We start from the raw sequence: 288,358 nt of genomic DNA, 5'->3' as shown, positions 1-288,358 counted from the left end.
GAGAAAAAGGATGCTAACATGCGAATTTGCGTGTTAGCACCCTGTTGCTGATAGGGAGATAATTTTATCCGCTTTCTTGGCTTTTAAAGCCAAAAAAGCAGAGATAAATCCCTTGATAATATGCCCCCTAGATCTTTGAGATCAAGGTTCAATATCGAAAATGTATGTGCAAGAAGGGTACAAGCCACGCCCCCTGGAGGGCAAAGTATCCAACTAAGTCCATCTTGACAAGAGAGTGAAGTTAATATGCAGAGTATCTTGGGGGGGGGGGGCAGAGCACCAAACACATCATGTATTAGGAAGGGGTGGGGTGCAAAACAGAGCACACCTGGAGTGCTGGGCACAAAAAGGGCATCTGTGGATGGCATGGCACTAAACACAGCATGTATTGAGAAAGGGTGGTACGGAACGCAGCATCAATAGGGCGCAGGGTACCACCAGGTGTGGGGGGGGGCACTATCTCTGTTCAACCTGCCTGCACACAGAGACAGTAGTCTGCTGGAACTCATAGGGGCATACCACTCACTCTGTACTAACTTCTCTCACCATCCACTCACCAGTCACTCTCATAGATCACCCTTCACTTTTGCCGCTCACCCTGCACCACACACTTGCACACCACTCACCCTGCATTTACACCGCTCACAACACCCTGCACTCCTCTCACTCTGCACGCACTCCTCTCACTTGACACTCACATTGGCCATTCTCTCACTTTGCAATCATGCAGCTCAACCAACACTCACATCTGGAAATTTTTCACCCTATACTTGCACCACTCATACACACTATTCACCATCAACCAGCACTTACATGAGCGCACACCTCTCTTACTCTGCACATATACAAATGTCACAACTCTCATCAATATACATATATTTCTTTAGGGTATGGTGATGGATTGAGGATCATGTGACACCTTTCGCCATTGCTGGCTTTCCATTCACTACAGTGCTTCATTCCGAGACATGTCGTTTTTTTTTAAATTGTAAGTTGGGTCTCAAAAAAGCAATTGGTACAGCATAAAATCCATGATTACCGAAAAGTCAAGCATTTTATAGGATCAGCTGGATGCTGTGATATTACATGTTAGAACATGGATTAGCTCATTCCAAATACTGTAATTGTTTGATCTGCGTGTGAAACCAAATATATGCTCTGTATAGCTGTTTTAAGGGAGTGCACTTTTCACTCACATCAAACTTGTAACTAACATTGAAAAGGCAGTATATTATTATTTTTTACTAGCGTGTAGAGAATATGTTTTTACTGAGCTTCACCAAAAGGCAAGGCGCAGGTATAGCAGAAGCTGTAGGGAAAGCTTTTCTAACACAATAAAAGCAGATTGACTAATGGAAGTGTGAATGGCAATGTATCTGTGTGTGAGTGTGACAGTACAAATGTATGAAAGAGAGCAAGAGATATAGTGAGAATGAGTGTGTGAATGTATGTGTGTTATGCGTGCACGTGTGCTGCTGGTCTCTCATACTGGAGGTTATTCTTGCCTTATGGATAAGGGCACTAATAGCATATGGATGGGCATTGTCACCTATGGAAACCTGCAGGCCCTGACTAGCTTCTATAGACACCATACCTGGCAGTGAAGACTCAAACTGTCATAGAAAGCTGCTAGCCCAGTCAAACACAGTGCAGGGACACAGAACATGCACCACCACACCTGGTCAAAGGCCCTTAGATGATGCACTTAAATCTTAGCATATGGTGTGGATCCATAGCAAAATGTTGGAACTGATATTTAAGGTAACTCTTGTCATAAGATTTGCTGTACTTATTTTATAAGGGGTGTCAATGGCAAAATGTTGACCCTTGCATGCTCGAGGGAATTTTTAGATGTACTATGAGTATGAAGTATCCATAGTAAATTTCTGGCACTGTCCTATTGAATGTACTCATTGGCACAGTTATGATCTTTGTATAGTGGAAGAAATTTCCGACTTACGACATTTGAAAAAATGAGATCTATTCCTAGGAAAGTCCAGGCTTCCCTGGTGCACCTTGAAAGTGCTGGAGTAGTTCATGAATGCCCTATAAGGGTATGCAGCGTTTTAGCAAATTTGATCCTTAATGTTCCAAACAATTCTCAGGGTAGAAATCTACTCTACCTTAAATCATCTACAAGAAATCTGTTAACTTGTTTTGCTGATGGAATTCGGGGAAATATCACACTCCACCACTTACATAGATATTCTTCCTCATATGATGGCTATGAGGTTGTCTGTGACCCATTTCTGGAAATGCTTGGCCTACCGCATTGCTGGGAGCAGGACTGGCTTTAAAGCATGCCACCAGTGCAGCTACACCTGGCCTTGACTTTGTTGGGGTGCGCGGTTTTAAAAAATAATTTTTGGTTTAAAAGTACATGTACTTCCTTGTGCACCAAGCAGTTTTCAGGTAACAATAAAACATGTCAATATAACTCTGGTGATAAATGTTTCTACTGATAAGAGTTCGAAATTTTGGTTAGTGGCAGTTTTGGTTCATTGTAAAGTAGCGCAGAGGGTTAATGTGCCTGCTGCACAGAACGTGTACCATGCAGATCACAGAACTGAATGTGAGTGAACTTAGTACTACAAACAAATGAAACGCAGAGAGAGGCTATGGAGAGAAGAGGTGTACTGTTTGTTGAGAGTGGTAGTGAGGGAATTCTATGTCAGGACCAGAGGCTCCGATTATGCTTTTCTGATTTCTTTACTAGGAAATGCTCAGCAGCCAATTAGAAAACAGTAAAGAAAAAGACTACTACAATACCCATGAACACTCTGGGTATCACCTGACAAACCATAGAGTAACCACTATATAATGTCCCATAGAGAATACCATATCCTCTTTCTTTGCTGCTCCGCAGCCAGTTAAGTGCTTTTGCCTCATTAATGCTTTATAATTGCTTTACTGTGTGCTATTGCAGTGTGTAGGTCGTGTGTGCCTTGTACTTACTTTGAGGTGTGCCTGTGATTGCGCTTTGCTCGTCGCATTGCCACTGTGCTGTTTCGGCCAGTCCGACTTTCAGATTTTGTGTCTTTGCGGTCCTCGCTTTATTTCCTCATGTTGTTGCTGTTTTTTTTGTCCACTTCGTTGCAGGAAGCGTGTGCTCACCTCCCCGGTTCAGGCGCTCTGCGCCCGCGCCTACTTTTAGTGGAGCGGGAGATTTGGGGGCTGAGAAGCTACGCACGCTGTGCTCGTAGTCCTCTCTTTCTTTTACTGCAGGCGGCCGTTACCGCACATGCGAGGCCGCCATTTTGTTTGTTTATCTCCGCTTTCACACGGAGGTTTAACGCCGGAGCACCGTTTTCCACAGCTCTTTGCCCCCAGCCTGCATTTTCTGTCCCTATTTACGCCCAATTTACAGATAGAATTCATTTGGGCTGTATAATTTGCATAGGCCTTGCCTAGCGTGGCCTGTTTTGAGCAAGCCCTCCCTCCACTCTTCATTTATTTATTTTTATGATTACTAACAGGTTACTGCCTGTTTATTACTGGCTTGCTTTAGGTTTTTTTTTGCCACTCCCTCCTTATATTTGCCTAAGGCACTTCACTATCATTCCTCTGGTGGGCATTATTTGTTACACTTGGTGTAATTATGGAGGAATATTATGAGGAAGATGATTATTATTATGACGATGGAGCCTCTGGTTCTATGGAGCAGGATTTAGTTGAGGCCCTGGACCAAGGTGTTCAACATTCCGTTAATAAGGCGATGGTTCGCGCTATTGGGCCCTTGAAACGCCATTTATCCAAATATGCCTTGCAGCAAGGCTGTGTCAGGTTTCTCGATGAGCGAAGGCAAGGCAAGCGGCAGGAAGACGACCGTATCGCACTACGGAACGGAAGGGAACTACAACTCCCACCGTCAAGCCGATTGGGACTACGAACCCCGTGAGCCAATGCGGAGCGCATGCGTGATCCGCAGAGGCGCATAAAACGATGGCGGCACGGAGGAATCGCGTCGGATATTTCGCTCCAAGCCGGAGACCAGGAAGAGGCCGACAGGTAAGGAACAGCGTTCCTTCTGCTTTTCTTGTTATAGCGCGGTGAGCGGGTTCGCAAGGGTTAGGAACTGCCGCTCCAATAGAAACTGCCTAGCGTGTTCGCTTACTGGGACCTTTGTTTACGACCACTCGCAGGGGTGTCAATTGCCTTCCTGGAAATCCCAATAGCCCAACGCGAGGTGAGCGATGCTCTTGCGTGTACAGCTACCACGCCACTCTGAGAAGTGGTCCAGCCTCATTTTTACAGTAAAGAGAAGGAAGTAAGAGTCCTGCTCGACGTGTGGGTGCTTACGAACGTCCCCTGACCCAAGCCTTGCATGGGACACAAACCTTCTTAGGAGCCACAGATACTACGGTCTTTGGTGCTTTCAACCAGGACATACTACACCCTCGTTGGCGAGTGTCGGGACCGGCATTCTTGCGGGGGACGGTCAGGACGGAGGAAAAACCGTTCTAAGGTTATCACGGCTCGAGTGGCATTGTCGGCCACTACTTAGCACAGTGCCCTCCGTTGGGGAGTGTCAGGACGACATTCATGCGGATGACGGTACGGAACGCAGATAGGGTGATCTTGAGTGGCGTTAACTCTTGGTGATTCTTGCTGGACGTTGCAGAGGAAACCCTACACTGTGTTTGATTGTTACATAAAACAGAACATACATACTTACGGTCTGTGGTAGTCTTATTTCGGTACTGTGGTTGTAAAGTCTTGGTGTTACGTTTATAACCCAATCCTGAGGCAGTTAGGGATTACAGGCTGGTTGCCTTCCTCTTCAGGGCGCTCTTCAAAATCTCCAAATAATCCACACAAGTCTGATTTTGTTAAGTTGGACAAAGTGCTTTCTTATGACCATGTTTCTGGTAAATCGTCCAAGGAGGCTCTGGCCTTTCACACTCCCCAGACGGACGATGGTGACACGTCTTCGTCCTCATCATCAGGTCAGGATGTTCCTCCTCCTTCTAAGAAAGCTCATAAGGAGCATTTTGTTGATGCACCGTCACATCCCCAACTTCTTACATTCGATCCTGCTGATATAGTGCATCCTAACTCCTCCTCTTGGCTTCCGTCCCCGGAGGTGGCGGAGTATGTCCAAACGCATATTCGCCAGCCCTTTGAGAAGGACGTGCAGACCCGTCTTCGGTCGGAATGTCCACGCCCTGATTTGGCAGACAAGTTGGCTGACACTCCGGAGGTGGATCTGACAATGGTGACATATCTTAAGAAATATGCCAATGATCCTAAAAAGGGTATTGACAGGGCATGGCGCTCGGGTCAAGATAAATTGTTGGATCTGCTGGGACCTCTCACCAAGATTTTGGACCTAGGCTTTCGGGCCAAAGAGTCTTCCTCTGTCGTTGATCCTGACAAATTGATTGGGTGATCCCAGAGGGCCATTTGTCAGTTAGGGAATGCCAATTGTGCGATGTCATGTGAGCGCCGTCGCTCTATTTTGTTGAAATTAGACCCCAAATTGGCTGAACTGTCAGCGTCTGAGTCTGGCCCTTTGGCTCAGGGCTTGTTATTTGGTCAGCCATTCCTTAAGGAGTTTACAAAATTTGTGGCCACCTTTAGTGGGCTCGATAAGGCTCAATCTTATCTTCGGGGGGCCTTTCGCCCGGTTTTTGGCAGGGCCGGAAGATACAGGGGACGATCTTTCGGTCTTGGGTCTAACCAAAATACCCAGCATGGATATCAGTCCCAGCGAGGAGGAGGTCAGGATTTCGGTTACAACAGTAATAAATCATCCTTCTACACCTCCCGCAAGGGGAGAGGTCAGTTCAAAAAAGGACGCTACAGTGGTAACCAAGGAGGACATCACGATTCCTCGACTTCAGGTGAGCTTGATCCCGGTCTCGGAAGTCGTGTTGGGGGGCAGGAATCAATATTTTCTTGCAAATTGGCGTCTGATCTCGAGCGATGCATGGGTATTAGAGACAATCCTAGGTTACAAGATAGAATTCTACAGTTGTCCTCATCAGCCCCATCCTCCTTCGCCCCTAGTTTTCTCCCTCCAAGATCAAGAGGTCATCTCCGCAGAAATCGAGTCTCTTCTGTCCAAAGGGGCCATAGTTCAGACTTCTCGTCATCCTCAGGGTTTCTCCAGCAACGTTTTTCTGGTCCAGAAAAAAGAGGGTGGGTCCAAGTTGGTTCTCAATCTCAAGGACTTCAACGAAGGGGTAGTTTACCGCCACTTCAAGATGGAGGGCATCCATCTTCTGAGAGATCTTCTAGAGGAAGGGGACTGGATGGTCCGTCTCGATCTAAAAGATGCATACTCGTCGATTCCCATTTACGGTCCTCATCGTCGATTCCTGCAGTTCCAGTGACAGGGGACTTGCTTTGAGTACAAAGTTCTCCCTTTCGGCCTCTCGTCAGCACCTTGGTGCTTCACAAAACTTCTGAGGCCTGTTGTAGAATCTCTGCGAGCCCAGGGTGTTCGTTTGATAGTTTATCTGGACGATATTCTCATTTTGGCACATTGCCCTCACCTGTTGAAAACTCATTTGGAATGGTCAATAGATCTTTTACAGTCACTTGGGTTTCTGGTGAACCCTCAAAATTCTGTTTTCAGTCCCTTACAGTCGATAGAATTCCTGGGTTTCCTCGTCAATTCCCTCTTGTACCAACTCTTCTTGTCCAATCAGAAGATTAGATCCATCAAGAGGGAGTTGAGGTTGGTTTTGTCCAAACAGAGTGTATCATTGAGGTCTGTAGCTCGGATTGTCGGTCTGTTGGCTTCTTCGATTCAGGCTATCTTCCCGGGACCTCTTCATTACCGGGCACTTCAGCGTCTCAAAATCTGCCATCTCCAGAAAGGCCTCCGCTATTCAGATCAGATTCCTCTTTCGGAGGACACGAGGAGGGAGATGTTATGGTGGTTGGAGCACATGGAGTCTTGGAATGGGCGAGCCCTGTTCGGAGCGTCCCCGGAAGTGGTGATAGAATCCGATGCCAGTCTGTTGGGATGGGGAGCCCGTTGCGGTCAAATGTCGACGGGAGGCCGGTGGTCTCAGGAAGAATTGTCACTCCACATAAATTGCCTGGAGCTTCTGGCAGGGTCTTTTGCGATTCGTTGTCTGTCTTCGCGCCGGATGAACTGTTGCATACTCCTCCGCATGGACAATGTGTCAGCGGTTCGGTATGTCAACAAATTAGGAGGGACGAAGTCCAAAACTTTGGCAGAAATCGACATGGATTTTTGTCACTTTTGCCTTCAGAGGAAGATCACAGTTATTGCAGAATATCTCCCGGGTGGCAACAATCTGATTGCGGACTGGAACTCTCGTCATCTCTCCGGGATTTCAGTGATTGGCGGCTTCATCCTCGAGTATTCCGGTCTCTTTCCCGGTTTTGGGGTCCATGTCAGATCGATCTGTTCACCTCTCGCCTCAACACTCAGCTTCCCCTGTTTTTCATTTGGCGCCCGGATCCGGAAGCCCTAGCCATGAATGCCTTTCTCCAGGTCTGGCCGTCTCTCCTGTGTTATGCCTTTCCCCAATTTGTGATGATTTCCAGGGTCTTGGCTCGCACAAAGCATTGTCAGTCGGAGCTGATTCTGATCACTCCTCTGTGGAGGGCTCAGGCTTGGTTCCCAGTTCTTCTGGAAATGAGTTGTGCGGTGCCGCTCCTTCTTCGTTGCTGGACCCTCCCAACAACCCACATCCCCTAATAGAGTCGGGTCAACTCCTCCTAGTGGCATGGCGGGTTTTGGGGATCGCTGGCAAATCCCAGGCCTTTCACGGGACACTACCAGATTTATCAGCAAGGCTTGGTCTCCCAACACACACAAACCTTATGCGGCAGCTTGGAAACGATGGTGTGATTGGTTACTCGACGGGAGATGGATCCCGCTTCGGCAGATGTCTCTTTGATTGTGAATTTTCTGGCATCTATCGCTTCGTCGGGTCTAGCTTAAAGGACAGTTAATAATTTTCGTTTTGCCATTTCTGCGGGACATATTACTTTTGATGGCAAACCTGCTGGTGAGCATCCCTTGATTTCTAAGTTACTCAAGGGTATACGGCTGGTAAAACCACCTTTCCCAAAATATGTTGGTTTATGGGATGTTTCCATTGTTTTGCGATTTTTGGAGGTTTGGCTGTCCAATTCTTCTTTATCACGCAAACAACTCTCAGCCAAACTGACTATGTTATTGTGTCTAGTTTCGTGCAAACGTGTTTCCGATGTTCGTGCTCTGGATCTTGCAGGTCGTAGTTTTTCACCTGAAGGTGTTACTTTTGGTATCTCCAGATGCACTAAGTGTAATACGTCTTTGGTTACGTATCCGTCTTTTCCTAATAATCCGAAGCTTTGTGTGGTTCAATGTATTAAGGATTATAAGGTGAGTACTGCTCCTTTTCGACAAGATCAGCATGGTCACTTGTTAATTGCTCTGCAGAAGCCTTTTCGTCCTGTGACCCCTGCTACGTTAGCGAGATGGATAAGATGGCTCATGCAGGAAGTGGGTATTGATGTTTCGAAATTTGGTGCAGACTCTGCATGGGGGGCTATGGCTTCCAAAGCTTTTTCTATGGGGGTGAGTTTAATTGACATTATGAAGGCCGCGGATTGGTCTTCTACTTCTATGTTTAAAACTTTCTATCATAAACCAATTATAGTGGCACAGCTTTAAACAAGCATAATCGGAGCTTCCGGTCCTGACATAGAATTCAAAATTTGCGAACATACGTGACAAGAATTTTCAATTCTATTAAGGACATGAAGGCGAGGATTATCCCACCCATGTTTCTGCATTTCAAATGTGTTGGTTTTGTTGCCATTTCTTGCAAATGCATATTGTGTATTGTTTATATCTATTCCTTGTCCCCCCACCTTTTTTTTACTGCATCTCCCTACAAGGGAGGAATGGTATATTACGGCTCTATGTCTCTGTCAGGTTCTGAGCCCAAATGAACTTTCCTGTCCGATGGCTATATACAGTTCCAGTGTTGTTCTTCAGATGCAAGCATTGCGTTTTCCATCCCTGTGGACTGCTGTTTGTCACAGTTTTTTCCTTTCTTCTACTCTCTTCTTGTTGGACTAAAGATTTCTTCAATTGAACTGTTTTAAGTTACCAAAGAAAGAGGATATGGTATTCTCTATGGGACATTATATAGTGGTTACTGTATGGTTTGTCAGGTGATGCCCAGAGTGTTCATGAATATTGTAGTAGTCTTTTTCTTTACTGATTTCTAATTGGCTGCTGAGCAGTTCCTAGCAAAGAAATGAGAAAAGCATAATCCTCGCCTCCGTGTCCTTAATAGAATTGAAAATTCTTGTCACGTATGTTCGCACATTTTGAACTCATGGTGGAGAAGGAGGTTATAGGGGAGCCAAAAAGGCTATTGTAACTGCCGCCAGCAGGGCTCGAGCCGGTGTTCTATCTAGCTGTGTACCCTATCTAGGTGTGTACCGCCTACGCTTTGCGCATGCGATGCGCCTGCGTGTTTCGGTGGATGTTGTGTGCGCAGGTGCATTATCTGCACCCCGTCTGGGTGTGTACCCCCAACGGTTCACACTCACTGTGCGCATGCGAGTTTTTTTAGAAAAGGCCGTCCATCATTCTGACATCCTGCATGACCAATCACAGCTCTGAAACCCTCTTATGTATTGGTTAACCAATGACTGTCATCCAAAGCTATAAGTAACCTCCCATCCTTTTACAACTAAAGCTATAAGTAACCTTGCATCCTTCTAGAACTTCTTCTATTCAGCAGTGACACTCCTGCAGATAGTGCTGATATTAAATTGTCGACTTCATCTAGCGCATACCTCATTTGTCAAGTTTATCGAGTGCATACCTCATTCGTCCAGTTCATCGTGTGCATACCTCATTCGTCGAGGTCATCAAGTGCATACCTCATCTTTTTCCTGTCCTTGCAAGGTGAGAAATTTGTATTGTTTTTGTAATTGACTATTTGTAACTATGAGTACTGTATCGCTTCCCATATTTAGTTGTGAATTTCTGTGTCGCATTTTTGTGCTGCGCCACGTCTGACGCTGAACTTAATGTAATGTGCTCCCTGTTAATCCTCCCGTGATTGTAATTGTTATTGCAGCTTCACTTGGCACTCCCAGGCCTCTATTCCTATAAATCGTGCATGCATGATTGTAATAGTTATTGCTGCGTCACGTGGTCCTCCCAGGCCTCTATTCTTTTAAATTGTGCATGCATGATTGTAATTGTTATTGCTGCGTCATGTGGTCCTCCCAGGCCTATATTCGTATAAGTCGTGCATGCATGCTTCTAATAGTTATTGCTGTGTCATGTGGCCCTCCCAGGCCTCTATTCTTATATGTCGTGCGTGCATGATTGTATTAGTTATTGCTGCGTCACTTGGCCCTCCCAGGCCTGTCTTCTTATAAATCGTGCGTGCCATACCCCGAACTTAATGTACATTTTCTCTCGCTCAAGAAATAGTTTCCTGTGGATTTCTGTGTTGCATTTTTGTGCTGCGCCACATGCCCTGTGCTTCCTCGCATGTAATGGTAGTGCAAGGTGTAATCCTAGTTCTGTGGTGGGCCAATCACTTAATTCTCCATCGACTTTCATATTTATTTCTGCGCCACATGGCCGTTCCTGGCATGTTTTTTCAAATATCATGCATGTGTTATGTTAACGTCCTCAGGATCGGTTTGTTGTTTAGTATGCCCACCTCTAGATCGAATCAACGCCTGGATAGCCGTAATGGGACAGAGCATTGAGAGGATCAAGCGAGGGGAAAAAGAAGAAACATATCAGGGAAGGAAAGGAAGGGAACAGCAGGGAGGGAGATCTGGAAGACATAAACAGAGCATATGTATCAATCAATCAATCAATCATGCCATTTGTATAGCGCACTACTCACCCGGGAGGGTGTCAAGGCGCTTGGGGGGAGGGGTATGCTACTGCTCGAACAGCCAGGTCTTGAGTTGTTTCCTGAAGGTGAGATGGTCCTGGGTCAGCCGAAGGTGGATGGGGAGGGAGTTCCAAGTCTTGGCAGCCAGGTAAGAGAAGGATCTTCCTCCAGCGGTGGCTCTTCGGATGCGTGGTACGGCTGCGAGGGCGAGGCTGGTGGACCGTAGCTGGCGGGTGGGCGTGTAAAAGGTCAGGCGGTCGTTGAGGTACTTGGGGCCCAGGTCGTGGAGAGACTTGTGTGCGTGGGTGAGGAGCCGGAACGTGATCCTCTTGTCGACGGGGAGCCAGTGCAGGTTCCTCAGGTGGCTGGAGATGTGGCTGCATCGGGGGACATCCAGGATGAGTCGGGCGAAGGCGTTCTGGATGCGCTGGAGTCTTTTCTGTAGCTTGGCTGTGGTTCCGGCGTAGAGGGCGTTTCCGTAGTCCAGTCGGCTGGTGACGAGTGCCTGGGTGACAGACAGACAGACAGACAGACAGACAGACATTGTTTGCACCGAAACTAAGAACACATTTACAACCACCATATAGGAGCTATACCTGTAAAGGAAATTAATACTCTTGAAGATGTGCAGAGGTATCTGGCAGCTTAGAATTGTTGTGGTGTAACTATAGCAAATACAAAAACATAGAATAGATATGAGACCAATGTACATTCCTTACTTGGCTTTCTATAGCAGGTTCCATAGAGATAAGAACCCACCTAAGTATCCCCTATGAAGTACCTCACAGGGATGGAGTGTAACCTTACACCTCCTGAACCCCTGTTAAAGAAAAGGGTACATACAAAAGTTAACACCAAAAACACAATGTATAAACATGCTGCCACCTCTACATGCAGTATAAAGTTCCAAGGAAACAACCGTTGGACTTCTCCTGGAACTCCTGATAACTCAGATAATGCTTCTTATCTGGTTTAAGTACCCAATCCAAAGTATATGCATCCAAAGGAAATCCCACAAGGTTAATGTACTCCAAGTACACTAGAACACTATAGCATATGAGCTGCTCCGTTGGCCAAAAACGCCAACCGAGCCAAATCCAAGGAAAACAAATATGAACCCAAAATTCACGGTAACAGCCATTACCGAGCAGCGCCACACAAGACAAGAATCTGGAAACTCAGCGATCCCGCTGAGAAGCGCTGTGGTGCCAGGCACCCTTACCCCACCAGACATAAACGAACTCTGAACCACCAAGGCCAAATTCTCTGGCAGGAATTCCCGACACCGACCTCCGCCGCCGGCTTCCTTTTACTGTCTTCTCGTGCAATCGCCAAGAACGCAAAGGATCACGGGAACGGTAGTTTCCGCCCAGGGCGTGCCGGGAAATGTAGTTCGTTCGGCTCGCGATCATGACAGTACATCCCCCCTTTCAACAGAGGAGGTCACGGACCAGGCTTGGATGGGCATCTCCTATGGAAGGCAGAGACCAAACCCGGGGCATGAATCCCCAGAGCTGGTTCCCATGAGTTGTCCTCGGGGCCCATACCCCTTCCATGACACCAGATACCACAATTTACTCCTCCGATACTTGGAGTCCAATATTCTTCTGACCTCATACTCCAGTTCTCCCTGTACCACCAGAGGAGGGGGACGATGCTTGCCCTTCGAGTGTGAAGGTTTCAACAATGAAACGTGAAACACCGGATGAATGCGTAAATGAGAAGGGAGTTTCAGCTTCACCGCCACCGGGTTCACGCGTTTCAACACAGTATAAGGCCCAATGTATCTAGGGTTGAAAACGCTGTGTCTCCTGAAGCCAGATTTCTCGTGGATAACCATACCTCATCACCCTTACAGTACAAAGGCCCTTGTCTCCGATGTTTATCAGCCGCAGCCTTGTATCTGAGTTTCACCGCTTGCAACTGTTCCTGTGCTTTGGACAATGTGTCTTTGATGTGTTCTACTCTTTGAGCCACCACAGGAAGTAGAGAATCAGCTCTCGGGTGTACAAAGGGAAGAAACCGGGGGTGTCTGCCATACACACAGTAAAAAGGTGTATTCTTGGTAGAACTGTGCATGGCGTTGTTGTAGGCCACTTCGGCTAACCATAAATAGTCCACCCAGTTCTCCTTACTGTTATCCACATAGCACCTCAAATACTGTTTGAGGGTCTGATTCAACCGCTCAGTTTGACCGTCTGTTTGCGGGTGAAAACTCGTGGAAAGGGCAGTGTCGATATGTAATGAGGAACACCATTTCTTCCAAAACTGGGCCGTAAACTGTGAGCCTCGGTCAGAGACTATAACACTCGGCAAGCCATGTAACCTCACCACGTTGCTCATGAGAATGATTGCCAATTGACCTGCCGAAGGCTCCTGCTTGCAGGCCACAAAATGCCCCATCTTCGTCAGGTAGTCAACCACCACCAATATTGCCGTACATCCCCGATCAGCAGGAAGACCCACAATGAAGTCCACTGAAATCCGATCCCAAGGAATCGAGGGAGTGGGGAGAGGCTGCAGCAAGCCCTGCGGCCGTGAGTGGTCAGATTTCATGCTTGCACATTGTACACAGGCGGACACCCATCGCTCAACATCAGGCCTCACAGAAGGCCACCAGAATTGCCGCAGTATACGTTCCAAAGTCTTGGCATACCCGAGGTGACCCGCACACGGCGACTCATGGCACCACACATAGACTTGTTTCCTCAAGACCAACGTAGGCACCAACAACCTGTTATGACACATCGGCATGCACCTTCCATTCCGGATGTCTACCAAGCCATGTCCTCCAGATGAAGGAGTTCACCCCCTTCTTGACATCTCTCAGGAATGTATCAGGCTGCAGAGCACATACCACTCTGTTCGGCTCCACAATACTAGCTTTTTCCTTCTCCCCCCACGTGGAGACCATCGACTGGCGAGTAAGAGCATCCGCCTTCCGATTGTCAGCCCCTGGGCGGAATGTGATGATTAAATTGAAGCCAGAGAAAAACATCATCCACCTGAGTTGTCTAGGCGTGAGATGACGTGCGGCAGCCATGAACTGCAAGTTCCTATGGTCAGAGTAGACAGTCACCACATGGCGGGCACCCATGAGGAAATGTCGCCATTCCTGAAATGAGTCCCGAATAGCCAACAGCTCTTTCTCGGCAATGTGATAATTCCTCTCGGCCGGATTCAGTTTACGCGACATATATGCCACAGGGTGTAGCTGACCCAAAACAGCATGGCGTTGAGACAGGATAGCCCCGATTGCCACATCCGAGGCATCCGCCTCCACCACGTAAGGCCTATCAGGATCCGGATGGGCCAACACCGGTGCCGACACAAAAGCGTCTTTGAGGGCAGTAAAAGCAGCGTGAGCGTCCTCAGACCACACAAAGGTACTCGCTTTTCTCAACAGCCGTGTGATAGGCGCCACCAACCGGGAAAACTGATTTATGAAACGCCTATAAAAATTGGCACATCCAAGGAAACATTGTACATCCCTGACAGTACATGGAACAGGCCAATCCCTCACTGCTGCCACCTTTCTTTCCGCCATCTCTTGGCCATCAGGACTCAGCATCACCCCCAAAAATTCAACAGTACGGACATGAAAGTCACATTTACTGAGTTTGCAGTAAAGATTATTGGCCTGCAAAATGGTAAGCACATCAGCCACATGCTGCTTGTGCATATCCTCCGAGTCCGAGTACACCAGGATATCGTCTATGTAGACGATCACATATCTATCTAAGATGTCACGAAAAACGTAATTGAGAAAGAATTGAAAGGCCGCTGGGGCGTTACAGAGTCCGAAGGGCATCACTCTGTACTCGAATAGCCTATATCGAGTTTTAAATGCGGTCTTCCATTCATCCCCGCTACGCATGCAGACCAAATGGTATGCCCCTTTCAGATCAAGTTTCGTGAATACAGTAGCTCTTTTCACCTGCTCCAACAAAACGCTGATCAAAGGTAGAGGATACCTGTTCTTAACAGTAATGGAATTCAGGGCCCTAAAGTCCACACATGCGCGAAGCTCGCCATTCGCCTTAGGAATAAAAAAAAAGTGGCGAGGCCGCCGGAGATTTGGATGGACGTGTAAAGCCCAGTCCCAACAGTTTGTCCAAGTACTCACGAAGATGTAAGTTCTCTGGCTCAGTGAGGGCGTAGATTCGCCCACAAGGAATCGTAGCTCCCCGGACCAGAGCGATCTGACAGTCATACTGCCTATGTGGAGGGAGCTCCTCCGCCTGTACCTCATTGAACACTTTGCAAAGGGCCTGATATACGGCAGGCAGTTGCACACTTTTTTCTGCGGCCGTGGCAACACATGACCCACCTGACATGGCTTGGGCAGGTTTCACAGCCCCCACATGACAATTACACATACAATAGTCAGAATCCATATGAACTGTACGGGTGTCCCAATCAATACTAGGGTTGTGTTTCTCCAACCAAGGTAAACCAAAAATTATACCATATTGCGGAGCCTGAATCACGCTAAATGTAAGAAACTCAGAGTGGGTGTCTCCTAGTAACACCTCCAATCTTTCCGTGTCGTAGCTTATAGGACCCATACTGAGCTTCCTCCCATCCACCGCATACACTTCTTCAGGCTTTTCCTTCTGTACTAAAGAGATTCCCAAGCGTTGTGCCTCCTGCATATCAATGAACATACCCGTTGCACCTGAGTCTACCATGCCGGACGTGACTACAGATTCCCCGGCCAGCAGTAACACAATGGAAACAAACAGATGATTGGTTGCTCTGATTTGAGCGCCACATAACGAAGGGACATATGCAGGACTCCAAGAAACCCCTTCCTGTTTCCCAGAGTCAATCAGTTTTCCGTTACCTTGTCCGCATTAGTGGAAGCCACTCGGTTACTTCGAAAACGATTGGTTTTGGGCTTCACCGGGCATTCTCTCACATAGTGCCCCTTTTTGCCACAATATAAACAAAGGCCTTGTTTGCGCCTTGATTCTCTCTCAGCAGGTGTCAAAGCTGTTCTTACCGCCCCTATCTCCATAGGCTCAGAAGTGGGGGCCGGACTGCCTTCCTTGGCTACATGTGTCTCAACTAAGGGTTTCCTACGGTTCTCTCCTTTCCTTTCACCCAGTCTATGATCTAACCGCAGGGCCAAATTAATCAAACCCTCACATGTAGCTGGTTGAGGATCGATTTGAGCTATGACATCCTTAAGGTCATCACTCAACCCTTGATGAAACAAAGAAGCTTGTTTATTCTCGGGCCAGATGGTTTCTGCCACTAAACGTCTGAAGGCGTTCAAATAAACAACCAAATCATTCTTACCCTGTCGTAAACTCAACAATTCCCTATCCGCTGTGTAGGAATCAGCCCTTCTATCAAACACTCGAAGAAATTCAGTTTGAAATGCTTCCCAATCGTGTAATAAAGGATTATTGCTACGTACCAACGGGACAGCCCATTGTGCAGCGTTGCCCACTAAATACGAGATCAAAAAGGCCACTTTTGCCTGGTTGGTAGGAAACGCTTTAGGTTTACAGGTGAAATGTAGAGCCACCTGAGTGAGGAACACCTGAACCTTGTCTGAATCCCCATGGAAACGTTCTGGAGATGCTAGTGGTATAGCCACAGGCATCTCTAATACCACCGGCTGCGGCGGAGGAGTAGTCCCTGCATCGAAAGGATTGCGCTGAATGCCATCCAAACGGGCCCTCAGGTCTGCAGTCTCCAGCCGAGACGCAGATACTTCCAACTGTAAGTTACCTAGAGCCTCTATCACATCTTCTAATGTGGCCATACTTGCACAACCCGACCGGGAGGACTAATATTTGTAGGTCGGGAATTCTGTTATGTTAACGTCCTCAGGATCGGTTTGTTGTTTAGTATGCCCACCTCTAGATCGAATCAACGCCTGGATAGCCGTAATGGCACAGAGCATTGAGAGGATCAAGCGAGGGGAAAAAGAAGAAACATATCAGGGAAGGAAAGGAAGGGAACAGCAGGGAGGGAGATCTGGAAGACATAAACAGAGCATATGTATCAGACACTGTTTGCACCGAAACTAAGAACACATTTACAACCACCATATAGGAGCTATACCTGTAAAGGAAATTAATACTCTTGAAGATGTGCAGAGGTATCTGGCAGCTTAGAATTGTTGTGGTGTAACTATAGCAAATACAAAAACATAGAATAGATATGAGACCAATGTACATTCCTTCCTTGGCTTTCTATAGCAGGTTCCATAGAGATAAGTACCCACCTAAGTATCCCCTATGAAGTACCTCACAGGGATGGAGTGTAACCTAACACCTCCTGAACCCCTGTTAAAGAAAAGGGTACATACAAAAGTTAACACCAAAAACACAATGTATAAACATGCTGCCACCTCTACACGCAGTATAAAGTTCAAAGGAAACAACCGTTGGAATTCTCCTGGAGCTCCTGATAACTCAGATAATGCTTCTTATCTGGTTTAAGTACCCAATCCAAAGTATATGCATCCAAAGGAAATCCCACAAGGTTAATGTACTCCAAGTACACTAGAACACTATAGCATATGAGCTGCTCCGTTGGCCGAAAACGCCAACCGAGCCAAATCCAAGGAAAACAAATATGAACCCAAAATTCACGGTAACAGCTGTTACCGAGCAGCGCCACACAAGACAAGAATCTGGAAACTCAGCGATCCCGCTGAGAAGCGCTGTGGTGCCAGGCACCCTTACCCCACCAGACATAAACGAACTCTGAACCACCAAGGCCAAATTCTCTGGCAGGAATTCCCGACACCGACCTCCGCCGCCGGCTTCCTTTTACTGTCTTCTCGTGCGATCGCCAAGAACGCAAAGGATCACGGGAACGGTAGTTTCCGCCCAGGGCGTGCCGGGAAATGTAGTTCGATCGGCTCGCGATCATGACAGCATGTCTGACGCTGGACTTAATGTAATGTGCTCCCTCTTAATCCTCCCGTGATTGTAACAGTTATTGCTGCGTCACATGGCCCTCCCAGGCCTCTATTCTTATAAATCGTGCGTGCATGATTGTAATAGTTATTGCAGCGTCGCGTGGCCCTCCCAGGCCTCTATTCTTATAAATCGTGCGTGCCATACCCTGAACTTAATGTAAGTTTTCTCTCGCTCAGGAAATCGATTCTTGTGAATTTCTGTGTTGCATTTTTGTGCTGCGCCATGTGCTCTGTGCTTCCTCGCATGTAATGGTAGTGTAAAGTGTAATCCTAGTTCTATGATGGGTCAATCACTTAATCCTCCCTTGACTTTCATATTTATTCCTGCGCCACGTGGCCGTTCCTGGCCTGATTTTTCAAATATCATACATGTCTGACGCTGGACTTAATGTAATGTGCTCTCTCTTAATCCTCCCGTGATTGTAGTAGCTATTGCTGCGTCACGTGGCCCTCCCAGGCCTCTATTCGTATAAATCGTGCGTGCATGATTTTAATAGTTATTGCTGCGTCACGTGGCCCTCCCAAGCCTCTATTCTTTTTAATCGTGCGTGTATGATTGTAATAGTTATTGCAGTGTCACTTGGCCCTCCCAGGCCTCTGTTCTTATAAATTGTGCGCGCATGATTGTAATTGTTATTGCTGTGTCACGTGCCCCTCCCAGGCCTCTATTCTTTTAAATCGTGCGTGCATGATTGTAATTGTTACTGCTGCGTCACATGGCCCTCCCAGGCCTCTATTCTTATAAGTCGTGCGTGCAATGATTGTATTAGTTATTGCTGTGTCACGTGGCCCTCCCAGGCCTCTATTCTAATAAATCGTGCGTGCCATACCCCAAACTTAATGTAACTTTTCTCTCGCTGAGGAAATCGATTCTTGTGCATTTCTGTGTCGCATTTTTATGCTGCACCACGTGCCATGTGCTTCCTCGCATGTAATGGTAGTGTAAGGTGTAAGCCTAGTTCTGTGGTGGGCCAATCACTTAATCCTCCCTTGACTTTCATATTTATTCCTGCGCCACGTGGCCATCCCTGGCCAGTTTTTTCAAATATCATGCATGTCTGACGCTGGACTTAATGTAATGTGCTCCCTCTTAATCCTCCTGTGATTGTAGTAGTTATTGCTGCGTCACATGGCTCTCCCAGGCCTTTATTCTTATAAATCGTTTGTGCATGATTGTAATAGTTATTAATGCGTCACGTGGTCTTCCCAGGCCTTTATTCCTTTAAGTCCTGCATGCATGATTGTAATTGTTATTGCTGCGTCACGTGGCCCTCCCAGGCGTCTATTCATATCAATCGTGCGTGCAGGATACTAATAGTAATTGCTGCGTCACGTGGCCCTCCCAGGCCTCTATTATTATACATAATGCGCGCATGATTGTAATAATTATCGCTGCGTCACGTGGCCCTCCCAGGCCTCTATTCTTATAAATCGTGCGTGCATGATTCTAATAGTTATTGCTGTGTCACGTGGCCCGCCCAGGTCTGTATTCTTCTAAATCGTGCGTGCATGATTCTAATAGTTATTGATGCGTCACGTGACCCTCCAAGACCAGTTTACTTTTAAATCGTGCGCGCATGATTGTAATAGTTATCGCTGCATCACGTGGCCCTCCCAGGCGTCTATTCTTATCAATCGTGCATGCATGATTCTAATAGTTATTGCTGCACATGTGGCCCTCCCAGGCCTCTAGTTTAATAAATCCTGCGTGCATGATTGTAATAGTTATTGCTGCGTCACGTGGCCCTCCCAGGCCTCTATTCTTATAAATCGTGCATGCATGATTCTAATAGTCATTGCTGCATCACGTGGCCCTCTCAGGTCTGTATTCTTATAAATTGTGTGTGCATGATTCTAATAGTTATTGCTGCGTCACGTGACCCTCCAAGACCTCTTTACTTTTAAATCGTGCGCGCATGATTGTAATAGTTATCGCTGCGTCACGTGGCCCTCCCAGGCGTCTATTCTTATCAATCGTACGTGCATGATTCTAATAGTTATTGCTGCGTCACGTGGCCCTCCCAGGCCTCTAGTCTTATAAATCGTGCGTGCATGATTGTAATAGTTATTGCTGCGTCATGTGGCCCTCCCAGGCCTCTATTCTTATAAATTCTGCGTGCATGATTCTAATAGTCATTGCTGCATTTGCTGCATCACGTGGCCCTCCCAGGTCTGTATTCTTCTAAATCGTGCGTGCATGATTCTAATAGTTATTGCTGCGTCACGGTACCCTCCAAGACCTCTTTACTTTTAAATCGTGCGCACATGATTGTAATAGTTATCGCTGCGTCACGTGGCCCTCCCAGGCGTCTATTCTTATCAATCGTGCGTGCATAATTCTAATAGTTATTGCTGCATCACGTGGCCCTCCCAGGCCTCTATTCTTATCAATCGTGCATGCATGATTGTAATAGTTATTGCTGCGTCACGTGGCCCTCCCTGTTGAAAGTGTAATGGTAATTGTTTGTCCATGATTGGTATGTTAGTCTTGCTAGTAAAGTGTACTATGTATACCATGGCTGCTTATGTAAATGGTACTAGTGGGCCTGCAGCAGTAATTGTGCCACCCACCCAAGTAACCCTAAAGAGAGAACTCAGGCCTGCCACTGCAGTGCCTGGGCGCCCTTTGTTAAATTACCATGTTTTCAAACTGCATCCATTTGGCAGGCCTTACCCGTCCCTTTATATGAACTTCGGACACCCCTATGGTAGTCCCAATGTACTCTCTGTCCCTCCCTTAAAGTTTGTGGGCTGATTGAGCTGTGAAGACGGGGTGACATTTGTTTTAGTAATTGTGTATTCACACACCTTTATAGTTATTTATGTCTTAGTAATTGAATGTGAGCATGTAAAATGTTGTTCTTTACATCTATCATTCTATTGTCTTCACTTTTTTCAAATGGATGCCACTAAGTACCAAGAGCTTCTGGATTATGTAAGCTGTAATGTGTATCCTGATGGTTTCAGTAAAGTCCAGAAGCATGGATTGCGTAGACTGTCTAAAAAATTCACCATTGACGGGAGTATAATTTTTTGAGTATTGATTTATCATTGCAATGTGTTAAGGTTGGTTGCGAAAAGGCATGTTCTCAGATCATGTAATCCTTTTTGACATGCATATTTTCCAAAACACCTTTGTTTTATATATATATATATATATTTTTTTTATAGATGGGTGTTTGTTCTACACTGGTAAAGATACAAACACTAAAGTTGTTATTGGTGCTAAATCTGCCCGAAAAATATTTTCAGAATTTCATTCGTCTCTTATTGGGGGTCATTCGAGGATCAACAAAACGAAGAAAAGCATTTCCTCCCGTTTTTATTGGACAAATATGTCAATTGAAATTGAACAATGGGTAAGTTGCAATTTTTCTTTATTCTACAAAGAATTATTTTATTAAAATATAAACCTCCATTGTGATATTGATGTAGGCAATTTTTTTAACCCATATATGTAATTTAATTTTCTCACTACATAAATGTCTTAATATTCTTTGGATCATGTGTCTGTTGTCCCACCATATGATCTTATTAATGTTGAATCATTCATACGTTTTGAAATTGTTTACATTTACAGTGATTCTTTAAAATAGAGTGTTTCTTTGAGGTAGCCATTGTGTGTCTAAACATACACTGTTTTCAAAGAGATGTTAGTTCTTATGGTATGCTTTTTACATGTACTCCGTCTGCAGTTGAGTTACAAAGTGAAAATGTTTTTTTGAATTTGTTTATTTGGAGACATGTCTTTAAATTGTTCTTGAGAGATCTTGATTTCTCTTTTTGTAGATCAAAGAGTGTGATGTTTGTCAAAAGGAACAACCAGCCCTCCACATTTGCCCAGAATTAAAACCAATTAAAGTATATTTTATATTTGTTATCTCTTGCTTTATTTACTTGCAGCTCATTAGGTACAATTGTAATACAATAATTAAACATGTGTGACACTTGTATTCAATGATCCATTCCTAATTGCAACATTACTTTTTAATTTTGTTTTTAACATCGTTGTTATGTATATTTACAGGTGGATGAAGTTTAGGAACTTGTAGGAGTGGATTTGATGGGACCTTTACCTACAACTCCTACAGGAAACAAATGTATTATGACTGCAACAGACTATTTTTCCAAATGGGTTGAGGCATTTCCTCTAAAATCAAAGACTGATGCCGAGGTTGCTTCAACGCTGTTGCAAATGTATCTATGCCATGGAAGTCCAAAAAGGGTTCTATCAGATCAGGGTCGGGAGTTTGTGAATGAAGTGAGTGACCAATCTCGTCCGAACATTTGAATAATGCAATGATATTTTCAATTTTGCTTATATATATATATATTTGTTTTTAACAGGTTAATTCAGAGTTATCTAAGCTTTTACAAATAGAACGTTCTGTAAGTGCAGCCTATCACCCACGGACAAATGGTTTAGATGAGCGTACTAATGCTAGCATAAAAAGGTAATCCTACTCTTTCTTATTTATAAGTTTGTAAGTACGCTGAGGGGTTGCTTTCGTGGCGTTATTATTTCATCTGACAGCTTGTTTGATGTGGTTTGACGCTCATCGGTTGCTGTTGTCCAATTGTAAGCGCAAAGAAACGTGATTAATTAAGTGCCATCAACAGTCATGTCATGCCATATGTTAATCTTTTGTAATTTTACAGCACTTTGTCTAAGTACATGAATGAGCATCAGAACAACTGGGATCTATATTTGGACCATGCATTGTTCGCTTTACGATCGAAGCCACATACCACAACAAAAGTTTCTCCCTTCCAACTTATGTACAGCCGAGAAGCAAGATTTCCTAGAGAGGTGGAGGATGATCTGGTATGCAATTTAGAGTACTCCAATGTGTATTTTAAACTGCAAATTTATGTTATGTATTTATACATACATTTGCTTTTCGATAACTATTTAACTTGTTAAAAACATTACATCTAGTTTTTTGCTGTGCTAATTTTCCTGTTTTTGTCATAGTTTTTTTTTATAGAAATGTTATTGTTTTTAATTTGAATAGAGTATATATTTTTAAATGGTAAATATCGGTGATTGAGTTTTATGTTTCCTTTATTAGCTTGAGTTTGTAATTCCAACAGAAAGCGAATATGCAGGCATTATTGCAGAAAAGAACATTAGGAAAGCGGAGTTGCAGAAGCAGACAAAGCAGAATATTGAGGTTGCCCAGGAAAAGCAGAAAGAAAAATATAAAAAGAGAGTTTCCAAGAAATATAAGCCGTGCACCTTCAGTGAAGGAGAGTTAGTGCTTCCAAAAAATTGCAGGCGAACAACGAGGAAAGGAGGGATTTTGGAGCACAACTTTACTGGACCCTAAGGTATTTCCGAAATACAAGGAAAGTGTGTAAAGTTAGTCAATGCTAGCAACATGCATTTACGTCGAACTTATAATCTCGACATGTTGAGGCCTTATAAATTGAGCATCAAAGGTAATCTTTTTAAGGGTACCTTTTTTAAAGTAATGGGACATAATATGGATGTGTGTTGTAATGATGTTCCATCGGCTGGTGTAAATGTCTCCCTAATCGGTGAGAAGTTAGTAGGTTGAGCAAGAGTACGTGATTTTGACTTTCTGCACATGATGTTTTGCAAAGTTCATTAATGTAAGAAAGGGATTTTTGATTAGCTATTTTTGTTTGAGTAAGGTTTGTGGTAGGTTGTTTGAGTACTTTGTTTTTGTTTAAGAAATGTTAAATTTTCTAAACTTTACAAACTTATTTTGCAGGGAGCATGACCAGTGATAATTCTCCAGCATTTGTTCCATTTCCAGCATTTGTTCCATCTCCAGCACCTGGTCCATCCTCGGTACCTCTTCCATCTCCAGCACCTCTTCCATCTTCGGTACCTCTTCCTTCTCCAGCATCTCTTCCATCTCCAGCACCTCTCCCATCTACAGCATCTCTTCTATCTAAATCCATGAAAAAAGTTTTGGATGTGTGCGAGAAACCAGTGAAAGAACGCTTGAAAGCAATAGTGTATAGCTTCAAACTATATGATACTTCTTTTTGTTCATTAAAAACGGACCAATAGACTGCTTTGACTGGCAGTCAGACATCCCTCTGCGGCATCATTCAATCAAATACCTTGGGATATGGATGACCCTGTTGCCGGAGCTTGAATGGGCACTGAACATCGCCCCCTTGGTTGCCCGAAGGAAGGCCGATCTTAAACGATGGCAGACACTCCCACTTAATCCCCTAGGGAGAAGTGCACTGTTTAAAATGATGGCCCTCCCGCACTTTCTTTATGTTCTACAGAACACTTCCATACCCATCCCCCACGCCTGGTTCCGTGAGCTTGATGGACACCTGACCCAATTTCTATGGGGCAATGGTCGCCCGCGCATGTCTTTGGCTTGCACCCGTATCCCCCCCTATGATGGGGGACTGGGGGTGACTCATCTCTTCCTCTACTACATTGTCTCTAAGCTCCTCGTTGTTCATGATTGGTACGCGGGCGGCTGGTCCGACCCAGCTTACCGGGTGGAGCTCGAGGAGATGGATTTTCCCCAAATCCAAGCCCTCTTGTATGGCAGCCCTGTTCCGCAATCTATGGCATCCATCACTAGAACGGTCTTCATGGCATGGAGGGCTGCTCTGCGCCACACAGGCTGGGACCGTAAGCTCACTAGACAAACACCACTGTGGCATGGCACCTGGCTTCGAGAAGTGGCGGCATTGGATGGCTTCTGCCGGTGGGATCTGGTGGGCGTGTCGGTCCTGGGGGACGTCTGGGTAGGTGACCACATCCGGGCCTTCGCGGACCTGCAGCGGAACCATGCCCTCTCCCACACCCAACACTTTAGGTACTTGCAACTACGCCACACGCTCCAGACCCACCTCCCACTCCCACTCCCCCTCCCAGAATGCAGTCCACTAGAGGCCCAGGTGATGATGGGGAATCTGGGGAGGGGAGGGATATCCCGCATCTACCGCTACTTAGTTAATAACAACCCCGCGTCCCTGGACATGATGCGCACTCGCTGGGAGGGATGGGTGGGGCCCCTGGAGGAGGCGGACTGGAGATATGCCCTTATGGCGCCTAGAACCCTGACCACCTCAGCCAAGCTCCGTCTGGTTCAGATTTATTACCTCCACGCGGCCTAACTCTCCCCCGACCGCATGTTTCGAGCCCGCCTGCGACCCACCCCGGAATGCGTAAGGTGCGGTTTCGCACCAGCGGATTTTTATCATGTGGTGTGGCTCTGTCCTAGGCTGGCACGGTTTTGGAGGGGAGTGGAACGGGAGCTCACGTGAGCCTTGGGGTGGGAGGTTCCTCACGAGCCACTACGGCTGCTCTTGGGGGTCTTTGATGGCCTGGATGGTTCCGGGGCAGATAAGCGCCTCCTTGGGACTGCGCTGGCAGTCGCCAAAAGAGACATAGCTAGCCATTGGTCGCGACCTGTGCCGCCTGCAGTGGGGAGATGGAGGAGGGGGGTTGACTGGTGCGGGACCCAGGAGGAGATCCTATTTGAGGCCAGGGGAGCAATGGACATGTTTCATAGGGTGTGGGGGAAATGGTTCAATCTGATGCCACCATGATCGAAGCTATAGCATATGACCTATGCCTCATTCTCTTTGCCCCTATGAACCCAGGTATGGACTGGCATTGGAAGACCCGACTTACACGATTTATCTGTAATAATTTGCTGTGTGATTCGACCGTGCTGCACCCAATGAACTCTATATGTTGTTCTAAATGCCAAATAAAAATTGATAATCAAAAAAAAAATGGACCAATGGATAGTTGATGAGGTTAGTTTCGACAACATCTAAATTGTGTTTAGTATGGCTAATGGCATAGGATGTACATGTTGGTTCCTCTGTTGAAGCTCATGTGTTTTCATATATATTTACAGGTAATCGATGCCTACCTATCCAAAATATGTATGTCAAGACCAAATGTACGTATATGTTCATCAATTACAGGGTTACCTAGCCATAAATAATAATTCTTCATCAATATGAGTACAGCAAACCTTTTATTTTAACCTTAGTGTTTAGCAATCTCAGCAACAGTGTCGTCCTGTATATTCCTGGACAAATATCTCTCTTCTGCTTTTCGGGTAAATATTCATATCTCTTATGTGACTTTTCAGTGGTAGAGGTGCAAAGGAATATTGAAATTTAGGGATTCTTTGAATTAATGTTTGAGAGTGGATTCGATTAACGTTTAGAAGAGTATGACAAATGTAAGATGTCTTTCAAGTGAAGTTTGTTTCTTTTGAATATATATTGCATTGACATTCACATTTTCAAATTTTTGTAAGTCTAATCGTATGTATTTGGGATGTAATGTAAAGTTATTCATGATTGCATTTATAACTCAACAGGTACCTTTTGACAAAATGGACACTGTTCTTTGCCCGACAAATACTGGCTGTCATTGGATACTTTTGGTACGTGGAAGTTTTTCAACATTTATCTATCCATTTTGAAAGTTATTGTTGGAAAATATGTCTGCTTGTAATAGTTGAAAGTGCCCCAAAAATTGTGTGCAAATAATTTAAATGCTATTTTTTTAAATGATTTTGTAATGTATCTACAGCAGACATCTGTACCATAAAATGTAAACTCTCCATACTATAAATCTTATTTGTATAATGTTTTTCCAGATTTTGAAACCTTTAACCAAGACAATAATCGTTCACGATTCACTGACTGGCAAAATTAGGACCTATCAAGGCTTTTTACTAAATTGTAGGTAACCTTTCCCTAAAAACTTTCTGTTATCTCTTTATTATTTCTTATATAGCATAAATATAAAATTGTCAACATGATTTCTCTTTATGAAATTAATGAAAGCGAAATATTTAACATAACCATTCGTCTGTTTCTAAAGGGTTCTCCTACAGCAATTGAAGCGTCCCGACTATGACCAATTGCAGTTAGTCGTAGAATGTAACCAAAAGCAACAGGACAGCTGCTATTGTGGTGTTTTTTGCATGCTGGTTATGATACTTCCATTATGGTTTTTTGAAACCTTAATTTGTTGAAGATACATTACATTATGTTAATAGCTTACTTCTTTAGAATGGTTGTAAATAGGAAATAGGGCTTTTAGGGATGACACTTGTGAATGCCTACCGAACGCGTCCATAATGCCCGTTGCAAGCATTGCTATTCGCATATGATTTTGTTTGACCACTAGTATGGTCCTATCGCAGTTGCTCAGAAACCTAGGATTGCTTTTCAACCCCAATCCTATTGGGAACAATTGTTTTTATGTACATTAAAATTCAGGTTGGACATTTGTAACACATATACATTTTTAACTCTGTTTTCAGTTTGCAGAATGTTACCTAGGTCAGCTGCCAGTTGCCCAGATTTTTATTAATGAAATATTTCTGGAGAATTATCGATTGAAAATTGCAATGGACCTAATGGAGTCATCAGGTTTGACTTTAACATTTCAATGATAAAAAAGGTGTCATTCTCTAGTGTTGTCATGAAGATTGGATTATTTGGTATTTTGTTTTGTCATACAATTTTTTTTTAAAAAAGGCATAACTTCAAAGATCAAAAAGTACTTTATTCGGTTAAAAAGCAGTAACCATAAAAGCAACAGAAAGTCACATTTCATTTACAATTCTGAATGGTACAGCAATCAAAAGGAAGATATAAGTATAATACATAGTATTTACACTGTTACAGTTCGTTTAAACAAATTGATTTCCTATATTTAAAAACCTGTTTAAAATACGCAGATAATGAGGCAACAGTAAAAACATTGTCAATTTTTTGTAATTCTAAAAACGCTGGGCGACATCTGTGCAAATTCATTTCCTTTAGGATAGGGACGATCAATTTTCTACGGGGCAATGTATAAAATTTACAGAAAAATAAAACATGAATGTTAGATTGTACGGATTTTTCATCGCAAGGGCATACAGGCAATTCCTTGGACCACGAGTTCATTTCAGGGAAGGTAAATAATCTAAAAACAATATTAGCTCTAAAACGTGTTAGAAAGAATCTGTCATAATTGGGCATATGTAAGCTTAGGTATGGCTGTAATTTGTCACTTATTAAAATTAGCTGATGAGAAGTGACAGAGTTTTTCTTAGTTTCCTCAAGCTGTCTTTTATCTCTAAGGCAGTCCATACAGAGTTGTTTCAGTACTTTTCTGGGGATGTGTACCATGGAAGACGGATCGTCATAGTATTGCGAACGGTCTATTTCCTTCAGGAATGTTTTAATATAGTTTAGCCATTCGACTCCGTTTACTCTCCCCAGTTTTAAGACATCCTGTAGTATGGCACGATTTAGAACGCATTCGTTCACAGTCCAGACTCTGTGCCATAGAAGAATGGGTTGTACTCTAATTGTGTCTGTGATATACGGCAACCCCAACTCTTCATGGCAAATAAAAGTCGCTGTATTTTCTGGTAATGATAAGATGTGCCTTATAAATTTATTTTCAACTGTTTGGATTGCCTTTGTGTTAGAATAGCCCCAGAGTCCAGCTCCATACAATGCCACAGATACACACGTTGCCACCCGCGTAGCTAGGGGGGGGCGAGGGGGGCGGTCCGCCCCAGGCGGCACAGTTTTGGGGGCGGCCATGGCCGCGCGACTCTGGTGGCCCTACTGTTACAGAAGACGGAGTCAGCACAAGTTGCAGAAAGGATTTTGCAAAGGTAGATTCTTTACAAAAGACCCAGACGGAGTACAATCGCCCCCCCCCCTAGCTACGCGACTGGATGGCGGCCGCGGGAGTAAATAGAAGTGTGTCCCGGCATTGCGCGCGTTAGAAATATGACTAAAGGGGAATAGTGTGAGGCGGCAGCCTATCACCCTTAGTCATACTTCTCGCGCGCGCAACGTCAGGACGCAGTGAGTGACGCAATTCCTTTTACCCCCGTCCCGCGGCCGCCATCCAATAGACTGGGTTTATTTGACTTGCCTTTCGAACGCAGTTGCAACCAGTTTTACTCTTTAAGCTTTCGCATCTGGCAGTGGCATTTAAATTTGACAAAGTCGGATGACTGCATTTTCACGCATATGCATGTTTCTGCTACTTTCAGAAGCCTTATTTTTTGTTACAAGAAGCTTCGCGTTTCATGTACGTCAGCAGTGTGTGTCAGGCTACCAGAACCAGAGTCTCATCATGCCCGGGCGGGGACAGCGCGCCGTCCGTGCATGTTTGCGGACGGAGTGTACTGAGACATTGAGGCCAGGAGTCTGAGGAGGCGGCGGTGCCCATAAACAGAATGGCTCGCCTTGCAACTGTAAGTGTCACATTTGAGACCGTGTCAGCCAAGTGTCAATCATCTGCAAATTTTCATTTTTAGCGCCAGCGTGTTTTCAGCTGGCCGTTACTTACTGCTAGCGTAATTCTGCTCTGGCTCGAGGCTGCAGCCTGTGGGCTGTGACTTTTAGAGTGTACCGCAGTCTGAGGCTGTCTTGCCCAAATTCTATGCCCTGAGGTTGCGTGCTAGTGGTTTGCCGTGGTGGCGACTAGTGAGAATGCTGGCTCAAAGGTATGTGAGTGCACATTTAGATACCCGTGCGTGTGTATTGTGGTACAGTTGATATCAGAATTTCAGGTGCACGTTCATAGATAATGAGTGGGTGCACTGTAGGTGTCATGGTATTCTCTCATGCGGCGATGCCAGGAACTCAGATGTGTAGAGGTCGATACACAGACTGTTGTCTGTGACTGTATATACATTGAAAAATGTAAATTCAGTGCGGTTCAAGTGAATGAATGCAGACCGTGAGCCTGTCACCACGAGCACTATGCACATAGTGTTAACTGGCAATTCACTCCTCCACGAGTACACATTAGTTTTCAGCATATACTACTTCACCCCCTCGGTTAGACAGCTGTGAAATGCCCCTCCTTGTGTTTAGCCAGTTTGAGGGCTGTTCTCATGGCGACCATTGGGAGAGCAGACAAGTTTTTATAGTCATCCCTGCTGATGCAAGATCTCAAAAGATCTGACTGCCTCCGGTGCTCTGTTGTAGTAAGAGGCCACATGTTGGCCGCTCAAGTCTGATAATTCATGACTACTGGCATAATGGTAATTTACAACATTAATAGTAACAAAGGGACGATACCACCTTTTGGTGAACAGCCTTAGTGATTAAGGGGGTATTTGAAATGCTAAACCCCTCATAACAGTTGCAGAAGAAATAAAAGCAAGCTTTAGAAACGGGAAGTATTTTTTAATCATTAACTTCAGCTCTGACAATATTAAAAAAAATGCTCGCAGCAGTGCAATTCAAATAGATTGCTCTGCCTGTATTAACCGTTGATAAGATTCCAAATTAAATGTGTAGTGACAGCAAACTTTTCAGTGTTTTAAAATAGTCCCTCATGAATTTAAAAGGAGGAGGGAGGGGTGGAATTTCTGCTAATTGTCTTTCCTCATCTTCATTGCTTGATTTTGCTTGCGAGAAAGTGTCACTCATAGTTTTTGAAAAATCACTCATAATTCCACTGAAATTATGAAAATGTCACACACAGCAATGTGAGACATTGGCAGCTATGGAAGCGCAGCCATGGTGTCACTTCCTGCTGGGCTAAGGCTGTAGAGATCTCGGCAAACGTAATAGGTACGGGGCAAGTTGGCCGATCGGATATATTTGGCACTGCGTGATTTGGGGTCAAGGGGGAGCAAGGAAGGATGTGTGGATTGGAACTGCAGGCATGAGAGTGAAGGGAAATGTAGGGGGGCATGTTGTGGCACTGCCGTACAGTAGGGTGAGGTGGACGCGCCAGGGAATGCGGCTTAGGGGGGACAAGGTTGATGTGTTCCGTACTGCTGCATGCCCTGGGTGTAGGGAGAGCAAGATGGATGTGTTCTGACACCCCCTAAAGGGAAGGACGGGGAGATGTATTCTCGTGCTGACACAGCAACGGCATGGATTGGTGTCAAGGGTGTTAAGGGAGATGTGCTCTGCCCGCATCGTGTCATGGGGGCGTGTTCTTATTTGGCATACACAACTATATTTCCCATTTCCGTGTTTGATTTCAGGTGCCTTTCCGCTACGGCTCTGCATCCTGATGGGTGCTGGTAAGGCAAGTTGGCGGGGCCTGGGATTCTCAAGGAATGAGAACACATCTGTTAAGAAGCCGGCACTGTTGACAGGCCTGGATTCTTTGGTGGATGGTGATGCTGTAACCCTGCAGGGTCGAACTTTGTTGTTGCTACAGTGGCTTCCTGCTGTGGTGGGCCACTAGTGCAACTCTCAATTAATGCAGGCTGATACTTGGTTGGTGACAAGATACTCAGAAATTAGAAATCTCCCTTGACTTGAATTGAACTTAGCTGTTGCACACACTCCAACTTAGATCGGCACCAAGCCGTAGGCACTAGGAGTTTGGCAGAAAGTCTCTGGCTGCAATGGCGTGGGTCTGACTGGTGTGAATCTGTTCTAAGGCCAGGCTATATGTGTACCACCCTGCCCCCACCTCCTCTCAGTAGTTCATGCTGTTCTGAGTTCGTCATTGCATTATTGTACCTCAAGTCAGGGCACATCACATTTGTTCATGTCCCCACTGCTTTAATGGGGGACCATGATGTTTGGTCATTTAATGTCAGCTGTAGATGATGGATCCCCGAACAGTGTCATGTATGTGTATGTTTGCATTGTGCTAAGGGGATTACCAGGTAATCGTTCATGCATCTCTCTGATGGATGTTACATGCGTTTTTTCTGAGTCCCCAGTCCGATTATGCAGTCTGTGTGTTCTCCTTTGTACTGCCGGTCACCAGTGTTTTCAACTGTGTAGCCTTGGACGGTGTCATGTATGTAACTTGCATGATCGATCGAGGTAACTATTAGCAGCAATACTACATGTCTCTCGGACCTCTTTCAAGTGCTCACCGTACTTATTCCCCAGCACCCCTTCCCCCAACCCCCATGGGCGGCAACCTGTGGGATAGCCCCGGGCGCCACAAGCTCTAGCTACGCCCCTGCACGTTGCATTATAAATAGTTAAAATTTCCCTGATTGGTTTCATTCCCAGTTTTCGTGTGAAACTCTTCAGTGCCATAATTGTCTTAGAAAACAGGAGCGTTCTTGCCTTCACCGCACTTGTCCAGGAACCAGTTTCGTGGAACAAGATTCCAAGGTAGGGGAAGGTAGATGTTCTTTCTAAAGGGGCGTTATTTATATACATCGATTTCATTTGTTTTTTAATGCGCGTGCCACAATTCATAGAAAAGGTCTTACTGCAATTTATTTTTAAATCAAGGTTGAGCATGAACCGATTAAAAGATGTTATCATTTTTTGTAGGGCCATGGGGGTACGAGCCATTAAGATGGCATCATCTGCATACAACAGTGCAGGGATGAATCTTTTTCCAATCTTAGGCATATCCCTACACTCTTGCAGCAGATGATTCTCCAGGCCATTTATGTAGATAAGAAATAAGAAGGGCGCCAGGACACACCCCTGGCGCACTCCGCGCCCTATTTCAAAAGACTTACTACATTCGCCCCCTTTGCCATAACGCACGACAGCAGTTGCTCCTGAGTATAACTCCCTTAAAAATTGAATTATCGGCTTTTCCACGCCCAGCCGTGACATCAAGTCCCATAATTTATAGTGAGACACGCAATCGAAAGCCGATGTAAGATCAACAAATATAAAATACAAACGCTCCCTTTTTATCATGGTATATTTCTGCTGGATCAGAAATAAGTTTAGACCCTGCATAACTTACATTTTTAACATAGTATAGTGTAGTAAGATATTTTATTTTTGTTTGATGAATTTTCAATTATGTTTGTTGTCTAGCCATTACAATTTCATTTGAACACTTGTGACTGTCTCATTTCCTGGATCGGAAAACACCTGGAAAACAATCCGATATATTGCAAATTAAGGGGCCTATTACGATTGCGGATTTCCCGCATCCACCGGGCCGGCGGTGGGATGCGGGAAATCCACCGCGGAGCCTTGAAAGACCCACCGCCATATTAGGATGGCTGGTGGGTCTTACTATCTGTCCTCCGCTTTTCCGCCGCGGGCGGAAAAGCATTAACATTTATTAGGATGTCTGCAGAAAGATGCCTTTACACGGCGGCATTTCCGCCGTGTAAAGGCATACGGATTTGTGTTTGGGGGCCCGTTGCGGGCCCCCAGGGGTGAAGAGGGGGTGGGGGGTGCACATGGGGGGTACCTATGGTACCCCCCTGCATTTGCCTGCACAAAGCGGCAGGCACCGCGAGGTGCAAATGCACAACTTACATTTTTGTCATTGCGGCGGGTGCTGCTTCAAGCAGCACCCGCCGCAATGATAAAAATACAGGATGTGACCGCCAGGGTGGCGGTCACATCCTAATTTGCACGGAGGGACCGCCGCTGCCCCAGCGGACGGTCCCTCCTACTCTATGGTGGCGGACGGACTCAGGTCCATCCGCCATCATAATCGGCCCCTTAGTTTTGAATTGTTAGCATTGCTGTTATGATGCGATAATGTACATCTTTTTTACATTTAGAGTCTGTTGAAAGGTATTGTGGTGTCTGCAACCAAAATGCTTTAGCAATTTATACAGAAAACGTAATGGTAAATACCCTCCCTGACTCTAGACGATGAAGATAAAAAGTAACTGATATAAGTACTTAGGGGGTTTTGGTGGCATTAAATCTCCAATTCTGACATGTGCGGATGGGTCTGATGCAGGGTAGATGTTAGTATAACTGAGATAACTGAGGGATTTCACAGGGTCTTTTCGGAGTTGCATCTGCCATGTTGGTTCGCTGGCTATGCACCCTTTCTAGAAATGGACTCAACACCAATTTGCCACTGACTGGGGGCAGTTCACAATCTGTACTGTGTAAATAAATGTAATTTAGCATAACAAAAAGCTATTGACCTTTATACAATGCAAATAGAATAACCAATTAGTTTTTACTTTCTCCCCAACAGGCACAATGTTTAGAATGCTGGCAATGGGTCCACCTTGAATGTATCGAAACAAATGCAACGTCCTGGTTACCTTTTTCAGGTTACAAATGTACAAAATGTATTTAAAAAGAAAGTTTCTTTACTTGGTAAAGATGTGTTCACATGCCAACTTTACATTCACATGCTCTGCATAGTCCTGCCATCTAGTGTTGTGTCCGGATTTTCATAAGAAGTATTTATTTGGAGAAGTTTTAAGTCGGGAGTAAGGTCACTCATACTTTTGTAATTAGTCTTCTTGGGCATCGACTCCATTGACAGATTCTATTCACACATTAGGTTGATAATGGATTAAGTAAGTGTATTATAGAGTTGTGAATGCGTATGTAACATAAATAATAACATTTAACAGCCACAGGTGTTTGTGGGGTAGGCAGGAGGGCACATGTGAATCAATAGCTTAACATTTCAAGAATAGATGCTGATACTGATAATGCCCCAGATATTTACCGTTTGCAGATTCTTACATAAGTCAACAGCCAGAGCCAGGCAATGTAAGAAGTAGTACATTTTGGTAGGATTTTACATTTAAAATTACATCCCTTTATTCACTCTGTTCTACAAACACTGCTAATGAAAGAATTTTTGGACACCCTTCCTTCAGCTGTCACGCCTTGCACGAGCCATTTAGAGGTTGGCCATACTTCCTTTAACCTTAATACTTAATCTGCTCTTTGAAATCCAGCAACTATTCGGCACCAATGACAACTTTTGTGTTGTTTTTTTACCATTGTAGAACAAGGTCCGATGTGTTGACAAAACAAAAATGAGAATGCAAAAGTTTTTCAGAATCCCTACTCTAAGGCTGTTCCGTGATACAGCCAGACCATAACTTTGGTTAATTGGAATTTTAGAATGACTACATGGGCATGTTTGTTGTCAAACAGTTTGGAATGCTAAACCCCCTCCCCCCCCCCAATCAGTGCTGGTGGAGGGGGTTGAATTCGACCCTTCTAAAGAAAGTATACTTGTACACACTGACCTAACCACAAGTAATCAGATGTACTGTATTGGAATACACTTAGAAACATGTTCCAAATTGCCCAAATTAAAGTTGATACTTTTTACAGTAGCAGTTAAGATGTGCTAATGTACATCTATTTTACATTTGGATTCTGTTGAAGAGTTCTGCAGTGTCTGAATCCAAAAGATTCAGACATCCACTATGAAATGGTGCATTTTGAGTGAACAAAAAGGAGAATCTTATCAATTTTATGCTGGACGCTATTGCTTCCAAGCGCCTTTTCACTGGTTTCTTCCATACATTCAAAACTTTTTTCATGGATTTAGATGCATAGTCTTTCAGGTCTGTAGAACCATAATGTAAAGAAAGCGTACTTTCACTGGTTTGATTTTATCGCTGTCATATATAAAGTCATGAGTCACTCCTATGGCCGGCCTTTACAATCCTGAAGGCTGAGTGCTGGGTTTCGTGTGACAGGGTGCCCATGTAATGACCATGCTAACTTTTCCTTGGCTGCATGGAAACATGTAGTCTATGCTGTCAAACACTTTGGAATGCTACCCTCCCACCAGTCCTAGTGGCGGATGTAGAATTCAACCCTTCCACAAAAAATAGAATTGGATGCCACTAAGTACCAAGTGCTTCTTGATTATGTAAGCCGTAATGTGTATCCTGTTTTTTCAATAAAGTCCAGAAGCGTGGATTAGTGTATGTTGTTCCTCTGCATACCCCACTTCAAACATGTTGCAGGTGCACTCTAATCAGCCCCAGCTCTTGCACAAAACTGTTTTCATATTGCAGATTGTTTCTTAAGTCCGCATACAGTTGCAGAGATTTTAATGAAACTTTTCCGACTCTACTCTGCAATTTTAACACACACACACCCACACACTTCTACATTTAAAAAGATCTAACTTTATTGAAAAAGGCAGCACAGTTATCGTGCGTTTTCTTGGTGATGGGCAAGGCATCCTCCATCCTTTTGAAACGAAGGAGGAGTCTTTATTTCTTGTTCCAAGTTGTCAACTTGCTCATATCGTCTTTCATATTTCCATTTTAAAACACACACACCTATATTTAAAAAGATGTAACTTTTTTTTAAAAAGCTGAATACTTTACTTCTTCCTTTTTACCTTATTTAGCATTCGTGTGGAATGAAAAGCTTTACAAAATGTTGTCTATTAAAAAAGAGCCAGTATAAAAAGCCACTTGAATTCTTCTTTCAAATTAAAGCGACATGAGCCCAGTGTTGATGTTTTTTGGTAACTACGTCCCCGACACGGCAGTGGGTAATTTGCGCGTCTGTTGCCTTCGTGGGATGTGGTTGCCAATTCTAATTCGAAGTCTAATTGCAGGCCCTCGTAAGAGTCCAGTGTTGTTGTTTTTTGGTAACTACGTCCCCGACATGGCAGTGGGTATTTGCGTGTCTGCTGCCTTTCGTGGGATGTGGTTGCCAATTCTAAGACTAATTCTAAATCTAATTACAAGCCCTCATAAGCGTCTAGTGTTGTTGTATTTTGGTAACTACGTCCTGACATGGCAGTGGGTAATTTGCGCGTCTGCTGCCTTTCGTGGGATGTGGTTGCCAATTCTAATTCTAAGTCTAATTGCAGGCCCTCGTAAGAGTCCTGTGTTGTTGTTTTTTGGTAACTACGTCCCCGACATGGCAGTGGGTAATTTGCGCTTCTGCTGCCTTCGTGGGATGTGGTTGCCAATTCTAATTCTAAGTCTAATTCCAATTACAGGGCCTCATAAGAGTCCAGTGTTGTTGTTTTTTGCTAACTACGTCCCCGACATGGCAGTGGGTAATTTGCCCTTCTGTTGCCTTTCGTGGGATGTGGTTGCCAATTCTAATTCTAAGTCTAATTGCAGGCCTTCGTAAGTGTCCAGTGTTGTTGTTTTGTAGTAACTACGACCCCGACACGGCAGTGTGCAATTTGCATTTCTGCTGCCTTTCATGGGATGTGGTTACCATTTCTCAGGCTCCCTTTCCAGAATGTTTGACAAATCTGTGTAATGGACTGGATACAGTATACAGATTTTATTTCTTGCTCCAAGTTATTCATCTTGCTAAAATCTTCTTATAATATTTCCATTTTCAAACGCCCACACACACCGACATTTAAAAAGATCGAACTTTATTTAAATAGGCAGCAAAGCCCTGTATTGGTATAAAAAGTAAGTATAAAAAGCAACTTCAATTCTTCTTCCAAAGTTGTTCAAGCGACAGGAATGTCAACTTGCTCATTCCAATTACAGGACCTGGAAAGAGCCCGGTATTCTTATTTTTCATCCCTACCACTCGGAGTCGGGAGTAGGTAATTTGCTGCCTGCCTTGAATGTGGTAGCAGTTTCTCAGGCTCCCACTCCGGACTCCGACTCCCACTCTGTGTAATGGGCTGGAAAACCAAACACCCTTCAGGAAACAGACTTTAGTTTTTGTTCCAAGTAGTCAACATGCTCAAATCTTCTTTCATATTTCACCATGGAAGGCACAGAAAGTAGGATCGAAAGTTGATAGTGGAGACATCTGAACGTAATCTAGACTACGTATTTTGTACGTATTTTGTATGTATTTTAATGAAAGTACGTCCCAGAGTCGGAAGTGGGTGATTCCAATCACAGGGCCTCGATAGAGCTCAGCATTGTTCTCTAAGTGCATCCTATCATCCACAGGCAAATGGTTTAGGTGAGCGTACTAAGGCTAGCATTGAAAGGTAATGCTAATTCTTCTTTTTTTAAAGTTTGTAAGTACTTGAGGACTTGCTCTCATGGCGGTCTTTTTGCATCTGACAGCTTGTATGTACTTTGTATCTACCCGTCAACGCCGATCGACAATACGTCCCATGTTGGACACATCTGTGTAATGGCCTGGAGATCCAAACACTCTACAGGAAACAGACTTTATTTCTTCTACCAAGTTGTCAACTTGCTCAAATCTTCTTTCATTTTTCCATTTTAACACACACACTCCAACACACCACAGATCTAACTTTATTATAAAAGGCAAGACAGTTATCGGGCATTTTCTCTGCCAAGGCGTTCTCCATCTTTTTCAAATGGTAGAGGATACTTTATTCCGTGTTCCAAGTTGTCAACTTGATTAAATCTTCTTTCATATTTACATTTAAAAAGACACATTTTCAAACACACATTTTAAAACACACACACCTACATTTAAAAAGTTCTAATTTTATTTAAAAAAGGCAGCCCAGTTATCGGGCGTTGTTTGGTGATGGCCAAGGTGTCTTCCATCTTTATCAAACGAAACAGGATACTTTATTTCTTGTTCTTGTTCCAAGTTGTCAACTTGCTCAAATCTATCTAGAGCAGACATCTGTACCATAAAATGTAAACTCTCCATACTAAAAATGGTATTTCTATAATGTTTTTGGCCTTCCTTGCATGTGGCTGACGTTTCTCAGGCTCCCTCTACGGACTCATTCTTTACAATTCCTTTTTACCTTATTTAGCATTCATGTAGAATGAAAAGCTTAACAAAGCCACTTTAATTCTTCTTCAATGTTGTTAAGCAACATGAAATGTCAACGTGCTCATTCTAATTACAGCGGTACAAAAGGGGGTGGTGATGGACGGAGCATCCGAACTAATCAAACACTCACACCCAGTCAAAAGATCTGGGTTGAATCCATCACCGTTCTTTAGCCCACTCTGCCACCCCAGTTCAGACATGGCTATATGCAAATCAGTCTGACCCTGTGCCTCATGGGAACAGTCCAGCCCGAACTGCCAAATTCCAATTACAGGGCCAAGGAGGAGCCCTGTGTTGTTAATTTTTGTAACTACTTCACCGAGTCGGGAGTGTGTAATTTACGCTTCTGCAGCCTTCCTTGCATGTGGCTGACGTTTCTCAGGCTCCCTCTACTGACTCATTCTTTACAATTCCTTTTTACCTTATTTAGCATTCGTGTAGAATGAAAAGCTTAACAAAGCCACCTTAATTCTTATTCAAAGTTGTTAAGCAACATGAAATGTCAACTTGCTTATTCCAATTACAGGGCCAAGGAAGAGCCCTGTGTTGTTATTTTTTGTAACTACGTCACCGAGTCGGGAGTGTGTAATTTGCGCTTCTGCAGCCTTCCTTGCTGGTGGCTGACGTTTCTCAGGCTCCCTCTACGGACTCATTCTTTACAATTCCTTTTTACCTTATTTAGCATTCGTGTATAATGAAAAGCTTAAAAAAGCCACTTTAATTCTTCTTCAAAGTTGTTAAGCAACATGAAATGTCAACTTGCTCATTCCAATTACAGGGCCAAGGAAGAGGCCTGTATTGTTATTTTTTGTAACTACGTCACCGAGTTGGGAGTGTGTATTTTCTGCTTCTGCAGCCTTCCTTGCATGTGGCTGGCGTTTCTCAGGCTCCCTCTACGGATTCATTCTTTACAATTCCTTTTTACCTTATTTAGCATTCGTGTATAATGAAAAGCTTAACAAAACCACTTTAATTCTTCTTCAAAGTTGTTAAGCAACATGAAATGTCAACTTGCTCATTCCAATTACAGGGCCTCGTCCCAACTATGACCAATGGCAGTTAGTTGTAGAATGTAACCAAAAGCAACAGGACAGCTACCATTGTGGTGTTTTTGCATGCTGGTAATGATACTTCCATTATGGTTTTTTTAAACCTTAATTTTTTGAAGAAATATTGAATTATAGTAATAGCTTACTTCTTTAGATTAGTTGTAAATAGGAAAGAGGGCTTTTAGGGATGACACTTGTGAACGCCCATCGAACGCGTCCATGATGCACATCGGAAGCATATTGCTATTTGCATTTAATTTTGTCTGACCACTAGTATGGTCCTAACGCGGTTGCTCTGAAACCTATGATTGAGGTTGGACATTTGTACCACATATACATTCCCCGTTGTCCCTGGACAGTGGAATCTGGATGCGAAGGTGTGGCATTTTTTGTTTTTGTCGTCTGTGAACAGGTCTATTGACGGACAACCCCACTGCTGGAAAATATCTGCCACCACCTCGTCGTGTAGCAGTGAAATGTCACATATGAGATATGATTATTTACCAGAAAAGCAGATAAACGATAATTACCCAGGAATATACAGGATACAGGATGACAGACAACTCGTAATCCTGTATACAGGATGACACTGCTGCAAGGTTAAAATAAAAGGGTTTCATTACACACATTGATAAAGAATTATTATTTATGGCTAGGTCTGTATGTGTTATTGATGAAAATCTATGTAGATTTGGTCTTGACATATTTTTGAAAGGTACACATCGGTTAGCTATAAAATATCAAAACACAGTATAGTATGTCTAATGGCGTAGGATGTACATGTTGGTTCATCTAGTAAAGCTCTTCAAATTCAAACACCCTACAGGAAACCAACTTTATTTCTTCTACCAAGTTGTCAACTTGCTCAAATCTTCCTTCATATTTCAACATGGTAGGCACAGAAAGTAGCATCGAAAGTTGATACTGGAGTCATCTGAACGTATCGTCGTCTTCGGGGGACGTGTGATCATCACGAGGTTATCTAGAGTACGTATTTTGTATGTATTTTAATGAAACTGTCCCTGAGTCGGAAGTAGGTGATTCCAATCACAGGACCTCGATAGAGCCCAGCATTGTTATTTTTGGTAACTACGTCTCAGAGTTGGCAGTGGGTAATTTGTGCGTCTGCTGCCTTCGTTGGATGTGGTAGACTGTATTACTTGTTGCAACTTGCTCAAATCTTCTTTCATATTTCGCCATGGTTGGCACAGAAAGTAGCATCTTCAGGGGGACGTGCGATTGTCCTGAGGTTATCTAGAGTATGTATTTTGTACGTATTTTGTATGTATTTTGTATGTATTTTGTTGGTTTTGGTCCACCTCATAAAGGCAATCTTAATGCTAGAGAGCATTTCGCCAACATGTCACTGCCCTCTTCATACTTTAAAATAGTTTGTAAAACCATCACCAGCTTTTTCTCTTGGGCTACTAACGAAATACCCATTTCTTGCTCTACTCTGCAACAGATTATTTTTCTACATGGGTTGAGGCATTTCCTCTGAAATCAAAAACTGCAGCTGATGTTGCTTCCAGACTGTTGCAAATGTACATACGCCATCCAAGTCCAAAAAGTGTTCTTTCATATCAAGGCCGGTAGTTTGTGAATGAAGTGAGTGACCAATGTCGGCCTAAGATTTTGTTAATGCAAGGATGATATTTTGTATTTTCCTTGCCAAATATATAGATATTAATGTTTTTAAAAAACCATAATGGAAGTATCATTACCAGCATGCAAAAAACACCACAATTGTAGCTGTCCTGTTGCTTTTGGTTAGATTCTACCACTAACTGCCATAGCTCATAGTCTGTACGCTTCAATTCCTGTAGGAAAGCCCTGCAGAGACATACGATACAGTGCAGGCCTTGTGCATGGGCGAGTTGGGACAAGCTACGGACAACAATATTGCGAGAGGCGCAGCGGGAAGCTGCATGACTTAATGTCATACAAACAGCATCTCACCCATCCCACTTGTTCTCAATGGAGTTCCCTTATAGACTTTGTAATCATCCCTTAATGTACCTCAGCCTAATTGTTACCACCCCATCAACTTCCTGCCCTCCTCCCATCTTCTGCTGTCAAACCATAATGACCCTCTTGCTCCCTCAAGAAACACCACATTTTCTTTCTGCCCAAGGTGCTGTTCCGGTCAATCTGATTTAGTGCAGGCCCTGAGCGTACACCTGTGAATCAATGTGTCTCAAACGTAGTCATTTATGCCGTACCTATATTTTATATCTAGAAAGCAAGTTGCCTAATTAGAAAAACGTGTAAAGTTAATCAATGCTAGCAACCTTCCTTCCTTCTAATCTCGACATGTTGAGGCCTTATAAGTCAACCGTGAAAGGTAATATATTCAAGGCTACCTATTTTTTAAGTAATGGGACATACTCATCCATGGAAGACCTGAAAGATTATGCATTGAATCCCATGAAAAAACGTATGGCTGTTTGGTAGAAACCAGTGAAAGGACGCCTTGAAGCAATAGTATCAAGCATAAAATTGTATGAATCCTAATTTTTGTTCACTCAAAACGCACCAATGGATAGTTGATGATGTTGGTTTCTATAACATGTAAACATGTACATCCAACTTCGATGTGTGCTAGTTCTACACTGGTAAAGAAATTGACTTCTACAAAGAAAAACTACTTGCAAACATCCCAACACAAGATGGCAGGACTATGGAAACCATGTCAATCTGCAGCACTAAATGCCAAGAAGAAATGCTTACTGTGTAAGTGACATTTCCCATCTGTAAGATGTAAGATCTGTCAGTAGTAAAGAAATATGTTTTCAGTGAAGTGAAATGAGTTATTCAGATACATCGAAACTATTTTCACAACTTGTTTACTGTTGTATCAGTGTTTGTGGTCCTCATGTTAAATATTTTGAGCTACACTGCAACTATTTTTACAACTTCTTTACTGTAATATCGACGTTTATGGTGCTCACATAAAATGTTTTTTGATACATTGAAACTATTTTAAGAACTTCTTTACTGTAATATCAGTGTTTGAGGTGCTCACATAAAATAATTTGTGATACATTGAAACTATTTTAAAAACTTCTTTACTGTAATATCAGTGTTTGAGGTGCTCACAGAAAATAATTGTGATACATTGAAATTATTTTTGCAACTTCTTTACTGTCATATTGGCATATGTGGTGCTTCCTATGAAATGTATGTAATATTTATTTTGGAAATGAAAGAACAAAGTGAACTTGAGTGTAAATTAGTTACATAAATACAATAAATAAATACAGTGTCACTATGCATTGTGTCAAGTGCTTTATTTAATATTTGCAGGAATGTGGTCACTTTCATTGTCATGACACACAAAGCCAGACAAGAATGAACAGTGCAACTTGAGAGCATTACAGAATGGTACAAAGCATGTACTTTGATGATTGGGTATTAGGATGGCATACAGAGCTCACATATAAAGTGATTTCCGAACCTTCTTACTTTTTCTCTTAAAGGGTTGGTACGGTCTTTCCAAGAGGATTTGAATATTTGAAAGGGAAAAGTAGGAGGTGAAGAACAGAGGTTGGAGGTTACATCTCAGGATGCAAGAATGGATGAAAAGGGTGGTCCAAGGTCTGCATGTACAATGGCCAGTGAAGGTGTTTTGAGGGTGGGTACACTCGAGGTGGTGTATAATGTGCAATATCTGGTGGCAGTACCACCACACACAGAGTGGGCAAGGGCAGATGAAATGATGGATTGTATGTGCTTGGACTATGAGGAGAATACACTGGAAGAGGACCAGGTCAAGTGCAGAGATTTAATAGATAAGGCATATTTATTATTTATTTATTTAGGTAATTTATATTGCGCGAATAAAACCCGAAGGTATCAAGGCGCCTACCAAAAACAGATAAAAAAAGGCAGAACACAACTACGGGTAAGCGCGCACAAAGAGACGGGTCTTCAAAGCGTTTCTAAATAGCTGCAGGGTGGGCAGGGACCTCAATTCCACAGGGAGAGCATTCCACCACTTAGGTGCCAGATTGGAGAAGGCCTTGCCACCCCATCTGGTTCTCCGGATACGAGGGACAGATAGAAGGAGTCTGTTAGAGGAACGTAAGTTCCTACAAGGGCTGTAGCGGGACAAAATGGATCCAATTCCGGTAGGGCTACTTTTTGCTAGGGCCTTATAGATCATGCACATGGTCTTAAAAAGAATGCGATCCTCTATAGGAAGTCAATGAAGCAGTTTTCTGGCGGAAGTAGCCGAAGTGCGCCGGGGTAGATCCAGAGCAAACCTAGCCGCTGCATTCTGGACTACCTGCAAGCGCTGCAGCAGACTTGTATTCAGTCCCGCATACAGCGCCTTGCAGTAGTCCAGTCGGGAACCAACAAGGGCGACAGCAAGTTGTTTCCTTGCCTGCTGTGAAAGATAATGCCTGATCTTCCTCAGTATGTGAATGATGCCCCAACAGGTAGAGATGGTCCTATTGACCTGTTGACACATACTGAGGGTAGGATCGATCACGACCCCAAGATTTTTGGCAGAAGAAGCAGGGACAGGACAAGCTCCCAGTGAATCTGGCCACCACTCGGCTGACCATACCTCCTCCTTTCCTCCAAACACCATCACCTCAGTCTTCTCCCCATTCAGTTTCAACGAGTTGTGAATCATCCATTGACCGACTGCTTCCATGCAAGATCTAAAATTGGAGGCAGTCGAAGTAACTGACTGGGAGAGAGAGACGAGGATCTGCGTGTCATCCGCATAGGAACCTACCTCCATCCCGAAAGATCTAATTAGTCTGGCAAGAGGAGTCACATAAATGTTAAAGAGGGTCGGACTTAACGCCGACCCCTGAGGGACCCCACATTGCACAGACAGGGATGGAGATAGAAATTTACCCAGCTTCACTCTTTGCTCTCGTTGATCGAGGAAAGAGGTAAGTAGTGCCAGTGCCGCCCCCTGATCCCCGATCTCCCTCAGGCGAGATGTTAGGACTGAGGGAGAAAGGGTGTCGAAGGAAGCAGTAAGATCTAAAAGGATCAGGAGGGAGGCCTGACCCCCATCCACTCGCGTGCGGATATTATCCAGCACTATGGTGAGGGCAGACTCGGTGCTATGTTCCCTCCTGAATCCATGCTGGGAGAGATCCAAACAGCCCGAGCTTTCCACGAAGGCAGCGAGATGTTTATTCAGATGTGTTTCTAACATCTTCGCAGGGGCTGGAAGCAGTGAGATGGGGCGGAAGTTCTTTAATACCCCAGGGTCAAGAGAAGGTTTCTTGAGTAAAGGTTTTACTACTGCATTTTTCCACTGCTGGGGAAAGATGCCATCCTTCATGACCTTGTTCATGGTATCAGCAAGGGGAGGCAGGAGGGATTCTCTACACTGCTTAAGGATCTTGAGCGGGCAAACATCTAGGGGGGAGCCGGATTTGGTTTTATTAAGGAGGATCTCTCCATCCTGTAGAGAGAGAGGAGGGAAGAAATCCAAACATCCCGACAGGGGTTTCTCCGAGAGAACAGGGTCTGAGTTAGCGGGAACAGAGGGCTCGGTAGTGAGGGGTCTCTGTAACTCCAAGGCGGTATAAATGTCCGAGATCTTAGTCTGGAAAAAGGAAGCTATATTATCACAGAGCTCCTGTGACGCAATGACCGGGTCCGGGATCTGAAGGGTGGTAAGAGAATCCACTATCCTAAAGAGCTCTTTGGGAGAGGAGAGTGAGGTGGTGAGGGCCGTAAAGTATTCTTGTTTTATCCTTATTACTTCCAGCTTATAATTCCTTGTCAGGATCTTATGGGCTTCCTTGTCCCTTATATCCCAGCTGGTGTGCCATAAACGCTCCTGTCTCCTAGCTTCCTGTCGAAGGAGTCTTAAATGATCCGAAAACCACGGGGCTGATGGTCTTTTCCTGGCTGAATAGCACAACCGTGTGGGAGTCAGTACTTCCAGAGCCTCTGTGACGGTCTTTTCATATTGTAGGACCCCTGACTGGACATTGTCCCCCTGGGAGGTAGACAGACTAGATATCCAAGGTGCGAAGGAACTTTCCGTGATGTTCTTAAAGTTCCTGCGTAGTTCCCTTTTACCCGTGGTATTACTGGTTCCATCCAAGGTCGGACAAGACACATTGAATGGTACGGCCAGGTGATCTGACCATGAGAGAAAGAAGGGATATTTTACCGTCAGCCTCCGATCATTAGAAAAGATCCCATCGAGCGTATGGCCTGCTCGATGGGTGGCCCCTTTCACCAGTTGAGTGAGTCCACAAGCTGACATAGCATCCAACAGGGAGAGAGTATCATTGGCCTCCAGCAACTCCAAATGAAAATTAAAATCTCCCAAAACCGTTAGATTTTCACGACCAAAATAAGGTTCTAGGACATGGAGCAACTGCTGTCCAAAGTCTGCTCTGGGGCCTGGTGGACGATAAACCAGAATTCCATTGAATACAAACTTATGGAGGCCTGTCAGAGAAAAATATAATACTTGAAAAATGTCCTTAGGGTCAGAGACAGGTGTAATATGGCAATGGAAGCTGTCCTTATAAAGAATCGCTAACCCACCTCCTACACGGCCCATTCTGTCCTGCCGAGCCAGGCAGTACCCTTCAGGGACAGCTTCAACAAAGTCAGGACCAGAGGAGTCCTTTGCCCATGTCTCCGTGACAAAGACCCATGAAGGTTTCCTGTCGAGTACAAGCTCCTTAAAAACAATGTTGTTCTTAATAAGCGAGCGCGCATTGATAAGAAAGCAATCTTCTTGCAATGCATTGGCTCCTAAAACAACCTGAGGTTCTAATAGATGAGTGGAAGGAGGTAGGCTAGAGCCTCCAGGGCCTGTCAGAAAGCAGCCGCAACGTGGAGATAATAGGAGATCATCCGGGGAACTTTTGTGAAAACACGAAAGTCCCAGAGGCTTAAGCCTCAACATCTCCTGTAACGAGTACCTAAAAAAGGGAGGATCAACCTCACCACAGCCAGACGTCCTGCCGTCCCGCCCGTCCTCAGCGCGGACGAGCGCAGACGGGCTGGACTCTGGCGTGACTCCGGCGTCACTACGGCGCACACGCTGCGCGCCATAGGGTCCAGTTAATATAGGGCTCTAGCGAGTCCACCTGACTGCTAGAGCGCGGAGTAATGCAGCGCTTCCCTAGCACCCACCCAAGATGGCGCCCACCAATTTCAAAGCGCGAGGGTCCGGGCCGCCTGAATAGCGGTGAGGTCACAAATTATAGTGCGGCAATGCGGGCGATGATTAAGAACAAGGGAAAACTGTGGCCTAAAATAACACCAAAATTAGAGGACAAAAACGGGTAAGTTAAAAGCGCTAAAAGCGTCTGAATACAAGCGCGATGCGAAGTTGTACACAGCCAGCAAGGTACGGTCCTACCTTGAGCCTTGTAATATAGAGAATGCCAGGAACTGCCTCTAGCCAGTCCACCTGACTGCTAGAGCGCGGAGTAATGCAGCGCTTCCCTAGCACCCACCCAAGATGGCGCCCACCAATTTCAAAGCGCGAGGGTCCGGGCCGCCTGAATAGCGGTGAGGTCACAAATTATAGTGCGGCAATTCGGGCGGTGATTAAGAACAAGGGAAAACTGTGGCCTAAAATAACACAAAAATTAGAGGACAAAAACGGGTACGTTAAAAGCGCTAAAAGCGTCTGAATACAAGCGCGATGCGAAGTTGTACACAGCCAGCAAGGTACGGTCCTACCTCGAGCCTTGTAATATAGAGAATGCCAGGAACTGCCTCTAGCCAGTCCACCTGACTGCTAGAGAGCGGAGTAATGCAGCGCTTCCCTAGCACCCACCCAAGATGGCGCCCACCAATTTCAAAGCGCGAGGGTCCGGGCTGCCTGAATAGCGGTGAGGTCACAAATTATAGTGCGGCAATGCGGGCGGTGATTAAGAACAAGGGAAAACTGTGGCCTAAAATAACACCAAAATTAGAGGACAAAAACTGGTAAGTTAATAGCGCTAAAAGCGTCTGAATACAAGCGCGATGCGAAGTTGTACACAGCCAGCAAGGTACGGTCCTACCTCGAGCCTTGTAATATAGAGAATGCCAGGAACTGCCTCTAGCCAGTCCACCTGACTGCTAGAGCGTGGAGTAATGCAGCGCTTCCCTAGCACCCACCCAAGATGGCGCCCACCAATTTCAAAGCGCGAGGGTCCGGGCTGCCTGAATAGCGGTGAGGTCACAAATTATAGTGCGGCAATGCGGGCGGTGATTAAGAACAAGGGAAAACTGTGGCCTAAAATAACACCAAAATTAGAGGACAAAAACGGGTAAGTTAAAAGCGCTAAAAGCGTCTGCATACAAGCGCGATGCGAAGTTGTACACAGCCAGCAAGGCATAGTAAAGGAGGTGGCAACAAGGGGCTGGAGGGTCCATGAGTGGTGGAGGATGGGTTTCTTAATCCGTGTCCTATCCACTGTGTTGCAAGCTTAAGACCCAGTGACGACCAGAGCCCCTTACTTTGTCTACCCCCATTACGTTATCAACTAGGGTGGAGGGAGGGAATGGAAAGGAATAAAATACATGACTACAGATGTACTGGTATGTTCAGGACACTGGATCAAGCACTGATGAACCAAGGTCCGATATAAAAGAAGATACACAAAAGAAGCCTGTACAAAAGAAGATACACAAAAGAAGGCTGCACAAAAAGGATTGCAGATCTTGTACACAAACTGGTAAGTCAGCAAAAGAACAACACGGCTAAGAACACAGGAACGAACGGACGCTAAGCTGTGGAACAGATTTTGATAAGAGGTAGAGAGATACTGTAAATAAAGCAGAGTTCAAATAAAGAAATCACTTCCTGACAAACCCTAGTCAACGCACACTGCCAACCTAGAATAGGCTCCCTTGTGACTTAGGGGGTACACAAAACTACGGGGAGCAGAAATACTATCTGCTCCTCATCACCGCAAGCCAAACCCAAGTCAACGCACACTACAAACCTAGAATAGGCCTGTATAAGCTCCCTTTTGACTTAGGGGGTACACAAAACCACAGGGAGCAGAAATACTATCTGCTCCCCATCACCGCCAGCCAAACCCTAGTCCACGCACACTGCCAACCTCGAGTAGGCCTGTCTTAGCTCCCTTTTGACATAGGGGGTACACAAAACCACAGGGAGCAGAAATACTATCTGCTCCCCATCGCCGCCAGCCAAACCCTAGTCAACGGACACAGCCACTCTAGAATAGACCTGTATAAGCTCCCTTCTGACTTAGGGGGTACACAATACTACGGGGAGCAGAAATACTATCTGCTCCCCATCACCGCCAGCCAAACCCTAGTCAACGCACACTACAAACCTAGAATAGGCCTGTATAAGGTCCCTTCTGACTTAAGGGAGACACAAAACTACGGGGAGCAGAAATACTATCTGCTCCCCATCACCGCCAGCCAAACCCTAGTCAACGCACAGTAGAAAGCTAGAATAGGCCTGTATAAGCTCCCTTTTGACTTAGGGGGTACACAAAACCACAGGGAGCAGAAATACTATCTGCTCCCCATCACCGCCAGCCAAACCCTAGTCAACGCACAGTACAAAGCTAGAATAGGCCTGTATAAGCTCCCTTTTGACTTAGGGGGTACACAAAACCACAGGGAGCAGAAATACTATCTGCTCCCCATCACCGCCAGCCAAACCCTAGTCCACGCACACTGCCAACCTCGAAAAGGCCTGTATAAGCTCCCTTCTGACTTAGGGGTACACAAAACTACGGGGAGCAGAAATACTATCTGCTCCCCATCACCGCCAGCCAAAACCTACTCAACGCACACTACAAACCTAGAATAGGCCTGTATGAGCTCCCTTTTGACTTAGGAGGTACACAAAACCACAGGGAGCAGAAATACTATCTGCTCCCCATCACCTCCAGCCAAACCATAGTCAACGCACACTGCCACCCTAGAATAGGCCTGCATAAGCTCCCTTCTGACTTAGGGGGTACACAAAACTACGGGGAGCAGAAATACTATCTGCTCCCCATCACCGCCAGCCAAACCCTAGTCAGCGCATAGTACAAACCTAGAATAGGCCTGTATAAGCTCCCTTTTGACTTAGGCGGTACACAAAACCACAGAGAGCAGAAATACTATCTGCTCCCCATCACCGCCAGCCAAACCCTAGTCCACGCACACTGCCAACCTCGATAGGCCTGTTTAAGCTCCCTTCTGACTTAGGGGGTACACAAAACTACTGTAGTGTAGTTCCTATATTCCCAATAGGCTCTGCGCATTGGAATAACATAAACGATAGTTTAGACGTAGGACTGAGGTCGACTAGGTCTCTACTGAATATGTTAGACTTAATTATGAATGCCAGCTAGCTCAGAGGTCACTAGAAACTTTCTCGAGTAAACAAGGAGGTGTTAACTTCCCTGAATATACAAGAAGGGATTAGCTTCTGACAACCGCATAAACATGACAACTTTGCTCCCTCCAGAATAAGGAGTATATCTCCAGAGTCGCGGAAACAATAGATAACAATTTCACTCAGTCAATCGTGCTTGCTTAGTTCCACCAGAAGTGCAGAGAAATAGAGAGACGGGCGTTTTCAATAAAAGTGGTTATTTATTGAACAGTCTTCTTTCTCATGCAAGAGAAGTGAGTTACCACAATTGCAATACTTGTTATAAAGTAAAGTGCGTACAGTAAAAGGAGTATTATAAAATAATACTGTAAAAGCATGGTACAGTTTCCAAGCCATACCATGTTTAAAATAGATAAAATATATACATACATAAAATCATTGACTAAACGTACTCAACTGGTGCTCCTTAGATACGCCTACCCCGGTGTACCTAACCTAAGCCTAGTACGTGGGAAGGAGTAAGTGAGCTGTAGTTTAAGTTAAGATAGTTTTTGCCAAGAATCTGAATCAAGAATTCTCTACGGATCTAATCAGCTCCGTACCTTGGTTATAGAATGAAGGAGGTCTTGTATCTCGTTCTCAGGACTCGATCTTCCAGTCACCCGCAAGGGTGACTGGAAACACTGGAGCTGGATTTCTCGGCAGGAGAAAAGACAGCGACTTTCTCAGTGCGTCAATGGGAGGGTCGGCTTCCTTCGGCTCTCATTACAGCGGGGCTTCGGGTAAGTAGATAGCCGATCTGCTCCAAACCACTGTGTGTTTGTTAGGGCAGCTGCTGGTATATTTATACCTGGAAGGTGCCGAGTTTGACGTAAGGTTGGACATAAGACGTCACTAAGAACTTACAGTTCTTTCAGGACTCCAGGAGTTCTTGGACAAATCAAAACAAAAGCAGGGGGAATTCCCAGGCTGCTGGAGGCTTGGTTTGTTTAAAGAACGTGTTGTACTTTCTAGGAGTCTATGGGAGTAGCCTTGCCGTATTTGGACTGCATTGGCTTATGACTAAATATGGATATTAATCCTATGCCTTTATAAGGATATGATTTGTTATAACCACATGAGGGCATTAATCGGGAATATTTAAATAGGGTCCTAGATACGTTCACAACACCCTCTCCACGTGTAATGTCCATCATTATTAAATACTAAGCAATATTAAACATATACCTATGCATGTGTTTTCCAGCCCACCCCAAAATACATAAAATGCATTTGAAATGTTATGTACACGAAAAATGAGTAATATACTGTACGCTTTTTGAGCAATGATATCATTCAGATTATGCATATATTTTACATAGGATGATGACTGAATGCATCACGAAAATTACATTTATGAAATGGCTCTTAATACAGAAGAGAAGGTCGAGACCATTTCATCACATATTTATACAATGCTGTACATGTGCTAGAGGCTAAGTCAAAATTTTGCCTCTAGAGATTTTAAAAATAGAAATTTCTGTTCTCTAAGAATAGTTCTACTTTAAGCAGAGTACCATGTGCCAAAAGAAGTAAATATTTTGGGAACGGGAAAAGTATTTCGCTTTCAGGGCAAAAAATAGTTCCAAAAGTTTTTTAAGAGTTCTGTTTATCAAAACTGAAGGCCGAATTCAGAGTTCAGGGAACGCTGTGTGCTCATGTTTTCAAAAGTTATTCAAAAGTTATTCTCGTTGCTAGGAGAGAACATTAACTCAGATAGGCTGGCAAAGAATTTGTCTACAACAGTAGGTGAAAGTTGGACCAAATCCGAAAAAGGAGAAATAGTGCATATGTGAGACTCATTGCCATCATCGATGTCAGGATCAACAATGCTCACTGAAGGTTGTACCTGTGTGCCGCTTTCATCTCGTACCTCACCGCCACCTAATCGTAATGGTGAGGTCTCAACGAATGCCGTCATCAGAATAGGTAGCCGCTGGGGACAACACGTTGCATGAGCCGTTACCGAACCAAGCAAAGTATCGATATCCATAGGTACTGCTGATGGTAGTGTAAGACAGACGTCCAACACGCATTCTTCTCCGCATAGCAGGCATTGTAGAACAGGTAAGATGCAATCTTGCCAGATTGGTCCGAATGAAAGAAACCAGGTAGTATTCAGATCTCTTAGCTTCGCCAAGCCAAGGACCTTAGAAATCCTTTCTCAGTATCTCATCGCTAGGATCGTTTCTTCCATTGTTGCCTGGGTTTTGTCTGTGACTTGACTTGCCATATCGGAGCAGAAGGAACAAAAATAAAATTCCTGCTACGAGTCCCAAAAGAAGAAGCAGGCCACCGAACACAGAGTGCACGAAATTCGGGAAGATGTTCAGGACTGCTTCAAAGGGTGCTAATAGTCCCGAAAAAATTGTCTTAAACACATGTGCGATGCCACTGGTATCAGACATGTTTAAGATTTGACCTAACATTTCTACGAAATGCACGGGGCAATTTGTCGATAATAGTGTATGTATCTCTGCCGCTGTCCTTGCAACTTGCAGATTATACGTCTCTTTGGATGAGGTTAAAGGCACAGTTGTATGTAAAAGAATAGACTTCATTCTGCTTATTAAAGTATCAATTCGAATAGAAGAGATATTCAGAGAAGGCCATATTGCTGCCTCCTTGTCTGGTTTGCTGTTTGGATACAATACTTGCATACAGCAAATGACCCTGGAAGTAACGCTCACGAGATAGGCTATTCCTGGCACCATGCCACAACAGCTGCGGTCACTTATTATAACGTAGCTGCCGTTGGAAAGCTGTCTGAAAAAAGGCTCTATCTGTGTTGCAGGAGTGCCGTGCAGATGACATGAAAGGTTATTTGATGAACCTTCGCAGGCTCCATCCAAGTTAATACCTTGACACAGAAGTGTACCGCTTAGTGAATTTTTACAGTTGTTACCACTAAGAAAAACCTCTTTTTTCCCTTCACTATAACATCTATGTGTATAAGGTAAATTCCAAGTCGACTTGATGTATCCTTTACCCAACCTTTCATACAGGCCTGCTGGTATATACTTTTGGCAATATTGAAACTGAAAAGTCGTTATCGGAATTGTGATTGTACCATGTATTATCCATTCAATGACAGGTCGTTCTGACATTGTCAATGGCAATTTTTCGAGTTTTTCAATGCTCAGTATCGTATAGTCTGCTCCTTTTGTGCCAAAGAGATTTGTTTATCTGTAAGGTTAAAGATAGAAATTAATGACGTTTTGTTGATTAGACGCCATGGCACGTAACCTGAACGCAGATTTTGCAAGTCCAGCCTAACTGTACAATAGAACGTAATTGGGACTGGCCATGTTGTAACATTAGCATATCCTGTTCTATTATATCAATAGCAGATGATACAATGCTGTCCAGTGAATATATTCTGGAGGACAGAGTCGTTAACCCATTGTCCACTACAGACAGTGATTTTTTCAAATGAATACGATCAATTTCTCGTATTTTTTCAGCAGTTTCAATTTGCATTACTTTCCCATATTTCGTTGTAAGCAGCGTATATACCGGCGTATATGAAACGTTTTTGACGCTGTTTGCGAGGTCCCAATATGAAATCTCGCAAGTCAGCACCTTCTTTAAGTAAAGTCAAGTGTTGCTTAATTTCAGGCAGTGTGGATTTCTGTAGCTATTCGAGGCATAGTTTCCCTACACTGTATGTTGTAACTATCCCTGGATGTTGTCTCTGGGAATATCTTGGGTCTGGCCTGGTCTGTTTGAACCCCTGTGTTTTATTCAGGAATCTATCTTGACAGTTATTAGTGTCTGTGGGCCAGATCAACCATTTTTTCCAATCAGGATTTGTTCTGTTTTGGTGTAAAATATGGGATACGTCTATCTCCACATCTGTAGTGCTATTACTATCAGGCATTGGTTTTGGAATAGACGGTATGTTTAAGTCTTTTATCTTGGCTAGGCCAAGACAGGTTGTTTGTTGAATGGTATCATTCAGGAGCATTATCTGTTCTGGGATCATGCAGGCTATAAATAATGATTCTAGACCTTGTACCTGCCAATCTTTTGTACCCCAAATGGTTTTTGTTTCAATGTTGTTTTTCCAAAATTCAAAACCTAATGTAGACATTTTTTCATAACATTTTTCAGAATAAATCAATTTAGTATTTGTCAACATGTTTTTTATTCCTATCTTATTTAACATTTTATTTATTTATTTTTTATTTAAAAAAAAATCTTTTTATTGAAAAATAAGAAACAAACAAGGCAATTAAACACGATACAGTAGGATATCTGTCCGAACGAGAAAGGAAAAGGTAATGCAGTAAGGTATACAAACAATATTAGGGGAGGGAAGCAGGGGAGAGACGAACTTCAAACAAGCTATGTATGATACAATACAAGGAATGGCAGGTCAGGGGGAAAGTGGAACTTCAGGAATATCCACAAGAGGAGGAGTGAAAATATCTCCACGGTAAATGTTCCAATGACCCCAGATCTTACCCCATTTCCTGGGTCGCCCCCGTGCCACATAGACCGTCTTCTCCCTAAACATGCACCAATCCATGTTTTCCATCCATGCCTCGACCGTGGGCGGCCTTTGGGAACCCCATAACTGCGCTATGTCTCTCTTAGCTACCATATTTCCCAGGGTCGCCCACTGCATCTGCGTTACATCATGGTCAGTTGGTTCCCAAACATTCAGGAGACAACGTCTGGCCTCGGGCTGCAGGGCAACACCGGTAGCTTCTTTCATCTTATTGTGTATCCCAGTCCAAAAAGCAGCTACTCCAGGACACTCCCAAATTATATGCAGAAACGTCCCAAGCAGCCCACAACCACGCTTGCACAGACCGTCCTCTGAATAACCCATTCTAACCAAACGGGGGCCAGTCACATAAATTCTGTGCAGGATTTTAAGTTGCACCAACCGAAGACGGGCTGAAATCGTGACGTCCTTAAGAGAAGAGACCGCTGACCGCCAGTCCTCATCATCCAATTCAAGGCCATCTCAGGTCCACACGTCCCGGAGCTGTATCAACAGATCAGTCCTATCGTTAATCAGTTTTTTGTAGATCAAAGAGATAGTACTATCTGGCAAATGACCAGCCAGTATTCTATCCTCAAGTGGAGAGGACTCCGGAATCTCCACACCCTCAGGAAAAACCGACTGCAGGGCATGGCGGACCTGAGCATACCGAAAATATTCCCTCTCACTCAGTTGGAACTCAGCCTTTAAATCCTCAAATGATTTAATCTTGCCTTTGACCCAAAGGTCACTCACCTTACTAATGCCAATCATATCCCGTTTCTCAAATCCTTTCGTTTTCCACAAGTTACCCAGCTTCTCGGAAGCAAAAAGCGGGGTCGCTCGGGTCAGTCGGTCCTTCCAACCCATCGCACTGTTTGCACAGTTCCACACCCGTACCGCAATCTTTGTAGGCCCAGAAAGCTTCCCTACCGCCAATCTCGAATAGAGCGCTCTATAGTAGTCGCCCCCCGGCAACAATCACCTGTCCATTGCAAACGCGGGGTTCAATTCGGGACCATACATGCCATGATTAATGGCCCCCAATTGAGACGCCCAATAATATCGTTTGATGTCAGGGAGAGCGATACCACCATCATACCATGGAAGCGTCAGCTTGGCGAGGGCGATACGTGATCGCCCATCCCAGACCAACTTCCTCTGGAGACCCTCCACCGCCCGAAAATAGCTCGCAGGAATCACATCAAAGGTGTTTTGAAGAGCATACAAAAAGCGTGGCAATGACATCATCTTGAAAAGCGCCGCACGGCCAAGCGGTAAAAGCGGCAGCTTGCACCAGCCCACCACGTCTAGTTTCAACCGGTTTAACGGTGGGAGCAAATTCCGTTCGTATCGGACAGCCGGGTTCAACGATACTTAAACCCCAAGATACTTAAAACCTGTCTGTGCAACCTGGATGGGACAACCGCGCGGCAAAAGGGGGACATCCCCCGAAAGAACGTATAAGTAAGATTTAGTCCAGTTGATAACTAGGCCAGAATTCCTACCAAAACAGGTGAGGACATCAAATAAAAAAATTAACGATTTCCGGGGCGACGTCAGGTACAACAGTATATCGTCTGCGTAGAGCGAAATACGATCTTCAAAGTCTGGGGCCCATTGAATACCCCTCATCGACGGTTCCCATCTAATCCAGGCAGCAAGGGGCTCAAGAACAAGGGTAAACAGGAGCGGCGACAGTGGACAACCTTGTTGCATACCTCTCCCGAGAACGAAAGGCCCAGAGACCCGACCGTTCACCACAATCTGCGCCAACGGGTCCTCATAGAGTAGTCTCACCCAGCCAATGAAGCCAGGACCGAAACCAAACTTGGCAAGTACGGCCAACAAATACGGCCCCTCCACAGTATCAAAAGCCATTGTGGCATCTAAGGAAGCCAAGATAGCCGGCTCACGCAATGACGCAGTCCTCGCAAGGACGCCATGCAAACGTCGCAGATTCAGGGCCGTATTCTGATGCGGGATGAAACCGGATTGATCCGGATGAACCAAGTCACTAATCACCTTTATTATACGATTGGCCAATAATTTAGCAAGAATCTTAGGTTCCGCGTTAAGGAGCGATATCGGCCTATAAGAGGCACAGCGGTCTCTTGGCTTCCCTTCCTTATGAATCACCACAATAGTCGCAAGACGCTAATCACGAGGAAGGGAGCCCCTATCTCGCGATTCTAGGAACATGTCACGAAGATACGGCGCCATTTTGTCAGGGAGCAATTTATAAAGTTCGATGGGGAGGCCATTAGGACCCATCGCCTTCCCCGAACGAATGGAACGGATAGCCAGAGCCACCTCATCAGCGGTTATTACTGCATCCATCAACTCTCTATCGGAATCAGACAAACTGGGCAATGCGATGTCGCGCAATAATAAATGTGAATCTTCCTCCAGCCTCTCAGATACGGGGGAGTATATCTCCTGTAAATGCTCCGCAAAACTCTGTACTATCTCCTCGGGTTCAGTCACACGCATACCATTCACTCTCTCAATCACAGGAACCACTCGACTCGCTCTCTCTTTCTTATCTAACCAAGCTATCAGTTTACCCGCTTTATCCCCGACATCATATAATCGGCCCTGCTGCTCTCTGCTCATGACTTTCGCAGCATCCGTCACCAAAGCCTTATATTCAAGTTGTTTAAGACGCAAAACATGCATCTTCTCACGGGTGACGCCCAGTTCCAGATTATGCTCAGTTCGGCAATCTCTGCCTCAAGGCTAACCACCTCCTCATTCTTACTCTTCTTAGCACCAGCAATCAAAGACTACGCCTGACCTCGGATGACCGTCTTAAAAGCTTCCCAAAGCGACACCGCCGAAGACACTGATCCCTCATTCTCAACAAAATATTGGTCAAGGGATTTGACCAACACAGCGCGGGTCTTGGGGTTACGGAGATACCATGGATTGATCGGGGCTACTCGTCCCTCTGCACCTACACGTGACTCCATCCGAAACCACAGCGGAGAGTGATCGGATATTCCCCGAGCCAGATGTCGAACCTCAGTAACGGAGGGGGCCTGTGCTGCTGGCATCAAAATGTAATCAATCCTGGAAAGACTACCGTGTGCACCCGAGTGGAAAGTGTATTGGTTCTGGGCAGGATGCAGCAATCTCCAACAGTCCACCAACCCCAGTGCATCTATAAAACCGCTAAGCCAATTCTGTGATCCTGTGAGGTCCCTGGGCGGGTATCGATCTTTCCTACCAGAGACAACCGAGTTAAAATCTCCGCCCATGATCAGAGTTCCCTCAGGAAGTCCCAATACTACTCGCCCCAAGTCTGCAAAAGTTGTTGACTGTAAACCCGGGGGAACGTAAACAGAGAGCAGGGATACAGTTCTACCCTCCCACCGTCCAGTGAGAGCTACGTAACGCCCCCTATCATCCAGGACTGTTGCATCTATTTCCAAGGGGAGAGAACTCCTAACTAGGATACCCACCCCTCTGGATCCAGAGGAGAACCCCGCATGGGCAACCAGACGATACCCTCTCCGGTTCATGGCATGACAGGTGTTACCGATCAAATGTGTTTCTTGCAATAAAACAACATCAGGGGAAAGTTGTTTCAATAGTTGTAGCACAACCCCACGTTTTATCCTGTCCCCCATCCCATTCACATTCCAACTCATTAGTTTCAGTCCCCTACCCCCATCCCGAAAGTGAAAGTAGATCCAACCCCCCTCGGAGTTCAGCATCCAAATCAAATGATAGAACAATACGTTGCCTTGTACGGAAACAAAACACACCCAAATGAACACCCCCAAACCAAAAACCCATTACAGACCCCCCACCCTGCACCCCTGCGTAAGACTAAGTAGCCACCCCAACTTGCAGTGTGCCTGTCGCCCTGACATCAACTAATCTACAAAAAGAACCCCGGAGGAGGAAAAGTCCCACCAATCGCCCTGCCACCCCGACACATCAAATCACACAATAAAAAGTCATCGAACCACAGTCAGGCTATCAGCAAAGTTCAGAGACCGGAAACTACGCTCCTATACCTGCTCCATCGGTCTGCCTTCCGGTCCTCCAGAATGTTCCTCCCGGCCACGTTGGTGAGGCAAAGTGTAGAGCCAGTCTCCGACCGCCTCTGGACGATCAAAGAAATGTGTCCGTTCCTCGAATTCAATGCGCAACTTGGCTGGAAAAAGCATTGCATATTTCAGTCCCATCTCCCTCAGTCTTCGCTTGACACCCAGAAATCCTAGTCTTTGCTTTTGAACTGTCTGTGTAAAGTCCGGGTAGAAACTTATAGTGGTGTTTTCGTATTGCATGGGTCCACCCAACCGCGAGGCCTGCAGGATACTCTGTGGGCGCGTTCAACTGCAAAGAACTTGCTCAGTCCTTTAGGTGCAAAGTGCTTAATTATAAGATCTTCAACAAAGAGATCAGCCACCGGATCCTCCGACTTCTCTGGGACCCCAATAATGCGTACATTGTTACGCCGGGCCCTACTTTCAAAATCCTCTAACCGGCGGGCGAAAAGATCATTGGAGGTTCGCAGGTTGCGGACCTCCGTCTGCAAGTCGGACACATCACCCGTCCGGCTGGAAGTCTTCAGATCTAAAGATTTGACCTTCTCATTAGTTCTCGATAAATCCGTGCGGATCAAATTGACATCGATTGAAACTGTGTCCAGCTTGTGGGCAAGAGTCTCAAATTGTTGGCCGATGGAGGCCTTCATCCCGGCCAGGGCGCCCATGACGTCTTGCAAAGTCAATTCCGCCGATGAGGCCGGGTCCTCCCCAGTACCTTCAAGTGATCTACTCGGTCCACTAGGGGATTCTTTAGATTGTGCATACCGATCCATGTTGTTTGCTTAGGTGTAGCCACCTCGCCGAGTGGTCTTGGACTTTTGCTTGTCTCCATCAAGTCTGGCCGCCATCGCGAATAAGGAGACCCCCAGAAGCAATGGGCAACAAGAGAAGATGGCCGCACCGGGAACCGCGGCGACCAAAGGGCACAGCCAGTCCAGGCCCAGTATACACACTCAGGACAGCACCTATGAACGCCTCATAGTCCAATAGCTTTCTGCTCGCATAGGCACGTTCTCAGACAGGATCAGACTGGAGCCTCAAAAGCGAAAGTGAAAGTCCAAATCAGTACGACAGTCCGTATCCCTTGAGGCCGCTGTTGTTCAACTTCTACCCGGGCGAGCTCAGAGCAACTCCGAGGGGCAGGCTGCAATATTCAAATCGTTGTTATTCCGGTCCAGGAGGTCCGATTCAAATTTGGACAATGGTTACCGCCTCAGCTGTGGCTCATCTTCAATAACCCGTCAACATAATCAGGATAGTTGTCAGGATAGATGCGGGAGGTTGCAAGGGTCTCGGGAGCCCTGTGCTCACGCGGCCATCTTGGTTGCGTGCGAAGCTCCTCCCCTTATTTAACATTTTAAAATAAAACGTTTCTTGATCTGTGTTGTTAAACCCTTAGAAGTAAGGGAATTTCTCATAAAATGTTTTCGAACTGCCTTTTGGCGGTGTTGGGCAATGTTCCCATTGATTATAAGTAAAAACATTTCTAGGATTAGCAGATTTATGCAAATAGTGATGACCATAATGATTATAGCAGTACATTTCTTCATAATTAGATGAGCCTTCTAAATAATCATGCTCTGTGAATTTTGCTGACATTTCTAAATCTGACATCATATTATTAATATTTTCAAAGTCCCAATCATCAGAGAAAGTACTAGGTGATACAAAGTCACTTAATGAAACCTTGAACTGATGTGGATATTTCAAGAGTTCAACCGGGCCATAGATTTCGTAATAAGTTGTGTCCCATGCTACACCACCAGGTATAGGGAAGGCTGTGATGTTCACTGATGATAGTTCTCTTTTTTCAATGTGAGAAGATCTGTGAGGCTTTAGGACCAAGTTGATGTTCTGACTTGCTGTGTCCATTGTACTATATTTTCCATCAATGAAGTTTCCCAAGCTTAAAACTAAAATGAGCCAGAGTAGGAGGAAAAGTACACCTAACACAATCCATAATTCAATCCATGGTTAAATCAGGTATGTTTCTTTGAGTTGAGGAAAGAGTTCAGTCATTTTTTCTTTGAAAGTTTTAGTTGCTGGCGTTTCTTCATGTTCACTTGGATCATCAGAAAAGTCATCGAAATTGATGAAGTAGCCAGATGCAGTTCTGTCAATTGTTGGAATTGCTTCCGGATTGTTATTAATCTTTGATTCTGTATGTTCAGAGGTTACATCATTGTAGATTGGTGTTTCTTGACGAACTGTTGCAATTTGGGTTTCAAGAGGCACAAGTTCCATGGCTTTGTTGCATAGTCCTTTTTTATTCACTGCAGGTTTATCAAATGTGATTAGTCTTTCAGTTTGAACCTCTTGGATTGTAGCAAGGTTTGGTCTTTTGCTACTTCTTGGGAGTCCACTGGGCCTACTACTTATTATTGGCCACATGATTGTGGTTTTACTAGGTCGATTGATACAACTCTGTTCTCCTTTTTACCAGCAAGGGGCGGTAGTACTACTGATCTTGTTCTGCTGACAGCTAAGACAGGTACTGCTTTTCTGTAAGAAGGCCCAAATTCCTTCTTCACCGCGATCTTTTCTCTGACCAGATCCCCAATCTTTGGTATCCAGACAGGTCTTGCTGGGACAGGTGGTTTTTCTTCAGTGGCCGTTGGCTTTAGCTTTATGTTACTTAGACTTCTTCTTGTTTCATTTAAGTGCTGTAAAACAGCCAAACGATCTTTGATATCAAAGGTTATTTGTTCCACCACTGAAGTGTGACAATCGAGATCATGAATGATCATTCTAGTACCAAACAAAAGTTCGTACGGAGTGATACCTCCTAGAGAATTTCTTGGCAGATTATTAAGACTACGTTGGACACTTATTAGATGTTTGACCCACCCGTCACCCGAACCTAATACCCTCGCTGTTATAGATTGCTTTATGTCACGTTTTTTTCTCTCCACTACTGCATTTCCCTCGGGATCGAATGGACTAGAGTACCGCAATGTAATGCCCATGCTGGTCATGGCCTCCTTGTAAGCTCAAGAGCTAAACGCAGGACCCTGGTCAGAATGTAGCATGCCAATTGCGTATGTGCCGATAAAGACTCGCAAATCTTTTATAACAGTTCTGGCGTCAGCCGAGCGCTGGGGCCTCATCTAATTGAATCTCGTCTTAATAATTATGGGATCGCATTTTTCCGTCTGGATGTTTGCCTATAGATAGCCTAATGCTTTCTAATAGAGGTGTCCGAGCTGGTGTCTGGTCCGGTTCACAACTGCGATCTCTGTTGCAGTCCTGACAATTCATTGCAAAGTTATAAACTTGCACGCTCATCCCCGGCCACCAGTATTCTGATTGTAATTCTATTAGAGATTTCAAGATCTCTTGGTGCCTCAGACCCATTCCCATGTGTGCTTCTTGAATCAAGTAAGCTCTCCGGTTCGTGTTTGGAATTACTCTATCCCCCACTCCAGGGATTTGAGCAAAAGGAACGGAGTTCGCATCAATTATGTATGTATTTCCGAGTGGATAATTTAGAGGTAACGCCGCATAGTTGCCTTCCATTGAGGCTTTTACTGCTAGTAGCGTTTCACCGTCTATCTATTTTTTTAATGCTTTTTTTGTGGCTACGGAAGCTGGTTTGACAGTTGCCACTGTGGCTCTGTCAGCCAATGAATTCCCTGCAACGTGAACGCCATCACGTTGATGACTCAGTGTATGGATCACATGAGTCTTTTGTAGTTCTTTCTGCAAAATAACTACTTGTTCCCAAAGTTTTTTATGCTTTATTGTGGCACCTGTCTCATCTTTGTAACCATTTTTGATCCAGGTCTGCATGTCATTATTGTAAGACTGGACGCAGTAATGCGAATCGCACACTATTAGTGTGGGGAATTCACGATCGGCATTTTCAAGCGCCATCTTTAAAGATCTTATTTCAGCTCGCTGAGCTGTACAGTTTCTGAGTGATTCAGTTTTGGTGACCATCGGTCTGATTTTACCTAAGCGCCAGCGACCTTTAACAATCGCGCATGCTGCATTGTAAACTTGTTTTTTAACAACGTAGTGTTGTGCAAATCTGTCCGTGTATATTACACATGTGTACTGTTCGAGAGGCAGAATTTCGATTGGCAGAGGGTATTCATGTTCGTATTCCAGATCTTCTAGTTTTTTAATTTTCGCATCAAATGCGTGTTTCACGTCTGTTGCAGCAAGAGAAAGTTCCCATTGTATCCATTTAGGATCTAAAGCTTTAGCATTCGGAATGCGTGGTCTTGTTACTGCCTCAAGGGCTGATACTGCTGTTAAAACAGATATGCTCTTCCCTTGGGCTCTTTCTTTTGCTACAGCAGTTTGAAACGAAGTCAGATTTTTTTCAGTAGAACTGAATTTCATTTCAGCTTGTGTGTACAAGTGTGATTTATAAGCTATTGGTACCGTTTCTCCCTCATTAGAGGTCAGGTACGTGAATCCGCATCTTCCTGGGATGACTCGGATTACAAGGTTGCGTTCGTTTGCGCGTGTTTGCAGTTTTGTTTTAGTTAACACATCTGTTTGTATTGATCTTAAAATTTTTGTGTGATTTTGTGTCCAATGAATTGGTTTGAAACCAAGTTTTATTAATTCATAGAGAGGTTTAACCCTCTCTGCATAATTTAGAATGTATGTTCTTCCGAAATTCAGGAAACCTAGAATTGATTGTAAGTTTTTCAGCGTTTTTGGAGCTTGGAGTACTGCACACTTCTCTAAGAAGTTGTCTGTTAGGCTTTTGCCTTCACTTGATAATTCATATCCCAAAAATAGGACAGTGAGGTGGGCAATTCGTTACTTTTTAAAGTTGAATTTGTACCCTTCAGCTGCGAACCCAAGTATAATGGTGTTCTCTCTTTTCAAGTGTGTCTCCAGGTCATCGTCTGTAAGATAGATGTCATCGACATAGGATAATGCCTCATCATCATACATTTGTAGTAATTCTGTTACCCTGGCTGAAAATAATCCTGGGCTGTTCTTGAATACCTGTGGGAGTCGACAAAATTGCTTTTGGGCCCCCATACAGGAGAAAGCGGTCAAATACCTGCTTTCTGGTGCTTTGTTTTGACAAAAGAAACCATTTGAGATATCTAATGTCATTTTATATTTTTTGCACACAATGTTATTCATTAGTGCTGTACTGTGTTAGTTTTGTACTGCAAAGGTTTTGCAACAAGAGTTTAAGTGTCTGTAGTCCAAAACTAGACGATATGAATCGTCTGGCTTGGAGACAGGAAACAAAGGATTGTTCATTTGTGAGGTGCATGTTTCAAATACCCCCTGATATTCAAGTTGATCTAAGATTTCCCTGACTTGTTTTTTAGCTTCTTGCTTAACAGGATACTGCCTCTATGCAGTAGGTTGATTTTTAACTGAATTTTATGGTGAGGAGAATCCTCATCCCATCCTACATGATTTTTATATAATGCAGGTGCTTGGGCCACTGCCCATTTTCTAGCAAATGTGTATTTTTTATGAATTGGAATGTGATTTGAGAAGGCAGGCATAATCATGTCTTCGCCATGTGGGCACTCCCTTACAAACTCTGGTGGCCAGTCTTTCTCTGCTATTAGGATATCATAGCCTTTCGATAGGTTCTCCCAAAAGAGACCTCTTATTTTCCTAGTTTTGTCCCCTTCTATACGTAATGTTATTTCGTATATTTTATGAGGCAAGCTAACTCTGGTGTCTGCAGTTTCCACTTGAATGTATTCATTCGTGTCCACTGTCTCCAGAAGGTTCATCAGGATCTTGCGAGCTATGGTCACTTCTGCTGCGCTGTCTAGCATTGTCTGGGCCCATTCTCCGTTTTTCAGTTGTGTCCTCAGATTCCTCGGCATGTTTTATTTTAATACTGGCTACCTTCTTTTTTGGAAATTGTAATTTTTTACTTTGATGAGCAGGTTCCTTGTCTTTGGACTTGACGTGCTCTTCTTTGTGTTCTGACCGTCCTCTTCTTTCCGATTTCTGTGAGGAAGTCTGAAAAGATCGAGAGGGACGTGTATCAATATCTTGATATCTGTCAGGTTTTCTTAATTTATCCCTATCTCTAAGGTTGTATCTTTTTTCAGAGGGCTCCCGTAGTGGAGACCTGCCTCCCCGTTCTGGAGATCTATTTCTACGATTGGGTGACTTTCCTCTGGACTGGAACTGTTTTTCTCTGCGAGTGGTTTGTTTGTTACCCTCCCACTTCTTTTTTGAAGTATTGAGATTATTCTTGATAAATGTTTTTTCAGGATTTTCAGTTAGTTGGGGTTTTAGTGGTTTCCCACCCAAATTATCTCTACCTAGTTCTTCATAGGATTTTTCAATTATCCTAGCAAGTTCAAAAGGTTGTTCTGCTATATCTGTTTCTTTCAATTTCTGGCAGATCGCTACAGATGCTGCTTCTCCTTTTATGTTGGCTAGTAATATAGCAGAGACTTGCTTAAAGTCTTTCAGTAATTTCATACCTAGAGTTAAAGCAGGTTCTGGACTGTATTCATTTTGAATCTGTCGTAATACGTCTGGTATAACCACCATAGACGGAACACCATGTGTTTTTGTGTATATAGAATTTATTTTTATTTATTTATTTATTTATTTATTTTAAGATTTGTAGAGCGCAACAAATACCACAAGTGGTGTCTCGGCGCTGAGTTAGCAGAGAAAAAGGCAGCACTCCCTGTAAATTATTGAGTAAATAGCCATGTCTTCAGTTTCTTTCTGAAAATCATCAAAGATGGGCTGCTTTTTATGTGGGTAGGCAAAGAGTTCCAGAGTTTAGATGCGGCCACAAGGAAGCGTCTGTCTCCCCATGTGACCGTTCTCACCCGTTGAATACATAGAGCCGCAGAAGAGGCTGATCTTAAGACTCTGTTAGGGACATATCTACACAGAGATTCCCTGAAAAAGTCAGGTCCCAAGCTGTTTAATGCTTTGTAGGTTATACATAAAGCTTTAAATTTAGTTATCTTTCTGACCGGGAGCCAATGAAGTTGGTGTATAATGGGGGAAATGGAAGCAAACCTTGGGGTTTTGGTCAGAATTCGTGCGGCTGCGTTCTGTACCATTTGTAGTTTGTTAAAAACCTGCTCCTGGGCATTCAACAGAAGCCCATTACAGTAGTCCACCTTGGACAACACCAAGGAGGACATGAGGGTTTTTCCAGCCAATAGAGGAAGGAATGGTAACAACTTTTTCACCTTACGAAGCGTAAAAAAGGATGAGGATACCACCGCGTTGGCGTGACTGGTAAAGTTTAACTTGTTATCAAACAACACTCCCAGATTTCTGACCTTCGGAACCGGGATAGGTGGATTACCCATCTCCGAAGGCCACCAAGTTGGAGACCAAGATGGCTGTAGATCTCCAAACACCATTACCTCAGTCTTATCAGTGTTTAGTTTTAAGCAGTTCCTATCCATCCATTGACTAATTGCTCTCATGCCTGACTGGAAGTTAGCTGCGACCTCACTCCCGTTTTTTCTCACTGCCAGCACCAGTTGAGTGTCGTCTGCATACGAAGTCACTCCTATCCCAAAGGTTTTGATGACCCTCGCCAAGTCCGACACATAGATGTTAAAGAGTGTCGGACTTAGCGAGGATCCCTGGGGGACTCCGCAGGGCAACATAAAGGTCGGCGAATAGAAACTTCCCATCTTTACCGAATGCTCCCTGTTCGACAGAAAATAAGCCAGGAGTTCGACAGCTTTGCCCTGTATGCCCATGGCGGTGACACGGTCGATCAGAGTGTTATGATCGACCGTGTCAAAGGCCGCTGAGAGATCCAGCAGAATCAGGACTGCCGTGCCACCCTGGTCCATGATCTGTCTGATCTCCTCAGAGGCCTTTATAAGCGCTGTCTCCGTGCCATGGCCTCCTCTGAACCCAAACTGGGTGTTGTCAAGCATGTTGTTCTGGTCAATGTAGCTCGCTAGCTGTTTATTTATTACCTTTTCAAGTATTTTGGCAGGGAAAGGCAACGCTGCTATCGGACGATAGCTTTTTAGTTCTGAGGTATCAAGAGTAGGTTTCTTCAAAAGTGGCTTTATTATAGCTGATTTCCAGCTTTGAGGGTAATTCCCTGATTTACAGGTAGTATTGAAAATATTTTCCAATATTGGGGCCACCACGTCGATGGATGATTTTATAATGGCCGGTGGACAGGGGTCCAGAGGAGAACCCGACATGGTGGCTTTAATGAGATCCTTTATTTCTAGCAGGGATGGAGAGTTAAATTCAACCAAAGAGGGAGTAGTGGGTGATATGTTGTTCAGTGATCTCGAGGGTTCCACTTCTGTAATGTTATTAAATTTGTCAAAGATTTCTGTGACCTTAGTCCTGAAAAAATCAGCCATTTTGTTACAGAATTCTTGATTCGTATCTGAGGTTGTGGGAGTTGGAGTGTTTGATAATATTGCCACTACCTCGTATAGTTGTTTGCTGGAGTTCTGGGCCAACTCTATTTGTTCGCAGAAGTATCTGCTTTTTTCCGTTCTTAATGTCTTTCGATAGCCTGACCATGCTTGTTTATATCTTTCTTTATCATTGTTGTCATAGCTGACTCGCCAGCGTCTTTCAAGATTGCGGCATTTCTGCCTCTCCAGTCTTAAAGATTCTGAGAACCAAGGGGCCGATGGTGTTACGCGATTCGGGCGCAATTTCTTTAAGGGCGCTACTTGGTTAATAGTGTCTGTGAGCCATTGATTGTAATTATTGACTGCTAGATGAGAATCTGACACTATAGGTGGTTTGTTGTTTTCAAGCTTCTCAGCTAAAGCTTTGGTATTTATGTTTATCCAGTCCCTGCATAGCCTATGATTACTTTTAGCCGTCTGTACATTTTTGTGTTGTTTAACGGGGATGTAGAAGACCACTACTGCATGGTCTGACCACACAACTGGGACAACCGTGGGGGGGGTGATAGCTGGATTGCTCGTAAATAGGCCATCAAGAATATGGCCTGCTATATGCGTGGCTGAGGTGACTAGCTGATTTAGCCCAGCTGCCTTAAAACCATCAATGAGATTTGATGTGTCTTTATCTGCTGTATTTTCCAAATGAAAATTAAAATCTCCGAGTACTGTAAAATCTGGGGCTACTAATGCCAGTTCCTGTAGCGTGCCTATCGATTGGAGAAAAGGCATTCTGGCTGCCGGGGGACGGTATAGGAGAATACCATTAAACGTTTGAATAGGGGATAGAATGATAGCAAAGCCTAATACTTCAGCAGAAATGTTGTCTGGTATTACTGTTTTCAATGCTAGCTCTAGCCGTAGGATTATAGCGAGGCCGCCCCCCTTTTTTCCCTGCGGTCTATCCTGTCTTACAATATAGTAGCCCTCTGGAATGGCTGCTGCCAGGTCTGGGCCCGATGCCAGATCGGCCCATGTCTCTGTAACGAAGAGGATGTCAAGTTTGTGAGCCGAAATGAATTCGGACACGTCCTCTCTGTGTTTGCACAATGATCTCGCATTCACGAGTGCACATTTGATAGTTTTTGCCTCTTTAGCAAGCCTTTCAGGGGCAAATGGGTTTTGTGTGTTTGTACGCATAAATTTATACTTGCAGCAGGGACAGATAGCATGGGATAAGTTGGAGTGTGCATCTAAACTAAGGTGTGGGCAATTTTTCAGTCCCAGTGTATTTTTTATATCTAACAGATCCGATTTGGTATATTTTAAAAACTTACTGGTTAAGAATGATGTCGGGCCAGTATTCAGGGCACTTGGCACGCCCTGGGCGCGGACTGGCGCAGACTGGCACCCCTTAGGCGCGGCTTCGGCGCGCTGAAGGCGCGCCCGCTGCGCTCGACCGCTGCGCTTGGTGAAGCGCATTATAATGATGGAGCGAAGCCCCGCCTCCAACTCGAACGCTAACTCCTTCGGTTGAAGCGGGAGCCTGCAAGCTGAGTATCCGCCCTTGCCCGCCACTCAAACGGCACACGCCGCGGTGGATCGGTGCAAGGTAACACAGAGAAAATTACACAGTGATAAAAACGATGCTTCGTGATTTTTTAAAATATTTCTAAAAAGATCTCTCTGTTAGGTACAATTCTCAGTAAAGTCAGGCAAATAGTATTTATATGCTGAATATCCAAGGCAGAGGAGGAGCCCCTCGCAATCTGCCGTTCACCAAGCGTTTACAATGGAGCTGCCACCACCCTGCTAACGCCCAGCGCTGGATTATGCGGCTGTTTAAATAATCCAGGCCCCTCCTCCAACTCGAACGCTAACTCGTTCGGTTGAAGCGGGAGCCTGCAAGCTGAGTATCCGCCCTTGCCCGCCACTCAAACGGCACACGCCGCGGTGGATCGGTGCAAAGTGGAGAAGTGTAGCTCACTGGTTAGAGGAGGCAGACCTGGAAGCAGAGGTCAGCCTGGGACCAGGGTTCAATTCCCGGCTCGGCGGGGTCTTGAGTCCTAAAATGTCCATGGACTCAACAATTCTCGCTCCGGTGCCTACTCGATTCACGGGTTCACACTCTGCGACTCTGGGCAATAGCTTGCTTAATCTCCACAACGGCCCCTCGCGGCGGGATGCCTGGCTTTCACCTTGCGGATACCCTGCCGGGGTTGTCTCACAGGGGAATACCAGGACGGGTTCCCTAAGCAAGCGCTTAGAAACCGCTTGGTGATTTGCGCTATATAAATTCCTGTACATTTACATTTACATTTACAAGGTAACACAGAGAAAATTACACAGTGATAAAAACGATGCTTCGTGATTTTTTAAAATATTTCTAAAAAGATCTCTCTGTTAGGTACAATTCTCAGTAAAGTCAGGCAAATAGTATTTATATGCTGAATATCCAAGGCAGAGGAGGAGCCCCTCGCAATCTGCCGTTCACCAAGCGTTTCCAATGGAGCTGCCACCACCCTGCTAAGAAGCAAAGACTGTTCCCCAAGTGTCACAGTCCTCCACATGTGGTGCGATCCCCATTGGAAGGCAGATAGTCAGAATTCTGTGTTTCTCATTAGCTGTAGTATCAGGAAATACTGCCTCTATATGAGTAATTTTTTGAGCTAACCAGAATGGAATTTGTTCCCGTTTTGCGGGTCATTTGCCAATGACTGATTGTATAGTATGTGGTGTAATTTTATTTGTGTTCCCCTGATGAGGGGTGTGCTGTCGACTTTTTAATGCTGGTTGGACTGTTAAAGTCCGCATGACATATTGGACCAATTGTCTATGTATTTTAATTAGTTGTTTTAGCTGAACTAAAAGTTCTCCGCTGGACATTTTATCAATGTCGGGATGTGGTGTATAGCTGGCTAGAACCGGCGATGTGGTGTCAGGTTTAGTCAGAAAGGTCGTAGCCCCGTATAGACACGCTCGCCACTAACCTTTGATTGTCTTGCCTGCAGGGACCACTGCTTGAAGAGAGACCTCCCAGTTCCCTTAAGCGCCAACTCCCCCAAAGTGATGTACACTACTAGGAAAGAACGCACTCCGGGGAAAAGGGAAGGGGATAAAATGATAGAAGTCTCGGTGGACTGGACACCCCTCTAGGTCTGGCCTCAGGTGAATGGCCTCCGTACCCAGAACAGCTATTGAAATAAAAAAAAGAAGAGTTGTTTACCACACACAGTACGTTTGCTTCTACCTCGAGATACAGGAATATTTCTAAGAGCACTTACTCGATGTTCAGCTTGTTGGGAACCTATATCCCTTCCTTTCATTCACAAACGACTGTGTCTCTAATATCCGATAACTGTTCTCAAACTGTTGCATTCACAGTTCTACCGCAGATATGGTACTGGGTAAAAGTCTCGAGTCAGTTTCAGCAATATTTGCGGGAGGGTCCAAGTAGTTAGCTTCACTACAGTTCCCTGGTGTGGAAGTACACTGAGGGTGCTACACACAGATAGTATAAAAAAGAATATACACAAGGTCTCGCTAGCACAGCTGCGCGATACCCCTACCTTATCCAGCGGGAAGGCAAGCGTCCGCGGCACTCCCACGGCGTCCTCAGAAGCGGGAAGGCAAGCGTCCGCGGCCCTCCAGCGGCGTCCTCAGAAGCGGGGAGGCAAGCGTCCGCAGCCCTCCAGCGGTGGTCTCGGTGCTCTAGCGTCGGTCTCGGCTCTCCAGCGTTGGTCTCCACGGCGGGACTCTCTCGGACATCCGGCTTTGTCAGGAAAAACAGGAAGGATTGACAAGCACCCTCCTCTTCCTGGGAGGTGCTTATGTATCCCAGCTGCCACCGATCTCCGGACCGCCTGAGCCCAGGGGGTTCTGGGAGATGAAGTGCGGCTGTGAACCTGACGCCTGATAGTACGGCTCGAAATCGCTATATGTGGCTCCTGGTCTACTTAGTGGACCGAGCCTGGTGAAGTGATTTTGATGTTTTAGGGCGCCATTAAACCAGAGCTGATGCTCTTGGGATGTTAGTGGAATTTTAACGTCCTCAAAAGGAGGGTATTCCGTTGGAGATTCCCCTACTTTGTAGTAGTGGAATTCGTGTGTTACAGCGTGTGCTGCTGGAAAATGTATCCAGGAATAGAATACCTCTGTCTGCCGATATTCATGGGCCTCTACCACAAATATGACTGTACCACCTCTTGATGATACTCCATTTTTTATAAGTTTGTAAGTTACACTCTTCCTTACATTGACTGGGATGAGTATAGCATCCGGGTCATCTTGCCGAAGACTTGTGTCTTCCGTTAAGAGTTGAGCTGCTAATTTAGCTCTCTCTCTTTCCTCTTCACTATCCGACATTTTTTCTGACAGAAAGTTTTTACAGAGCAAGTTTCAAGGAAACAAATATTAGTTGCACAATATTTTGGAACACTGTATCCTTCAACGTTGACTAAATCATAAACTAATACATAGGATTCTCATCCTACTAAGTTTCGGCGGATATTAGCCTTTCACCCACTCCAGACGTCTATTGGAGTATTTACAGGAAAAAGGGGTCTGTGTGAAAAGCACGACTGAGTTACTCTAGCATCTAGCGTTAAATGATCGCCTTACCAAACGTTGGGCGCCATGTAGTGTAGTTCCTATATTCCCAATAGGCTCTGCGCATTGGAATATCATAAACGATAGTTTAGACGTAGGACTGAGGTCGACTAGGTCTCTACTGAATATGTTAGACTTAATTATGAATGATTGCTAGCTCAGAGGTCACTAGAAACGTTCTCGAGTAAACAAGGAGGTGTTAACTTCCCTGCATATACAAGAAGGGATTAGCTTCTGACAACCGCATAAACATGACAACTTTGCTCCCTCCGGAATAAGGAGTATATCTCCAGAGTAGCGGAAACAATAGATAACTATTTCACTCAGTCAATTGTGCATGCTTAGTTCCACCAGAAGTGCAGAGCAATAGAGAGACGGGCGTTTTCAATAAAAGTGGTTATTTATTGAACAGTCTTCTTTCTCATGCAAGAGAAGTGAGTTACCACAATTGCAATACTTGTTATAAAGTAAAGTGCGTACAGTAAAAGGAGTATTATAAAATAATACTGTAAAAGCATGGTACAGTTTCTAAGCCATACCGTGTTTAAAATAGATAAAATATATACATACATAAAATCATTGACTAAACGTACTCAACTGGTGCTCCTAAGATACGCCTACCCCGGTGTACCTAACCTAAGCCTAGTACGTGGGAAGGAGTAAGTGAGCCGTAGTTTAAGTTAAGATAGTTTTTGCCAAGAATCTGAATCAAGAATTCTCTAAGGATCTAATCAGCTCCGTACCTTGGTTATAGAATGAAGGAGGTCTTGTATCTCGTTCTCAGGACTCGATCTCCCAGTGACCCGCAAGGGTGACTGGAAACACTGGAGCTGGATTTCTCGGCAGGAGAAAAGACAGCGTCTTTCTCAGTGCGCCAATGGGAGGGTCGCCTTCCTTCGGCTCTCGTTACAGCTGGGCTTCGGGTAAGTAGATAGCCGATCTGCTCCAGACCACCGTGTGTTTGTTAGGGCAGCTGCTGGTATATTTATACCTGGAAAGTGCCGAGTTTACGTAAGGTTGGACGTCACTAAGAACTTACAGTTCTTTCAGGACTCCAGGAGTTCTTGGACAAATCAAAACAAAGGCAGGGGGAATTCCCGGGCTGCTGGAGGCTTGGTTTGTTTAAAGAACGCGTTGTACTTTCTAGGAGTCTATGGGAGTAGCCTTGCCGTATTTGGACTGCAGTGGCTCATGACTAAATATGGATATGATTCCTATGCCTTTATAAGGATATGATTTGTTATAACCACATAAGGGCATAAATCGGGAATATTTAAATAGGGTCCTAGATACATTCACAACACTACGGGGTGCAGAAATACTATCTGCTATCCATCGCCGCCAGCCGAACCCTAGTCCACGCACACTACAAACCTAGAATAGGCCTGTATAAACTCCCTTTTGACTTAGGGGGTACACAAAACTACAGGGAGCAGAAATACTATCTGCTATCCATCGCCGCCAGCCGAACCCTACTCCACGCACACTGCCAACCTAGAATAGGCCTCTATAAGCTCCCTTCTGACTTAGGGGGTACACAAAACTACGGGGTGCAGAAATACTATCTGCTATCCATCGCCACCAGCCGAACCCTAGTCCACGCACACTACAAACCTAGAATAGGCCTGTATAAGCTCCATTTTGACTTGGGGGTACACAAAACCACAGGGAGCAGAAATACTATCTGCTCCCCATCACCGCCAGCCAAACCCTAGTCCATGCGCACTGCCAACCTCGAGTAGGCCTGTATAAGCTCCCTTCTGACTTATGGGGTACACAAAACTATGGGGAGCAGAAATACTATCTGCTATCCATCGCAGCCAGCCGAACCCTAGTCCACGCACACTGCCAACCTAGAATAGGCCTGTAGAAGCTCCCTTCTGACTTAGGGGGTACCCAAAACTACGGGGAGCAGAAATACTATCTGCTATCCATCGCCGCCAGTCAAACCCTAGTCAAAGCACACTGCCAACCTAGAATAGGCCTGTATAAGCTCCCTTTTATTTATTTTATATATTTTAAAGGTTTTATATAGCGCTGGCTGGACCCGGAGGTATCAGAGCGCTTTACATGAGCATCAGATCATAGTTACAGGTTACAGTGTTACAAAGGTTACACAGTTATTAGAGCATGGCAACATAGTTACTAGTAAGGTCAAGATAAACACTAGGCACAAATATGTAAGGGGAAAAGCAGGCAAGGGGAAAGATTCAGGGGAGGGGGGAAGGAGCTGGGGAAGTAGACAGGTAATGAAGGCGGAAAAAGGAGGGGAGGGTGAAGGACATCGCATGGAAAGAGATGGGGAAGGGCGACGGGGACACAAACCGGTAGACGAGTCAAAGCAACGTCCAAAGTCCAGTAAGCTCTGATCCCAGGGGAAGTGGTATCACTTTCCTATCTCTGCTGCGTGAGGCTCCCTTTACTCAGTGGACTCTCTCAGAGGGGTCTCTGAGACTCCAGAGTATAAATATTGGATCTTTCCCCAACAAGGGGAGAAGGAGTGCTTAGTCATAGGGCACAAAGGACAGGGGGCTAGGCAGACTAGCAGGCAAGGTGAGAGATTCAGGGGAGAGTGGCTAGGAGCTAGGGAGGTAGACAAAGGGAGAAAGAGTACTAAATGGGAACAAATTTAATTAATGAGTTATTATAAAGCGCTGGCTAGACCCGATGGAATCAGAGAGCTATACATGAAGGACAATAATATCACAAATTACGTCAGTTAAAAGTTACATACGTATCAAGGAAAGCATTTAAAGAACATAGGCGACAAGGTGAATGGAGCAGGAAGGGTAAGGGGATAGGATAAAGGGGTAGGAGGAAGACAGGACTTACAGACGAGGGGAAAATCTGCCCAAGGTCTAGCTGGGTAGGTAATGGCAGGGAGGGGGAGTCCACAACCCATCTCCTCTTTAGCTATATGGTAGCTCCACCGGGCATCAGCCAAATCGCTAGGTCTCCACAGTCTGGGGTAAGTTCCGCAGGTACCAAGTCCTGATTTGTAGGCAGGTTAGGGGATAGGTTCATGGTCTGGTCAATCTCTAATTGTTGTCCCAGGGAAGTAAAACAACGTGTAGGGGACCAATATGGAAGCCGTCTTGGGGTCAGGCAGGCGACTGTACTGTACACTGGTACACTGGTGGCACTCCTAAGGTTAGGTATCAGGCAGTTAAAGTCAATATCCAGGACAGCAGCCACCAGAAAATAACAAATCCAGCGTGCACACACCATCACACGCACAGACATGCACAAGCACACACCAATGTGAGCACACACTCTCATTTGCGCACTGGCGCACACAGACAAGCACATAGCCAGAAACATCCAAGAACACAAGCACACATAAAATCCCATGCTCTAATACAAAAACACCCAAATACATGTGTAGGGGAGTAGGGTCTGCTTCCTATGGTCACCCACACTTTTTTGCTTTTGCTTTACTGGTTTTCGACTTAGATGTGGCTGTGGGCCTGCTAATCAGACCCACAGCCCAGATGCACTCTCTCTAAATTCACACCATGTACTCTAGGTACATACACAATTGGGAATTGGTTCACCTTATCAACCCCTGTAGAAGTGTACCCTAGGTACTCAGGGCATAGGTGTAACCAAGGCCTACCAGGGGCTGCAGCATGTATTATGCCACCCCTGCTGGCCACTCAAACTGACACAACTGGATGATCACTCAGCTGGGGCAAGGTCGTGTAATCACCCCTTGCTTAGGTATAGTATTCCTATATCTACCCTTAAATATAGATACACAGTAACCTATAAGTCACTCCTATGGCAGGCCTTAACAATCTTGGACGCAGAGTGCTTGGTTATGTGTGAGATGGTGCTCTAGCATGAGCTGAGCCTGTCTGCAGCTTCGGAACCATGTCCTTATAGCTGTTCTATGATATCGCCATACCATATACTCTTAAGTGCATTATAATCCTCGTGGTTGTATGCTAACTTTGGTTTGGCTTTATCTAAACATATTGTGTAAGGTGTCATACGCTTTGGAATACTACCCCCTCACCAATTCTGGCGACGGGGTGTTAGAAATGGGATCCCTGGCTGGCCAGGGCTTGCGCCAAAGGAAGTCAGAGACCACCACTCCTAAGTCAGGGCAAGGGAGTTACACACCAAGATAACCCCTGCTCACCCTCTAGGTAACGTGGCACGAGCAGCAAGGCTAAACTTGGAGGCGATGTGAGTTAAGTATCTGCGTACGCACCCCAGCAACAACACCCAAGGCCCACCACAAAGGAAACTCCACACAAGGTTATATAAAAATAGCCTTTCAATTACACCAAAACACATTAGATAAACACACACTTTACACTGTGCCAACAGGCACGGGCAGAATTTACAGGGGATATGTACAAGACAGGGCCACCTGGACCGCTGTCAGGAATCAGCACTTTTAGAACTTAGAATGTAAAATCACTGTAGCACAAATTAGAACATAAAGCACACAACCAGTAACTACTGGTAACCAGGACCTCGCTAGCACCACCTGTACTAGCAAGAACAACCACCTAAGTATCACAATACAAGTAGGGGCATAAGCACATAACGCATAACATACATTCAGCGGTGCAAGGAAGGAAAACACATGATGCATCAACAATACATTCAGAGGTGTAAGAACAAGGCACATGATGCATCAACAACACATTCAGAGGTGCAAGGAAGGAAAACACATGATGCCTACAAACATTCAGAGGTGTATCAAAGAACTCAATTGCGCAAAAATCACATTAGTCACCACCTGTGACTGTCCCTAGGCCAACTGGCCTCGCAGGGGCTAGGACGCCCTGTGTCCCAAAGTCAGGGGCCTAAACATAGCAGTCGCCCACAAAGTGCTGGGCAACTGGTGCAAACAATGGGGTGGCCAACAGGGTGGAGCCTCGCAGGCTCTGGCCAAAGCTCTCGTGTCCCCAAGAGCCTCTCAGGGCTCGTTAAACAAATATAATGGCCCTCTAGAGCCTCTCTGGGGCTCTACATCAACTGTGGGCTGGGAGCCTCGCAGGCTCAGAACAAATATGCAAATGAGGGAGCCTCTCTGGCTCGAGAACGAAAGACGCTGGGGCCGAGCCTCGCAGGCTCGGAAGGACAATTGACAAAGGTGGAGCCTCTCGGGGCTCGAGAAACAACTGGGCCACGTTGGAGCCTTCTCGGGCTCATGAATAACGGGGGGTGGTGGAATCCCTCTGGGGGACTCTCGATTAAGAACTGCCCCCTGAGCCTCTCGGGCTCTGCTTCGCATAGGTGGAGCCCCTCTCGGGGGACTCAGCATCGGGGAAGGCCCCACGGGCCTCTGAACACCCGGGCGCTCGTGCTGGAGAAGAGGGGCGGGCACCGGCAATGTGCCCCGACGCCCCTCCTCTCCTTCCTGCAGCACTCACCGGGTTGTGGACGCACCGGTCTCTTCTCGCTCTCCGGGGCTCTCCCTCGCTCCTGGGGGCCCTGGGGGGGAGACGGCAGATTCTTGGGGGGGAAGCAGGGGCGCGGAGTAGGCTCCTGCCGCTCCCTGCCTCGTCGCGTTTCGGGACCGGACACACAAACTCCCCGGGCTGGCAGCCAATCACGGCGCGGCCCGGGGACACGTCATCAGGGAATCCCGGGCTGGCAGCCAATCACGGCGCGGCCCGGGACAGACATCACGAGGGGTCCGGGCCAGCGGCGGTGAACTCGGGGGGGGGGACGAAGACGAGGAGTAGGCCCCCTCGTAAATACGGGCAATACGAAAATAAGCAAGGTAGGCACTCGCTGGGGTCCAGGCGACCTTTGTAGGACGGGGCAAATGCCGTGTGGGCACCGGCTTGGAAAGCAAAGCGCTCTCAGCGCTGCAGCAACAATGAAGCGCACCCAAGCGCTAGAAGGCAGGATCCAGCGCTCCCAAGCGCTAGGTAGAAGAGAACAGCGCCATCAAGCGCTGGGGGGGCCAAAGGAAAGCGTTAGGCCCACAGAAAACAGCAAAGTCCTTCAGGGGTCCAGGACCTCAGTAGTCCAGGGGCTGGGCAGGGCCCAGGGAGGGCAAGCCTTCCCCTGGGCCCCAGCAGCAGCATGCCCCTGGCAGATTCAAGTGTCAGAACAAGAACATTTTCATGGGGTCACAGCCCCACTTTTATACACCTTTTCCCTTTGTCTTCAGGTGCAGGGTGGGGGGGGAGAACCAGTCGCAGCTGGTTTTGGAGCACTGTGTTTACCTCAGCCACCCTTTCCATTCACCAGGCAGGCTAGGGTCATCAGTCGCACCACAGGGGGCGGAGCCAGCATTGTGTGGGAAAAGCCCAGCCCCATTCAGGACACAGGTGCAGCCCCTCCCTCACATCAGCATGCTAATCTCTCCATTCACCCCCGGGCAGACCCACACAGACTCCTGGAGCCAGGCTCCCCAGCCAGCTTCAGCCAATCATGCGCCAGCATACTCACTGCACAGACAGGCACATGTCTAGAAGTGGCACTTCCATACTAGACATACACACGCAGCATACATCATTTTGCAGCATTCAATCACACGAGTCCGCACATACCAGACTTGAGCCTGTACACCCCACGCATCAGGAACTACCAGGTACACATACATTCCCCATGCATTCCTATGGGAGGGCAGGCCAATCTCACACACGCACTCAGGGAGCGCATGCACTTTACACTGCGCCACAGTGTCAAAGTGCGCAAGGACCAGAAATCACTATAATTCAAAAATAAAGTTCAGGGGTGAACCTGCTAGAAGGGCCAAGTCCAACACGGGGGTAGCATTCCACCCTTCTAGAGGGAGAAGACATGTTGTTGCTGACTATCCCGGTTAAAGTTAACCAGAGCCCCAGTGTCACAAAATGGACGCTGCTGCCACAGACACAAGTCTGACCTCCTGCTGCTGGGAGTCCTTCCAGTCACGGAGGTTTGGACAATAGGTTTCCTGCATAGAGAGGTGCGAGCACCACCCCAGACAGGACTTTGTGTATTGGGACAGGGAGGGCTGAATAGATTGAGACATTGCCTGGGGCACCTTAGGTGCTCCATGCATACCCCGGTTCAAACCGGTTGCTGGGGCACTCCAGCCCCAGCTCTGGCGCGAAACTGGACAAGGAAAGGGGGTGTAACCACCCCCCTTCCTGGTCCCACCCATAGGAGGGACCTAGACGGTAATCCAGCCCCTTTTAGTTGTATAAAGGTAGGAGCTGAATCCCAGGACTTTAGATTTGATCCTGAACTGAAACTTGAACGAAACTCTGGACCTTCGACATTCTGCTGAAGCTGAAGACTGAAGACTCTCCCTTGTGGCCAAGGAGTGACCACCCTGGGCAACCAGGCACCATCCAGCAAATCAACGGCTTGCTTTGTCGCCGCTTCCGCCGGGACCCGAGCACAGAGCCTGACAAGACCCATACTTCCAGACCTCTCTGACCCTCTCTTCACGTCTGCAGCATAGCTGAGATCCGTGGAGGCGATGAGACGCGTGGGACTGGCCATCTTGAAAAGTCCACGACTTGCTAACTGTGCAGCTCCTGAGGTATCCTCGAAGCTGTGCACTGGGGATTGAGAAGCCCCGAATCCGAGCTCCACCTGCATCGAAGATCAGCCCTCCACACTCCACGAGTTCTGCGTGGGGCCCTTCTGCTTGTGTTCTGCTCGACGCGTTGTCCGGTTGCTGGCCCGCTGGCTAGTAACCTCTGTGACGACAATCCTTTTGAACCAACTCGCTGGTTTGGTTGCTCCAGACTGGCCCTTGCCTCCCTGCAAAGGTGAGGCCCCTCAGACCTTGCTGATCTGCATCAGGAGCCTTCTTTGAATCCTGCGTGGGTTGCCTTTGCCAAGGCTTGTTGACTCCAATCCAGCAGTCGACCCCTCCATCTGCGAGAACCTTCGTGGGACAGCTCCTCTCCAGCATCTGGTCGTCCTCGACGCCTCCTGGTCCGCGTGGCTGGAGACAAGCTTCACAACAGCACCTGATTGCTCCTCGACGTCGTCTGGTTCCTTCCTGGTTCCACCCGGTCACTGGCTAGTGACCCAGACTCTGTCCCCTCTGCTTTCAGGTCTTCTTCATCCTCGATCCACCCTTGGACCCACCCGGACATCTTCCTCCTGGTCGCCTGCAGCATCTTTCTTCACAGGCTCCATAGACTTCAACGGCGAAACCCAACACATCTTCACACCTATGCACCCGCTTCCTGTGGGTGAGGTAACGCGAGTACTTCGGTGCTCCCAAGGGTATTGACTATCCATGTGTCTAGGTTTTTAGTTGTTCCCTTCTAGCTAGACCGGAAGTGTCCTAAATCCTTATTTTTCTAAACTCTAAGTTCCCATTGACTTAACATTGACTTTCACGTGTGTGTAAAGACACTGCACGCGCCGCCTGTGGGCCTCCTACTCCTAACCTAAGGGTCAGATAGTGTAGCCCCAGCGATTCTCTAGGCCCTAGGCCTTTCCTTTTCTACAGTCGTGGTTCTTATACCACTTACTTAGTATATGGTTTTACGCGCCCCTAGGGCCTAACTGTAAATTGTGCTATTTAAAGTATTTCTAAGAGCAACTTGTTATGTGCTTTTGCCTCTGACCTCATAAAGAGTTCAGAGGAGTGTGTTAGTAAATAAATACATATATATTTTATATATATATATCCTGTGTGGTGTCCTTTCATTTGGTATTCAAGGGGTTACATATGGTAAAACAGCTGGCTTTACACGCCCTCAAGAGTCTTTTAGCCTAAGACTGTTCTGTCCACGCTACCACTAGGATAGCTGGTCTATAAGGTTGACTTACAACCATCACCATAAGGGTTGTTTGGACTGGTGCAAGGTGTTCACTAGAATAGTGAACATCATATACCAGGTCAACTTCTCACAACATGCACACACAAACACCATCACATGCAGACATGCACAAGCACACACAAATGCGCTCACTCTCATATACACGCACAAACGCACATACAGAAATTATAAAAAAAAACACAAGCACACATACAATCACATGCTCCAGAACAAAAATACCCAAGGACGTACACACAAATACATGCACACACACACACACAAACATCATCACACGCACAGACATGCACAAGCACACAACAAATGTGCGCACACACTGTCATTTGCAAAGGGGGTAAACAAAACTACGGGGTGCAGAAATACTATCTGTTATCTATCGCCGCCAGCCGAATCCTAGTCCACGCACACTGCCAACCTAGAATAGGCCTGTATAAGCTCCCTTCTGACTTAGGGGGTACACAAAACTACAGGGTGCAGAAATACTATCTGCTATCCATCGCCACCAGCCGAACCCTAGTCCACGCACACTACAAACCTAGAATAGGCCTGTATAAGCTCCCTTTTGACTTAGGGCGTGGAAGAGGTGTGGCGCCGCGGCCAGGGCAACTGACGCTGGAATCTGGGGATCACGGTTCGATCCCCGGCTCCGGCGGCAGATTAGCCCAGCACCATGTGACTCTGGGCAATAGCTTGCTTAATCTTCCAGACGGCCCCCAGCGCCTAGAGACCCTAACGGGTGATTGTGCGCTTTACAAATGTGGATTATTATTATTATTATTATTAGGGGGTACACAAAACTATGGAGTGCAGAAATACTATCTGCTATCCATCGCCGCCAGCTGAACCTTAGTCCACACACACTGCCAACCTAGAATAGGCCTGTATAAGCTCCCTTCTGACTTAGGGGTTACAGGAAACTACGGGGAGCAGAAATACTATGTGCTCCCCATCACCGCCAGCCAAACCCTAGTCCACGCACACTGCCAACCTAGGATAGGCCTGTAGAAGTTCCCGTCTGACATAGCCTGTATTAACTCCTCTCTGACGAAATAGGTACACAGACCAACACGGGACAGGAAAAAGCTAGAACACCAGTATTTTAATATCATTTTATATCATATGATATATATATATATATATATATATTTATGTATTTGCATATAAATCTATTTATTAACACATATATGTGTGTATATTTACAAAAAAAATTATATATTACAAATTAAAAACAAAAAAAGTTTAGACAACATTTAAATACTTAAAACAAAAAGAGTTTAAATACAGCAAAATAGAGTTTAAATACAAAATTTAAATACTTAAAACAAAAAGAGTTTTGGTAAATATGTAAAAAAATAAATATAAATAATTTCCTTTCAAACCTGCATATACCATATTACCAAAATTAATTCAATGTACTGAAAATAATCAATTTGTATACATGTTGACCAATACACTATTGTCTCAAATTCTTTCACAACACTTCTGTATTCATTAGACCTTGCATTTCTTTATATAATTGCTGAATATACAATTTATAACTCTATCCGCATGCGACATCATTTCACTGTGAGGTGCAGGGAGACAGCGCTGACTCGTGTATGGGGAGCACAGCACAGACAGATATCCGCATGCGACATTATTTCACTTTGAGGTGCAGGGAGACAGACAGCGCTGCCGCGTGTATGGGGAGCACAGACAGATAGGGAGCAGCAGCAGACAGACACAACCTGTCTATATCAGCTCCCCCGTGACTTAGGGGGTACACAGATCGACGGGGGTCCACACATGGATAGAACATCGGCCCTGGCTGAGAGTCTTGAACTCGATCAACGCCACCTCGATCAACACCCCCCTCCCCACCTCGGGTCCAGCTGAGCTAGTCTTCATACCTTCAATGTTCACCTCTCATGCTGTGAAACTTCTGCCGTTTCACTGACCGACATAAACGTTATTAAAGATGCAAATATGACTATCGAGATAAAAAATAATGCTTGCAGCGTTTCTTTTTGTGGAGTGTAAGATTCGTTATACAGTACATCATAATACTGCAAATAAACGTGTAATTTTAGGGATGCAATCTCTTTAATGGGACTTTACGTGGTCAACGTGTACATAGTAGGGTCGAGGTCCACATTGTAAAATGTAAAACGAGATGCCAAATAAAAAGCCTCATCATTCTGACTCCTCGCCGCGTGCCCTTGGCAACAAGAAACCCACGCCACGCGCAGTCAGACAGTGGCGTGATGTTGTAAGCTCAGCGTCTGCGTAGAGATTGGTTGGGACTAACGGCAGTCTGGGATACGTAACCGAGGCAGCCATTACTACATTGTACTTTTTATACTGAAATCCGAAAGACGGTTGAAAAAAAGCATACTCTTCAAGAACTAAATTATACAACTTTATTTCTGCAAAGTTTAAAACATTTACTCTATTTAGTGGGTTTGAAAACGTATGCATCCATGTCCTTTGGAGCCCTTTTGTCCACGGGGCTCTTTGACACACACGAAATTAAACATTTCAATTTAGCAGATTGTACAAAAAAACTTAAACGAGTCCACAAGCACTGGTATTTCGTTAGGAGTGTTAATGTAACACTGAGGTAGCTACGCCATGTTAATACAGTGACACATTGAACAAGCAAATGGACCTTTCCCGTTCGTGCTCCCGTTGGCGGGCGCGCTGGACTGCCTACGCATGTTCCGAAAGGATTCTAGCTCTAATTTTTTTTTACGATGCTGGGAAGACTGTGGTTGGTTGGACAGGAGATTGACACTTCTATCGCCCAAAAGGAGCAACCCTAGCCATTCGTCTCTTGGACCCGCCTTGCTGCTCTTACTACCTACGTAGTGTGGAGTGAAAAGAACATTGAAGAGGTAAGCGGGCAGTAGAGAAGAGCATCAGTGGTGTGCCAGCATGACTTCTACCAACAACTACCAGTGGCTGGAAAACACCGACAAACCCAGCTCCCGGTGAGACCCAGGAGAATGACTCTCGTGGGAGGGAAAGCGCTAAAGGAAAGAGACTTGGACACTCTCTGCCAGGCGACCCCGCCCCATCTGTGTTTAGACTTTGTGGATGGGAGGTCCCTGGGGAGATGAGTTGGCTACTCTACTAAATTCCTAATGCGCCATGCTCGGAACCTTAAATGTCGCTTATACGCGCTCCGTGCATGTTTCCTTATGTGGACCCTACTACCACCTAATGTAGAATTATAACTGTCGATCTCCTGGGAAGCTTCCCACACATACAATTTCGGAGACAGTGCATTCTGTTTGTTCGGCCCTAAAGGAAGCTGCACCCCCTCCCCCGTTATATTTTTGTTCGGTCTGCCGTACCTGGGTGCTTCGTGTCTCGAGGTTCGCTGAAAAATACGCATTTAAATTGTCGGGCCAAATTGCCCCTTTGTGCCCCCCGACACATCCTGGTGGGGCTTTGTGTCAAGGCTCTCGCCTGACAGCGCTCCGCATGGGGGATCGCCAGTTTGCGCCTCCATCTTTTTCCGAGTGGGGTTGTGTTGTTGTAACCCTTTAAGTGTTGCGTGTTTGTTATTGAATGTCGCTGACGCATACTGCCTATGGAATCTCCAATCCCTGCCTTTGAAAAACTCCTTCCTTCAGTGGATCGTAAATTGACTCCCAGCAGATTCTTTTTTTGTGACATGTATAATTGCCCTATTTTAAGAGAAGTGCGAGCTGAGTAGCCTAGTAGGTTTCTTAGCAAACGGTACAGAACGTCTGATGTGTATTAACGGAGAGGGGTATACACCTCACAAAAGGGGTATATGTAATACTAATTTGCTATTTCTTTTTGTTTTGACTTGAATGTAGGTGCTAGCTAGGAGACAAAGGTCTGGTTAGATTGCCCAAAGTACAGTGTCGGAGCAGACCAATACACAACCCTCTCCCCTGCGCTTTCCCTTATGGGATTGGAAGTGTCCTACATTATCTGTTCAACATCTACACGTTTCTGCTGCCAGCTTCTGGCCTGTGTGTTTTGTTAGGGCCCCATGAGTGTGTGTGGCCACGCCTGGAACATTTGCAGATAGGTTGCTTGATGGGAGAGTGCTGGAAAAGGGGAGCGCGCAGTCATAGCAACGGGAAATGCTGCTCTTCCATCCTTTTGAGAGTGAAGCGCGAGTAACGCTGTTCCTGAAGGGGAACTGGAACTCGTACTCCTGGGGCTCCGACACAGTGTCAGTAACTTAAAGTAAAAGAAAAAAAAACGTACCACGTGATATTCAGCTCGGGCTGCAAAAATCTAACGTACTATTGAGAATATCTGCTGAGCTATGGACGCCCGTTGATTCATAAAGGTAAAACATAGTCTGGGTTATACAGCCCCCAAGTGCACGCTCTGCGATCTACCACACACCAGATACAAAATGCCAGCATCACAGGCTCAGGTGCACAATACAAGCAAGCTTCGCCGAGTTTATCGGGTATTGTGCGAACACTTTACATAAACCGAATATGTTTGTTCTTTTGTAACTTGAAATAATTTCCGCACGTACTGTTGAAATGTGAAAAACATATGCTTTTGCGAGGGCTTGTTATATAGCAAGCGCATTCCCAGTCTTACTGGCTTGTGTTTCTGGGAAGGTTTCATATATAATTCAGTAGGTTACTTTTACGTTTTCACAACTTGTATCTTCTTATAATGGTAAATTTCGATTTTTCGTGGATCTTAGCACATGCCATGTATCCATCTTATTAGTGACTTTTTTTTCATTCAATGAGCTTCTCCATTAGTGTGCTTCTGTAAATTGGGTGCGCTCCGACTATCCATCCTGAAATTTCCACCGTGCTTTGGAGATGCTGGGCCTTTTTGGTAGCTTCCAATATAGGTGTCAATTGTCAGCACACGAGAACAACTCTAAATCTGTAATTTATTTTTGTTTAAAAACAAAGGTTATTTCTGTACATTGCCATCAGGTTTGTGTGTGCATTTTCCCTCTTTAATATAACCTAAAATCTATTTACACGAAATTAGCAGTTTGCCTTATTAACTAGATTAAGGTATGGCTTTTAAATACATTGGCAGCGTTGTGGCTACGTTTATTTTTATATTTTAGTAGGTGAAAGTCTGCCACATTCCCCGCTGTCGTGCCATTGCTTTGTGAATAACATCATATTCTTGCTATCGGACACAGGGCTCGAGTCGGGGTACCACGCGGGTGGACGGCGTCCCCCCACTTATTTTACCGGGAGCTCGATAACTATAAACTGCAACTGAGTGCAAGCCACCTTTCGTGACGTCACTTCCTGTTGTGACGTCAGCGTCCCCCCACTTCTTTTTTTGGGACTTGTGCCCTGATCGGACATTTTATTCTTTGCATTGGTGCGCCCGTGCTTTTGAAATCACCTGCTGGTCTTGTATTTGTTTTATAGTTTTGGATGTCCAACTCGTTACTTGATTGAATCGTTTTAGGCCGAGCCTTGGCAGAGCATGCGCTGTCTCATGGATACATGCTGTATTCACTCTGTGAGGTACATGTAGAAGTGGTCGGAGTCTAATATTTTTGGAGTAACAAATACCTCAAAAAATCACAAATTTTTAGGGGGTAACTTTAGCTTATATCTAAACCATAAATGTCACTCAAAATAGAACAGGTTCGTACATTCGGTGCATATTTTTATTTTTGCACATCTTAATTATGAAATGATCAAATTCAAAACATTAGAGTAGAAAATATTGCAATTAATTCATTGGCAATATAAATCAACTTAAAGAAAGCACATTTGAATACAATAGATACATTCAAGTATGTCAACGCGCTCACGGTGCACAGAAAGGAGAGTATTTAGAAGGGATGGGTGTGTGGGGGTAGAAGTGGGGACCGGGTAAAGGTGGTGTGACTAGGTTATAATCACAGTGAAAATGAAGCCTTTACAGTCTATATACAGATCAATGGGTTCCAAGAAACTCTCAAGCATAGGTTCCGTAACCATCCATTATTTAGTCCTATGCTTGGAAAGGTAAAGAGTATAGGTTGTCGACGTTTCGACCCCTGAAGGTAAGGGTTGTTCAGAACCTCAGGCTGGGGTCTTCATCAGGACGTGTGGTAAAGCAGGAGCGCCTATAAGTAATGTGATAGTAATGAATGTATCTGTCACTACCATAAACCATTTGGTGCACTCGAACTAAAGAGGAAAATTACATACTTTGTGTGGGGCCCGGATTGGGCCTCGAACTTGGGACCTTCCAGGGTTCCTATGTAGTATATTAAGCCTGTGAATTGGGTAAAAGGATCATAATTACAATGGGCTGTCCAACATGTGGACAGTTCACCAGTGTAAAACACAAACAAATTAAAACCAAGGGAGCACTTACTGGGAACTTAGCAATGTCCGATTGAGTTTCGTGAAATTCTTTGGCCAGCTAGAACGGCCGGTCCGTGGAGAAATCCGTTAGTTTCTAAAAATGAAATGTTAAACACGGATCAGTCTGAGTAAAGGAAAAGTAATTAATTAACCGCCAGTGCCACACTGTGGTTGCTCGGCACATGCGCGGTAATATGCATGCATAAACTAAGGTAAGCCTCTAGAGCTGATGGTAAAGATCACAGCTGGTGCAGCTCGAGCTTAAAATAATATGCGGGCCATCATACTAGAAGGTCGTTAAGAGAAATGTCCAGGCATGCCCTGGATGCTGGGCATGAAAACGGCATGACAACGGCAGACGTCAAACATCTGAAGCAGTTAAACGTAGTCAGCCATTGTTTACAGCGGTATTAAGTTTCGCTCTGAAGGCATAAAGATAAATGCCGCGGGAAACGCTCAAAGTGTGCGTAGGAATCCCGACCATTAAAAGAGACAGATTCAGTCGTCGCTTTACAGAATATCTTATAGTCAAGAAGCAGTAAACCGGTAAACACCGCACAACCAGTGTTTCAGATAAATGCCAAATAAAATGTGCGTGGAGAGTAAGTCACTCGTAGTCTTATAAATCATCCACGATGTCAGAACGTAAAAGGACTAATAAGTAAATCTGTGCAGTCGCCTGAGAACGGAGAGATGCGGTGAAAGGCGTCAAGGTCTCACCTATTCAGTCGTAGGACATGCCTGTCTCAACCAACTCCTCCGGCTGTCAGCGGCAAGCTGAGCCGCCTCGAGGTGCCGGCGCTAAATGCTGTTCGGGGGCTCGCCAGGGCCCGGCCAATCACAATCGAGTGATCTCAGGGAGCGGGGAAAAATCGAAATCCTTGTATAACCTAAGTGTAAATGACAAAGGGAGTGAGAGTTGGTAGACACACGTTCGGTTGATAGATTGGGTTAGTGTGATCAAGCGATGTTCTGCTTAAAAATGTTCATGTACGGACAAGAATGGAACACGTTCACAAACATAGGGCGCTAAGTCAATTGAGGTGTGGGAGCTAATCACGATAAGCATTTCTAGGTGGACAGTCAAGTTGAAGTAAACTAAACCCAGACAACATTGTATTATTGACATAGCATTGCAAGTATACGCCCATGCGCATGGCCCAGTTAATACGTGACTTACACTCTACAAAGCTTAGATAGCATGTTGTTGAGCACTGACATCACAATTATGCAGTTATCATCCGAAAGGCCGCTATTACGCCTTAAAGAACACAAACATCAATCCATAATTTGTAAAGCAGTCTAAGAATATTTATACATCATACTTTCTGGATCTAGCCCAATGCTGTATTTCTTAGGGTTGAGTGGGGCTACAGTAGAATGAAGTTGTCAAATGGCTCATAGTCTAGCTGGATCAAAGGCGGGCTGGAATTGCCCCCAGTTCTGCGGAACCTGGGACAGGGTCTATTGGTATGCTTTAAAACGTGGGGAGGAGCCTCATGGATCAATCTGGATCTAGAAGTGCCATCTGAGAGAATGTTGTTTCCAGTTCGTTTAGGCCATGCTGGACGGAGTTGAAAGATTGCATCCATTTACACTCCCGCACATTCAGGATGGAATTGAGATTACCACCCCGTGGGCCCAGAGTAATTTTTTCAATGACCACCCACTTGAGGGATTCTGGTGTGTGTGTGTGTTCATGGAAATGTTCTACCAGGGGGGCTCCCGGTGTTTTACATCTTATCCTGCTGCAATGCTGTAGCACCCGGTTTTTGATTTTTTGTTTGGTTTGGCCTATGTAAATCATTCTGCAGGGGCAAAAAATTGCATAAATGACTCCATCGGTGTTGCAATTCGTGAAAGACTTCAAAGTTACAGTCAAATTGTTGTGTGTTATAGTTTTAGTCTCAAGGCATAGTGAGCAGGCTTTACAGTTGCCGCATTTATGGTTACCGAGGATAGCAGGTAAGTTCCACATTGATTGTATAGTGGGAGCTGCCGGGCTGTCCAACATAGAGCATACTACAAAGTCTCTAATGCTCTTTGCTTTTTTGAAAGCATGCATGGGTAGATGGTGCATTTCAAGAACCTCTGACACGATATTCCAGTGCTTGTTCACAATCCTGCGTATTGCATTGCTTTTGCTGCAATAAGTAGTCACGCAGATCATCCTGTCCTCCAACGGTTGACGCTCCTTGGGTAGAAGCAAGGAGTCTCTATTGCTGAACCATGCCCTCTTCCGTGCTCGTTTGACCAGTCTTTTCGGGTATCCTCTTTCTACGAGTCGGAGGATGAGTTCGTCTGATTCGCGAAAGTAATCATCCTTCATCGTGCAGTTCCTCCGAATCCTGAGGAACTGTCCGAATGGTAGATTATCACGTAAGGCCCGTGTGTGGTGGCTGGAATACTGCAGCAGCGTATTTCTTTCAGTCGGTTTTCTATAAAGAGTGGTATAGAGCAGCCCTTCCTTTTCTTTAATGGTGATATCCAAAAAGTCAATTGTTTCATTACTGCACGTGCTGGTAAACTGAATGTCACATGATTGAGTATTGAGCCAGTGCGTAAAAGCCTCCAATTCTTGCTTGTCTCCTGCCCATATGATCAGTATGTCGTCTATATAGCGACGATATTCCAAGATCTTGTCATGATATGGGTTAGTTGGACAGAGAATCCTATGTTGCTCATACTCATTCATATAGAGGATGGCCAGATCTGGGGCAAAGGCCGCCCCCATGGCTACTCCTTTCATCTGCATGAAGAAATTATCTTGAAATATGAAAAAGTTCTTTGTCATTGCAATCTCTAGCAGGTCAATGATAAATTCCGTGGGGACTTCTGCTGGTTGTGGTCTTGATTCCAAGGCTCTTCGTATGGTTGTCAGAGCAGGTTCTTGAGGGATGCTCGTGTATAAAGACACGATGTCCATAGTTACCAATAGTTGTTTATCTTTGTCGAATGGGCGTTGGTCTATCAGGTTGATCACCTGCATCGTGTCCCTCAAGTAGGTAGAGGTGGCTTCTGCCAATGGCTTCAGGAAGACATCAATGTATTTGCAGAGGGGCTCAAGAATGGACCCACAGCCCGATATAATTGGTCGTCCAGGAGGTTTGGTGGGGTTCTTGTGGACTTTAGGTAAGACATAGATCGTCGGGGTCCGTGGTTGGTCAACATTGAGATAAGAGTGTTCTTTATCAGAGAGGAATCCGGCTTCCTTTGCTTTGGCCGTGATATCTGGCGTCTGATCTCGTTGGTCGGGTTGGTTGTTAGTGGCCGATAGCTCACATTGTCCCTCAGTTGCGAGTATATCTCTTGTTTGTAGTCATCAGTCCCCATGATAACTATAGCTCCACCTTCGTCCGCCGGCTTGATGACCAGCGATTTATTGTTCTTGAGGCCATCGAGAGCTGCTCTTTCACTCTTTGAGATGTTGTGTCTTACATAAGGGCGTTTCTTCCACATCTTGAGTACATCATTCATTACGAGGCTTTCGTAGGTTAGAATTCGATGATTGATCATGGCAGTGTGGGGTGTGAAGGTGGAGGGTGGTCGTAGGCTGGTAAAAGATCTGGTCTGGGTAAACGGTTTGTGTAGGAAGAAGCTCCGCAGGCGAATCTTCCGGAAGAATCTCGCCAGTTCCGTTTTGATGTTAAATAAATTGCCCTGTGAGGTCGGGACGAAAGAAAGGCCCTTGCTCAGGACTCCAGTCTCTGCAGGGGATAGTGCCTGGTTAGACAAATTCATAATGGGGCTTACTCTGGTTACCAGCGGTAAGTCTTCTTCCGCGTGCTGATTTCCCCATGGTTGGCCTGCTGGAATCTCACCTGTTTGCTGTTGTAGCCTTGCTGTCTCGAGTCGTCCCAGTTCTGAGGGTCGTGGCCTCTGTTCGACCGTCTGTTCCATCCACCGCCTCTTCCCCGGGGGGGTCTCCATGTACTGTCCTCTAAAAAAGGTTGTTGTTGTCTGCTGGGAGGGTCCTGTGCTGGTTGGTACCATTGTTCTTGATTTTGATAGTTGCTTGGTCCAGCCGCTTCGTTATCACTTCCTCCACTGTACGAGGAGTCTGAAAAGTTGGTGTATCTTCTCCCACCTCGTTGACCACCCCTGTAGCCCCCTCTGCCTCTGTAGAAGAAGCGACCCTGATTGTCCTGCTTGAAATAGTCCTCAGCCAGGTACGGGTAGGTTTTTTTCTTATTATAATATTGGATGTCCTTTGCTAGTTTCTCCAGTTTTTTGTTTTGAGTTTCAACATCAAAGTCTTTCAATGTTTTGTTTAGACGGTCAAGGGTGTCTTTGGCACTTGCGAAAGCTGAGTGGCTGGCAATTTCTTCCTTCAGTTCTTCAATTTCTTTGCTTAGCTGTTCCACCTGGTCTCGTGCAGTCTCTACCCCAAGGACCATCCAATGACGTGAACAGTTATTTGCCACAAAACTGAAGCCCTCCTTGAATTTAGGATTGTCCACGAAGATTGCCGGCTCGTTGCGTACCTGTAGTCCCGTGGGTATGACGTTGGCCCTAAGGTAACCAGTAAGGAGATGGCCATGTAGTTTATTCACTCTGTGGGCTTACTGCCCACCCATTGCCTTTTTATTCGTTACATCGTTTTGTCCTTTAAAACACGTTTGCTACTGGTTAATCTTTGCTTTTTGTCCCTCCGTTTTTTAGGTCTCGCTAGACGAAAGCAAAAGCGAAGCTTTTGCTGTCTATGTGAGACAACTTATGTAATCACTTTTGGGGGAATGTGGACAGCAGACTGTCACGAGCTTCTCCTGCCGGAGATTGTACCTCGTGAGCGCGCACGTATTCCCATGCGCAAAGAAAGCCTCACTCACGCATGCGCACATACACACACGCACCCCCCCCTTAAACAGACACACGCGCACACAGACAGACGCATGCACAGACACACTCAAACAGACACACGCGCGTACACCCCACCCCCACTCACCCCTCCTCTCCCTCAACACACTCACCGGTTCTGGCGTTGCTCGGCGGCGGTTCTGCCTCTCGGGCGGCGGTAGCGCTTTGCGGGGCTCTCTCACCACATGAGCCCCGCCTTCCCCATGCGCCCGGCCGCTCTTCACCCGGTCCCCCATCTCGGGACCGGGACTGAATCCGGAGCCTTCGTGGCTCTCTCTCGCTCTCTCCGCGATGGGGCGGGACTTCCGGTTGGGGCCGCGATGGGATTGGCCGGCTGCCCAACCGCTTCCGGGTCGTCGCAGGCAGCGCGGCGGCCCGGCGGGGACTTTAACAAACTCCTGGGCTGCGGTGGTGAATTAAAGGCACACGAGGGGTGGGCTCCCTCCCTAATTTAAATATGCTGCGAGCGGGCGAAACCTAGAGTACGGAGAGTTTGTGTTTGGCGTTGGGTATGTGAGGAGCATTTTAGGGGAGGAGGGAGGTGGATGGTTAGTTGTTACAATGGTTAGATAGTTTGGATGGCTAGATGGCAGGGTTTTTATTACGTGATTTGCGCCCATCTCATGAGAGCAGCCTTTTCCACACACAGAGATAGCTCGTGTGTTTGCACAGGAGCAGTCTCGCCCGAGTGCATCTAGGTGGATACAAAAGACAGAGGAGGCGTTCAGCGGCAGCGCACAGCCCATGGCAGACATGTGTGAGGCCACCACTCTGCCTCTAGGTTTGGTTAAAAATGGCATTGATTTTTTGGTGATTATCAGACTGTGTGAGTTTACAGGGCTCCAGTAGGCAGTGATAATCCACTTGTATCTTACTGCGCATTCCTGTGAGCTGTCGCCACCGCCTCCCCAGCTGCCATTCCAACCCACCAACACCCCTTAAACATCATTCTTTCCTACTTCCTGACACGGGTTTCGACGCCTCAAGTGCGCACTCTCTTCCGGTCCACTTATCTTGCAGTACAGAAGAGGTTCATGGCACTTGTCACACGCCATGTCCAAACTGCACCCATCACAGCATGTTCTGATGCCCCCCCACCACCACCCCCTAGTTAAGTTTTGTATTATTTTATGAACTGCACTTGGAACTTACATTTACTTTTATCCCCGTGACAAAAAACTTTTATAACTTTTAAGTTCACCATGTCAAGCAGTAACGTTTCCATCACGAAGGACGTGTCTCAGGAACACCTTCTTATCACGTAGAGCATGTCTTGTTTGGTGATTGATGGCTGCCCCTCAGCTTGACATTGGCAGAAGGTTTTTTTCCCTCTACGAGTAGTATTGTATTTGTTTAAAATTTGCATGTGGGTGTGGATCAGGTGTGTTATTTTTATAATTAGTACCTTTAATGCACAACTTTGAGGTTAAAGTATTCAGTATAATATGGGTGATGGTGTACACATGCAGCTAAAGAAAACTACAGTGTACACACCTCAGCTGCTTACCTATGAATTACACAAGGACACCACAACGCAAGAACCATTCCTCAGCCGTATTTATGGAGGCACTATTTTCTCAAATTGGTTTGTCCTCCCAGGACAGACTCACTCCTCTTTTTCTTTTTTTTTTTTTTTTTAAAGCACACACTTGCAATTAAATAGGTCTCACATTTGCAAGAGTTTAAGTTATCAGCATTGTAAATGACATGGTCTTTTATATCTGTTTTAAAAACAACACATAAATAAAAGGCATTGTCATTTACAATGCCAATAGCTCAAACTCTAATAAATGCGAGACCTATTGCATTGAAAATGCTTGTTTCCATTTGTTTCCTCCCACGGAGCAGTGCCTAGCTACTGGTATCTTGCCACTTGAATGTTTGTGTTATTCCTGGAGTACAATTTTTGTATTTGTTTCCTGCTCATGGTACCCTAAAGGCATAGTGTTAATGTGAGCATAGAGGCCAAGCAACTTTGATTTTATTAGCATGACATTCGTGCTGCTTTTATTTTCAGCACGGCGCCGGCTTCATGGACAACACGTGTTATGTTTCTGCTCATTTTTTTGATCAATAAGGTGGCGTGTGTGTGTGTGTGTGTGTGTGTGTGTTTGTGTGTGTGAGATTTTGTCACACAGCTTTCATTTTATCAACACAGCACCTGTGCAGCTTTTATCAGCACAGCGCCTGCTGCACAACACCGCATGTTATGTTTCAGTTTAAAAAAAAATGTGATTTTGCAGCTGGATCAAATTACGCTGGGTCGCCATATAAGCAAAATACCCAGCCATCCATTTCCGATTTATATCCATAGCTTCTCATGGGTAGAGTCATTCTGCCATTGAGATTGCAGCCCCCACATGTTTGCAGAGGTGGCAGCTGCCTGTGGTATTCTTTAGCAAACTGGGTGCTGGCCAGCTAACCGTTTCTCGCCTGCATACAGCCCTCGGTGACTCCTATCAAGCTGTTACGAGACACTTGCCAGTCCGACTTCCCTTCACTAAACGAGAAGCTAATTTAATTTTCACTAATTCCTCAGTGTTTGCAATTAACTAACTCGTTAAAAATTCCCATGTAAAGTGTGTACAGGACATATACACCAACTTCTTGCTAACTGCATGGTTACTTAGAGTGATCCTACAACGTGATTTCTAATTGAATGTTAGTTGATGGTTAACCGAAAATAGCCCAACCGTATCTCTCCGAGGAAGGAGGGGCTGGGGCGCTGTTATGTAGGCACAAATGAGCACTGGTGGCTAGACTGGCATCAGAGGTGTGTGCAGAGTGCCTCCTTCTGCTGAATATTTTTTTTTTTTTTTTTGGTCCTGTGGTTAGACACTGGCAAAAGTGTGTGACAGCAGCTTTCGGTGAAGAAGAGGCACCCAACGCCTGCTAAAATAGCCCAAATGTACCCCAACTGTGCCGCTCCAAGGAAGGAGGTGCTGGGGTGCTGTGGTGTAGGCACGAGTGAGCTCTGGTGGTTAGTTGCTTTTCTTGTTTAGTGTTGTTGCTTTCTCCTTCCACCCATCACTTCTCCATGTTGCTGTCCCCTTCTCCACACCCCTCCGTTCTTGCTTGCCCATACACCCGCCCCAATCCTTGCTTGCCCGTCCCGCTCTTCCACCCGAAAATAAAAAGCGATATGATGTGGCGCCTGCGCTGGCTGCAGCACAGTGCTTTTGTTTGGCAAGGATGAATGCTAGGGCTTTTGTCGGAGTTGACACTCTGGCAGACTGCAAGCAGGGTAAGCTTTTTATTACTTACACCTTATTGTCGCTCCTTCATTTACCAGGGTGGAACTTCAGGCACAGTACAAAACCGGATTGGTTTACCTGGGCTGTGAGGGGTTTGGTGTAATTCATTTGCCAAAGCAGTCTTGTGTTTTTTTTTTTATTGATGACAATGTTATCACATTACAATCATTATTGCAAATCCTTATACAGAGCTATACATTTGAGTCCTTCTTTATCACATCTTATTCTAGTGTCTTTCCATATGGTGATCCTGTTCCTCTCTTGTGTTACTCATTCTTTGATGGAAGTGAGGTGATGCTTCGACTGTGGAGGCTCACAAATGTTTCCTATATACTCTTTTCACTTTCCCCATATTTGCTGCCACTTTTTGGGACAACCCTGTGATTCATATATTGTCCTTCCATTAAATGCGCCAATCCATATCTCTCTTCCATGCAGTAATTATTGGTGTTTTTTGTGCTCTCCACAACCAGGCTATGTTACGCACCTATCATTCCCAGCGTCACCCAGGTTTTCTCTTTACTATTTAGGTCTGTGGGTTGCCAGATTTTTAGAAGGCATCGTCTATCTTGGGTTCTATCTTCGTTCCCAGCACTCTTCTCTCCACCCCCCCCTATACATTGGATCACTGCTGTCCAATATCTTCTATTGTGAATATATTCCCAGATAGTATGGATGAATGTACTCGTACCCTCTTGGCTACACTGTTTCCCACACTCTGAGTCGTCTCTGTAACCCATTTTCACAAGAGATGGACCTAATAAGTGTATTCTATGTAGCACTTTGAGTTGTACCAGCCTTAGTTTCCAGGAGATTGCGATTTCTCTGGGGGATGCTAAGGCTTCATGAGTCGTCGTCCTCCTAGTCCACAATAGCTTTAGTCCTGTTGTTTTAAATAAAAAAGCAATTCTTTATCTCTGCTACCTTGCTTGTTTTCATTTTGTTTACCAGCACCCCTGAAAAACTGTAATTTCCACAATTTAAGCTCATCTAGCCCCTTTAATAGCTCCATATTCAGTTTCATTCTGACTCTACTAGCTATTCCAAATCTTCCTGGTGGTTCCCATTTTTTAACTTTTATTTTTTCCATTCTCTAGTTTTAAACTTATGCATTAATTTACGCCAGTCAAACACACCCATGGAATGTCCACTAGACTTGTTAGAAAACAAAGTGCCTTTTGAAAATAAAATAAAAAGTACAGTGCGTCCCAAACCCAAGGCAAACACAGTTGTGTGCAACAACATACAGATCGAGAAAGAGAACAAAGTACTGGCTTGTATATAAATAGGAGTAATCGGGAACAACCATACTAATTGTTGTTGTTGGTGTTATTTAATTGTTTTCCTATACAAACTAACCATAAATCAATGTGGCTTTGGGTCCCAGAATGATAGCTAGTGCAGCAAATAGTGTTCCTGTTAAAAACATACGTAACCTGGTGATGGTGTTTTCAAATCATGGAATGTTGCTTGTATAGTTTTGCAATGCAGTGGCAGCAAGCTATACTTACTTTGTGTGACTCAGTTTACTCAATGGCATCACGCAGGCGAGGATCCTACAATATTCTATGGTGCTGTGAGCATAGGTATTCAATACAACGTTCAGGTTTATTTGAAATGTTGTTCAGTTCATTCCGTAAACTTATTTTCTACTTTTCTTACCATATTTATTGGTCAGTACATGAGAAGTTGATTGGTCTTGATGACTTTATCGAGGCAACCCTCTTGGGAAATAAATATATTCAGCCCCGAACTTCACCTAGTAAACCAAGTGAAGAGACGGCACTCAATTGAAGGGTGGAGAACTCGTTTTTTAATTGACAGACAAACCAACAGGACGTGTTTTGGCTTGCACCTTTTTCTACTGTTTACTCAGATGGCTAATCCAACATATTTTGTAATCATTTATGCCAACACGTCATTTCCGATTCTGCGATACATGGAAATTAAAAACAGACTTTACTCAGTCGTTCGGCGCCATCTTAGAGTGGATATATGTCGCGTTGTAAGCAATTCATTATCGCAGGACAAATATTATCCTCCCTCATATAACACACTCATCAATGTACTACTAATTAGTTTATTCATTAATTAAGTTTTTAAACAATAAATACGTATTGATGCAAACATTGCAAAGCACAAATCGAGCTTATAACTTGACATCGTTTTCACAATTGAGCTCTATATGAGCATATCTTTCTGTACAATCCTACCACAGTATTCCAAAGATAGTCCGGAAAATGAAAAGGAAATGTTTTAACTTCGAGAATTTCAAATCTCATTCTGTGCAAAAAATTGCACATTTGATTTTATAACACAGTATTATTGTGCCCTGTATGGGCTAAGCAGAGTCGTAAAATCACTTGTTCCTTTTCAATGTTGTTATCTTAAATTCTCCCTCATTAATTGACAATTTGTACTTATTGTGGACAAAAACAAGTCGTAGAACAACACAAATACCATAACAATTTATGATCGAACACTGAGATAAACAGATACATGTAGTAATCTGGTATTACAATGACTCAGACTTGTACTAACTGGTACCATTACCTTATACATTTTATCCTAAGTGTATCTCGAACTCCTCTTCTGTATTTAGACCCAAAGGGGCCTTTGTTTGAAGATAAACAATAAATCGTGATTGAAGTCTGCGCAATTTCAACTCTCTGTTCCCTCCTCTTTCATGAGCCGGAACATGATCAAGACAAAAGATTCGAAGTAGATTCCCATTACTTTGATACTTGGTAAAATGCAGTGCTACAGGATAAGTAAGATTGTTTTTTTCAGTGGCTCTAGCATGTGATAATATCCTTCGCTTAGTGGTGTGAATAGTACTGCCTATATATTTTAAATTACACGGGCAGACTAGACAATCAATACAGAAAGGAGTAGTGCATGTTAGAAATTTAGTGATGGCTTTGGGTTGCTTGCATCCTGGAATGGCATAAGATAATGTTTTTGAACTGTTTGTGCATGCCTTACACTTGGTGCAAGGAAAGAATCCCGTAAGATATTCTGGGATTAAATGGGACTGAATCAAAGTGGCTTTGCACTAAGCTGTCTTTGAGAAAACAACACCGCCTATATGTTTTTTTTGGATGGTCTGGTAAATGTTTCCCAATCACTAAGTCTGTCTTTAGGATGTGCCAATTCCGATTGATGACATTCCTCAATGTCTGTGACTCATTAGAGCAAGTTCTGATAAATCTAAGTTAATTTTTCTCACCCTCACATTCTTATTCTTTTCACTCAAGACATTTTCCAGGAATCTTCTTCACTCGAGTGAGTTTTCTGGAGTAATGATGTGGAATATCCTCTTTTTTCAAACCTCAATCGCTTCATCCGCTGCCTGTGCTAAGTGATTATTTCTGTTACAATTCCCTTTTAGGCGTAATAACTCGCCATAAGGGATACTATTTTCTAAAGAATTGGGATGGCTACTTTGAGCTAAAATAGAGTTCTCTTCTGTTGGCTTTCTAAACAAGGAAGTGCAAATTTGTCCTTCCTTGATGAATATTTTAGATCCAAATATGCCACTTCAGTTGGACTAATATGTCCACTAAAATGTAAATTAACCAAATTCTTGTTCAGGACTTTAATATATTGTACTGCCTCTACTTGGGGACCTTTCCAAAGGATGTAAGTCGTCTATATACCTGTACCATCCAATAGTGGATGATACACATTTGTTGTTATCATCAGCCCAGGTCACCTGCTTCTCCCACCAGCCCACAAATACATTTGTGTAGCTAGGGGTGAAGCAGGTGCCCATGGCTGTCCCCTTTGTCTGTAGAGTTGCATCTGGAAAAAAAAGCAGTTACTGGTCAGGCAGAACAAGAGGAATTCAATCAACATTGTTGAAATATGCGGAGCATAATACAATCTTCTTTTCAGAAAATATTGAATAGTCTCGATACCTTGATCATGATCAATATAGGTATACAAGCTGGTTATATCCAGTACCACCATTAAAACCAAACCGAGTTCTCCAGCCTTCAATTGAGTGGGGTCTCTTCACTTGGTTTACTTGGTGAAGTTCGGAGCTGAATGTATGGTGTGGGACCACTGCCGCAAGTAAGACCGGAACCCGTTCCGGATTGCCCAGCTCGTCCTGCAGTGGATCTGTCTGTCTGTCTGTCAACACATCAAGTATCCTAGCAATTCATTTACTGTGTTTTAAATAGAATGCTATTTAAACACAATAAAATATGCTTAAAATAAGCACGCACTTATGATGTGTAACATCATTTACGTCTTATTGTATTTATCTTAAGATAATGTGCTGCATGGCTAAACACTTACAAGGTTCAAAAGGTGAGACCTATTGGCCATGTCTAAGCTTGTTCATACATTGCATGGCATCCTCATTATTGGCCAGTTGATAACCCATTTACTTTTCTTATATGCGTGAACAATGGCTGTCAAAGGGAATTCTTCCTACTTGAAAGAATGCACATTTCCACGCATACCCATACTAGTAATGTAACTCCCAAACAAACGCTGGGCTGTTCTTGTTGCTGATACCTAATCACATAGGCTCTGTTACTGTGGATGTGCTACTAATAATCCACCTACCACTGACCCCCCCACCTTTAATCTGGTGTAGGGTCAGTTACAGAATCATATGACCCCAGATCCTTATCAGAGTTTCTTTCTCCTGCATCAGAAATCTGCCCATACTAATGGCAGGTTATGCCGTACGTAGGTACCTAATAAAAATAGCAAGATGTTTGTCTAGTGATCTGATTGTATCAGCAGGTTTATTACAGTGGAAAAGGTATGTGCGTTGTAGCTGTGTATTTTTCAGCTTTGAAGGCACAAATCCATTCAAAATTGTTGTGATTGCATGATTCTCTGTTTACAATTTCAAGAAACTGAAGTTTTGTTTGTTCTGTTCACTTCGGCAAGGTTGAATCCAGACTAGATTACTTTATTCCAGCCACCAGACAAACACAGATATTCCTATTTCTCTGCTGACTCAGCTGCAGATGTCTCTATTGCATAGCTTTGGAATGGAGTTATTTCTGGAGTAAACCTCCTCCCATGTTGTCTTGAATTTGTAGGTCAAAGCCTTGCCTAGGAATTCTTGGGGCCATTCTGAAAGCTTCTTGTGGAATGCATTCCGCCCATTGCTTACCATTGGCTGTGTTTTGTAACTCTCAGTTGCTTTCTATTTGCTGGGTTTATTTGTTTCATTTAGACTGTCCACCTTGAGCTAGTTCCTTCCAGTGGAGCATAGCCTGCTCACTGCATTCTTCCACAAGAGCACGCTTTCTGCAAACAGGCCGATTTAATTTCGTTCTAGTCACATTTGCTGTGCATTCAAAGACAGAGATCAAATATTAGGCTCTTTCTTCCAGGGAGCTTTGTGTTTACTTTTCTTTCTCTGACTGGAAATTGAAAGGATTTATGTGACACCCTAGCTGGGTATAGGGATGTAAAAATGCTGTAGGAAGTTGTTTTCTAGTACACAAGAAAATTAAATGAACTGTACAAATATTTCAGAATAGAAAAGCACAAATGAAGTACATTTATTTGTAGTTCTGAAATGTGATGGAAACAAATAATTTAATAGGATGAGAACAATTCAATACACTAGGTGATGCCGGTTTCCACACATTATCATTTGTATGAAGCACAGTTTATCAATTAAACTGTGTGCAAATGAAATGGTAATTTCATCTGACCACTCCACAACACTGCTCCAATATGTCTGTGAATGCACAGCAAATGAGACAAGAAACAATCTAGAGGCCTGTTTATTTCTCACTCACTTCTGAACTCCAGCATGGTTTTTATGCGGGTGTTTCAGTTCACTGTCCCCCTACTCTAATACTTCTAATGTTTATGGAATGGGCAGCGAAGACATGGATTGAAGTCTGCTATCCCTCCCAGGACTTCATCTCTAGTTTTGTAGTCACTTACAAAGGGTTGCAAAAGGCATCCTCCTTCATTAATATTCATGAGGCTGGATATTTAAACACCCCTAAATATATCTCTCGTGCTCCCACTACTTAATACATAAGTTGCATCTCAAAATGAAGAGCATTTTTCAAACAAGTCTGTGTGCCGTTTGGCACACCCTGGTTTGTGAGCTGCCCATAGTACTTCAGACTCCTAAAGAGCAGAGTAGTGAGACTGGAGAGGATGGTGAGAAATCCGACTTTGGCTAACCCCCAAGAAGCACCCTACAACTTTAGGAGCTGCATAGACGCAGCATGGGTGATCACCTGCCCCCACGTGGGTACACCACTTCACTTTCAAGCACAATCGCCACACAACCTGTTTCATTCTGTAGCTGAAAGGCCCCCACATGACCTACTATATGGAGTTAACTGGGAGAGTCCGCCAGCCTTCCTACTGGGGATCTGGTAAAACTACTTTGGTCCCACTACTAGAACCAGCTGTCACGCACCATTCATAGTGACGTTGCATAGCCACAGGAACAAAAGTCACCAGTGTGGTAAAGCAGGATCTATTCTTTATCTTAAATAACAGAGCAGTCAGCCAGGGGGATATTTATATCATTGCAGCGAGTGTCCCTGCGTCGAGCGACCAGAGATTCTGCGTGACAGAAAAAGCAACGAGCATATATACCTTTCATGATTACATAGAATACCTAGAGCAATGACCTCAGCAGGAAAACATTAAAGCGTCAAGAGGGTCATGGAATTACACAGCTACAGGAAGGAGGCTCCCAGACAGGTTTTCTCGGTTGTGGTTGCCAATAACAAAATTACTACTGTTCTCTTGTTTCAAGACATACATCATACAATATCTTATCATAAACCTTGAGAAAGGACACGGAGAGATGGAACAGCAGCAGTAAATGTAGGTAAGGAACTGCACAACTTTAACCATCTCGGAAGGTATCCCTTTGTCCCTTGGTAATAGGGTACAGAAATATGTGACAAATAAGCACTTTCAATACTTGAAAGGTTGAACAATTATCCGGTCCAGCTGCAAGGCCGCTTCTTTTTCAGAAACTTAAAAAGCACTAGTTCCATAATTGTCAGAACATCCATCACTTACAGCTAATTTTCATTATTCATTCTATGGATCGGATAGTCTTCCCAGTGCCCACCTCCTTACTTTCTTCAGTCAAAGACCTGGTTCTTACCCTCGATTGAGCACAATTCGTGCTGTACATTTGGCCTACCTCATGTTACAAAGGTCAGGAGAAACTTTCCCGTCTCTGCTAACCAGCTTCCTTTTGAGCAAGCATATCACACAATATCATTTTTCAAAGGACAACGGATTAAAGGATGATTTAAAAAAATGGTTGAAACAAGGGTACACATTATTACGCCGTGGCAAGTGCTAAAAGAAACCTCACGAAGTTTGTCCCCAAAGCCCCAACATTTATTTTACTCTGTTGGTGAGCAGCATGCCATACTCCCTAACCAAGAGACTTGTGATATTTGTCTTTTGCATCAGAAATCATACCAAGTCTGCCAGGTTGCTAACTTAGAAGCAGGTTGCCATTTGCACACTGCCCCACTGGATTTTGAGTCTATAGGTTTACAACTCACTGAAACAATGCAAGATTTAAAAGCAAGCAAGAGCCCTAGCCACAATCCCAATGACCAAAACAACAAACATAAAGAGGGCTCATATAAAACATGTTGTTCTCCTAATAGAAAATGGCCAGAATGCAGTATCCACCTCCTTCTACTTCTATCTTTTGCGAACACATTCTTAGCATTTGTCTCCTGTCGTCATTTGATTTGTGGTAAATACTGGATGGAAGAGTCTGTTCCTAATATCCAGGAGTAGCAGGCAAGTCACAAGTAGACATTTACCCTTGTTTCACTGTGCCATGTTTATAACTATTTTACATTTTAGAAATGTCTTTCAATCATACAGACCCTCTAAAAGGTTGTCAGGGATGCTGGTGTAACAAGAGGGAGCAGTGAGGCTGCTATTCTCATTTCTTCTTCTAGTGTACATCCATAGTAATTTGAGAAACATTTTGTATTCTTGTGCACATTATGAGCCACAAGGGATTTGGTGTTCTGTTTTGTGTAGGTTATTAGCAGCTTCATTCTGCCTCTTTTGCCCTTGCTGTGTTCCATGCATGAATATCCACAGCAGTGAGATACAAAGGCGTTAGTGGAACATGGTGTGATCCAATTACAGACTGCACACCTTAAATTCCAAAGTGCTTAACATTCAATTGTTTACAGGATATGATACCATGAATCAGAACTACGGGCGAGGTATAGATACAAGAAATAGCTCACCATGGGAGGTGATGGGTTACGCAAGAAGCATGAGGTCATTCTGTCTGTGTGCTGTAGTTAGTGGTTGCTGAGCGCCCTTTGTGTGCTCGAGTTCTCTTTTTTTTTTTTTTTTAGATTGACTCTATTGTAGTCTTTTGCATTATGTACGCAAGTGTCTACTGTAAGCTGCACTTGGCAATTTTTTTTTTGGTGGGAGACTGTTAAATCATACTTCCTAGGACTCAATTGCAAGTTAAATGGTGTGTTGTTCCGCTGTGCCCAATCACGAATACCTTTGTTTTGGCACCCAGTTTTCCCGGGTGAGGGAAAACCGTCTGGTAAAGCAATGCTCTGACACTTGGGCTCATAACAGTTCCTTCAGAGCCTCAAGGAACACAGCAAAGAAACATGGCAATATCGAGTGGTATGGCAGGACCAACTGCCCACCTGTCTAATGTTGCTCTGACTTACTCCTACCCATGCCTCATATCGGCGATCTGCACCTTTGCATTGTTGCCACCCTTTCTTAGGCCATTATAACTGTTGTGGTGTTTTAGTTTTGTAGAATTTTAAATATTTTTACTATAACCACTCTTTTTCTTCTTTGGATGACTGACATGCATTGCATCGTGTGCGTTTATACATTTTACTAGGTTAATGAATTGCACCCATCAATTAAAGTGGTCTTTAATGGGTGCTGTACTGACGAAGCAACATTAACTAATCCTTTTTTTATGTTTTTTTTTTAATTAACTAAACAACATTTGACTTGACATGCCCCAAACTATGTGCCTCACTGTTTTGTTTGCATCAAGGAATATAGTTTGAAGTGGTCAGTGAGTTTTTAGGTAATCGGACTTACTTTTTGAGTACTGCTGCTTCTGGGAAAGCCAACTCCAATTATTTGGAAACCTGTTTGAAAGGACAGCCTCTTCTTATTTTATGACCCTCTATCACCATGAAGAACACAATCATACTATTAATATAAATCTATAACAACCCTCTCACCACGACATTAAATAACAGTGGGTTCAGATGTGGTTGACTGGTTGAATTGCTGGATATGTAAGATTTCCAAGTCAATCTTTAATCAATTTCCAGCCCTGGGCTTTCTTTTCACAACCTAATGCATGCATGGAGTTAGTCTTGGTTCGTTTTAAGAAAGCTCTTTTCATTAACAACTAAAAACAATGAATTCTAAAAGGAAAGCCATATGGACTTGTTACCTGGCTTTTAATTCTGGGTTTCAATTCTGGTTTTGACTACTGGACCATAATTGTATTTTATTTATTTTTATTTTTATTTGCATGTTTGTATGGCGCTGTGAATCGACTCCCGGAGGAGTATCTCCGCGCCTTTGGCAGCAACTAAAGAACAGCAACTCGTCATGATATAGTTCAAAGCCCTAAACAAACTAATAATTAAAAAGGAACGTTTTGAGTTTCTTCCTAAAAGGGAAATGTTCCCTGCATACTCTGATTTCCTTCGGGAGTTGGTTCCACAACTTAGGGCCAGCTACAGATAGAGCCCTACCCCCCTTTCTAGCCTTCATGGCCCTAGGAACACATAGCAATTCCTGATCTCCTGATCTCAGGGATCTGGATGGAACGTAGGGGATGAATTTTTCAGTGAGGTAGCCAGGACCCTTTCCAATAAGGCATTTATGGATGACACAGCAGATCTTAAACATCACCCTCTGCCTTACTGGGAGCCAGTGCAGTTTGGCCAACAATGGTTTAGAGGGAGTACGAGGCGGGACGTTTAAAACTAGTCGTGCAGCAGTGTTTTGCACAACCTGCAATCTAGCCAGGATACCCTCATTGGCAGCCAGCAACAAACCATTGCAGTAGTCCAGCCTACTTAACACTAGTGACTGGACCAACGTTCTCCTGGTGAAATCCGGTAGCAGAGGGAATACTCTCCTGAGAAGACCAATGACATGAAAACACGAACCCACCACTTGATTAGTTTGTTGTGTTAGGGTGAGCTCATGATCCAGTTTCACTCCCAGATCTTTTACCACCGTTTTGGGCTCAGGGACGGGGCCAAGATCTTGAGGCCACCAGTCCGGGGTATAATGGCAAGACATCTACATAACCGCTTCAAATTGTGTAAATGCATATGATGTAACCATAAAATAATTGTACCACCGTTGTCTTGGTATTGGTTCCCTCAAATCATTAAGATATTCTATTTCCTTACCTCCACATGTGTCACTCTGGGTTTGACGTCATCTTGCTTCATGTGAAAACGATACGACTTCTAGAACCACATCCCGAGCTGACTTTTTCCCCCATCGCCTCCACTTTCCTCCACAGTTTCCCAGCAAGCTTTATCCCAACAAGCCAGGCTTGGTTGCAGGAGTGGTGAATATTTAGTTTTTGTAATTGCATCTGTATAGTGCTTAAACCCCATTGTGAGATGCCAAAGCGCTGGATCAGAGAGGTAGCAGGCTACAACACAAGGAAGTGCTTGGGTCGATGGCTGTTGTACGTGCAGTGAACCTAGGTGGGAACAGATTTAGTGTTGTCTGGGTGACCTGAGTGGTATTTTATTTATTTTTTTTAATTCTTTTTATTAAGAAAAAGGTAACCACATACAAGGCAAAGAAACAGTGCGCATGGACATGTGTTCACAGAGGAGGACACTCAGTCAGAACAATATTACAGAGAGGTGGGGTCAGCGGGGAAACAAATCAGAGATAACAGAAAGCACGAAATACGTAGAATGTCGGATCAGGGGGAGAGGGGGACATCTGGGCTCCCAATGATTGGAGGCGTGCATATATTCCCTCTGTATGCGTTCCACTGACTCCAAATTGTATTCAATTTCTGAGGTCTGCCCCGCGCCACATACTGTCTTCTATGTAAATGTATTGCGACTTATATAGCGCACGTATCACCCGAAGGTATCAAGGCGCTTGCTTAGGGAACCCGTCCTGGTATTCCCCTGTGAGATACCCCGGCAGGGTATCCACAAGGGGAAAGCCAGGCATCCCGCCGCGAGGGGCCGTAGTGGAGATTAAGCAAGCTATTGCCCAGAGTCGCAGAGTGTGACCCCGTGAGTCGAGTAGGCACCGGAGCGAGAATTGTCGAGTCCGTGGAATTTTTGAGCCCGAGACCCGCCAAGGCGGGGAATCGAACCCTGGTCCACGGCCGATCTCAGCTTCCGGGTCTGCCGCCTCTAACCACTGAGCCACGCTTCTCCACTTCTCCACTTCTCTCTGAACATACACCAGTCCATGTTCTCTTTCCACACCGATACCGTGGGCGGCCGCTGGGAACCCCACAATTGCGCAATGTCTCTCTTAGCAATCATATTCCCAAGGGTCGCCCACTGTGTCTGCGCCACGTTATAATCATTCGGCTCCCACATATTCAACAGGCAGCGTCTGGCTTCGGGCAATAATACCACTCCAGTGACCCTCTCCATCAAAGCATGCACACGACTCCAGAACGTCACCACCTCGGGGCACTCTGAGTGGTATTCATATTGTGTTTTGGGTTGCGCGTGAAAGAGGACCGCCAAGTGAGCGATGGGACCCACAGTTTATACTTGACTGGCTGCGATAGATTACTCTGCATGTTCCAACTTGAGTTTTTGATTGTTATAAAATATCTTCTGTCCACATCCTGCCCTCTGCACATTAGGTAGACTATCGAAACTTTAAGTCTTGTGTAAGAAAGAAAGTGCAGAGCGAGAGATAAAAATGAGAGGATTAATGGGTCTACCCTTTAATATAAAAATCGGTGAAACACCCCCCTCCTCAAAACAAATGCTCCTATTTGCTATTGAACTTTAATTGAGAGGCCCAAAAAGCTCCTTATTTTGTTTGAAATATATGTTCATTGAACCGCTTAGTGCCAGATGTATTCGTGCCCTACTGCTCCGCTGGCTGTATTTACCCATAGTTGCTTCACCCAGTTGTAAGAACCATAAATCGTTAGGTCATGGAGGACCGCTTACGAGTGAAAAACTTCAAGGTCACCAGGTTTAAAGCAAGGCACCGTGTTATGACGTCCTGTAGTACAATTTTTAAAGAACGTTGCAATTTAATGAGCCATATGCTTCACGCAGGCGTGCGAGGGCTTCCCTGTCTGACAAAGAGGCTTGAAATGCAAGCATGCTGCTGCACTTGAAGACTAGTTTCCATATCTAAAATTGATTTTAGACACCACCCATTTAGAAGGGTACAGCGTAGAGTCTTTTGGATGTGTTTTTGGGAGCACTTATTAAATGATGTATTTTTCTGTTTTCGCTAAATAAAGTTTTTATTTTGCACTCCAACTATTTGACTGATTCACGTGAAATATATCCATCATGCTGCCAATATTTAAAAGAACTGTTTCCGTTAATGCGACACAGCGGCATATTTCCCGAGTAACACTCAGCACTGGCAAATATAATAGGTCTGCCATTGGTGCAAATAAATTAATTAATAACCCATTTGCTAATATAAAAAAAAAACTTGAACAAAGAGTCCACCACCTTTAGGACTGAAGTAGACTAACTTTTTAAGGAGGTGTGTATAAGTAAAATGTCATTACTCACAGCTGAGAGAGTCCACGATTTAGTTGGCCGATCCTGTAAAGAGCGGAGGAGGCAAAATAAGTTTAATTTAAAGTTTATTTACATTGTACAAAAGACCCACTGGTGCTCAAACCTATGCGTCCAGACAAGATCAGCTCCAACCGCTTCTCTGGTCTAGAACCTAGGTTCACCAACAACACAATCCACATTACATACCAAACATTCCACATTACACCTTAAAGTTCTATATGACATCAAAGGAACTATAATGAAAGAAGAAGAAAGACATTACATTACCACATGTACCTTTTCCACAATAAAATAAAACAAAAATAAAATAAAACCAAACAAAGAAATTATTCTAAGATATAGTCATCAAACTTCTTTGGCAACCTAACACATCTCTTAAGGGCATCATGTAAACCATGAACAGATGAATTAGTACCAACATCACAATCCGAAACAGAAGAATCCAAAACAGGATCAGTATCTGAAAGAACAGTACTGTCAAGGCCATCTTTAGAATGAGCAGGCCGCTCAGACCGTAATGGACCACAGGAGGAATCATCAAACCAAATATCTTCACCATCTTCCGTTTTACCCAAAAAATGTTTTTGACCAGGTTTGAGAACAACCACAGAACTCTTGCTCCACACCCCTTGCCTTTAAGCAGAACAGCAGATTCAGTGACAACTTCCACTTCAAAAGGTTTGGTGAATTTTGATATACCTTTAGGTGTGAAAGAAGGATTGATAACTCTCACCCAATCACCAACATTCAAATTTTTGCTCTTACAATGATGAGAATCGTCATGATAGAAGTTCCCAGACATGCGTGCAGAAGCCATGTTATCTCTGGCTTTACCAACAGAAGTTTCAAAACTTTCTGCAAAATTGTTATTATTCTTTAACAGAGGCATAAACAGAGATCTTGCCTGTCTACCTCTCATTAAAGTGTAAGGAGAAACCCCAGTACAGGAATTGGGAGTTAAGTGATCACTCCAAATCTTCTCTTTTAAAAATTCAAACACATCAATTTTACTCTCTAAAGCAGCTTGAATACCCTCTTTGAAAAATCTATTAGCTCTCTCAACTTCCTCATTAGAAGGAGGACAATACAGAGGAGCACGTTTAGCAGACACACCAAATGTATTCAAAAACATTTGCATCTTACTAGAAATAAACTGAACACCATTATCAGACATAATGGAGATAGGTGCCCCTTCAATCCTGAAAATATTATCCAGGAAACGTATGTCGTCCTCAGTACTGGGATGCTCAACAAAAGAGTAGTATAGCCACTTAGAGAAGTCATCAATAAGAACTATTAAAAATCTTTTCTCTCTGCCAAGCCACTCATAAGGACCTGAAAAGTCGATAGAAAGCTTTTCCCAGGGACCTATAGGACCTTCACCAATCGACAACGGTTCAGTAGACACCTTCCAGGGCTTGTCCGACTTAACACACACTGAACAATTATCAATAAACCTTTCAACAGAGGCATCCAAACCAGGCCACTAATAATGACACTTAATTAATTTCTTTGTTCCAGAAACACCAGGATGCCCAGAATGTGCTAAGCTGATGATCTTATCTCTAAGACTAGCTGGTGGAACAAATAAGTCTTGTTTTAGTAAAATTCCATTCTCAATAGATAGTTCCTCAGCAACTTGTACAAAACTTCTCAAAGGTAATTCTAAATTCTTTACTGAAGGCCATCCATTAATAACATTAAATTTAACCTTGGCCAACAAACTGTCTTTAACAACATGATCATTCCATTCCTTCTCATCAATACCAAAATTGCAAGACTCCGCAGCATCTAAAGAAGCCACCACACACACGTTGATCACAAATTTCGTCACAAAAATCATTAACTGGAGGTAATCTAGATAAGCAGTCTGCAGTAAAATTCTTTCCACCAGGAATGTGCTGAATCTCAAAATTGAACTTATGCAGCCTAGCTATTAACCTAACCAACCTAGATGAAGCCTTACCACTCCTGACACCATCCATCATGTAAACCAGAGGTTTATGGTCCGTCGCCAACACAAAAGGTCTTCCCCATAAAACATTTTAAACATTTTCCACAGCCCACACACAGGCCAGGGCCTATTTTTCAATTGTACTATAGTGAACTTCAGCCCCCCTAATACCTCTAGAAATGAAAGAAATTACCCTTTCTTTTCCATCAACAATTTGCGTGAAAACAGCACCCAATCCAATAATACTAGCATTGACAGTAACAAATGACTTCCCTTCAGGATCAAAAGTTTTAAGGCCAGGTGCTTTAGCAATAAGTTTGATTACATTTTGAAAAGCTAGATCATGAACATCCGTCCACACAAACCTTGAACCTTTCTTGAGTAGTTGTCTAAGTGGCTCAACAACAAAAGCATAGCCTTTTACAAACTTGTCATAATACTCACTTAAACCAAGAAATGAGCGTAATGAATCCTTATCTTCTGGCTTGCTAGCATTTACTAGATTGCTAATGATATCCTCTTAGGAAAAATGCCATCCGGAGTGATCTTATGACCTAAATAATTGATCTCATTAACCAAAAACTTACACTTTTCTTTACTAACAGTCATACCTTTGCTGTTTAATGTGTTCAAAACTCTTTCCAAAGTTAAATTATGCTCATCGATGGTTTTAGCAAATATTAAAATATCATCCTGAAAAGACTGAAAACCTTTCACACCATTGAATAAACTCTCAATTAACTTCTTGAATAAACTCTCAATTAACTTCTGAACAACGCTGGCAGCCGATGCCAGGCCAAAAGGCATCCTCAAAAATCTATACAACCCAAACGGTGTAATAAATGCTGTAAGATCTTTCGAATCTTCTTCTAGAGTCACCTGATGATAGGCTGCTTTTAAATCAATGATTGGAAAAAAAATTGCACCATTGACAGCCACCACAATTTCTTGGATCCTAGGCAAAGGATAAGTTTCTACTATGATGTTTTTGTTAAGAGATCGAAGATCTACGCACAACCTGATATCTTGATTTTTTTTTTTTTTTTTAAGAGCAATAACAATTGCCGAAACCCATTCAGAGCTGTCAGCTGGCTCTATGATACCCTGGGAACATAGATCATCCAAATGTAATTTAAGTTTGTTCCTCACCCCCAAAGGTACCATTTGAACTTTGTGCTGTACAGGTAAGGCTCCTTTTTTGAGTTTAATCCTATGTGGAAATCCCTTGACTTCCCCTACCTTATCCTCAAAAACTTTCTTATATTTTAGAAGAATGGAAGACAATGGATTCTCTAAAGAAACATTACTAACAGGCATATCTCTCTATTGAATTGGACGATCTGAACCAGCACACCGATTCACACCAAGCTTCCCTAAATCGTACCATCCAACAATATTTTTCCCATCTATCGCCACATAAATTTTGGTAAAAATCACACGAGTCTCAAACTTCAAAAAAATCCTCACAGAAACCTAACATTTTGATATCAAAATTACCAAAAGCTTAGGGATTAATATCCGTTTCGGACAATTGAAATAAGTAGGTAATTTTGAGGAAGGGCTGCCAGAATATATGGCACGGAGTCATCTGTCAGCCAAGTCTCTGTCAGGAAGAGAATATCTGGAGGTTCAGGGTTAAGCAAATGGAAAATCTCCAGTTTATCTTTACCAGAGAGCACGTGTTGAGAGTTGGTCATTATTCAATTTAAACAGTAGACTCTGAAGTGGATTTATTATCCCTGGTTTAACTGGTAATTGCCCTCTGATTCATCTGCTTAGCCATATAGATTCTGGTTAAGAATGGCTAGTTTGTTAAGTTTTAAAAGAATGGGTGGCTCCAGTTTGAGGCTTCCCGAAAAGAGGTTTTTGATGTCAGCGGAGGAATAGGTCAGCTCACAGGCAGAGTGAATGGCCCCTGTTTGTTTGTCCTCATACACCATTAAACAATTCCAGAGATATTCGATAAATATTCGATGACCACTTTGGCCCCCAAACTGGTTTGCACCACCGTAAACACTCTGGTTTAAATGGGAAGCACTTTACACAGAGCTACTCTGTTTCAATCTGTCCCACTCTACTAACTGGGTGACCATCGGGAATAACCCGAGTAGTAAAGTATTTCCATGTAGAGGCTTAATCATTGGACATGATTCTCTATTTGTTATAAATTATCCAGCCAGGTCTTACATGGTATCCAAAACTGCTTCTTTTTTCACTCTTATTTGTCATCCCAGCTGTGTCCAATTTAGCTACATATTTGATATAATTTACCCATCCTAAGAAGGTAGGGGGTACAGATTTGAGCCAACATTTACATATTTCTCTCCGAGCTAATATAATAAGGTAAAAATACAACTTTTATCCAATGCTCATATCTCATAGTTTGGAAGTAAACCCAAAAATATCAATAAGATGCTCACCTCTATTTCAAAACCAAATATTTCTGTCATACCTCTAGTAACTGAACTCCAGGAAAGATTTAACACTGGTCAACTTATAAAAATGTGCTCATCGTCTGCTTTATCCAGCTGGCACTTTGGACAGCAGGGAACGGTGCCCTTTGCAATCTTGGAGAGCTTGTAGGGTGACCAATATACTCTGTGGAGACAGAAAATATGGTTTCTTCTTAATTTGGCAGCATATACAGCAGAATATAGTAGGTCATAAGACACTTGCCATAACGTTTCTGTACTGGAACCCGGCAACCATTCTCCCCACAGTTGTGTTGGAATGATAAAATCTTCATCTGCCAATTCGATCAAAAACCAATCTAGATTTGACACTTCTTTCTTATTCCGTTGATTCTTTCTTAAAGTTGACTCCATCTCATTTGTGTTGCCGACTGCAATGCCGCTTGACTGAGACCAGCTTTTTAGGTTTCGGCTACCGTCGCACTGCGTAAGCAGTGGGCGGAGCCGAAATCTTTTGTCTGTAGTATGGGGGCTGAACACGCCCCTCTTCTCCATTGGCTGGCCTCGTAAATGCTGGCCAGCCATTGGAGGAGAGGAGCGTCACTGAGTTCAGGGCCCGCCTTGACGCGATTCGGGGGCGTTTCCGTGTCTTTTTTTAAGTCACGCCCTCTCCTCTTCCCATTGGCTGGAATTTTACCTTCCAGCCAATGGGAAGGGGAGAGCACGCCCCCGAATCCCTACACGCACTCCCATCCCACCCCCGTCCATTCATTCCCCTGTCCTCGCCCTCCCGTGCCTCCTCCCTCCCTTAATTTTGATGTCTTGAGGTGGTCTAATGCTAACAGTTGAAACTGACAGCTGATTTGTTATTAATGTGCGAGGAGCTGATGTTGGATACATGCAGAATAAAGGCACTCTGACAACCGTACGTTGTATTCTTATCGTCCTTTATATTACTTTAATTAACCACACAATACCTTGATCAGAGTTCGGACATGTGCTATAAGAACTGTATCTGCACATTACAGGATAGTAGGTTGACAGTAGTGCGCAAATACTAGGTGGATGCGCTCAGTCAGCGGTGCCGGCTCTGTTGCCATTGGACCACGTCTTCCGGTGCAGCAGAAAGGTCTTTTCCGGTGCTGCATGCAAGCGAGGTATGCTAGCGATGGTTGGGCCGTCTCTTTTGGGGCGGGCTCATTCGTGTACCCAATAGCAAGTATCACTGAGAAAGACAGCGGCTAAAATTCTTCTCAGACCGCCCCTTGCCCGTCAATCAGTTTTAAAGCCCGCTTTCTGAATTTACTCCCGGGGTCCTCAAATACATTGAATTCAGAAAAGGTCCTTGGTATAGTAGAGGCACTCGGATTTTCAGGATCTTCTGACGGAAGGTAAGACGTGAGTTCACGATCATTCCGGGCGCCGGTGGGTTGGCATATAGACCTGTTACGTTGGGAAAATTGGTCTAAATGCAGTTGTAATCTCCCGCGAAACAGGAAAGGGCGCGAAAAGGCTGGTTCGGCTGCAGTCTAATAGACGTATGTAGACAGCAGACCCTGCCTCTTCTCACGCCTGTCTCTTACAATATACACAACACACGTGATTGTTTACGTTCATTTAGGTTTTTCCATTTATTTTGTTATTCGAAATTTACATTGTTCATATTAAATACGCTCTTAGCTTTATGAAGTATAGTTCCGTACGCACACGTAGGTCTTTCAATTGATGTGGAGGCTGGAGAGGGTTGTTATGATGCACCATGGCAAAAACGTGTGGTTATAAACAGGATGTAGAAGTTCATTACCAGTGGAAATCCACTATATATTGGCGTTTCTAGGTCCGGAACGGACGTGCTTTTCCCACCGGTGGATGGATTTCGACCTTTGTTCTGCGCATTTGTCATTTTTCAATGTGTCATTATTTATCTTCTCTTTATTCATTACTATCGTTTCATGTACACATTTCACGATCACATCTATATCGTTGTGTACTCTTCTGTGTCCCACTGTATTGCATTCTATGATTTTTTTTTACTTGTGCCTCCCTAATGTAATTTAACACAAACTTCCTTATTTCCGTTCTTTAATTTTTTTAGTTCCTTTTTCTAGCACCCTTGTTGATGGCAAAATATATTGTTTGGTGAAGGCATTAGATGCTTGCCACCTGAAACTTGTGAGCACCTAAATTAAACAAACATTTACAATGCAACGGTTTTGCCTTTGGAAAAGTTTGAGCTATTGGCATTGTAAATGACAACATTTGTATTTATGTGTTGGTTTTGAAAACAGATAAATAAATGGCATTGTCATTTACATTGCCAATAGCTCTAACGTTTCCAAAGGCGAAACCGTTGCATTGTAAATGCTTGTTATTTGTATATATTTGAATTTAGAAAGTTGGTTATTCGTGATTTCCGTAAGAGCCGCCCATGGTAATACACTGCCTTCTGGAATGAGTTGGGTCCATGAATTGTGCCCCACTGCTTTAAGCGTTGCCACTAATAGGTCTTTAGTCCATTCAGGAGACCCTGGTGTGCCCCATATAGGAGCCATTGCACTGAAATAACTTATCTTTAAAGGTTTCCTGATTTTATACCAAGTGCTGGCCAAGTCTTTTAAAATCTTTAAACGGATTTTCTTAAAAAAAGTGGTTCTCCAAATTTATATAGAAAGGCTTGATCTCCACCTTTTACATCTTGCAACATTGCCTTTCCTCCATCTTAACTTTTTATACGAAATTCTAATTCCTTTGGAAGCCCAAATAAAAGAATTGATCTTTCCCTGAATTTTCTTCAATCCAGCTTCTTTAAATGCTAAAGGTATGTTTTGAAAAAGAAAAATAAGTTTTGGCGGGAGCATCATTTATTTTTTTTATTTTTTTAATGATTTTGGAAGCAGTTTATTTTTATAAGGATGTTAAATCATCAACAATACATTTCTATTGCTCAACCTACAATGAATGATGTTTCATTAAACGTTTTTACACTTCTTTACTAGTGGCCCATTTTTTTGCTGAGAACTATAAAGGACACTCGACAGTAAGTTGTATAATTTACTTCTAAACTGATGTATATTCTTAACCAATAATGGTAAAATATTTCTTTCCAACATGCAGTAAGCAACTTGACTGGTGGTGGGAGAGCCACACTTGGTAGGTCACACCAATCCATTTTACAATTCACATACATTCAATATTGTTGAAGTAATGCTTTTTTTTTAAAGTTTCAAAAACCTTTATTGCATATAAATGGATAACATACAATCTGAAATGCGGTAGTTTGTCCATCCAGTACTCACATACTTGCGCATCTCATCCCCTTACACCTCCCCTCCCCCTCCCTTACCCCTCCCTACCAAACTCAGACCCCCCCTCCCTACCAAACTCAGACCCCCCCCCCCCCCCTCCCAGCACACTTGGAGTAGCAAAGACTTTCCAATCAACTGTAATATGGAGTCATTATTCAGAAGTCCGCTCGCAAAGCGAGAACATTTCTCTGGTCCTCTTCCAATAGTCCATGATGATCCGCTCCCTCTTTCCCCGCGCCTCCTTCCGTTACCCTCCCACATTCATCCTCACATTTCACAATATTCCAGTCGCCCGATTCACTTCTTTCATTCCTCCAGCGTGCTTCCTTCAGGTCCCTCCTCACTGCTGCTCTGCCTCAGTAAGTAGGATATCAAGGGGCCCCATATGTCCCTAGGCTGCGACTTCAGCGGTAGTTGCTCTGCATACTCCTGCAGGTATTCCTGCCAAGTGGACATGTCGTGAAGCCAGTCCTTAAACTTAGGAGCTCTACCTCTACCCCACCTGCATGCTATGTCGTCGCGCTAGGAGGATACGGAGTGCCAGGAATTGTTTGTGCGGTGTTTTTATGTCAGTCAGCAATCCCAACAGGGCCCTGAGGGGGGTCTGAGTTAGCGATATGTCTATCATACTAGTTAACCCTGCGAATACTTCCTCCCAGAATGCGGCTACGCGAGGCCATTAAGGAGGACTCTGGCACATGGCTGAGTGTATAATAACTGAACCCAATTGACAAAAGAAAAGGGGATCCCCATATGAAGGTGTACCCCCATCAGGTAGTCACATTCTACAGAGCCAAACGCTTTGGTGGCTTCCAAAAAGACCACCACCACCACCGCCGCGCTCTTAGGGTCAATGTCCTGCAGGACAGCAAATAGTGTTCGTAAATTGTGAGCTGCCGCCCGGCGGGGCACAAAGCCCGCCTGGTCAGGTAAGACTAGTTTTTCTAAGAGTAAATTAAGCCGCGTCACCAGCACTGTGGCTAGGATTTTTGTATCACTGTTGAGGAGCGATAAAGGTCTATACAAATCACACAGTGTCGGCGTCTTGGCGGGCTTCAGTAATGACACTATCTGTGCCTCCCTCATAGTGGCCGGCAAGCAGCCCTCTTCCAAAGCCTCGTAAAACACGGCCTTGAGAATGGGTGCAAGGGTAGACACAAAGGTCTTGTGAAAGTCTATGGGAAGACCATCAGATCCCGGTGCCTTTCCAGATGACATGGTCATAATGGCCTCCATAATCTCATCTACCTCCAGGTCAAGCGATAAGAACTTGGCGCTGTGTGTCCCCAAGCCACGCCAATGCTATATCTCCCTGATAGTCTTTAAGGTCTAATGGGGCGCCCCTCTGCGATGTGTAAAGCTGTTAAAATGTCACCCTGATATCCATTTGGTCAGGGAGATCCCTCCGCACATTTCCCTTTTTGTTTTGCAGTTCCATTACATAGTTCTGAAACCTAGGGGCCCGTGCCGCACCAGCAAGTGCTCTACCCGGTCTATCTCCCTCACCATACACTCGAGCCGCATGATGCTTCCCTCGAAATTTACTCTCCCTTTCCGCTGCATCCTCATAAACAGATAGCTTCTCTCTTAATTTAGCATGCAGTTCCCCCGAATCCCCGCCTGCTCCAATTTCCCTTTCCAGATTTTTCAGTTCCATTTCCAATTTCTGTAGATCCCGTCTAAGGTCTCGAAGAATGCCCCCCCCCCCTTTAGCCATGCACCATCCCCGGACTGTCACCTTAAATGCCTCCCACACCGTCGTTAGGCTGTCCACCGAGTCCATGTTCCTATCAAAGCAGTCCTTAATGTCCTGTTCCAACTCCGCTTTGAACACTGCATCCTGCAAATGACGCGGATTCAATCGCCACCCCATAAAGGGGGACAGATCCACGGGAGGGTTCAGTGTCACAAGTACCGGGGAGTGGTCTGAGTGCGTTCGGGCCAAGTGTAACGCTTTACCTATCCAATGTGACATGGCCTTTGCTACCAGCACATAGGCTAATCTAGCATCTGTATTGTGTACAGCTGAGTGGTGTGTCCCTTCGCTTTTAGTAGGGTGGAGGTGCCGCGAAGTATCCAGGAAGTAATCAGACTCCAATATGTCCTGCAGCGTGCGTTGTGCGATAGTGTAATGTGCTGCTACAGCATGGGAACGGTCATGCCTCGGGTCTATAACAGTATTAAAGTCTCCTCCCCACAGCACATAAGCGATTCCTAGCGTGTTAAGCTTGCCTCTTAGTACAAGAAGGGAGTATACATCATCTATATTAGGGCCATAATAACTCGCTATCACTACATCCTGAGAGTTCAGCCTTCCCCCAAAGCAAGCAGTACCGACCCTCCGGATCAGCGTCCATTCCTCCCTGAACAAACCTCACCCCTTTCCTGACGAGTATGGCAACCCCTCTGGAGTAACTGGAGTAGGAAGCGAAGCATCTGTGAGAGGCCCAGCGTGTGGCAAACGGGGATGCCCCTCCATGGGGGAGGTGCGTCTCCTGCAACAAGGCAATGTGGACCTGCTGGCGCTCTATATAACTCAATACCTGCCTCCGCTTTCTAGTGTCATTGAGTCCCCTAACATTCCCTGTCATTACGTTCAGACCATTCTGAATACCTGTGCTATGGGCCATGTTTCATGCGCAAATCAAGCAGCCGCTTGCTATTATCGTACCCGCCCTGCTCAATCCCTCTGTGTGCTCGTGCCCTCCCTCCCCCCTCCTACCTCCACCCACACCGGCTCCCCCACCTTGCCAGGAATTTCCCTCCCTCTCCCTCCAGCCATACAACACTATAACATCCATACACACCCCCACAATACGAATGCAAACACTAAGTCAGGGGAATGCCCTCCAGAGGTCGCTAGGGGCTCCCGCACTTCACTCTTCCGTACTATTTCACCCATCCGGTCCCCCGAAACCTCGGAGTACACAATGACGGGACGACGGCGAGTGCCCAGGTGGTCCGGTTAGTTTCAACCTTTAAACAAACGGAGAATATGCATCACCATCTCGGAACAACAGCTAGGAGTCGCTACAGTTCAATATTACGATTGCCCACTGCTACAGGAGCACGTCGTCAGCCAGGGTCTGACAGGGGCGAGTGGGATCTGGATCGTCTTTGGGTGGCTTCTTCCCTTAGTTCAGCACTGCGGTCCCGCTTCAGATAGTCTGCAACTTGCTGGGGAGAGTTGAAGAGGCGCTGATTCCCCCGGTGGTTGATCTTCAGTCTCGCAGGGTAGAGCATGGCGTATGTGATCTTTGGCCTGCAATTGTTTCTTCACCGCCGCAAACTTTCGGCGGGCTTCCTGCACTGCCTGTGTGAAGTCCGGGTAGAACGACAGAACGGTGTTGTCATAGCGTTCTTCCCCTTTCTCTCGGGCCAGATGCAACACAGTGTCTCTGTCGCGATAATTTAAAATCGCATGATCACAGGCCGAGGTGGGGCCCCAGGTGGAGGTCGTGCCGCCAAGGATCTGTGCGCCCTCTCAATATACATGTGGGTGGAAAAAGAGTCTTTACCGAAAAGTTCCCCCAGTAGGCGTTCCATAAAGTCCTCCAACTTGCCAGTGTTTGTCGATTCGGCTAGGCCTAGTAGTCTCACGTTATTTCTCCGGGAGCGGGCTTCTAACTCCTTGTTTTTATCCGCTATGACTTTCAATAGCTTGTCCATCTGTAGCATATGTTGTTTTGTGGTGCCCGCTCCGTCTTCCAATGTCGACACTCTGTGTTCCGTGTCCTTCAGTCGTTCCTCATGCTGATCTAGTTTCTCCACCACTCTGTCCAACCGGATATTCATGGCATCCATTTTGGAGTCTACAGAGGTGAGGCTCTTTTGCATGCCCACCAGGAGCGCCTTCCAATCATCGTCACGTGCTTCAGGGGGATCGGGGTCAGTGCGATCTTTGGAGCTGGAGCCAACCGTCTTTCTGGCATCAAAAGATAACTTTGCCTGCTTGGGCTCCGTGCGCCTCATGATGTGCCGCTAGTGGGGCCACGCGGGAAGCTCGTGGAGGCCGCAGTAGGGGAACCCTTTCGCCCTTGTCACCTTCCTTCACTCCCCAATGCTGCTCCACAGGTTCAGGTTGCACTCTTCCCAGTCCAAGTCTTCGGGCGGCAGCAGTACAGCAAGTCCACAGTGCGGCCTCCCAATCACTCAAGACAGCCTCAGCCCCCACCGGACAATTAAGCGCTGTCCCAGCCTCACTTCGCCAATGGTTGGGTCATGGCAGTTCCCCCTCAAAATGGCTCTCCGCAGGCCGCCTGACAGCGCCAGTGTCCTCAGCGCCGCCTTTGCGATTAGTGTCCCCTGCAGGCTAGTGAGCTCAGCAGCGATTCCCCCCCCGGCAGGCCCTTCCGCCCAAACAATGGGTCTCCTCCGCCTCCGTCAATGTTGAAATGCCTCAGTGCTCCACTTCAGGAACTAGGCCGCAGGCCGTCCCCAGCGCTTCTCCCAGCGCTCAAATTCACATATTTGCCCCTCCAGTGGTCACACTCACAGCAGTGTGGTATCCGCCGAGGATTCGTCCTCCCTGGGCCTTTCCACCTCGCCTTCCCCAGCTTGCAGCAATCACAATCGCCACGCAATCAGGCCTGTGAATCCTCTGCCTCGCGTAGCTTGGAGCTGCCAGCCCGCACTCCACCACAGTAGCCCCTCCTTCTCGCTGCCAGCATCAGCATCGTCCCGCTTCGTCCCTGAGCGTCGGAAAGCCCACAAACTTGGTCTGCGGCAGCAGTAGACATTCCGCTGCTCCTCCGTGATGTTTGTGGCCAATTTGTCCTGCAAGGATGGGGGTTATGTGTAATATGCCGCCGGGTTCGGCGGGAGCCGGACTACAGCGCGGCCATTAAGGTCAAGCGCCACCTAGCGCCCCGGCGGGAGCATCATTTTGACCAGGTTAACCCTACCGATTAATGTCAAAGGTAAGTATGCCCAGTTTTTTAAGGATTCTGACCGTTCTTTATCAGCTCTGTATAGATTTGTATCAGTTAAATCATTAATATTTTGAGTGATCCTAATACCCAGATATCTTCTTTTTTTAAAGAATAATTAGTCGACCGCACATCAGCGTTCCATGCCATACATTCGGTTTTATATTGATTTATCTCGTTTCCCGAGAACTTTCCAAACTGCTCAGCTAAGTTATATATACAGGGGATGGACATTTCTAAATAGGATGAAAAAAATCAACATATCGTCTGCATATAGGTATACTTTTTTCCCCAATTTTTACATTTAAAAGGAAGTATGTGGTCATGCTTTCTAATCTTCTCGGCGAGCGGTTCAATATACAGATTAGCAAGCAAGGGTGAAAGAGGGCATCCCTGCCTAGTCCCCCTTTGAATTGGTATTGGAGAAGAGCGGTTGCTGTTTATTAATATTCTTGTTGTTGGAGTATGATAAATTGACGAGATTGCCCTGCAGAACTTTTTCCCCAAGTTATGTTTATTAAGATAAAATTTAAATAGGACCAGTTAACCCGGTCAAATGCTTTCTTAGCGTCGAGCATAATAATGGCCATCGGAGTTTTATATAAAGTTGCCATATCTATGGCCCCTATTAAATTATATGTTAAATCTTGAATGCATCAGCCTCTCACAAATCCCTTTTGACCTTTATGTATTAAGTCAGTTATGATACCGTTCATTCTCTCCGCTAAAATCTTGGTAAAAATGTTATAGTCCAGGTTCAACAGAGAGATCGGCCTATATGAATCACACTGTCGGGGCGACTTAGATGGTTTCAATATTAGTGCTACCAATGCCTCGTCCCAAGAAGGCGTCAATCTCCCCCTTTTTCGAAGCTATGGGAAAATAAACTAGCCTTTACCGGAATAAGAACCTCTCCTAAATTTCTGTACAATTCTACTGGAAGACCATCAGGTCCTGCCGCCTTCCCTTTTTTCCCTGAATCTATTGCCATTTTAATTTCAATTTGACTTATTGGTCTATTGAGATTGTCAGATTTGACATCAGTGATTATTTGAAAGGGAATATTTTCAAACCATGCTTCTATACTTTTGGCCTGTAATGTTAAATCCTCTCGATAAACTTTGTTAAAATGGCCTTAAAAAAACGTCTTCAATTTCTGGCGGGGTTTTACATAGTTTCTCAGTATTTTCACAGACTATTTCTTTTATGTTGGCTGTAACCCGATCATCTGTAGTCTTTCAAGCTAGAAGCCAGCCGCAGCCTTTTCCATATTCAAAATTGGCCAGCTTGCTTGCGTCCCACTCTTTTTTTTTTTTTTTTTAAGCCTAGCAGCTCAATCAGCTCTGATCTGAGTGTTTGTAGAGCATCTGCCTGAGGAGTGGATTCATTCTCTAATTTCTGAATTTTATGTTCAATATTTCCTATTTCTGCCTTATATTTCTTTTGTCTAGTGATTTGAATGGCAGTTATCCTACCTCTCAAGGAGACTTTATAAGCATCCTAAACTATTTCAATGGATGCAGTTTCCAAATTAGTCTGGAAGTAGCTTATTGTGTCAGTCGTTAAACTAGTGATTACATCCTAATCTAACAAAATCACACTATCTAATGCCATCTTTTGTTGATCGGGTTACTAGAGAGTAGTATAAGAGTAAATGTCTTATTTCTTTTACTCATTCTCTCAATTCTGTGCTAATTAAAAGAAATCCAGTCTAGATTTGATTATGCTTTTAATTATGAAAGGTATATCCCCTCCTAATACCCATCCTTGCCCTCCATATATCTATCCAGCCTTGGTGTTTCATCGCATTTTTTTAGCAACAATCTCATTCTACAATTCTGGGCTGATCTGCTATTTACAGACCTATCTAAAATGGGATCCAAAACTAAATTCAAATCGTCCGCCAGAATCAAAGGATCCTGAAAAGGTAATAATTCCGCTAATAATTCTTTTTGGGGGAATAAATCATCCAAATTAGGACCATAGTAACCCGCAATTGTGAATTTGTATGTGTGAAATTTTATTCTAGCTATAACCCATCTGCCCAATTTATCTGCCTTAAAATTTTCCACTGATAATGCAGAATTTTCAATGATTATAGCCACCGCCTTGGTTGTTGTGTTTTGTGAGGTACATATTACTTCATGAATCCACTTCCTATTTTTACATAAGTCCTTCTTTTCCAATTCAGTGAGATGAGTTTCTTGAAGGATAAAAATTTGCTCTGCTGCATCCTTAATATATTGAAATATTCTTTCCATTCTAGGTTTCACCCTGAGTCCATTTAAGTTCCAGGACATCATTCTTAAATATGTTACTGCATCAGTTATGACCATCATTGTTGTTCCTTATGTGACTATGTGATATCATAGGAATTGATATGGTGATTTGGCAAATTTTTTGATTCCCGCACCCCCCCCCTTACCCTTCCAAGTGCTCCCCTGGAGAACCCCCCCCCCCCCCCCCCCCTCCTTCTCTTATGGCCCTACTCTGGCCTATGAGAACTCCCTTTATGGTCGGGACAATGAAAAATTCAAATATATGCACTTCTCTGCTTCTACCTTATTAGTCATTTTTGATCATTATTCATTAATTATTCAATTTAGGGTCTGTGCGAGTTGCCGAGGCACAGATCCGCCTCCTTGATTAGAAATAGACTGTAGAAATGCCTCCGCTTCCTCAACTCTTCTGAAAACATTCATCTTGTAATTAAACCTCACTTTTAAAGTTGCCGGGTATTTTAACTGAGCTGTTGCACCTGATTGTTTGAAAAGGTCTATTAGTTTCCCCAGCTCCCACTGTTTTGATGCTGTAATAGAGGAGACGTCAGATCGAATTTGGAAAGAAAATCCTTCCGCACTCAGTGTGTTTACTTTTAATGCTTTATTCAAATTTTCGTCCTTTAACCCCTTGCATGCTGATGACGGCCCCCAGCCGTCATGCACTACGGTGCTCGTGTGCTGATGACGGCTGGGGGCCGTCATGACCGCACCCACGATCGGAATGTACCGCACAGGCGCAGAATCGTGGCAGCATGCAAGGGGTTAAATTAGGTCAGGAAATGATCAGGATTTTCCTGGGCCTAGTTTTATTTGGGTTAAGTTTAAACGGGTCTCTATGCACCCTCTGGATGTTCGCGACTAAAGCCTGTTCTGTGCTGTGACTTTTAATTGCTTCTTTAATCAATTTAACTATGAAGTCTTTTATGTCGCCTCCTTCTGCTCCCTCTGGAACTTTAAGTAATCTCAGATTATTCCTTCGCTGGGAGTTTTCAATTGATTCAAGCTTGTCCTCCATGCCTTTTTCTTGTTCTTTTAGCTTAGTAAGGTCTCTAGCATTCTCACTAACTTTAACGGTAAGCTCCTCCACCCTACTTTCCATTGCCGTAGTTCTCAATGTCCGAGAATCTAACTTATCCTCCATCTTCTCGCAAAATGCTTTAATTTCTGATTGATTTTTCTCTGACACCTTAAACCTACTACTCATTTTGTCTGTTAAAGATTGTAAGAGACCTAAAACTGAAGAACTTAATATACCTTCTGCATGATCTTTTTCTGCTTCCTTCTTGACATGCTGACTAACCTCTAATTGAGTGCCGTCCGCATTAGATTTTAGTCCATAGTCATTGTAGGAGAGTAGGGTCTGCTTCCTATGGTTAACCCCCACTTTTTGCAGTGATTCACTGTTTTTTTTTTACTTTAGTATGGCTGTGGTCCTGCTAATCAGGCCCACAGCCTAGCTGTACTCTCTCTAAATTGATACCATGTACTTTAGGTACATACCAGATTGGTTACTGGGTCACCCTTGTGAGCCCCTGTATATGGTACTCTAGGTACCCAGGGCATAGGTGCACCCTAGGCCTACCAGGGGCTGCAGCATGTATTGTGCCACCCCATGTTAGCTTTCCAAACTGACACCACAGGTCTGTTCTGACAGCCTGGGTAAGGTGGTGTAATCACCCCTTACTTAGATATAGTATACCTATATCTACCTGATATATAGTTTGCTTTTTCAGTAGTCTGCAAGAGTATGTTTTCCTGCTGTCCCCTTAAGTGATTATGCTGCTGTACATGTTCCTCCCGCTTGCTCGGAGCTTTTCTCACCCAGTTGCCAACTGTCCTTTCTATCAGCTTGCTGGTCTATGCCCCCTTACAAAAAAACCTTCATGAAACCATTTTCTAATAAAAAGATCACATGTAAGTGCGTACAGGTGTGGTATGCACACCTTAACAAAAACACTGCATCACAGTCTCTCCTAACGCACCATACGTTCACAAATGCTGTGCTGCATGGTTAATTTTTTGTTTTATATAGCGCAAATTGGACCCAAATGTATCCGAGCGCTTTACATGAGCAGCAGTTGCTTTACACAAGAACTCGTACATTTATTCATACAGTCCCAAAAAAGATCGCCAAGTACGAGTTTTCTTTTGAAGAAGGTCAAACTGATTCTTCCAGAAAGTGTCTTCAGAACTGCTGTTCATGTTCTACAATTGGATGGTGGAACTCCATTGTCTTTTCTTGCCAGCCTGCACCATCTTCAGACCCAGCTACATTATTTACAAGGCCACCATGACCGTCATCCCTACCAGACAAGCGCATCTCCTGTGGCTTTTGGCACTGGGACACCATCAAATTACAAACTAAGAAATAAAAAGAGGAAACCTAGCAGGCCTTTTCCATCTATGCATTCAGGCTTGGGAACAGCGCCCCCATAGCCATTGGTGTTCCAATTTACGAGAGTATCCAACTCCTCTTTTAAAAGAACACTACATCACAATGCATTCACCGTCCACAATCCATCTTCCTCTCTTATTACTCATGGACTTTTCTTGTCTGTGGCCATTTACAGTGCTTTGTTGCCTTTTGGTTTAGTACGTGATATTAAAATACCATATACATAAGGAGCTGGCTTTTAATTCTCTGGAAATAAAATATCAACTGGCTTCTTCCATTCTAAACTACGGGGGGAAATTAATTCTAGAGTCAGAAATTGGCTGTACAAGCCCTCATTCTGTCAAGCATGGATTATCGTAATAGTCTCTATCTTGGCATTTCAAATGCTGGGCTGTCCAAAATTCAGGTAGTACTTAATTCAGTCGTCCAGTTAATACTTGGTTTGAGGAGACCGGAGCACATGTCTGTTTTCACTCGTAGATTTCATTGGCTGCCTACTGAGAAGGATTTCATTTGGGTCTGCCATGTTTCTTATGCAATCCATGGAAGAGAGCCCCTTTCTCATCAAACTTTCATATGTAGCAACCCAATTGCCCACCCCGCTCATAATCTTGTGCTCCTCAAGGTTAAGAAATCCAAAATGGGAGGTCAAGCTGCCAGCTGTTTAACAGCTAGAAAGCTGAATGCTTTCATCCATAGCAAATAGGAGAAATCCTGCACCTTTTTCTTTTAGAGGTCCTGAAATCTTTTACAAATATGGTGAAGTTGAGTGCGTAATCTTGTTTTAGGCAGTACAGGGATGCTCTTTGTCAGCCTATCCTTTCTACTAACGCCACAGTGCGGGTTTGCTTCATGCCCCCTCTTCCTCCTTAGTCAGATTGCTCCTTATTTTTAAAACTTGTAACCTATGCCGACTCTCTCCCATAAACACCGTGGTCCTCTTTGTCTGCCCCCTTCTTTAATAAGCATGCAGTCCCTGTCTCCACACAGTGTCCTCATATTCAGCAAAAGTACTTGCGCCTCCCAAAGGCGAGACCTATTGGCTATGCCAATGCTGGTTTTTAAAAACTTTTTCCTTCTTATGAGGCACTATATTTGCAGATGTGAAAATAAACATGCCATTATGCATCATGTGTCGGGTACCCCACAAGTCTTACCTTTGACTTGTGAAGCAATCTCTAGAGACTACATGAGCCACCGCCACCGTGCCCACCTTACCCCAGCAGGACTTGTAAACTGGCTAGGATGGTGATGGGTATGGGGAAGGAAGCCAGGGAATATAGATGTGGTGTTCTTGAAGCCCGTTATGGAACCTCCCTTTGTCTGGGGAATATCCGTGAGCACCGATAACTAAGAAAGAGAAAGAGCAGACTCTATTAGTAAGGACACAAACACACCCCTTGCTCCTCCCTATTACACACATGCGGCATAGGCTTTACCTTGTCAGGAAGACACCACGCAGACACGTAATCCAATTGGTTAGTGTCACAGTGGATTAGCGCTCCAGCGCGGTGAGGAACATATCCGGCGCCTCAGCATGGACTAGTCTCATCAAAAATGCGCTCCTGCGCAGCCAGTACATACAAAAATAAGCGTTCCAGCGCAATAAATGCAACCGAAAAAATAAACGCTCCTGCGCGGTCCGACCCCCAAAGTAAATAGAGCTCCAGCGCGAAAGGCACACTAAAGCAGTAGACCCCCAAAGATGTTAGCGCTCCAGCGCGGCAGGCACAAAGAAACAAGAAAGTGCGGCAGAGCGGAAAGAAATCGCTCCAGCGCAGCAAGGAAAGTTAGGCAAAAACTGACGGCTTAGCGCTCCAGCACGGAAGGCATACAAAAAAACAAGAAAGCGCTCCAGCGCGGCAAGGAAAGTCTAGGCAACACGGAATACCTTGGTCCTGCAATACAGGCGTCGGTGAACATAGTATCCGAAGCGCCGATCTGGTGGGAAACCGCGGTTCAAATGCGGTTTCCCCCGGATGCGCTGGACGCCGCAGTGGTAGCTTCCGGTAGTGAAGCTAGACTGCCAACCTTGATGGGAACTGAAGTCGGGTGCTCTGGTTTCCGCATGTGGGGAGCCTGCACACCCACCGCAAACAACCAGGATGCGAGGAGCCTGCACACCCACCGCAAACAACCAGGATGCCCTGAAGCCTATCGGAACCATGACCCATGTAACTGGTTCCAAATCTATTGAAGCAATTTTGTTGGTATTGACCAAAACTAGACTACATGCATTCCAAAGCAAATACAAGACCCTTTCAGGCATAGAGTGACGCATAAATTATGAAAAAAGGAGAGACCTCTGGGTAGTTCTCAAGTTTAGAAGGAAAGCAGCTCCTGTAAGAGCTCTCTCAACACCAGCGACACTCTAGATCTGCTCACCTCAAATGTCTGTTTTTCTATCAACGTTTTTAAGCATAGGAATAGCACAGTGCTATCCACGCTGAGATAGAAACGGACAAAGTCTTTTGCCATTTATACAGCAAAGACTTTAAGCATGGGACTAGTATAGTGCTGTCCTTGCCGAGCTGTAAAATGACAAAAGCCATTTATCACTCCATGCACAATATTACAGCTTTGAATACATTCCAAAGCACTGAATTAAGTGAAGGCACATATGTTTAATCAAAAACATATATGTACCACGGCAGTCACATGTCGCTTGTGCTCTAGTCGTATCATCAACCCAAATTTTCCAGTAATTCACAATTATTTGACAACCCAATTTAGCTCCGCCACAGAAACACCACACCTATATACTGAACTGGGAAAGGGCTAGGCAGGCAAGGAGTGAAGGAAAACATGGCATGTTAGGAGGAAAGGGAAGGCTACAGGAAGGGTGTGAACAATGAGGATTATCTCCAGCGCAGTCAAAACATCAACATTTATTTATATTAATGATTTTTGTCGTGGAAACATATCTCGTGGTTGTCAGAGCACTCTTACATATAGACCATTTCTACAACCAGAATACCACGGACAGGTGTATCAAAATGTAACGTGAGGAAGGCAAAGAAGCGCGTGACAGAATTATTAGGGTGGATCTTACAGTTAGCTGTTTTTATAGTGATTTGGAGACCGGGTCATTAGGATGGAGCCTACAATTAGTGTATATTGTGTAAACTAACATTGTGCTAAAAATTTACAATCGGTACATCTGCCGGTATTGACTAAAAGTTCTGCAATAGACACAACCGTAGCAGATTATTTATCTTGGAACTTCCGTAGCTTGGATCTATGAGTCTGGATGGTTTCAGCTGCAGCCCAGCCACAAGAGATATCGGTCTGGTCCTTGAGAGAAGCCATGACCGCTTGCTTCTGCATGCGCCTGCCGTGCAACTAGTCTCCCTCCATGCCACACACTCACACTGGGAATTTAGTATGTACATTGCAGTGTGCATTTAAAAAGCTGCGTAATTGTATTAAAAAGATCTGATTTATATAGTTTTCGATTTAGAAAATGTGTTGCACTGTATACCCACTCCCATATCTCAAGGGGATAAAACAAGGAACACAGATTTTAGTCAGTTGATGAAGTAGTACTTAATTCATTAGTCTTATGGTGTCTCTGTGTGGTAAACAGGCATGCACTTCTACACTAAGTGCCTGACTGCATGTGAAATTCTTATCCTGACTTTGTTTGGTCGTAGCATCATGCTTCTCTAGAATATGTGGTAATGCAAGATCCAGAAACCTGTGGTCGGAAGGGGCGGGTGCATCAAGCGTGCCCTCACAGTGGGCATATAATTACAGTCCATGCCTGCTTTTGAGTCACATAATTTGGTGCGGTCAGTGTTCCCTGTTTTGTGACTCCTTATTGTGACCAGGCCTTTTTTCTGTCCGACATCGTACATACCATTGACCTTTCTTGTGTAAATTTCCTCTGTTATGTGAATGCCCAGAACCTTGCGCTGATATACTGTGTGTATATGAAGTGTATTTGTGTGCAGTGAATGTGTAGCACACGTATTGTAGTAGAACTGTGTGTGTTACATTTCTTGAGTACTGTGGATCCATTTTGGATGCCCCTTGTTTAGCACGGCACAAGATGGAGGATAGCTTCCTAAGAGAGTGGAAGTGTATTGCCTGCATTCATGCGGCTGGAAGGTGGAGACCCACACACTGAAGTGAATGAGTATGGAGATCTAGCTTCTCTTAGAAATCGATGAAGGCCTTGTTAGAAAAAAAATCCCTGTTAATTATTTCTTCTTCAGCACTGCCATTTGGTAGATGCCAGAGCTCAGGGATGGGGCTGCAGTTTCTGTTGAACAGGGGGGAGGCAGTTTCTAGGCAATGTCTGCCCTTGTGTCTGTCTCAGATAGCTGATTCAAGAAGGCTGATGACCGCTGTTGTTTTATCATTTTAGATTCTGTATGAATTACCTGATTCATGCCCTGATATAGGTACATTTCACATTGCCCTTATATAGGTATAGAAATCCAGTCCTTATTTAGGCATTGTCCATGCTAACCAAATACAGGCATGGCTACTTAATTACATCCGTTCATCTACGTCACAAAGAGTTCCTGGAAAACCAGACTCTTGAGACTTTAGGACTTCCCCTTGCTTGGATATTGATTTCTCCAAGAACTCATTTATTATGCATGAACATCTATTCCTTAGGGGGTCATTCATGATGTTCATATGCCCAATTTCTATGTCAATACTGGCATTCCTAAACACCTTCATGGTATAAATATACCCTCACTTGCTATGACAAGGCATGGTGCGGTTCGGCTACCTACTTGCACGACGCGGCTCGCCACAGCAAGTCTCGAAGGAAGTCCTCTCCCCAACGGACGCACTGAACAGACGCTGTCATCCTCCCTGCCGAGAATCCAGCTCCAGTGTTTCTGACTCCACTTGCCGGCTGTTAGAGAATCGAGTCCTGGGAAAGAGATACCAACCTCTCTCATTCTAAGGTATGGAGCTGATTAGAATCTAGAGAAACCTTTGGCAATCCTTGGCAAAACTAAACTAGACTATATTGAGGGATGCCCCCGGGGGTTTCAGTACGCACTATGTCCGACTCTAAGGAAAGGTCGCTGGGCAAGGCTAAAGCAAAGTTATTAAAACATTGAGAACCAGAACTCCGCAGTTCTTGAATGTTAATGGATGTTTGGCAGCCTTGTGCCAATAAGAGGTGCATTTTTTAGATTTGGGTTGTACTTCTTACAGGGGTAGTAGAGCATATAAGGTGGAAGTGGGCGCAATTCATTTTCTGAAAAAAAAATACATAAGCAGTCTCGTCTCTGCAGCCTATAGGTCAGACCACGGGCGAGCTCCGATTGCAGCACTGTGTGTTTCTGAGAACGTTTGCTGTGCAGCTGCATCAAACCATGCCACAATGAATGTGTTTGTAATGCAAAGCCCATGTATGATTGTGGCTTAAGAAATGTTGCTTATATTTGTGAGTGTAGCTGTCTGTAGTTCTCCATACGTGTGTTTAAAATAAATAAATAAATAAAAAAACACCAGAGTTTTGCTCAGAAGCATGCGGCTGATCGAAGGTCGGTGCAGAATACCAAGCCTTTTTTTTAACAATTTTTTTTTTTATAAACAAAATGATATCGGTAAGAGCCATGGCGGAGCAATAGCCGGGCCCCTAATACAGGACTCCATATTCATTACAGTAACATGACAATGATCACAGGTTCTGTCAATTTGCTGAATCAGAGTATTGTCCAACCACCCAGGCGACGAATCCTTAAGCAAGAGATTTATACACATCAATGAAATACAAGAGTAATGAGGTCACACGGATATAACAACCTTAGGGATGCAAAGGTGAGGGCTCATCATTGTCTGTTTGTCAGTTGGGCTCCCTCTACTCTTGAACACAGCCTTCTCCGCAATCCTTGCTCTATCCATGTCAAGTTTGGGACCGTATCCAACCCCCATTTTTGTGCGATATTTCGTTTCGCAATTGCTCAACCCATCGATGCCTGCTCTGCCTGGGAGAGGTCAGTAGACTCTCATATATTGAGGAGACAAAGCTAGGGAGATGGCTTTAGGGATTTGCTGCATGTCCTTTCCATTTGTTTCGTGACTTTATCCCAGTAATGCTCGATTTGTGGGCAGTCCCATAGTATGTGAAAGAAGGTGCCTGTCTGATTGCAATGTCGTAAACAAAGGGGGGGTCAGGAAGTCTACCAAGTCTGAAAAGGAGTTTAGCGTCAAAATAAACTTGGTGCAGGATTTTCAGCTGGATGAGACGTAGTCTCATGGGGATGGCCACTTTTTTGGGGGAGGTCAGCGCGTCGCGCCTGTCCTCATCGTCGATGCTTCCCAGGTCTGACTCCCAGCCCACACGTAGTCGCTGCATAGGGTTGGTCCTATTATTTACTAACTTTTTCACAATACCAACTCTTGATTCCACCTCGTTCCTCTTTAATCCAACACTTGACACTCCCTGCCTCTTTCAGTCACTCTTGAAGGTTCCTTTTCAACCCTGCTTTCCCCTTTTAATGCTGTTTTCTGTCTTTGTATGCACCTTCTTTTCCCCGCCCCTTCCTTTCCACAGTTTGTGGTTTTCTCTTACTTCCTTGGATCAAAGTTTACGGAGGAAAAATAAGTGCCAGTCCCCAAAAATCCTCACTTGCAACCACTGGCTCAAATCAAGCACTGTGTAGCAGCCTGATTTAAAATAAATGATGTCCTGGACAAATAAATATAGTCGTGCTTATTAAGTTTCAGTCCTAATTCTCCTTTGCAAAAGCAGATCTGCCTTTGCTGTCGTACATGTGGGTGGAAACATTGGGCAAGGTACCTAGGTCTCTCCTACACAGATTAGCTGTCTGGCAGCAGCTATTGTCATCACACAGCACACAACACAAACCATACATATTCAAACGTATACATATAGAAAGGAACTCTTGTACAGTCCCTTTCTGCCATTGGCTACTGTGCTTCAGCTGACTTTAGCCATTAGCTCACAGGGGCTGTTCATCAGCCGCATGATTTGTGGATGTGAGCATCTGAGCAGCTGAAAAGTAAAGACCTCTCTTCGTGCAAAATCCGGTTTCTCCACCTGCACTCAATCATACTGCTTGTCTGTTGCTCTTGGTAATATTGAAAAATACGATATTAATGTACCTCATGATGTGTGTGTATATTGACGAACTGTCATCACCATTGTTGAAATCACCCAATGTGACGTCCCCCTCAACCCAGAGTCAGAAGTACGTGGTCGGGCAGGCCCTGCGACCTAGTTCCGAAGCAACTTACTGACATATCACAGGTGGGGTGACACGTAACCCTTACACAAGCATGCGAACAGGAGCACCCAGTTCAATCCCTCAAATGGGCAGTAACACCACAATGGTTCAAGAGATTGGCCTCCGATGAAACACGTTGGGCTGGATGGGGCTTGTGTTCCCAAAACACCATAAACTCAGATGCCACAGTAAGTTGGGAACACTCAGCCAATCAGAAGACAGCACGCACACTACACGCAGTGATCACTAGCTCCCCATGTCTAGAATCTGGCACCTACCCACTAGCTCTAATATTGTTTCAACTCAGGGTTGCGACCCACCTGCGCCTCTTATCAAATGACCGAGATGAATGACTCCATGACTAGGCCCAGATTCCTGTTTTAAAAAGAATGCAGAAATCACTTTATTGCACCTTGTGAAATTTTATAAAATGACAGAGAAAAAACCCAATGTACTTTGAGTAAGTCTTCAGACCCCGACTCTGTTACCTGCTCTCCCGGCCACTGTGTTTAATTAAATCAACTTTTGTGTTTTGCCTAATGCCTTTTGTCGTCCATTTGTTCAGTATAAATTTGTATTTGAGCAATCGTCTTGCAGTCTGACTTAACATCTGGCCTGCTCGTCTGGTGTGCTACACTCTGTCCCCCTCTCCCTTTAGTACTTCCCTCATACCACTGTATGCGCTCCAGTGCGGGAGGGCCAATGTTTGATTTGTAAGTCACTGATATACTCAAGTGGTCTTTAATTTGGGATTTAGTGAAGTGTTGTATAGGGGAGATATTTCTTGATGTCGTCATGTGTCCTCTTTCTGCCCATGAGTGTGCTGAAGGGAGGGGGAGGGCTGTGAGCGATGTCATGTCAGTGCATGGATTTTTCCCTTTCTGCTTTTTCCCCTGCTGAATATTGCCTATACAGTTACCACGTGGAGCCATATGAAGCTGCACACAAGTTTATCCTGGAGCATGTACATGTAATTTTTTTTTAATGCTAAGTTAGTCAACCAACCAGATATCTTCATGTCTTTTCTGTTCCACTGGATGATTTGCATTAGGGATATGCTAACCTTCAATCATCTAATTGTGGAGTCTTGTACCCCGGCTGCTACATTTCTTCTTTCTATAGTCTGTGGCACTCACTCATCTGATGCATCAGTGCAGTGAAGCTTACATTACATATCGTAAAATGCAAAGAAAAAAATGATTGAACACCTGGGTGCTGTTTGTTGTTGTGTGCCTTAAGCAGCAAAGCCGGCTTCTAGGCTGTTAAAACTGGAGCTTGTATGTTAAACTTAGTCCGTGTATTCTAGAATGCATATCCTGGTCAACAATGCCAGACAAGCCTGTCAGAAGGATTGGGAGAGCTGGTTAGTTTCTTGGCGAAGTAATGGAGAACACTTTTCACATAGTAGAACCTCAAAGGAAAGCAGGACTTGTCTTTTAACAACATACACCGCCCATACTTGTTTCAGAGGGTAATAAAAGGTCGTTTTGCTTTTGCAAGAATAAATGTGATGGTACGTGTAGAGCACTCAACCGTTGAGCTGACAACTTTGGTTGCACAACATTCTGTTTGGTTATGAATGCTTTTGCTGTTCTGAAGCATCATTCTCCCTCACTTGTGGGCTACCTTTCAATGGTTGATGCCCATGAACTTTTATTGATGGGAAGCAACTCTGCCTGCACCGTAGTACATCCTTCTGTAAGGTGTTAGCACTGTAAGAGTCAAGTATTCAAAACAATGTTGTGAGCCCTCCTTTTCACACAAGAAAGAAGCTAACATTCATAGAAAGCAAAGACGGGTTCCCCAAATGTCTACAAAGATCTTGGAGCATTCTAGAGTTTCAGATATTGGATTTAAGTTAATCCAGCCCCCTCCTTCCTAAATGACCGTGGTTCCTGCAGCTGAGTGTCTTTAATTTAAGTGCAAAGCATATGTTTGCTTGCTGCCAGCTTCCCAGCTTTTCTAAGTTTAGAGCGAAGCGCTATTCTAGGGCTGCTAACGTGAGCACTGAACCCACCAAGACACACAAGTAAACATTAACCACATTTAAAAAATCTGACTTCATGGCGTTCAGGGGCAGAGTGGGATGCAACATTCTTAATCGTGGCCTTTTCATTTGAAATGCACTTTAAGAGAGATGGCTTACACTTGGGTTGAATGTTACCACGCCTGTTCTCGGTTGATAAGATATTTTTTCTCCACAGTGGCATGCAGTCTTGTGGAGGTGGGGCGAGTAACATCTTCGGCAGTCCTCAAGAGGTGCCGAGCTCCAACAGGAACCACAAGATGTCCTCGAGCATCTTTGCCTCACCAGAAGATCCTCAGAGTGTGCCCAAGAGATCAAATCCGCCAGGTACGAACCTCTTGCAGAATGTAGGTGATCTTTTGATTCCTGGTTCCCAGGAGCAGCATGTGCTGTATTTAAAGTTAATGTAAATAGCTGTACAGTATCTAAATAATTGCCTATGCAGTGATTTGGATTTCGTTCCTGCTTGTGCTTCTCCATATTTACTTGCTAGCCATGCTGTGCAAGGATGGCGAGCAGAACGCAATACGGTCTATTCAGTGCTATAATTGTGATGCACCAGGAATTATTTCCAAATGTGATGATGGCCTTAAAAAAAGCCATGAACATCGTTGTGGTTTTAAAGAACCACCATTGTGGTTTAAGGCCTCTTCCGACGGTAAAATGCCCATCTCATGCTTTTAGTCAATCAATGACATCAACAGTTAGTCAACTAACTTAAACTCTTAGAAAGACCCCATCTTGCACTACTATGCATGCACAGGCGGTCACAAGCGAGATCAACCCCAATCGTGGATCAACCCTCAAGTGCTCTAAATGCATTGTTCCTGGAGCAGATACATTATCTTTCTCCCAGCCCTCCAAACATGTCCCTGCCCGGTTCCCAGCTGCCAGTGTACCTACTGCAGTCCTCAAACGCCCTTATGGGCACTCTTGTTACACCTGTAGGTAAAGTAGACCTGCAGTGGGGCAAAGCTGCTTTGCTATTTGCTCCTAATGAAAAAAAAACAAGTACACCGGCATTTGTCCTCCCATACCATTTGTTTCTTAAACCCTATGTCAACGGTTCGATCTGAATTTGTGCTTATCGCTGTAGATGATGTGATTTTTCTCTTAATTTTAGGTGGAAAGGGGAGTGGGATATTTCATGAGCCAGTGTCTTCCCCTGCTCGCCAGCTTACTAACCCTCCTGGTGGAAGGAGCAGCAATATCTTTGGAGATGCCGTAAACAAGGCACCTGTTGTGCAGCATCCGAATAAACCTAAGGTACCCATCATGATCCACTCGAATAGTAATGTAAACAGTGGCTCAGCATGAGTGAACAGCAGGCAAGGGTGACTGAGGAATTTGTGGAGAATGAAGGGGCTCTATTGACTTGTCATCTTTAACGTATTTGCTGTGCCCTCTAACTTGTAAAAACTCTGACAATGATTTGAAGTTTTGCAGACCATTTACTCCGTCGCAAATGTGATCTATTACTTTGCCCGCTGAACCCTCAGTCCTCCTACCTCATTTAGTGATGGAGGAACAGAAGTATCACATTGATACAGCCTCCGTTGGCTCTGTCGACAGATCCCTTGTTGGCTCTGTCGACCGCTCCCCCGTTGGCTCTGTCGACCGCTCCACGGTTGGCTCTGTCGACAGCTCCCCCGTTGGCTCTGTCGACAGCTCCCCCGTTGGCTCTGTCGACAGCTCCCCCGTTGGCTCTGTCGACAGCTCCCCCGTTGGCTCTGTCGACAGCTCCCCCGTTGGCTCTGTCGACAGCTCCCCCGTTGGCTCTGTCAATTGAATGCTACTCCTGACAGTCCAATGGAGTAGGGCCACCAGACGAAGGACATGAATCCACCTGCTCTACATAGTGTGGATGGTGAAATGTCGCTTGTGTCTAAAAAGACCTATAAGCAGGCGTATTGCGCATGTTCCTTCACTCTGCTATGCTGAAAATGATGGCTACAGAAGCCAAAAGCCTTGGTTGTGTGGTTGCTGTTGTTGGGGTATGTGGGTCTGGGTTTCTTGTGTGTACATTAACTATAACTTTAACATTAACATTTAACATTAACTGAGACCTGGCTGGGAGATAATTCACTGCCAGATATCATAGCCGCCGTCACGACCGAATACGATATTCTATGGCATAATCGAGCAGATAATGCCAGAGGGGGGGGAGTGGCAATCGTGTTTAAAAAATCTATGACGGTAACAAAAATCTTGGCAGAAACGATAGACCTAGCTGATATGATAGCGGTAAGACTCACATTTGACAATTCATGTCTGGTAATTCTTACAGTCTATCGTCCACCCAACTCCACCCCAAACTTCAATGAACTGTATCTGTCCACTATATCGGACATTCGATCACGCTACAAAAATATCGTAGTAACGGGAGATTTTAACTTGCACTGGGACAGGTTAATAAAAGAACCTGCGGCATGTCATTTAGAGCAGACCATGTCATCCTTAGGTTTCAGACAGTTAGTTGATACACCTACACACATAAAAGGACATATCCTGGATCTCATTTGGACTCTTGATCCTAAGGTAGCTCCCCCGAGGGTTGTGCCTTGCATCTGGTCTGACCATCATTTACTTTACTGTGATAGTCCTATAAATGCTAGACCGTTGCAATTGCCTCCTAAAGTGAAGAAAGTCCGGCAATGGAAAAAAGTTGAACAATGCACTTTGAGAATGACTCTTTCAGAAATCATTCAACCGATAGTCCCCAATAGCAATGTAGACCAAGAATATAGGGATTTAATTCCAGCCTGACCAAAGCTTTTGATCGAATCATACCTGAAAAATCACAGAGAGTGAAGGGGGCGGGAAAGGGAGCACCATGGTTCACTCAAGCCCTAAGGGATCATAAGAAGAAGCTTCGCAACGCTGAAAGAAATTGGAGAAAGCAAAAAGATGAAATAGCGCGAGAACAATATAGAAATCTATTCCGTCTGTATAAAAAGCTTATCCTGGCAACTAAGGCTGCCTATTTTGAGAATCGGATTAGTCAAGCTGATAATGTCCAGAAGGAGACAATTAAAATCTTAACGGAACTAAGTAAAAGACCCCAAGAAACAGAAATAACAATCTCCTGTAATGCTTTTCAGGGTTACTTCTTGGAAAAAGTAGATACCATCCTACAGAACATCGGAAAGGATGCTGGGCCATGCCTTGCTGATCAATTGTCTGATCATCCTCTGAAGGATGTTGCCATCTCACATTTCCCCCAACTCGATCCTATGACCCTGGAGCAAATAATGACTAGAACTAAGTCTGGGTCCCCAGCCGATCCATGTCCCCCTTGTGTATTTCGTCTAGCATGTTCCATCCTAGAGGAGCATGTCCTCTCATTGCTAAACAAATCACTACTCACAGGGCAGTTACCTGATGGATTTAAAGAAGCTCGGGTAAAACCTTTAATAAAGAAACCAGGAGCGGATCCTAAGTCCCTGAAAAACTACAGACCGATCTCTCAGCTCCCGTTTCTGGCCAAAGTCCTGGAGCAACATGTGCTAAAGTCTCTGGCTATGTTTTTGGAATCACACCATCTTCTCCATGAGCTCCAGGCAGGTTTTCGAGCACACCACAGCACCGAATTGGTGATGCTTTCGGTGCTGGATGAGCTGAGAGAGATGGCTGACAGTAAGAAACCGAGCGCCCTTATACTTTTAGACCTGTCGGCGGCGTTCGATACTGTCAGCCATACATTGCTCCTGGACAGGTTGTCCAGTTTTGGGATTCAGGGGCCAGCATTCCGCTGGCTGAAATCTTTCTTGACTGGGAGAATACAGAGGATCCAGCTAGGGGAGGAGATTTCAGAGGTTGGAAATTTAACATGCGGGGTGCCCCAGGGCTCTGCCTTATCCGCTCTCCTATTTAATCTGTACCTTTAGCCATTAATCAGCTCCCTGGCAAAGATGGGCTGTCGCGTATTTAACTACGCCGACGACACCCAACTGTTGCTGAGTATAGATAATACAACACAAGCGCAAACTCAGGCACAGAATGTAGGGGGGGGCAGGGGGAATTCAGGGTCATAAAGCAGTAAAGCTTAAGACATCATTAGGAATGTCAGGTCATGTGGAAGGCGGAACATCCGCGAGGGAAGGCATACATATATCACCCCGGTAGGAGTTCCATTGGCCCCAGATTTTACCCCACTTTTTGGGCCTGCCGTGCGCCACATACACCGTCTTCTCTCTAAACATACACCAGTCCATATTCTCCTTCCATGCCAGAACCGTGGGCGGTCTTTGGGAGCCCCACAACTGCGCGATATCTCTCTTGGCAACCATATTCCCAAGGGTTCCCCACCAAGTCTGTGCCACATCATAATCAGTCGGCTCCCAAACATTCAGCAAACAGCGCCTAGCTTCAGGCAATAGCGCGATACCCGTGACCTCCTCCATCACGGCATGCACTTGATTCCAGAACAGCACCACCTCCGGACATTCCCAAATGATATGGAGGAAAGTACCAGTTAAACCGCATCCACGCTTACACAACCCATCCACAGAATATCCCATACGAATCAGGCGGGGGCCGGTCACATAAATCCGGTGCAGGATCTTAAGCTGTACGAGTCGGAGACGAGCCGGAATCGCGACCTCCTTCGGTGAGGATATCGCCGACTGCCAGTCCTAGTCATCCAACTCCAAACCGTCGCTAGTCCAGACCTCTCTAAGTTGGACCAACAAATCAACTCGATCATTAATCAATTTCTTGTATATCAAGGAAATAGTGCTGTCGGGAACGTATCCGTCAAGCACCCGATCTTCAAGTGGGGAGGCTTCCGGGATAACGATACCTGCGGGGAAAACCGAGCTCAACGCGTGGAGAATCTGCGCATATCGGAAGAACTCCTTATCACTCAGCTCATATTCCATTTTCAACTCCTCGAAGGTCTTAACCCTGTCTTTGGCCCAGATATCACTCACCCTGCAGATACCAATATTATCCCACTTCTCGAAACCTTTCGTCTTCCACAGGCTGCCCAATCTTTCAGATGCATAGAGCGGAGTCGCTCGAGTCAGTCGATCCCTCCATCCCATTGCCACGTTAGCACATTGCCACACTCGTACCGCTATTTTAGTGGGTCCCGAAAGTTTCTTCCCGGCAGATTTGGAGTAAAGCGCCCTGTTATAATCGCCACCCGGCAGCAGCCACTTATCCATTTCAAATGCAGGATTTGACGCAGGACCGTACATTCCATGATTAATCGCTCCCAGCTGGGAAGCCCAATAATATCGCCTTATATCCGGAAGTGCAACACCACCATCATACCAGGGAAGCGTCAGCTTGGTGAGGGCGATGCACGAACGCCCGCCCCATATCAATTGTCTCTGCAGACTCTCCACCTCCCAAAAATAGCCTGCCCGGAATGACATCAAGTGTGTTCTGCAGCGCGTATAAAAACCGCGGCAAAGGCATCATTTTGAAAAGAGCTGGACGTCCGAGGTGGGACAATGGCAGTTTGCGCCAGGCCACAACGTCGGATTTTAATCGTTGGAGCGGGGGAAGTAAATTACGATCATAACGGACCTCGGGGTCCAAAGCGATAAAGACCCCTAGATATTTAAATCCCGTCTGCACCACTTGTATGGGACAACCGCGTGGCAAAGAAGGAGTCACCCGAGAGGACATAGACACAGGACTTGGTCCAATTGATCACAAGGCCGGAGTTTCTCCCGAACGAGTTCAACACATCAAACAATACAATCAGCGACCTTCGAGGCGACGTAAGATACAACAAGATATCATCTGCGTGGAGTGACACCCGGTCCTCAAAATCCGGGGTCCACCGAATACCTCTCATCGATGGCTCCCACCGCAGCCAAGCAGCCAGGGGTTCCAAGGCAAGGGCAAAAAGGAGCGGGGACAGCGGACACCCTTGCCGCTTGCCTCTCCCAAGAATAAAAGACTTGGAAACCCGACCGTTCACCACAATCTGAGCCAATGGTTCCTCATACAAAAGTTTCACCCAGCCGATGAAACCAGGACCAAAGCCGAACTTTGCTAGAGCGGCCCAGAGATACGGCCATTCAAAAGTATCAAAGGCCATCGTAGCATCCAAGGAAGCCAAGATAGCCGGTTCACGCAGTGACGCTACTCTCGCAAGAATGCCATGCAAGCACCGCTAGTTCAATGCTGTGTTACGATGTGGAATGAAACCGGACTGATCCGGATGGATCAGGCCGCTGATCCCTTTTATCAAACGGTTCGCCAACAATATTGCGAGGATCTTGGGCTCCGCATTTAAAAGCGAAATAGGCCTATTAGATGCACAACGATCCCGCGGCTTACCCTCCTTATGAATCCCCACAATGGTAGCAAGTCGCTGATCACGAGGGAGGGAGCCGATGTCTCGCGACTCCAAGAACATAGAACGAAGATATGGCGCCATGTTGTCAGGACGCAGCTTGTAAAGCTCGATGGGGAGGCCATTAGGGCCCATGGCTTTTCCCGAGCGTACAGAACGAATAGCGGTTGCCACCTAGTCAACGGAAAGGGCTGCGTCCATCAGTTCCCTATCTGAATCCGACCGGCAAGGCAATGCAATGTCCCGTAACAGCAGATGTGAGTCTTCCTCAGGTCTCTCGGACACTGGGGAATACACTTTCTGGAAATATTCCGCAAAACACTCCACAATCTCGGCAGGATCAGTCACTCTCACTCCATCCACTCTCTCAACCACAGGGACCACACGACTCCCCCTCTCCTTTCTATCTAACCAAGCAATCAATTTCCCCGCCTTATCTCCTACATCATATAAACGTCCCTGCTGCTCTCTACTCATGATTTTGGCGGCATCCGTTACCAACGCCCTATAGTCAAGTTGTTTAAGAGTGAGGAGATGAATCTTATCGTGAGTGATACCCAATTCCAAATCCCCTTCCAACTCAGCTATTTCGGTCTCAAGGCGGACTACCGCCTCGTTTTTGCTTTTCTTGGAGCCTGCAATTAACGACAGCGCCTGGCCACGGATAACTGTCTTGAAAGCCTCCCACAGCGAAACAGAAGAGGACACAGACCCCTCATTCTCAGCAAAATAATGATCCAAAGACTTGATCAACTCCGCCCGGGTTTTAGGGTCACGAAGATACCAAGGATTGATCGGTGCCACTCGACCCTCAGCCCCTGTCTTCGTATCCATCATAAGCCACAGTGGGGAGTGATCTGAAATACCCCATATATGAACAACAACTAAGGAGTGACTAAGTGCAAGCGAATAAAGAATATTTAAACAAATTATTTTTAGTGTCTTTATCTTTATATATATCTCTCTCTCACTAACCCCCTCAAGAACAAAGAAACCCCTTAAAGAAAAATATTCCTTAGGGGAACCAATGTCCCTGTGTGATTTCCAGAAGGAAAGGAAATCTTATCTTTTTTGTAAAAGGACCCTCACTCACCACTAGTTGGTGACATGCTTAATCATTGGGTCCCCGCTGGGGTGGCCGAATGCCCCTCCCCCCCCAGCGTGCTACAACGCCTGATTTACAGCGGAGCGGGATGTGGTGAGTGCAACAGTGCCCAAATTAAGGTGTGAGTGTAACTGTGGGTGCAGAATTAAAAAATACAAGGTTGTTGCCTATACAAAAATCTTTAATACCGGCCAACCTGTATTAGGTTAAAAACAAAGTGACGGACAGCTAGGTTCTATCTTAGGAAACCTGTGTCCTTTTAAACAAACAAATGGTCAACATGTTTCTGCTGCTACAACTGCAAATTCGCTCAGCATTCGTCAGGGCCTAAATTATGTCCTCCGGTGGTGTACGCGCGCTAAGGCGCACCCTCCCGCGAGGCTCTAAATGTGAAAAATTCTTTTGAAGTTTAGTGTTAGTCACGGTTAGTAGCCGTGGTAGCTCACTGCAATTTGCTGTGAGAGTACGAGTTTTCTAAAGTAGCGTAGCAACTTCGTCTGTAAATTCAATCTACCATGGAAGACCAGGGCCTCTCCTTCTCCAAGGAAGAAGTGGATGCTTTACTAGGTGATAGTACCCTATTTTCTGACCCTTTACTAGCACATGCCATCTCGCAAACCGGCGACTGCGAAAAGTTAGGTGACCTTAAGCGCAATCGAATCTGGGCCATTTTAGATGGTACCATGATAAAGGAGTATTTGAATAACAACGCAGCACCTAAGGGGCTGCTAGTCACAAATGCTCCTAGAATCTTTCTCGACGATGCAGTGTTCCGCAAGAAGTGGGCGCAGATTGCGTGGCACTGCACGCGGGATTGGTGTATATTAATTATCAAAACTGCTCTACGCCTTTCTGAAGCTCTCTTGATAGAGATTCAGACCACAGAAGCTCATTTTAAAGCTACCATCACTGGATATAAAAAAAGGCTCGATGAGCTTAGGAATATTTTTCTTTAAGGGGTTTCTTTGTTCTTGAGGGGGTTAGTAAGAGAGAGAAATATATAAAGATAAAGACACTAAAACGAATTTTTGTTTAAATATTCTTTATTAGTTTGCACTTAGTCACTCCTTAGTTGTTGTTCATATATTGACTGGGGTACAGGAGTGCCTGCTCATGCCCTTTCTCTCTAGTTTTATTTGATATACTGAAATACCCCTAGCCAGATGTCTGACCTCCCTAACCGAAGAGGCCTGCGCTGCCGGCATCAGGACATAATCAAGTCTAGAGAGACTGCCGTGAGCACTAGAGTGGAAGGTGTATTGCAGCTGTCCTGGATGCAATAGCCTCCAACAATCTACCAGTCCCAACGTTTCCAAGAAGTCACCCAACCAAGACTGCGATCTCATAAGGTCCCTGGGGGGATAACGGTCCTCTCCGCCGGAGACGACAGAATTTAAATCTCCACCCATCACCAGGATGCCTTCCGGAAGCCCCAGAATTACTCTCCCATATCAGCAAAGGTCGTAGTCTGCAGGCCAGGAGGAACATAAACAGAAAGCAGAGAGACAGTCTTCCCTTCCCATCTACCAGTGAGAGCAGCGTAGCGCCCCCTGTCGTCAAGGAATATGTCGTCGAACTCCAGGGGGAGGGAACCCCTAACTAGGATACCCACCCCCCTAGAACCAGTAGTGAATCCTGAGTGTGCGACAAGACGATAACCTCGCCGATTCATGGCGTGGCATGTATTTCCAATCAGATGTGTCTCTTGCAGTAAAACTACATCAGGGGAAAGGCGTCTCAACAGCTGCAGCACTACACCACGTTTTATCCTATCCCCCAACCCGTTGACATTCCAGCACAATAACTTCGGCCCCCTACCCCCATCCCAGGAAATTAAAGCAAAACCCACCCCACAGCGAACACAACCCCAGGTTCAGAAGTTAAACGATGCCTTGCCTTGAAACAAAGTGAAACGCACACAAACCCCCCAACAAATACCCAGATCACCCCCCACCCCACCCTGCACCCCTGTGTTAGACTCAAAAGCCACCCCAACTTGCATTGTGCCTGTCGCTCTAACATTAAACTAGTCTACAAAAAGAAACCCGGAGGAGGAAAGCGCCTCACCCCCCCCCCCCCCCCACCACCTCTGGGTATCCGACCACCAATAGTGCAAAGTGTAAAAGTCATCGAACCACAGCTGCCAGTTGTGCACAATGTCCAGAAATCCGAAACCACTGCTCACTCCTGTTCCAACGGGCCGCCCTCAGCTCCTTCGGAATGTTCAGGGCGATCACGCTGCATGGGCAACGTGTCGAGCCAGTCACTCACATTCTCAGGGCGGTCAAAGAAAAACGTCCTATCTTTGTGTTCTACACGCAGCCGAGATGGAAAAAGCATTGCATATTTCATACCCATGTCTCTCAACCGTCGCTTCACCCCCTGAAACCCCATCCTTTGTTTCTGAACGAACTGGGTGAAATCGGGATAGAAGCTGACCACAGTGTTTTCGAACTTCGTTCGGCCGCCCACCCGCGATGCCTGCAGGATAGCGTCTCTATCTCTAAAGTTGAACATTCTGGCAATGATGGGACGCGGAGGGGCGCCCAGCTTGGGTTTCCCGCCCGGCACTCTGTGTGCGCGTTCCACTGCAAAGAAGTTGCTCAGGCCTTTGGGGGCAAGATGATTTAGGATGAGGTCCTCAACAAGGAAATCCACGGCTGGGTCGTCCAGTTTTTCAGGAACCCCAATAATACGTACGTTGTTGCGTCTAGCCCGACTTTCAAAATCCTCCAGCCGGCGACAAAAGAGATCATTGGAGGATCGTAGATTGTGAACCTCCGTCTGTAAATCGGACACATCAGTCGTAAGGCTGGAGGTCTTCAGATCTAAGGATTTGACTTTTTCGTTAGTCTTTGATAGATCCGCCCTGATCAAATTGATATCGATTGCCACAGTGTCAAGCTTTAGGGCCAGAGCCTCATACTGTTGGCCAATAGAGGTCTTCGTGCTAGCAATGGCGCCCATGACATCATGCAGGGTCAAGTCATCCGACGCCGTGGAGTCGTCTCCCAGGGACCTACACGTACCACCGGGGGACCCCTTAGGATGAGTGTAACGATCCAAAATATTCGATTGAATAGCCCCCCCCCCCCCCCCCCCCCCGGTGAACAGTCTTGGTCTTCCGTTTCTCGCTGTCGGGTTTGCCCGCCATATTGGATGTTGCGCCCCTGAGGGGCCTTCGAGTCCTGGTAAGAATGGCTCCTCTCGATTAACCCTCTGGGATCCCCCCAAAAAACGAGTTACAGCCAGATATCACACGACCAGAGACACTCGGTGGCAAACACACAGTGGAGTCGCAGGGTCAGACTGCGTCCCGGGTGCCAAAGCGGTCTCGAGACAGGAGAAGGCCGGGGAACCAAAAGCGAAACCGAAAGTTAACTCCAGGGTTGTGAGCAGGGCCCGTAGGCCGTTGTTGTTCAATTACTACCTGGGCACCACATTGACTCGAACTCCGGGCAGTGCCATGGAGCAGGCCACAAAATTTCGGAGTGTCGTAGCTACGGTTCCTGGAGTCCAAATCGATTTTTGAAAACAGCTATTATATCAGCTGGGTTGCGTCTTCAATAACCCGTCGTCATAATCAGGATAATATTCAGGATAGATGCGGGAGGTGGCGAAGGTCTCGGGAGCCCTGTGCTCACGTGGCCATCTCGGTTGCGCGCGAAGCTCCTCCTCCAGAACTCCCATTATTAGTAAATGTTTGAGGTCGACATACTTGGGAACTCCTAAACGTAGATTTAGTGAAAGAGGTTACTGCTTGAGGCATATTTGTAATCTATTGACCCAGTCCCTTTGAAGAACACTACTCTGGTATTATCTCCAGCTGAAGTAAACTACTGGCCTGAAAGAGTCACTTTGGTGGTTCCCAGCCACTGTTTATTTTGAGCCCTACATATGCCACTGACTAAAAGGGCTAAACACATTTGCAACTGATTGTCATTTAACTGTGTTTTTTGTAGGAATTGTATATTCTATAAACCAGTGTCAGCCCCGTGGAAAGGTCTCTATTTTAGATTATAGCGGCACTTTATTTCTACAGCATACACTTTTTTAAGGGCAACATTCTAAGCTGTTTTATTCCCATTTTTTTTATTTCCTGGATAACAAGGGCATTTTTCTGTGTACAGTTTTTGGTAGGTGCTTCTACGAGTCAGTGCTTGAAAGCATTCACAGAAATGGGTAGCAAGAGGAAAGAATAGCCGAGGGGATACTCAAGCTAATGAATGAAAAGGATTTCCGGAACGTTTTCTTCACTTAAATGATTAAACAGCTGCACATTTTTCAAGAGTGTAGGGATCTTCATCTATACTATTTGTCTCTATGCTAGCTGAGCCAAATTGTGCTGTGAGGCATACCCAAAGCAGCTGATTGGATAGTGAGAGGAACAGTTTCAGTGGACTACTCTGCCATCTCCCAATGCATTTCTGTTCTCCTCAAAACTATATCTGAATGGGTGCTTGATCTCTTGACCTCTAGAGGAAGAAAAGATGAGTTTGTCGTCTTGGTTTTCGATCCTGTCTACAGGTTGCTCACAGGTATCCGCACTGAGTGCTCAATTTATCTAGATATTCTGTTTGATCAGAACCTTCACATGATGGTGAATCTAAGTTTCTCCCTGGACTAGAATATCTGGAAGTGTTGTAATATATGGATCTTTGCAGGCTTCTGCTACATGATTTATGAGCTGATCTTTAATCAGTGATATCAAAAACCGTGTGAATAGGGAAAGCCAGGTGGTAGGCAATTGAAACCAAAACTGTCACATTTGGTGAAATGAGTGGAAGTGGGGGAAATCTGCATTATGCAAAATGTAGAATTTTGTACGCTTTGCAGATCATACGGAAGCTTAATTCTAACAATGTAACCCACATTTTATTGCCGTACCGTGTTCATCTCTTATCGTACCGAATTAAGGGTTGTAAAATGTCCAGCAGTGTGTGCATGTACATGGCTAGGAATGTATTCTTGGCTACTTATTAACAGCAGGTTTTGCACTGCGGCGTGAAGTGTTGCGATATACTACATCAGCAGGAACTAACAGTGACCTGGAAACATTGACTGTACTTTTAGCCTTAATGGCACTAAGTGTCCCAAATCTTGCAATCCGATAGGAAAGTAAAGGCAAATGTCCTGAAAAGTGGAGAGGATTATAGCACTTTCTAGAACAGCCTTCAAGACCCCCCCCCGTCTATTGAATCTAAAGTTCACAGTAAGATTAACAGTGTTTTGTGTAGTTTGACACTTTGTGCCTCTGGAAGACGTTGAAAGTTGAAGATCCTTCAACCAGAAAATTTGCTCCAAGTATGAGGATGACATTCCACCACACACCAGCATTGTCTGATTCGTTCCAGAAAGTGCGGGGGAACAACAAATTTGGCTTCTTCCACCAAGTGGTATATCCCCACAACGAAGCAGGAGGCTAGTCACCAAGATGACCTTCTACGATGAATTAATAGAATTTTAACTGCAAGTTTTGAAAGTCTTTAAGGCCACAAAATTGTTTTATATTTTGAGATGTGGTATGCATCAGGCTTAATCAGATCCTTGTTTTATCAGTTGTATCCAAGATTTTTTTTTTGTAACTCTTTTTATTAACCTTCATCGACATACAAACGATCATAGCGACAATGTAATCTCTGCAGTCGTGACAGAATCTGACATTAACTATACATATTGTATACAGTGAGGGCAATTCAAGGAGAGGACGATTCGGCTACAGCAAGTTGTTGAGGTGGAGTACAAATGTTCTCTCAGTACGAGTTCCATGGCCCCCATATGCGGGACCACTTTCAGGGGAATCCCCGAGCAACATGCACTGTCTTTTCACGGAACATGCACCAGTCCATGCTTGATTTCCATGCTCCCAGTGTGGGTGGTGCCGCTGCCCCCCCAGGCCTGGACAATATTCCTTTTTGCCAACCTGAATCCCAGCTAACCCATTGAGTCTGGTGTGTGTTTACTTAACATTTGGGAACCAAACGATCTAAACATCCACGCGCTTCCGGGTGAAGTGTACCTACCTCCCTCCCTCCAATAGGACTGAATGTGTACGCATTCCCAGATAATGTGCTTAAAGGTACCTACATGTCCACAATGTCTGCGACAGTCCCCTGTGACCACCCTTCCCATTTGCACCACTCTAGGCCCGTCGTATAGATCCTATGCAGGATGTTAAGTTGTACGAGTGGTTGTCTGGCTGGAATCACCACTATTCTAGGAGATGGTACAGCTTCCTGCCAGTCCTCGTCATCCATCTCAATACCGTCCGCCACACACTTTTGTCGTAATGGGGAGAGAGGGTCTTCCATATATATATCAATTTGTTATAAATCAGCGAAATGGTCCTATCTGGGAGGTGGCCGTCTAATAGTCTACCCTCCAGTGGGGAGGACTCTGGGGAGGCAGGACCCTTTTGGAAGGACTGAACGCAGGGCATGGTGCACCCGCATATAGCGAAAGTCTCCCCTCTCCCATAAGTCTTGAATTTGTGAGATACCACTCTTGTCCCACCTGTCAAAGCCCTTTGTCATCCACAAGTTTCCCATTTGCGCAGAGTCCCATAGAGGGGTAGCCAACGTCAGTTTACCCTCCCATCCTAGTGACTTTGTAGCAGCATGCCAGACAGCTATCGAATGCCCAGTAGGGCCCGTTGGCGGAGGCCGAACAGGTTTTGTATATAGCGACCTATTCTAATTCCCTCCTGGGAGAAGCCACCTGTCCTTTCGGTAACCTGGATCTTCAGGGTGTGGTATATAAATAAATAATACCGGGACTATTTTTGAATTACATTAACAATAACAGATAGCTCAATAAATAAGAGGCAGGATCCGATGTGTCCGAGTCAGAAGGATTTATTCAGGCAAAAGGGAAGGGACTGGAACGGGACAGCCTGAAATAAGTTGAAAATGAAGGCAGCTGCACCATTTCATCGACAGTGCAGCATATATATAGTAAGACATTTCAAATACATTACATACAGTAGGCGTAACTTATGACAAACGTAAGATATGAACACATGGGTGGAAGAAGAAGGCGTGTACAGGGCGTGCACTGAGACATGTGATGTGAAACGTCATAGAAGTGTCATGAATGGGCGGAAACATGGAGGGGGCTACCTGAGAGCAGCTGGGACCTTTAACCTAGTGGTGCGCGCAAACGGGCAATGACGTGTTACCAGGGAGAACTGGGAGCTATGACTTCTACACTAGAAGAGGAGACTAAAGTCTGCGGTGTCAGGACGACATGTACCTATAGCGTATCTGGTATCTGGTGTTTGGAGTACATGTTGATAGAATCTAAAAGTTATCAGGGCAAAGGCTACTTGACACTAAGACTGGTGCATGCATCTATTCTACATGTATTGCGTGAGCTAGGAATATTAATACAGTATTTCTCCTGCATGGAGACAGAAAGACTAGACCATAGCTGAAACTGTTGATGCGGTTCAGTAGCTTAGGAATGCAAAGGAGGAAAGCTGGACTGATAACTAGAAGCATAACATACTCTTGGCAGACAGGCAGGCAGAGCCAGGCCGGGCCGGGCACCGCGCGGCAGGAAGTAAGTGAAGGGTCAGGGATGCAGGCGCGGGCTGCATCGCTCCTCGGAGAGGGTTCAGGAGACTGGAGCTTGAATCTGGTGTCCGGGCCCTTTTGAGGCCTAAAAACGGGGACAATTCGGTGAATTAACGTGCACACTGTGAAACGTGACAACATAGGCCTAATACTCGTTGCCTTCACGAGAACTGGAAACTGACATACTAACGTTGGACACAACTGTAATTGCATCTTTAATCGATCATAGGGGGATACATGCATATCGATCATGCACATATAACATAGAATGGGGAAAACGTAGGCACATATAACATGGCAAAATTTACTTTTCCACATTCCCTCCTTGTGCCCTACGTTTCCATCAGGAAACATCAATATTCATGATACCATCTATCTGTTCATATAGCATCATTTGCTCGTCTCGAATTGTCTTGGAATGGGATTTAGGACTAGGAATACAAGAGGTAGCACACATGCCGCAAATCGCAGGGCCACATTGTAAACAGAGGCAGCAACTGAATATGATCATTACTGCTATACCTAGGAATGACAATACTTTCCATCCCCAGGCAGATATGATACTCCAGAGCCAACCGGACCATGTCCAGGTGCCTGGATTCTGGTGTAACTGATGGGCAATTTTATGGAGTCTGGTTATAGCTGAATAAACAGACGGCGCGTTATTAGGAATGAAAATGCAGCAACTAGATCCGATGACTCTACAAGCTCCTCCTCTATCGGCCAGTATGACGTCAAGAACGAGACGATTTTGGAGCACGACAAAACGCATAGCAGATTGCTCTTCTGTTAAGTTACCTAGAGCGGAAGTAGTCTCATTCACTACTGCTTCAAGGGTTCTGGTTAACCTACGTATTAACTTACTATTCTGGACAGGACCTATAAAGAAAAAGAAACCTTTATTGAAGTCTTGATATTGTTCTAGGGCAGTTTCAGTTTGATCGACAATTGGGGACTCAGTCTCCCTTCTATGTCTAACGTGTACTAGATGTGTGTTTCTGTGATAATCGGATGGGGCTAGGAAAACTGGTGGCAGTAGGAAGGCAATGTAACATGTTCCGTCCCAATCAAGGGGCAGACGAACATATGCGGTCTGACCACAAACAAAATAAGAATGACGTGAGGCTTTGAAAATAGATTTCCCACTGTCACTATACTCGACCACAGTAGTACAATCACTATGTCCTACATGTGCGGAACCATTCCTTCTGACACATAATTCGCCTTTGACTGGTAGTACTGAAATAGCAGGCAAATCTGGAGTAGTATCGGGCTGAACATTCAGAACCATAAAATTCGAGGAATAATTACCTAAATCATATACTTCATTTTCTAGATCTAACCCTGTTCTATGGGAAAGACCTTGCTTGTCTGGGAAACATGTTCGATTCAAAAGGGACATATCAGTTGAGGATGACGTTAACGTGGACCATGCTCCACACGAACCATTATGTGAAAACGGATAAGGAAAAAGTGGCAGAACTCCCTTCGGTGTCTGGAAAGGGGGGAGTCGACCACACACCCAACAATTAGTGGCATTGCTGGTCTGGTGTGAATAATGCAGCATTCGGATAAAAGTATTATTACGCATAGCAAGACGATAGGATAACTCGTGAGGAGGCAGGTCACTAAATGTGTGCTCTACTGTAACATTAGAAAACATATGTACATGTGAAATAGGAAAACATAAATGTAAAGCATAACTTATGCATGTAACCATAAGACTCAGAAACAAAAAAAAAGAATAGAATGATAATACATCTCTTAGAGTTTTGACTAACTCTCTCACTGTGTGGGTCTGTCTCGTACATGTCAGGAACCTGTCTAACCGTTTCACCCGAGAGGGACTTAGACAATTAAACTGGCTGACTTACTAGACCGCAACTTTGCTTTATACTCCTGCTGTGGAGTTTTCTCTAACAGGGGAATTTTAGATTCATTTTCGGGGCAGTCCTTGAGAACGGGGCAGTCCTTGAGGAAAGTTTTAGGTTTGAGTCCATGGAATTTCTTGACGTGGCTCACGTGTAGCCACCCTTTCCGGTTTTCAATTTTAACTGCTGTCCGGGTGGTGAGAAGGACGAGACGGGGCTGCTTCCAGCGGGGCTCCAGCGGACTTGAACGATCAAAATTACGGATCAGCACGAGATCCCCCGGAACGATCTCGTGTGGTTTCACCTCGGTGTTGTCTGGAAATGCAGCGGCAACCTGTGAACGACAAGATTGTAGTGCAGACATCAAGGAGGCAAGGTAATCTGTCAGCATATTACTGTCAACATCAGTTATGGTACGGGGTCTAGGTGTACCCCACATGTTAGGGGGACGACCAAACACTATCTCATAGGGAGATAGACCTGAACGGGAGTGAGCGACCATTCTCATATAAAAAAGGGCAACTGGCAGTGCTACTATCCAATCTACACCTTTCTCTGCACACACTTTTGCGATGCGGATTTTTAGGGTCTGGTTATGTCTCTCTACGAGACCGGCTGCTTCAGGATGGCGTACACAATGGAACTTCCACTGGTACCCTAACAGAAGGGAAACTTGTTTCATGAGCTCGGATGAGAATGGCTGGCCGTTATCTGAATACACGACCCTAGGTAATCCATAGCGGGGAAAGAACTCACGAACCAACTGCCTGGCAGTGGTCGCAGCTGTGTAATCTGGAACTGGATATGCTTCTGTCCACCTGGACAAAGCGCATACAACTACGAGGACATACTTGAGACTTCGACATCGCTCCATCTGAATATAATCCATTTGGAGGACTTCAAAAGGGTGGTCAGGAGGATGGAATCCACCTTGTTCCACCGGAACACTTTTACCTGGATTGAACTGACAACATATCATGCAGGTACGTACTTTCTGTTTGGCGGCTGCTCGTAAATGCTTGTTGAACCAAAGGTTCTGGATACTGTCTAACATGGCTTTTTCTCCTAGATGTGCTGGACTATGTGCGGTGTTAATAATGACTTGAACCATAGAGTCGGGGAGAAACCATGTGGCTTTTCCCTTGGTCAACCATCCTTGATCTGTCTGGACCCCTCCTTGTTCGGACCATTTCTTGATTTCATCGGGAGTAGCATGTAACTGTATATCTATTACATCTTGTGTTGGGTCCTTAACTGTCATACAAGTAGTCTGATCTGGAATGTGTGTCAGTGTCGTGTTAACTGGAATGTCTGGAGTCTGAGCTGTAAGCTTGGCTGTTCGATCTGCTAGATCGTTACCCTGGGAAATGAGATCAGTGACTTTCGTATGTGCCTTGCACTTCATGACAGCGATAGCTGTCGGTAAATGTATTGCATCTAACAGAGCTTGAATGAGGGGACCATGCTGAATCTTGGTCCCATGAGAAGTCATTAAACCTCTTTCTTGCCAGAGCACTCCAAAGTCGTGTACGACTCCGAATGCATAACGTGAATCTGTGTATATGTTAACTTTCAGGTTCTTGGCACGTATGCAGGCTTGGGTCAGAGCGACTAGCTCTGCTGCTTGAGCAGACAGGGTGTCAATACGATGTGTTTCTATAACTTCGGTTTCAGTAGTCACTGCATACGCGGCTACTAGTTCTCCTGTACTTGTCCTCATACATGAACCATCCACATAAAGTGTCAGGTCGGGATCAGGTAATGCAATGTCTGTCAAGTCTTGTCTTGGCTTTGTCATGGTGTTAACAACTTCCACACAGTCATGTGTGGCAGGATTTGAAGTAACTGACGGTAACAGTGTAGCGGGATTTAAAATGTTGCAGCGTCTGATTTCTATATGTGGCTGAAACAGTGTCAGTTCATAACCTGTTAAACGTGCAATTGTCAAGTGCTGAGTCTGTGTTCGGTTTAAAAGAACTTCCTCGGAGTGTGGAACTTGTACTGTCAGGGAGTGTCCTAACACTATGGAATCACTTTGTCTGATAGCTAGAGCTGTGGCTGCAACTGACTTGAGGCACGCAGGCAGAGCCTGGGCTACTGGATCTAATGTGCTAGAATAATAAGCACAGGGCTTGTATTGTCCTGCTTGATCTTGTGTAAGAACAGATAATGCAGTACCATCACGTTCAGTAACAAAGTGTAAAAGGCTTACTGTAGTTCGGTGTTGCTAGAACAGGTGCATTACATAAAGCTTTCTTTAACTCATTAAAAACAAGTGTATGTTCCTGGGTCCAAGGGAGGACAGTCGATACGGCTGCCTCCTGTGTCGTTAACTGTATCAGTGGCTTGGCTAGAAATGCATACTGAGGAATCCATTGTCTGCAGTAAGAAGTGAGGCCGATAAAAGCTCGTACCTCCTTCTGAGTCTTGGGTTGTGGAAGACGGGGATATTAACTGGATACGGTCAGGTGTCAACTGCCTACCCCTCTTGGACAGTAAGTGTCCTAAGTATACCACTTGCTGGACACAGAATTGTAATTTGGAAGGGGACACCTTGTGCCCCATCTCGGCCAGAAAATACAGAACTGTAAGTGACGCACGCTCGCAGTCACGTTCAGAACGGGCTGTGATCAGTAGATCATCGACATACTGGAGCAGGGCAGTGTCAGTTGGCATGCGAATATTGTCTAGTTGTCTCTTAAGTGCTTGACTGTAAATGCTAGGGCTTTCTGTGAAACCTTGAGGTGCTCGTGTGAATTTATAGCTTCTTCCATTTAAACAGAATCCGAAAAGGAACTGGCTGTCTGGATGAATAGGGACACTGAAAAATGCGTTCTTGAGATCGATAACTGTAAAGAATGTGGCTTCAGAATCAATGGCTGTCAAGAGGGAAGAAATATCTGGGACTACTGGGTACTGGGGTATGATACATTTATTAAGTTCTCGAAGGTCAATCACTAATCGATATCCTGGAGGTGTATTTGGATCAGTACGTTTCAGGACTGGAATGATAGGAGAATTACATACATTGGAGTCAGTTTCTACAACCACTCCTTGAACAATAAGCTCGTCAATAATTTTGGATAAGGCTGTTACAGCCTCAGGTGGCAATTTGTACTGTCTGATTCGTGGTAATACAAAACCTGGCTTCAGAGTGACACGATGGGGTGTGATATGCATACAACCTACATCAGTTGGACCTTGCGCCCATAAATGCTGTGGTACATTCAATAATCTTGGATCAAAATCACGTAATACATAATGACCTTTAAAGTCACGTAAAAACAGACGGACCCCTTCTGGGGAGCAGCATATAACTGCTCCTAGTTCTTTCAGTGTCTTAATGCCTAACAGATTCTCTGGACAAGATTTCGTGAGTAACAAGTCTGTAGTTTGGGACAATGGACCGACTTCTAGAGTAACTGGTTTCGATATTTCATTAACAATAGGCTTTCCTGAAAATCCAAGGGAAACATTTCTAGAGCCTGAGAGTGGAGCCCCTGGAACCTCGTCATGACTGATGGTAGTCCTACTTGCCCCTGTATCGATCAGAAACTTTCTGTCTTTCCCCAATACTTGACTGTGTACATAGGGACCCTCTTGATCTACAGGAATCTCGATGAGAGGCAAGCCTACCTCCCTCTCTAGGCTGTTTCATGAATATGGCTGATAATCTGGATACTCTGACTGTGCATACTGGTACATCTGCTGTGTAACGTGTTGTGTTGCAGCTATAGGCTGCGGTACTGTAGCTGACTGTTGTGCGTTCTGCGGTGGCTGGGAAGTCTGTGAAACTTGTTCTTGTCTAGGCGGACGTGGTCTTTCTTTCGTTTTACCAGTAGCTATGTTGTGTTTCAGAACTGCACATTCGTTTATATAATGACCTGGCTGTTTACAGTAATTGCATGTCCCTTTAACGGGAGCTGCAGGATGACTGGCTTGATTCGGACCCCTCTTCTGACTGTCTTGTGGAACAGATTGTGCAACTAATACTTTCATTTTCGTGTCTTTCATACGTCTCCTTTCGTGTTCCTGCTCTTCCCTGATTCTGTTCTGGTGGTACTGGAGCATTTGGAGCATCTGTGACGGAGTATTAGCTTGCCAGGTACTTTCGACTTTCAGTACTCGATTTTTAACTTGTGGACTTGAATTCTCGACTAGTTTAGTGACAAAAAGATGGGGGTACGACTCACTACTTGTTTTCAGACCACTATTAATAATGAAACATTTCTCAAATCTAGAATAAAAATCACTAGTATCTTCGTCTTGTTTTTGTTTACAGGCTGAGATGGCATCCCAATCTTCCTTTCTCGTGGCTAGTAATCTTGGCAAGACTTGTATTAACAATTCGGGCAAAGCTTTAGCTTTATCCCCAAGACCGGTACCTGGTACTCGTGTATTATCTTCAGCTTCTAATGCTGTCCAATCTATCTTTTTCTCTCCCACCTCCCATTCTTTTTCTTTGAGTTTTTCATATATGCCCGCAGGCAACAGGACTTTTAACATTTTAATAATATCAGGATACGTGTATTCTCCCATACGGAGCATGTCCTTTAATTCACGGTGAAACCCTGCTGGGTCTTTATCATGACAGGGAATTAACTTTTTCATTTCTAAGAGCGCTATTTTCGTGATAGGGGTGTAAACAAATACTCGTTCTAGACTACCATCTTCTCCCTTGACTGGATGTACTTCTCGTAACGGATTCTGTCTGTCTATGTAGAATGATTTATTTTCTGGGGGTGAGACGTGAACAAAATGTGGATTCAGAAACGTTCTATATTTGTGGCGCTGTTCTAGAATGACCCTAATTAAATCGGTACCTAGACCTTTCCATTTGTTTTGGAGTAACTCGTTCAGTACATCATGTAAAGGACCTGGATCGGAATGCTGATCCTCATACAATGTGATGAGGTGCTGGATCATATACATACCCACCAGACGTTGCTCGGCTGGGGGCAGTTTCAGAAACATTTGGGCCACTATTTCGTCTGGAAATGTGGTAGAATCACTAGTCCATCGGACTGCTGATCGGACTAGTTCTTGTTCATGCATTGTACTAAGTTCGCTATAACCTATTCGTGATTTCAGGATGTGATCGGTGGCCTGGAATACTTGCTCAAGAAAACACTGTTCTGGTGCTGGAGGAGGGAAAGTTTTCTTGTAATCTAGGCGTGAATGTCGGTCGGAAAGTCTAGTTCTACCTACATACGCTATTCTGTCGGGATTCTCGCTGTCTACCTCTTCAGTAGAAGAGTCATTCTCTTTCTCGGTTGCTCTTTTTGCTTCTCGTTCCTTGTGTATACGTATTATTTCCTTACGAATTTTCTTGTACATACTCTCTATACAATTTTGTGTCTTGTGTTTTCCCTCGGCTATATTGTCACTCCACCTAGTCAGGACCTTCATTTCTTCTGGATCTTTTTCTGGATAATCTTGCTCTCTTATTAAACAGTTAATAAAAAATTTTAAAATCATGAGCTGAGTCTCGACTTTTCTTCGAACCATGGCTTCGTGAATACTTCCTGGATTCACTCCTGTACGGATAAAACGATATATTCTGTCTAGATGTTCTCCCATATCGGGCAGGGTTTCCAAAAAGCCGGCAACCCGTCTTAAACGTAATGAATATATGACCATGTGATCATCGCCTGGAACTGGATCATAACGACATTCAGTAAGGGCTCGCTTGATATCTACGTATGTAGTCACTTTTGGCGTACGCTGTAACGCTAGTTCATGTAGCGTCAGACGTCTTGGCTGAGGCGGGGTACGAGGAGAACCTCCCCCCGCGCCTCCTAAACTAGAATCGTCGGTGTATACTGTACGGGCTGGTAGAGTGACTGGCAAAACGGGTGCATGTACTGTGGGCTGGGCCGGGGGTGCTGGAACAGGTACTGTAACATTGACTGGACCCGTGGGACCAGCGGTTGGAGGAGCTGGAATTACATTATTAACGGGAGCAGGCGGGATAGGATTTGCATATTCTGGGACTGTATCGTCCAAATAGGACGAGAGAAAAATATCAGCTGCGGTCGGTTTGTGACGTAGCTTAATCGGGACCATTGGTGGCGGTAAATTACAGGGTGCTTCCGGGGTTGCTTTTGGCAAGCCCTCGGCAAGAAGAGGATACATGCCTTTAATAAAGGCATTTCTCTGTCTGTCTGACTGTTCTGCTCTAACTCGTTCACCTTCTTCGATTAATTCCCTTTTTTGGGCTTTTTCTGAGGATTCCCTACTTAGTTCTGTTTTTCTGAATTCTTTTTCGGTTCTTTTATGAGATTCTTTGCGCCATAACTCTATGGCATCTTTCTGGGACTGTCTGGCTTTCTTTTTCCATAACGCTTCTTCTACTCGCATGATGCATTCGGCATCCCATGTACCCGATACGGGCCATCTATATTTCTCTTCTAGTTCCTTGGTATAGTCCGCCCATAAGTCTAGATATATTATGGCATCTAAGCCATGCTTGTGATACATAAAATGTCCTGGACTGTCCCTAGGAGGGACAGGAACTGCTTCTTCGAGTAACCCTTTTCTGGTCTTTAACTGACGTAATTTCGAGAACAGAGGCATTTCGGTTATATACTTGGAAACGCAATACACAATAATCACAGTAATAAAATAGCGAACAAAACACTCATACCACGACATAAAAATACATTAATAACAGTTCGAACAGAATACTACCTGATACACTGAAGACAGAACACATGAATTTCTCGAGAACGAAACTTACTAGAATCACTGGATGCACTGCTAAAACAGTACAGAACATACCGGTCCCATAAAGAGACACGTCTTGACCCGTATCCACCTAGGTGAATACTTCGGACTGGATCTGTGTACCCAAACCCAACGGACCAGGACCAAACTAATGATCCTGTCTAGATACTTCCCCCGTGACGGTACTCACCGGGAAGCAGAAACTGGAAGGCCTCAGACTGGACTGGACTGCTACGACGTCGGACTACGAACTTCGGAAACTTCGGTTACAGGTGGGCCTCCGGATACTTCGGACCTTGTTCTCTCGGCTTGGGCTCTGGTCGGGACGAACCGCATTCCACACCGCTTCGTCTGGATGTTGGACCGCAGTCTCCGTCTCCTCCGTGGGCCTGAGGGAGACTTGAAGCAGAAATATCTGCCGGTTCGCAGTAGAGTTCCGTCACGGCTGCAGAGGGTCAGGGGACGTGCGTGGCATCGCCAGCGCGTGAGGAAGGGGCTCGTCCCTATTCGGGCGCCATTATGTGGTATATAAATAAATAATACCGAGACTATTTTTGAATTACATTAACAATAACAGATAGCTCAATAAATAAGAGGCAGGATCCGATGTGTTCGAGTCAGAAGGATTTATTCAGGCAAAAGGGAAGGGACTGGAACGGGACAGCCTGAAATAAGTTGAAAATGAAGGCAGCTGCACCATTTCATCGACAGTGCAGCATATATATAGTAAGACATTTCAAATACATTACATACAGTAGGCGTAACTTATGACAAACGTAAGATATGAACACATGGGTGGAAGAAGAAGGCGTGTACAGGGCGTGCACTGAGACATGTGATGTGAAACGTCATAGAAGTGTCATGAATGGGCGGAAACATGGAGGGGGCTACCTGAGAGCAGCTGGGACCTTTAACCTAGTGGTGCGCGCAAACGGGCAATGACGTGTTACCAGGGAGAACTGGGAGCTATGACTTCTACACTAGAAGAGGAGACTAAAGTCTGCGGTGTCAGGACGACATGTACCTATAGCGTATCTGGTATCTGGTGTTTGGAGTACATGTTGATAGAATCTAAAAGTTATCAGGGCAAAGGCTACTTGACACTAAGACTGGTGCATGCATCTATTCTACATGTATTGCGTGAGCTAGGAATATTAATACAGTATTTCTCCTGCATGGAGACAGAAAGACTAGACCATAGCTGAAACTGTTGATGCGGTTCAGTAGCTTAGGAATGCAAAGGAGGAAAGCTGGACTGATAACTAGAAGCATAACATACTCTTGGCAGACAGGCAGGCAGAGCCAGGCCGGGCCGGGCACCGCGCGGCAGGAAGTAAGTGAAGGGTCAGGGATGCAGGCGGGGGCTGCATCGCTCCTCGGAGAGGGTTCAGGAGACTGGAGCTTGAATCTGGTGTCCGGGCCCTTTTGAGGCCTAAAAACGGGGACAATTCGGTGAATTAACGTGCACACTGTGAAACGTGACAACATAGGCCTAATACTCGTTGCCTTCAGGAGAACTGGAAACTGACATACTAACGTTGGACACAACTGTAATTGCATCTTTAATCGATCATAGGGGGATACATGCATATCGATCATGCACATATAACATAGAATGGGGAAAACGTAGGCACATATAACATGGCAAAATTTACTTTTCCACAAGGGGCCCCATATGTACCGTGATTAATCACAGCCAGGTGAACCACCCAATAATACTTTTTAATGTCGGGGAGAGCAATGCCTCTATTGTACCATTTCAAGGTAAGTTTCCTAAGAGCTATACGTGGTGTTCCATCCCATAATAATTCTCTCTGGAGGTGTTCAATCTCTTTAAAATAGGCAAGTGGGACAGCGTTGAGCAAGTTTTGTAGGGCATAGAGGAAGCGGGGGAGGGACGTCATTTTAAAGAGGGCGGCTTTGCCTAGGAGGGATAGAGGGAGAGATTTCCAACTAGCTATATCACATTTGAGCCGTAGAAGAGGGGGGAAGTAGATTATTATTATAATGGAGTGCGAGGTCCAAGGAAATGAATATCCCCAAATATTTAAACCCTGTGGTACTAACTTGAATTGGACAGTTACGGGGTAGGGCTGGTACTCCCATCCCCCAACCACCCCACAGAGGGCATATACATGGGACTTAGAGTTCAGTTAATCGTGAACCCTGAATATCTCCCGAACACCGCCAATATTTCTAGTAAAGCAATCGGAGAATTATTTGGGGTCGGTTAGATAGAGCAGTTCGTCATCTGCGTAAAGTGAAATGCGGTCCTCCCAATCCGGTGACCTCTGCAATCCGCGGATTACTGGGTCCTGCCGGATCCAGGCTGCCAATGGTTCCAACGCTAAGGTAAATAAGATGGGGGAAAGCGGGCATCCCTGACGGGTGCCCTGACTCATGGGAAAAGTGTTCGATAGTTTGTTGTTAAATATCCAAGATTTTTAGCTCTCGGAGCAAAATGTTTTGAAGTTTTACCCCCTCCAAAACTTTATTGTAAGAATTGGGGGAGTGGGAGAGATGAGGCTGAGCGCTGTGGGCAGGGCTTATGCGATCATTTCATAGGTTCGTTTTCAGTAGCTCGTAGTTTATATTAAAGGTGAGACTTCTAAATCAGCAAATACATGAAACGGAACCAGTAATTGACCCAAAAATACTGTTCCCTACTCCTGGGACCCAAGACAGCTGCGCCTACTACACAAATGAAAACGGAGGACCAGGGTAGCCGGTTCTTTCACCCTTTTCTCATATTGACCGATTGTCACTGACCTAGCCACATGCTGTTCCCTTTTGGCTGCAAGGGTGTGCTTGTCCCTAATGCTAGATATGTCTTCGTTTTCAAGTGAGACAGTACTATTTTGATGCAATCTGTCCCTTGGATCCCTGGCCCTTGGTGCCACTGCACCTGCTTCACTAATTATAGCTACTGCCTTGCAAAGTGGGCTGGCTCCTTTGCCATTTGTTAAAAACAGGGATCCCAATTCGTGCCACAAAGATACCCCCCCCCCCCACACACTTTTCGGAGGCTAAAACAAGGTGTCTCTTCTGCTTAAATATTCCTCTCTTGAGCCGGAAAGCAACACTGTCTAAGCAAGTGTGCATTGTCCCTAATGCAAGCAAAGAAGGATCGTAAAACAGCCCTGTTTGGTGTTCAGTTATCTCCTCATACTACGGTGTCCCAGTACCACTATACCTGCAGCATCAAAGAAACGCGCTGCTCATTTGAAAAAAAACATAAAAAACAGCAAAGGTGACCTGCCTGCTAAGCCTAGCAAGGACAATGGGCCTGCATGCTGCTTTTTCATAGTAAGACCGCCATAATTGCGGTACAGTGATCACTTTCGCCATTTGTCCCAGTACTTTTTGCACTAATGATCGTGAATGCCCTTTAAATAAAAAAAAAAAAAGGACCTATATATCGCCCCCTTCCTAAGTGGCATCTCTGAGGAAGTTGTCTCTGATTTGTAAACCACAACAAAAAATTAGTCCCCACACAGTGCCCCCCCTATTCTGGGCGATATCTTTGACATTATCCATCCATGATTCTTTCACGTCTCCTATTTCTCCTGGGCCATTACTCTGAGGCCATTGGGTTTCAGAGGATTAGAGCTCTGCATCTGAATGCAACCCTGTGTGCCTCCTCCCTGCCACCACCTGAACTCGCTTTTTACAAAAACAGCTGTCCTTGGACGGTTTATGCCGAGTTTGAAGTGCCTTTGTCTACAGGCGAAGAGAGTGGTGGGGTACAAGAAGCTAAAGAAGAAAATCACTCCTTTATCAACACTTCATGTTGATAAAGGAGTATTCTTTCTATGAGGTAATGTAAGGGTGTTGTCCGTTGAGTTCGTAAGTGAGACACTAAAATGTTTGCACTAGGTACATTCTCATTACTTATTGCTAAAATATATATATTTTGAAAGCACTTGTTTTATCTCAAACACTACATCAGGATAAGGCATTATGGCTAGAGCTGAGACTTTGAAACTGGAGAACTAGGTTTGGGTCCTGGCATCTGCTCAACAGCTGTGATTTTGAGCAAATCACTTAATCTCCCCCAGTGCTTTGAATGGAAATATAGAAGTGCTTGTACTCACTATCCACAGTACGTGTTTACTCCTGAGAAGTGCTGGTACTCTTCCATTAATTTGAAGTAGTGCAGGTACTCTCCCTTTCAAGTGCTCGTACGCCGTACCGGACAGTACCTGCCAGTTTAAAGCACTGAGCTCCACGTACCTTAATAAATGATTGTGACTTGCATATTGCAATTGTTGCTCATATAAAGCTCTCAATACCTTTGGGTCGAGCCTGCGCTATATAAAAGTGAAGTAGTGTGGCTCACTGGTTAGAGGCGGCAGACCCGAGAGCAGAGGACGGCCCGGGACCAGGGTTCGATTCCCGGCGCGGCAGGTTTCTGGACCAGGGTCAGCGGACTCGATAATTCTCTCTCGCCTCGGTGCCCACTCTGATCAGCGTTCACACTCGGCAACTCTGGGCATTAGCTTGCCTCATCTTCACTAACGGCCCCACCAGACCGCCGGGGATGCCTGGTCTCACCCTGGAGATACCCATTAAGGGACCATCTCTCAGGGAAGCCAGGAAGGGTTTCGCAGCGGTCGAAGCGCCTTGGGACCCTACGGGTAAGTAGTGCGCTATATAAATGCCTATACATTTACATTTACATTTATAAAACTGCACAAAAAAAAATTAGAGCAGCCTAGCTTATACTGTGTGTAAAACTATTTTACAAAATGGACGAGTACATTCCTAGTGCTTTTTGCACAAGCTGGGACCTCCTAGCATTATAAATACACAAGCCACTATTCCACACTGCCACTAGGATTCAGTTTTGTCCCTTTGTGATCACACGCACACAACCCCTACACACACACACGTCCACAACCCCTACACACAACCCCTACACACATCCCCTACACACACCCCCACCCCCTACACACACCCCCACCCCCTACACACACCCCCACCCCTACACACACCCCCACCCCTACACACCCCCCCACCCCTACACACCCCCCCACCCCTACACACCCCCCACCCCCTACACACACACACCCACCCCCTACACACACACACCCCCACCCCCTACACACACACACACACGACCCCTACACACACGACCCCTACACACACGACCCCTACACACACGACCCCTACACACACGACCCCTACACACACGACCCCTACACACACGACCCCTACACACATGACCCCTACACACACACACACCCTACACGCGCGCACACACACCCCTACACACACAAACACAACACCCCTACACACACACAAACACAACACCCCTACACACACACAAACACAACACCCCTACACACACACAAACACAACACCCCTACACACACAACCCCTACACACACACACAACCTACACACACACACAACCCCTGCACACACGCACACAACCCCTGCACACACGCACACAACCCCTGCACACACGACCCCCACGCACACCCCTACACACACAACCCCTACACACACGCACATAACCCCTATTCATACGCACACAACCCCTACACGCACAACCCCTACACGCACAACCCCTACACGCACAACCCCTACACGCACACGCACATATACAACCCCATCACACACGCACATATACAACCCCATCACACACGCACATATACAACCCCATCACACACGCACATATACAACCCCATCACACACATACACAACCCCATCACACACGCACATACACAACCCCATCACACACGCACATACACAACCCCATCACACACAACCCCTACATGCACACGCACACAAACCCCTACACCAACACACATCTCTGCAGTGATGACCTGAACCAACTGAAGTTTCACATTTCTTAACATTTAGATTTGTTGTTTTTTGCAGTTTTGTGTCACAAACTTGACCAGAAGGTATTGGAGCACCAGTAACACTACGCAAGGTCACATTCACTTTAGGCACACTTAGGTTAAGTGATCTGCCCAAAACCATAGGATGTTTAACTTTCATTTACTTTTCATTTCATTGTGTGTTGGTTATATATTATGCAGTTGCATGAAGACATAATATTTTGTTCTTTTTAGCCACCTCTTAGACCTTACCACCACACTCACTGACCGCCGCCCCCAATGGCACTCCTATCACAGTTCCCTTACTTTATGTACTTCAAGGTCTGTAAATGAAAAACGTGCCAATTAAAGGAGGTCGCACTTCCAGGTGATCTTCATTCACGCTTCTTTGCTGAGGCAGTCACACCTTTCTGTGAATGGAAAGACAGACCCCAGTATTTATGCACTGTCACAGTTGCAGTAAAGAGTCCTTTTCTTTAACTCTTGCATCTCTGCATTAAACAGTTTCAAAGGCTGCTCCTACAGACAGTAGGCATAATCCAAATCTGATCACTCACTTAATTGTGCCTTTATGGGAGCTCGCTAGTGACACATTGCTCTTTCGTCAATGCAGTTTCTTAGGTTTTGTACCTCAACCACGAAGAACCACCTCTGCATAGGTTATCTGAAAGAGACTTCGTTATAGATTCCTTACCTTAGAATTACCCCGAGACTGGATCCGGAGAATTTTTTCTCAGCAGTACCCCTGCACGTCGGTAGATGGCGTCTGTTGAATCCTCGTTCGGCGTTGTGATCGCCGGGATGATGTAGCTGTATTTTCTTAGGCGCTGCCCCTGCGCTCTGACATCAGTTCTATCTTTTTCTTCGCCCGCCAGCGCAACAAGTCAGACCATGCACTCAAGCGCTTCAAGGAGTCTAGAGCTACAGGCCAGGTCCTTGGGCCTTGCAGCGACTTCTCGCCCCATGGAGTCTGTCTTTCGCCACTTTTGTGGACACAGAAGCAGTGCCCCACCACGTTCCACACAGGGCTGCACAAGCCACCCAACCTCTGCGTAGCTGGGGACGGTGGACCCATCAATCGTGGGTCCCGGGGCCAGAGGGCGGCCAGTCCACCAATGCCCCCATGCAGCTGCCGCCAAACCTTTAAGGGCCATCAGTTGCCAGTAGGCAGCAGGATTCGCCATCACCTTCCCTACTGGCACATCGCGTTGGACAGGTGGGTTTTGCAGATAGTCCGAAGGGGCTACTCCCTCCCCTTTGAGACTACCCCTCCCTCCATGCCACTAACACTTGGCCCTTCTCCGACAGGAAGTTATGTCTCTCTTGGCCAAGGGAGCTAATGAGCGAGTCCCTGTGCCAGAAGTAGGTTGTGGTTGTTGTTCCCACTTCTTCCTCGTACCCAAGAAGGGCAAAGGCTTGTGTCCTATCTTGGATCTCAGGGACGTCAACCACTTCCTCCGGAAGAAGTTGTTCAAAATGTTGACATTAGCTCAGTTTCTGTCTGCCCTCGACCCTGGTGACTGGATGGTAGCATTGGACTTAATAATAATACCAGGTCATTTATAGAGCACCTGGCCACCCCTATAGGTGTGTCCCCGTTCTAGAAGCGTATCAGCTGGAGTGGAAGGCGACCAAACTAGATTTTCAGACCTTTACCAATAATGGGCTCAGATTTCTCTGCACAAAGCAGAGGTGGGAGTGTGTTACAGTTTTTGGCCTCTAGGTAGCCAAATGAGCATGCTTCCATCCTTGCCATTTTATCCTAGGTACTTTGAGTAGGTGCGCTCCTGTCGATCATTACTGCCGACTAGGATTGTGAGGAGTAAGAAAATCGTGCAGATAGCTGGGGCCGTTCCCCTGTATGCTCCAGTGACAGAATCGCAGGGCTCTGAAAAGAATTCTCTCTCCAAGTGGCAGCCAGTGAAGGGAGTCGAGGGCTTTCATCATTGAGGCGCATCTTGCAAGATTAACAACGAGACCTGCTGCTGCATTCTGAATTTGTTGGAGGCGTTGTAGGCAACGTTTTGGCGCACCCAGATATAGGACATTCCCGTAATCCAGTTGCGAGGTCACCAAGGTGTGGACTATGGTTTTCCTTGCTGATACAGGAAGAATGTACAAGTTTTTTCAGCATCTTGAGGGTGCCAAAACATCTCCCTGCTACTTTTCTGGTTTGGGACTCGAAGGTAAGTTTTGGATCAAGCCACACTCCCAGGTTCTTCACCTCTGTTTTGGGCATATGGACCGGCCCCAATCTCTGGGGCCACCAGGCTGAACCCCATTTGGAGGGAGATTTCCCAATAATCATGACCTCCGTCTTCCTGCCATTCAATTTTAGGCAGTTGTTTGACATCCATGAGGCCAGATCATTGAGACCGGAGAACTGTGACGCTGATTCACCCGAGTCTTGCGCAAGGGTCACTACAAGCTGGGTGTTGTCAGCGTATGACACCATAGAAATCTTGTAGCTATCCATAATATCAGCCAGTGGGCCAATGTATAGGTTAAAGAGAGTGGGGCTCAGGGTAGAGCCCTAAGGAACCCCTTGAAGGAGTGGCAGAATTTTAGAACGATAAGGGTGTTGTACAACTTGGAAACTAAGGTCTTCAAAGAAGGACTACATCCATTTTAGTGCTAACCCATCTAGTCTACATGCCTGTAGACGCTGGAGGAGTAACTTGTGGGACACTGTATCAAAGGCTGCGCTTAGGTCCAGCAGGACCAAGGCCACTGTTTGACCGCGTCCACACGTCTCCGTATAGACTCTACTGCAAAAAGGAGTGCTGACTCAGTTGAAAAGGATTCTCTAAAACCTGATTGTGTAGAGTGTAGAAGATGGTGTGAGTTGATATGTGCCACTAATTGTTTATTCACAACCTTCTCTACGAGTTTGGAGATGTAGGGAAGTAGAGAGATTATCCAACAGCTCAGGATTAGCTAAGGGCTTTTTTTTTTTTTTTAAAGGTATGACCGTCGCATGCTTCCATGACCTAGGGACCACCCCACATTTGAAGGATGTGTCTAATAATGGTTGTATAAAGGGTAGTATCAATTCAGTGTCCTCCCTTAGTCTTCTAGGTGCTGCTGGATAGGCAGGCGAGCCAGATTTAATGTTTAAGTCCACTTCCGTGAGCTCTAATTGGGGTGGGGGGGCGACCACTCCCTCAAGGGCAAGAAATCCAGCTCAATAGGTTCCTCTTCTAGCCTCATAGGGCTGTTTCAGGCTTCCTCCGGGAGTTGTATGTATTTGATATTTTTTGAAGGAAGAAGTCTGCTATCAGGTTGCACCGCTCCTCAGAGATTATAGGTGTAGTCTGTGTTCTCTCGAGAGATGAAATTCTTTCAGAGTGGCAAACAATTCCTTCGATTTTCTGCATAATCAATTTTCTCCTAAAATACATAGAGCGCATCTTTTTTAATAGTGAGTGATATTTGTTTTGTGCTTTTTTATAAGCTTCCTTAGATTCTTTAGAGACGGCCGCCCTCCAGTTACGTTCTAGGGGCTTACAGCCTTGTTTTCCACTTCATTAAACCAGGGCGCTGATTTAGACCCTCTCTTAGGGGTCTTAATGGTCCAGGGGGCTGCCTCATCAAGTGCTTCCTGTGATCCACCTCTCCACTGAGGTATAAGCCAGATTAATGTCATTACCTAGTAGAGGTGGATTTTTCTCAAGTGTGCTTGAAAAGCTTTCGCAGTTAAACTTGGACCATTTCCTACGCGGGAGGGTTGAGTTCCTGTTTCCTGTGGATCGTGGTTTAGATAGGGGGATCCGAAATTCTATAAGGTGGTGACCGGACCAAGGGATAGGGGTCGGTTGCTCAACCACCAGGCCTGGATGATTAGAAAAGATAGGGTCTAGCAGGTGGCCCGCGCAGTGTGTTGGTACCATAGATTTTAGGTCTCATTTTAGGCAGGCCAATTCTTTACATAAGGTTTGTGCCTGTCTTCAGGTGGTCCTCCATGTGTAGAATAAGAGCACCCAGAACCATAAAGTTAGTGTACTTGAATTGCATGACCAATTCCACAAGGTTAGTTGTGAAATCAGTAGGCAGCCCCAGTGGGCGATAGATCAGGAGATCACTCCTGGTCGAATCATTTGCCCTCTTCAGAGTGAAGTGGGCCGCTTCGGCACTTTCGAATTGAACTTTATCCAGAGTGCCTTTTAGGGACAGGTGAAAGATAATGGCTATTCCACCTCCACGCCTAAGTGTGCGGTCTTGCAGGACGCTTACTTCCACATCCCGGTCCTGCCAGCCCACCGGCATTACCTACTGTAGGCCACGAGCATTTTCAGTTTACCGTGCTCCCCTTTGCCTTTACCAGCGCCCCTCTGTTCTTCATGAAAGTGATGGCAGTGGTCACAGCTCATCTGCGCAGATCTGGGGTTCCAGTCTTCCCCCTATCTCGATGACTGACTGTTAAAGGTGAGCTCGCCCCAGGCTGTCGTCTCCCACCTCCAGACTATGGTGGACCTCCTGCACTCACGGTGGTTCACTATCAACGTGCCAAAGTCACATCTGATTCCCTCTCAGGGGGTTCTGGAATGGCACAATTTCAGGCCTATCCTCCCAGCAGCGATTCTGGGATATTTGGGCTATGATATTGATGTTTCAGCCTTTATCCCGGATTTCGGTGAGAATGACCCTGAGGCTGCTGGGCCTCCTGGCCTCCTGCTGGTGGATCATGCCAGGTGGCATATGCAGGCTCTGCCGTGGGACCTGAAGTTCCAGTGGGTGCAGCATCCAGGGGTTCTTTCCAATTACGTCCAGATCTCGGAGGGCACTGCACACCAACTGCAGTGGTGGCTAACGAACCAGGATCAGGTCAACTGCAGATCCCTCTCCCTACCTCAACTGCAGTTCACAGTGGTGACAGATGCGCCACTCCTGGGATGGGGCGGCCACATGTGAGAGGTGATCAGAGGCCTCTGGCGGAGTCTTGGCTATACATCAACCTTCTGGAGCTCTGGCCGATTCGTCTTGCACTGAAGGCATTCTTTCCTTCTATCAGAGGAAGGGTAGTGCAGGTGTTCACAGGCAACACCACCGCCATGTGGTACTGCAACAAACAGGGCTGGGTGGGTTTGTGGACCCTATGTTAGGAGGCTCTTTGCCTTTGGACGTGGCTTGAACATCAGGGCATGTCCATGGTGGTTCAACACCTGGCAGGTTCTCTGAACGCCTTGGCGGACGGACTCAGTCGCCGGTGCATGATGGATTGCGAATGGCGTCTTCACTCTGAGGTGGTGCAAGGTCTCTTTCAGCAGTGGGGAGAGCCTTGGTTAGATCTGTTCGGCACTGAAGAGAACGCGCAACATCAGCAGTTCTGCGTGTTGAAATTTCCAAGGCAGCATTCGCTCAGTGATGTTTTTCGTCGCAAGTGGAATTGTGTTCTTCTATATGCCATTCCGCCTATACCACTTCTGCCCAGAGTGCTGATGCGCGACCGACCCAAGTCATCCTTGTGGCTCCGGACTGAGCACGAATAGTCTGGTATGTTAATGTTAATGACATTTGTAAAGCGCGCTGCTACCCAAGGGTGTCCTGGCGCGATGTAAGATGTCCACCTAAGGCCTGGTCACGGAGTTACTTTGAACATTATGAGTTGAACAACCAAGTTTTCAGGGCCTTCCTGAAAACAATCAGCTCTGTTATGCCTCTGAGAGAGAGAGGAAGGGAATTCCATGCTTTGGCAGCGCCTACAAAAAAACTCCTGCCACCCCAATTGGCTTTTTTTGCCAATGGAATGCGAATTAGTTTTGCTTCTGAAGAGCGCAAGGATCTTGTATGAACATACCAGTTGAAGTTTTGGATCAGATGGTTAGGACCCGTGGAATGGAGTGATTTATGAGTAACGCATAAGGCCTTAAACAAAACTCGCTTCTTAACAGGCAGCCAATGTAGCTTTCTAATTTCTGCCGAAATAGATTCATGTTTTGGAGTGCCTGACAACAGTCTAGCTGCTGCATTCTGTATGAGTTGTAGTTTCCTTAAAAGACCTTCCTGCGCGTTAACATATAGGCCATTGCAATAGTCCAGCCTGGACATAGCGAAGGCCATAAACTGTTGTCTGACTTTCTGTAGGAAGATAGGCCAATATTTTTTTACATGATTTTAAAATGTAAGAGGTGGTTGAAACGACTGAGTTTACTTGATCTTTGTGAGACAACTTGTTATCAATTATGAGCCCTAAGTTTTTCACTTTCCTGACTGGTGTTGGAAGAGGGCCCAGAGAATCTGGCCACCATGCTGGGGTCCAAAATTGGGGGTTGTTTCCAAACAATATCACCTCTGTTTTGGCAGAGTTGAGTTTTAAACCATTCCGGGCCATCCAGCCACCCACAGCTGTCATACAGTCGTGGAACTCTGAACTCTTGAACATGGCCAGCGATCCTCCGATCAGACTGCCTCGTCGGAAGGATCTTCTGTTGCAGCAGCATGGGACAGTCCTCCAATGGAACCTGTCCAGCCTCCACCTCCTTACGTGGAGATTGAGCGGCAACAGTTGACCGCTTTTGACCTTCCTCCCGAAGTCTGTAATGTCATCTTGGCAGCCAGGCGTCCCTCCACTAAAACGGTATATGCTGGTAGATGGAACAAATTTGTGGCATGGTGCACAGCAAAGGCTGTGAATCCGCTTTCTGCCCCTCTTTCAGAGGTTCTCCTCTTCATTCTATCTTTGGCCCAGCAGGGTTCTGCCCTGGGCACCCTTAAAGGCTATTTTTCGGCCATTTAGGCCTTTCTATACTTTCCTGATCAGCCTTCTCTTGTCAAGGCCCCTATTGTAAATAGGTTTCTTAAGGGCGTTACTCACCTCTTTCCTCCTATTCCTTTCGTAATGCCCCAGTGGGACTTGCATCTGGTCTTAACTTACCTTGTGTGCTCCTTACGAGCCACTACATAATTGTCCTCTCAGACGCTTGACTTTAAAGACTGCTTTTCTGCTTGCCATTATCTCTGCTCGAAGGGTGAGTGAGCTTCAAGCTCTATCTTCTAAACCTCCTTTCCGTGCTGTCCATCCGGACAATGTTGTCCCTCGAACTAGGCCTTCTTTTCTTCCCAAAGTGGTTACCTTTTTCCACATAGGACAGACAATCACTTTGCCCACCTTCTTCCCGCGTCCTTCCAAGGAGGAGGAGACTATTGTCTAGATCCAAAATGTGCGTTATTTTATCTGGTTCGTACAAAACCATTTCGGGTGGACGATCAACTCTTTGTTGGTTTATGTGGGCACCAAAAAAGGTCGGGCTGTGCAAAAATGGACCATTTCTCGATGGGTCGTCCTTTGCATTAAGATCTGTTACTCTTTGGCAAAAAAGGAGCCTCCGGTGATATCGGTCAGGCAACCATGTGGGCATCCCTGCTCACATTCACTAAACATTACTGCCTGGATAGTCCAGTCCGGAGAGGCTGCTTCTTAGGCCGTTCAGTTCTCCAGGACTTTCTGATGTGAACTTAATTCTCAGACCTACCTCCGGGGTTGGTATTGCTGGGGTATTTATTCTAAGGTAAGGAATCTATAACTAATAGTCTCTCAGAGATATATCGTTACTGAAGGTAACTTGTTCATCTGAAAGAGACATGTCTTAGTTATAGATTCCTTACCGCCCCACCCATCCTCCCCGTTCTGCAAACTGACTTCTAGAGTAAGGGTCTCCCTTTCAGGGCCCTAGGTTTGTGCACCATTGCCCGTGTCTCGCATGGCTCTGCGCTTCCAGCGTGGAATGTTGTGTAAAAGATCGGACATCACTGCGCAGGGGCGGCATCTAAGTAGATACCGCAATGTCATCCCGGCGATTACAACGATGAACGCGGATTTGATGGACACCACCTACCAACGCCCAGGGGTCCTGCTGAGAAAAAATTCTCCAGATCCAGGCTGATGCCTGGAGGTAAAGGTAAGGAATCTTCCACTAATAAATATCTTACAGATATATTGTTACTGAAGGTAAGTAACTTGTTCGTCAAGCAGACCTTCATGTAGTCTTTAGGAAAAGTAATCATTCCTGACAGTAAAGAAGTTCTTTGAAACTTTTTAAAGAAAAACAGAAGTATAAACAGCGCAGAGGAATCTTTGTGAATTGTCAAATCAACTTGTTCCTGGATATGAGGTTGCACTCAGGAGGCACATCAGTCTTGTGTGCGTGTCCACATGACCTTATGTGCATGTCAGTAAACCCAGTTGCGTCCAGTTCAGTCTTGCAAACATTCATTTAACATATACTTTTTCTCCTCTAGCCTAAACGTCTGGTTTGTGTGGTACTATATAGGTACTTGATTCTAGCCATGCCAAATGTTTGACTGTGACTGCAGGGGTTTAAATAAATGGATATTGTTGCATCATGTCTTCACATAGTGCATGCCAAGTCGCTAATACTCACTTTTATCATAATTTGATGTTTTATAACTGGACTTTGGCATATTATCTTCAACTTTGACTTCATTATAACCAAAGTATGTGAAAAAGATCTGGAAATTCATATGGATACTCTAACTGCAGATTCCCCACCTTTTGAGTTCCCCTGGACACCATTATGGATCCGGAAATTGCTTAATCAGTTACTCCTGTGCACTGGGATCTGGCACCATCAGACTACACGGCAACCTGACCCTTCCTCTGCAATTGATGACACACACTTTGCCACTGGATACAAGCAAGCCGGGCTGAAGACGGCTGGAATGCCAGAAACCGGTCCTCGGAAGCTTGTTTCCAGGGAGGACATGGCTTGGCAGTTCGGGCTGGACTGTTCCCATGAGGCACAGCGTCAGACTGATTTGCATATAGCCATGTCTGAACTGGGGTGGCAGAGTGGGCTAAAGAACGGTGATGGATTAAACCCAGATCTTTTGACTGGGTGTGAGTGTTTGATTCAGATGCTCTGTCCATCACCACCCCCTTGTGTACCGCTTTTGGCCGCCATATGTGTGGCAGGGTATGCTCAGACGTGAGTCCCTTGCTCACTTTGCCACTGGATTCAAGCAAGCCGGGCTGAAGATGGCTGGAATGCCAGAAACCTGTCCTCGGAAGCTTGTTTCCGGTCCGGGGAGGACATGGCTTGGCAGTTCGGGCTGGACTGTTCCCATGAGGCACAGGGTCAGACTGATTTGCATATAGCCATGTCTGAACTGGGGTGGCAGAGTGGGCTAAAGAACGGTGATGGGTTAAACCCAGATCTTTTGACTGGGTGCGAGTGTTTGATTGATTCAGATGCTCCGTCCATCACCACCCCCTTTTGTAACACAACTGTATATAGGCATTACCCTTGCGGATCCAGAGTTCTTCTCCCAAGCATACAGTTCTCACCGACTTCCGAAATGTTTTTTCTAGTGCAACTGTGCTAGGAATGTCTCCTCTGAAGGCTAAAGGTTACAAAGCATGTCACACTTGCAAGAAGCAGTTGTTAATTACAAACAACTTTGAAGCATGATTGTATCAGATACATCAAAGGCAGACATCCAAGTCATGCGGCAGATGCTAACCGATTCATCCAAAGGCCATCAGGGAGCGGGGGGCTAAATTGTATGCCACCAAGCACATGAAAACGAGACCTGTTACATTGCAAGTCATGGGTCCTTTCCAGCTCCAAGTTGGTGCCACTCCAGATCCTGGTCCATGAGCTTAGCATGTTGGGCAGCTGTCTCAGCCTGTGCAGCCATGCCGTATCTCAGTCCATGGGATTTGGTTGTTGCAGAGGAAGATTCCCTGTTAAAGAGTTGCCTGCGGTGTCTGGGGCTGTAGTTAGGTGGTGGTTGTGGGAGGCACTATTACCTGCCCAGCTCGTGTGGCTACCTCAGAGCTGTGTGCTGTGCATGATGTCCTTCATAATTCCACCCTTCCCACCAACTATCTCCTTTTTTTTTCTTCCTTTTTTCTTTCTTCTACCCGACCATGTCAGAACATGCCACCATCCTTGCCAAAGAGGTTGTCATTGTCGAACAAAAGACAGTCCCCCGAGAAGGGGAGTGGCATTGGGTGCAACTGTGGTTACTTCCTGGTGCCCAAAATCAATGGCAAGCTCAGAACTATTTTGGAGTTTTGCGCCTTGAAAACCTTTCATTGCAAGGACAAATTCAAGATGTTAACCCTGGCGCACTTCCTCTGTCCTTGATCCTGGGGATTGGTTGATGTCCTTGGACTTGCAGGATGTGCACTTATCCAGTATTATGGGTGTCTTTCATAGATTCACATGCCTGAATCATTCCCCGTCGTCGAGACGGGAGCCTCCGGTACATAGAAAAGTAATGTCTTATAGACATACATAGAGAATAGTAGGCCTAAAGGCCTCACCTTAGTAACATATCCATGTCCTTTTGTAAAAAGGACCAAACTCTAGAGAAGAGCCAATCAGCTATCACCTCCCTCTAGAACCTTCCTGGCAGGAGCCTCAGTCCCTCAGATTTTCTACCGCACGTTGTGCTAAGGGAGTCTCCTCTGAGCTCTGCTCAGATTCTGTGTTTTTTCACTTCATTAAATGACTTTGTTGTCAAGGATTCTTTTCTACTATGGATTATCTTCAAATACATTCTTTAAAGAAGGTCTGGTAAGGAGAAGAAAAGATTTTTTAAGAGCCTGTGCAACTTGTTTCTAGAGGTTGCTCTGCTTTGATCCTCACACGGACCGCATTTACTTTCTATACCGCAGGCCAAAGACTGCAAGGTATGTCTCACTTTCTCAAGTAAGTTTTTGAGAGGTCGTGAAGGGCGATTTTTGAGAGGTCGTGAAGGGCGATTTTTAATATGGTGTCAAACACTAAGACCAGAAAGGAGGTTTTTTATTTTCTCCAGTGTCCGTGATGAGGCGTTATCCTCAATGTCTAGGAGACCTTAAAAGAGAAGAGAATCTCCTCAGACTCATTCCTCAGGGGAAAATCCTGAGAAGGCCCTCAAAAAGATCACCCATGGGTCTTCTGGGCGCAGTTCTTAAAAATCTCCTCACTCTGTGGTAAAGGAGAGTAAAGGACTTGCTTTTGGGAGAAAAATCATGTAAAAAAGACGACTTCTGAGCCGTCAAAATCACCTCCTCTGGTCATAAGACCCTTCAGGAAGGCGTTTTCTATACCTCCTGAGGTAAAGACTAAGAAGCCAACATCGTCAACAGGATCGTCGACGAAAAAATCATCATCATCATTGCCTATTACAGCCTCTTCGTCTACGATGGCCTCGTCTACGATGGCCTCGTCTACGATGGCCTCGTCTACGATGGCCTCGTCTACGATGGCCTCGTCTACGATGGCTCGTCTACGATGGCTCGTCTACGATGGCCTCGTCTACGATGGCCTCGTCTACGATGGCCTCGTCTACGATGGCTCGTCTACGATGGCCTCGTCTACGATGGCCTCGTCTACGATGGCCTCGTCTACGATGGCCTCGTCTACGATGGCCTCGTCTACGACAGGCTCGTCGACGACGGCCTCATCTACGACGGCCTCATCTACAATGGACTCTTCTACGCCTCGTCTACGATGGCCTCGTCTACGATGGCCTCGTCGACGATGGCTCATCTACAATGGCTCATCTACAATGGCTCATCTACAATGGCTCGTCGACGAGATGGCTAGTCTACGGCGGCTCGTCTACGACGGCTCGTCGACGATGGCTCGTCTACGACGGCTCGTCTACGACGGCTCATCTACAATGGCACATCTATGACGGCCTGTTTACGGCGTCGACGATGACCTCGTCTACGATGGCCTCGTCTATGATGGCTTGTCTATTAAGGCCTCATCTACGATGGCTTGTCTACGATGGCTCGTCTACGACTGCGTCGTCGACGACTGCCTCGTCTATGACTGCTCGTCTACGACGGCCTGTCTATGGCTACGATGGCCTCGTCTACGATGGCCTCGTCTATGACTGCTCGTCTACGACGGCCTGTCTACGGCGTCGACGATGGCCTAGTCTACAATGGCCTCGTCTACCATGGCCTCGTCTACCATGGCCTCGTCTACCATGGCCTCGTCTACCATGGCCTCGTCTACCATGGCCTCGTCTACCATGGCCTCGTCTACGATGGCTCCTCTGCGATGGCTCGTCGTCGACGGCCTCGTCTACAACGGATCGTCTATGGCGTCGCCTACGGCGGCCTCGTCTATGACTGCTCGTCTACGACGGCATAGTCTGACGCCGATCTCGTCGACGGACTTGTCGACGAGGGAAATTCTGACAATTCTGGAATCTTATAATGTGGTAGAGAGGGCTGCTCAACCTTTTCAGATCTAAATGGTCTCTCAAGAACAGGTCTGCTTCTTGTATGACTTCTCTGAACCTCTCAAGAAGGCAGTAAGGTCAATACCGATTATCGATTACTTATAGTCAGAGGGGTAAGGGTCATGCAGAACCCCTCCTCTGTATCACCAGTGTTCCCTCAGTTGGATAAGAAGTATAGGGCGCCAGATACAGCACCAGCGTGTTTAACAGGACATACGAAGCCGGACTCCGTGGTGACACAGGCGGCCCAGAAGACCTCCAGGAATCCTTCGGCCCCTTTGTCGCTTCCTCCTGATAAGGAGGTAAGAAGAGTGGACAACATTGGGAACAGGTTTTCCTCAATATCGGCAATGACGGTAAAGGCCGCGAACGCCCTAGCACTCTTGGGACGTTATAATAAGCAATTGTGGGCACACATAGCCCCATAGCTGTCGGAATTGCCAGGTTCATCCACAGAGGAAGTAAAGAGGATTCTGCTAGATGGGTGAGGCATCGGCGTCAGAAACTATAGACTGCGCGATGGATATCGCTATGACAGGGTTCTGCCAGTTGGCTGGAGCAGCAGTCTTGCGGCTCCAAGGATGGCTAAAGGCAACCTCTTTCCGTCCTGAGGTGCAAACAAAGATTTTGGACATGCCATATGTTAACCAGTTACTATTTGGAACAAAAAATTGACGAAGCAGACCCTGCAAGAGCTTTGGGCACTCTTCAGTATAAGGATCAGTCCTTTAGTAGAATAGAGGAAGATGACAGTCTTCCTACAGAGGAAATTATTAATACAAGTCTTCCTGCCGTTCGGGCCAAAGTAGACCGCAATACCAACGGCGCCAACAACAGCAAAACAAGCAATCCTCTTTTGGGAGGTCGTCCTTTCAAGGTAAAGGACAGCGGACATAACAAAAATCTACGGCTGCTTCTATGAGAAATCTCGATTATGCTGCAGAAAGGAGCAATAGAGAGAGTACCTCCATCTCAGAAGGGAAAAGGGTTTTATTCCTGCTTCTTTTGATCCAGAAAAAAGACAAGAAGTGGAAACCAATCTTGGACCTTAGGGCCCTCAACAAATTCCTAAGAAGCAGTTGTTTCGCTTGGTAAAGATCCAGGAGGTCTTGCGACTAGTGTAACAGCAGGATTTTAGGGCGTCCCTAGACATACAGGACGCTTACTTCCATATCCAAATTCACAGGAATCACAAAAAGGTACTTGCGATTTGCAGTAGCGGACAGACACTTGCAGTTTCGCGTTCTGCCCTTCGGGCTCAAGTCTGCACCGCGCATATTCACGAAATGTCGTACCCCGGTGGCGGCATATCTCAGACAGTGCCCTCACCAAGTCTTTCCGTATCTGAATGACTGGCAGGTCAGGGCTCCATCCTTAAAAGACACGTCCAGGTCTTCCAACGCCTGTTTAAAGCTTTTCGATTGCTTGGGTCTCAACCTCAATCAGGAAAAATCGGTCCTACAACCTTCAGTGCATCAGTTTCCTAGGTGCAACCCTGGACACACGGTCAGCAAAAGCTTTCCCATCCAGAGAGAGGATGAACAAGCCCCTTGCACTAGCTGCTATAGTAGCCTCGAAGAAAGTCTTGACAGTCCGTCTCTTCAAATCCCTCCTGGGGATGATGTCAGCGTGTATCCTCCTGATTCCTCACTGTCGACTACGAATGAGGAATCTTCAGGAGGTGCTCTCGAAGCAGTGGGTCCAATGCACAGGGTCATTCGACAACCACATAAAAGTGAACCCTCAAATGGTCGGAGACCTGCAATGGTGGATGTCATCTCAAAACCTGTCTCAAGGCTTGTCATTCCTGCTTCCGGCTGCTCCTCATGTTGTCACAACAGGCGCCTCCTTGGAAGGCTGGGGAGTTTTTCTGCAAGAGCTACAGATAAGCGGGTAGTGGTCTCCTATGGAGAAGAAAATACATATCAATCTGCTTGAACTGCGGGCGGTCTTCCTGGCCCTTCAAGCTTCCTGCCAAGAATAAAACATTCCCTGGTGCTCATCCGGCCAGACAACACCACGACTAAGCACTTCCTCAACAAAGAGGGAGAGACACGCTCTCTGACACACTCTCGCGAGTTGCAAAAAATAATCTGGAATTGGCTCACACTCCACAATATAACCCTAAGAGCGGAATATGTCCCAGGCATGGACAATGTGCTCACCGACGTGTTGAGCAGGCAGAAAACATCGTCACACGAGTTCGAATTAGATCAACAAATTATCGACCAGATCTTCTCCAGATGGGGCACGCCGCAAATCGATCTATTTTTGACGACAATGAACGCCAAATGCCCACACTTCGCAAGTTGGCATCCCCAGTCAGGGTCTCTAGGGAATGCATCTTCCATCGCATGGCGCAACGTCGTTGCGTACGCCTTTCCGCCATTCCCCATGCTTCCCAGAGTCCTCAGGAAAATTTAGGTGGAGCCTTGTACTCTAATTTTAATAGCCCCAACTTGGCCGAGGCGACATTGGTTCACGGAGCTCCACCGTCTATCCCTGGAGCCGCCGGTCCACCTGCGGCAGTATCTATCTCTGCTTACAATGAACAACAATAAAGTGCAACATCCGGATCTGAAGTCTCTCAGGTTAGTCGCCTGGCTCCTGAGTTCGGAGAGTTCCACAATCTGAATATTCCACAAGACTGCAGACATTCTTGCCAGAGCAAGGGCGGATAGCACGACCAAGACGTATTCCCTGAAATGGAAGCGCTTTTGTGTTTGGTGTGCAGATCACGGAATTCGGCATTTCTCCACATCACCGGAGCAAATATTACCTTATCTATTACATCTGGCACAGTCGGGCCTAGCCCACTCCTCCATTAAAGTACACTTAGCAGCAATATCTCGTTATAAAGAACTTCAACGAGTCCATCGCTCTGGTCAAGCGGGTTGATTAAGCAATTTCTAAAACGATTATACAGATCTTTCCCGCCAGTAAGGATGTTGCCACCTACCTGGCATCTCAATGTGGTTCTTAACCAGCTCATGAAACATCCGTTCAAACCAGTACACAGAGCTGACCTAAAGTATGCCTTGTGGAAATCAGCACTCCTCCTGACGCTCACATCTGCAAGGGGGGTCAGTGAGCTACAGGTGTTTTCAATCCAGCATCTTTTTCTACTATTTAATAACGACAGAGTAATCCTGAGAACCAATCCTAGGTTTATCTCAAAAGTCCCGTCGGACTTCCACCTAAATGAACCTGTGGTTCTGCGTTCCTTCTTTCCAAACCCAAGCACGGCAGCTGAGAGATCGCTGCTTTCTTTGGATCTCAAGCGATGCTTGAAGTTTACACTGACAAAACGAAAACATTCAGGAAATCTAACCAGCTATTCGTAGCTTACAGCAGACCTAGGAAAGGTCTACCGCTTGCCAAGCAGAACATCTCCAGATGGATTTCTGCAGCCATTGCTTTCTGTCATGTCCAAGCCGGACAGCCATTGCATTCCAAAGTGAGAGCGCACTCCACGAGAGCTATGTCCACTTCTATAGCTCTCTTTGCAGGGGTGCCAGTCATTGACATTTGCAGGGCGGCAACATGGAAGTCGCCGCATACCTTCACTAGGCACTACTGCCTGGATACGGAGCTGATGAATGATGCAGCAGTGAGACAATCAGTGTTACGCCATCTTTTCAGTAAGGTGAGCCTTCCTCCGTCCCTCCATCCTACTCTGGTGTGCACATTTCTTTAGTAATACTTATTGTGGAGGTCTAATGATGGTTCATGCTCGCATGATGTTTCTTATCTAAGAACTTGTATATGCTGTTCCATCAGAAATGTGCACTCTGCATTGCTTGCTACTCTGATTCAGGCATGTGAATCTATGAAAGACACCCATAATACTGGATAAGAAATGAGTTACTTACCTGTAACTGCAGTTATCCAGTATTGGTGTCTTTCATAGATTCACATGCAACCCTCCCGCCTCCCCTGGAAGGACTCACCTAACTCTCTCAGTGTCACGCCTACTTAGCTTAGTGCGTACGAAAATCTGAGGGACTGAGGCTCCTGCCAGGAAGGTTCTAGAGGGAGGTGATAGCTGATTGGCTCTTCTCTAGAGTTTGGTCCTTTTTACAAAAGGACATGGATATGTTACTAAGGTGAGGCCTTTAGGCCTACTATTCTCTATGTATGTCTATAAGACATTACTTTTCTATGTACCGGAGGCTCCCGTCTCGACGACGGGGAATGATTCAGGCATGTGAATCTATGAAAGACACCAATACTGGATAACTGCAGTTACAGGTAAGTAACTCATTTCTTTCATGTAGCCATCATTCGCTTCCTGTGCTTTGTTGTGGGGAACACATTAAGTTCGCCATCCTGCCCTTTGCCCCTACTTCAAGCCCTGTGGTGCTTACGAAGGTGATGGCAGTGGTCACGGCCAACCTTATCACGTTGGCAGTGCACATATTCCTGTTCCTCAACGACCATCAGTCCGTTGTGGACCACTTGCAGATGACCGTCTTGCTCCTTTTTTCCTCTAGCATTCTCAATCTACAAGCCGAAATCATTTCTTTGGGCAGTGCAGAGGCCTCCATTTTATAGGGTCCAGTCTGGGTCCATTCTGGACACAGTGGTGTGCAGAGCCGTTCCACCCATGCAAAGAGTCGGGTACATTGAGTATATAACCCTTAAGCTTCGAGCTCTACCCTGTAGAGCTGGAGTCTGACTTTATTTATTCTATATATGCGCACCCTAGCTGATGTTGTCGAGCGTCATGACATTAAGATAGTGTCAAATGCTGACAAAGCTCAGATAATTAACACTCTGACGCAGGACGAAGGCACTGCAGTGGATGGTTTTAGAGCATGTCTGGTGGATTAAGCTGAATGGATCGACACCATCTGCCTGATACTTAACGCTGATAAGACAGAAGTGTTGGTTGTAGGGAAGCAACCATTGATATGGTCATCTGTCTTGTGGTCAGACAACCTAGGCTCAACATGTTCTCCTAATCAAAAAGTTAACAAGCATTGGCAAAGCCAATAGAACTCGCTTTTGGGACCTTGTAAGTATTTAGTCATGCAGCACAATATCCTTGGTGTAACAACCTCACCTGTTGCATGGCTAAACACTTATAAGGTCCCAAAGACGAGACCTATTGGCTATGTCACTGCTTGTTACTTTGTTTCACAATAACGATTATCAGAACGCAGAGGAGCGCTAAAAATCCAAATGCCCTTCGAGGCCTTATACATAAGAAGTAGGCGCTAGGAAACTGCACATAGCATAACATGTGCACATATTTCAATAGCAATGCATGCCTCACTTGTATAATTTTTCCGTAATGTGCATAGGTCTGCATGCATTCATTAGCATTAATATGTTTACCAGGCTGGGTGTGCGTGCAATTATCTCAGGAATGTGCACATATATTAAAGATGTATGTCGGCAGCGGGATCGTAGACAGCCGTGTGCAGAGTAATGCAGATTGAGTGAGATGTGTTGCCTTTTGTCTGAATGGATATATGATGTCACCTTAAAGGATGGCGCCCTAATAAACACAGGCCGGTGAGTGGTGACGACATGCAGCCAGAACAAAATTTCCCTACCCCAGCCCTAACCGCAAAAGAAAAAAAACTGATGGGGCAGTCACTGTGGTAACTTTCGTTCAAAATTTAACTTCTGGAAAAAAAAGGGCATGGTTTTACTTCGCTAGGCCAGTTGGTAGCACGCCCCAATATACTTGTTGGGTGGGGATGAAAGAAATGTACTGTCCGTGTTTAAGCGACGCCCTTAATTACACAGGCCACTGCCCTTTTAGCGACCTAGTGCAGTAACCAAGTCATGTGAAATGTATTAAAGATGTACTTAAACAACTAATGGCTTGAATGTTTGCAGCGTGTGCACTTTATTTACTGATTGGTGATTTTACATTTTAAACCACGCACATGGGCAAATCGCAAACATAAGGAAACTCCTGCTCTGCTGGACGTCAGATGGCTGAAATTAATAACAACTGTGTGTTAAATGTAAAGTAGTGGTCTATTGGCCCAGTTTAAAGCAAACTCTCTTCAGCCCCGAGTGAAAATAGAGGCCACTGGCGAGGAGACGGTTAAGAATCTAAACTAAATATGAAGTAATATTAACGTTTAGGTTTGAGTTAAAGATTTTAAACCAAACAGAATGCCAACAGTACTTTACAGTGTTGGATTTGCATTATGGAATGCGAAATAATTCAGATTTTGTTGCCCACGCTGGTACAAAGAACCACAAACTCAGATTCTGCCATTTTATATTTACCATAAGGTGCGATCCTACTGTGGCCAGCTGTTCGCTGCTTGTCTGTGAATTCAGTTTCATGCGTCTCCCCAATCGCGCCACCCGCACTTTACTTTTAATGTTAAAAGTAAAGCGCGGGTGCGGCGATTATAGCAAAAGAAATAGAAAAAAAATCTATTTCTTTACTTTTGCTATAATCGTCGCACCCGCGCTTTACTTTTAACGTTAAAAGTAAAGCGCCAGTGCCGCGATTATAGCAAAAGTGACTGCATTCTTATCTTTGACCCTCGATAGAGCACCACTGCCTTATGGCTTGGTTTGCGCAATACTAATACACCTTACATTCATATGCAAATTGCAATCCCCTTTTAATTCACTCAGCATTTTGCTTATGTAAAACCTGTCACCATATATCTTACAGGATTTAAGGACACACAATTACAGAATCTATTTCACGATATCAAGAGCATCATAAGCCTTTGAAACACAATTGTAAACCAAAATATTGAAAGGGGAACTTTAAAAAATGTTTTAATTACAAGACAAAAATGATAATTTAATATATAAACCATTAGTACGAACAGTACAACAGCGCCTTGAGACCCTCGCGGGTGAGTAGAGCGCTCTACAAATGTACTGATTGATTGATTGAGTTGTTCATGCTGCAATCCTACCTTTCCGGACCCCTGTAGATTCCTGTATTTTGAGACTCCCTCGCCAAGCGTTAACTTTAAAGCTAACACTAATAATTACTGTGCACTCATTTATTTATGATATTTTGGACTATGATGTGTCTTTTCTAAAGCTTGCAATTGAAGAGGATAAAAAGTCCTCCATGTGGAATCTGCAATGGGGTCAATTCCTCACGGAGGGCCTTAATTTTTGCTGTCAGTAAATCCCACCTCAAGTACTGCCTGTCACAGTGAAAAACAATTGATGCCATATTTTAAATTTTTTTTATTGGAAAAACCATAACAAAGCATCACTACAGGATGTTCCTAAGAGATTTCTAAAGTGCAAATACTGAGGATTCCCCAAGCAAAGATGGACGCTTGTCAAATGCACAGGATTTATTTTAAAGAGCAGAAGGCAAGTACTGGTTTGCCAAAGCACATAACATTTTTATGTGGATTAATCCAATGCAGGCACACATCCACTGAGTTAGGTTTTATATTTGTATATCAAATGCTTACTTTTGAAATCTGTAGGTTTTGTGAACCACACTTACCGATAAAGCACAATACTCCAGGACATTAATATTTAATAAAGAAATCAGAGCATGTATCTAATTTGGGGTTAGTAGATGGACACAGTTTAATTGTCTACACTGAAAATAACATTATCCAGAGGAATGTGGACTGGAGACAAATTAAAAGCCAAAATGGATTTCTTCTTTATAAAGCAATGTCACTATTTTAATCTTGGAGGATAAACAAAGAGTGTTAATTAAGGACAAAAAAACAGTCTAAAATTTGCAAAAGTACCAGAAAAATAAAGGCCTTTTGACCTTAAGCACACATCATCAAACCTACTTACTTCAGTTGAAGTGTCCCTTTGCTTAAATCAATTACTATTTCCTAATCGCAGCACCCGCGCTCCACTTTTAATGTTAAAAGTAAAGTGCCAGTGCCGTGATTATAGCAAAAGTAAAGAAATAGATTTTTTTTCTATTTCTTTACTTTTGCTATAATCGTGGCACCCGCGCTTTACTTTTAACATTCGAAGTAAAGCGCCAGTGCCGCGATTATAGCAAAAGTAAAGAAATAGATTTTTTTTCTATTTCTTTACTTTTAGGTTTAAAGCATTTTATTGAGTCATTTACCAAAACAAGAAACCATAGTCGCAAAAAGGTTCGTGTTATGTTATCGCCATGCTGGAGTGCATTTGGTGCATAAAGTCTCTGCAAACGAAGTAACCAGTCGGCTCCGTCGTTGATACTCATACAGCGACAACAATACACTATAAACAATCCCCATTATGAACTCCCCCACACCCCCCTCCCCCTCCTGTTCCCTCCCTTCCCTCCCCCGTCCAGTGCCTAGTTGGCCTCCCTGTGCACTCCTTCCCCCGCTGCCCTCCCCTGTCATCCATCCCATCCTACACTCCATCAATCAGTGGCATCTACAGGTGACGTTAGTCTCAAGAGTCTAAGATATCGTGGATATGTGAGTTCTTTAAATTCCGTGACCAACAGTGAATGAAACGGTTGCCACAGTTCTCTGAATTGCTCCACCTCACCCGCCACTGTGAGCGACAACTTCTCCATGCCCAAGACATGCCATAACCTATGTAGCCAGCCCGTGATCGAGGGGAGTGTGGTGGTGCGCCAGTGTATAAGAATGTTTTGAATGGCCGACCCCAGCGCAATTGCAATCTGTCTGCCTCGTCGGGACTTTAGGGGGTACATCAACCGGTTAGGTAGACCTAGCAGTACATACGCAGGGAAGCGTGGCAATTCAACATCAAAGTGCGTGTCTATCTCGTCTAAGATCTTCTTCCAGTAGGGGCGTAGCAAAGGGCAATCCCATAACACATGCGTAAGCGTGCCCACCTGCCCACAAGCCCGCCAGCATGTGTCCTCAATACTATGATTCATTTCGTGCAATCTCTCTGGGGTGTAGTACCAGTAGGTGGTTACCTTTGTGAATGTTTCGCTGAGTCCGGTGTGGTATGCGGAGTGTCGCGCCCGGTAAGAAATCTGGTCCCACTCTGCATGACTCAATGTCCTCCCCAGTTCCCGTTCCCAACGCTCCCTACCCGGATTATAAAGATGAGAGGAAGGGGGCTGCAAAAGTTGGTAAAGATCCGAGATCAACTTCGCATCTGAAGTGCGTGTCACAAGCCACTTCTCGTACGGTGAAAGCCTTCTGTCCGCTGATTCACGCACCTGCGGTTTCAGCGCCCAGTGTCGCACCTGCAGATATCGCATTCTCTCCGTTTCTGGTAGGTGATATTCGCGTTTGATATCCTGAAATGAGATAATGCCCTCTGGGGCATACATATGGAATAGCGCCCTGCACCCCGCCGTCCGCCAACTCTGAAAGGCTCCCTGTTCCATCCCGGGGGTGAAATCCGGGTTCTCGACCAATGGTGTAAACGGTGAGGGGAACGTGGTGAGGTCCTGAACAAGATTAGTGGCATCCCATATCTGCAGTGGGACACGCGTGATGAAAGACGCGTATAGATTGGGGGGGGGCGGTGTGTTCTGCGCAAGAAGGGCACCTCTTGTAGAGGCCTGCCCGCTACCGCCTGGTCTTGGAAGAGCCAGTGTTTATCTGACTCCCATCTGCTCCACTCAACGAGATAGCGCAGTTGTGCCGCTTGAAAATACTTGCGCAAGTCCGGTACACCCAGACCCCCCCGCCTCCGGGGCCAGCGTAGTGAGGGCCCTCTTCAGCCTGGGTTTGCGGCCCTGCCAGATAAAGCGCGCAAGGTCCGCCTGCGTCTGTTGGATCCACCCCTTGGGGGGCATGAGCGGCAGGGCCTGGAACAAATATAGAACCTGTGGTAAGATCGTCATCTTAACTGCTGCTATCCTGCCCAGCCAGGACAGAGTGCCTTTGTCCCAGCGCCCCAGTTCCTCCTTAATTTTCTTTCCCAAGGCTGCATAATTGGCGGTCACCATAGCAGGCAAGGTGGGTGCCAGGAGGATGCCCAAGTGGGGTACAAGATCCGAAGACCAATGCATGGGGAAGAGGTTCTGAAGTTCAGTTCTCGTGGCTGCGGTCAAGGAGACATCAAGGGCTGCGGATTTCCCCATATTCATTTTGAATTTCGCAACCGCCGAGAAAGCTTCCAGCTCAGTAATGCACGCCGGGAGCGCTCCCCTCGGGTTAGCTAGCGTCAGTATGACGTCATCAGCATAGAGGCTAATCGTGTGGGTATATCTCCCCATTCTCACTCCCGTCGCAGTCGGGTTCTGATGTATCCTTTGAGCCAGAGGCTCCATATATAAGGCAAAGAGCAGCGGTGATAATGGGCACCCCTGTCTGGTGCCCCTCTCTATGGTAAACCTTCGGGAGCTACAGCCATTCACCCGCACTACTGCAGATGGGAGTCTATAGCAGTTGAACAGCAGGGCGCGGAACTTCTCCCCAATCCCCACCTTTGCCAGGACCCGCTCCAAATAAGGCCAGTGGACCCGGTCGAACGCCTTCTCCGCGTCCACGGCTAATAGCATTCTTTCCCCAGGAATCCGGGAGGCTTTCTCCAGGAGGTGAACCACTCTCTTAGTGTTGTCCACCGTCTGTCGTCCTGGGATGAATCCCGCCTGGTCCGGTTCAATCAGTCCAGGCAGGTGAAGTGCCCGCCGAGCTGCAAGAATCCCGGTGTATAGCTTGAGATTGACGTTCAGGAGGGAGATTGGTCTGTCCGAGCCGCAGTGAGTTCGGTCCTTCCCCGGTTTGGGGATGACCGACACAGTCGCCTGGAGTAAATCAGGTGGAATAGTTCCAGGAGCGGAGAATGAGTTGAAAAGCCGGGTAAGAACAGGGGCCAACACAGAGCAGAACGTTTTATAAAAAAGCGAAGTATATCCGTCCGGACCCGGAGCCTTCCCATGCTTGAGATTAGAGATGGCCGTGATCACCTCTTCAATCCGGATGTCCCTTTCAAGGTACTCCGCTTGCTCCGGAGCTAAGGAAGGGAGAGCAACCGAGTCCAGATAGTTTGCCTCCGCATATGGCGATGGGGGCTCACCGGTGTATAGTTCTGCATAGTAACGACGGAAAGTCTCCGCTATCTGGTCGTCTTCTGTGACCGGCTCGCCGTTGGAGACCCGGAGCTCCTTCACCAAGTGCCGTTGCTGCACCACTCTGAGTTTGTTTGCCAGCAGCCGGCCACATCTGTCTCCCCCGGTGTAGTACGCATGCTTCAAACGCAGCGCCGCATACTCCGCTCTGTCCATCTCTAAAGCCGACAGGAGTTTCCTCGCTGCCTTAAGTTGCTTCCATACCCTAGGGGCTCCCGTGCGCTGATGTACCTGTTCCAACTCGCGGACCTAGTTTGTGAGTTTGTCTCGTTTGAGCTGTCGTTCTCTATTCTCCGCCGATGATATTGCTATAAATTCGCCTCTGAGCACCGCCTTCAGGGCCGCCCATTGCGTTGCTAATTAGGCGTCGGTATTATCATTGTGGGTTTGATAGTCACGGATTGAATCCGTGATTTGCTTCACTACCATCGTTTTATGCAGCAGCGCATCCCTGAGGCGCCAAACCCCGGTGATGACAACCCCGGTGGTAAGCGAAAGGTGCCCGTGACGGGTGCATGATCTGATAAGGAGAGAACCCCCATTTCTCCAGTATTAGGGGTGTCTTTCATAGATTCACATGCTTGAATATCCCCCGTCGTCGAAGTGGGAGTCCCACGGTACATAAAATAGCAGTCATATATGCATGTATACATGAAAATTATAACGAATAAAAATATACATACATATAGTGCAATAAATTGTAAATTCTAAAAGTACCATAGAACATAATAGGCCCATTGAAAAGCCTAAGGGAGAACTCACTTTAGTAGCATATCAGTGTCATTATGTGTTGGATCACATTCCAGCCAATCAGGCTGTAGCCTCCTCTAGAACCTTCTCCTCAGAAGCCCAAGTCCTCAGATTTTCTACCGCACGTCGTGTGAAGGGAGTCTCCCTGAGCTCTGCTCAGTTTTCTTCAACTTTACCTGTTTTTTCTTCAAGAAAAGGTCTTCAAACAAGAAATCTGTTTAAAGCCTGCCCTTCATGTGGTAAACTGCGCCTTTTCCACGAGGATCCACACAGTAAATGCATTTACTGTCTCTACCCAGACCATGAGGTGAAAAACTGTAAGTACTGTCACACTTTCCCTCCTAAGACTCTGAGAGATAGAGAGGCCCGTCTCCTTCTGTGGCTACAGAAGTTGAAGACTTCGGAGTCTGTGGTTTCTGATGTGGAGAGCCTGTCATCTTTTGCTTCAAAGTCCTCTCAGAAGCGTGGGTCTGAGACCGAGGTTCCTTCTCCTTTTCTCAAGAAGAGTAGACTGTTGGAGTCCTCTAGGATTGTCTCCCCACAGGATTCGCTTCAGGGCACGTCTACGGGACCTGGTTCTCTGACGTCTGCGCCCAAAGCCTTACCTACCTGTAAGAAATCTGGTTTTGGCTCGTCGACGGGCTCGTCGACGCGCCCGTCGACGTCTTCAGCGTCGACGAAATCTGTATCTGCCACCTCCACGTCGACGACGACATGTTCCATGTCCACCAGCGCTACGTCGACGACGACCACCTCGTCGACGGCGACCACGAAGGTGAGACCCATCTCTTCAGTGGTGAAGATCTCGTCGACGACCGTCAAGGATAGACCGTCGACGACGAAGCCTCCACCCAGCGCCCCGTCGACGGGCCCGTCGACGGCGCCTTCGTCGACGGCGCCTCCGTCGACCAGCACTACATCGTCGACGGCCTCGTCGACGACTCTCATCCCGTCGACGCCTTCGTCGTCGACGGCCAAAGCTTCACTCTCGTCGACGAACAAAGCCCCGCTTTCGTCGACGGCCCCGTCGACGGACAAGAAATCCTCGTTGACGAAGAAAATTCCGTTCAAGTCAACGCCGATGGCCTCTTTGTCGACGATGCACCCGCCTCAGGGTGTTACTGACACTGCCGCATTTACGCCAACGGGCTCGTTGGCGTCGCACCAACCTCTACCAAAAACGGCTTCCGTCTACACAGTGGTTACTGCTTCTTCTTTGCGGACCATACCACTCATCCAACTGAGTCCTGTGAGGAGTGGCACTCGTCTTCCTGACAAATTATTCCAGTCTGGTGAGGAAGAATCCGGAAACGATTCAGAAGTGGAAGGATTTTTTAAACAGGCAACCAGTCCTTCGGATTTAAACATTAAGTGCCAGGAATATACTGACGAGGGTGATGTGGTGGACAATGTCGAAGATGGGACTGAATTGTTTCCTGTTGATACGTCCGAACCGGTGCCTTCAGAACCTGTTACTCAGATACCTCTATCTTTGGTAATGAACCTTCAGCACATGCTGGATGATTATAACCGCAGGTTTCCTTCTTCTACTCCTGCTTCTCCAGCACCACTGCCTCCTCCGCAGCCTCAACCGCAACTTCCTCAGGCACCTACACCAGTTTCACCTGCTTCACTGGATGGTGCTCGTCCTGACACTGGCGACGAGGATCCGGATCCTCACAATACTGATGACGACGACAATGACGCCGACATGGCTGAGTGGGACAATTATAGGGCTCAAACACCTTCCACTCCGCCCACCTCGCCTCTACATTCGCCCCCAGTGGACATGGCACATTTCCACAATTTGATGATCCGTGCTACAAAACGGTTTCATCTCAAAGTCGAACAACAACAGCATGAAAGTGACTGCTTTCTATATGACTTTAAAGACATATCACAAAGGCAATCCCACACTATACCAATCGTGGATTATATTTGGAAGGAGGGCCTTAAATTGATGGAACGTCCCAATTCTGTTCCTGCGGTTTTACCCAGATTGGACAGGAAATACAAAGCTCCGGCGTCTTCTCCGGCCTGCTTGGTGTCTCAACCGAAAGCAGATTCGGTAATTACTCAGGCTGCACAAACAAGATTGCGCAATCCGGCTACGCCACTCACGTCTCCTCCTGATCAGGAAGGCCGCAAATTGGATTCCATAGGAAAGAAATTCACGACCATGGCGGCTACTACGGTGAGGGCGGCAAACACTCTGGCTATACTGGGCCGTTATGACCGCCAGATGTGGTCCGAGGTTGCTGCATTGATTCCTCAGCTGCCTGAGGCAATCCGGGCAGAAGCACAGGCGATTATTCACGAGGGAGAGTTGATTTCTTCCGAAATCATTGATTGTGCACTCGATATTTCCTCCACGGGGTTTCGACAATTGGCGGGGGCTGCAGTCTTGAGGCGTCAAGGCTGGCTGCGATCTACCACTTTCCGTCCAGAAGTACAGGCAAGAGTCCTAGATTTACCGTATGACGGAGAATTATTGTTTGGCAAACATGTGGATGATGCCCTTGAGGCGATCAAAAAGGACACTGACACTGCGAAATCTTTGGCGGCCCTACAATACAAGAAACGGCCCTTTCGGGGTGCACGGGGTAGAGGCGGAGGCTCCTCTACTTTTCGTGGCTCAAGTCAATATCGTTCATACAACACCTACAACGATAACAGACAGAGGGGTGCCTATCAATCTCAAACTCGACAATCCACCTCCAGACCTTACCAAAGGAAATCCACTTATAGAGGTGGATCAAACACCAAAAAGCAGTGACTGCCTCAGACCCTTCCTTTTGCCGACCGTAAATCTTGGAGGTCGCATCTCGAAGTACATTTACAAATGGTCCACAATCACCTCCGACCAATGGGTCCTGGACGTTATATCCAAAGGACATACCCTGGAATTCACAAAATTTCCACCCACTCATCCACCTTCGGGGCCACCACCTCCTCATTTCAAGGACCTTCTGGCCCAGGTGAAATTAATGATCAAAAAAGGAGCCATCGAACTAGTGCCGCAAGGTCAACGCGGCAAGGGGTTTTATTCCCGCTTTTTCTTAGTCAAGAAGAAGTCGGGGGAATGGCGTCCAATATTGGATCTACGAGCTCTAAACAAATTTGTAATTTCAAAAACTTTTCAGATGTTAACTCTGCTCCAAATTCTGAATTTTCTCAATCCAAGCGAGTTCTATTCCACAATCGACCTTCAGGACGCTTACTTCCATGTGCCAATCCACCCCAGACACAGGAAGTATCTCCGCTTCACGGTCGGGCAGCTACACTTCCAATTCAAAGTCCTGCCATTCGGCCTCCGCTCAGCACCAAGGGTTTTTACCAAGATCTTGGCCCCCGTAGCTCCCTTCCTACGTCTCCAAGGTATCCAATTTTACCCATACCTGGACGACTGCCTCATCAAGGCAAACACTTTTCACCTGACGGAGCAGCACACTCAAGTTTGCGTCTCCCTTTTCCACGCCTTGGGGCTTTCAATCAATTGCCAGAAGTCACACTTTCAACCATCGCAAAGGAGAATTTTTCTCGGAGCCTTGCTAGATTCTCGGCAGGGAAAGGTGTTCGTTTCCCAGGAAAGACAGGACCGCATGATAAAGATGGTGCGCTCCCTCCAATCAAAACTGTCAGTTTCTGTCCGAATGTTCAAATCATTCCTTGGCATGGCCTCCTCGTGCATCCACCTCATTCCAAATTGCAGATTGCACATGAGGACTCTACAGGAGGAACTGGACAGGCAGTGGAAACAGGTGTCGGGGTCATTCGAGGACAAGGTCCTTTTAACACCTCGCATACAGAAAGCGCTGGAGTGGTGGGCTCACCCTCCACACATATCTGCGGGCCGTTCATTCCAGGACAAACCCCCAACTCTGACGCTTACGACGGACGCGTCTCTCGAAGGCTGGGGAGCGCATCTCGACGGCATGTCTGTGAAAGGGAAGTGGACGGCAATGCAACGAACTTGGCACATCAATCGTCTGGAACTCTTGGCGATTTTCTTAGCCCTCAAATCTTTCCAGAGGTTAGTGCGGGGACACACTTTGCTGGTGAGGACGGACAACACCACCAGCATGCACTACCTCAACAAGCAGGGCGGCACGAGGTCTCTTCTACTTTCTCAACTGGCACAAGAAATATGGGATTGGGCGATTCAACGTCAAATTCATCTCACAGCCATTCACGTGCCAGGTGTGGCCAATGTTCTGGCGGATTCACTCAGCCGAGCATCATCAGACAATCACGAGTGGGAACTCAACCAGCCCACGGTCGAGTTCATCTTCCGGCGGTGGGGCCGGCCACGGATGGATCTTTTCGCGACTGCTGTCAACAGGAAATGCCCACGCTTTGCAAGTCGGCATCCCCACAGAGAGTCGAGCGGGAATGCATTTTCGATCGATTGGTTGAACGACTTGATCTATGCTTTCCCTCCACTTCCTCTGATCCCTCGATTGTTACACAGGATGAGGTTCCAACCTTGTCGCATCATCCTGATCGCACCCAAGTGGCCGAGACGTCCATGGTTCACGGACCTGCTCCTCTTCTCGCAGTCCGATCCGTTGCCACTCCATCCTCTACCGCACCTCCTCACGATGCAGCAGGGACTAATCTGTCATCCGGATCCAGCATACCTTCAACTCCATGCCTGGAACCTGAGTACAATGAATTTGCACGTTTAAATATTGACAGGGACTGCAGGGAGGTGTTAGCGCGGGCTCGCGCACCCTCCACCATAAAAACGTACCAACTCAAGTGGAAGCGTTTCTGTGTCTGGTGCCGCACCAAGGGTTTGGACCCAATGACTGCAAAACCTGAGCAAATTTTACCTTTCTTTTTATCCCTGGCAAAATCAGGTCTGTCCCACTCAACTCTTAAAGTGTTTCTGGCGGCGATTTCCCGTTTCCGCCATGATGGTTCCACATCTTTATGTTCTTCAAGGATCATTAAGCAATTTTACAAGGGCCTTTTTAGGATGTTTCCACCTATCCGTCGCCCTCCGCCTGCTTGGCGCTTGAATTTGGTCTTGTCTCAACTACTTCTACCACCATTTGAGCCTATTCACTCGGCAACTCTTAAATTTCTCACGTGGGAAGTTGCTCTCTTACTCGCCTTAACGTCCTCAAGACGTGTCAGTGACATCCAGGCGTTTACCATACAGCCTCCTTTCCTAAAATTCTCCAACGCGGCCGTGACATTACGAACTAATCCTAAGTTCATCCCAAAGGTTCCCAGTGACTTTCATCTCAACGAACCTGTAATTCTGAAGACTTTCTTTCCTGCTCCGCAAACTCCAGCTGAGCGGTCATTGCATTCATTAGATGTGAAACGTTGTCTCAAATTCTACATTCAACGAACTGCACCTATCAGAAAGATGGATCAATTGTTTGTGGCATATGGTCCAACTTGCAAAGGACAACCTGTTACCAAGCAGACTATAACCAGGTGGATATCCTCTACCATATCCTTCTGCCACCAACGGGCTGGAAAGCCCCTTCCTGCTCCAGTTCGAGCTCATTCAACTAGAGCAGTGTCTACTTCGGCTGCCCTTTTTGCGGGGGTACCCTTACGACAGATCTGCAGAGCTGCAACTTGGTCGAGCAGCCATACTTTTACTAAGCACTACTGCCTGCAATCAACAGACGCCGCGGATGCGGCAGTGGGTCAAGCGGTGCTGCGGAATCTTTTCCAATAAAGGTGAGCCTCTGTTGCTACCCGCCTCCAGTCATAAAGGTTTTTTCCTAATTATGTTTTGGTATTTAGTGCATATTGCCATATATATTTACCTTCTTTGCTTGATGTATTACCTTTATGACTCATGTGATGTTTTACTGCTTTCTACTCAAGCATGTGAATCTATGAAAGACACCCCTAATACTGGAGAAGAACTATAGTTACTTACCTGTAAACTGTGGTTCTCCAGTATTGGTGTCTTTCATAGATTCACATGCGACCCTCCCATCCTCCCCTCAGAGGCTCTCTTCTCCTCAGGCACTTTTACTTACTCTGTGCTACGAAAATCTGAGGACTTGGGCTTCTGAGGAGAAGGTTCTAGAGGAGGCTACAGCCTGATTGGCTGGAATGTGATCCAACACATAATGACACTGATATGCTACTAAAGTGAGATCTCCCTTAGGCTTTTCAATGGGCCTATTATGTTCTATGGTACTTTTAGAATTTACAATTTATTGCACTATATGTATGTATATTTTTATTCGTTATAATTTTCATGTATACATGCATATATGACTGCTATTTTATGTACCGTGGGACTCCCACTTCGACGACGGGGGATATTCAAGCATGTGAATCTATGAAAGACACCAATACTGGAGAACCACAGTTTCTCCAGTATTACATCTTTCATAGATTCACATGCTTGTATCTTCCCCGTCGTCATGGTGGGAGTCTCACGGTAACAGAATGACCAAGCAGTATCATAGAGAAGAAAAAACTGCATAGAAAATCCCCATAGGGGCTGTATTATTTGGTAACCAGACCACATCTTTGTTTGGACCAAAAGCCAGCCAATCAGCATTGCTGCCCTGCCCTCACACTCCCCAGCAGAAGCTTCCTGCCTCAGATTTCCAACCGCCTTCGTGTGATAAGGAGTCTCCCTGAGCTCTGCTCAGTTTTCTTTCTGTTCCTGAGTGAACTTTTGACCTTTTGGAATCTTGTTTCCTGTCTACTACATTAAGGTACTGTGTGTACTTATTTCTCTTATAATGGCTGACGGCTCTAAAAAGAGGCTGTTCAGGCCATGCAGGTCCTGTGGGAAGGCCAGACTGTTCTCTGAGGACCCACATGAGGACTGCCTTTACTGTCTCTACCCTAAACACCTGGTGAAAGACTGTAAGTTTTGTAGAAAATTTTCTGACAAAACTAAAAGAGACAGAGAGGCTAGACTACTGTTATGGCTTCAGAAGAAGAAGGCCACATCAGGCTCAGATTCTGAGGAGGGATCTTCTCATTCAACTCCCAAGAAAAGAAAGGCTTCTGTTTCTGTGGAGAGAGCGGAGTCTTAAAAGAGTAAAACTAAGGAGAAATCAACCTCATCTCTTCCTATTACTCCTGTGGTGAAACAGTCCAGTCTTAAGGAACCTGGGTCTGCACCCTCTACCAGCTCGCTGGCTTCTGCTCCAAGGTCTGTGGTGAAGACTTCGGCTCCGTCAACGACGACTTCGTCGACGACTGTGGCTTCGTCGACGATAAGGTCTAAAGCTACGTCGACGACTGCGACGTCTACGATTACAACATCGACGAGTAAAATCTCAATGTCGACGAACAGGCCGTCGACGACGACCACGACGACTCCGTCGACGACAGGTTCGACGTCGAAGATGTCTACGGGGGCCCCGTCGACGAAGGTCCCGTCGACGAAGGTCCCGTCGACGAAGGTCCCGTCGACGAAGATCCCGTCGACGATGGTTCCGTCGACGATGGTTCCGTCGACGAAGGTCCCGTCGACGAAGGTCTCGTCGACGATGGTTCCGACGACGATGGTTCCGTCGACGAAAGTCCCGCCGACGATGGTTCCGTCGACGAAAGGCCCGTCGACGACGGTTCCGTCGACGAAAATCGTGCTTTCATCCGCAAAAGCATTCAAATCACCGCAGTCGAAGACCATGATCTCGATCCGGTCTTTTCAGTCTACAAGGGGTTCATCTACCATCAGTGAAGCTGCAGAGTTCACCTCATGGACAAAGATTTCACCTTTGCCGCCGTCCTCATTGCTAGAGCAGGACTCAGATGGCGAGGAGTCCTCAGGTGCCGCCTACAGTCCTTCTCAGCTGCAGATAAAGAGCCAAGACACGGATGAAGAGGAGGTTTATTCCTTCAAGGACAGACCACAATCTTCCAGATATGAGTCATTTCAGGAATCTGGTGATTATGATGAAGAAGAGGAGGAGCAGCATGAGGACTCGAGGGAGGAAGATCATCAGGAGACGATGTCTATACCCCTCAACCTTGTCTCTGATCTTAGGTTGATGTTGAATGACTACTACCGTCGCTTCCCAGAGGCGAATTCCTCGCAACCAGCTAGGCAGACGCCTTCCTCTCAGACACCTGCAGCACCTGCTCACCAAGAACAGGGGGTGAGATCGCCGCAGGTTGTTACTATAAGGGACGACCTTACGGAATCCGACGAGGATGAGCAGCCTGAAGAAGGAGAACTCGTTCAGGATGCTTCAGGACAGGAATGGGACGAATACATTTTACCATCGACTGCATCGCCTGAACCACTCAAATCTGCCTCCCCTCCTCAAGATATCGGAGGTTTTCATGATCTCATGGAAAGGGCGGCCAAAAGATTCAATCTGGATGTTGAGGTACAACAAACGGATTGTTTCTTGTATGACTTCAAAGATGAAAACAAGAGGTCGCTTCGCTCTATTCCAATTATCCCTCACATCTGGGAGGAGGGACTGAAGATCTTGAAAACACCTGCGTCTATAGCGGTTTCAGTTCCCCGCATTGACAAGAAATACAGAGCCCCAGAGTCCACAAAAGCCTGCCTCATTGGGCACCCCAGGCCTGAATCAGTTGTGACGCAGGCGGCACAAAGAAATTCTAAGAACCCGGTGGCTACTTCCCTAGTGCCACCTGACAAGGAGGGAAGGAGAATGGATGGAGCAGGTAAGAGGTTTGCAGTCATGGCTGCCTCTACCATTAAAGCGGCAAATGCAATGGCGCTGCTTGGACGATACAACAGGCAAATGTGGTCTGATATTGCACCCATACTTTCTGCTCTCCCAGAGGACAAAAAGGAGGAAGCGGCAGCCATACTTAAGGAAGGCTCTAAATCTGCTGCCGAATCTATCGACATCGCCATGGATATTTCGTCCATGGCCTTCAGGCAGATGGCTGGAGCGGTTTCGCTTCGCAGACAGGGCTGGCTCAAGGCGACGTCTTTTCGTCCAGAGGTACAGGCGAAAATCGTTGATATGCCTTTTGACGGTGAAAACTTATTTGGAAAGCATATCGATGAGGCGTTGCAAGGCATAAAGTCGGACACGGATACAGCTCGAGCGCTGGGATCGCTTCAGCAAGGAAGGTTTCAGTCCTTTCGGAAGAGAGGTTTAAGAGGTCAATTTAATCAAAGATCCTCTTTTCAATCCAACCGATATCAGCCGTACAATCAGCAGGGATATCGACAGTATAACACTAACAACCAATTCAGGTCCTCCAACTCCTCTTACCAACAACAGTCCAGAGGCAAATCTAACGCCAGGGGGAAACCTCAGCAGTCTAATAGACGTCAATGATTTCAGGCCGGCGCTCCCCACACAACGGATCCACGACAAAGACCACTATCTGTCTCAATTTTACAACAACTGGATGTCCATTACATCGGACAAATGGGTTTTAGATGTCATAAGCAGGGGCCACATTCTGGAATTTGTGGAGATACCTCCGGATCAACCCCCAGTACTCAGGCTCAACAAACATCGCCAGGAAATGCAGAAGGAAGTTCTCTCGCTTCTGCAAAAGGGAGCCATAGAGGAAGTGCCGCAACATCTCAGAGGGAGAGGCTTTTACTCGCATTTCTTCCTCATCAAAAAGAAACAAACCCGGAAATGGAGGCAGGTATTGGACTTAAGGGATCTAAATCGATACATAAAAAAGATACCCTTCAGAATGTTATCGTTACAAGAAATTTTTCTACTGATAAAAGAAAACGACTACATGGCCTCCTTAAATCTCATGGATGCGTACTTCCATATTCCAATTCTTCGGAAGCACAGGAAGTATCTCAGATTTGTTGTGGAGAGTCGCCACTTCCAGTTCAAGGTCCTGCCATTCGGACTCAAGTCAGCCCCGAGGGTATTCACCAAATGCATGGCCCCGGTGGCAGCCCATTTACGACTGCAAGGGCATTACATTTACCCATATCTGGACGACTGGCTGGTGACAGGTCCATCCTTCAGGGAGGCAGCAACATCTCTTCAGAGCTGCATCCGACTGTTTCAGCGATTGGGCCTGAAGACCAACTTAGAGAAATCCTCGCTGACTCCGGCCAAGGGCATCCAGTTCCTGGGGGCATGGATATGCACCAGTGCAGGGAAAGCCTACCCTTCCGAAGAACGAATGGGAAAGATCATGAGGCTAACGGCAGCTCTTCAAGCAAAAAGGTCCACTTCCGTGAGGATATACAAATCCATGTTGGGGATGATGTCATCCTGCATCCCTCTGGTGCCAAACTGTCGGCTTCGAATGAGGCCTTTGCAGGAACAACTGGACGAGCAGTGGGCCCAGGCCAAAGGTACCTTCGAGGATCGCATTACCATCACGAGCCATATGAAGGTGGCAATGTCATGGTGGAAGATTCGAAAGAACTTGGATCAAGGCTTGAGCTTCATTCCTCTAGATCACGACTTCGTGATGACAACGGACGCTTCGCTGAAAGGATGGGGTGCGCATCTTCAGGAGCTGGAAATTCAGGGCCTTTGGTCAGACTGGGAAGCTCAGCTTCACATAAACATGTTGGAGCTCAAAGCGGTGTTCCTAGGTCTTCAAGCATTTCTTCCCAGAATACGCCAATCGTCAGTACTGATCCAAACGGACAGCACCACTACCATGTTTTACCTACTAAAGCAGGGCGGTACGAGATCCAAACAACTGTCGACATTGGCGCAAAGAATCTGGAAATGGCTCATAACCAATGGAATTTCAATTCAGGTTCAGCATATTCAGGGAGTCCTCAACACACGGGCGGACGCCCTGAGCCGTACTACCAAGGCGATGCACGAGTGGGAACTACACCACACTCAGGTTCGCCTCTTGTTTCAAAGGTGGGGCACCCCCACATTAGATTTGTTCGCAACGCAAAACAACTCAAAGTGCGTTCAATTCGCGTCCAGATACCATCAACAGGGCTCCAAGGGAAATGCATTCCTCATGGATTGGACAGGAAGGTTTGCATACGCGTTCCCTCCCTTCCCGTTGATACCGCGAATACTGCGCAAAATGAGATTGGAACCGTGCCGGATCATACTGATAGCACCAGCCTGGCCGAGACAGGCGTGGTTTCCAGACCTACTTCTTTTGTCGAGGGGCGAGAAAATCCAGCTCCCGACATTTCAAGACCTCATCTCCATGCAAGAAGGGCAAATTCTGCATCCGAATCTACAATCTCTAAAATTGTCAGCATGGAACCTCACGAGCGGGAGTTTCAAAATCTAGACATTTCACAAGAATGCAGACATGTTCTCTCACAGGCTAGAGCTGTATCAACAAACAAAACATATGCAGCGAAATGGACACGTTTCTGCCATTGGTGCAGCAGACAAAACTTGCATCCGTTTGAAGTACCACCTGAAGGTATCCTCCCTTACCTGCTGTCACTATCTAAGGCAGGTCTGTCGCATGCCTCGGTCAAGGTACACTTGGCAGCAATATCGCGCTTCAGGCGGAAGCCAAATGAACCATCTCTCTGGTCCTCCAGGATAATAAAGGAGTTTATCAAGGGACTTTTTAGGGTTTATCCACCCATCCAACGCCCTCCTGTGCAGTGGCACCTCAACACAGTACTATCACAGCTTATGAGGCCTCCTTTCGAGCCTATTCACAAGTCAGATTTGCAGTTCCTGTCATGGAAAACGGCCCTCCTTCTCGCCTTAACATCAGCAAGGAGGGTTAGTGAAATCCAGGCCTTTTCAGTGGAGGAACCCTTCTTACAATTTCGTCAAGACAGGGTTATCCTAAGGACAAATCCTACCTTTATTCCCAAGGTGGCAACATCTTTTCACCTCAATGAACCCATTATTTTGCCTACTTTTTTCAGCAATCCTTCATCGGAGGCAGAAAGAGCCTTACATTCTTTAGACATTTCCAGATGCCTAAAGTTCTACATTGAAAGGACAAAAACGTTCCGCAAGTCCAAGCAATTGTTCATTGCTTTTGAAGGGCAAAGGAAGGGTCTTCCTTTGTCAAGACTGAGTATTGCCAGATGGATCTCCGCAGCTATCCTGAAATGTCATGAAAAAGCGGGGAAGCCGCTAGATTCTAAGGTACATGCACATTCCACAAGGAAGATGGCAACTTCGATGGCCTTGTTTGCAGGAGTGGCGCTGCCTGACATCTGCAGAGCAGCAACGTGGAAGAGCGTGCACTCATTTACGAGACACTACTGTCTGGACACTGCGTGGAAAGAGGACACGGCAGTGGGACAAGCTGTTCTGAAACGTCTTTTTCAGTAAGGTATGACATAATGGCATGTTTTGTTGTCTATGCAATACTTTGATTTATGTGTCAACATGCATTTATCGTATTTCTTATATTATGATGTGTATTGTTATACCTTTGTCTTACGGCAGAGCTTCCTTTTTTAGTTCTGTCCTGGAAACGCTACTAATTTGGTGAGCACTGCTTACTACTCTGATACAAGCATGTGAATCTATGAAAGATGTAATACTGGAGAAGGAATTAGTTACTTACCTGTACACTATAGTTCTCCAGTATTATCTTTCATAGATTCACATGCGCCCGCCCGCCTCCCCGTTTCTCAGGCAGATCCTGTTTCTCGGTATTTATCCATGTCTCTCACTCGGGGACGGAAATCTGAGGCAGGAAGCTTCTGCTGGGGAGTGTGAGGGCAGGGCAGCAATGCTGATTGGCTGGCTTTTGGTCCAAACAAAGATGTGGTCTGGTTACCAAATAATACAGCCCCTATGGGGATTTTCTATGCAGTTTTTCTTCTCTATGATACTGCTTGGTCATTCTGTTACCGTGAGACTCCCACCATGACGACGGGGAAGATACAAGCATGTGAATCTATGAAAGATAATACTGGAGAACTATAGTGTACAGGTAAGTAACTAATTCCTTACAGGTAAGTAACTATAGTTCTTCAGATGCCGTAGCTATGTCCCATACTGGCCCTGTGACCAAGAGGTGGTCCAATCTCGCATACGTCTTATGCGCATGTGAGTAATAGGAGTAGTCCCTATCGGTGGGGTGTAGGCGGCGCCAGAGATCGTGAAGATCTAGGTCCTCTAATTGGGACTTGCCTCCTCGTGAAAGCTCTCCCGTTTGTGGGTACCTTTGGGCCGACCTATCTAGAGATGAATCGAATACCATGTTTAGGTCCCCTCCTATGATGATGTGTCTATCTGCGGTGGCTGTGACATCCACTAAGGCTGAGTGGAAAAAAACGCTATGGATGCTCGTTGGGGCTATATATCGACCCTATGGTGAACACTAGACCTCCTGACTTAACCCTGTATACTAGAAGCCTCCCCTTCTGCTCTGCGAACTTATGTAAAACCACCCTTTGAATGTTCGGGAAATTAGGATTGCCACCCCCGCTGTCTTGGTAGTGTTGGACGAAAAAATTTGTGTAGGAAATTTGTGGGATTGCATCCTATGGCAATCACGGGCCAGCAAATGGGTCTCTTGTAAGAAACAAATATCCGCCCGGGTGTTCTCAAGCAAAGACAAGACTGCTTTCCTCTTTACTGGATTATTCAACCCTTTCAGATTAAGGGTCATTACCTTAAGGGTTGCCATTATTATAGGGACAACTGTAGTGCAAGCAGTGAATCGGGACCAAGGTAGGGCGGCTCTGTGCTAAATAGCGTATGGAAGCCCTTTCCGGCCAAAGTAAGTGCCATAAAAGCACTGGACGATCCCCACCCCTTCCCCCCAACTCCCCCTGAACTCCCCTTGCATTGTCCCCACCCATCCTCCCCTCCCTCTCCTCCAGCCTTCCATTAACAACCCCTAAGCTCCAGAGCAACAACAACCACCCCAACATTCCCCACCTCCCTCCTCCCCTTCCCCGCAACAAGTCCCAAGTTCTCATAGTCCCAGTCCGGCCCCTCAAGGACAAGACTGTGGTTGGTTACTGTAGTGGACGTCCGGCCACTGCACTCCCGTCCGCCCCCTCCCCCCCCGTACCCCTAAACCTGCATCATAGAAAGGCTGCATCACTCTCCCCCTGGAGGCATCTTAAGCTGTCAGCGCTACGGCATTGGTGGCTGCGCCCCTGGCTGCCTCCTGTACCGCTCTGTCCATACCGGACCGGATAGTGGGTGAATCTGGGTGGATGTAGCAGAGGACCGGCGGTCCGGGATCCGTTGCCAGCCGTCCCTGGTGGTGCGTTTGCGACGCCGTGTAGGTGGGTCTTCGTCCGATGCGGTGATGCCCAGTACCTCGCACGTGTCCTGGAGGGAGCGTAGTTGGTGCAAGGTGCCGTTCCATCGGAAGATAAGCCGGAAAGGGTGCCCCCATGAGTACTGCGTCTCATGGCTTCTCCGAAAGTCAGTCGCAATCTTAAATGTCCTGCGCTTTTGAAGCGTAATCGCCGACAAGTCCTGGAAGAGTGCGATCGAGTGCCCCCTGAAGCAGAACGACTGTTGCTTCCTAGCTTCACGGAGGATGCGCTCCTTAAGCGGGTAGTCCGGCAGGAAGGCCAGGATGTCTGGTGGTGGCGCAGAGGTCCGCCTCGCTAGGCCCACTCTGTGCGCCCTGTCTATTCTGATAGGAAAGTCCTCTGATTCTCCCAGTACTTCCCTGAACATGCACTGTAGATAGTTGGCAACGTCCTCTCCTTCTTCCTTGGATGGCACTCCCCGGACACGGATGTTGTTTCGACGGGACCGGTTCTCAAGATCTTCATTGTGTGCTTGGAGGTCCAGTTGTTGATCCCGAAGACGGAGCACTTCCTGCTGCAAGTGTTCGATCTCTTCGTCTCTGGAGTGACCAGCTCCCTCCAAGGTAGCTACCCTTTCGCTTAGGTTATCTACTTCTCTCCGCACTTCTGACTTCTCCGGCCACCTCCTGTTTCAGCGTCTGAAAGTCGTCCCGCAGGGAGCTGAGTAGAGATTCCAGGAAGGATCTGGTGACCGGCGGCTCTCTGTCTTCCGCATCTAGAGGGCTTCTCGAGGGGCCTGGCGAGTGTTGTCCTTTGTCAGGTTTCGAAGTTCCCCTGTTCAACATCTCGGGCAGTGTTCTGTCCCCCTTCTTCGGCCCTCTGTTGCCCGCCATCGCGGGGGGTGGTGGTGTTCGGGTAGGGCCGGCTGGACAGCAAGGCCGGGACGAGGGGTGGCCGCGCGTCGGTTAGAGTCCGGCCGGGAGAGGCGACGTCCTCAATCCCCATGTCGCAGCCTGCCACCCCCGTTCGGGGTTGTAGGCCGATCTCCCTCTCTGCGGGGTCACCAATCCCCTTCGATTGCAGTCCGCCGTTTGGGGGGACTATGTCGGCTCAGTTGGGACCCTCGAGTTCTCCTTCCCTGCAGACCGAGGACTCCGATCGATGCCTCGCGGCTTCCCCACGCCTCAGCAGCACCCTCTCAGCAATGCGCAGGTAGTCCCCCTTCAGCGTCGAGGCCGTCAGTTTCTGCCCGCTGAGCCCTTCCAAAGGCCCCCTCTGGGGTCAGCCTCTGGTTCGGTAGGCCCCCCGGGGTGCCGATAATGTCTCTCCGGGGGCTCGTTGCGCCTCTTCCCCCACTGATACGTAGATCAGTCTCGCTTCTAGCCGCGTCCCAGCGCGGCCCAGACTTGAGCCCACTCCCTCGCCGGTCGTTGTGGGCCTATGCCCCGGGGAGCGCGGTCCCCGTAGCTCTCCTCACCGTTGCGGGTCCTTCAGTTGTCCTCCTCCGGGGTGGCGTCTGCTCAGGTCAGGGGGGGGGTCGTCCCGCTCCAGTTGTAGGCCGCGTCCCCGGCCTCGCGTGAAAGCCTCACGCCGGCCGCGTCGCGTTGTGCTCCCGCCGGCCCTCTCCGGTCGTCCCTCGGGCCCAGGGACCCTCAACTCGCTGGTTCAACACTGCCACCGGGGTCGAGCTGAGGTCGCTGCGTCCCGCCTTCCACTGGCGCCTAGGTTGATCAAGCGCCCAGTCACTTCCCTGCGAGACCCCTGAGCTCTGCGTGGGCCGGGTCCCGGGGCCACTCCTTCCGCCAGACGCCGCCGCTGGGCAACCCACTGTGTCTTCTTCGAGGACCGCTCACTGCGGTGCCCCGCACCCCCACAGGTGTAGCGCTGTGCGGCCGCTTCGTGGCAGCCCGGTCCGTGGCAGGGGTCCGGGATGCTCCGGCAGTAGGCCCCGGCCTCGCGTGAAGGTTTCCGGTTAGGCGGGACCCCTCGACGTCGTCGCTGAGAACCGCCCCCGGACGTTGCTCCTACCTCGGACTCAGCCTGGGGGTCCGCCGGTGTCTGTGTCCAGGTGTCGAGTTGCGTGGGGCGCCCGTCGCCTCTCGGTGGTGGACTCGATGCCTTCCGCCTCTCAGGCGGCCTCGTGTTCGGAGCCTCGACAAGTCCACGCTCCAGGAGTCGCCGCTCCGCTGAGACCTCCGGTCGCAAATCGCCTGCAGGACAGCCGTCCAGCGATGGACCGTCAGTGGATGTGTGACTTTGCCACCTCACCGCCACTAACCGGGGGGAGATTAGTGCGATTTCATGGCTTAGGGGCCTGAGGTCGGAGGAGCTCTCGGAGAGTGCGTTCGCTCACCTCGCCATCTTGGCCACGCCCCCTATTTCTTTACTTTTGCTATAATCGCGGCACCTACGCTTTACGGCGCGAAAGTGAAAGAAAACGAGTGATGCGTGCGCAGCAGTTATTGAGAGGTGGAGCGTGGCGCGCGCGCTTGTGCTCGTGACCGCAAGCTGGTGGCCGCTTGGCGCTTTGGTAGCACTTCGAAAAGCTGCTTACAAAATGTCTCGCCAGAGCAGCGCATGTGCTGGCTCAGGCGAGACCTAAAAACCTGGGCTTTGTATTTGAGTGTACCCTGTCTTATGATCTGTAGAGGCCCTGGCTGGAACATGCTTCGGTATCTTTAAAATACTTCAAAATATCTTGGGGCTCCTTCCAGAATAGTCAAGGAAGACAGTTGTTCAGGCCCTTGCAGTATCCAGACTGGATTACTGGAATTTCCTTTATCTCTGGGTTACTCCGGCTAGACTGAAAAAACTTCAGATGGTCCAGAATGCTGTTGCACGATTGCTCCTGAATATACCTAGATACTTTCCTACGGGCTGTGCCCTTTTTAGTCTCCATTGGCTCCCTATTAGGGAAAGAGTCTCCTTAGAGGCGCCCTGCATTGGCCATAAAACCTTGAATCAGAGAGGTCCTCATTACCTTTTGCCCCTGATTAGATGGTACCATCCAAATGGATGCCTCAGGGGAAGCGCTGACTGTTATCCCTAAGATAGAACGAGAATGTTTGGTTTGACGTTCCTTCAGCTATCTGGCAGCAAAGTTGTGGAACTCCCTCCCTTCCGAGCTGAGACTCCAACCCTCGGAAACCATGTTCTGGAGAAAACTCAAAACGTTTTTTCTGACAACTGTAATAGCACAGGATTCATTGCAGAACCTCTGTGACCTATGGAAGCCTAGCGTGGGTACACTCTGACTGGAGTAACCACCTGCTTTATAAAAACCCATAACATAACCTCCACCTTCAATGGGCTCAGCACTGGGGGTGCCCCTTGGACAGCATCCTTTTGTCAGATGAGCGGTCTCCTGCCTCCAGAAGTGTCAGGTTGAGCTTTTTGTGTTCTACAGTTTTCGCCTCAGGATGCCAACGGAGATTTGTTTTATCTACTAGGGAACTCCAGTCTCATTTATGGTTCTTGCCTCTACTTCCCTGGCACCTGAAGAAGACAAGAAGGGACTAGGCTCAGCTCACCATTCTAGCCCCTGACTGGCCCAGAGGATCTGGTACACCAAACTACTAAGTGACTGTCTGCCCTCCACTCCATCTCCCCTTTCTGGAATACCTGCTGTCCAAACAGGGTAAAGTTGTACATCCAAATCTACATTAATGGAGAACGCGCTGAAATAGTGGATATGATCTGCTTGATGAAGTAGTGAATCTCATCTTGGCTGCTTGTAGTCTGCCCATAGTATTTTAGATGTTGGTAAAAGCTTGTGGCCTTCTGGGAGGACTGTTGGGGTCAATCAGCTGTAAATTAAACTTTCTGATGCTATTCTGGTAGTCCTGTCTTTAGCCCAACAAGTCCTTTCTTTGGGCACAGTTAAAGGTCCATTGTTGGCCCTTTTGACCTTTCTTCATTCATCTGCTCGGTCCTCTCTATTGAAGTGTCCAGTTGTGATGTTGCTTTTGAAAGGGCGTGCATATGTTTGTCTGTGCCTTTTGTTATGATGTAGTGGGATCTTAATCTGGTTTTTACCTCCTTAATATGCACACCTCTCAAGCCTACGTATGGCAGTGTTTTGAGGATACAGACCCTTAAAACTGCCTTTCTCACTGGGATTACTTCTCAGTGCTATGTTGGTAAACTTCAGGCGCGGTCAGTGCAACTGCCATATACCACCTTCTTTACGGACAAGCTCGTGCTTTTGTCTCTGGCATAATTTCTGCCAGAAGTGGTATTGCCTTTCTATGTGTTATGTCATCTTGATTTGTAGATTGCTTATTCACTCCCAATGTAGGATCCTGACTCTAAAATATTATTGAACTGGATTGGAGCAGGGAGGGTGGTGAAAAAGGGTAACAGAAAGGATTACAAGAGCTAGGTTTAATCTTCTATTTAACGATTTTTACATTTTCCATTAGTCTGATGGGAAGGGAAAGGGGGTTCCAGTTATGGGCTGCCGGATAGGAGAAAAAGCATCTTCCAAATGTCATAAAGTGAATAAGTGGAACATTATCCAATTGTAAGGTAGAGGAGCAGAGCTTATGGGAAGGGTTGCTGAACGAAATTCTTCTTTTAAGACAGAGTTCACCTGTACTGTGCAGAATCTTTTGTGGATTTGACAAATACGTTTACTCACTGGCTGCCGGTGCCGGACTTTTATATGGAGAGACATTGAGGTGTGCACCAGGGATTGATAACCAATTGGGCTATTTCATTTTGAACAATTTGCAGTCTCTTCGTGCAGTGGGCAAGGATACTGATTTAGACGCTTTTACCGTAGATCAGGTGGCTGGGAATCCTAGCCTGTGTGACAATGAATCTGGTGCTGATGGGAAGTCATTGGAATGCTTTGAAGACCATTTTAAGGATATTGATGCAGGATGAAGACACAAAAGTATCTTCATCAGCCATTTAGAGATTTGTAACCATGATAATGTCAATATTCCTGGGTGAGTTCGTTGGATGAAGTATACTCCGATGTCCTTTAGCCACATGCTCTTGAACTAATAGGCTTTGGTTTTCCCAAAGAGGTTTACCTCTGTTTTTTTCTTCATTAACCCCTTCGACGCGCGTGACAAGGTCAGCTCATCATGGGCGTTACCTGCGCTGCGCGTGTGACGAACTGACCTTGTCACGTAATGAGGGTTTTTGCGAATCGCAGCGCGCAGCGGGAAAACCGCTAGCGCGCATGCGGTTAAGCTTGAGGCCAATAAGCCTTCAACTAGAGGTCAAGGTGGGACAAACCAGCACAGACGTTTGCTTGCTTGGCTTTCAGTTTGATTCTTTTTGAGACAATCAACTATGTGTTGTCCGTATATACTATATATCAAAGCCAAAGTATCTGATTATCCCAGCCAAAGAGCTATTGAAAAAAGTTGGGTTCAAAGAAGAACCCTGAGGGGCTCGGCCTTAGGACCTGGTAGTATCGGAGTGGTAAAGGAAGGACACAACAGTTTGAGATCGTGGTGAGGCAGTCCACTACACTCCCTCTTTCTGCTGCATCCTTCTAAGGAGGAGTAGAGGAGAGTTTTAGCAGTCCAAACCGGAGAGAGTCTTTGTCACTCTATCAATTGAGAAATGAAACGGTGAGTGGATGACACACTTTTTGTGTGGTTCATTGGTGCCAAGAAGGGAGGAACACTTCAGGGGCAGACCTTATCGAGATGAATCATTCTTTGCATACAGTTGTGCTATGCCTTTAGCCTCTGGAGGTCTTTGGGATCTTTTTAACATATCTAAGGCTGCCACTGCTTGGCCAGGGGTGTGGCGGTTCTAGACACCTGCTAGGCGACTACATGGGCATCTATCCACACTTCACCAGGCATTACTGCCTTTACTTTCTTGTCCTTAGGGTGGGCATTTTGCCTGCTTCGTCTTGCAGTATATTTCCTTGTGTGAAGTTGACTCCTAAGACCCTCCACCTTTTTGGAGGCAATACTTGGGTGTCTTTTCAAATAGTGACGAAACAGCAAAGGGTAAGAAGCCTGTTCTTCCAAGAGGCACTTCTAAATGCAAACACTTTGTATGGTTAAAATACAGTCTCACCACAAATTCCTCACTGACCTGCTCTCCGTGTCTAAAGACTTGGAATCCTCTGTTGTAAGCGGACATCAGTGCACAGGAGTGGCGCCTATGACCCTGTGACGACCGAATGAGCCTTCATTGAGTCCGATGGTGCCTTCTACCAGCACACAAGAGCAATTTCTTGCTAAAGTTTCCGGATCTAATCTGTTGCCTGGGGAAATTCAAAAGGGGAGGAATCTGTGAATAGTTTCCATCAACAATAGCGTTACCAAAGGTAAGTAACTTGTTTGTTTCGGCATTGGTGATAATGCAGGTAGTACCTGTCTCCTTGGGACATTTGTTGTTAGCAGTGAATCGCATGCATTTTCTCCAAACTCTCCTTTATAGGCTTGTTAAATTCATACACTATTTTAGTAGCACATCTCAGAATTGTCTCCAATCTGACCTTTGGCTTCCGAAAGTGGTCTAATTATTTGTTATAGCCCTTTACCAATGATGTGTAAGATGCTGACACAATTTTCTTTTTCTTGTTGGTTACATCTCCAACCATATTTAGTTGCACACCTGCACTACTCCTTGGAGTTTGTGACCTGTAAATGTGACTTTACATTCTCTTATATGTAATTAACAAATGAATCCTATTGCCGTCCAAATCTTGAGCGGTGAGCATGCACTTGTCTGCTCTACTTTGATTTCCAAACAGAACCCAGCATAAGAAAACACCGTTTTGATTCCCTTACTCTTTCCTCTTCTTGTGTCGCAGGATAACATTTCCTTGTATGGGAGAGGAGAAGAAGTCAAAAAGCCTGTGCCAGGTGAGCCTCTGCACTTGACGGTTTATTTAGAATGAATGTTTGATCCATGTATGTTAAAACAGTGCTGTCCATATGTTTCTCTTTGTGAGCAGCTTCAGAAAATTCCAAGGAGCAGGTGGATATTAAAGAGAAGCAAGACCTGAGAAAAGAGGAACAAGCCAAGGAGCCTGGGCCCTCAATTACTGACCATGAGCCCAGATTAGGACCAGTACCACGCGCTCACAACAAAGTCCTCAACCCACCCGGGGGCAAATCCAGCATCATCTTTTATTAATAACGACTGAATGTCAGCAGCGCACTCTGCATGGAACAGCCCGTTGAATCTCGGCTTTGGTTCTTGGAGGAAGGGTGTATGAGCAGCACTTTAAAGGGGCTTTTGGACTTTATTACAGGAGGAGCATATTCCCTTTGGCAGTATTTCTGGGCGGCCTAGCTCTTCTACTGGTGTTAAAATGTAGCATGTTCTTTTGTGTAGATCAGGAGTTTAATGGTTCCAAGCTTAGCACAATCACCCTGCTTGTGAAGATTGGCAGTTGAGCAGGCAGCAGTGCAAGTTTTATTCAGGAAGCACAGGAGAGAGCTTCTGGGAATCGATGATGCTACTTAATATTTGGTATTAACATTTACAATGTTCTCTATGCCCCACATTTCTAATCCACGTTTTCCTCCAGCTACCTCCTACTTTTCACTGGTAAGGACAGTTCCTTACCCAGTTTGATTGGTTTGTGAACAAATTTGCAAAGTAGCATTTTTTTGTACATTCTACTATCTGGGAGCAGGGTCCCTGCCACTGGCAAGCAGTAGGAATATTTCTGCTGGGCTCCGTATGTTCCAAGATATGACACAGTTGAGTATGCCTCTGTACAGTGCAGGAGATAGGGAGGGAAGACAATCTAAAAGAAAGCCCATTCATGAGGCAACTGCACCAACCTTTTTTAGAAGCGAATTTGAGCTGTTTGTATCATTTTAGGTTTATGGCTATTTCAATGATGGCGTTAAAACCTGACTGAAGGAAGTTTTCTAAGACCAAAAATAATGCGAATGTGCCACTCATTTTGGTTTATAGGTATCTTCACTGCTTTTAATTTCAATTCTGCTGTGACATTTTTACGAGTTTTATTTCAACTACAGTGTCTGGATGCTGCGTGGCGGCACCTCATCCCTTCTGTTTTCAGTAAGCCTCAGAGGCCTGTGAAAGCAATGTCCAGATTTGAAAGCATGAATTTAGCTTGTGAAGTAAATTTTTCTACTGAGATTTTGAACAAGGCACGGAAACCCCAAGTGGTCGAAGCGATTTAGTAAAACAAGATGTTGTGTTAAGGGCAACCGATCTGAGGTCATTGAATGTATATAGCGTTGCTCTTCAGACGCATTTGGTGCAGTGTATAGCCTATGTAATATGGCTTCTACCACATTTTGCCAGTATACTGCTGGCTCGCAACAATATTTTGCAGCTTCCCCATTTGGCTATTTTTAGATAATCTCATGATGTCCAGGTACTCAGACAGGTTTTGCTGGTCTCCTAGTCTTGCTGTAGAAGGTGTAGATGAAGGATTTCATCTCATCACTTAGCATTTATTGCCTTTTTAGGGTTATGAACGTATTGACATGAACTGAAAACCTTCAGTGCCAATGCATGCCAAGTCAATGCCTTATTGTGAGTGTACTGCCACGAGCTTTCCTTACTCTGACCAACCGCTTGGACAGCCCTTTGGGAACAGCGGACCACACTCCCTGTGCTTCGGTAGGAGTGCATTTGTGTGCAGGAAGCTCGCAATGAATTGTTGGAATAGGTGCTTGCACGGAGAGCATTGCCCGTCGAAGGCGATGGTGAGAATCTACTACTGACAGGGGAAAGAGGTGTGTAGAAGACATATTTGAAATGTGAATAGCATTCCCTGCCCTGCACTTGGAACTCCTTGTACAATTTGCTACTGGGCATGTTTTCTCTGCTCTTTGCTCGACTTTGCCAAACCGTTGAGGCTCGGGCTTTCTTTTATCACATTTTATGTTTGGCAATGTTTGACCTAAATCTGGGCAGTAACTATGACGTGGGTGTTTTTATACCAAAGATACCAAAGACTAGGCTTGCTTATCGTTTGGTAAATAAATACCCTGTCATTCTTTCCTTGCCCGTGGCCTCTTTATCAGTAGCGACTTTAAAACGCTTTTGTTTAAGAAGAAAGTTTTAAGCATTTTTGCATTTTGCTCAAAATTGAATTAGAAGTTTACTGTGTTGCGGTCACTGTCTCAGTTGGCCGCTTTGTCTGTGCCTGCGGCTCCAGCCCTTTGCAGCCAAGCCTTAAACAGAGAATTTGTTTATTTTTGTAAGTCACATTTGTATCTTTTCATATCATCTAGCAGCGTTTAATGCGGTCATCATTGCAACAACCCAGCCTGAATCAAATGTCACTACTGCAGGGAAGAATTGTTTCTCCTGTGAAATAAATGATGCATTTCAAAAATTGTATCAAAAAGCGACTGCTCACTATGTACCTCTGAATCAATAAACCTCGATTTTTGTAACGGTTGTTCTCATATTCATTTTGTAGGTCGGTGATTGGGTATCTGAGAGATGTTTCTGAAGAGCAATGTTTAGGAGTATTTGTAGGAAAACAAGTTTGGTTCCGTTGGTGCTGAAAAGGTTAGGAGGGCAGAGCTGGATTGTGTTATTACAATGCACAAAGAACACCAAATGACAGTTTTAGGCGAATGGAGGGAATTGTCTGGATAAAATGTTGTGGCCGAAATCTAAGGAAGACGAGCAGATATACATGGTATGGCTACAAGTTGTGGTCTTTGGCCTATTTATTACATTTTTGTTACAGAAGAAACAATCTTAGAAACATCGCATACATTTAGGAGTGTCACTGTAGCATACCAGAGCAGCACACGCCTTAGTGGTCCCATCAAAGTCAACAGTGCCATAGAAGTGCATTCCTCTAGGAGCTTTTATGTCCCCACCTCCCGCGTCAACACACTAGGTCTCTTTAATTGCACATTAATGTTAAACAATTATACATGCACCCTCTCCCTCTGTATATTTTACACTGTCACTCGCCGTTTCCCTAAGTAGAACTGTCCTTGTAGGAGCTTTTAGAACAGCACACTTGTAATTGTCTGTTGCTGCTAATAGCATCTTGAAGTGATGGCAATCGTTGAAGGGTTTCAGATTGGGTACATTTCAATAAACCTTGCTTGGAAGATTTGAACAAACTGTTAGCGTCTAAAGTTCAATTCACAGACTCCTCCCTTTGATGAACAATGGCATCAGATCACTATCTGAAACCACTTTCAATAGATAATCCGGCAACAGTACCCACCTTTTGATGAATCCATGATTTTCCAAGTTGCAGTGATCTAGGTAAAATCCACACAGTGTGAGGGCAAAAATAAAGATAGCTGGTTACTCACAGTGTCGGAGTACAATTGGAGGAGGTATTTAAGTATCTACGTTGTTGTTTAGCACTGTACAGTTTGTGTACTCGTTCATTTGTGAGCCCATCAAATTGTATATGTTCATATTGTCAAGCATATGCGAAGATAAAGTTGTTCTCTGGCAGCAGCCTCACTGGATATCCCTCTTTAAAACTCCCCATCACTTGGAACCATCTTGTTTCTTCTTCTCCTCCTTGCATGTACAGCCAAACCTGTGCTAGAGATTCGAGAGATGCTCGCAAGGCAACGGAGACTCTGAAAATGCCCGTTTGGTTGAAGTCACTGAGACAGAAAATAGTTGCATTTATTTCTGCCTTTTTATTGAGACCTTTCCCATAAAAATGCCACAGGAACAGATATTGAAAGTGTCATGAGTATACATTTGGCCACCGAGCGTGCATGGGTCGTGTGAAGCATGTCTGCTCTTTCCTGGTGGACTTCATTGTGGGCACGAAGGTTCTGAGAGAAATGGAGCAGTGGTCCAGGAGATGAAACCCATTCTAGATTAACGTGCTCCAGTTGCATCTCTGTTGGGAGATTGTTCAGTGTGGGTCAGGGACACGTTCACCGTCTCAAGATTGGCAGCCACTTTGCATTCCTATCTTCCTTTAGCTTCCTACAGTCTTTTTCTTGTGTACTTCCTTATAATTATCCATTTTACGGAACACCCCATGCTTAACAAGGTGATAGAATTGGATTGCCCCAGTATTGGAACTTTCATAGATTCCCATGCTTTGTATCATTCCCCGTCGTCGGACTGGGAGTCTCGGTAATAAAAAATACCATAGTAGTAGGTACAAAAGAGAAAAGAAAGGCCTAGGCCTCATTCCCTTTTGTAGCATATTAGCCTCTTTTTGTAAAAGAGACCAAACTCTAGGCATCAGCCAATCCGAAGAACCTCACCCGTAGAACCTTCCTGAAGGAATCTCAGAGCCTCAGATTTTCTACCGCACGTTGTGCTAGGGAGTCTCCATTGAGCTCTGCTCTATTTTCAACTCTTCTAAAACATTTCTACAGTTATTTCTTCAGGATTTTCTTCACATTACTTCACAAACTCTCTCTTTCTTACAAGATGTCTGAGGTTGAGAAGAAGAAAGCCCTTTTCAAGCCCTGTTCCACCTGTGGGAAGAAAAGGCTTTTTGTGGAGGATAGACATAAGGATTGCATCTACTGCCTTTATCCAGATCACAAGGCAGAGGACTGTAAGATTTGCCGCACTCTCTCCACCAAGACCTTGAGAGATCGTGCTGGAAGGCTTCTTACATGGCTGCAGAGGCGAAAGGAAACATGGAGTTTCCAGTGATGAGGAAGAATCAGCGTCATCTGCTTCCTCCAAAAGGTCAGTGAAAAGAGGTAGAAGTTCTCCCCCTCTTCCTCTGTGGGAAGAAGACCCCCGGGGAGTCTGATGGCCGGGGTTCAGGAAGTTCCCCTCACCACAGTGGGGCTGACAAGGCAGAACTGGTTTCGCCTCCTAAGGGTGAGAAGACAGACCCAGCCTTCAAAAAACCCTCTTCAAATTCTTCAGAGAGGAGTTCCAAGTCCTCTACGACGAAGACTTCGTCGACGGTGGCTCCGTCGACGACGAAAATGAAGCCCAAGATACAGTTGGCCCCGTCGACGGGCTCGTTGACGGGAGCGTCGACGGCGAAACCTCCGTCGTCGTCGAAGAAAAGTTTGTCGACGGCAGTGTCGACGGAGAGTGTACCAACGTCATCGTCGACGAAGACGTCGTCGTCGAAGAAATCATCATCGGCGATGGCGACGACGGCAGTGTCGTCGAGGACGGCGACGACGGTATCGACGACGGTCATGTCGTCGACGAGTGCATCGACGACGATGACCATATCTACATCGACGGCGGGCTCGTCGTCGGTGGCGTCGACTACGACATCAGTGATTCCTATATCGTCGACAAGGATTTCTCCTGCGCCGACGGAACAACCGACGATACTGGCTGCGGAGAGACGGGTGACGATTTCTTTGACAAGAATCACGCCTGAGATGACGTCCCCGAGAAGGGTGACCTCTTTACCACCCTCTATGCTGTTAAACCAGGAGGACTCTGAGGGAGACGGACAGGATGTTTTTGAATATGCCAATAGTCCATCTCAGCTTCTCATCAAGAGTCAGGACACAGATTCGGAGGAGGCATATGTACAAGGCGGGGGGGGATATAAAGAGACGGCCCACTCTGGGAACTATGAGCCCCACAAGACATGGTTTCAGTTCCGACAACGTTCCTGTATGACCTGCACAAGATGCTGCAAGACTACAAGTCGAAAGCTGACAGACCAGTACCACGTAGGTCTGCTCCTTCATCACCAGTGAGGAGCCAATCATCTGTAGTGCCTCCAAGCCACCCGATGCTCATTCTTCCTCAACCACAGCAGCCAGTGCCTCAGGCTACGTCGGAGCCAACCGATGATCCGGATGGGGATCAGAACGATGATGATGATGTGTCATTGGATAATAATCATGACTCAGATCAGGACGGTGATGAATACAATGATTACATCATCCCGGATCAAGCTTCGCCTCATCAGGACTTAGGTGATTCTCCTCCCGCTGACATCAGCGGTTTTCATCAGCTCATGGAACGAGCAGCTGGGAGATTTAAATTGGTGATGCCAGCTCAAACGACGGACTGTTTCTTATACGATTTTAAAGACACTCACCATAAGACGACAAGGTCGATTCCGATTGTGGATCATTTATGGGAGGAGGGTTTGAAGACAATGAAAAACCCAGCGACGGTGGTCCCTGTGCTACCGCGCTTGGACAAGAAGTATAAGGCACCACAAGATGGACCTGCAGCACTAACAGGGCATCCCAAGCCTGACTCGGTAATCTCGCAGGCAGCGCAAAGGAGGTCACGGAACCCTTCTGCTCCATTAACGGCCCCTCCTGACAAGGATGGACGACGGCTGGATAACACGGGCAAGCGCTTCTCCTCAATGGCTAGCCTTTTGATTCGCGCCGCCAATGCTTTGGCAATATTGGGACGATATGATCGCCAGTTATGGTGCGATGTAGCTCCATATTTGGAACAACTTCCTCCGGAGTCAGGGCTAGAAGCGAAGAAGACTTTGCAAGAAGGTGAGGCAGTTTCTATGGAGATCATAGACTGTGCCATGGACATTGCCACAACGGCCTTTCGTGCTTTGGCAGGAGCGGCGGTGTTGAGACGCCAGGGATGGTTGAAGGCGACCTGGTTCAGACCAGAAGTCCAAAACAAGGTCCTAGATCTGCCTTTTGATGGCGAGGCCCTCTTCGGTAAGGTGATCGATGATACTCTTCAGGAGATCAAGAAAGATACCGACACAGCTAGAGCGCTGGGAACCCTCCAGTATCGCAAAACTCCGTTTCGAGGTGCGAGAGGCAGAGGAGGTGGTTACAGAGGTTCGTACCAGCAGCAGCGTTATTCGTCGACCACCTCTGGATACCAACCAAACCGCCAGTCATACCAACAACGTCAAGGGCAATCTTCAGGTTACTCAAGACCTTACAACAAGGGCAAGCAGGCTGCCCGTGGACGTGATTCGTCCAAACGTCAATAGCGGCCTCCTGGCTCTGTCTACTGTTCCCTCCTCCAGGAGATCTTCAGTTGGAGGCAGGGTATCAAAATTCCTTCAGAACTGGTCCCAAATTACATCGGACCGTTGGGTGCTCAACATCATAAAACGAGGACATACTCTGGAATTTATGGGAGTACCTCCACCCAGGCCCCCGGCAGTAATTCCATCAAAACATCTGCGTCTCTTAAGACTCGAAGCCCAACAAATGCTCCGCAAAGGGGCGATAGAGCCGGTCCCCTCCAACCAACAAGGCCAGGGATTCTACTCCAGATTCTTCCTGGTAAGAAAGACGCTGGAAACATGGCGTCCCATCCTGGACCTCAGGGAGCTAAATACCTATCTCATCTCCCTGTCCTTTTGGATGGTGTCCTTACAGGACGTTTTCAAGATGGTCAGCCCGGGGGACTTCATGGCCACGCTCGATCTGGAGGACGCGTACTTCCATGTCCCGATTCACCCAGCACACAGAAGGTTCCTACGCTTCACAGTAGCCAAGAGCCACTTTCAATTCAGAGTTCTGCCGTTCGGCCTTCGCTCTGCCCCAAGGATTTTTACGAAGGTGCTGGCACCGGTGGCAGCATTTCTGCGAAAGAACCACTTCCAGGTCTTCCCTTACCTGGACGATTGGTTACTAAAGGCCCCGACCAGAGCATTGGCGCAGGACGCGGTGCAGGCTTGCACCAATCTGTTCCAGAATCTGGGACTCACCTTGAACAGAGACAAATCCGTGCTGGTGCCCTCAAGGAGAGCACGGTTCCTAGGAGCAGTGTTGGATTCAAGGCTCTCGAGGGCTTTTCCTACTCGAGAAAGGATACTGAAACTACAAATATTGGCTCAAAGCCTTCAAAGAAAAAAGTGTCTTTCTGTACGCAGCTACAAGTCGCTGCTAGGGGTGATGTCATCATGTATTCCCCTGATTCCGCACTGCAGATTGCGGATGCGTCCCCTGCAGGAGCAACTGGACCTTCAGTGGCAGCAAGTCCGCGGATCGTTCGACGACAAAGTGATTGTCACGCGGGAGATGAAAGAGGCAGTACTTTGGTGGTCGCATCAAGACAATTTATGCCAAGGTCTATCCTTCGCAAACGTTCCATCGCCTCACATACTGACGACGGATGCGTCATTGGAGGGATGGGGAGCAGTGATGCAGGATCTGCAGATAAGCGGCCATTGGTCTCTAAGCGACCAAAAGCTACACATCAACCTGTTGGAGCTGAGAGCGATCAGGCTAGCGCTTCAAGCCTTTCTTCCACGTCTCCAGGGTTCACAGGTGCTAGTCAGGACGGACAACACCACGGCTATGCATTATGTGAACAAGGAAGGAGGTACGAGGTCACTTCCCTTGTCGCGAGAGGCTCAACAGATTCTGGAATGGACAATTCTTCACGGAATTTCTCTAAAGGCGGAACACTTACCAGGGGCGCTAAACGAGGGCGCCGACAGACTGAGCAGACTCACTTCTGTCAGTCACGAGTGGGAGCTAAAACAACAGGTTCTGGATCGGCTCTTTCAAACATGGGGCACACCAGAGGTGGATCTATTTGCGACGCCAACCAACAAGAAGTGCCGAGCCTACGCCAGCAGGTTCCGCCATCAAGGCTCATTGGGCAATGCCCTCTCAATAGCCTGGACGGGGAGATTTCTTTATGCGTTTCCACCGATTCCCCTGATTCCACGCCTCATCAGGAAAGTGAAGACGGAGCCATGCAAGCTGATTCTTATAGCCCCGGCATGGCCGAGACAGTTTTGGTACACCGAGCTCCATCTGCTATCGCTAGTTCCTCCAATAGGTCTGGAGGCTGTTCCGGATCTCCTGACAATGTTCGAAGGTCAGGTTTGGCACCCAGATCCAAGGTCATTACACCTGACGGCATGGCTCCTGACCAGCGAGAATACATGAACGTTCCCCTTTCCAAGGAGATCAAGGATATTCTCTCCCAGGCAAGGGCGCCTTCAACAAACAGAACATACCGGCTTAAATGGAGAAGGTTCTGTATTTGGTCCAAAAAAGATAAGGTTGATCCGTTCACCTCAAAACCTCATCAACTCCTGCCTTACCTACTCTCGCTAGCTAAGTCTAATCTGTCCCATTCTACAATCAAGGTCCACTTGGCGGCAATTTCAAGATTCAGAAGATCTGCTTCTGGTCCTTCGCTATGGTCTTCAAGAATTATCAAGCAATTCCTCAAAGGCCTGTTCAGGGTTTTTCCGCCAGTGAGATCTCCTCCTCCAACGTGGCATTTGAACTTAGTCCTGGCTCAATTAATGGAGGGTCCTTTTGAGCCGATTCACCGCTCGGATCTGAAATTCTTGTCATGGAAGCTGGCCTTACTCTTGGCCCTCACCTCCGCAAGGCGAGTGGGGGAGTTGCAGGCCCTTACTATCCAGGAACCGTTTTTGCAGTTCAAAAAGAACAGTCATCTTGCGGACGAACCCCAGGTTCATCCCCAAAGTACCTACAGACTTTCACCTAAATGAGCCAGTGATTCTAAAAACGTTTTTTCCGAACCCAGTCACTCCAGCGGAAAAAACATTGGACACTCTGGATCTACAACGATGTCTCAAATTCTACATTGACCGTACCAAGGACTTTCGAAGGTCTACGCAGTTGTTCATTGCCTTCGGCGGTCCGATCAAAGGTCTTCCTCTGTCCAAACAGGGGATCTCAAGATGGATTTCGAGTGCTATTCTGCATTGCCACAAGATGGCAGGAAAACATCTGGTGGGCAGGGTCCGTGCTCACTCAAGGAGGTCAGTGGCATCTTCTACAGCCCTCCTTGCGGGGGTGCATGTCAAGGACATTTGCAGGGCTGCTACCTGGAGAAGCGTGCACACGTTTACTAAGCATTACTGCTTAGAGTCATTGCAACAGGATGACGCAGCAGTGGGCCAGGCTGTCCTGAGGAACCTCTTCATGTGATTGGTGAGCTTTCCTTTCTATCCCACCTTCCATGAGTAACACATTTTGTTCTTTCATTTCTAATGTTATGATGTACTTCTTTGCAAAATGTGTTTATGTGGTTACTGCTTGCTATTCTGATACAAAGCATGGGAATCTATGAAAGTTCCAATACTGGGGCAAGAAAACAAGTTACTTACCTGTAACTTTGGTTCCCCAGTATTGGTAACTTTCATAGATTCCCATGCGCCCACCCACCTCCCCGGGGAAAGCTCAGCCTTCAGCAAGTATGGTGTCTAGCACACAACGGCTACGAAAATCTGAGGCTCTGAGATTCCTTCAGGAAGGTTCTAAGGGTGAGGTTCTTCTGATTGGCTGATGCCTAGAGTTTGGTCTCTTTTACAAAAAGAGGCTAATATGCTACAAAAGGGAATGAGGCCTAGGCCTTTCTTTTCTCTTTTGTACCTACTACTATGGTATTTTTTATTACCAAGACTCCCAGTCCGACGACGGGGAATGATACAAAGCATGGGAATCTATGAAAGTTACCAATACTGGGGAACCAAAGTTACAGGTAAGTAACTTGTTTTCTTCTTTTAAGACCCCTGTCTGCTGGGATTCTTGAGCGAGGAGAGACGGAGGAGACTCCGCGGTTATGGCGGATTGGTATACTATCAGGACATTGAGCAGGGAGAACGGGTAAGTAACGGCACACACGTTTCTCCCGATTTATCTGGAAAGAATATATTTTAGGCAGGTAACAAAACCTTCCAGAGAGTACCAGGCATTTGTATTGTTGTTGAGTTACGTGCAGTCTTTCTCCCCAAAGGCGCACACAAGAAATGCAGGGTTATTTTTAAGGCTTCATTTAAAGACCATTTTAGTGCAGCATAAATGTAAAATATGATTGCAACTAGAAGAACAATACTAACTAGCATGAACTAACCGAATGTAGAACTAATGAACCCAGGCAATTTGATATTATGCTTCGTTCTAGCTAATAAGCAAAATTGCATGAAAAGCTTCTGCCTTTCTATAATATTTCAGAAATGTTATGTTTGTCGCATACCTGAACTTCCTTATTTTCCAGTCCTTGGCCTGACGTGTGTGTGTGTGTGTGTGTGTGTGTGTGTGTGTGTGTGCGCGCACGCACGCACCCACACACGTTATCAGATTATGTAATTTGCGCATTTCCACCGAGAACTTGTCTGCTCCTTATGGGATCATAAAATCCTCATTTTCTCTGTGAGCGGGATGCGAGCGATTGTTTTATATCATTCATAACATTAGTTTGGGAAACCTTCCTTTGTGATTCTTGATGCAAGGTGGGAAGAAAAGCAGGAGAATTTACTAACCTAGTCATGTTAACACCACTTAAACTTTCTCTAAGAATCAGACATTCTCATAAATCCATACATTAACTATAACCAGAATGTCCGAATGTATGGTACATGTAGCACACATTATTGCTCATAAATAAATGCATGTCAGCTGACCAGGGATTGCAAGCAAATAAAGACTTGTAGGATTTGTCGCCACAATGAGCAAATGCTCAATATAGAAGGGTTCTAATAGGCTAGTAAGGTTAAACATTCGACGTGATCTTTCAAGGGGTAACCATGCACAACTGCCATCTTTTGATGCTTTACATGGTGAAAACTAAAGACTATTCTGTAGATGAATAGGTTTGAGCTGCTTTATGGAGGCCTTGGACAGGACAATTAAAATCTAATATGAATGTCATGGAAGAAGATATCGGTCTACTCGACCTGGTGAGTGGTCAAGAGGAGTTTGTGACATTCCTGAAATGTGCAGCATATGATATCATCATTTTATTGAAGAAGTGGCTGAATATTCTCTAAGCGAATGCTAGGGTGGAGGTTGAACCCCCCCCAAACGACAGTTGGACGTCCCGCCTTGCCACAGACATCGGGCTTGGATATTTTACAGTTTGGAATAGTGATGGGAGACCTGACAGGCCTGAAGGTTAAGATTCTATTCGGAGCACGGTGTCCAAGAAAAGGATATCTTGCAAGAAAAAATGTATACCCCACCTAAGTAATATTTGTGGGGTAATAAAGCAACAAGGATGGGGCAGTAGGAAATTATAAGCATTCAAACAGATGCTTCCACTCTAAATCTAGCCTGCATTATAATCAAGCTTTAAGGAACTGAATAGCAGTAGAGTGCCGAACTGTGAGTGAGACCTACAATACAACTTAGGAGTGTTTAGAATGTAGTTTGGTCTACTGGGGACATAGTTTCTGATTGTGTAGGTGATTGGTGTCCTTTTAAATGAGGTCTATAGTTACTTTCTAAACTGCAAGACGTTTGCAGTGGTTCCAGTGGTGATGTGCATGTAGTTCCAGATCCTGGGTGCTTAAATGCAAAAAGGTATTTTGCTTTTGAATTTGTAAGTTTCCAATCTCGCTATGTTTGCCTAAGGTGGTTGTTTTCAGAGCCAAGGCTTTTTAGGTTATGCAAAAGTCGTGGGCTTGGAAAGAAAGCCTATTTAGTCCCTTCAGTACTGAGGTGGTGTGTTTGAACTTGAGGCATTTTGAGTGCTGGCTAAAGGGTGCCTTATAGTTGTTCCAGTGTTGTCAGGGAAGCTGTTGTGCAGAACTTTACCACCATTCAGATAAGAATCGACTGTTGCTATATAGTCTGCTTCGGGTCTGAAGTGTTTCACTTATCTCAGAAAAGATTTGATACCATGCTCTCTGGGTTATTTTGATTATAAAAGGGAAAGAAGGATTTTAAAGGAGAGATCTTTGGTGTAGGTGAATACAACGATTTTTTGTTGACTTTCAGTAGAGTGATTAAACAGTATAGATTCATGTTGGATAGCCAAGCTTGAATCTGTGCTCTTGGCGGTCATGCGAAATTCTACTTTTGTCAGGGCAAGTTTCAGGTAGATTCTTGACATCCAATTTCAGATTGGATTGAGGCAGGTTTGGAGTTGCTGAATGTCATGAGACAATATTTGTCTGGTGGACTCATTGGTGGTCTGCTGACTGATTGATCTTTATACTTCTGGTTAGCAGCAAATTCCAAGGGGTTACATGTAGAGATTGAAGGTGGTGGAGGAGAGGATGTGTCCACGGAGTAGTCTGTAGGAGACAGGGAGATTCTGGGGTTGTGAGTTTAGTACTCAACCAGTTTGACAATAAGACATGAATGTCCTTGGCCTTTGTGAATGTGTTTGTACACGCGTCTTGATTAAATATGAGTCGGAATGAGTGAATCAAAAGAAGAAATGTAGAGGGGTATATACTCCTGGGTTCTGCTTCCACTGTATGATGGATTAGTTAATGACTAGTGTTTGGATATTTGTTTTTACAGCCGTAAACGTTTTTAGATTCACATGCTATGTGTTAGTCCATGATCGAACTATTGGGTCCCCAAAAGCAATTTGAGAAAAGCTTATTTATTTTGGATTTTGACTATAGGAGGAGTCCATATATCCACCATCTTCTGATTCTGTTTTTCACCATTTGGATCAGTAGCATGCATGCGATCAGATGGAAAATTATGGATTTTCCAGTTGTTTTTTAACTTGCGTAGATCTCATACTAGGAAGACTTGAACATTAGAAAAAAAATATACATGTATCAATCTTGAAGAGCATCTGAAAATAAGCGAGGAGACACTTGGACCAGAGGGGAGACCCAGTAATACAGAATGTTGTTGTCCTAGTTATTCCTTTCTCTGTGTGTACTACAGCTTTTACTCGTTTTTGGTTATTAACAGAACCATGCAGTTCTGTCCATTGTGCCATCTTTGGTGCCTGTGGGTAGACTAGTACAGTATGCACAATTTTAAATTCCCATTAGAACACCACAACATTGAGTGAGACCACCGTTTTCTTTAGAAGCCTGAAACTATGTAAATGTAGAAGATATTCCGGTTACACCTTGTTGTAGAGATTTGATTCCAGAAATCTCCATGGTTCTGAATCCATGGTTCAGGGATTTTCATTCTGGCTCTCTGGACTATGGCTGCAATGTTGAATGTAGGAACATTGCATAAGGAGAAGAGTTTGGTCACTGGGATCATGAATAATAAGGGGAGAGTGACATTATGGCTCCACTACCTTCTGTCCTAAAAGGGATCTGGATGGCGTCAAACACCCCAAGCCTACAACGCCACAGAGTGACAAGGTTTTGGGGTTGCGAACTTCAGTTCCAAAAATACCTGAACCCAGGTTTATTTCCAAACCCAGTTGCATCCCAAAAAAAACCCTTTGCTACAGTGACTCTAGCAGAAGAAGTATCTTCTAGGTAGAAATACTCCAAAGGTACTAGAAGGGTACAAGGGCATGACTTTGCTTTTAAAGAGGTGATGGATGTCATGTGGAGGGCAAAAGGTTGGACATCGAAGAGTGCCTAAAGGGCTTCTTTGGCACTCCACGTTCAAACTGCAACTAAAACCTTTAAGTCCTTTAAGACTTTGGGATCAAAAAGTTAACTTTACATCAACCACATTTTGACATGGCCCTCGATTTTTATTACCACTTGGTAGCTAAGACTTAAGAGACAGAAAAAAGAGTGACTGAGACTGTTGAACATTATTCGATACGACCTCTCATATCACCTTAGCATACATAGGACGAGGAAGTTGAGAAACCACAGGCAAGTCCAGGAATTGAAGAGCCATAGGGTAGGGTAGGGTAAGCTAGGCATGGCGAGGAAGAGGCGCAAAGGATATGGTAAGGACTTGAAGCTGAATGGTTTCAATGTGTTCATCTCCACTTGATGACATTTCAACCTACTGCTTCCTGCAAAGACTAGCAGACATTCAATCATGTTAAAATGGTAGATGATCAGGAGGAGTTCTCTTGCTTTTTAGAGACCTCTTGCCATTTTTAGGTTGAGCCTAGTGCAGCGCGCATGTGCTGCTCAATGGGAGGCTTCTTGTAACTTCTTTAAACTACTCTGTGTGAGTCTGACCCCCTCCCCCCACGCATAGGATTGGCTTTTGCGCGTGTCTTTCAAGAATGAAAGCACGCAAATGGCTAAAGGCGGGTGCATGTCTCGCCTCTTTTTGTGATGTTGACTTCCACGGTGTTTTGCTCCCGGGAGTGAGGAGCGGCTCGCAGGGCGGCAACTGCATTCCTGTGCCCACCCCCACCACTCCTCTTGGGCTGCTTGTTTCCATTTGCAGCCTGCGCTCCATGTTTGCACCCCCTCCCACTCTTCTTTGTTTGTTATTTGTAGCACGGTCCGCTTTCACTTTGGGGACCGAGCTTGCTGAAAGTGAGATTTTTAAAATTGCAGAAAAAACACCACGAATGCAAAAAATTGGGCATGTCAATCCTAAATGTATTTTTCATTCCGACAGTGCGTGCTGAGACCTTGTGACACCATCTGAAACTCTGTAACTCGTATGTAAGACAGTCGCAAAGTGTGAATCTGTACATGCTTAAATGGTAGCAAACTTGCAAACATATACATCATGCAAATAAACAATGAGAGACTATTGGCATCTAAAACTGAGCAGATATATGCGTGTGGATTTATTTATGAAATCTGTAGTCTCATTTACATTGAATTCTAAATCCAATAAAAGTCTTAGCTTCTTAAAACTAAAATGAAACTTTAACCCGGGCTCCTGCCTTTACTGCTGGTATATACATACACAGCGTGACTGTGTCACTGTCTTTTGTTTGTGTACAGTCAGTGTACTTTGACTCTGCTGTGGGTTTCTTAGTCTTTGTGCAGTAGATATCTCTCCGCTGAAGAGCTCATGGCTACTAGCAGTAGCGTTAATTAATACCACTGCGTCTTAGCCTCATGTTGGAGTTTCCGAGGTAGAGCAGCAGCATTTCAACGCCCTCATTATCTTTAGGGCACCCTTAGGGGGCCGCTTCTTTAAACCGTGACAAACAGCTGAGGGACTTGGCGCTGCTGCCAAGTAAACTAGCCCGCTGCACTCTAATGGATCCTGTGGGGAAATTAGCCTGGGTCCCGTGGAGGCCAAGGCATGGGAAAAGATCTGGAAGATACAGAGAGCTTAGTGGGTTAATGCGTGCACCACAGAAACTTTTGCATAGTATGCCGGCCACAGGATCACTTCTCAGGTAGGCCACTGCCTCGCATCCTTCTGAGGTCGGCAAACTGAGCCCCGTTACATGGGGTAACATCATGGCATTTGTTTTCCATTTCTTTAGTGTTTTCAATCAAAAGTGAGATTTTAGGAAGAGTTTTGTGCGCAACCGGGATGGTCGCGTGAGCACAGGGCTCCCGGACCTTCGCCACCTCTGTCACCTATCCTGACTATTATCCTGGTCATGACGACTAATCATTGAAGATGAAGCTCAACTGATATTATAGTTGCTTTCAAAAATTGATTTGGTCCACGGGAACCGATTTTATGACGATTTGAACTTTCCTGGCCTGCTCCACGGTTCTGCCCCTGGCTCGAGTTGAAGATCCGCCTGGGTGGTAATCGAACAACAGCGGCTTCCCTGTTCCTACTTTCGCCCCTGGACTTGGCTTTCGGTTTCGCTTTTGGCCCGGACCCTCCTGTACAGCGGACGACCCCGTCGCCCACAGATTGCCTCCCTTTGCGGTCCCACTTCGGGGCCGTGACTGTATACCACTGCTCGGTGTGTGACGTGGAACACACTGTACTTCGGTTGTGCATCTGTTGGGGCATTGACGTAGCCATTTTAACCAGATCTCGGGGTCCCCTCGGGGGCGCAACTTCCAAAATGGCCGGCAAGCCCGAGGTTGAAAAGCGAAAGACCAAGACTGTTCACCGTGGGGGCTCCATACAATCTAATGTTATGGATCGATATACCCATCCTAAGGGATCCCCAGGTGGAACGGGCAAGCCGTTGGCGGACAAGGGAGATGACCCGGCGGCGGACGAAGACCCGACTCTGCACGATATTCTGGGCGCCATTGCAAGTATGCAGACTTCAATCGGTGTGCAGTATGAGGCTCTGGCGCACAAACTGGACACAGTGGCGATCGATGTCAACTTGATCAGGGCGGATTTAGCTAAAATGAACGAAAGAGTTAAATCCCTAGACTTGAAGACTTCTAGCCTCTCGACGGATGTCTCCGATCTACAAACGGAGGTCCGCGATCTACGGTCCTCTAATGACTTTCTCCCATTGTTTGGAGGATTTTGAAAGTCGTTCCAGGCGGAACAACGTCCGTATTGTGGGTGTCCCTGAGAATTCAGACAACTTAAATGTCGACCTCATCGTGGAGGACCTCATAGTCAATCATCTCGCACCCAAGGGCCTGAGTAAATTCTTTGCGGTGGAGCGGGCTCACAGTGCCGGGTGGCAAACCTAAGCTTGGTGCCACTCCGCAGCCCATAATCGCCAGAATATTTCATTTCCGTGATCGGGACGCTATCCTGCAGGCATTGCGCCTGGGGGGCCCACGAAGTTTAAGAATACAACGGTGAGTTTTTACCCTGACTTCACTCAGCTGGTGCAGAAGCAAAGAATGGGGTCCCAGGGAGTAAAGAGACGACTGAGAGACAGGGACATGAAGTACGCAATGCTATTTCCAGCTCGGCTGCGTGTGGAACATGGAGATCGGACTTTCTTCTTTGATCACCCTGAGGCTGCAAGTAACTGGCTCAACACACTCCCCAGGCAGCAGGAACACCCTGAACATTCCGGTGGAGCTGAGGGTGGACTGATGGACCAGTATTAGTTATGTGACTTGGTTCGCTGGACTACATATGGATCTTTTGACACGGTTTGCAGATCCTTTAACTTGCTTCAACTGAAGTGGTTCTCCAGGGGTGGCGGAGGGAGTGAGTCTCTTCCTCCTCTGGGGTTTCTTATCGTAGATTAGTTATTTGCTATGGCGACAGGCACACTGCAAGTTGGGGGGGCCTTCGAGTCTACCGCAGGGTTGCAGGGGGGGGTTTTGCTTCTAGGGTGGGTTGGGGGGAGGGGGGGGGGGGAAGTTGTTATTGTTTGATTCACTTCAAGGCACTGTATTGATGGACTCTTGGATTCGGCTGCTGCGACCAATGTGGGGTGGATGCTGCTACTTTGTTCGGGATGGGGGGGTAGAGGGCTCAAAATGCTGTGTTGGAATGTTAACAGGTTGGGGGACAAGATAAAACGTGGTGTGGTGTTACAACTCTTGAGACGTCTTTCCCCGGATGTCGTCCTGTTGCAAGAAACACATCTGATAGGCAACACATGCCGGGCCATGAATCGTAGGGGTTACTGCCTCCTGGCACACTCCGGCTTCACCACTGGCTCCAGGGGGGTGGGTATCCTGGTCAGGGTCTCCCTCCCCCTTGAGGTCGATACTGTTATTCTCGATGACAGGGGGTGATATGCCGCCATTACTGTGCGATGGGAGGGGAAGGTCATCACTTTGCTCTCCGTGTATGTCCCACCTGGCCTTCAGACCACGACCTTTGCTGACTTGGGGAGGGTGATACTGGGGCTCCCAGAGTGCGTCCTTGTGGTGGGCGGTGACTTTAACTCTGTGGTCTCCGGAACTGTCGATCGCTACCCACCTAGGGATCTTGGGAGGTCCCAGTCCTGGCTGGGTGGCTTCCTCGATACCCTGGGACTGATAGATTGCTGGAGGCTACTGCACCCTGGTCAGTTACAATACACCTTTCACTCTGGTGCACACAGCAGTCTCTCTAGGCTTGACTATATCCTGATGCCCGCAAACAGGCTTCACTTGTCAAGGAGATTAGGCACCTGGCTAGGGGTATTTCAGATTACTCCCCCGTATGGCTCGCAATGGAAGCGGGACCGGGAACTGAGGGTCAGGTTGCCCCGATCAACCCTTGGTACCTCCGTGACCCTAAGATTCGCACAGAATTGATTAAATCCCTCGACCATTATTTTGTGGATAATGTGGGGTCTGTGTCCTCGTCTGTCTCGCTCTGGGAGGCCTACAAGACGGTGATCCGTGGCCACGCCTTATCGTTAATCAATAACGCGAAGAAACGTAAGTGCGAGGCAGTGGTCCGGCTTGAAACTGAGATTTCAGATATAGAAAGACAGCTAGAATCTGATGTCACCCAGGACAGGTTACACCTTCTCAGCCTCAAACAAACTGACTATAGAGCGATGGTCACTGATGCCGCCAAGGTGATGAGTAGAGAGTAGCAAGGCCGTTTGTATGATGTGGGTGATAAGGCTGGAAAGTTGATTGCTTGGTTGGACAAGGAGAGGGCTAGTCGTGTGGTTCCTTCGATTGAGAGAGTGGATGGAATGAGAGTGACTGACCCGGTTGAGATTGTGGAGTGTTTTTCTGAGTATTTCCAAACTGTGTACTCCGCAGTGTCGGAACAGGATTCGCATCTGCTTCTAAGAGATATTGCTTTGCCCTGTTTGTCGGATCTGGATAGGGACCTGATGGACGCGACACAATCTGTTGAGGAGGTTGCGTCCGCGGTCCGCTCCGTGAGATCGGGAAAGGCCACGGGTCCGAATGGACTTCCCATCGAACTTTATAAATTGCGCCCAGATAAAATACCACCGCATCTTCGCTCAATGTTCTTAGTCGTTCGCTGCAGGTACCCTCCCGTTCGATCAAAGACTTGCGTCTATTGTCGTGATTCACAAGGAAGGGAAGCCGCGGGATCGTTGTGCGTCATACAGGCCCATCTCGCTCTTAAACGCCGAACCTAAGATCCTCACAAAAGTGCTCGCGAACCGTTTAATCACTGTTTGTCTGCGACCTGATCCATCTGGATCAGTCCGGTTTTATTCCGCACCGGAACACGGCACTGAACCTTCGTCGTTTACATGGCGTCCTTGCGAGAGCGTCCACGTTGCGTGAATCGGCCATTTTGGCTTCTTTGGACGCCACAATGGCGTTTGATACGCTGGAATGGCCATACTTCTGGGCTGCCCTCGCCAAGTTTGGTTTTGGGCCTGTTTTCATCAGTTGGGTGAAACTATTATATCAGGACCCCTTAGCACAGGTGGTTGTTAATGGTCGTGTTTCTGGCTCATTTTCTCTCGGAATGGGTACTCGTCAGGGGTGCCCGTTGTCTCCGCTTCTTTTTGCCCTTGCTTTGGAACCCTTGGCGGCTTGGCTGCGGTGGGAACCGTCAATGAAGGGTATACGCTGGACCCCCGATTTTGAGGACCGAGTGTCACATTACGCTGATGACATCCTGTTATACCTCACGTCACCTCGGAAGTCGCTAATAGTGCTTTTCGATGTATTGACTTCCTTCGGTAAAAATTCTGGCCTTGTAATCAATTGGTCTAAGTCCTGCGTGTACGTTCTCTCGGGAGACTCTCCTCTCTTGCCGCGTGGGTGCCCAATACAGGTGGTACGCGCGGGTTTCAAATACTTGGGGGTGTTTATCACCTTAGATCCTGTGGTTCGTTATGAACGTAACTTGTTGCCCCCGCTTCAGCGCTTGCGGTTCGATGTCGAGGCTTGGCGTAGACTTCCGTTATCCCCAGTCGGGCGAGCGGCTCTCTTCAAGATGTCACTGCCCTGATTTTTATATGCCCTACAGAATACTTGCGATACCATCCCGGCCAGCTACTTCCGGGAGATTGAAAACTTGCAGAGACAACTGATATGGGGTGGGCGGTCCCGTATAGCCCTAGCCAAATTAACGCTCCCTTGGTATGATGGTGGAATCGCTCTCCCGGATATTAAGCGCTACTACTGGGCCTCCCAACTGGGGGCGATTAATCACGGCACGTATGATCCCTCGTCGAACCCCGCGTTCGCAATGGACAGGTGGTTGCTGCCTGGTGGTGACTACAACAGGGCGCTTTACACGAAATCCGCAGGGAGGATGCTCACTGGCCCTACCGGGATAGCGGTGCAAGTATGGCATCGTGCGAATGACGCCATGGGATGGAAGGATCGACTCACGCGCGCTACTCCCCGTTATGCCTCTGAGAGGCTGGGCTCCCTATGGAAGACGAAAGGCTTTGATAAGTGGGACGTGATTGGTATATGCAGGGTGAAATATGTCTGGACTAAGGATAGGGTCAAAACCTTCGAGGAATTGAGACTAGAGTATGACCTGAGTGACAAGGAGTTTTTTCGATACGCTCAGATCAGACACGCGCTGGTGGCAGTTTTCCCTCCGGGTACTACTGTTCCAGAGGCGTCGCCGCTTGAGGATCGGGTGCTGGATGGGCATGTTCCTGACAGCACGATTTCGCTTATCTATAAAAAGTTGATAAACGATAGGACCGATCTTATGCAACGACTCAGGGAAGCCTGGACTGGCGATGGTTTGGAGTTAGATGACGAAGACTGGCAGTCGGCCATATCTTCGCCGAAAGAGGTTGCAATTCCGGCCCGTCTCCGGTTTGTGCAGCTTAAGATTCTCCACAGGATCTATGTTACCGGTCCACGCTTGGTCAGCATGGGTTATGCTTTGGATGGGATGTGCAGGCGTGATTGTGGCCTTTCGGGCACCTTCCTTCACATACTCTGGGAGTGCCCGGTGGTTGTTCGTTTCTGGAATCGAGTGTATGCAGTAATGGAAGAGGTCACGGGTGTTGCGTTGTTGCCTGAAGCTAGACGATGCTTGTTGAATGTTTGGGAGCCAAATGACTATGATTCGGCACAGACTCAGTGGGTGACCCTTGGCAATATGATTGCTAAGAGGGATATTGCCCAGTTATGGGGCTCTCAGAGGCCACCCACAGTTCTGGCATGGAAGGAGAATATGGACTGGTGCATGTTCAGGGAGATGACGGTGTATGTGGCACGTGGCAGGCCTCGCAAGTGGGGTAAGGTTTGGGGTCAATGGAACTCCTATTGTGGAGACATATGTACACCTCCCTTCACAAACTTGGCGGCAGAGCCTCCCTCCCCGTGACCCAACATTCCCGCTAATCTGTTGCTTGGTCTGACTCCGGTCTTGCTACATCCCTCAATCCTCCTATCTTGCACTGTCAATGATTGTATTATAATAATATAGAATTTTCTAAAGCGCGAACAGCTACCTCAACCAGGAGGTGTCCCGGCGCTGCAGAAGCACAGTTTGACCGTGAGGACTAAGCAGGATAAGTGACTAGCGTGGTTGGGTGAAGAGCCATGTTTTCAGCATACGTTTAAAGCAAGGCTAAGAGGGGGGCTGCTGGAGGGCTGGGGGCAGGGAGTTCCAAAGTTGTGCCACATTAGCTGAGAACGTCCGTCCTCCTAGCCGAGCTCTTTTTGCTCGAGGAACAGCAATCTGAGCACGACTGTTGGATCGGAGGGAACGGGCTTGAGTGTATCTCGGTAGTCGGGCTTTCATATAGTTAGGGCATGTGCCATACAATGATCTGTGTGCTGGTGTGAGTGCCTTGAACTTAATTCGGCTAGCTACCGGTAACCAATGAAGTAGTTGGAGATGCGGAGAGACCGATTGCTTAGAAGGGATTCGCATTAACAGTCTCGCAGCCGCATTTTGGACCAGTTGTAATCGCTGTACCAGGTATTTGGGTAGGCCCAGGTACAAGCCGTTAGCGTAGTCCAATCTAGATGTTACTGTGGCATGGATTACAGTTTTTCGGCAATTTACCGGTAAGAGTCTCAGAATCTTACGTAGATTCCTCAGCTTACATAGGCAGGTGCCGGCTGTTTGCTGGATGTGGGATGTAAAGGATAGCTTGTCATCCCACCGTATTCCCAAGTTTTTTGCCGCAAGGCTGGGTGAGGGAGCTTCTCCCATCTCCGTCGGCCACCAAAGATCAGAAGGGGGAGGAGGGCCTTTGCCAAAAAAGATTACTTCTGTCTTATTGGCATTAAGTTTCAGTTTGTTTGTGTTCATCCAGTAGGCTATATCTTGAAGGCAACCTTTAAAACTCAAAAAGGACTCTTCCGACACCTCTGAGTACGGGAACACCAGCTGGGTGTCATCGGCATATGAGATTGCTTTGACTCCCCAGTTGGCAATCAACGTAAACAGAGGGGCAAGATATAAATTAAATAGCAAAGGGCTAAGAGCCGACCCCTGCGGGACGCCACAGCTCAGGGGCTTCGGTGTTGAGGAAGATGTCCCCAGCGCCACCTTCTGTGTTCTCTGGGTCAGATATGATTGAAGCCAGCTCAGAGCCTGACCCTGGATGCCTATCTCAGCCAGGCGTGACAGCAATCTATCATGGTCGACCGTGTCGAAAGCGGCCGACATATCCAGGAGCACCAGCATTGCTGAGTCTCTTGAATCCATCGACCACCTCACTGACTCTGCCACCTCGATTAGTGCTGTTTCTGTACTAAAACCGGGACTGAAGCCCGATTGTGTCTCATGCAGTATTTTATTCTCTTCAATAAAGTTGTTAAGTTGGCGCTGAATTGCTTTCTCAAGCATTTTGCCTGGAGCTGCTAATAAAGAAATTGGGCGCAGATTACTCCGGTCCAGGGGGTCCCCGTTAGGTTTTTTCTTTAGTGGAAGAAGAGTGGCATGTTTCCAGACATTCGGGAAGATCCCGGAGGAGATGGACGTGTTCCATATTTGCTGGTTTGTGGGGGCTACATAGACAGCTATGGTGCTCCATATTTTTTAATTATGATATTATGCTTTCTTCCCCGCAGGACGCTTTGCCGTTCAATTGATTGTACTGCCTTGATTATTTAATTTTTTTGTTCTTGTTGTTAAAAGTTTTAATAAAAAGAAATATATAAAAAAAGTGAGATTTTAAAATTGCAGGAAAAAGACCATGAATGCTAAAAATTAGGCAAGTGAATCCTAAATGTATTTTTCATTCCGACAGTGCGTGCTGAGGGACCTTGTGACACCATCTAAAACTCAGTAACTCGTATGTAAGATAGTCGACAAGTGTGAATCTGTAAATGCTTAGATGGTAGCAAACTTGCAAACATACCTTAAAAACATTACCAACATCTCTGGCTAAAAACACTTATGAGGTCCCAAAGGCGAGACCTATTGGCAATGCCAATGCGTGTTTAAATAAGAGGAGAAAGCCTGATGTAAAAAAATAAAAATAAAATACAACTAAATATTTAGAGGGGGAAACGGCCTTAAGAACGCAGGCTGACGCACGTGTGCCGTTTCCCCCCAAGAGGGACCATGCTTGCCTTAACCACGCTTATGCCTTAACCAGGCATAAGCGTGTTTTTTTTTTGTTTGATTATTTTTATTGATTTTCAGGAAAAAGAAAAAGTACAGTGTCACTCCACTGGACCACATTGACAATAATATGTATAACAATTTGCATATAAGAAAAATGAGAGAGCAGATAGAGTATTAATGGGGGGGTCAAGTGAACATAATGATAATAGTTCAACAATATTGACATTCTTTATCTCAAAGCTATTGTCTCCAACTTTATTAGAAATAAGAGATCTGTTCCACATGTTCCTTGTATGTGCTCTATGACTAAGGTATTTGCTTATCTATGCCACCACCCACAAATATGTGGATATACAGATGGACGCATATATGTCCATGCTATGTGTGTTTAGGAGGGACATTGGTATCTAATATTATTCATGTTTTCACCTATGAAGGTCGCGGACATGCAAGCATAAGAGGAGTTTGTATACCTCCTGGGCTGTCACGCACCCCAAGTGTCACCTATGGAAGGGCAGTCTAATGCGGTGTAAATGATATGTCCGGGAGGATGGAGTGTAGCTTGGACTCTATGGTAGTTGGGTAAGCTTGCCACTGTGTGGGACTAGTGGATGAGGGTGCCGTGCAGTGTTGGATAACTGATTCATCTGTTCGGATACCAGTGACCTATGGAGGTCTAAAAGCCATACGTGCCTACTAAGGCCTGTGGATGACTTCCAAGACATAGCCAATCTGTGCTTGGCCAGTCCCAGTGCCAGATCCAGGAATGTATTTAAGGATCTTTCGGCGAGCATTGCGTTTCGTGATACCAAGCATGAAGTGTAGGGCTTGAGGTGTCACCAAGATACTGGACGCCTCCGTTAGAATCTCCACTATACCATTCCAATATGCCCCTAATTCAGGGCACGACCAGTCCATGTGGAGAAATAGGGCATCCGCAGACAAGCACCTGGGGCATATGTCTGAGGAGTCCGGGTACATATGGGCCAGTCTGTGCGGGCTAGGTAAGTGTGGTGGGGATAATATAATTGCATGTACTTCAGTCTAGCATTACTTGATCTAAACTTGGGATAAGCCTATACACTGCCACTGTTTGTCAGTAATACTAGCTGCCAAGGCAGTGTCCCAGTATTCCCTCAGGTTCCAGCAGGGGGAGTAGAATCCGGCCTGAGGGAGTTATACAGGGCAGTGATAACATTTCTGCCTTGACCATGGGTCAGTAGTGTTTGTAAGACCTGGGATGTAGTGGGTTCAGTATGTACGTTCCCCCATACCTGATGGAGCTGTTGCGTCAGCGTTGCATAAAGCAGAAAAGTACCCAATGGCACTCTACAATCATCTGTCAGGTGTTCAAACCTACATTACGTTTGTAGCTACGAACCGGTCTCCCCATGTGTCCAACCGAGCGGTGAGCCACACTTCTATCTCTGCTCTCTTGAGGCAAGTGTAGGACCCAGGCAGCAGCTCAAGGGGGAGGTCCGGGGTGTATGGCGAAGGTTGTCGAGCAGGCAAAACATACCTCAACCAACTATGTCGTGCCGCCCACATTAGCAAATTACCCTGCATCTGCTGTTTTAGTACCGGATAATAATTCTAGTAGAACAGGGCTGCGGAGCCGCACAGCCCAGGGATCAAGTTCCGCAAGGTTCCTACTCGCTAGCCATCTCATTGGCCATTGGAGCTGCACTGCGGCGTAGTAATGTTCGTAATTGGGCGCTCCTGGGCCACCCTCCGAAAGGTGGCGGAATAGTTTCTGAAGGGCTATCCTAGCCCTGGCACCACCCCAGACCAGTGACACCAGGAGCGACTCCAGCTCCCGAACAAAATCTGCACAGAGCTTTGTAGGGGATGGCAGCAAAGTGATAGAGGAGTCTGGGGAGCAGTAGCTTCTTAGCAATAGCCACACCTCTCATAGGGGATTAAGGGAGCCCGGTCCAGAATGGTAGGGCGGCCCAAGCTCTGGTAATGACTTAGCCTAAGTTACTGTCTATTACATCTGTCTGAGAGTGGTAAATTTGGACCCCTAGGTACTTGGAGTCAAAAACCCATGTGGGAGGAGTAGTGGGCAGATTTTGTTCCTGTGTCATTGAGAGGAGCTTCATTGGGAATACCTTACTTGGACTAGTTCACTTTCTATTGACTAGCAACTGCATAACAGCAGACAACCCATCAGCTAGTATCTTGCCCAGAATCTCATAATCGGCATTCAATAATGACAAAGGGCGGTATGAACCCATTAATAATGGATTTCTTCCTGGTTTAGGTAACACCACCAGTATTGCTTTCCGAAGGGATGGAGGGAGCGTGCCACAATCAAACGCCTCTTGATAAATGTTACACAGGCGGGGTGTAAGCAAATCCACATACCTTGCATGGACTTCCAATGGCCAGCCATCCGCCCCATGTGCTTTATTTCTTGTTAACAGTTTTATTGTTTCGGAGAGCTCTGCCTCTGATATGGGGACCTCAAGAGACTCGTAGTGAGGTTGTGCTATCTGTGGCAGGGTAGTGCGTGCCAGGAAATGCAGAATATCCTGTGACGTGTTCGATACTGGGGCTTTATAGAGGGAGGCGTAGTATTTGTAGAAGGAATCAATCTGTTTCTGTGTGTTTACCAAGTGTCCTCCTAATGTACGTATGGCTGTGATTGTAGGATGTGAAGAGCTGGTTTTGAGCAACCATGCCAGTGTCCTGCCAACCTTATTGGAATGTTGCCCGGTGAGGTACTGTTTGTAGTCTAGGGCACATAACTTGTCTCGTGTCTCTTTATAGGCCAAGCAGGTCTTTGCCAATGTGGTTGTAATATGAGGATCTATGGCGGCAAGGAATCTGCAGCACTTTACTTCAGACTCTTGGTCCCGAAGTACAATCAAGAATGTCATGCAGGAGCCATGCACAGCTTTAATCAACAGGCCGCGCAATACGACCTTAAATGCATCCCATTCCATACCCTCATATGTGGCTGTACCAGCGTTTATTTGAAAGTATGAGTTGATGGATTGCATTATGGAGGCGCGCAGTGGTGCATCCTGTAGTGCCACCAAGGGTAAACGCCAAGTTGGATGATTAGTTCTTGGTTTGCCCCAGGCCAAGTGTATTTGAAGGGGACTATGATCTGACAGCGTGCAGGTGAACTATTCTGCTTGGTATACTCAGAGTAAGGCAGTCGCTGAGCAAAATATTGTATTGATTCTAGTGTACAGGTCGTTCATCTGCGAGTAATGTGAGTATACTCACGCAGTGGGGTGTTTACTGCGCCAGGCTTCGCGTAACTGCCTTTCCCTGGCCCAATTGTTTATGTGTAATGTCAGGCCTATAGTTTAAGCACCTTGGAGTTTCAGATGTGATCTATCTAGATTTAAATCTTGCACACAGTTGTAGTCACCCCCCTCCCTTTCCCTGGGCCATCTTATCACTTAATAAGGACAGGGACATAGGCTATGTTTCTACAAATTTTCCAGAGTTTGGTGCATTTAAGGAGATGAGTGCTATGGGGAGCCATCCAGAAGTCTCTCTAGAGTCTCATATCGACCCTCTGGATGTACCCGGGTGTGTAGTAAATGAAGTGGGGTCCCGGGGGCCACCCAAATCAAAGTGCCCCTTGCGTACCCCGAATATGTGGTCCCACCAGTCTACCCTTCCAGCGTTTGCGCAGAGGCGAAAGGGTTTGCTGAGTGAGTTGCCTCCTGTAGCAAAGCCACTGAAAACTTATGTCTGCGCAAGTGTTGGTATACCTTATGCCGCTTAGCACAACCAAATAATCCCCGGACATTTCAGGTGAGTAGTAGATAATTGTCTGACATCCTTTCTTTTTTAAAAGAGCGCCACAAATAGCAGGAGCATGTTCCTGCCTAGGTAGTCAGCCAGTAGTGCCCCCCCCCCCCCCCCCGCACTGAGTGCAGCTTGCTCGACGCCGTGGTGGCATTGTACATTTTGAGCACGATTTGTGTCAGAGCCGTACAGACAGATAATATAGAACATTTACCATACCCAACACCCTGCCCCCGGCCAGATTGCAATTTGCACTGAAATGCAAAATGACAATCTCAAATAACTAAACAAATGAAAGAATGAAAACAATCGGAAAGGAAATTGTAAGAGAGCAATAAAAGAGCAGAGGGAGAAAAGGAAACCGTAACAATGCCATATCAGCTACTTATCGTCATGCGTAAGCGTGGATAAGGCATTGGGCGGTCTGGATGTCTGGGTGGCAGGGCGAGAAACAGGAAGCATTGGGACAAAGCTTGACACGAACAGTGAACTGGCTGGGGTCAGGTTTGGGAGGGGTGGTAGATTTTAGGGGGGGGCTTGGTATTGGGGCGGGGTAGTTTTTAGGGCTTAGGGCTGAAGTGGGATAGGGTTCCCAGACTTTTAGGCTCAGGACAAGTTTCAGGTTTGTACCTATAGGGGTTGGCGAGGTTTGGCTAGGTGAGTTTAAGTCTCGGGCCCCTTTCAATCTCTTGCATATATGAGTTGGCGAGGTTTGGCTCAGATGTGGTGTGTTTGGGGTAAATGCCGTACCTTTTCCTGTGATACGATCGGGATGGGGCTTGGTGAGGTAGTCTGGGACAAGTGGGACTTGTGTCCCTTCAAGTTTGAAATGGATCGGAGCCGTGGAACTGGTAGAAAAGCAATGGTTTCTGCGGTGCCGATGTCTAATGCCAGTTTTTAAGGTTTGGGAGAAATGTTTTTGGGGTGGTTCTGGTTGCTCCAGGTGGAAGGAGCTTCCTTCACTGATTACTAGGAGTGTATGTGTGATTTTTTTGGGAGGGGATTTATCACACACATTCCTTTAACAATCCTTCTCTTCCAGGGGATACTCATCAATAGTCATAAGCACTGAATAGTCCCGCCCACGTGCGGGACCCCGGAGCAATAGCCAATAATATGCAAAAAAAATATTATATATATATATATATATACGCATAAAACAACCATATATATATATAGATAATATGCATATACATATACATATGCAGCCCAATATACACCATACTAGGCTCAAAAACTGCCATTATTGCCTGTAAAAATATTTAGATTTGCTAAATAAAGACCTATAAATTACATCATATGATAATGCAAAGAAGAAAACACTGCCCTGGTTTTCTTTGAAACACACAACCTTTATTTTCAAAGGTAAAACAGGCAGGATCATAGAGGCAGCTTTAGCCTAGATAGGCTGCATTGTAACAGAAAAATCTGGCGCTGTGCCTTTAAGACCTCTGTGAGCCTCCAGGCTCCCATCATGAACCACAGGTGACCGTTAAGTCAGTTCTTTTTTCCGGCTCCTTCTGTGAGGATCCTGGAGCATTGAGCTCGCCAGTTGGTGATATATTTTCACTTTCTTCTGGTTTTTCTCTAATTTTTTCGTCTTTACTCGACGTCTTTAGTCATTATCTGACTAATCCAACAATTTTTTGCTGGTTTTTGGCTATTTTTCCAGTCAAAATGCTGGCCTTATTTCGTAAGTGTCCGGCCTGTGGTAAAAAAATGGCCAAGACAGACCCTCATTCGGTCTGTGTAGCTTGTCTACCATCTTCTCACAAGCCAGAACTTTGCTACCACTGCAGCAAGCTTTCAAATAGGACTTTGAGAGAGAAAGAGAGAGAGAAGAGCAGGCTTCAGTCCCTGCATGACAGAGGAACTGTAAGTGGAAGAGAAGAATTTCATTCCAGGAAGCCTTCTTCTCAGCACAAATAGCGCAAGGACAGAGGGGAGAAGAGAAAACATCGGTCTCCTTCAACTTCGAGGGACAGATCTTCTTCCAAGGTACCTGTGTACTCAAAATCAGCATCGAAATCACTGTCGCGGCATAAGTCGACGTCTAAGCATCCCTCGCCTCGAAGAAGAATTCGCCGTCAAAGCAAGGTGAGAAGCGACATGAGCGTAGGCGATCCCGGCCTGGCTCGCCTGCGACTGCAAGAGGACGGGACTCGAAGTCGTCTCATCGACGGTCGCCGTCGAGAGGTGCCATGACGTCGACGTCGAACCGGGCAGTAGAGGTTTCGACGTCGAAGAGCCCCAGTCATGCGACGTCGAGGCACACGCCGCAGAGAAAATCATCGCCGTCGAGGCGCCTGACGTCGACGCGGAAGAGGCAATCGTCGTCGAAGAGGTCGCCGCCGAGGAAATCGTCGTCTAAGTCGCCGTTGGAAAAATCCGACGTCGGAGGCTGTCGTCGACGTCTCCAGCAGCAAAGAGGCCTAGAACAGTGTCCAAAGACAGGTCTAAGGTTTCTATGGTGTCTTCAGGGAGTTCCTCTTCCTCCCCTGGGCTGCGGATTGTACAAATTTCTCCAGAGCCCTCAAGAGCACCTTCACCTACAGGGGCTAATATCTCGCCACGATGGGTGGGGGAGATCAGAGACTGGAAGATAAGAAAAATTAACCTTCCAAGGTCTCGTTCCAGGTCTCCAGTGTCTGTAAGACTTGCTTCAAGATCAAGGTCACCTCTTGTACAGGTGGTACACTCTCCAAGAAGACGTGAGCGTACTCCTCGAGAAAATCTCCATCGGAGAGGAGGCGAACTTCACCCTCTCCTAGGTCTTAGCGTCATCACTCTTCTAGAAGACGCGATGCTAGATCTTCGATAAGGTCTTCAAATTCAAAGAGGAACTACTCCCCAACGCTGTCATCAACTCCTCCGAGTAGGATTTCACCGATTGATGACGTGATTACTTTTAATGAAGTTCTCTGTCGTGGTGCAGCGAAACTTAATATCGAGATGTCTGTCTCTACTGCCAAGACGGTCATTTTCGAGACTTTGCATCAGAAGTTATCATCAAGGCCTTTACTGCCTCTGGTTCCAGGTCTGTTGGAACCTGCGGAGCACAAGTTCTTAACTCCTGCGTCTTTGGGAGCTGTTCCTTCGTGGATCGCAAAGAAATATAAGGCTCCGGACAATGATCCTTTATTTCTGAGGTCTGAGCCACAACCTGATTCAGTCATCGTTTCAGCGGCTCGTAAGAATCAGACAGGAGCAGCATCATCCTCTGTGCCTCCTGATAAAGACAGCAAAGCTATGGACTCAGTAGGAAAGAAAATGTGTGCCACTTCTGCTTCCTACATGAAGGTTGCCAGCGCCTCCGCTTTACTGGGTCGCTATAACCGCGCACTATGGGATTCCTTGTCTCGGTTTGCAGAAAAACTTCCAAAAGAAGACAAGCATGATTTTCTTGAAATGCTTTATGAAGGTGGGCTAGTGGCTAACCAGGTGATTAGCGCAGCTGCAGATGCTTCCGACCTGTCTACACATGGCTATGCTCATGGACTCTGTGCAAGACGCTCAGCTTGGCTAAGGCTTACGGGTCTTAAACCGGAAGCGCAACACCGAATTCTTAATCTGCCGTTCAATGGTAAATCGCTCTTTGGGTCTCATGCTGACGATGAGATGTCACGAATGAAGACGGAGCTCGATACGGTGAGAGCTGTTGGTCTCGAAAAGAGAAAGGACAACTTTAAGAAAAAATACCGTCCTTATGATCGGAGACAGAACCAGCAGAGGGTTCAAACCCCTCAATGGTCGTCACAGCAGAATCAGGGAAGATCTCAGTTCTCACAGCGTCGTCCGGGTAGAGGAAGAGGGGGCATTTCCAGACAGTCTGCTCCTGGGAACAAGCAGCAGCAGCAGAAACAGTGAGTGCTTGCTTCCCCTGAGCCCGTTACCCACTCCGGTGGGGGGGAAGTGTTCGTTTTTGCCTGGACGAGTGGAAAAACATCACAAACGACAAATGGGTGCTGAATATTGTGCAAAATGGATATGCAATCAGATTCAAGTCTCCCCCACCTTCCATTCCTCCTCAAAAGTCTGTGTTCCATCAACTTCATCTTTTGAAGCAGGAGGTGTCTACGTTAATCTTCAAGGAAGCCATCGAGGAGGTCCCGAGGGCACACCGTCGACAAGGCATTTACTCCCGATACTTTCTAGTTCCAAAGAAAGGTCCAAACAAGGAGTTCAGGCCCATACTAGATCTCAGGCGCCTCAATCAGTTTATTCGGCGAGAAAAGTTCAGAATGCTGGCGTTGCATCAAATAATTCTACTTCCGCATCAAAAGGACTGGATGTGCTCCATAGATCTTCAGGATGCTTACTTTCACATCCCCATCGCCCCAAAGCATCGGAAATTTCTAAGGTTCTGCATACAAACCAGCTATTACCAGTTCGCAGTCTTGCCCTTCGGGCTAAAGTCAGCTCCTCGCATCTTTTCAAAGTGCATGGCAGTCGTTGCGGCTTTCCTAAGGAAGAGACATATTTTCGTCTATCCCTATCTAGACGATTGGCTGCTAAAGAGTGCGTCTCCGAGTCTGCTTCAGCAACATCTCACGTTCTGCATACATCAGCTGCGGTGGCTGGGCCTGCACGTGAACTTCAAAAAGTCTATCCTCAATCCCACACAGAGGATACACTATCTGGGCGCACTTCTGGGTTCAAAGGACGCAAAAGCGTATCCTTCGGAGGAGAGACTATCCTCCATTCTCCTCAAGTGTCAAACCTTACTAAAGACTCCTCGACCAACGGCCAGACAGATCTCGTCTCTGCTAGGGTCCATGGCGTCTTGCATTTTCCTCGTCCCGAACGCCAGGCTGCACATGAGACCTCTGCAGCAATCGCTGGACGATCAGAGGTCCCAGTTTTCAAACCGTTGGGAAGACAAACTGTCACTACCTCTGTCAGTGCGAATCTCCATTCGATGTGGATGCAGCGGAGTCATCTGGTAGTGGGAGTGCCCTTTCAAGAGGACATGCCCAGTCGATCGTTGGTGACAGATGCGTCCCTGCAGGGATGGGGCGCCCATCTGGGGTCCCTTTAAGTTCAAGGAGTGTGGTCAGAGAAAGAAAAGCTGTATCACATAAACATGTTTGAACTCAGAGCTGTCCATCTAGCTCTTAAGGCTTTCTTTCCAATGCTCAAGTCATCCTCTCTGCTTGTTCAGACGGACAATACAACAACGATGTACTATCTGAACAAGCAGGGCGGAACGAGATCCAGACCTCTTGTCACTGGAAGCACAGGCAATCTGGAAGTGGCTTCTGGCTCGGGGTATGACCATTTCAGCTGTCCATCTGCCCGGTGTCCTCAACGTCCAAGCAGACGACCTAAGCAGACACTTCGCAGAAGCACACGACTGGGTCTTAAAAGACGAAGTGATAAGAGATGTCTTCCAGGCCTGGGGGTCACCAGAAATCGATCTATTTGCGGACACCGACAACGCAAAATGCCGCGTCTTTGGGTACAGGTACCCACAACGAGGGTCCACTGGGAATGCTCTATGGATGGACTGGTCAGACATTACTCTACGCTTTTCCACCGATTCCACTCATTCCCTTGGTGATCGACTTGTACAGTTTCTTGAAGACAGACCTGATTCTAGTGGCTCCGGATTGGCCTCGCCAATGGTGGTACCCGGATCTCCTGCATCTATCCAAAGTACCGCACAGGAGGCTCTGCTGGCGAGAGAGAACGGCAGGGTGTTCCATCCCAACCTGCCGTCCCTGAAGCCAGCAGTATGGTTCCTGAGTTCGTCCAGTATGGACATCTAGGCCTCTCGCAGGACTGTATGCACATTTTAAGAGAGGCAAGGAGAGCTTCTACAAGAAAGACGTATGCTTTCAAGTAAAAGCGGTTTTTCATGTGGTGTGCTGCTGAAGGTCATGACCCGATTCGAGGTCAGGAACAGGTACTGTTGCCATAATTACTTTCTTTGGCCAAAGCAGGTTTACAGTATTCCTCTATTAAGGTCCATCTGGCAGCAATAACAGCATATCGAAAGTCCCCTACCCAGGTGTCTTTCTTTCAAATGCCAGTTGTGAAGGATTTTCTGGAGGGTCTCAGGAAAGTGTATCCTCCCGTGAGGGCTCCCTCGCCTCCTTGGGAGCTTAATGTGGTTTTGTCTAAATTGATGGGTCCTCCATTCGAACCTATACATAAGGCCTCCCTTCAACATCCATCGTGGAAGGTGTCCTTCCTTGTAGCTATCACTTCTGCGCGCAGGGTGAGCGAGATACAGGCCTTTTGTGCTACAGAACCCTATCTCGTTTTCCATGCGAATAGAGTGGTGCTTCGGACTCATCCCAGATTCCTTCCTAAGGTAGTCTCGGATTTTCACATTAATCAGTCAGTGACACTACCTACGTTTTTTGCTAATCCGAGCTCTTCAGCTGAAAAAGCTCTACACTCTTTAGATTTGAAAAGAGTTTTGAAGTTTTACCTTGATAAAACTAAGAGTGCTAGAAAGACTGATCATCTGTTTGTGAACTACGGTCCTCTGAATACGGGCTTGCCTGCTTCTAAGAGGTCCATTTCTAGATGGATTGTGTCATGTATTTTGTTATGTTATCAGTTGGCACGGAAACAGCTCCCGGGTAGACCGAGAGCGCACTCCACTAGAGGAAAGGCTGCTACTATAGCAATGCTTAAAAATGTTCCTGTTCATGAAATTTGTAAGGCAGCTACATGGCGTTCGGTTCATACCTTTGCTCGCCATTACTGCCTTGATTCTGATGCTCAGGCGGATGCCCAAGGTGGTCAGGCATCCCTGAGGAATTTGTTTGGGTAATATCTATATTAGTGTACCATTTAGAGAGTCTGGTATTCGTCCGCAGGGTATGGGATGGGCTTGCTATTTTATTCAGTGCTTATGACTATTGATGAGTATCCCCTGGAAGAGAAGGATTAGTTACTTACCTGTAATCCTAGTTTTCTTCCAGGGGTATACTCATCAAAGTCCTAAGCACACCCATCTGCCTCCCCGGGCGAATACCAGAGCTGTCTATTTTACATGTTACCCATGCAGTTTATCACACTGTTATACGCCGTACAAAAGAACTGACCTAACTGTCACCTGTGGTGCATGATGGGAGCCTGGAGTCTCACAGAGGTCTTAAAGGCACGGCGCCAGATTTTTCTGTTACAATGCAGCCTATCTAGGCTAAAGCTGCCTCTATGATCCTGCCTGTTTTACCTTTGAAAATAAAGGTTGTGGGTTTCAAAGAAAACCAGGGCAGTGTTTTCTTCTTTGCATTATCATATAATGTAATTTATATGTCTTTATTTAGCAAATGTAAAGATTTTTACAGGCAATAATGGCAAATTTAGAGCCTAGTATGGTGTATATTGGGCTGCATATGTATATGTATATGCATATTATCTATATATATATGGTTATTTTATGCGTATATATATATATATACATATTATTGGCTATTGCTCCGGGGTCCCACACGTGGGCGGGACTATACAGTGCTTATGACTTTGATGTGTATACCCCTGGAAGAGAACTAGGATTACAGGTAAGTAACTAATCCTGCCTTTACAACGAAAATTGTTGCAAAAGCATGCATGATAAAGGGGAAACCACGTTTCTGTAGTAGGGGATATCTGTGTATAGTCATAATCTGTGAATAGTCCCGTCCATGTGAGTGGACCCCGGAGCAATCAAAATAGTCTCTTAAGTCGTCTTCTTCTGCAGTCCTGCATAGACACTTAAGAGAAAATGAAAGACAAATAATGCAGCCTGAAACTAACAAGGCTACATTGGCCAGCACTTCAACCTGAAGTGAAAAAGGACAGCCAAATAATATAGAAATTTACACATTTTACAGAGTTTCACACATAGAGAAACCTCCCTTCACAAAAATCCTTTATCATGATAGAGAGGAAGGGTTGGACAGACAAGCCCCATAGGCTGCCATTATGTGTCTGGAAAAGGGATACTGTGCCTTTAAGGAACCCTCCAGAGACCTTTGGTATCCCATGTTGCACAGCCAAAGGCAAGTTACTTTCAGTTCTTTTTTCCGGCTCCTGCTAGCAAGACCCTGGAGCATTGAGCTCTACCTTTATTGGCATTACTTCAATTTTTGGAGCCTTTTTGACCTAATTAGTGTTTCATTCGACGTCTGGGGGCTTTATCTTCCAGTTGCTGCTTTTTTGAGCTGCTAGTCCACCGCTTTCCTGTCGAAATGCCAGCTTTATTCGACAAGTGCCCAAAGTGTAGTAGGAAGAAGGCCTAGTCAGACCCACACAGTATGCATACTCTGTCTTCCATCAACACATGTTCCTGATTCCTGTGACATTTGTCAATCTTTCTCCAGGAGGACCCTGCGTGACAGGGAGAAGATCTGATTTCAAGGCCTGGAGCAGAGAAGACATTAGGATGCAGGTGGGACCTCTGGGCATGGAGGAACTCTATCATCGTCCTCTGCCTGTGCATCGGCCCCCGGGGGGGCTCCCCAGTCAAGAGGAGACCCAGAAACGGCACCGGTCCCGGTTGATGCCTACGGCGTCGAGAGGTATGACTACTGTATGCTCCTGGGTCTAAGCGACGTTGACGCTCGGCGTCGAGGGAAAGGACGTTGAGACCTCGAACGAGGACGAAATCGAGGACTTTGCAGACGACGTCGACACAGCATTGTCGTCGTGCTGAGTCCCGAAGGCATCGGCGCTCGCCGTTGAGGCGACACCGCCGCTCGCGGTCGACGCGAAGATCGACGTCAAGGAGACGATCGACGTCAAGGAGACGATCGACGTCAAGGAGACGATCGACGTCAAGGAGACGATCGACGTCAAGGAGACGATCGACGTCAAGGAGACGATCGACGTCAAGGAGACGATAGACGTCGAGGAAGGAGTCGACGTCGAGGAAGGAGTCGACGTCAAGGAGAAGATCGACGTTGAGGAAGGAGTCGACGTCTCGGCGTAAGTTGACGTCGAAGAGAAAATCGGCGCCCAGAACAGGGTCTAGTGGAAGCTCATCCTCTGTGGTTAGCATTTCCACATCAGGGTACCCGGTCGCGCCGGCGCTCTTAATCAGGGAAGTCGACCTCCAGAGCACCTCCTGCTCGTAAGAAGAGGAGAGTACTCCGGTCTTCGGACTCTTACTACTGTAGGACCTACTCACCTTCTTGGCATAGGACACCTACCCCGCCTCCTCCGCCTCTTCCTCAAATACCTCCACCGCCTCCTCCTCCACCTCCGCCTCCACAACCGAGGCCTTTGATTCCGGCTCAGACTCCGCCTCTTCCGCAACCGCCTATGCCGGTGGTTCCGGGGGCGCCCAGGAGACCAAGATCACAGGGGAGACACCGCTCTCACAGTGGGCACAGATCTTCAACCAGATCACGACATCGCCGTCGTAGAGAAAGGTCACGGTCCAGGTACAGACTCTTCCAGTGGCGGGAGGTATTCACCTACTTTGTCAGACTCTCCGCCAACGAGAGTTTCGCCAGTGGATGTCATCGTGACGTTCCAGGACGTGTTGCTGAGGGGAGCAGCGAAACTAGGGATAACCCTGACGGTGCCTACCCCATCCACCTCGGTCCTATTAGAAATGCTGCAGCGTAGGCACCTCTCTCATCCATTACTACCGTTGGTGCTAGGGTTGGTGGAACCGACCTTGGAGCTATTCCTTACGCCGGCTTCGGTGAAGTCTGCTCCATCTCGACTTCAGAAGAAGTACAGGCCCCCGGATTCGGATCCGGCATTTCTGAGAACGGACCCTGCACCGGACTCTGTCATTGTGACAGCGGCCAAGAAGCAACATTCTATTGCCCCTTAGTCTAAGGTCCCTCCGGACAAGGAGAGCCGCCAAATGGATTCGGTGGGAAGGAAGGTCTGCAGTACCGCGGCCACTTCCATGAAAGCAGCAAGTTCAACTGCGCTTTTGGGTCGCTATGACCGGTTGCTATGGGAGTCACTCCAAAAATTCATTGAGCTCCTCCCAAGGGACAGAAGGGAAGTATTTTCTAGAAATCTTGAATGAAGGCATGATGGTTTCCAATCAAATCATCAGCGCGGCTGCAGACACCTCTTTCCTGGCAGCTCATGGGTACTGCCACGGGGTGAACTTGAGACGCCATTCCTGGTTGCGACTTACCTCCCTGAAACTGGAGGTGCAACAGCCGATTGCCAATTTGCCCTTCTCGGGGTCCACCCTCTTCGGGACCCATGCGGATGAAGAAATGTCCCGCATGAAGGCAGAAATTGAAACGCTGAAGGCTGTGGGCTTGGAGAAGCCGAAGGAGCAGCAGAAGTCTTTCCGTCCATACCAAAGGAGCTACTCCTCCCAGCGATTCCAGTGAGGGCAGGGTCGCCAAGCTGGACAACAGCAGCATGCACCACAACAATACCAGAGGCAGCCCTTCCAGAAGCGTCAGAGGGGCAGAGGCAACCAGCAATCCGCATCTGGGAATAAGGGCCTGGCTGGGAATAAGCCCTGAGGGATTACTTCCCCCTCTTCTGTTGCCCAGTCCGGTGGGGGGAAGCATTCAGAATTACCCGGCAGAGTGGAGAAAAATTATTCAAGACAAGTGGGTGCAGAATATTGTTTGCAATGGATACAGTCTGTTTTCTAAGCCCTCCTCCAACTATCCCACCGGTTCGCTCGCAGTACCTGTTGCGCGAACTTCAAGCGGAGGCCGATACCCTGTTAAGAAAAAGGGCGATAGAAAGCGTCCCTCTGTCTCAAAGGGGAAAGGGTCTATACTCTATGTTCTTTCTTGTGCGCAAAAAGGACAAAAATTAGTTCAGGCCCATTCTGGATTTGCGACAAGCAAACAAATGGATTCGCAGGGAGAAATTTCGCATGCTGTCCTTGCACCAGATTTATCCTCCGCTGCATCGAGGAGACTGGCTTTGCGCAATAGATCTGCAGGATGCGTACTTCCACATTGCACAGAAACATCGGAAGTTCTTGCCTTTCCTAGTCGGCAACAACCACTATCAGTACACCGTACTTCCGTTTGGCCTGAAGTCTGCACCCAGGACGTTTTCGAAATGCATGGCAGTGGTGGCAGCACACCTGAGAAAGAACAAGGTGTTTGTCTACCCATACCTGGACGACTGGTTGATCAAAGCCTCCTCCTTCCAGGAAGCGCAATTGCATTTCAACAGGACGGCTGTTCTGTTGAACCAACTGGGTCTGCACATCAACATGTCCAAGTCTGTCCCGACTACTGTTCAGTGTCTGCAGTACTTGGGAGCCTCCATCGATACTCTCAGAGCAAGCGTGTGTCCTTCGGAGGAGCGACGCTTATCGATCCTTCGGAAGGCTCAGGCTCTCATGTCCGTTCCTTCAACGACAGTGAGGACAGTGTCTTCTCTCCTGGGGTCGATGGCTTCTTGCATCTTCCTCACACCACATGCACGCCTCCACATGAGATCGCTGCAGGAATGTCTGGAGGATCAATGGGACCAGAAGAGAGGGAGCTGGGAGGACAGGATCACACTGTCTCCGCACGCTCAGCAGTCCCTGAAATGGTGGTGTTCAGCAGGGAATCTCCTCAAGGGGGTTCCGACCATTGTGACGGATGCTTCTCTCCAGGCCTGGGGAGCGCATTCGGACCATCTGCAGATCCAAGGAACGTGGTCACAGGCGGAGTCCACATACCATGTCAATTTTCTGGAAACTCAGGGCTGTTCATTTGGCGCTGAAGGCCTTTCATCCGTCCTTCCGGACCAACTCCCTGTTTGTACGGACGGACAATATGACCACAATGTATTACTTCAACAAGCAGGGGGGGCTCGAGATCGCGCACACAGTCTCAGTAAGCGCAAGTGATCTGGCACTGGCTGCTAGCCAGAGGACTGACGATATCGGCTACCCATCTTCCAGGTGTGCAGAAGGCTCAGGCGGACGCAGTCAGCAGGCTCGTTCAGGAAAACTACGAGTGGGTCCTAAACGACGAGGTGCTAGGAAACCTCTTCGCAAGATGGGGCACTGCAGAAATAGATCTCTTCGCCACCGCCGAAAACAGCAAATGCCGAGACTTCGCCTCCAGGTTTTACCAACCGGGGACTCTGGGGAATGCACTATGGCTCAGCTGGTCTAACCGCTTTCTGTACGCTTTTCCACCCATTCCCCTGATTCCGGCAGTGCTCATCAAGCTATCTCAATCCAGAGAGCGAATGATCCTCATTGCTCTGGAGTGGCCTCAACAGTGGTGGTCCACAGACCTGCTCCACCGGTCTCTCCAACCACATCTGCGGCTTCCATGTCGGCCGGACCTTCTAACGAAGTTCAAGGGGCAGATTGTGCACCCCAACCTCTCATCGTTGTTTGGCGGCATGGCTCCTGAGATAGTACAGTATGGACACTTGAATTTGCCTGACAACTGCATGAAAATTCTCAAGGAGGCTAAGAGGCAATCCACCAGGACCTTCTATGCCTACAAGTGGAAAAGGTTCTGCATCTGGTGCACGTCAAAGAATGCTGACCCTACTTGCCCTTCACAAACATCCTTTTTCCAGATACCTGTAATTAAAGATTTTTTGGAGGGTTTGAAGAAGGTATTTCCCCCCGTTAGGCGTCCTTCGCCTTTGTGGGAGCTGAATGTGGTGCTGTCAAGGTTGATGAAGGAGCCTTTTGAGCCTATTCATAAGGCTTCTCTACAGCATTTGTCCTGGAAGGCGGCTTTCCTTGTGGCTATAACATCGACTTGCAGGGTGAGTGAGATTCAGGCTCTGAGTTGTCAGGAGCCCTATACTGTATTTCATGCTTCCAAGGTTGTCATGAGGACTCACCCTAAGTTTCTCCCTAAAGTGATATCTGATTTCCATGTCAACCAGACAATAACGTTACCTACGTTTTTTCAACATCCTTCCTCTCCGGCTGGAGGTCCCTTCATTCACTTGATGTGAGGCGGGTGTTGAAATTCTACTTGGATAAGACCAAAGACATTCGTAGGTCAGATCAGTTGTTTGTGAATTACGGTTCAGTCAGGACTGTCCTTGTCACCTCCAAACTGTCCATATCTAGATGGATTGTGTCCTGTATACAACTATGTTACCAGAAGGCTAACAAGACTCCAGGTGGTAAGCCTAAGGCTCATTCGACTAGGGGCAAAGCAGCTACAGTGGCTTTGCTACGTAACGTTCCCATTGCAGACATCTGTAGGGCGGCTATGTGGAAGTCTGTCCCCACGTTTGCGTAGCATTACTGCCTGGATTCTGATGCCCGGACAGATGCGCAAGTTGGGTAGGCTTCGCTGAGGAATTTATTTGCTCAGTAAGAATTTTCTTTTTAGTTTTCTTCCACCGCTGGAGTTGGTTGTTGGGATGGGCTTGCCATTCTATTCACAGATTATGACTATACACAGAGATCCCCTACTACAGAAGGAGTAGTTTCTTACCTGGGGTATCTCTGTTATAGTCATAAGCGACCCGCCCTCCTCCCCAGTGGAAGACATTTTTTTTCTTAATGCTACAGGCCTGTCTCTAAGAGTCCTTTAAAAAGAACTGAAAGTAACTTGCCTTTGGCTGTGCATCATGGGATACTGAGGGTCTCTGGATGGTTCCTTAAAGGCATGGTATCCCTTTTCCAGACACATAATGGCAGCCTATGGGGCTTGTCTGACCAACCCTTCCTCTCTATCATGAAAAAGGGTTTTTGTGAAGGGGAGTTTCTCTATGTGTGAAACTCTGTAAAATGTGTAAATTTCTATATTATTTGGCTGTCCTTTTTCACTTCAGGATGAAGTGCTGGCCAAAGCAGCCTTGTTAGTTTCAGGCTGCATTATTTGTCTTTCATTTTCTCTTAACCACTTGGATGCTGAGCCTGTGCTTGTGCTCCAATGTAATTTAGTCGCAGATTATGACTATAACCGAGATACCCCTACTACAGAACTGGAGTTACAGGTAAGAAACTACTCCTTACAACGCTTTCTCCACAACGCAGTGCCATTACAAAGCGGTTGTTTATTTTTGTAAGTCACATTTGTATATTTTCATATCATGTAGGAGCGTTTAATGCGGTCATCATTGCATCAGCCCAGCCTGAATCAAATGTCACTACTGCAGGGAAGAATTGTTTCTCCTGTGAAATAAATGATTCATTACAAAAATTGTATCAAAAACCGACTGCTCACTATGTACCTCTGAATCAAACCTCAATTTTTGTAACTGTTCTCATTTTCATTTTAAAGGTCGGTGATTGGGTACTAGAGCTGCTGAGTGGTCAAGCGCATTGCTGTAATATACAGCATATGATATAATCATTTTATTGAAGAAGTGTCTGAATATTCTCTAAGAGCGAATGCTAGGGTGGTGGTTGTGACCCAGAGATCGGCTTGGATATTTTACAGGTTGGAATAGTGATGGGAGAGCTGACTGGCCTGAAGGTTACGATTGTATTCGGAGTACGGTGTCCAAGAAAAGGATATCTTGCAAGAAAAAATGTATACCCCCACCTAAGTAATATTTCTGTGGTAATAAAGCAACACCTTATAGTTGTTCCAGTGTTGTTAGGGAAGCTGTTCTGCAGAACTTTACCACCATTCAGATTAAAATGGACTGTCGCTATATAGTCTGCTTCGGGTCTGAAGTGTTTCACTTATCTCAGAAAATATCTGGTACCTTGCTGTCTTGGTTATTTTTCTTTTTTAAAGGAGAGTTTTGTCGAAAGTGAATGCAAACGATTTTGTGTTGGCTTTCAGCTGAGTGGTTAAACAGTCTAGATTCATGTTGGATAGCCAAGCTTAAATCTGTGCTCTTGGCGGTCATGAGAAAGTCTACTTTTGTCAGGGCAAGCTTCAGGTAGATTCTTGACATCCTATTTCAGGTTGGATTGAGGCAGGTTTGGAGTTTTATTGATTTTACAACAAATACAGAAGAGAAGCCGTAAAAATATTTTGTACAGTACTGTTTAGTTATTGTATTCTTGTTTTCTTACAACTACCATTCTCTACCCTTAACCCCCGCCCGCAAAACACCATAACATGTTCTCCAGGACATCACATTTCTCTCTCATGTAAAATGCATTACCTCCTAAGTTCTCCATTAATAGAATAGACTGCCTCTTTGCCTTGACTTTACATGTTAAGTTTCTCCTTGAATCGTTCATTCTGGTTCCCGTTGGAACCTTGGTGCCCTTAAAGTTTTGAGACATGTTTATTTTGGCGAGATTTTTGGGAAGTGTTCTATTAGTGGTTTCCAAGTGGCACTAAATGTCCTCATCTTTTAGATCATGCTTAATAGTTTTTTTTACAGAGTTTTATATACCACGAACTTGGCCCGAACTGGATATCGGAGCGCTTTACATAGCACCAGTTGCATTACACGAGGACACATTCATTTTTGTTAGGCATGGGGAAATTAAGTGATTTGCCCAGAATCGCAGGATGTTCTGCGTCATTGCCGAGACTCGAACCCAGTTCCAAGCATTAGAGGTTGACCGCCCTAGCCGTTAGGCCAACTCCTCTCCCCATAGTTCTCATCAACATTAATGACCACAACCTTCTAGAGCATTGTAAGATTTCAGATGGCTTCGTTTTCTTTCCGTTTCATGTAATTTCTTGCTTAGCTGTTAGTAGGATTTTCAAAATGGATGCCCAGTCTTTTTGCAGAAATTCTTCCCAATTTGCCAGCCTTACACTCAGGATTACTACCAGGTATCATTTGGTATACATAATAAAGCAACAATAAATAGTCATTCCTAAAATTATACATGACTACATAGTAAAAACGTTATATAAAATTCGAATTACTAGTCATGTTAGCCACAATTGTCTGAGGGCAGAGAGTATTCCACCTAAATGGATAATCCTTGTACAAATACTTTTAATCAATACTGGGTCTCTCGCTTTTATACAGGTTATCTAGACATTAGCTCTTTTGAAGTGAAGTTCAGTTTAAAATGTACTGGGGTTGAATGATAGGAATGTTGTAATCATTTCAGATGTTTTCAGTGTGACCCATATTTCCATGACTGGTAGTGTGATGTCAGGCACTTGTACAACTTCAGGTGTATGATATCTGGAAAGACACAGAAATTTACCAGGTGGTGTGCCGAACAGCGCTATTCCCATATAGGACCAGTATTTTTCCATCTTCTCGAAAGACCATTTGGATGCTGTTTGGCCGCTATATGAGATTTCTCTTTATCGTGATGGCCTAGAGAACAGTATCCTTCTAATGCTCTGAAATAATGCCCTTGATAGCCTACATTTAGGGTCTTGCCAGATACATTTGTTACAAGCTGTTTGTAATGGTTGCTTGTTTTGTCAAGGTATAGTTATCAGTAGGGCTTGGGAACAAATATAGCAGTCTGGGGAATATGTTTCTTTTAAGCGCATCTTTGAAATAAACCGTGGGCTCTCCAAAGAATCTGGTTGATAGCCCTATACAGGGTGTGTGTATTGTTGGAGTGATATGTACTCTAAGCACTTGGCACTCTTTGGTCCCTTTAAAATGAGTGCTTCTAAGTCACTCTTGGTCTTTTGGCTAATTTTAATCCCCATGACCTAGCGATTAACTGAGGTTCACCTTGGAGCCAGAAATATCAGCGAAACGTTGCAGTGCTGGTGTCACTGCTGGTATTGTAGTGGTTTTATTAACACTGCCAATGTAAGTGCGATGAGTAGTGGTGATCAGAGGCACCCCTGCCTTGTGCCATAAGGAAGTGGAAGCTGAGTTTTGTCTTAGTTTATCACTATATTTGGTGTAGGGGATGCCTAACTTGCTCCTGTGTATTTATTATATTATCTGACAAAACCTGACTTTCATCATAACTTGCTGCAGAAAAAAAATGTTTCTACTCTTTCGAATGTTTTGTCTGTTCTGATCCCCAAAGTAAGTTGGGTCGCCCTTCAGTTCGATTTTTCAACCAGGTGGAGGACCCTAAATATGTTATCAAAGGTTTGACCCCAGATTGGTCTGGTTCCACCAAAAAGGGCACGCAGGTTTCTAATCGGTTTGCTAGGATATTTGTGAATATTGTGAGGCCTGTGTTTAACAGAGAGATAGGGTCTATATGATTATCTTTGGTCTTCCATGTTTATGCACAGGATCTATGTTGGTTTCTCCCATAGTTTCACTCACCTTGGCTGTTTCCTGGCTACTCCCCTGCCTCTGTTTGATCGTAGTGGCAATCTTACGGAACGTGGGAAGCACGAAATTGGAATTTCGGGTTTATAGGCCACAAGAGTACCTGTTCTCTTTAGACCGCATTTCCAACAGTAACGCCCCACAGTGATCGATTAGTTTGGTAAAAGTTGAGCCCCACCAGGTATCCCTTGAAAGGGATCTCACAGAGAGTTTGGACAAATCTAGTTTTCCAAATATGTTTGCTATTGTTTGGAGTACCATATTTCCTGCAAAATATAGATTCAAAAACTCCATTGATTTACAAAACCAAGTAGACCTAATTTTTCTGACCCTGAAATAAATGTTTCATACCCCCTCACACAGCTTTATTGGCTACCAGTAGCTCCAAAAATAAAATGTGGACTTTTATATAAGTTTTCAAATCGGACAAAAGCACCGGACCAATCTACTTTTAGAATCTGGCAAAGAATGACATACCCAGTGAAACCCTGAGATCAATCAGGGCAATCCTGATCACACAAACGAGGATTAACCGAAAAACATTTGGGTCATGGACCCACAACTCTGTAACTCTGCGGTTGGATCAGAAGATTCCATCAAACCTGAGAGCCTTCAGAAGAAATTTGAGTTACTTTATAGAAGCCCTACCCCTCCTATCCCATCACCACTGAGATACACCTTCCTACAAGGCAGGCCTCAAAAAAATCTACTCGCCCACTTGCTTTTATCCGGTGGAGCTATTTTTAGCACCTACTAGTCCCATGAGTAAACTCAGGCTGTAAAGGAACACGTGTTCTGCTCATGCAGAAAGTGAATGAGCAATAAAAATGCCATTAAATCTTGTTTTTAACTTGACACATTTGCCCTCTTCAAGGAATCTCAAGAGAAACAAGGAGAACCCTAATCACATAGGAACCAAGGCAAACAGTTATATCAAAGAACAACGGTTCCTGTGGTATAATACTTTATAATATATACTTAATATGTAGCTTAATAGCAATTCCCACTAACATAGAGGGTTGGCAGGGATGTCGAAAAGAAATGCACAATTAGATACTTACTCCCACCTCGTCCTTTCTAATTGTAGATGTCCCTTATTGCCCTGTCGAGACCCGTATCCCTGAGGGTCGAAACGCCATCGACTCTACAAGGAATTGAACCACTAAATTAGTGCCTACGATCGTGTAGAGACACTAAAACAATTATTTATGTATCAATTTTTTGGTCATTTTCCTTTTCTTCTTTAGTTATCCCATGGGAAACCACTGTGCTTATACCTATTTTCTGTTTGTATTGTTATTTCTGGTTTCACACGTACACTTGGGACACTGCACTCTTTTGTTTTTGTCTTTACATGACTATGTGACAAATCAAATATGATTGAATGCAATCAATGTTTTGAAGTAAAAAAACATTATTGAGATGTATTTAATTGTTTGTGCATTTCTTTTCGACATCCCTGCCAACCCTCTATGTTAGTGGAAATTGCTATTAAGCTACATATTAAGTATATATTATAAAGTATTATACCACAGGAACCGTTGCTCTTTTCAAGGAAAGCAGTCCAATGTCAGTTTGGCTTTTAACTAATTGCTGCTTGGAAAATAAGGTTTATTTTTCGTTCTCTTACTAGAGTTAGAGGTTTTTGTCAAGTGAGCTGTCTGAAGCTTTCAGTTATTTTTCTCTAAAACATAACATTTAAATACATACCCTGTAAATAAAAATTCAATTCAAAAACCTATTTATTCGATTCATAGAATCCTAAAAGAACAATAAAAACATTACTTTTGTTTCATAAAACATGGGTAATACATTAAACCACTGGTAAGTTTTTTTTGTTGTTGTTTTTTTTTGTTTCAGATCTTTTTTTATTTTTCAAGCTCAAACACAGAATATAGGTTTGATTGTACACATTGTTAAGCCCACAACCCTACATAGGGCCGGCCGCGTAAGTTGATATTTCACTGGTGACATAAGGATCCACCACAAGGAGCAAATTGGAACACAGCGTTTCGCCTACAACCCCTGAGGGGCGCGCCACGTAACATGATGCATAGGGTTATACCATCTAGGTGTGGGATTGAGCAAGACCTCTGAGGAACTATAACTGTATCAGACAGGCAACGAGCCCAAAGACAGCAGGCAGACAGGTAGGGGAACCTTAAGAGTGGAAGGAATAAGAAAAGAGATAAGACAGAAAAGCAAGGATAAGAGTAGTGTGTGCGGGCGGGGAGGGGGAGCGTGTGTTGACACATAGGCAGGCGAGGTCTAGTTTCTAGGGGGTGGCATAATCAAGCAAGGAAGCTACGGGAGCAATCTACCTGGGTCCGGCGGAACAATAGCATCCTCAAAGAGGCGCAGCGCCCTAAGTTTGGTAGGCATGTGGCGCGCACGTTCGACTGCACAATGATATTTAATCAGAGGTCGCCAGACAGACTTGAAACAGGTATTGCGTGCTTGTAGTCGCGCTGTGAAGAGTTCCATAGCTATGACATGCCATAAACGCATAAACCAGGCAGCGACTGGGGGGCCTCAGTTTTTTTTCCCCAGTATAGCGCTATGAGCTGTTTAGCCGCCCCTAGCATTCGAGGCGCCAGAATCCAGTCACTACGGGTGAGTGCCTTCAGGCTTGATCCCCAAAAGGATCATGCTCGTGGTCTCAGGCAGAGGGAACCCCAATACCCCTTTGATGTGGCTAAGGACCTCCTTCCAGAACATGGTCAAAGATGAACACGCCCACCAAATATGGATGAAATCCCCAGATGCAGTCAGACACCTGAAACACAAGGGAGAAGACGCAGGAAACATGCAAGCGCAGGGGCGTATAATACCATTGTGTCCTAATTTTATACGCATTTGCCTGCTGCGGGATATCGCGATAAATTTTGGGGATATCCAACCACAATCTGCACCACTGCGAGGGCGTAATTTCCACCTTGGACATCGACTGCCATTGCCACGTGTGAGAGGGTATTGCAGGCCGGTGCTGCAGGATCTGATAGATACGAGCTATTAGCCCTTTGTATTCATCAAAAGAACGGACAAGCCGCTCGGAAGGGGTGAAGGCGCGAGTAGCCGCCAGTTGCATCTCCCGCCCCAATGCCGCAGCAGGGCGTATTACAGTCTCGCCTCCAATGGGACGCGAAACTCCTCTCTACACTGGGCAAATGTCTTTAGCGTGCCCCCTCATACAGATCCCGGATCACCCTGCATCCTCCCTGCGCCCATTTAGCAAAGGCGCATGTGCGATGGGCCGGCGGAAACAGCGGATTCCCCTCCAGTGGAGTATAGGGTGAATGGAACGTCATAAGACCTCTACACTCTGCCACCTTATCCCATATATCCAGAACCGTTCTAGTGGGCACCGCTATATAAGCACTTCTAGAGCGTGCCGCCCGGTGGAGCCATATAAGATCCCAGATGGTTAGCCCAGTCACCACTCGGTCCATATGCAGCCATACCTTCTCACTCTCACTCGTCGTCCATTCCACCGCACAGCGAAGGTGAGAGGCCCAATAGTAATCTACGAGGTTGGGACAGGCCAGCCCTCCCCTGTCTCGCGGTAAAATAAGAAGCTTTTGAGAGAACCGTGGTCGACTCCCACCCCATATAATGCAGTGAGTTCGCATTGGAGGCCTTGTATGTGATGCAGCGGAATAGGTGTGGGGAGGCATTGAAATAAATATAACATTTTAGGGAGGATCGACATCTTAATGGCATTGACTCCGCCCAACCAGGACACCGCCAAGGGTTTCCACCTCCGTAGCTCTTCTAAGACAGCCTTCCTGCACTCCCGCTAGTTTACTTGAGTCTGTGTATCGAGAGAGGGAGTCAACTGGAGACCGAGATAGCGAGTGTGGTTGGAGGCCCACTGATACGGTGCAAGCTTCTCCAGGAGTGCTATCTCCTCCTTAGGAATGGTAAGATTGAGGGCCCACGATTTGTCGAGATTGATTTTAAGGCCTGAGGACCGCTTGAAAAGCCGCAGCAGAGAGTGCAGTGCTGGGAGGGACACCTGGGGATGCGTTAATAATGTAAGGATAAGATCAGCCGCAAAGTGCGCCACCTTGTTCTCACGACCTCCAAGGTGGATACCATATATATCCGTTGCCTGCCGGATCAGGTTCCACCACAAGGGCAAACAGCAAGGGTGAGAGGGGGCACCCCTGCCTAGTACCCCTATGGATGGAGAAGGGCGCAGTGAGCTGCCCATTTACTCTAATCCTGGCTTGCGGGGCGAGATATGGCGCCATGAACCTAGAAACCATGTTCTGACCTAGCCCTACCCTTTGCAGAACCGCCCGGAGGAAGGCCCAGCCCACCCGGTCGAATGCCTTCTCCACATCAAGCGACCGGAGGCAGGCCGGTATATCCCAGTGATGCGCTTTCCCCACTAAGTGCGCAATTTTATGCACGTTATCTGCCCCCTGCTGATTACGAATGAAACCAACTTGATCCGGCTCCACCAGTCCTGGCATGGTGGGATTCAGGTGTTTCGTAAGCAGTTTAGTATAAATTTTAAGGTCAGTATTTAACAAGGCTATGGGTCGGTAGGACGCACAAAGCGTGGAATTCTTTCCTGGCTTAGGGAGGAGCGCTATCGCCGCCATACCCATGGCGGACGATGGGCCATCTTTGTCTGTTAAGGAATTGTGCAGCCGCAAAAGATGGGGCCGAAGTTGTGCTTGGAACATGCAATAAAAGGACCGGGGTAGGCCGTCCGGACCCGGCGTCTTCCCAAGAGGGAGATCCCTTATGACTGCTGTTGGCTCCTCCTCGGTGAGAGGACCCTCCTGGGCCTTTGAGTGATGGGGGTGTATTGGCGTCCAAGCACACCGATTTAGACTGTCCGTCACCAGAGCCGGTGACGGTGCTTCCGCAGTGTAGAGTGCCGCATAGTAAGCTCTGAACGCCTCGCGTTTATCCCTCTCCGAAGTAACCCTCGTCCCACCCAGCAGCTGGATATTACCTATATGGGCCTTGGCCGCCCGCGCCCTCAGAAGTCTCGCCAACAGCCTGCCCACCTTATCCCCCCCCCTCAAATTACAGTTGCTTCAGTGCCAGCAACATTTTTGCTGCCCTGTTAGTACGCAGGAGTCGAAGCTGTCCCCTGAGGTTAGCGAGTCACCGCCTAGACGCCAGCAAGGAACGGTCCTGGTCCCGTTTTTCGGCCTGTTTTATGTCCTTTGAGAGACTATCTTCCAGAAGCCTAGCCTCATGCACCTGTGCAATCGAGAGGTAATGTGTCCGCGAATTGTGGCCTTGAAGGCGTCCCACACCACAGGGAAGGGTGTCTCTGGGAGATAATTACTAGCGAAGTAGGAGTCAATGGCAGCCCGTATGCTTTCCGCATCTGCCGAGTCCCTGCGAATACTCGGCGGCAGGCGCCACCGCGTATCACGGGCGGGGCAAGAGGCCAGGTCCTGCAGGAGCAGCTCAACATGGGCGTGATCAGAGAGCGATATGTCTGACGTGGAGGCTCCCAGCATGTCCCGCACTAGTGCATGAGAGACCAATACATAATCGATACGGGAGTACGAGCTGTGGACATGAGAATAGTACGAATAATCCCTCACCTCCGGGGAGTGATATTGCCACGTGTCCAACAGACCCAGGTCCGTTATCTGCGTGCGTAGTGCTGACCACATAGTCCCCATCCCACTAAATGAGGCCTCGCTGCGGTCCATTCTAGGGTCCCACACTAGGTTGAAGACCGTCCGTTTCCCCCCGCCTCCCCCCGGTATAAGGGAGGGATCACCGCAAGAGTGCCAGCGATATCCGTCCTGCATCTGGTTAGGTGCATATACATTACACGGTGTAAAGAGACGCCTCCCAATCCCAACACTTCCTCTAATAAAGCGTCCGTCCTTGCTCCTAAAGGGTTTAGCTCCACCCCCCCCCCCCCCCCCCCCCACCACCACGCCTGATGCCACTCCTGCACAAAATCGCCACACCTGCCGTCTTGGTGTCTGCTGCAGCCCAAAATTGGAGGGGGTATTTAGGGTGCGCCATGCGCTGCACATCAACTTGCAAAAGGTGAGTTTCTTGAAGAAATATGATGTCAGGACTATGCTGGAGAAGGTAGCGCCATGTTTGCCTCAGTTTATTGGGAGAGTTTAGGCCCTTGACATTAAGCGTTAAGACTTTCAAGGGGCTAGGTAGAGTCGTAGTCATGATTAAGTCCAATTAAGCCCATTCCGCTGCCCCCCACTCAGCCTCAAGAAGAACACCCAAGGGCAGAGAGGCCTATCCATCCCTGCCAACACAATGCACCGCAGCCGCAGGAACCCCCTCCCGTCACACTCAAGAAATAAGGAGGAGTAAGAAAAGAAAGCTAGGAAGATGCAGAAATACAGAGAGAAAAGAGAAAAAAACAAAAGTGGCCAACGGGGCCGTGTAATCCTGTTCCAGGATCGGGACATCCTACACCCAAAGTTCGGATAGTCCCAGAGATGTCACTCCCACAGGAATAGCCAAAGGAGGGCAGTACCCCTTAACCAACACACTCAGGACAGGAGCTCCGGCCCCCCAACAGTGCAACCAGATGGCAAACACAATAACTGGGTTATTTCATCAGTCCCTCTCAACAGAGGGAAGAGACAGCCCCCGATACCTAAAGTGAACATAGTGAGGCTGTATAAGATTCAATCAAGGGGTCTTCGGTTGTTGTGTAGGCCCACAGAGACCTGATATGTTCAATAATGTCCTGCTTGGCCTGCGACACTGCTTGTTCATAAATAGGCGGGGATCGTCGGCGACGGCGCACAGTGAACCAAACCGGCTGAGAAGGAATCCTTGTCGTGGCTGGGGATTGAGTGGGGCTGGTCGGCGGCGAGGACGTGAGGCGAAGCAGCTGAGCCTCCTCCCTGTAGGATCGTACCACCCTGTGCTTGGACTCCCACACAAAGATGAGAGCAATGGGTGCCCCAATTGCTAAGGAATGTCCATACTTCGTAACTTGTCGCTGACTGGTTTAAAGGCTCGCTTTCTTCGCAGAGTATTGGGCGCCAAGTCCTGAATGATCTGGATCCTGTGGCCACCATATGTGAGGTCCTGCTTGGCACGTGCCGCCTTGAGGATGGCTTCCTTCTCCACAAAAAAGTGGACTTTGCTGAGGATGTCCTGTAGAACTCTAGGTCTCCCAGCAGGCCCCGACACCTGATGGGCCCGGTCCAGGGTCGGCGGTGAAGCGTCATCATCCCCTCAGACCTTGTGCAGGAGCTGAGCCACATACGTCAGGATGTCCTTCCCCTCTGCTCCGAGAGGTACTCCCCGGATGCGGAGGTTGTTCTGACGACTCTGATTTTCTAGGTCCTCTTGTTTGAGTTGCAGCTCAATATGCTGCTCTTCCAGGGTGGCCAAGCGCTGCCATATCTGCTCCTGATCTTCCGTGCGGGCATCAACAGTCTTTTCCAAGCTATCTACTCGGTCCCCCAGATCCGTCACTTCCTTTCTCAGCTCCTTGACACAGGAGTACACTTGTGTGCGCAGAGAGCCAATTTCCATTTTTAACGCCGACATGAAAGTTGCCATAAAGGCTTGTTAGATTTGGGGGTCTCTAGTTGGCACAGGTAGGTACTTGTGACAAATAGGGACCCTCTCCTCTAGTCAGAACAAGGGAATTACACTCCTAAAATAACTCCTGCTCACCCTCTAGGTTGCGTGGCGCGAGCAGTCAAGGCTTACTTCAGAGGCATTTGTAGTTAAGCAGTTGTGACCACATACAGTAACCCAGTGACAACACTACAAATGGACACCACACAGGTTTTATATAGAAAATTAGTAGTCTTTATATAGAGTTACCACAAGACCATAAATGACAAAAATACACACTATGATTACTTTAAGATGGTAGATTTAAGCTTAGTTCAGTTCTTAGATGCGGCACTCTGCGTCAATGTACCTTAAGTTGCGTTGTGCTTCCGCGACAAGCAATGTCGCAGCGATGGGAAATGCAGCAAAGTCAGGTGCAAAGAAATAAAGACGTGAAGATCTTTCAGATGCGGCACGCTTCTCGGGGATGCAAGAAGTTCTCGGTTCGATGCGTGGACTGCAGCGGCTACACCCTTACGATGCGACAGCAACAGCTCCAGCGGCAATGCTCTTCTCCCACGATGCGTGAAGCTTCCGCTCGATGCGACAAGTACAGCGGCGACATCCTAGATGCGACGGCAGCAGCTCTGACGGCGGCGCGCTTCTCGGGGATGCGGGGTGCTCTTGGTCGATGCGGTGCAGTGCGACAGTTCCAGCGGCGACACCCTCCTTCGGAGTTTGCGACGGCAGGCACAGCGACGGCGGCACGCTCCGACCTTGTTGCGAGATTCTTCTCCTGTAGCGGTGCAGTGCGACAGTTCCAGCGGCGACACCCTCCTTCGGAGTTCCGGCAGCAGCGACGGCGACACGCTTCCTCTTTGTTGCGGCACGCTTCTCTCCGGTGCAGTGCGACAGTTCCAGCGGCGACACCCTCCTTCGGAGTTGCGACGGCAGGCACAGCAACGGCGACATGCTTATTCTCGTTGAGTTGTGCTTCCAGCTCCTTGCGACAAGCAGTTCCTCAGAAGGCCCAAAACAGCAGCAGGCACTTCCAAAAGAACTCTGGGGAGCTGGAGTGAAGTCTGTTGTCCCTGAGACCTCAGCAGGAGGCAAGCTCTTCTCCAAGCCCTTGGAGATCCTTCACAAGTTGAAAGCAAAGTACACAAAGTTCCTTTCTCCTTCCTTTGGCAGTAAGGCAACCACTGCAGGCCAATCCCCCAAGCAGCACTTCAGCTTGGGAATAGTCTCTCCTCAGTTTCTTCAGGTTCCTCTCCTCAGTAAAGGTTTCTTCTTGTAGTCCAAAAGTGATCTAATTTCAGGGGATTAGGGTCCAAATATTTATACCCCAAAATCCTTTGTTCTCTGAGGGGAGAGGGGCCCTTTGCCCAGTCCAAACCAGTTCTGAAGCACTCTGTTTACCAGACTTCTCCTTTCCTTTCACAGTGTGGCATGCACATCAGACGCCCCACAGGAGGTGGAGCCAACATTGTGGAAGGCAAGTACAGTCCTGGAGCACTTTGTTTACAGGACTCCTTCTCTTCTTTCAGTGTGCAAGGCAGAGACATCAGCTGCTCCCCAGGGGGTGGAGCCAGCATTGTGGAAGGCAGGCACAGACCTATTCAAGATTCAGGTGCAACTCCTCCCTCCCATCTAGATGCAGATCTCTCCATTTACCACCGGGTGACTCAGTCTGTCTCCTGGAATTCCCCAGCCCCGTCACTCACAAAACCAGACATAGGAATATACAACCTAGCAGAGACAGGTTTGAATGGTTAGACAAGCAAATACCTATTTTCTAAAAGTGGTATTTTCAAATACAGAATATTAAAATAAACTTTACTAAAAGATGTATTTTATTATTCTGAGCTCAGGCATACTAAACTCGAATTTCTACCATGTTCTCTGAGACAGTTAGGATTATAAAATGTAATAACTCTAACAGCCCATTCTGGCTTATGGAGAACAGGTAGCCTTGCAATAGTGAAAAACAAAAATGGCTGTAATTCACTATTAGGACATGCCACACACATCAGGGCTTGTCCTACCTTATACTTACAATGCACCTTGCCCTTGGGCCCTACCATAGGGGTGACTGATATGAAGAAAAGGGAAGTTTTAGGGACTGGGAAGTGGGTGCACTTGCACAGTCAGCATGACAGTACCAGACTGGACGCAGGCTCTGCAATGGCAGACCTTAGACACATTTTACAAGGCTGCTTCTGTGCGTGGCACAACCAGTGCTGCAGGCCCACCGGCAGCATTTGGATTACACGCCCTGGGCACACTCAGTGCACTAGACTAGGGTCTGACAAGTAAACCAAATAGCCAAACATGGAACCACTGATTAATACATCAATTTACAATAGGGAGCACTTGCACTGCCACAAACTTACATAGGGCACTCAGCTCAGGGACGCGCGAATGAGGAAGTGCTGAATTTCGCGCTACTGCAGCCTATGCCACGCGCTTGTTGTGCTTTTAAAAATTGTTTTGCTTAGCTGGAAACACTTTTAACTTTGTTCTTTCCCTCGCGCTTGCCTCCCGCTCCAGCCCCGGTCCCCCGCAGCTGCCTGCTGTTTGTGGGGAGGGCGGACCGGTGAGAGCGAGACACGCCCCCTGCTATGCCCCCCTTGGGCTTGTCCTTCCCCGTTTCATGGGAGCATAAAACCCGGCCCCCTTTCAGATCGCGCAGCGGACACGCGCAGCGGGCGCGCCGGCAGCGCGCCAAAGGCAAGCCCGTCTGCGCCCGACCGGGCCCAGGGGCCATAGACTCTGGTCAACTCGCTACTTATTCCTCTGAGGCACTAAAATCACTGAGGCCCACACTGGAACTCTGCCCTCTTTTAGCGTCCACCACTCTAGACCGTATAAAAATTAATGGTATTGCCATTCCTCACACTGAGCGCAACACTCCCACTCGCTTACCGTCTTCGGCAGTTACATCTAGCACCGACCTCACCGACACCTTTCTTCGTTTCAACTATCTTAACACGCGACCTCTGGTAAAACATCAGCTCGACATTTTTCTGCTACTTATGTCAGATAAACCAGATGTCCTCCTCCTCACTGAGACTTGGCTTACCCAGGACACTCTGCCCGACATTTTAGCCGCTCTTCCAGCTGACTATTACATATTGACAACTAATCGGGCACCTGGGAAGACCGGCGGAGGAGTGGCCGCCATCATTAACAAAACCCTCGAATTCACGATCTTGGCCCCCCTGGCACTCGCCGAAACTGAGAATCTGGTTATACAACTTAATATGGAGTCGGGCTCCCTGGTGCTGGTTCTCATCCCCCCAACCCCCCTCCACCCCCCCCCCCCCCCCCCCCCCCCCCCCAAGTCAGTGCCCACTTTTCCCACGAGCCTTAGTGAACAAATGGCTACGTTGGTGATTAACCACGACAAGGTGCTCTTGGTTGGGGATATGAACTATTGGTTCAACGACGAATCTGGAGGTCCTCAGTCGGCTGAGTTGTCTGAACTTTTTTCCAATCTCAATCTTGTCCAACAAGTTCTCACACCCACTCATGAAAGGGGTCACATCTTGGACCATATATGGACTCCTAACATCTCATTTCCTACCCCAGACATCCTGCCTTGCATTTGGTCAGACCATCACCTGATACAATTTACCACCTCCTCCAATATCTGTAAAAAAACCACGACGCTAGCAGGCGGGGAATCCAGGAAGTGGAACTCTTTAAATAAACCCGACTTTATTAAAACCCTGGAGAATTCAACCCCCTCCTTCTGTCGCAATGTCAACTCTATGGAGGGTAAAATTGCTGATTGGCTAATATCTGCTAGTAACATTCATGCCCCCATAGTGAAATTTGGTCGCGCTCGCCGCTCGGAGGCACATAGATGGTTCTCAGGACCTTAAGCAACTAAAACTTGCACTGCGCCATACCGAGAGGAAATGGAGATCCAGCTACTCTGCCAAAGACAGGGAACTGTTTGTCATTTCCCGTAGAGAGTACAAAACTGCTATTTCTTCCACTAAAGCAGCTTATTTTTCCTCTAAATTACTCAATGCCCCCAATCATTCTAAAATGGTCTTTAAAATTGTTAACGACTTGTGCAACGACACCAGAACCACGCTGACATAGACTCCTACTCAAGAGCTTGGAAACCCACGTGGCCGCTTGTTTGTCCAACTTCATTGAACGTTCGGATTACCTAGAACCAAACCAAGCTGGCTTTCGCCCAGCACACTCCACGGAGGCTGTGATTTTAGCGGTAATGGACACCATTAGGGCCAACGCAGACCGAGGTGAACATCAAGCTCTGGTGCTCCTGGATTTGTCGGCCGCGTTCAACATGGTTGACCATACCATCCTTCTTAACCGCGTCGAGCAGGCCGGCCTGCGAGGAGCCGCCTTAGAATGGGTTAAATCTTTCCTCGCAGACCGTACCCAGGCAGTCAGGCTTGGAGAATTTACTGCTCCCAAACTTCCATCTACCTGCGGACCTCTTATTCATTCACTCAAAATCAGAAACATTACATTATTCAACTATGCCGACGATCTCCAGATCATCTTCTCCCTCAGCTCCCCTAACGCCGTAAGCGAGTTTCAGGCCACCTTACTCCACATTCAGCGCTGGATGGATATAAATCATTTGAAACTTAACCCAGGCAAGACTGAGCTGGTCTTGCCTGGTAATAGTAAGTCCAGCTGGGGCCCGCATTTTTGGCCACCTGAACTCAGGCTCCCCCCAGGCCCCTCCTCCTCTGTGAAAAGTTTGGGGATCATCATTGAGGCCGACCTCTCGCTTCGCAGGCAGGTGGGCGCTGTGATCTCTTCCAGCGTCTATCAGCTATGGAAAATAAGGAAGATTGCCCATCTGCTTACTCACTCTGCCCTGATTCAGGTGGTAATAGCATTGATACTCTCACGGCTCGACTTCTCCAACTCCATCTACCTTGGCCTCCCTGCTGGTCTGCTAAAAAGGCTTCAAATGGTCCAAAATCAAGCAGCCAGACTGATATTCAAACTTCCTAAGTGGACTTCGGCCAGCTCTTGCCTTGCTCAACTCCATTGGCTCCCGTTGGCCCACAGAGTGTCCTTTAAGACTGGCTGTTTGGACTTAGAAGCTGTGCACGGCAACTTCCCCAAATTTATCAACAGCCGGCTTACCAAATACATCCCGAGGCGCTGCCTACGCTCAGCCCACCACCTTCTGCTTACCACCTCGTCTTTTAGACAGAAACGTCTGGGTGGCTGTAGCTTTTCCCATCTGGCTCCAAAACTTTGGAATTCTCTGCCTCTGGCACTCCGAAGCTGCAAAGACCTTATCAGCTTCAGAAAATCTTTGAAAACATGGCTATTCGTGCAAGCGGCTGGCTAAGCGTTCTGGCCATAACATCCTTCTCCTCTCAGCGCCATGAAACCCAAGGGTGTACGCGCGCCCAATAAATACTTGTTAACATAACATAACACTGTGGCACTGGATAGCAGTGGCGCAGTGCCTAAAGCATCTATCATCAGCAAAAATACATGAGGCAACAGCAAAAATGGAAGGGAGACCCACGCCAATGGTGCCAGGTATAACAACGCTTGTGTGACTGGTGGCGTGTGTCCCCCGGCAAAGGGTCCGGCTCGGTCGGAGCAGGTGCACTCGTCTTGCCCCATATGGCTACCACTGAGTTGTCCTTAGGAATCGCTTCAGGGGCATACTTGTTCCCTTTAGAGCGCATCATCCTTAGGCGGGAAGATACCCACAGCGTGTCAACTGTCCGAGGCAGCTAGGGGCCACAACAGCGCTCACAAGGCCAGGCAGCGAATAAAAGGGCTTATGTCCTCCACCATAGAGCCCCCAGGGGGACCCACAGCCTCCGCCACAGCCACCCCTCAACCTCCCCCCCCTAGGCCCAGACAACCTATCTTATTCGGACCCACCGCCCTGGGCAAGCACGCTACCACTCCGACACTACTGGGGGGGAGGCACAGCTCACGCAAAGTGGCCCAGTGGGCAAGTAACAGATCCCCAATTCAAGGATACCCGCTTCCGCCCCCCAGGGATCTTAAGCAGCAGGGAGGGCGCCTTCACCCAATTCAGACACCCAGGGATCTCAGTTCACGTCCCAGAGAGGCGGGGGATTCCCCCGTATAATCGTCCCCCAGGTCATATAGGGCCAATCTGTCGCCAAAGTCAAGCCACTGCGCTCCCCCTCCGCGCCCCCCCAGCCACTCCTCTCCACCAAGGGCAGACCCCTCTTCCCTGCCCCAACCAGTCACGTCTGAACTGAAGACCTGGCCCTTCCACCCCCGTTGCAGCCCAATGCAGGTTCTCCAGGCACAAGGGCTCCTCCGCCAGGCCCGTTCACCACCCTTCCACAGCTGCTGCGCCTCGGGCCGCCACTCCCCCGCTGATCAAACCTGTGCCAGATGTAAGCTGCCATCTCTGTGGGGGCGGTCAGGGAACACCACTAGTCCGGTCCGCCCCCCGCTTTTGAGAGACACAAGCTGGCAATCGGGGGGCACTCGCCTCTCTCCGCTGATCCCTCAGTCCCGCACCTGCCCCTACACACTTGGAGGGCCTCTTCCAAGTTCCGAAGCAACAGGGTGTGCAGCTATCTAAGGCCGAATAGAGGTCGCGTCTAGGGCCCCCGGCACACCTCAATCTATGGGGCAGGGAGAGTAAGGGTCCTGCTCCCGCCTCCAGTGCCCCCGCCAACGCAGTGGCCAAGGAGGAGCTATACAGGCCCCAAATGGCGGGTGGGCGGCGTAGCAACAAAGTCAGCCCCTCTTCTAGCGCAGCAGCAGTCTCCAATGGGCCCCAAATCCTCACCTACCACACATGTATGGGGTTGTCCAGCTGCCTCCACATAGTCAGTGCTGCCCACGTACCCACTGACAGTAGCCCCTTCTGTTCAGCCGCCGCGGCCCAGGACACTAAAATGGCGGGCCGCCGCAGCTCGGCGGGAGAATATGGCGGGTGCATTCACAGGCAGCCAAGGCTCACCAGCTCGCGCAGCACCTGCAGACTGCCCGCAGGCCCTCCGCCTCAATCGTCGCACTTCCCGGCTTCAGATGAACTGGCTGCAGAAAGTCGCACACAGTTGGGCTGCTCGCGGCCGGGCGCCCAGCCCGGTCACGGTCTCAGCTCACCCCCAGCGGCACTGGTCTCTTTTTCGCGGAGGCCTCTGGGGATGGCAATTGCAACATTGAAGGCGCGGCAGCCCCCTCACCGCCGATCGCAGTCCGCCCAGCTCCCATGCTGTTCTGGCACTACCTCCGGCGCTCCTCCGGTCCATCGAGCTCACCAACCGGGGCCAGTGTACGCCATCTCACATCAGGCGCGGGTAGGCCCCAGTCCCTCAAGATGGCTATCCGGAACCGTCGGGGTCGCGCACTCGCTCGGAGATAGGGTCGCCACTGTACAGGTCCGGGGGACAACGATGCTCACTTTAGATTCCTAGAGCCTTCCACCATGCAGGGGGCCCGGACAGTGCAAGTAAGTCACCCAATGCCTGCCTATAAATATGAATTTCATCAGTAGTCCATATCCTAATCCAGTATGACCACGTCATCCAAACTGCCCTGTGCTCAACACGTTTTATCCCCAGCTCATACATAAAAGGGATCACTGGTTGTGGGGGAGGGGATTCATCCTTCTTAAAACCTTGTATTCCCCCACAGTTAGGGCAGAAAGTAGTGTCCACCCCCCCCCCCAAGATCTTAGCCATACAGGCCGGCAGTTTGAGCCCTGGATTTATACACTTCCAGTGCTGATGTAATAGCCTTTGTCTCAGTTGCGTAGAATTTTTTTTAAATAGGTGCTGAGTTTTGCAATAAAATGATTCTTGATGTGTTTTTTTTTATATGCGGATACCATGAAAGTTTCGAATCAATAGTTACCCCTAAATAAACAACGCTGGGTACATACTCTAGAGTAGCACCGTTCAACATTGTTGTTCTTAAAGCTTTTATGGGGCCTAATAGACATATATTTAGTTTTCACTGGATTTATTTCCAAGCCTTTTAATTTACAATATTCATCATGCTTGTTCAGCAGATATTGCAATCCCCTAGATGTTTGTGACAACTAAATAGTATAATCTGCAAATGTCAATGTGCAGATATGGTTCCCACCTAACTTTGGGGAGTCATGATGTGACTTTTGTGGGAACTCGACCATGCCATTAACATACAGGAGGAACAGAGTTGGCGCCAGGACGCACTCTTAACTGGTATTTCCTCTGTGAGCTCCCCTCTTTTACCCCAGCGCACTTTTGCGAAATTGTCTTCATGGAGTCTGAGCTGGACCAGGATATCTTTTGGTACCCCTTGTTGCATCAGGTTTATCCATAACAGATCTTTAGGGATTGAGTCAAATGCGGCCTTTAAGTCAAAAAAGGCCACATACAAATGACCGGATCTTAGCCTTGTATATTTCCAGGCAATAGTTAGAAGCCTAAACACTTGATCTATAGTGCTAGTTCTCTTTCTGAAACCCACCTGGCACGGGGAGAGTACTTCATTTTCAGCCAGCCATTCATTTAACTTACCTAGTATCTGTTTGGAGTAAACCTTTTGCATGATAACCATCGGGCTAATAGGCCTGTAATTAGCGGGATCGTCCCTACTTCCCTTCTTGTATGTCTGGACGATCTCCGCGCCCTTCCAAGATGCAGGAATGGGCTGCCCTCTGCTAATTGCGTTACATAACAGGTTGATGTAAGGGGCCCACACCTCAGGGGCGTGTTTAAAAAGGTCTCCAGGAATATTGTCTGTGCCAGGGTCTTTAGATGGTTTAGTAGCAGCTATTGCCAGCTCAGTGTCTTCTATGCTAAAATATAGAGGTTCAATCTCACTTGACATCATTAGATCTTCAATGATACCTAGATGGTCTCTAGCTGGTGTCCCTGGACATGCATATAGCTGGGCAAAGTATCTATGCCATGTATTTGGATCTAAATTGCAATCCTGGGCCGAGTTACTTATTTTACTACCATTAGCAATAATCCACCAGAATGTGGTTTGATCACCTGCCTTCGCAGCAGCTATCAAATCCTCCCAACTGGAATCCTCCCAATTCCTGCGAGCTCCTTTCAATGCATTGTTGTACACTTTTCTTTCTTGCCTAATTACCTCTGACTCTTTCGATTGTATGGCCATAATTAAGCATTTTTTTGCCACTGCACAATCTTCAGTGAACCATGGATTACACAGTAGTGTATTATTACTATGGGTGGCTTTCCCTCTCCCTGCTTTTGTAAGATAAGGTTTTACATTTTCCACCAACATCTGGTGGATCTGGGTAATTGATTTGGTATCCAGGCTCTTATTTAAAAAGAAAGATAAGAGATCACTAAAAATATTATAAATAGAAGTAAGGGGTTCAATTTTTTCCAATATAGATGGCCATTTTACTGCCCTTCTGTTATTACTCACTATGGGCTGTATAACCTCCGCACCCAGACCAGGTTCGCTCAAGAAATATTTCCCTTCAAGAACTAAACATAAAGGAAAGTGATCACTTTCTCTCTTAGTATCCACACTAAAATCATTCACATAAGCCCAATATGCAGCGCTCATCATTATATAATCTATGCGGGATGACGAGTGACACCTTGAGAAGGTATTTGAACATACAAGATCAGAGGGGCATCTACCATTACAAGACCTTAGACCTTTCTCTATGGTGAAATTAGGTAGCTGCAATGCAGAAACAGTACACCCCATGGTCTTTTCTATTCTAAGTAACGGGATACCCATCGCTAGATCTTCCTCTTTGAAAATAGTACCCAGTCCCGTTAGTGGTTCGTAGCAACAATTAGTCGCCACCAATTATAATGGGTCATTTGGTGTAAGTGAATCAATGATTCCTTCCAGGTGCTGGATTAATGGCGATTCTTTTGAGCGCTGTCTCGCTCTTATGTACATTTCAAATAGATACAACCTAGACTTATTTGAGAATTTTAGACTTAATCCTAGTATATCATCTGTATCTGTGGGTAATATTTCTATTGAAACATTTACATGATTTGTAATCCATATTAGGAGGCCACCTGAAGGTCTTCCTCTCTTGGATTGTCGGGCCTCAATGCTAAATGTTCTGTAGCCCACCGTATATAATGATTCCAATGCCCTCTTGAAAGAGGCAGAGATCAAAATAATCTATTAATTCTGGTATTATTGTAAATACAATTATTTCCTATAGATTTACTGTCCCCAGATGCAATAGCTACCCCCTGGCTAATATGTAGATTACTAGTTAGTACCTCAGTCATCTTTTTAAGCGCTATAACCTCTTCCTGGACTACATTTAATTTTGTACGGAGGTACAGCGCAAGTTTATGTATATCAGTCGAGTGTCTGTGTGTGAGCTTCTATTGTGATTAGATTAATAGGGCGTTGTCTACTTGGCTCTTTCCCTGTAGTTTGCTTCACTAATGTTCCCTCTGGGTTGTCTTCTAGGGCTGAGGACATATTAAAACACTCAATGTTTATGATCTCTCCATGCAGTCCCCTTCCATGATTGGTATCTATTTTATCTGTGCCGTCGTTTCTAGGGGGGAGTTATCTTTCTAATGCTCGTTCCTACCCCTGGGGGAGATGCAGCTGTTGGGAGCAGCAGGGCCTTTTCATAAGTTTGATGTACTACAACTATGGGGCTACTAGGTTTATCAGTAGTCACTTTGTCCTTTGTTCTATAATAGGGTGAAAGTTTTCCCCTTGGAGCTAGACTCTTTGCCTTTTGACAACATGTTTTCTACCTCTTCTATACGGTTGTCAATGGCAGCTAGTGTGCAGTTCTCAGCATGCGGATTTAGGCTGTTTCTGCGTCCTTGCTATTTTTTTCCTGCCATTACTTCTGCTGCTATCCTTTTCCCCAGTGTTATCCGCAAATACCCACAGGAGTCTAAAAGATTTTTCTATGAACAACCTTAGTGAGGTCAGGGCAAATATGGGCAAAGCAGAAGATAAAAAGTGAGACACTATATACCAAGAACAAAAACACTTGTGTTCAGTAATTCAACCACAGTGCATACATCTTTACAAGAATAACCAAAGGGGAATATAAACAGAATGTCCATGTATTGGATCACCTTTAAAAGTTATAAAAAAGATGCCTTTGCTTACAATTATAACAATAATTGTTCTTTGGTCAGAGTTCAATATGAATCACAGCCCATCTAGGAACCAAAGAATAGTCTTACCAGCACGAAAGCATGGTGAGCTAGGTACAAAATAAAAATATCGGGGGGGTTGGCCCAGCCTTATCCGGGCTTTGACAGGCAAGGACGGGCCCGGGCTTCGCCCGCGCGCGTCCCTCTCTGCGGGAGACTTGCAGCGCTTTTGTTGCTGCTCAGGCCCCAGGGGTGATGTCAGTGTGCTGGCCTGGGGTTGCTGGGGGATGTGGTTTTGCTGAAAGCCGTTCCCCTCACGGCAATGACGGTAATGGCGTGGCCCTTCCCCTCACGGCACTGGCAGGACTTAAAAGCCGTTCCCCTCACGGCGGGCTGAAGCAGAGCAAGGCCGTTTCCCTCACCGCAGGTAGGAGGGCTTCCCATGCTGCGGGAGACCCGCAGCACTTTTGTTGCTGCTCAGGCCCCAGCGGGTGATGTCAGTGCGCCGGCCCGGGGTTGCTGAGGGATGTCGTTTTGCTGGAAGCCTTTCCCCTCACGGCAATGACGGTAATGGTGCGGACGTTCCCCTCAATGCACTGGCAGGACTCAAAAGCCGCTCCCCTCACGGCGGGCTGAAGCAAAGCAAGGCTGTTTCCCTCACGGCAGGTAGGAGCGCATACAAATATTCAAAAATATATCTGGAATTACAAAAGCACTATTTTTTGTAATTGGGAAGTGTGATGCAAACGGAGTTAAATAGGAGCACAACAAATCAGGATATTTTACTTTGTGATGTGCATGTGACACATATTTGCAGACAGTAAAACTGCATGTCCGTGGGAAGGTTTGTGGCCATTTCAATATAAAATATGCTGTTTACAAATGACAGTGTGCTACCACTTTATGCTAAAGTTATGTATTTATTAAAAGTGATAGTTTTTAAATATGATTTCAGAAACAGTCCTGCCCAGCGTTGATGAAAATTCTGTTAATGATCTAAGAGGCAAGTCAGTGGTCATGTGTATCCTATATGTTATGTTATATGGTTTTATATAGCGCTCAGCTGCCCCAGCCAAGGGCCGTCCCGGCGCTGTCACTAGCAAGAAGGGCAGGCTGCCCCAACAGGAACACCACAAAACTCAACATAACAGTTGTCTGAGGCTTACTTTAAAGGAAAAAGATAGGTCTTAATGGCCTTTCTAAAAGACAGCAGATCCTCTAAGCCACGGGTTTTGGTCGGCAAAGAGTTCCACAGTTTAGCAGCAAGATAGCGGAACGAGCGGCTCTCCATCCGGGAACGTTTCACTAGTGGGACCGCTACCAAGTGCTGACCATGGGAGCGCAGTGCTCGCAGGGGTACATACGGGGTCAATAGCGTACAGAGCATCGGTGGAGTGGTGAGCTTTAGGATCTTAAAAGAAAGACAAAGAACTTTAAATTGGATCCGCTCTGCCACAGGGAGCCAATGAAGTTTGCTAATCGTGACAGCAATTGGGTGGAAACGGGGAAGTCCTACCAGAGTTCTAGCTGCCGCATTTTGTATAAGCTGCATCCTCCTAATCTCTGTTTGGTTAGCCCCAGGAGCAAGGAGCTAGCATAATCCAGGCGGGAGAGGATAGTCGATTGCACTATTAGCTGGCGGGTAGGAGGGTCAAAAAATTTCAAAATAGGTCTAAGAGCCCAAAGCACGTCCCTGCCATTCTTTTAGTTTGGGTGCAGAAGCTAAGGGAGGAATCTATTCACACCCCTAGATTTTTTACTTCTGTCTTGGGATCCGGGATTTTACCTAATGTATTCGGCCACCACTGTTCACCCCAAAGATTGGCGTTCTTACCCACTAGCAGAACTTCTGTCTTACTTGCATTTAACTGCAAGTAATTGGCGGTCATCCAATTTGCCACGGCCTTCAGACCATTCTTAAACCTGGAGCCCCTCAGAGTGGAATCATCCGCCAAGGCAACCACAAGCTGCGTGTCGTCCGCATATGAGACCATTGAGAGTTCCCATTGCTTGGCGACCTCAGCCAGTGGCTGAACATAAAGATTGAACAAAGTGGGGCTGAGCGCCGAGCCCTGAGGAACCCCCTGTTCAATAGGTCGTTCCTGGGATAGAAACGGGGGAGTGGAAACCCGAAAGGATCTTCCGGTGAGAAAGGATCTGAGCCACTCCAAGGCCAGGCCCGTGACACCCGCTTCTTCCAGACAATGGAGCAGAACACCATGCAAGACCATGTCAAAGGTGGCACTCAGATCCAACAGGATCAGTTCCGCCGTTTGACCAGAGTCAAGGATGGTACGCAGGTGTTCGGTCATGGCTAAAAGTGCTGTCTCTGTGCTGTGGCTGGAGCGGAAGCCATGTTGTGAGGCATCCAGAGTGTTGTTGGAGCACAAAAAACTCGTAAGAGTACTGTTAACATGGGACACCGCTACCTTAGCCACCCAGGGGAGAAGGGAGATTGGCTTGAAATTCTCAGGTTTGGTGGGATCCAAAGTTGGCTTTTTAATAATGGGGGATACCCACGCCTGTTTCCACTTAGCTGGTATCACAGCCGACAAAAAGGAAGAGTTAATTATCTGGCTAGATTTGTATTATGCATGGAAAGAAAGTTTAGTCTATTACATCAAACAAGAGTTTTTTTGTACCGGAGGCATGCTGAACTCGCACATTTGAAGGTGCTCTCATATGTGATCATGAAGAAAATGGTGGCTCAATGAATTGCATTATTTGCCCATGATCACACGATTTGAAACCAGTTTATGGGTCAAGAGTTTTACAAATAGGTCGAGTAGATTATTTAAATCACTAGGCCTGCAGGTCTAGCAATATTTTAATAATTTTTCGAGGCTTACAAGGGATAGTACCCCACCCAAAAAAAGTAAGTGCACACCTCTCTGAAGGTGCCTCATCAAGGTCAAGCAGCAGCTCTTGATGCAGTAGGGAGAAAAAAGTAAGGTGTACTGATCTCTTCAAACATACTAGCATTACTAAATATCTTAGCACAAGCCTATGAATTCAAATACTTTGTCAATGTAAGCTGATCACACTTTAATCTTAGTAGAAGCAGGATTCGGTTCCAAACCCCCTAGAAGAGTGGGAGTGTTTCTGGAGTAGTGTCTGACCACCACATGTTTGGAGAAAACCTGGGTATTTCCTGATGAGCCCTGACCAAAAGTAGGCAAATGTACGCATATGAGAATATGCAATTGGAAACTGAATACTTTAGATACCTGGTGATCTAGGTGGGATAACTGCTGACAAGCAGTTGGCCTATAACATGGATGGAGTAGCAGAGGAATTTATGGGTTCCGCCAAATTCTGAAAACATTTCTCATTCTGATCATGTGTAGAATTACAATAGCCACAATGGTGGTAGTGCCAAGGTGGCTACCTGCCAAGCCAAACTCCCTGTCCCCCCCGCCCCCACTTAGAACCTGAGACATTTAGAGAGCTAGATAAACTGCGATCACCAGGGTCTAGGATGGAAAGAGAAGTCTGGTATATCTGAGGATGTCAAAGCTGAACTGTGTGGCGAGTGGTCTTAGACTTTTCGACTTCAAACACTATTACTTCGCTATGCAACTCCAACATGAAGGCGGGGCGTAATTGAAGTCAACAACTAGGAAAAGGACTACTGGCTGAGATGGGAAGATGGGGCACTATTGGAGCACTGGCAGGATAGGCTGTCCATGAGAGAACTACTGATGATGAATGGAAGCATTCCTACTCAATACCTGGACACTGCCAGTTGGTTAGCATATGGGAATGTGCAGTTAAAGTCATGAAGAAAAACCCTGAATACACCTGCTCTGTGTGGATGGAGCGTGCAACCTTTCAAGTATAGTGGGAAGGGTACGTCCGTAGCCAGCTGGAGGGAAGTAGGGTGTGACACCTTAGGAGAGCTGTATTCCGGAGACTTATTCAGAGATTCAGAAGAATGTTGGGGTTAGACCGCCGCAGCTCTTACAGTATGTCAAATTGTCCAATAATGCAATGGAAATCTGGATTAGTTTGCTAGATGACATGTAAGCTACGAAAACATTGGTCACACTCCTAGAAAATGTGGTTGGGCGCAAATTGCTGTCTGCTCTATAATTTATAGAAAACAGCAGAGGTGGGCGTGCCCATTAGGCAACACTGGGATGTCAACAGCACAGAACAATTAACGGATACAATTTGAAAGAGAAGAGCGCAGGTTGGGGAAGTTTAGAGCAATGAAAGGTTTCAATTGGTTCAATTCAACTACCTTGAAACTAAACAAAGGCTACTCGGACAGAACGGGCAAGTACCGTCTAGAGTACTTACAGGGTACGTATACATATACGAGGCATCTTCTAACCTACATCTCAAGAGGTAATCAGCCCATACTAACCATTCAAAAATACCTCCTAGTCCCAGATCCAAAACAAGAGGTAAAATTAAACACAAGTTTGTGCTATTGTGCTCCGAATTAGTAGATTGATGACTCCATACATCGGTTGCACCGCTGGGGCCTGGCCAAAAGCTTTGGAAAAAGCTGGGTGCTGGTGGGCAATATACAGATGAAGCCATGAAGGTGGCGGCAGGAGGCCTCGCTGACTGGGTGGCCGTGATTCAGACACTGTCGGATCCTCTGGACACCAGACCCCTGAAGGTGGAAAACACTGGCAGGAGTAGGCCCTGGGGTGGAACGGCTGAGACGGGAGGATGGGGCACCATTGGAACACTGGCAGGAGTAGGCCGAGGGCTGGAACGGTCGGAATGGAAGGATGGGGCACCATTGAAACACTGGCAGGAGTAGGCCCAGGACCGGAATGTTGAGAGGGGAGGATGGGGCACAATTGAAGCGATGGAAGGTGTAGACCCAGGGCCAGAACGGCTGAGATACCATTGAAACACTGGCAGGAGTAGGCTCTGGGGTGGAACGGCTGAGATGAGAAGATGGGGCACTATTGGAGCACTGGCAGGAGTAGGCCCAGGGCCGTAACGTTGGGCGGGGAGGATGGGGCACCATTGAAGTGCTGGCAGGAGTAGGCTCGGGCCGGACCGGCTGAAATGGGAGGATGGGGGCTCAATTGGAGCACTGGCAGGAGAATGCCCAGGGCCGGAACTACTGAGACGGGAGATGGTGCACCATTGGAGCACTGGCAGGAGAATGCCCAGGGCCGGAAGTACTGAGACGGGAGGATGGGGCACCATTAGAGCACTGGCAGAAGTAGGCCCATTGGGCAGAACGGCTGAGATGTGAGAATGGGGAACACTGGCAGTAGTAGGCCCAGGGGTGAAACGGCTGAGACAGGAGGATGGAGCACTGGCAGGAATAGGGCCAGGGTAGGAACGACTGTAACGGAAGGATGGAGCACCACTTGAGCACTAGTAGGAGTAGGACCAGGGGGCAGAACAGCTGAGACTGGAGGATGGGGCACACTTGGAACACTGGCAGGAGTAGGCCCTGGGGCGCGAAGGCTGGGATGGGGCACCACTGGAGCACTGGCAGGAGTAGGCCCAGGTGCCAGAACGGTGGTGACGGGAGGATGAGGCACCATTGGAGCACTGGCAGGAGTAGGTCTAGGGGGCAGAACGGTGGTGACTGGAGGATGGGTCCCCATTGGAGCACTGGCAGGAGTAGGACCAGGGGGCAGAACGGTGGTGACAGGAGGATGGGGCACCATTGGAGCACTGGCAGGAGTAGGTCTAGGGGGCAGAACGGTGGTGACTGGAGGATGGGTCACCATTGGAGCACTGGCAGGAGTAGGACCAGGGGGCAGAATGGTGGTGACGGGAGGGTGGGGCACCATTGGAGCACTGGCAGGAGTAGGACCAGGGGGCAGAACGGTGGTGACGGGAGGATGGGGCACCATTGGAGCACTGGCAGTGTAGGTCTAGGGGGCAGAACGGTGGTGACGGGAGGGTGGGGCACCATTGGAGCACTGGCAGGAGTAGGACCAGGGGGCAGAATGGTGGAGACTGGAGGAGGGGGCACCATTGGAGCACTGGCAGGAGTAGGGGGCAGAATGGTGGAGACTGGAGGATGGGGCACCATTGGAGCACTGGCAGGAGTAGGCCCAGGGGTGGAACGGCTAAGACGGGAGAGTGGGGCACCATTGGAGCACTGGCAGGAGTAGGACCAGGGGGCAGAATGGTGGAGACTGGAGGAGGGGGCACCATTGGAGCACTGGCAGGAGAAGGCCCAGGGGTGGAACGGCTAAGACGGGAGGATGGGGCACCATTGGAGGACTCGCAAGGGTGGAACAGCTGAGATGGGAGGATGGGACACCACTGGCAGGAGTAGGCCCAGGGGTGGAACGGCTGAGACGGGAGGATGGGGCACCATTGGAAAACTGGTAGGAATAGGCCCAGGGACGGAACGGCTTAAGCGGGAGGGGGGGGCACCGTTGGAGCACTGGCAGGAGTAGGCCTAGGCAGGGCTTTAAGTGGGGTGGGTCTCATCGGTGATCTACACCTGCAGTTTTTTAAAGGGGGCCTCGAAACAGGTATCTATCTGGCTCTGTTTTGTGCCCTGGCACAGGTGGTCCCTTTTTTTCCGGAATGCAGTGATAGCAGGCACATTGATGTGTGCGTGCTCCTTCACTGCTTATTTCTCACTAGTGGAGAAGTTACAGCATGACGTCATGCCAAGTGAGCATTGTAGGGGAATGGAAATCCTTTAAAGAGAGTCATTTTCACTCCGGATTTCTCTTCTCTTTTTGAAACTCAAGAGCAGCAACATTGTTGTGGTGTCACCAGGGCTTTAAGTGGAAGCTTTTTCAATATTATATACAAGCCATAGTTGCTGCTTATTTATCTTGTTGTAGGTATGATATTACTTGTTGTATCATTTATCTGGATGTAACGACAAACGGCAAACAACAAGTCGGACAGCACACTATGCACGGCACAGATTTGTAAGCGATGCCCTGAATTACATTGGCCCTGCCCCTTTAAACCCCCCCCCCCCCTTCTGTTTTTCCATCCCACTTAAAGCCTTTTGCCCAGAGGCGGAACGGCTGAGACGGGAGAATGGGCACCATTGGAGCGCTGGTAGGAGTAGGACCAGGGGGCAGAATGGTGGAGACTGGAGGATGGGGCACCATTGAAACACTGGCAGGAGTAGGCCCAGGGCCGGAACGGCTGAGACGGGAGGATGGGACACCATTGGAGAGCTGGCATGAGTAGGCCCAGAGGGCAGAACAGGTAATGGGAGGATGGGGCACCTCTGGAGCACTGGTAGGAGTAGGCCCAGGGGTGGAACAGCTGAGACTGGAGGATGGGGCACCATTGGACCACTGGCAGGAGTTGGCTCTGGGGTGGAACGGGCGAGATGGGAAGATGGGGCACCATTGGAGCACTGGCAGGAGTAGGCCCAGAGGGCAGAACAGTAGTGATGGGAGGATGGGGCACCATTGGATAGCTGGCATGAGTAGGCCCAGAGGGCAGAACAGTAGTGATGGGAGGATGGGGCACCATTGGATAGCTGGCATGAGTAGGCCCGGAGGGCAGAACAGTAGTGATGGGAGGATGGGGCACCATTGGAGCGCTGGCAGGAGTAGGCCCAGAGGGCAGAACAGTAGTGATGGGAGGATGGGGCACCATTGGAGCGCTGGCATGAGTAGGCCCAGAGGGCAGAACAGTAGTGATGGGAGGATGGGGCACCATTGGAGCGCTGGCAGGAGTAGGCCCAGAGGGCAGAACAGTAGTGATGGGAGGATGGGGCACCATTGGAGCGCTGGCATGAGTAGGCCCAGAGGGCAGAACAGTAGTGATGGGAGGATGGGGCACCATTGGAGCGCTGGCAGGAGTAGGCCCAGAGGGCAGAACAGTAGTGATGGGAGGATCGGGCACCATTGGAGCGCTGGCAGGAGTAGGCCCAGAGGGCAGAACAGTAGTGATGGGAGGATGGGGCACCATTGGAGCGCTGGCAGGAGTAGGCCCAGAGGGCAGAACAGTGGTGATGGGAGGATGAGGCACCATTGGAGCGCTGCCCGGTAAATGTTTGAGGGTATCTTTTGGAGGATTAGAGCGACCAGCACTGGTAAGACTACCACGAGGACCTCGAATATAGAATGAAAGTGCATGACCAGAGTCGGTGACATCTGAGGTTCCAGGAGAATATTGCAACAAGACTGTATGAATCTATGCGTGTGTATCGGACTGGACTTACAGTTCTCGAAGGGGGCCTCAAAATTTGAAGTCTCTACCCTGTATTGACCATACCGGTACTATATTTGTGAGGATGGAGATTACGTGCTTTTTTGGAAAACGAGCAAGTAATAAAGCTTTTAAAAGTTTAAAACAAAAACTGTACATTTGATGAATACTAAACACAACACATAGCCGCCTGAGGAGTGACGCTGCCCTGTTGTAACTGACACATGAAGCACAGCTGCGCACGTGCACCTAGCGTGCCCACGCTGTAGCTGTCAAGTTTCGCAGCGCTGCAGGGGGCTAGGACGGGAGGCCGCTTGAGTTCTAGTCCGCGTTCAGAGCTTTGGAATGTACCACAGGCGTGTACTTGTTATCACAGCCAGAACAGGACGGAGGCGAACGCAGCCGTGGAATCTGCGGTAAAATAACATCTCTGTCTGTGATACACTAAGCGAGCATAGCAAGTGAGCAGAGCTCGGCTTTGCCCAGAGAGTGCCCCGGACGAAACCGCATTTGGGTCCCTCCCATTCACCCTCTTCAACTGTCTGTGTTGGAAAACAAATGGGAGGGGAATGAGGAAGGTAACGGGACAGAAGAGAAAGGCAAGACATAGGAAGAAAGCAGGCAAAGTGCATACACCTTCACTAGCAGATTCCAGAAACGGTAATTACGTTAACTTTTCTTTGGAGCCATGTCAAAGCAGAATGCTGCGGGCAGCGTCTGCCCCCCTCTGAATGTCCCGCTCTTACTTGATAAAAGGCAGCCCTTCGAAGGTGCCCGAGCCTCTTCAATTAAATATTGAAATAATGGACCGAAGGTGTGAGTGTTTTACTTCAGGGTCTTCCACAGTGATAGTATCCCGTAGAACAATCCCTCTAATTTCAGCCCACCCCGTGCTTAGTGTAACATGGTTCTGTTTAATAGGGCACAGAGCAGCCCAATGTTCAAACGCCATTGACATGAAAATGATCCCCTAGTCCATGCTGTTTCACCGTTTACATGTTTACAATGCTAAGTACCAAAAGCAAAGTGTAGGAAAGTTCCCCTTTGACATGGGTACCTCCCACTTTTTGTCTGGTATGTGGTGCAACGTTGATTGAAAGTGTACTTATTGATCTCCTGCTAACCAGGGCTCCAGCACCAATGTTCTTTCCCTAAACTGTACAATTGTTCCACAATTGGGACCTGTTAGACCTGGCACTATTGGTGTGGGTCTCCGTTCCATTTTTCGCGTTTGTCTCCTCTGTGTTTGCCAGTGTTAGATGCTATGGGCTCTGTGCACTGCTATTCAGTGCGCACAGAAGGATACAAAGTTCCCGGGGGGGGGGGGTTTGTTCCCCCTTTGTGGAGAGGTAAATGTGGAGGGTACAGTCAAGGAACTAGGGAGTTCCTCTGTCTGAACTAGAGAGCCTCACACACCCAGAGCGTAAGATGTGGAACACACCCTGACTGTAGGGTGTCCAGTGTCATCATCGGCTTACTGCTCCTCGTCAGACCGGCGCTGCAATGTCGGACGGAGTGCCAGGAGGCACCCTTTTGACGGAGTTCTTTTGTTCCTTGCCGATGGTGTGTGTGAGTCTGAAGGAAGGTGGTGTAGTCAGTGCAAAGTGAGTGAATATTAAAAAAACAAAAACACTGCTATTCAGTGCCACAGCGCGAATGCTCCCTATTGTAAATTGACTGTATTACATTCTATAATGGCTCATTTGCTTTACCTGTTAGTCCCTGGTATAGTGCACCGTGCGTGCCCAGGGCTGATAGACAGAATGCTGCTGGTGGGCCTGCAGCGCTGAATGCGCCACCCACCGAAGCAGCTTGTAAAGTGGACTGTCGAATTAGTATGCCTGAGCTCCGAATATTAAAATACATCTTTTAGTGAGGATTATTTTTATGTTCTGTGTTTGAAAATACCACTTTTAGAAAGTAGGTATTTTCTTGCCTAAGCCTTCCAGTGTGCCCTTCTGTTATGTGTATTGGCTGTCTGGTTTTGGAGGGACAGGGCAGGCTGAGCTGACCTGGATTGAATAGAGAGGTGTGCCGTTGGAGTATGGAGAGGGGTGCCCCTTTGATCTGTGGCAAGGTGAACGATGGCTCCACCTCCCACTGTGCGTCTGATGGCAGACCCCCTCTTGCTGAAAGGCTGGATGCAGCCATGTAAACAAAGTGCTCCAGGACGACACCGAACTGCTTCTGGCTGGGTTCAGGGGTTTTGTGACTTCTGAGAACAAAGACTTTTTGGGGCATAAGTATCTGTGCAAAAACCCCTACACGGTGTGTTACTTCTGGATATCAAGACAAACTTCTGTCCGTGTAACTAGAGGGAAAGGACTTTGAAACATTCATCCAACTTGCTGAAGCAACTACCCAAGAGCCTGATTTGAGCTTGCCTCCTGCTGAAGTCTCGGACATTAGACTGTACCCATCAGCCGTCTGGATTCCTATTTAAGGGGGATTCTACTCACAGGTGAGGCCTCTGTTGAGAATTCCAGAGCCTCTGGTTCTACTGTGGGGAACGCGGACTGAAAGTCATCGTATCGCTAGCGTGGGCCGCCGCAGCTGAAGAGCTGTTTCCGCAGAGAGCGCGCATTTGCCTGTGTTACCTAAGACATCGTTGTCGCTATTGTGGGCCGCCGTAGCTGAGAAGCTGATGCCGATGAGAGCCTGCATTTGCCTGTGTTACCAAAGTCATCGTTATCGCTATTGTGGGCCGCTGCAGCTGAAGAACTGTGCTGCTGAGTGCCCGCACTAGTCACCACTTCGAGGATCTTGTCATCACCTGCATGTGCCACTGGATGGCGGCCTTTATACCCCGTCCCAGGATTATCGTGAGTGCATGCCGCGGACCGCTACAGCTGTGCCCATTTAAATCTCAGGTATATTGTGCATCACCGGGTCACCTGGACCCCGGCCCGAACTAAGTCCGTTCCACACCCTTTTCGAGTGCCTTTATTGCTTTGAAGTGAATCTGTAATTATGTGCATTGTGGCTCCTTGAGTGCTTTTAGCCTCGTGTTCAGTCTATATAAAGATATCTATTTTTCCATAACTACTTGTGTCTGTTTGTAGCGTCTCTCCTGCGTTGTTGTGTTTGGTCATAAATGCTTCACACACTGCCTCTGAGAAAGGCCAGTCTGCTCGTGCTACGTTACCACGGGGTTGAGCAGGGATTATCCAAGGGTATAGCCCCCTTTCTCTGACTTAGAGAGAGGGATCCCTATTTGGACCTCGGCGCCAGCCGCTGCCAACTAGAGATCCCCGAAGATGCTTATTTCTTACACTGTCCTCTTTTGCACAATAACAATACTGCTGTGACCATTTGCACACATTTGTGTGTGTGTGAGACAATGTTCGATTCGTTTATCTGAAACTACTTTGTTTACACATCTGACTGCATAACATTATCACAATGCCTCGAACACCAAGTACAAGGCCTCTACGCACGAATCTACAAATGCCGTTCTATCTTCATCCACGGGGCGACGGCTATCTACATATCCATAATATTGCTAATCTATGCGTACATCACAAGGATGCTTTTTATTCACAGGATAAGCAGAGGAGGCACTTCAGCTGACACCTAGGGTCCCTGCAAGCCGAGACTTCACCACGCAGCAGTCTGACATCTCCTTAAAGGGTGTCCAGTTCGTAACTAGGACGAACTGGACACCCTTCACGGAGATGTCAGACTGCTGCGTGGTGAAGTCTCGGCGAAGTCTCGGCTTGCAGGGACCTTTGGTGTCGGCTGAAGTGCCTCCTCTGCTTATCCTGTCCAGTATTTGGTGGGAGAGAATGTAGGACCCTGTGACTAGGACGGGGTACTACATTCTCTCCCACCAATACTGGGGTTGAATCATCCCTTGGGGCAGATTCTTGGCTTTACACCTACATACACTCTAGACAGACACACACACACACAGTAGTCTTGCATAGTAGGAGTATGCCTGATTACTACCTTGTTTTATATGCCTGCATATATACACTGTTTTAGCACCATGGTAGAACTGAAGATACTATTTACTCTTTTGGTGCTTGTAATCACTTTCATCTGCTTCGGTCTACTGATTATCGCAGCACACATTTTATACAAGGATAAAGTTGGTTCGATAAATATATTGAAACAGTCCCACTGTGTATTCTCTGTATATTTCTCTGAGAATAAAAGAGCACAAGTGACTGAGTGAAAGGTTCTGATCTGTTCCCACGATCCGGAGGGGTCAGGGTTGTCATTTTCAGTGGTTGCCAGAAACCATTCGCTCCCTGATAGGGTTAGGGGGGCTTATGATGGTACTGTAAGCCAGCTGGTCTGTAAGCCAACATATCGTGCGGGGGTGCCCGCTATCAGTCTAGGCACCTCTCCCAAAGTTTTTGTCCAACAAATGCGCATATCCTCTAGATTAGTGGGAACTACACAACACTAGTGCGTGGTACCCCTAGTATCTAGGAACTAAAGAGGGTTCCTAATGGCTGCAGCATGAATGTTGCCACCCTAAGAGACCCCTTGCCGACCTCATGCAAATTGCTATTGCAGCCTGCATGTCTTTGGTGCAGAGAAAACCATAGAGTCGACATGGCACATGCCTGTGTGCCATGCTGCCAGCGCTACAGGTGGTATAGATAAATCACCCCTACAGCAGGCCTTACAGCCCGAAGGCAGTGTGCACTATACCCATGTGTGGGCATATCTGCGGGAGTGGATATGTCACAGTGATATCTAAGTTAGGGAAGTCATGACGAGTACATGGGCTGGACACTCGATTACGAGTTCCCCAGCAACATGATGCCTTCACTGTAACCCAAGGTGTTTGGTACAAACACCTAGTCTTAATAAACCCACAATGATGCCAGTGCTTAATTTATTAATAAATGCATCTAGAGAGCACCTTGGAGGTGCCCCCCTGAAAACCTACCGCCTACTAGTCTGACTGATCGATCTCGACTAGCCAGCCACCGTACACCGGTTTCTGACCTCCTGCGGTGAGAGCCTTCACTCTCGGAGGCCAGAAACAAAGCCTGCTTTGGGTGGAGGTGTTTTTACACCTCTCCATGCAGGATGTGCATTCTAGGGTGGGAAACTTCAAAGGCCGTGCCGCCCTCGTTATGCGACCCAGGCCTCTCCAGATAGTGAAGATGCCCACTCCCCTGACCTCGCTTTTCGGTGGCAAGACGGGCGTGAAAAATACTAAGATTAGGATAGGTCTTTAACTTCACACGGGGTCTAACAATAGTTGTGGGCGACTTTAATTCTGTGTCTCATCCAGAGCATGATACAACTGGAATCCCCACCAGCTCTAGACAGGTTGGGGTGCGTCATCTCACTGATTGAGCTGTTACTATTGGCCACTGTGGTGCCCGGAGGACGTGGCACCCAAGACTTCACCATTTTTACACACCCCAGAAGCCCATCTCACTTACTTATGGATAGACTTGGTCTTCTGACCCGCCTCTAATTGTCGAAGACTTTCCCAGGTCCATTTACTGCCTTGTGATATTTTGAACCATTCCCCTCTATTTCTTCATCTCGAACCTCCAAATCTGGCCAATGTCCTATGTGGTGTCTTACTGCCTGGTATTTCAAGGATAAGGCCTTTGTTCAAGCACTTAGTACTGAACTCCAAGTTTACTTCCGTACTAATGAAAGGTCAGTTGCGAAAATTGGCATACTGTGGGCTGCTAGTAAGGTGACTATACTGGGTTTTGCTAAGGGGTATGTTAGGGCCCAGAATTATGATCGTTCCTCTCTTGTTGCCCAGTCAGATGCACATCCCCTTTGTTTGGAACAACGCCTCATGTCTGATCCCCAGGAGGACATCACCTGCCAGTTGGGTCTCCTCCACAAGGAAATCAGTCAGCACTCCTTTGAAACTGCCAAACACCTTAGGCAGCCACAACAGCCAGGATTTATGGCTGGGGAGACAAAAATAGGAAGTTGTTTTATTGGGTGGCCTCCCATCAGCAGGTGAATAGGATCATACCCGAAATTATCGATGAAAATGGTTGCCCAAGAAACACTGTCCCTGAGATTGCACAAATGTTCGCCCACTACTATAGAACATTGTACACAGCTCCTGTGGGTGGGGACAAGGTTTCTCCTGATCACTTTCTTGATGCAATCCCTCTCAATAGCTTGTCTCCTAATGAAACTTGCATGCTCGATGAACCCTTTACGGCCAAAGAGGTTGGGGAAGCATTGTCTGGATTGAGCATCTGGAAAGAGTCCTGGCCAAGACTGTTTACCCACGGAATATTACTCTGTGTTCCGTAAAATACTAAACAGCCACATTCTGTCTCTGTATAGGGAATTGTGTCCCATTGGCGCCATTCCTCCGGAACTAGACCTGGTAATTTCCAAGATGCAACCTCCTTCCACATCCTGCACGGACTATCATCCAATATCACTCCTTAATGGATAGGTCAACATTTTCACCACCATTATGACTATCTGCCTCAAATAAGTCCTAGCTACATTGATACACCGGAATCAGTGTGGCTTTATGCCTAACCGTAGCATGAGACACTGCCTCTGACGGCCCCATGTAGCCCTGGCCCACCGTCCCCGATTGCCTCACAATTTACCACTACTTTTCATTGATTTTGAAAAGTTCTTCAACGCTGTGGTCTGGGGCTACCTTCAGCTGGTGCTGACACGTGCTGGCTTTGGACTTCGATTTTGTGGCATGGCTTGTTCTGTTTACTCCAACCCCATGGCTTGAGTCCAGATTAATGGGGTCCTTTCTGCAACTTCTCCTGGAGGACAAGGAATCAGGCAGGGTGGTCCCCTATCCACACTCTTCTTAGCTTTGGCTATTTAGCCAGTGGCTTAACTTGTCCCTATGGACACAGTGTATGAGATGGAATTGGGAAAGTGGCCGGCAAGACTGTATAGCTCTGTATGCAGCCTTGGGTCTTAGGATGAATACCTCTTAAGTCCGTACTGGTTCCCCTGTCCCTGTCCCCGTCTAGAGTCTGATTTGGCTGTCAGATGAATATTCCCCTTTGTCAGCTGGGCTTCAAATATTTAGGTATATGGGTTCTGTAGTAGGGGATCTCTGTGTATAGTCATAATCTAGTGAATAGTCCCGCCCATGTGCGTGGACCCCGGAGCAATCAAAAATAATCTCTTACAGTGTCAAAAAATGCAGAAAATGCATAGACACTTAAGAGAGAATTTAAAGACAGATAATGCAGCCAAAAAAGGCTACACTGTCCAGTACTTCAACTAGAAATTCCACCATAAAATCCACAAAACAGCAAAGCCTGTACAGATTTCCCTTGCTTAACAGCAAAATCCCTCAGGAATGATAGAGAGAAGAACCTGGACAGACAAGCCCCATAGGCTGCCATTATGTGGCTTAATTAGGATACTGTGCCTTTAAGGAACCTTCCAGAACCTTCTCTCAGTATCCCAGAATGCATAGCAGGTCCAACTTAGCCTCAGTTCTTTTTTCCGGCTCCTGCAAGCAGGACCCTGGAGCATTGAGCTCTCCCTTTTCAAGGGTTTTTGTTAGTGTTTTACACTAATTTCGATTTTTGGTACTTTTAAAGTACTTTGGTGACTTTCTTTCTGTGTTTCTGCACTCTTTTTTGTCCATAATGCCTGCATTATTCGACAAATGCCCTGAGTGCTCAAGGAAGAAGGCCAAGTCAGACTCCCATGAGGTCTGTATTCTCTGCCTTCCCTCTTCCCACATTCCTGAGGAGTGTGTGATCTGCAGAAGCTTCTCTGGAAGGACCCTGAAGGAGAGGAAGAAGATCAGGCTTCAGGGACTTGAGGAGAGAAAGTTGAAGGCACGAGGTGGGTCAGGAGGGGCTCCTTCTACCCATGCTGAGGCCTCTGGGGGGCTCCCCAGGGGCAGGAAGACCAGCCCTCGCCCAAGATCTCCGTCTGGGTCAGTTGCGCTGACCACGACGTCGAGGGGACGGTCAACGGCCAGTTCCAGGTCTCCCCAGGGCTCTGGGTCGAGAAAACGTCGCCCGTCGACGTCGAGGAACGTGTTCCGGCCGCCGTCGAAGCCGGTGTCGATATCCTCGTCGTCGCTGTCGGCGTCGAGTGGTCGACATCGGAGGGCCCGGCGTCGGCGCTCGCTGTCGAGGCGACACCGCCGTTCGCCGTCGAGACGGAAGGCGTCTCCGGCGCCGAAGAGGTCGACGTCGAAGCATTCCAAAAGGCCGACGTCGAGACGGTCAAGGAGATCGACGTCGAGAAGGTCAGAGAGGTCGACGTCGAGAAGGTCCAAGGGGTCGACGTCGAAGCGATCCAAGAAGTCGACGTCGAGGCCGGCGAAGAGGTCGAGGTCGCCGTCGAGGCACCATCGCCCGTCGTCGAGGTTTCGTGGCTCGTCGATCTGGTCGGGGTCGACGTCGAGACGGAGACACGGTTCGACGTCGAGGAGTGTGATTCGGTCGACGCCGAAGGACCGTTCGACGTTGAGGGGACATCGGTCGTCGTCTGGGCACCGGTCTTCAACGTCTGGAGGTCCTAAGGACAGACCCAGGACTGTGGGGGGCTCCCCACGCTCCGGAAGGGGTGGTGGCTCGCCGGGAAAGGCGCATTCCGGGGTGGACACTCCGATGAAGCCTTCTACACCTCCTTCGCGGCCTGCTGTGCCGAAGGGTCCGCCTCCGAAGGCCCCGACCCCACCTCCGAAGCCGGCTCCGCAGACCCCGAGTCCGGTTGCTCCTCCACCCCCGGTCCCGCCGAGGGGGGTGTCGATGCCTAAGTTTCCGACGCCTCCGAAGAAGACTCCTAAGAAGCCTAGGACTCCTGACCCTGGGAGGCCGAAGGAGCGTCCGAGGCACAAGAGGTCGAGGTCTCGCTCGGGGAGACGGGACAGATCAAGGAGTGGCCATGGATCTTCCTCACGATCCAGGCGTCACCACAAGAGACGTCGGTCCAGGTCACGTTCTCCCTCTGGGACCCGTTCCTACTCGCCCACGCTGTCCGATTCGCCGGAGACTAGGGTGTCTCCGATAGACGATATAAGCACATTTCAGGAGGTTCTCCTGCGTGGAGCGGCGAAGTT

The 288,358-nt window shown here is 46.5% G+C and overlaps 1 protein-coding gene across 2 annotated transcripts; it reads left to right on the top strand.

The window, feature by feature from the left end:
• Positions 1 to 82,554: 82,554 nt before the first annotated feature.
• JPT2 (Jupiter microtubule associated homolog 2) lies at positions 82,555 to 210,397 on the top strand. Of its 2 annotated transcripts, none has more exons than XM_078662936.1 (5): positions 82,555 to 82,689; positions 133,732 to 133,880; positions 134,677 to 134,819; positions 207,820 to 207,871; positions 207,964 to 210,397. In XM_078662936.1, exons 2-5 carry the CDS (start codon positions 133,736 to 133,738, stop codon positions 208,143 to 208,145), a joined length of 522 nt encoding a protein of 173 aa, XP_078519062.1. In that variant the 5' UTR covers positions 82,555 to 82,689; positions 133,732 to 133,735; the 3' UTR covers positions 208,146 to 210,397. The 2 variants fall into 2 exon arrangements, with proteins under 2 accessions (XP_078519062.1, XP_078519061.1); XM_078662935.1 differs by having other exon boundaries at positions 82,633 to 82,785.
• Positions 210,398 to 288,358: the final 77,961 nt, after the last annotated feature.

Source organism: Lissotriton helveticus, chromosome 10 (genome assembly GCF_964261635.1).
Source record: "Lissotriton helveticus chromosome 10, aLisHel1.1, whole genome shotgun sequence".
NCBI classification, from domain to species: domain Eukaryota; kingdom Metazoa; phylum Chordata; class Amphibia; order Caudata; family Salamandridae; genus Lissotriton; species Lissotriton helveticus.
This window is presented reverse-complemented; position numbering and strand designations above follow the sequence as displayed.

Coding starts and splice junctions, on each gene's coding strand:
- JPT2 (XM_078662935.1), top strand. CDS start 82,730: ATGACTTCTACCAACAACTACCAGTGGCTGGAAAACACCGACAAACCC. Junction 82,786..133,731: donor ACCGACAAACCCAGCTCCCG/GTGAGACCCAGG, acceptor TTTTCTCCACAG/TGGCATGCAGTCTTGTGGAG. Junction 134,820..207,819: donor AGCATCCGAATAAACCTAAG/GTACCCATCATG, acceptor CTTGTGTCGCAG/GATAACATTTCCTTGTATGG.